Consider the following 285,167-nt stretch of genomic DNA (forward strand, 5'->3'; position numbering starts at 1 on the left):
CTGACAGAGTAATGAAAAATTATGATCTAGTCCAGTAGTTCCCAATCTGGGGGCCTCCAGATGTTGCTGAACTACAACTCCCATATCTGGGGATGATGGGAGTTGTAGTTCAGCAACATCAGAAAAGCTTACGGGAATTGTGGGCAGAAAGATGAAAGCAGCTTTCTTTGGCCATACTGAGGATTCTCCTCTGCAGTTGAGCCTACTCAGTTGCATGAGGTAAGGAAATCTGACAGGGGAAGTAAAAATAACATTACACTGGCTCCGTAACCCCTCACCACAACATTTCTGGTGATGGATCTGCAAAGCGAGGAAAGGTCTGTCACATCCATGTCCCGTTTGTGGGCTTCCCAGAAGCATCCAGATGGCCACCGTTGGAAACCGGATGCTGGACTAACTGCGAAGCAATAGAAGTTCTGACAAGATCTAATCAGCAACAGAGCAGCATACACACAAAGGGGCCCATGAGCTTTCTCAGCAAGAAAAGAAAAAAGAGTGCCTTGCAAAGTCTTCCTTTGATCACGGCTTCTAAAGCATCAGTGCTTTGAAAAATCTTCCCCCAGAAAAGCCTTAAGTGGTTTTAGTGCTGGGCAATTGGGACCTGATGCATTGTGTCCAAACCTCTGCTCTGCTTGTGCACCAGGACGTATGAAAAGAAAAGCCTGCTGGTTCTAAAGCAAGATGACAACTCTCCTCTTGCTTTCAGAACTGATCAATGCTTCTTTGCTGATCAGTTTTTCTTCTTTTGCACATTTAAAAGTTAATTGATTCATTCAATGAAATGCAAATACTTCACACGGCAGAATATTTAAAACATCTTCTCTTTCCAGTACCTCATAAAGGCCAAGATATGTGTTTTGTTAAAAGGAATGGCGAGAATGGTCTGCCTTCACAAATATAAATCTCACATGTTAATTTTGCCAGTACAACACAATCATAAAGACTATTTCCCCCTTTACAGAATTTCCTGTTCTACAAAATTTTGGATGTAAGATTTGCAATTCTTCTGAAAACATCTCTCTAGGCACTTGCCAAGTTTTTTTAGTTTTATCTTCATTCTGGTTTTGTAAACGTCAAAGGCCAATTTTCTAGGAACCAAAGCTTGCTATTATGCAAAAAAATCCAGCTCCCTTGAGAAGTCCATAATGCTGCAGAAAGTGGAAAGAAAGAGAAGAGGATGACCAGCAGCAAGGTGGATGGCCTTGATTTCGACAACAATGAACACACCACTGAGAGACCTAAAAGGCCAAGTTGAAGACAGATCAACCTGGAGAGAATCTATCTCTGTGGTCGCTAAGAGTCGACACTGACTTGACGGCACTTAATCATTCAATCAGAGCTTGCTATGTCAAACCAAATTACTTTGCAAGGCAATTCCTCTCTAAACTCTGTGAGAACGCTGATCATGGAAGTCGCTTTGCTAAACCTAAAGTGCTGGACAGGCCAGTCAGACAGCTGGGGTTGTGCAAGCCAGCCCTTCCAAACCTGAGCTATCTCACAGCAGAGATTTAAGAATGTTTTAGGAAATGTGTGCTGGGAGTGATGGGAACCGCTGCCATATGCCCTGAAAGGAAACCCCACTCCTTCAGGGTCGAGTCGGGATGTGCACAAACAGCACATTGGGGCAGCCGACAGCGGGTCAGGGGAGCAGTTCCCTTAAAAGCAAATAAGGAGCTCCATACCTGCTTTTTAAGCGAACATCTCCCCGCCCCGCTGAGCCAGTTCGAAAGCCGGCACCCAAGCTGATTCAGCACTTCCCAGTGGAGGTGCCGAACCGGCTCATGAACATCCCTAGTGGTGAGGGAAAGACACATTGTAGATGCTGCTGCTACTACTACTACATCTACTATGAATATTTATATCCCGCTCTTCAACCAAAGTTCTAAAGGCAGTTTACCATTGTAGACATTATAAACAAACAAATGGATCAAACCTTCCACTTTGCCCAGATCCACAGGCACACAGGCTGTGAGTCTATGAATAGAATTGAGTCACAAATAGGTTCCCTGCATTTGGGATGCAGGAGGTTTCTGTGGCTCTGGATAAGCCTCTGTTCCCATGTTAAGCCTCTCCTATTCAGAAAGGGCTGGTCATGTGAACAACCTTTTAACGTTATACCATCTACTGTGTTGACAGGCTGTTTGGCTGGAATTCCTGTTGCAGAGATAGGAATTTGATTGAAGACTCACAGAATTCTGAAATAAGAAATAGGAACTCACATAAACATATCCCATATCCCAGAATATGGCCCACAAGGGCTGCTTTTATTAATAGTGCTTTTTCCTCTGCTTTCCTCCCCTCCACTGCAGCCAATGTGGGTAAAAAGCCAAACATGCTGGAAAAGTTCAGGCCTAAATCAAAGGGGCATATAGGCAGAAGCAATGATCATCTTCGTTTCTGATCAGAACGTCTTTCAAGCTTTGTTTTCCGGCCTCCAAGTCCCATGACTCAAGAAAAGGGATGAAGATTACTCTGGGGATGAACGCAGCTTGTCCATTCTCAGATGTCAGCAAGTAACTACAAGTTACTGTCACTTAATAATACTGTCTGGAGTGGTAGTCTGACATCCAAAGAGCACAACAAGCGTCTTATGCAATTCTATGTGTCACTTCTCCTAACAAAAGAGGCTGTGAAAGATGCATACTAATTGCAGTCTTTTTGAGTGGCTTCTTCTCTTCTGAAAAGGGAGGGGGGAAACATTCATGAGAGATGGAAATTTGAATCCTGCAGATATGTCATGCCCAGAGAGCATCATTATGAAGCTACAACCCTAAATACATTTAGGAATCATTTAGATAGGAAAAACTTTTAACCGTATTTCTGACTCCATTGGTACACCTCTAGCTTTCTCAACATTTATTTATTTGCTTTACTTATTTCTATTTACCTACCTCCAGGGTGGTTAATAAGAGGATTAAAAAAAAACTACCAATAAAAACAGAACAAAATTAGCTAAAAATTTAAAGAGAGCAAGGGACATTGGCCAAAAGCCTGGATTAAAAGGGCAGTATTCACTTTCCTCCTAAAGGCTGGGAGAGAGGGAGCCGTGTAGATCTCAGTCTGGGGGAAACCAGTAAGAAGGCCCTGTCCCAGATGCTTAACAAATGGGCCTCAGCAAGTGTGGGCATGTGGATCAGAGCCCTCCCAGCTGATCTAGTCAGTTGGGAGATTCACCTGCGAGCAGACAACCAAGCCTGGCCATTATTAGCAATCATTATATACTTGAAGACTATTAAACCATCCTTGTCTGGTGCCAGTGGTCATCTCCATGTCAGGACCACACCAGAGCCAAATGAGACCTCCTTGGAGGAGGGCAGGATTTTCAACACCCAACTGCAAATGAATTTGTAAATGCTCTCCTATAAGCAGATGATGTAGTGATATGGGGGTTGAAAATAACTCTGAATTATTCCAATGGTGTTTGTGATAAATTACCAAAGAGCTTATGACAAATTACAAAAAAAAACCCACCCCAAAGTAAAAAAAATTGCTACTCTTCTGGTAAATGCAATTTCTAATTATTATTTTTAACAAAGGGAGATAAATATATCCCTGCAGCAACTAAGCTTTATGTAGTGGCACAGCTTCTTTATGGTGCACAGCTCAGCCATTATTCAATTTTTTTTCCCCTTAGAGGTGCTGCAGACCAAATTTTTAAGAACTATTTTTCAAGTGGCAAAATATGTTCTCAGTGTCGTTTTAAGACTAGAAGCTGAAGATAGAAGCTAAAATTTGGTTATCTATTATCAATTATTGGTTAAAACATAGGCTTTTTTGGTAGGACTGGCCTTCAGGACATTGGCAGATTCCTTTAAATCAACTTGATATCTACAAATAGAGACAAGTCTTCTACTATAGGGGTTCTCTTCAGAGACCTTACTCTCTTACTCTTACAATCAGGCTAGAGACGTTTTGAAACAACATGGAATAGATATTGAGCATCAAAGGGATAAAAGTTTATTAACCAAATCTATTGATTTGGAAAGACTCAACTGTGGTTTCAAACAGGCAGGATAACTCTTTACTTTAAGAGTTCTTAGCCATAGAAGGGCTTTTCCTCTGGTAAGCTGTAAAGCTTTATTATCTGTGGTGCTATTTGGGAAATTTCTGAAAATCCCATATGAAGAAATAACTTGTCCCTGTGGCTCACATGAAATTGGGACAACTGATCACACATGATTAAATGGTAAATTATAGAAAAACTGGAGTATTTTTATAAGTTCTTTGTTGTCATCTTTACCAGGGTGTTCGGAATTGATTTATGTAACATACTTGTTGGAAGACCAGAGAGCAGATATAATGTTGGCAGTGTCTAAATTTTGTGCTGCTGTTTGTAAAATAAAATGTAATCTACCTAAGAAAGAGTAGAATGCAAGGTAGCTTGTCATACTGTATTGTGGATCATGGTTTGAATTTATGTATTATAACTGGTTGAAATTGATTGATTGATTGATTGACTGATTAAGTGTCGTCAAGTTGATGTCGACTCTTAGCGCCCACACAGATAGATTCTCTCCAGGATGGTCTGTCTTCAACTTGACCTTTCAGGTCTCTCAGTGGAGCATTCATTGCTGTCGTAAGCGAGCCCATCCACTTTGCTGCTGGTTGTCCTCTTCTTCTCTTTCCTTCAACTTTTCCCAGCATCATGGACTTCTCAAGGGAGCTGGGTCTTCGCATAATGTGTCCAAAGTATGATAGTTTGAGCCTGGTCATTTGCACCTTGTGTGAAAATTCTGGATTGATTTGTTCTATGACCCATTGGTTTGTTTTCCTGGCTGTCCATGGTCTCCTCAAATGTCTGCTCCAGCACCCAAGTTCAAAAGCGTCAATACTTTTTCTATCTTGCTTCTTCACAGTCCAGCTTTCGCATCCATAGTGTCATGGGAAAAACCATTGCCCAAGTGATTCTAATCTTTGTAGGTATAGACACGTCACAGCATCTAAATATCTTTTCCAAGGCCTTTATTGTGACCCTACCAAGTGCTGGTCTGTGGTGTATTTCTTGACTGCTGAATCCTTTGCTTTTGATGGTTGATCCTAAAAGGCAGAAGCTATCCACCACTTCAGTGTCTTAATTATCATTCTGAGGCTGATTGCTGTACACATTGTCATGAATTCAGTCTTCTTTACATTTAGTTGTAGTCCCATTTTTTCACTATGCTGCTTGACTTTCATTACTATTTTTGAGACCTTATTCCAGACTTTCAACTGGTTATAGACCAAATAAAATGTATACATTCATTCATTCTTACTAGGTTACTCTGGACCAGTCACTTATCTCTCTCAGCCTAACTTACCTCACAGGATTGTTGTGAGGATAAACATAACCATGTACACCTCTTCAGTTTCCTGAGTGGAAGAATGGATATGAATGTAAAAATAAATAAAAATATGAAGAAGAGAAGACTAAGGGGGATATGCTTGCCAGAGCCCAGTCCCAACCCAAGTCCCAACACCAGGCTGGAGCTGCGCCTGTTGGGTGGGAGACCTATGAGGGGTCTCTGGAGGAGGCCTATGAACTGGCCTCTTCCACACCAAGGGCTTTGTATGCATTCCCCTAAGACTGCACACCAGCTCTTGCAAGAGGCCAGGATGGACTTGATGGTTTGGAGGAGGAGAAGTGCCGGATTCCAGGTCAGAGGGCTGCACCTTTAAATCACTTCTCTTCAGGGAGGTGGAGCCTGGGATGCAGAGCCCGGAGATATTTAAGACCTTATTCCAGATCTCTCACCCTTGTTGGTGCAAGTGGTTCACAGGGAGCTCTCCAAGGTGCTGCAATCCTGAACTCAGAACTCTCGTCAGTTTCTGATTCGGGTCCCAAAAGGTGTTTACCTTGGAGATCAGCTTTTTAACACAAAACCCACTGCATACTTAAATAATATTTCTTTTTCCAAGTTCAGGCGGGCGCTATCTTTAGCTCGATTAAATGCACTCCCTACAGCGGTGCTCCAAGGGAGGTTTAGGGGGGTTCCTTATGCATCCCGACTTTGCCCTTGCAGGTCAGGCGATATCGAGACTACTGAACATGCTATTTTACATTGTGACCTCTACAAGAATGATCGATCAACACTTATCTTGCTGTATCTTGTGATGTTTCCTGGTTATCCAGATGAGTCTCTCTTAAAAATTTTATTGTCAAATTTTAATCATAAACATACCAACACAGTGGCTAAGTTTTGTTATATTTTATGCAAATTACGTTCTGTTGTGTGTGATAATGTTTCTGGTCAATGACCAAAATAAAGTATGTTCTGTTCTGATTCGGGGACAGAATTGGGGGCAGGCGGGGATTCTAACATAGGGGGAAAGAGAAGGGTTAGGGCCTTTCAGCACCCTGCTTCAGTTAGCAAAATGTCATGGCCCACCACTGCCTGCAGTTGGGAAAGGCAGAGAAAAACAACAGAGAGGGTTTTAGTTAGTGCACAAATCATGAAACTGCTTAAATGCCAAAACCATCACTCCCATGCTATGAAGGCATCTGGAACTTTACAAAGGAATTGTATGGGACTATAAATGTAAGACCCACAGGGGTCTAACAGTGAGGAGCCCTCTGCAGGTAAATCGCTCAGTGGTAGAGCGCATGCTGCTCTGCAGGAAGATTCCCTTGCATCTCCAGGAAGGGTCGAAACCTTGGAGAGCCACTGCCGGTCAGTGCAGACACCGCCAACCTAGATGGATCAGCAGTCTGACTCAGTAAATGGCAGCTTCCTATATTCACATGGCACAGTAAAGCCATTTTTTTAATGGAACACATCTATGGAGAAAGAGCTCTGCTTGGGAATTGGGACTCAAAAGCCGCATCATGCTGCTTCGGCTAAGAGTGTTTCTCACCACAGGGGGCTGAACTGCCCGTCCACCCATGCTGCGTATATAGCGCCAGAAGCTGCAGGACACCCGCCAAGCTGCAGGATCTGACATCTCACTGAGCACACACAATGTCAAACGGTCTTCTGGGAGAAAAGAGTCTGCCTGCAAATGCTGCCTCAACATTAGCACAGCAAGAGCTGGCACTTCCAACTTGCTGTGTTCAGGCCACAAGTTAGGAACATAGGAAGCTGCCGTATACCGAGTCAGACCATTGCTCTATCTAGTTCAGTATTGTCTTCACAGACTGGCAGCAGCTTCTCCAAGGTTGCAGGCAGGAATCTCTCTCAGCCCTAACTTGGAGAAGCCAGGGAGGGAACTTGGCACCTTCTGCTCTTCCCAGAGTGGCTCCATCCCCTGAAGGGAATATCTTACAGTGCTCACACATCAGGTCTCCCATTCATATGCAATCAGGGTGGACCCTGCTTAGCTAAGCGGACAAGTCATGCTTGCTAACACATGACTAACCCTCCTCCCAAAAATAACATAGGAAGCTGCCATATACTAAGTCAGACCATTGGTCCATCTAGCTCAGTATTGTCTTCACAGACTGGCGGCAGCTTCTCCAAGGTTTCAGGCGGGAATCTCTCTTGGCCCTATCTTGGAGATGCTGCCAGGGAGGGAACTTGAAACCTTCTGCTCTTCCCAGAGCGGCAGCTCCATCCCCTGAGGGGTATCTCTCCCAGTGCTCAAACATCAAGTCTCCCGTTCATATGCAACCAGGGCAGACCCTGCTTAGCTAAGGGAACCAGTCATGCTTGCTACCACAAGACCAGCTCTCCTCTCCAAAATAGTTGCTGCTTCCCATACCAGGAGTCGAACCCGAGTCGCCTGGGTGAAAACAAGGAATTCTAACTGCTAGCTGCAACCCATTGATGGTGCATGATGTCTGACTATTTCCCTCATCAGCACCACTCCTCTGGGTGTGGCCAAAGATTTGTGTGAACCTTGCACGGCTTGGGATGGGGGTATCTGTCGGACTGCATATGAACTTTTCAGGGCCCTCTCTTCAGCATCTCAGGTCCTGCTCATGGCCCCACCACTAATGGAGATCCAGCTAGCAGGAACTAGAGGCAGGGCCTTTTCAGCTGTGGCCCCACAACTTTGGAACACTCTCCCGGAAGAGCTTCACCATGCTCAGTTGTTTTAAAGAAACAACTGAAGTTCTAAAAAGATGAACATTTAGAGACGTCCTTAAATATTTTACCCCTGCTTATATCTGATGGGTTTCTTAGTGTTTAGCTTTTTAATTTCAACTTTTTTTCAATTTGTCATTTTAATTGTGGTTTTAGCCTGGTTTTTTAACTTTTTAAATTGTATTAATTCTAATTGTCCCATACTATATGATATGATATGATATGACATGACAAATATATGTATATACTGCTTTTCAACAAAAAGTTCCCAAATGGTTTACATAGATATAAATAAATTTTTAAAATGTCTCCCTGTCACCAGAGAGCTCACAATCTAAAAGAGAAACATAAGACAGACACCAGCAACAGCCACTGGAGGGATGCTGTGCTGGAGACGGATAGGGCCAGTTGCTCTCCCCCTGCTAAATAAAGAGAATCACCACTTTTAAGAAGTGCCTCTTTGCTCAGTTAGCAGGTAACTAATTAGCAGGGAATTGTATCTATTTTATGAATGTTGTAAGTTGCCCCCAGTCACCTTAAGCAGTGCAGCGGGAAAATGCTTGACTAACAAGCAGAAGGTTGCTGGTTTGAATCCCTGCTGGTACTATATCAGGCAGCAGCAATATAGGAAGGTGCTGAAAGGCATCATCCCATACTGTGCAGGAGGAGGCAATGGTCACCCCTCCTGTATTCTACCAAAGAAAACTACAGGGCTCTGTGGGCACCAGGAGTCAAGACTGACTTGATGGCACACTTTACTTTAAGCTGCCCCAAGCAGTAGTGCACTGGAGGTGCGGGCTATAAATATTTATTACAACAACAACAACAACTGTAACTAGTTTGTTCTTCTGCTTTGCCTTTCAAAGCGACCTGATATATTAAGCCAGTTCACATGATCATTAATGGGGCAGCACAAGCATCCTACCCATCCTACCCAGGGTGTAAGTAGGACACTTGTTCTATCCAGTTTCCAACTGTGCAAACTTCCTTTATGTCTAAGACTTTGTTTGTTTGTTTATTTAGCATATTTATATACTGCTCATTACTGGAATCTCTAGGCAGTAACAATAAAAAAACAACCCAATAACACAAAACAATAACAGTACAATAACAAAACAACCCAAAACAGTATGCAAGATTTATCCGTGCCATATAAGATGATGCATTTGCACACATGGATCTGTAAATCTGTAAGTAAAGTGTCCCGTCAAGTCGGAGAGTCTTCACCCACCAAATGGCGCACTGGGAAAATAACTTGATTAGCAAGCCAGAGGTTGCCGGTACGAATCGCCACTCGTATGTTTCCCAGACTATGGGAAACACCTATATTGGGCAGTGAGGAGTCGACACCGATTCGACGGCACACTTTACCTTTTAGAAAGGGTAAAGTTAAAGTCTGCTGTCGAGTTGGTGTCGACTCCTGGTGCCCTGGTGTGGTTGTCTACGGTAGAATACAGGAGGAATTTACCATTGCCATCTCCCATGCAATATGAGAAGATGCTTTTCAGCATCTTCCTATATCGCTGCTGCCTGATAGAGGTACCGGTGGGGATTCGAACCGGCAACCCTCTGCTTGTTAGTCAAGCATTTCCCCGCTGAAGGGGGCAGGTACCAAAAACAAGATACAATCCTCAAAAAGACTAACAATAAGTACTACATTTACTCCCTTCGTTCTGTAGACTCACAGCGAGCTGTATTACTAGCAATAGCACTTACATTTATATACCGCTTTATAGCCAGAGCTCTCTAAGCGGTTTACAATGATTTAGCATATTGCCCCCCCAACATTCTGGGTACTCATTTTACCGACCTCGGAAGGATGGAAGGCTGAGTCAACCTTGAGCCCCTGGTCAGGATCGAACTTGTAACCTTCTGGTTACAGGGCGGCAGTTTTACCACTGCGCCACCAGGGTCTCATACTGACAAGAAGACGACGCCTGGAGATTATGTTGGTCTTCTTGGCAGTATCTCTGTGGTAAATGAGGGCCATTGAATGTGGAAAGTGCTATTAAGATCTGCTTCTCGGGAAGATGACAGGCACTTGGATTTTTGATTTTTATGTGTCCACAATTATAAAAGTCTGACTCCCTACTTCTCTGAAGCCTGGGAAAGACTTTGTCAATATATTGAGTGAACGTTAAGGCTACTTGCTCCCTTTGGATCCAAGGAGGACTCTGAAGCAATTCACAATGCAGGGCCTGGATTCAGCCGCAAGGGCAGCACTGTTGGGGGTGGCGAGAGGTCTCTTTCAGGAAAAATTGGCAGCCGCTTACCAGCGTTTAGGCAGCACCTGCAAACTGCCACGTTCTGCCTGCAATCCGGCATGGGAAGACGATGATCCGCCCAGCCTCCAGGAGGGCAGTGACATGGCCCTAGCCTCTGTGCATGCATGAAGTCTCCGCGCATGCACAGAGACCGGGGCCATGCCGCCGCCCCACCAGGATGTCGGGCAGAAACATGGCAGTTTGCAGATGCTGCCTAAACGCTGGTAAGCCCCTGCTTATTAATCCTTAAAGGGGCCTCTCGTCGCCGCCCCCATCCTGGCACTGCCCTCACTAGCCGCTTCTGGCTGGATTATTGTTTGTACTTCATTTGATGGAGGAAGATTTCGAAACTTAGTCTTAGCATTACAAGTTTCACGTTGTTCAGTTCATTATATCATCTCAGCTTTTTGTTATTTGTGTTACTACCGAAGGGAAGGGAAGATTGTGCCGCCAAGTCGGTTTCGACTCCTGGCGAACACAGAGCCCTGTGGTTTTCTTGGTAGAATACAGGAGTGGTTGACCATTGCTTCTTCCCTCACAGTATGAGATGATGTCTTTTGGGGGGGGGGCATTAAATTTTTATTGATTTTAACAATATCTTAAACATCTCATTACATTCATGAGATGATGTCTTTCAGCATCTTCCTGTATCACTGCTGCCCAATGCAGATGTGTCCCGTAGTCTGGGAAACATACAAGCAGGGATTTGAACCGGCAACTTCTGGCTTGCTAGTCAAGTCATTTCCCCACTGCACCATTAGGTGGCTGGTCTTGTGGTAAAGGTAAAGTTGTGCCATTGAGTCGGTGTTGACTCCTGGCGACCACAAAGCCCTGTAGTTGTCTTTGACAGAATACAGCACAGGTTTACCATTGCCAACTCCCCTGCAGTATGAGATGATGATGCCTTTCAGCACCTTCCCATATTGCTGCTGCCTAATAGAGGAGTCTCCCATATTCTGGGAAACACACCTGCGGGGATTCGAAACCGCCTTGGGGTTATCTTTTTAATGAAAGGCGGTATATAAATGCAAAAATAAATAAATTAAAAATTTTTTAAAAAAAACCAGCCTCCTGCTCTCTAGGCAGGTTGCTTCCCCACTGTGCCATTAGGTGCCTATAGGATGGCCTATATTGTATCATTTCCCTCTTTCACTATTTGTGCGTCTATCCTCATTCCATTGGCAATATAACTTATTTCATTATCAGTTGGGCACTTAATGTTTGCTTTGTAGGATCCGGTTTGATAAGAGGCAACTCTCTGGGTCTCTGTAATATGAGGATTTGCCAGCTCTGCAAGATGGTGGGTTCCTGTGGAAAGGAAACAGGAGGAGACCCATTTCCTGAAGACTGCTATTCTGGAGGACAATAGGATAGAAAAATACTGTGCAAAGGTAAATGCTAAGGGACCAAAAAATGCTATTGGTAGTGGAGGCACTGCAATTGCTGCAGAGAAGCCAAAAATCAAAGTGGAGGAAAGAAAGCACTACGCATAAGTCCATGAAACAAATTCTGGATGCTGTATTGTAAATGTTAGTAATAAAGTCGTATCAATCATAAATCTAGAAAACTAGAACAATAAACAATGATCAAACAGATAATTCTACACATACATGTACCCCAACTTATTGACTCAAATAATGAGTGAATAATCATAACAAGGAATGGGTGTACATCTGAGCAAGCACATAAATATACCACAAATATAGTATATAAGTCCATGTGAAGAATAGTAAGCACTCCAACGCTGATAAAGATTCCAAATGAGTCACAAACGTGGATATATTGAATAATGTCTGAGCATGCATGTGGAAAAATATATAGCATCACAAAGGGGGACTGAAGCTTCTTGCCAAACTGGAGAAAGTCCTATAGGCTAACCCGGGATTCTTAAGCCCATTTCGGATGATCCTGATCCTTCATCAGAGAACAATTATTCTGTAACAACAAGATAAGAACTAAGAAGTCTCCCAGTCAAGGATATTCATAGATAGTCATAATGATGTTAACAATATCCTCCCCCTTATACACAAAGCGATACATACCAACTTTCCTCCTGTGTAAGCTTACAATCTTTATAGAGGCGACCTTTCCTCTTACATCTTCTTGAGGAGAAAAATGCTTACTAGTTGGAGGACAAAGCATAATTAGGCACACCTGCTGGGTGCCAGGTGTTGCTGCCACTGAGTGGAAAGGCCAGTGCTTGAATTTTGATCATTTTAACCAGCTCCCCTGCCAGGAAAAACATGATGTCCGGTGAATATCAAGCCTGCTCCATGAAGGGCATGCACCAAAGAAGCGGTGTGCCATGAGCAACTGGAACAGCAGGAATCTCCGAGGATGCTCAGCACGGCTTCTTGTCTAACCCAAATATCTGCCTGAGTTTCCAGAGAACGGACACAGAGAGTGAACTACTTGCCACTTTCCCCAAAAAGAGGCAGTTGCCAAGATATTAGAGCAGGAGCGGCTGGACAAACTACATTTTGACAATTCAGTCAAAGGGTGCCACCAGGGCTCTGATGGAGCAGGTCTCCACCCTGAGACAGGAGCCCATGGCCACCAGGCGGGGCCTCAAATGGTCAGCCAGGAGGCAGAGACACAAAAGGAAGAAGGTCCAGTCCAGATTGGGATGAGTCTGGTGGGCACAGCACAGCCTTACTCTTTATCCCAGTAAGAGACACCTTTCTGGGTCTGACCAAAGATTTGTCAAGTCTATCGTTCTGCTTTGCACAGTGGCCAACTAGGTATCTCTTAATGAGCCATCTAGGGTAGTCAGGACCATCTGGGGGGACAAAGGCTGTGACTTTTGACACGGGTCTATACCCCTTGTAACGGATTACCCACCTTTGTCTCAGAGCAAGCCCACTTGAGGGGAAGAAAAATGCTGAATCATCCCCTCCATGCTTTCCAAGCAAAGGCTTCTCCAAAAACTTTCCTGTAATCTTAGTAGGATCTTGGCTGCCACCCACCCCCAATTATTGACAGAGTTTAACACCCCCCGCCCCACCGGGCTTGGGAGGAATCCCAGGTAAATTCTTCTTTTTCTACTGGAAAAGTATACAAAAACCTTCCATGTGCAAGCTTACACGTGGTGAGAAAACTGGTAGTTGATTAATGTATGAGGCGTGTTGCACCAGAGAAACCCCCTGCAGTCCCCACTGGAAGTTAAGCCCCTCAGCTGGGATATTTAGAGCAGAGGACAGGTTTAGCTGGACCAAGCAGGATTTCTAGGTTCCTTGCCTGAATTAATTGGCTGACATCACAGTTCTCCCTCCCTTCCTCAAAGGAGCTCAGGGTGTGTATATAGTCATCCCCACCAAACCCACTTTATCTTCACAACAACCCTGTGAGGTAGGTAAGGGTTTGAGAGAGTGACTGGCCCAAGGCCATCCACTGAGCTTCTTGACTGGCCTCTCCAGTCCCAGTTCGACCGTAACGATTGTATCACAATAGTCCCAGTTGCTGAAGGTGATAACTGCCACAGAAAGTTCCTCCTCCATGCTTATGTCAGATGATCTTGAGTGCTGCAGAAGCAGCATTTTGCTGGTAATAAATGTTGATTATGTTGCAGCAACAACCAGGAATTATAAAAGGCTTGTTCACACAGTCGTTTGTATCTCGGTTTGATGTGGGACCATTGAAGTGAAAGTGGTCTATGGCTCAAGATTCCCACCTTGGCATGGGTTCACACAATCACTTCAATGCTGGTAACCCACATTAAACCTAGATTCAAACTATTGTGTGAACAGGCCTAGAATGAATGTTTTTATCATGCGGCACTATCCTGATTAAAATACTGTGAGTGAGTGAGTGAGGTGTGTGTGTACATGAATACATGTTTTCTGTTGCAAATGATCAAACCGCATGAAACCTCATCAGCTTGGCATTACCCCATGGGCAAAAACCAAATCCAAAAACCCAAGCAAGCTTGCTACCTTCGTTGCATATTCAATAGTAGAATGGAAAAGACCAGCATTTCCCAAACTCCCATTTATGCTATCTGAACATGGACTAGAGACAAGCTCCTGCCAAAAGCAGATCCTTGCTGAATAAGATGTGTACAAGAAAGGAAGGAAGAGGTTGCATCTGCTATAACCAGCAAGGAAAGGGGAGGTCAGGTGGGGTGTGAGCAGCTTCATCAGTATTGTAGGGGACACATAATGGGCTTTGAATCAGAACAAAGTACTCTGTTGAGTTTTCAGAGCATTAGAAGCACACAAAAGCACCATGTTTCCACTAGGAAAGAGGTAGGTCTGGTTTTTTAAAAGAAAAAGAAAAATGTAAAATTACTGCTGCTTCTCCTTCCCTAATGGCCAGAAAAATTATTTGTACTGCCTTTGCTATTATCAGTCATGTCTCTTCTTTGAGCTTCCACAAAGCGTACCTTGTTTTCCATAAAACTGAAAATGTGCTATTACTCCATTTCTGCCTGCAATCATCATCATCATCATCTCCTCCTAATCAGGCCGTCAATCAATTTTTGTACTGAAAGCACAGACCACATTAAGAAGGTGTTTTGTTTGTTTGTTCAAAAGTGGTATGTAAATAAAGCAACCTCCTTCTTATCATCCTACTTGTTGTCAACCTGCGGGATCCTACCTACTTCCAACCCACAGGAGGCCTCCATTTGGGGGAAGGAAGCTACTCCGTAGTTACTCCCTGGCATACTGATACATTTGAAAAAAGTGATAAGGAGTAGAAGAGGCAATGTGGAGAGGAGACAAGAGGGGAGACACTCTAGCTAGAGTGTCTTCCCACCACTCGCTCCTCCCCACTTCCTCTTCTGCTCTCCCTCCTTCACATCCTCCTCCTCAGATCCGAGGAGAGCAGGGCTTGGGCAGCTATTTATTTGTTTGTTCGTTTGCGTCTTTATCATATTTATATACTGCCCAATATGTGTATCCCTAGGCAATGTGCTGTACATAATTTAAAATACAGCAAATATAAAAACAGAATTAAACCAATTTTGCCAAATGAAAGCAATTAAAACAGCTAAAATTAATTTTGACTAAAAGCCTGACAAAACGGGTGTGCTTTGAGTGTCTTTTTAAAAACAATCAGAGGTGGAGAAGCTCTTATTTTGACAGGGAGCCTATTCCAGAGCTCTGGGGCAGCCACAGAGAAGGCTCCGCCCTGAGTCACCACCAAATGAAACAGTGGCAACCCTAAACAGACCTCCCCAGCTGATCTTAATAGGTGCCAGGGTTCATGGTATTTAAGAGAACGTCTTCTTCGTCATGGGAGAACGTCTTCCCACTGAGATCATCTGGAGAGGTTCGGTGTCCACTCGGGGACCTCCTTCCGCTGCTGCCCCGAGGCTTTGGAATGCTGCTCTCCCTAGTGAAATAAGAGCCTCCCCATCTCTGACAGTTTTCAAAAAGTCTTTAAAGATGCATCTATTCACCCCAGGCTTTTAATTAATATTGTGTTCATGATCTTAATGCTGTTATAAAATATTCTTTTAAAAATTTTAAATTGTTGTAATGTTTTAAACTTTTCATTTTTGTTTTAACTAATGTTTTACTTTCTGTTTTTATTTTGTTGTAAACCGCCCAGAGACATAAGTTTTGGGTGATATAAAAATATGGTAATAAATTAAATAAATAAATAAAACAAAGGAAGTGCTCTCTTAAGTACCCTCCTCCGCTGGTGGCAATGGTGGTGGGAGAGAGAAAGAGAAGGCAGAGGATGTCCTGTTCCCAGACCAATAGGCAATCACCTGACCACCTCACCACACCTTATTAAAGGGCTGGCCATGGCTATGGGTGAGAGACATGAGTCCATTCTCATCATACAGAGGATTCTTCACTGCTTGCCTATTTGCTTTCAACAAGAGAATTATTCCCACATTCATTGCATGCACATACAATATTACACAGGTTACCCAGAAGCCCTGTCCAGGCACCCAGGGGCTCTGGCCCTTGCTCACTTTCCGCTCACAAGGAGGAAAGCATTTTAGAAATATCAAAAGCATCCCCTGTTGCTACTCTGCACCAAATCACCCTTCCCATGGCTGCTTTTCTTTTCTTTTAAAAAACCCACTGGGATTCTGCTAGACGAGGACTGCATCACTTCAGCCCTCCTTCAGAAGCTGGACTACAATTCCTATCATCCCTGACTATTGGCCCCTGTGGCTGGGCATGATGGAGACGGTAGTCCAAAAACAGCTGGAAAGCCAAAGTTGCGTAGCCCTCTGCTAGACATAAAGGTAAAATGTGCCGTTGAGTCGGTGTCGACTCCTGGCGACCACACAGCCCTGTGGTTTTTCTTTAGAGGGGTTTATCAACAGGAGGGGTTTGCCATTGCCATCTCCCACACAGTATGAGGTGATGCCTTTCAGCATCTTCCTATATTGCTGCTGCCCGATATAGGTGTTTCCCATAGTCTGGGAAACATACCAGAGGGGATTCGAACCGGCAACCTCTGGCTTGTTAATCAAGTCATTTCCGGCTGCGCCATTAGGTGGTTTCATGATTGATTAATTGATTAAGTGCCGTCAAGTCGGTGTCAGCTCTTAGCGACCACATAGATAGATTCTCTCCAGGATGGTCTGTCTTCAGCTTGGCCTTTCAGGTCTCTCAGTGGTACATTCATTGCTCTCGTCATCGAGTCGATCCACCTTGCTGCTAGCTGTCCTCTTCTTCTCTTTCCTTCCACTTTCCCCAGTATTATGGACTTCTCAAGGGAGCTGGGTCTTTGCATAATGTGTCCAAAGTATGATAGCTTGAGCCTGGTCATTTGCACCTCGTGTGAAAATTCTGGATTGATTTGTTCTATGATCCATCTGTTTGTTTTCCTGGCTGTCCATGGTATCCTCAAAAGTCTTCTCCAGCTCCAAAGTTCAAAAGTGCCAATGCTTTTTCTATCTTGCTTCTTCAATGTCCAGCTTTCACATCCATAGAGTTTCACAGGAAAAACCATTGCCCGAACGATTCTAATCTTTGTAGGTGTGTAGACACGTCACAGCATCTAAATATCCTTTCCAAGGCTTTCATTGCAACCCTACCAAGTGCTAGTCAGAGGCGTATTTCTTGACTGCTGGATGCTTTACTGTTGATGGTCAATCCTAAAAGGCAAATGTATCCACCATTTCAATGTCTTCATTCTGATGTGGCTTCATACCTGCACTTAAAGTATAGCTAGGTTCTTGGATGCACCCACGTAATGGTGCAGCGGGGAAGTAACTTGCCTAGGGAACAAGACATTGCTGGTTCAAATCCCCACTGGTATGTTTCCCAGAATATGGGAAACACCTATATCAGGCAGCAGCAATATAGGGAGATGCTGAAAGGCATCATATTGTGCAGGAGGAGGCAATGGTAACCCCCTCCTGTGTTCTACCAAAGAAAACCACATGGTTCTGTGGTCACCAGGAGTCAACACTGACTCGACGGCACAACTTTAACTTTAGAATCTTGGACAGATCTTTTCCAATCCTGCTCCCCATGACTCAGGACTGAATCAAGGGCTATATGCATGCAAAGCACATGCTCCACCATGTGGTTATGGACCTTTCCCTTCTTGTTACTTCTGGAGCAGTGCATACGGAATAAGAGAACAATGTGAATTTCAAACCCTGCAATTTAGCTTGTTTTAAAACACCACATTCTATCAAGAACTCCATCTATCATGACAAACAAAATACAGGCTCATTATACAGGAACACACAACCTCTAAAACTCTGATTGTGAAGTCGCTGGTGGGGAAAGAATAGCAGTGTTTCCTGCACAAAAGGAAGTCATCCAACTATGCAATCCAACAATCACATTTAAAACTTTAGGGTAAAGACAGACATAATATTCTAAGAGAGACAGAGGTAGCACAATTGCTGTCCCTATTCCCAAAACTGCAGGCCTGTCCTGAAACAAATAGTTGTTCCCTGCTCTGGAAGGGAAATTCACTGTTTCATAGCTGCACTGGTTAGCACCCATGACATCACCAACCACCCCCAAGAATCCTTAGAGCAGCATTTTGCAACTGTTTAAAAAAAATATTCTATTCCCCTGGCACGTACATGCACTTGTATACATGTGTATTACATATCTATAAACACATACACATGATAGAAATTAGCACAGCTTTATTTTATTTTTTAAACCAGCTTTGTGATTCTAATTAGGAAGCTCAAGCTGGAGTCCCTAAGCATGCTCTTAAAAGTAAAGTGTGCCGTCAAGTCGACGTTGACTCCTGGTGACCACAGAGCCTTGTGGTTGTCCTTGGCAGAATACAGGAGGGATTTACCATTGCCTCCTCCTGCCCAGTATCAGATGATGCCTTTCAGCACATTCCTATATCACTGCTGCCCAATATAAGTGTTCCCCACAGTTTGGGAAACATACCAGCGGAGATTCAAACCAGCAACCTCTGGCTTGGTAGTCAAGCCATTTCCCTGCTGCGCCATTACGTTTTGTTATCTGGAAGCAAATACCACTGATTTAAGTGCCACATACTTTGAAGTTCACAGCTGAGGTAAGAGTCCCCAAGTTAAAAGGCTTATGTTCCTTTAGTCTGTTCCCAATGGAAGCGCCAACACAGAATTTAGCTTAGGTGATTTAGACACAGAATTTAGCTTTTTTTTCTTTTTTTTTTTAAGGTTAGACACATTCGGGGGAAGATATGTCTATCAATGGATATTTGCCAGAGTCTTTGTGACCAAAGGCAGGCTACCTCTGGCAAGTTCTTTTGCAGGGAGGGGAGGGGGCAAAGAACAGAACCAGGGGTGTAGCAAGGTTGGAGTGGGCCCAGAGACAAGATTTTAAAATGGGCCCCTCCTCACTGAAGCTCAGCTCATGAGGTAAAGAAATCTTAAATGAGGCTGAATATTGGAAACAAAAAACATAGTAAAGTAAGTGTAAGAGTATGTGTGTGTGTGTGTGTGTGTGTGTGTGTGTGTGTGTGTGTGTGTGTGTGTGTCCTATGTGCCACAATAGAGAACATCATCCTAAATTATTTTTTTTAAGGTTTTGTAAATTGTGGACGATGCAAGTCATTTAATGGTACTAGAGAAAGACATGCTGTTCTGGTAGCTCCGGGTCTTAACACTCACATCAGTTTTGGAGGATGAATACAACTAAAGCAAGCCCGGGCAGGTGTGCGGCTGGGGGGAGTCAGTCATGTGACTTGCCTCTGCCCCCCCCAAGGCAGGGAGCCCCCAGACAAGTGTCTCCCCTTGCCCTACTATAATTATGCTCCTGAACAGAACACAGCTCTGCATATGAATGCCTGAAGATATTCTTCACGTTTCCCATGGCACCCAGCCCTAACTATACATTCCCAAGGTACCAAGCTGGCCATTACTGGAGACACAATGCTGGACTCAGTGATGCTTTGTTTTGCCAGAGCAATGCTGTTCCTATTGCTTAATAATGTGGGCAAATTAAAAACATTGCAGAAACCCAAAGAGAGACCCACAGATTGCTTCTGTCCTTTTGTGGGCATAATAAGGGCATCCAAGTCCTTAGAGTTTATCTCATGAAAGAAGCAATCCATATGTTTAGAATTCAGACAAAAGAGCAGCTGGTACTAAAACAGCGGGTCGTCCACGCTTTGCTATCAATGTTTTAGCTCCCCCCTGGTTTCTGAAAGACGTCTACATTCTCTCGGATGTTAAGCGTAATACTACTACTTTTTTTTTTAAAGGAAAGGAAAGGAAATCCACTTGAGAGCCTTTCAGTATAAAGACCTACTGGGCTGAAGCGTCAACTCTATAATTTAAGTTCCTGGCACAATTACAGCATGCCTTCCTCTTCTCACTCAGTACAGGGCTTACTCACAGCAAGTTGCTTACGAAATAGTTCTTCTTTTCTTTGTGCCTGACAAGGCTTAGCACTGGAGCTAGGGAGGGTTCCAGAATTCTCCATAACTGAATTTCCCCTGAGGTTTTGTTGTTCCAAATCACCAGGTCTTGTTCCCAAAGTGGAGCAATTAATTGCGTTTGAAACTCTCCATTGTTCTGGTTTTATTCTTATAATTTCCCAATTTCCTGAAGAGCACTGTGCACATCCACTGATGCAAAGGAGAGAGCCTTTTTTGCAAGTCAAATAGCAACTGCAGGGAACACTGATTGATTGATGAAGTGCCATCAAGTCAAGTCAAGTCGGTGTCAACTCTTAGCAACCACATAGATAGAGTCCCTCCCGGATGGTCTGTCTTCAACTTGGCCTTTTAAGTCTCTCTCAGTGGTGCCTTCATTGCTGTCATAATCCAGTCCATCCACCTTGCTGCCGGTCGTCCTCTTCTTCTCTTTCCTTCCCGTTTCCCCAGCATTATGGACTTCTCAAGGGAGCTGGGTCTTCGCATAATGTGTCCGAAGTATGATAGCTTGAGATTGGTCATTTGTGCCTCGAGTGAAAATTCTGGATTGATTTGTTCTATGATCCATTGGTTTGTTTTCCACTTTCCTTCCACTTTTCCCAGCATTATGAGAAAATAGCAAATAGCAGGGGACCCATGCCCCTCCACTTTTTCACAGTAATTGCGAAGTACTTTTCCACACAGTGCATAATTAACATATGGAATTCTCTGCCACTGGGATGTGGTGATGGCCTCTAGCTTGGAAGGCTTTAAAAGACAAATTCATGGGAGGCAGGTCTATCAATGGCTACTAGCCCTGAGGCTATAGGCCACCTCCAACCTCAGATGCAGGATGCCTCTGAATCCCAGTTGCCAGGGAGAAACCGACGAAAGAGAGGCCATGCCCTCAGCTCTTTCCTGTGGGCTTCCTTCCTTCCCTTACTCAGAATGTATGTGTCCGAACACAGGCTAGAGCCCCTGTTAACTGCCAGACATTAAAATATCCTGGACCAGACTTGGACACAACTTTACATCATCCTTACCCAAGATCACGGGTAGAGCAGTCACTTCCACTTTGTTGCTGAAAAATCTCTAATTCTGCACTGTCCCTGTCAGTTATCTAATGCGATTTCAATCAGCTCCATTAAATGTCTCGTTGATGACATACAGTCCCATCAGGAGCAGATCCAAATCAATTTGACACCCTCCATTAAACCTGGAGGAACCGTAACTTGTCACGGCATTTCTCTTTTCATGTTGTCAGTTTTTCGCCCACGGCATTGCAAATTCTCCTCCCCTCAAAAGTGTTTGCCTGCTGTACAAGCTGCAGTCTCTGCAGGCACTCTTCCCAGAGCGGCCTCATCATCCCCTAAGGGGAGTATCTTGCAGTTCTGACACATATAGAGGCGGTTCCCACAATCAGTGGGAGCCGCCTGGAGAGGGTTAGTATGGAAAGCGGGCTTAGCCCGCTCTCCCCACAGACAAGCAGTCAGTCTGCTCCGGACGGCTGCAGCGGCCGCCCACATGACTGCCAGTTCCGTCAAGGAGCCGGCGGGGGCTTGGGAGTTCGGGGAGCGCACGGGGGCCGTGTGAATAGCCTCAAAGTCTCCCATTCAAGTGGAAACCAGGGGAGACCCTGCTCAGCAAAGGGAGCAATTCACGCTTGGTACCACAAGCCACCTAATGGCGCAGTGGGGAAGTAACCTGCCTAGAGAGCAGAAGGCTGTTGGTTCGAATCCCTGCTGGTATGTTTCCCAGGCTACTGGAAAGACCTGTATCGGACAGTAGACCTGTATCATCTCATACTGCACAGGAGATGGCAGGGCTCTGCGGTTGCCAGGAGTTGACACCAACTCAAGGGCACAACTTTCCTTTTACCACAGGACCAGGACCCCTGATCTTACCACCCCGCCTTCACCATAGGGTTGCCATATTCAAGCTCCCCAAATCTGGTTGACCTAGTTTGCATATTATGCAAATTATACAGCAACTAATTTGCATTTTATTTATTTATTTATTTATTTATTTGACAGATTTGTCTACTTTCCCCTCCTTCTCTGCCCTCCCATGTGATCGGATCCAGTGTAAAATCTGGGCAATCCGGGCAGCGCATTTGAAATTCATGTAAATCCAGGTGGAATTTAGCACCTGGGTGGAGGAGCAAAAATCTGGGGGGCTACCCTAAATTCCGGGGGACATGGCAACCCTACTTCACCACAGCCTATCATCATCACCAGTTTCCAGCCAGCTAGGACACTGCTCACTGGCTACATGGGTTCTTTTCTCTCTTTTCATAATTGAAAATCTAGACAATATTGTGTGATTTCCACGCCCCTCGTCCTTGATACAAGGACCATTGACTGAGCCATACACACACACCCTTATCGTTTGTTGAAAGCTCTTCTCAGCCAGACATATGTTAAAGTACTGCCACACACGTCTTCACAAATTGAAGACTACTTATTTCTTCTCACAAAGGAACTGGTTGTCCTTCATTCTACTCAGAATGAAGGACAACCAGTCACTTCAATTCAACTTGATTATCTGGATAAGTGGTTCTGTGTTAGCTGGGAATGCAGCAATATACCAGCATTGTGTGTTCATATGTGGACTCAACATATTTGTATTTCAAGAAATATCACTGAAGAAGAGCCCTGGGATCAGGCCCAGGGCTGACCCAGGGAGAAGAGCTAGTTTTGTGGTAGCGAGCATGAATTTTCTTCTTTGCTAAGCAGGATGTACCCTGGTTTGCATTTGAATGGGATACGACATGTGAGGACTAGTAAGGTTTCCCTTCTGGGCAAGGGTAGGCAATGTTGTTAGAAGTGAGAATTCTACAGTGTTGACTCTTAGCACCGCAGTAAGCGCTTCTGGCCACTAGAGCCATGATGAGTTATGTTAATAGGTCTTCCTCGGTAAGTTGGAGTCAGTTAGAATTGTTCAGCTGTTGCAGGCTAGTGCCTGTTTGGGTATATTGTCCAATGGCTCTCTCTTACTATGTGATGTTTTAGTTTCTTAATAAATCTTTGTTTTTTGAACTCAACCTACTGTCTCCAGATAATTTCTCGGATGAACTTCACCACCACCAGAGCATATTCTGTGGTGTGAGGTCTTTAATGTTTCTCCTCACTCCCCTTAACAAATACGTGGTTCTCCTAAACTAAAACTCCCATCATGCCCTGCCACACTGGGAGCGGTGGGAGTCATAGTTCAGCAACATCTGGAGCGCCACATGTTGCCTGCCCCTGCTTTAGAGCAACGTTGGGTCCCCAGATGTTATGTTATGTTACTGGACTTCAACTCCCATAATCCCCAACCAAAGGCCACTGGGGCTGGGGATTATGGGAGTGGAAGTCCAATAACATTTGGGGACCCAACATTGAGAATCCCTGCTCTAGAGGATGGGGCTGTAGCTCAGAGGAATTGCAGTTGCCTGCTTGCAATGCATGCAGAAAGCCCCATTCTCACTCCTTGGCATCTCCAGATAGGGCAGGAAAAGACTCCTGCCTGTTGCCTTGGAGAGATGCTGCCAGTCAGTGTTGGCAATACTGAGCTAGATGGAACAATGGTCTAACACCGTATAAGCCAGCTTCCTATGCTCCAATGTCTCAGCATCCTGCTTCTCATGGTGTTCAGCCGGATGGCTCTGGGAAGCTCACAAACAGGGGATGAAGAAATGCCCCCTCTCCTGCTGTTGTTCCCCTGCAAATAGAATTCAGAGGTCTTCTGTCTCTGAAACTGCAGCTAGCAGTGACTAGCCAACATGTGTCTGGCTTCACTCAGGGGTGTAACAACCTCCAAGTAGTATCTGAAGCTCAGAGAACTCTTGAGTATCTTTATGCACACTAATCTGAAGGAAAGCCTGGACGACCAGCAGCAAGGTGGATGGACTCGATGACGACAGCAGTGAATGCACCACTGAGAGACCTGAAAGGCCAAGTTGAAGACAGACCAGCCTGGAGAGAATCTATCTGTGTGGTTGCTGACACCGATTTGACGACACTTAATCAGTCAATCAATCTTTAACAGGCATCCCCCAGCATCTCTCCCAAAGACAAAATTAGGAATGAGGCTGTTCTCACATGCAGGTAACACCAGGCTAATGAAGCCAAGCCCGGTTTTACCTGCACATGAGAACCACTGGGATCAGGCACAATCGGAGCCAGTGGGGCTCCTGGCCAGCTTTGGGAAGGGGATGGGGGATCCCCATAATGGACCCTGCACATACGCAGTGCATTGTGGGAGTTCCAGGGGTTGGGGCAATGCGGGACAATGCACCCCGATCCTCTGAGCTACCAGCAGCAGCCAGCAATCACCTGGGCGGGTGATCCACCCACCCACCCAACAAACCGGAACGGATCGTCTGTAGGAAGGTAAGCTTTTTAAGGGTTCCTCCCCACTGACCCTGTCGCACTTTCTCTCTGGTCGCTGTGTTTTACCAAGGGACAAGGACCAAAAATAGGAACAATTCTTGGGGGGAAATGGACAGGTAATGCGTATGCAGAATGTTACCCAGAAGAGGGCTGAAGGCATCTAGGTAGTCAGGGTCTAAAACAGTGCTGGACATGATGGAAGTTGGGTTTGACCCAACAGAATGATAGGACCAAAGCTCAGTGGTAGAGCATGCAAGCCCGGTGGTTTACACGAGCAGCAAAAATCAGGCTAGGCTCTCCTAGCCCAATTTTTGCTGCTCATGGGAATAGCCTCATTGCCTGACTATTTAGGCATTTCAGGATGAACCCCTTTTAAAGAAACTACATTAAACCGATTAAAAGAACCTATGTTAAATCCACAAATCAGTTCACTGACCGGAAGTAAACAGACAGTGACTGGGCTTACTTGCTAGAGCGACATCACTTCTTAACACTGTGGCTTCCTATTTCCGACTTTATGATGTCAGCTTACAGTAGATCTACTTCCTGGATACAGAAGAATCCACATTCCCTTTGGGCTGGAAATTCTGAAGGAAGGACTCTGAGGGACTTGGCATTCAGTCTTTTGAATCTTCTGGTGTTGCCAGCAGACCTGTCGGGACAAAGCCAGAGAAAGGGACGGCTTTAAGGTGCTATATAGAGAACTGATGAGATCCTGGCAGAATTGCTGACGGGTGTCTCCTCCCATTTATTCCAGAATACACACTGGAGGCAGAAGCAGCAGAGGAAACCCAAAGATGTTGCGTGTGGTGGTTCTGTCTGCTCACATCGCCCCTGAAAGTGCTGATCGCCCCGACACATGCGTGGTCGCGAACTTCAGAGGTAAAGCAGCCATGTCTTCCCACCCGCTTTTCAATAAGAAGCCTCATCAGCCTGACCGATAGCTGCAATTTTGTGGAATGTTTTTTAAAAATGGCTCCAAATTTCTTTTGTGTGAACAAAAGTTGTCTTGTATGCTGGTCGAATCAGGCTCTGCCTCACCTTTATTTTGTCCATTTGTATTTCACTTTCCCCCCATGCCTACCCACACAAGCCAACAGAGCGGCTTGCAGAAGATAAGGATAACAGCAACAGCATCAGTTAATCAGAGAGATTTAAATATACTTTAGGGCTGCCATATAGCAAAGAGGGCAGGTCTCCTCTACCTTTAAGAGATGCACAGAAGAGGGAATTTCAGCAGATGCAGCTTTTAGGAATAAAGGAAGCTGCCTTATACTAAGCCAGACGATTGGTCCATCTAGCTCAGTATTGTCTACACTGACTGGCAGCATCTCTCCATGGTAGCAAGCAAGAGTCTTTCCCAGCCCTACCTGGAGATGCTGCCAGGAACCGAACCTGGGACCTTGTCCGTGCAAAGCACTGGCTCTACCACTAAGCTACATCCCCTTCCCCCTGCATGACAAGCTGCACCTGCTGAAATGCCCCCTTCTGTGCATCTCCTAAAGGTACAGGAAGCCTGCCCTCTTTTCCATATGGCAGCCCTGAATATACCCTCCGCACAGATTAAAAATGCTTCACATCCCAAAGATTTCCTTTCTGTGAACCCTGCATTCCTTTTCTCCCTACCCCCTTGTATTAAAGCTGCAGAGGACACACCCTGTGGAGAGCCAGACAAAGACCCTCACCATTTCCAGTGGGACAGCCCCACAGGGGAATCTAGAGCTCAGCGGAATCTAGAGCTCAATCTAGCCCCACCCGACAGCCCCACAGAGGAATCTAGAGCTCAGCTTCCAGCTTTGTAGAGTGCGCCCACAGACCCTGGCTCATGCACACTTACAGAGAAGGATTGCATTTCTGAAGTTGTGGGTGTTTGATCAAGCAGAAGTGCACTCAGAGTACAAGCAAAAAAGTGGCCAGAGGAGGGGACCTCTGGGAAGATAGCCCTATGTGCCTAGTACATTAGGCCCACGTGTGGAAGCAACAGCAGAATATACATGAGGAAAATGATGCTAGACTTGCTGCAGCATGGAAGCTCCACAGCAATTCTGGAGGCAGGCTAAGCAGAAGAGTGTAGGAACTTTTCACAAGCCCCTTTGATAATTACATCTGCAACTTCAGCAAGGCCAGTAGTTCAGCTGCAGCATCAAATCCGAGTCCTTGCTCTGCTATAATTGGGATCATTGAAACCCCTTCCCTACAAGAACACCATCATCATCACTGCAGTTTGTCATGTGTACTTCCAACTAGCGATGTGCGAATTAATTTGAATCGATTTGACTTAAAGCTAGGTGAATCAAGCGATTCAAATTCGAATCGAATCAGCCAGATTCAAGTTGAATCGATTAGAATCATTTCGACAACCATTTGGGCACCTTTTAAAAACCATTCAGGCACCTTGATTGATTTTAAAAGGCACCAAAATAGGGTTGAGTGAATTCGAATTCAAATTGAATTGATCCTGTTTAGAACCAATTTGATTCAAGTGCGAATCAAATCAGGCCGAATCAATTCAGATTCAAATCAAACTGGAAAATTGGATTTGTGCACATCCCTCCTTCCAACCATCCTTGCGATAGTAAAGCACCCAAGGGTAGTACTCATTCACCAGATGTCTTTCTTAGATTTCGAAAGGAGAACAAGAGTTGTTCAGAAGGAGCAGGATCCCATTTGGAATGAGGTAAGCACCTTACATCTGGCGAGGCTCTTAGTCAGGCAAAGCAGATGCTATCCCTCTGAGCTACAGCCCCATACAGAGATGGCCAAGTAGCCATAACCTAAACAGCAACATTGTCAGATCCACACTTGTTCTTCTTGTTTCCCCCCACAGACCCTGGTGTGGTACCTGGATGCTCAACCTTTGGACAGCAGTTCTTATGTGACTGTCGAACTCCTGGACTGGATCAGTCAAGGTGAAAGGTGAGTTGCCAGGAGTGTATTGATTGGAAATGGGACCTCTTGGGAGTTTCTTTCTTGGAGTTGGGGACTGTTCTTTAACTTCAAGCAGTGTTTAGCACCATTTTATATATGCAGCATAATTAAGCAGTAAAGAAGATCATTGGTTATATTCCTGGATGATCTTTGTTCGAACCCTCCTCCCGTGGAAGAAGAAAGAAACCAACTCCCTTTATATACAGTGTTCCCTCTAACAGGGATTCCCTGATGTTGTTGACTACAACTCCCAGGGGAAAAATGGGGGGGGGGAGTTCACAGTACCACCAGGAGAAAAACAAACCGTAAACGGAGTAAAATCCAATCAAAAAGGCAATTAAATGGGATTTAATCAAATATTAAATAGAATTAGATCAAATGATACACTAAACATAATATAAGATATTCAAATGATAAATAGAATTAAATCAAATAATGTACTCAACATGATATAGGATATACCAAAAACTAGTATATATGCAGAGAGCGTATGACTGAAATGATATACAATACAAAAAACCAGCCAAATAGACATCTACAAACAGCATGTATGAACAACTGAATACACTACACATAAACAAATAGTAAATAATAATCTCCCATTAGGAGCCCAGAGTCTGTTGACATCAATATATTGCTCCAAAATACTTCCCAACAGCAGCTCTTATAATTCTCCCAGTATGAATACATGCATCCAATATGTTCATAAACCATAAAAGCAGAGAGGCGAAGGCAAAACACTCTATTGTGTCTGTTGGTTGGGAGCAATGATAAGGAGGAATATGATCAGTTGTACTCAAGGTCTCAGAAGTGAAGAAAAGAAAAACAATACATGCTGTGTAGTGCTGGATGACAATTGAAGAGGCTAGAAAAGGCAGGACAACTGCAATAAAAACTGTTTCACTGGATGCTTCTTCAGGAGCACATTTCATCAGTCTCAGTTGCTATATTGACAATAAATACAATCAAAATTATCACATAAATAATAATTACTATACATAAAGAAACTGGTCAATATCAGAGGTAATATATAAATATACTCACATGCAGGCTGAAAGATAGTAACACTCAATAATGTTCCTCCAAGCAAGTAGAAACCTAAAAGTCTACTAACTCTCCCAAAAACTCCACAGCTTGTAACAGAATGTGAATTAGCAGGAAAGCCTACACAGCTGTATCTCAAAATAACAGTAACTATTTAACCACACCAGATAACAAATCATTAATTTAAAAAGCTGACAAAGACACTACGCAACAGTGCTGTGAAGCCTGTAAACTGTTCCAAAGGAACACAAGAAATCACATACAAAGTGGTGATAGCCACAAACATAGAAAACGATACTCAAATAACAACTCAAATGGGTTACAGCTAAAAAAGGAGAGAAACCCAAGATTCATAGGGCCATAACACCCAAAGGAGAAACCTCATATCTAAGACAGTCCTCCAATCCACAAACAAGGAACTGCATAGCCCACAAACTGGCAAAACCCATGAGAAAAAGAAGGGAAACCAACTCCCTTTATATACAGAGTTCCCTCTAACAGGGATTCCCAGATGTTGTTGACTACTGCTCCCAGCATCCCCATCTGCAGTGGCCTTTGGCAAGGGATTATGGGAGCTGTAGTCAACAACATCTGGGAATCCCTGTTAGAGGGAACACTGTTTATATATAACACTAGTGGGATCGAGCGAAGAGCATCTGCACCTCTAGTTGGGCCCAGCCATCACCCTCCTTGCCACCACCATCTCATCCTGGGGGGCCAGGCCCAGGCTGTCCCACCACCGCCACCTCCTTCCTCCTCGCCATCCTCCTCCTCGGGGTGGCAGGGCTTCGCCCACTACCTGTCCTCCTCCTCCCATCCGTCATCCTCTCACCCACCGCCTCAACCGGCTCCTGGCACGCACTCCTCCCTCCCACCCTTGCACGTATCACCCCCTCTGGGCCCGCCATTGGTCGCGGCTGCAGCAGGGGCGGAGCTTGCCACATCCCCACGCATCCCCTCTACAGGAATTAATTATATAGATAATACAAAACCAAAGATATATGTATTGATAAATATAATGAGGGGGAATACAACCCATAATGAATATCCCATGCTCTGTTAAATACATATGGCATAAATGCATGTAAAGGTTGAAACACATCGGTCCCTTACAGCTGCTCATAGATGTTCATTGCTTTGAAGGTCTCCCTGAGTTCAGTGTGCTTTTTTTTTTCCTCCCATAGAAGCTTTGGTGCGGCCAGCTTCTCCTTAGCCAGCGTTGCAGAACGGCCAAAGGTGTTTATCACCATAAAGGACCAGGCTTTGCGGGACAGCTCCTTGGAGGCAACAGGAGTAAGCCAGAATGGGGGAATTGGGGAAGTCTGTCTGTAAACTGGGATGAGATATCTGGGTGTCCGATGATGATGATGATGATGATGATGATGATGATGATGATGATTGCATCATTAATGTGCATAGTGCTTTTAAAAGAACAAGATGACAGGCCCTGCCCCAAGGGACTTACAATCTAGGAAAAAACCACAAGAAGGCAAAACAAATAGCTCTGAGGCAAGAAGCATCCTTTCTTTGCTTTTAGAAATGCAGGCATGTGTTGTAAGAAGCATAATCTCAGAAGAGGCATTCCCGCTTGTATGAGAGGGAAGGGGGATGCCTCTTCTAAAACAGAGACAGCCCGTAGTGCCTTGCTTGTATTAATAATTTTTTAAAAAATATCTTTTGCCCAGTTAATGGTGAGTATCTTTTCAGTCAGTTAAAAGTATTTTAAATTGACTCATTTAACCACTTTAGCTCCTACAGATCTAATTTTTCAACTATAAAAAGCCGTTTTCTGCAGATCAAGCTGCCGTTAAAGGCACAGGAATGGGCCGGGCCAATTTTGGGGTCAGTTGGCAACCCTATGTAGAGTAAGGGTGGTCTTTGCATCTGTACCACCCATCGCTTGGCTTAATATACACACCAACCGAACTGAGGAAGGTGTATGTGATTCCTCATTTCAGAACACCATCACTCTAAAAATCGCCTTCACGCCTTTTGAAGTTAAACCGATTCAGCAGCCGAAAAAGTTTGAATGCAGTAAATTTGGTAAGTCTCATATGCTGCTTGGGGACCTCTGCACATTCCCAGGAGCACCCCGGAGATGTGGTAAGTAAGGAGGCCAAATGGTTGGACCTAGACCAGCAAACAGAGGGGTAAAGGATCCAACCACACAGGGCATTAACGTGTACCATTGCAGTCCAGTCCTTCTTATACACACACACAGCGGTGGTGTCGTGGAGGCATCAATGCAGTGCAATTTTTCCCCCCACGCCGTAGCAACTTAGGGAGGAAACTTTGCCCAGAAAACAAAGCATGCTATCAAAATGTGCCAGTGCATTATACAAAGCAGTTGTGCTTGCCTTGAACCTGCTAACTGGGCAAAGAGGCACCTATTTAATGTGGTGATTCTCTTTATTTAGCAGGGGGAGAGAAACTGGCCTTCTCCACCCCCAGCACAGTACTTCCATTACTGTTGCTGGTGTCTATCTTATGTTTCTTTTTAGACTGTGAGCCCTTTGAGGACAGGGATCCATCTTATTTATTTATTATTTCTCTGTGTAAACCACTTTGGAAACTTTGGTTGAAAAGCGGTATATAAATATTTGTTGTTGTTGTTAACCAGGTCCGTGCTTGCACTTAGTTTTTTGAGCCTCCGGGCAATAAAAAGAAATGGAAAAAGGAAAGGAAAGAGAGCAAAAGGGAAGAGCTTCAACCCCTCTCCCTGCTGCACCATAACTCGGATCGCCATTGAAGGCCCCACAGCGATTAGAAAGAAAGATGGCACTACAATGGCATATTCATTCATTCATTCATCAATCATATTTTTATGCCGCCTGATTTGTAAATCTCTAGGCGGTGTACAAAGTTTAAAACAATATTTAAAATCAGCACAAATTAAAATACACGAAACCATTAAAACAGTAGCATAAAACAGAAATAAAAACAGTAACAAATAATAATTATTAAAACAAATGATTAAAATCAATTCTAATTAAAAGCCTGTGAGAACAGGCCTTGAGGGACTTCCTGAAGACAAGCAGAGAAGGAGATGTTCTTATTTCAGCAGGGAGCATATTCCAAAGCCCCGGGGCAGCCACAGAGAAAGCCCACTCCTGAGTATGTAGCATATATGTAGCAAAGGGCACAACATAGTGGTGTTGAAGCTGAGGAAGGCGGCAGGCAGAGTCTGGCAAACCTCGCAGGATCCCGAAGCAATGCTTAGGGTATGCTATGCTAGCTTTGGACCTGAGTACCTTAAGAATTACCACCTCTCATTCTAACTTGCCTGGTTATTAAACACCTCCCCAAAAGCCCTTCTTTGAGTCCCCTGCCAGTAGCCAGTGACCCAAGACAGGGTCTTCTCAGTTGTGGCACCCTAACTCTGGAATTTCTTTTTCTCATAGGAACTCCCCTGGAGCTTTCCCAGGCAGGAAATGCATAAAGATACGCTGTTTTGTGCACAGTACCAAAGTGCTACTTTTTTAGGATGCATATAATATGATTGCAAATTGTCAGAAGCAAAGCTGAAGAATGCCATTGGCTGTATGAACGGCCCCTTCTGTTGCCCTCCTGATGGCTCTGTAAATGGTTGCCCTGGTACAAACTCCCTGCCACCTAAATGCAGCAAAGCTGCATTCGGTAGCCATTTGGAAAAGCTTCTGGTGCTGTCTTTTCAGCACCATGCAAAGACCTCTTTAACTGGCTTGCTGGGAAGTCCAATTCCCTGAAACCTCCAGTTCTCGGGGAGTGCTGGCTGCCAGTGGATGCATCATGCAAGCCTACCAATGGCCAGTACCTACCTACCAATGGCTGGTTCTTAAGCCCTCTGTCTTAATTTTGCCTACCATTCTCTGCCCAACTTCAAATCTTGGTTACAGAAGTTGGGCAAAAGGCAGCAGGCTCAGGATGGAAGCAGCTGGCACAGTTTTGCATGACATGCCCGTCAGAAGCTTGCATGTCCTGGGAATCAGACTTCCCAGCAATTGTGTGAGTCCACCCTTTGTTTGGTGGAATTTAGGGACCCTGCTCTATATAATCACTGACAGTTATGGTGCTGTTGTTATCTGTGATTGCCCCCCAGTTTGCTGCCCGGTCCATGCAAAGGATTCTGAACAGGAAGAATTAGTTCCAAGAGACAGGATTGGTGCAGGTGAGATCCCTTTGCCAACACCCAAAAGAGACTTGGGGAACAAGAAACAAGTCTTCCAGGTAATGCAATCCCTGAGAAAAGAAACAATAATAAAGCAATTGTTGTTTTTCAGATGGGCATTTTTTTTATGGAGGCTCATAGCAAGGACTACAAATGCAGGCTGCAGAATAATTCCCAGCTACATAGAAACACAGGAAGCAGCCTTCTACTGAGTCAGACCCTTGGTCCATCTAGCTCAGTTTTGTCTACACAGACTGGCAGCGGCTTAGCTTACAGTGCTTAATAATAATAATAATAATAATAATAATTCAATTTCTATACCGCCCTTCCAAAAATGGCTCAGGGCGGTAACAAATAAGATGGATCCCTGTCCCCAAAGGGCTCACATTCTAAATAGAAACATAAGATAGACACCAGCAACAGTCACTGCAAGTACTGTGCTGGGGGTGGATAGGGTCAGTTACTCGTGTTAGTTACTCTAACATGTTGTCTCCCATTCAAATGCAAACCATGCTCATTTACACCTGCTAAGTGAGAAAGAGACACTTTTTCAAGGGGTGATTCTCTTATATTTTGCAGGGGGAGAGCACCTGGCCCTATCCAACCCCAGCACAGCATCCCTCCAATGGCTGTTTCTGGTGCCAACCTTGTGTTTCTTTTTAGCTTGTGAGCCCTTTGGGAACAGGGGGCCATCTTATTTATGTATTGTTTATTTTTTCTATGTAAACTGCTTTGGGGACTTTGGTTGAAGAGCGGTATATAAATATTCATTTATTTTTTTATATATTTAATTCTCTAAAGCATACCCGTGGCTAATCCCATGCGCGGCAGCTCTTGCAAGATTTCGGAGAGCTGCCAGATAGCCATGGGACAGGTGGGAGGGAAGAAAATGGTGGCTGCGGTAGCAGGCGGCTGGCAAGAAAGTGAGGGGGCGGGGCGGAGAAGAAATGAACCAGCTGGCCGGCCAGCCAGAAAGTGTGGGGAGAAGAAGCAGGTGGAGGAGAAGTGGGCGGGGGGGGAGAAGCAGGTGGGGGGAGAAGTGGGGGGGGAGAAGCAGGTGGGGGAAGAAGTGGGCCAATCCACCAGTCAGCGAGAAAGCAGCAGGATGGGGAGAAGAAACGGGCAGGCCAGCTGGCCAGTCAGAAAGCAGGAGAGCAGTGGAGAAGCAGGCGGGAGGAGAAGAAGCTGGCCGGCCAGAAAGCAGCAGGGGCAGGCAGGCGGGTGGGCGCTGGGGGCGGGGGAGAAAGAAAAAGGCAGTAGCAGGTGGGTGGGCCAGCCAGAGGCTCCCGGCCCAGCTAGTAACAACAACAACAACAAGAGCAGACCCTGCTTAGCACTGGGAACAATTCATGCTTGAAGACCAGCTCTCCTCCTCCTCCTCCTCCTCCTCCTCCTCACCAATCCACCCCCAAGCTCCTACCCCCTCCTCTCCTTCCCCTTCTCTTTAAGCAAAACAGAAAGGGTTGGGAGTGGTATTGCGAGCACTGGAGCACAAGTCTGAGAATCCCTGCTTTCACCTTGTCCCCTCTGCGGCATGCACCAGTCCAGATCAACCCACTAGTAGCTCCCAGAGCCATTCTAAGAAAACCATTGACTTCCGTGATGGGCAACATCGCCCAAGGTACTTGCAGGGCAAGACGTGTGCTTTGCAGAGTCATCCAGCTTGGATTCCGCTTTCCCCACATGCGTTCTCTCTCCTGTTATAGGTGCGAGTTGGCATCATAGAATGCCGGCAGCTGCAAGAAAACAACGTCAAGCCGGTCGTGAAAGTGAGCATTGCTGATCATGTGTTCAGGACGAGAATCCGATTCGGGAATAACCCTTTTTACGATGAGGTTGGTGTTACCCTGGCTTCAACATACAGTTCTATTCCATCTTCATGGACATGCCACCAACAGTGTACTTGGTTGAAGAGGGCCTTCCTGTCTGACTCTCCAAGAGACACATGATAGATTCCTTGTAGGGTCATGAGATCTGAAGCTAAGAGAGAGAGAGATTAACCCCTTATCATGAGGGCAGCCAACCGGAGGGTCTCCAGCTGTTGTGTGACTACAACTCCCATCATCCCCAGCTGCAATTAACTGAGCAGACCACTTTGCAAGCCTCATCTGCCTAGTCAACTGCATTTCAAAGAGCAAGAACTGAAGAGAGCCCACTGCTCAGCTGGTAGAGCCCATGCTTTGCACAAAAAAGTTTCCAGGTTGCCCAGTTAGGGGGTCTGTCCTGCTCAGTGGGACTAAGGAAGACCTTTCTCTGCCTGAGAACTTAGCAACTTGCTGCCTGTCAGAGTAAACGTCTCCAAGCTAGCTGGACCAACCATCCGATTCGGGATAAAGCAACTTCATATTTTAGAATGGAGAGTCTTGTTTCATAGATCAGGGCCGTACAACTTCAGCCTGCTCCAGCTGTGGTTGGACTACAACTCTCATTATCCCCAGCCACATGGAGGAGAACTGGTCTTGTGGTAGCAAGCATGACTTGACCCCGTAGCTAAGCAGGATCTGCCCTGGTTGCATATGAATGGGAGATTAGAAGTGTGAGCATCGTAAGATATTCCCCTTAGGGGATGGAGGTGCTCAGGGAAGAGCAGAAGGTTCCAGGTTCCCTCCCTGGTGGCATCTTCAAGATAGGGCTGAGAGAGATTCCTGCCTGCAACCTTGGAGAAGCCGCTGCCAGTCTGTGTAGACAATACTGAGCAAGATGGACCTATAGTAAGTATATGGCAGCTTCCTATGTTCCTACAGGAGTCAATAGTCAGGGATGATGGGGGCTGCAGTCCAACATCTGCAGAAAGGCCGAAATTTTGCATCCTTGTACATGAATCAATTGCAACTTTAGTTGCTAAATCAGCCGTAGATCAGTTCAATTTGGTGGGGGGAAATTTTTTTTTTTTAATTTTAACGTTTTTTAATTTTTTGATAGAAAGTTGAGATAAAAACATAGTTAAGTCCAGACTTTCCATGTTACCAATGGTAGTACAAAATGCCAATACGAGGCCATCATATCACAAAATGCCTGAATAACAGAGTAATAAAAATGTGTCTATAAAGTTTAAGGGGAAAACCCTCATACCAAAAAAAAAAAAAAAGTAAAATAGTAAGAACCAAAGAGAACAGAGAAATACAGCTAGGATGGAAATTCTAAATAGAGACTAAGGTACCCAAGTACAATATTTCAAAACTATTTTGATAAACTTAAATTAAAATAGAAAGAGGAAAAGCAAAAGAAAATAATTTTCTAACTATAATAAAATTAATATTGTATAAAAATGTCAATGTAGATTACTAATTGTGGCTATCTCAATGTTAGTATAAATTTGAATGTCTGTTGGAGTCTATTAAGGTCTAAAACATGTATATAAAAATATTTTTTTTAAACCAGTTAAGTTAAATTTGATCTTTTCCAATACAAAAGATAATACCAATAGTTTTCCCTCAGTTTATGTCTTCACTTTCTACTCCCAGGGGCGTATCTAGGGGTAGGGCAGGCAGGGCACGTGCCCTGGGCGCCACTTGAAGGGGCGCCATTTTGTAAAATTATTTTTTTTAAAAAAAATGGCTGCCAAAAACAAAATGGCCACCATGCATGCTCAAATGGCCTCTGTGAGGCCCTAGGTCATGCCAGGCCTTGCAGAGGCCATTTGAGCATGCGCGGTGGCCATTTTGTTTTCAGTGGCCATTTTTTTAAAAAAGATTTTAAAAAATGGCCACTGCACATGCTCAAACGGTCCCTGCGAGGCCCTAGAGGCCAGTGGGGGGAGGAGGAACCTTTGCAAACCCCCCAGCCTTTAGGAAGCCCCCCGAAGGGGCTACAGGTAAAAAAATAATAATATATAATATAAGTCACTGTATACATATTCAGATTGGCACTATGTACAGAGAATCAGGGCTTGTGAATACTGAGCTGATGCTTATGAGCTAAGATTGTATTCATTTGCTCTTACTTTGCTTCTTGTGATAAGTGAGTTAAATGTGATGTCTTGCTAATATGGCTATTAATGGTGAATTTGTCTTTGAATCAGTGTGAAATCCTTAGTATTAAGGCCCACTGGGAGTTTCTTGCTCTCTTTCTCTCATTTTAACTGTCTTTCTGAAAGACTAGAATATATTCCAAGCAGTGACACAGTTTACTCTGCATATCCTTTAATTATTTACAGAGTATCTGGGAAAAGTCAAATTCTCCATTTATTTTTAAAACTTATGTAATGGTGATGCTACAATGCATAGTAGAGAATTAGAAGGCACTTCTGTTTAGTTTTCCAAGTACACCTCCACATAGTATTTGGGTATTTCATGAGCCCCAGCATACTGAAATTTGTAGTTTTCCAGCATTTTTTGGTTTGGCTAAGTCCACTGCTAAAATAGTTTTTGAAATATTAAAAGATTAACGAGCCAGACTTGTATTTTTCAGCTGATATTATGGTAAAGTTATCTGAAAGATGGGTGTCAGATGCTTGGACAGGGGGCGCAATTTCAGTGTTTGCCCTAGGCGCTATTTTCCCTAGATACGCCTCTGTCTACTCCCGTTAAAAATCATCTTGCAATGAACAATATCTCTACACAACTAATATTAACCCACCCCCCAAAAACCCAAAAGTTGCTCCCAATGGTCTCTTGTCCAAGAGATAATGTTACAGTCATAAACCTAGACTTCTTGTCTACCCATTAAAAGAGCTCATTAATCTCCATAGTAATAACCTGCAAAAAGTGATGGAAAAATTTAATCTCAGGTTAAACCATATTCTCCTGCATTAAGTCTCTCCATGGAAAAATTCTCCTTGAATTTAGAAACCTGATTGTTTTGGTTATTAAGAGTGTATTAAACATGTTGAAATAATGTTGAAATAATTTCTCATTTATAAATCTTTCTTCAAGAACAGGCCAATGATAGACAAACCATTTACCTTTAGGATATAACTAAGTAAAACTTCAAAATCCCGAATCCCTATTCAATACATTGCCACACAAATTGTTTCACAGGGAATACCACCGATCCCTATGTAACTAAGTAAGACTTCTCAATCCAGAATCCCTATTTAAAGCATTATTACATAATTATATCACAGGGAATACCTCTGTTCAGTCTTTAATATTTGCATTAAAATATATAAAATATATAATCACTACAGAAAATAAAATATATAAAAAAATTTATATAAAGTATATAATCACTACAGGGGAAAAAGAAGAGGAAGCCATAAAAAGAATCCCTAAATTAATTGTCAACAAAAGTAAAAACAAAAACAAATTATGAAGTTATGAACCATAATCCAGTAAAAGCAATGATTTGGGAGAAAAGGTATAAGCAGGTAGTAAACCTTAATGTCTGATAAAACATTGTCAGGAGAAAATTCAAAGTATAACAAGCCAGCCGTTAATGTCTAATAGTGTTTATAATATAACCGTCCCCTCCAGTAGATAATTATGCTTGGTTTAAACACTAATTTTCTTGGATCACTTAAAAATGTTCAAACGGGAAGATTAGTAATGTTCTGGTTTCTTCCTGTAGAAAAACAGGATGGAATATTTTTAATGGGGTGCAACCGGTAAGGGCACAGGTGTTGGGAGCTGTTTTGGTTCTGCTGTGCTATTGTAACAGGAATACAACATCTTAAAGATGGCTTCTCCTCCTTCTAACAATAAGTTGTAATTGGCAACTGAACACATGCAAACTCTTTTGCGTTGTTCAAAAGGCATCGGTTTAATGTGGCTTGCTGAAATATGCAAAGACTGACAGTACTCCAAATAAAACTTCTGCAAAGTAGCCCTTATAATCAAAGCTCTGCAAATATTTTGCCTCTCCTGAAAAGTGATCAACTAAAGACAGCTGAAACACCTCCCTTGATCCCCTTTGTGTTTCTGCAGACCTTTGTCCAGAACTTCAATGAGATACCTAGTCAACTTTTTGAGGAGTACATTACGATACAGGTGAGCAAGAAATGTCTGCTCTCCTCCCTTCCTTGGCCTCAGAATCCTGTTTCTTCGACTCCCTGTTCAGTCACTATGTTGTATCTGTGTCCAGATGTCTGTACACATGTATACGTTTTTGTGTGAATGACTGTACCTGCGTTCATTTAAAAGGTGAACTTGGATACAGCCTCCCTAGAACACAGGTTACTGAGAAGAAGTATCCTGCCCTACCTTCAGTCAACATCATAATTGTACCTGCGTACAGAAGCCACCGAAAAGCACAGCAGGGAAATGACTTGCCTAGTGAGCAAGAGGTTGCTCACAATCTTAAAAAGGAACATAAGACAGACACCAGCAACAGCCACTGCAGGGATGCTATCCTGGGGCTGGATAGGGCCAGTTGCTCACCCCCTGCTCAATGAAGAGAATCACCATTTTTAAAAGGTGCCTCTTTGCTCAGTTAGCAGGGGTCCATGTTTTCATGTGAATGGCTGTCTGTACCTGCCTTCATTTTAAAAGTGAACCCTGGATTCAGGCCCCCTGAAAAATAGGATAGAGATAGGAAGTGGGCGGCCTTCAGCATAAGATGGGCAGCAGTAATTGAATATACAACTATGTTTCTTGCTTTCAGAGCAAAGGTAGAGATCTGAGATGAGGCCGAGTTGTACTAAGTTTTAAGTCAATTTTATATTGTTTGCATTTTCTGGGATTTGTTGTACAATTCGATTGGATTCATGATCCTTAGTTTTGTTAGTTGCTATTTTGGGGTTGATGTTTTAAGTATTATTTTATGATTAGTAGACCAAAATATATTTGTTTTTATTTGACATAATGTAGTACTGAAGCCACCTAATGGCACAGCGGGGAAATGACTTGACTAGCGAGCCAGAGGTTGCCAGTTTGAATCCCTGCTGGTATGTTTCACAGACTATGGGAAAGACCCCTATCGGGCAGCAGCAATATAGGAAGATGCTGAAAGGCATCATCTCAGACTACACAGGAGGAGGCCATGGTCAACCCCTCCTGTATTCTACCAAAGACAACCACAGGGCTCTGTGTCCGCCAGGAGTCGAAATCGACTTGACGGCACACTTTACCTTTACACTACTGCTACTACTACTGATATTTATTTACTGCTCTTCAACAAAATGCTCAAAGCAGTTTACATAGAAAAATAAACAAGACATAAGTAAGATGGTCCCCTGTCGCCAAAGGGCTCACACAATCGAAAAAGAAACATAAGCCAGATACCAACAACAGCCACTGGAGGGATGATGTGCTGGAGTTGGATAGGGCCAGTTGCTCTCCCCCTGCTAAATCTAAGAGAATCACCCCTTTAAAAGGTGTCTCTTTGCTCAGCTAGCAGGGGCTATACTGCATACAAATGGTGTGTTAAGCATAAGGTCTGAAAAGGCTGGTGTGGTCCCTGATTATGTGAAGTGCAGACCCCAGTAACTGCACCCAGTAGCCATATCCCAGATGCCTGTATTTGCCTCTGGCCTTGGCCCCAACATCTGCATGTTCAGCAGAATGCCTGCAAAAGGGTGCGAGAACAATCTAGAACCCTGCACTGAACAGCATAGGCATGTTCCATAGGCATGTTCCACTGAATGCCTGGAGGGTCTCAGGGCCAGAAGGACATGGGGGGGATCACTCCAAGATGCAGCACTGTTCCCCCATCCACATCTGGGTCTAGCAAGGCGGCAGCAGGAGGCGAGAGCTCAAAGACAGGGCTGCTGAAGCCAGTTGCAAATGGCGGGGTTATGCAGAATCCAGGGGCCCCACCTCTTCCTGGAGCTCAGGCTGGCCATGATCCAAAGGTGCTGGAGCTGGCCTTCCCCTCCTCCTGAGGAGGTCCACAGGAGGGGGTCCCCAAGCAGCTGAGCGAGCACTTCACCTCCAATGTTGGAGTTTGCCGGTCCTGGCACAGTGTCCTCTCTGGTCCTGGGATCCGGGTGGGCGATGGTGGGTGGGTTTCTAGAGACAGGACAAGAGCCCTGCTGGCCTGGCCGGACCACAGGTGTGGCGTGCACAATGACAGAAGTGGTGTCAGCAAGAAGTTCTCCTGCGTCGTTCTCCTCCTAGCTTCTGATGATGCAGGATCTTGTTCAGATGAAACAGAACTCGACCAAATCAAAAATGCAGTGTTTCAAATCACTGGACAGAGAGAATTCGTCTAGATATGGGATCCTGTTTGATGGAGAGAATGATCATGGGGGGATGAGGGAACTAGGGATGTGCAAACCAGCTCAAAGTTGAGCCAGTTCACCATCGAACTGGTCTGGCTCGAGGGCTCACCCTCGAACTGGACCAGGCCCAGTTCACAGAATGGCCAGGGCGCATGTGCGATGGCCTCCAAAATGGCTGCTGCCACCAGGGGAAGGCCAGAATGCCCCCAAACTGGGCCAAAATGCCCTTGGAGGACGAGGAGGAGGCTGGTGTGGGGAGAGGGAGTGTGAAGAGGGAGGGAGACACCCCCCCATGGCTACGCCAGCACCCCTCGAGGCCACCAGGCCCACCAGTGAGTTGTCATCATCATCATCATATTAGAACTCCCGAACCGGCTTGAATTCGAGCCGAGCAGGAGTGGGGGGAAACATGCCCAGTTCTGTTCGAGTCAGGTTCAGACTCAAACTGAACTGGGCAAACCAGTTTTCTGCAAACCCCTAGAGGGAACCATCTGTGTGACAACAGTTGTTTCTTCACAGGTGATGAACTCCAAGGCGTTGCGTGCAGATTCCCTCATCGGAGTCTTCAAGGTACACAGCTGCTGCTGCTGTGGCTGATGCTGCTAGAGAGGCAGAATTATAAAACGGGTAGAAGTCACCCTGCCAGTGATGTTTTGGTTATTAACTTCTATACTAGAGGGCCAGGACCCAGTATTGACCTTGGGGAAGCTTCATGCTAGTCCCTGAGGGTCAGACTACAGAGAATTCCATAGATGAATTATGTTCTGTGTAAAAAACGACTTCTTTTTCGGTCCTAAATTTCCTGCCCAACAATTTTGTGGGATGACCCCTGATTTGAGTGTTGTGTGAGAGGGTGAAGAGATTCTCCTTATCCACTCTCTTCTCACCATGCATAATTTTATAAAGCTCCTTCATATCTCCTCCTCAGTTGCCAAAATTCAACTTCTGTGAATGTGGATTAGGAATATGGTATATAGTACATCCTAGCTGATATCTTGGTTAGGTTACATACTATATGAAGCTGCCTTGGGAACGCATCAGAAATTTCATCTTGTCCAAAATGTGACAGCCAGATTCCTGGTTGGGGTCCATGTCTTGGAACATGTAACTACAGTTCTAATCTATTCCATCTTCATGGACATCCAGTTCATGTTGTCGCTTGCCGAAGATCCTTAGGGGCAAAAAGGCAAAAAATACATATTTCAGTACAAAGTTGAGATCTTCTTTGTGAGAGAATAATTGATGTTCAGTGCTTGAGGTTCAATGCTTTTCAACCAGTGGGTTTTCCCCCCAGTAGTACTCAGCGTCTGCATCTGACAGCTAACATACAGCAAAGCTGATTTACGACAGTATCTGACAGCACGTCAGATACTAACAGGCAGTATTTAACACAGTCTGTCAGGTAACTTGCATTAGAACACAATTCATTAGATCCATTTATTCAACCAGTCGGAAAATGGGCCTTGAATAGCTGGGGAAAGCTCAGTAAGTGAGCTTCTGAAATCAAAATCCAAGGTTTCCCAGGATGTGGCTGAGACTACATGGTTTAGCCACTTGGCTGAAGCTAAGCAGGTCTAGATCTGGTCAGTACCTGGATGGGAGATCACCTGGAAACTCCATGGATGCCATCTTGAATTCCACAGTGGCAGAAAAGAAATGCAATCCATAAAGCAATTTTAAAAATCACCATATTTTGAATTTCCCTGGTTTCCACTCTAGCGCTGCTTTCTTCTCTCAAACCTCTGCTGATTCCTTCCATATCTCTCTTTGCAGATTGAGATTGGGCTTGTATATGAATCTCCAGGTAAGGCAAGGCAGTAAGATTCTGAGAGTATTTGGACCCGTCAGGTAGAATGCTGTTGGTGTCCTCACTGGTCATTCCTCTGCCCTGAGAAGGGTCCCAATTCTCCACACACACCCAACAGCACTGGGGGAAGTAAATACTGGCATGAATTCCTGCTCCTTCCTTTCTTTAGGTCATGCTCTGATTGCCAAATGGCTGACTCTCTATCACCCAACTCAACTCCACACCGGACTAAGGGGCTACGTGAAAGTCAACCTTTGTGTTTTGGGAGCTGGGGATCGTGCACCGGTAAAGATCTCAGCATTACAACACTTTTCAGTACTTGAGCAGAAGCACAAAATGGGCATCTGGGACAGTGTAGTGCAATTGATAGTTGCTGATATGATGTGATGTTTTACTATCAGTGTGGAATAATGGAGCATGTTTCCAAGATGGTAGATGAAAAAGCAAGGATAGCTTGCTCAGAGGATTGGTGAGGGCAGCTGGCCTGGCAGAGTGGCACCAGTGCAGTTTCTTATGCAGGAATTCTGTACCTGCAGCCTACCACAGAAAAGCACTCTCAGTCAGAAAGCTCTGCAAGGTGGAATGCGACCATCCTTTTCTCCTCTCCATAGGATGCAGAGAAGGTAGCGGCCACCGAGGAATTAGAGAACAATATTCTGAAATCTGCAGTTATGCCAGCTGCCCGCATGATCACCCTTCAAATCTATATATACCGAGCAGAAGATATGCCTCAGAGTAGGTGTCCCGGATCAAATGCATCTTTTTCACCCTCCTGAAGTGCTAAACTAAGCATTGCAGCAGTACTAAACCCCTGCTACCCCTGCTAACTGAGCAAAGAGAACCTTTTTAAGTGGTGAATTCAACTTGGGTATTTAAGAGAACATCTTCTTTGTCATGATCCCCATTGGACCACCCATTGAGATCTTCAGGAGAGGTCCGTCTGCGGTTGCCACCGGCTCATCCGGTGGCTACTCAGGGACAGGCCTTCTCCGCTGCTGCCCTGAAGTTTGGGAATGACAATTTTTAAAAAATCCTCAAAGATGCATCTGTTCACCCAGGCTTTTAATTAAATACTGTTTTAATAGCTTGAACATTGTTTTAAAACATTTTAAATTGTTCTAATGTTTTAATTTTCTGCTGTCATTTATTTTAACTAATGATTTTTGTTGTCATTTATTGTTTTAGCAAAAGTTTTAGATTTTTTAAATTGTCCTTTATTTTATTCTGTTGTAAACCACCCAGAGATGTACACTTTGGGTGGTATAAAGTATGTTTAATCTTCTTCTTCTTCTTCTTCTTCTTCTTCTTCTTCTTCCGGTCCCAATAACCCATTAGTCCAGGAGCTGCACACTCTTAGGGTTGATGGGGGACCCAGGCCTTACAGTGAAGAAAGGGGGCCCAGGCACTTAGGGCCCAAGCACTTAGGGGGCATATAGGGTTGATCGGGGGCCCAGGCCTCACTGCCTTAGGGAATGGGGCTGTAGCTCAGAGGAAGAGTGGAAGGTTCCCAGATCAATCCCTGGAGTCTACAGGTGGGGCTGGGAGAGACTCCTGTCTGAAATCTTGGAGAGCTGCTGCCAGTCAGTGTGCAGACAATCCTGAGCCAGATGGACCAAGGGTCTGACTCAGTATATGGCAGCTTCCTTTGTCCCTAAGATATTTGGGCAGGGTCTCATCTGAGTGAGGTTTAGGGTGGCTGGCCGCTCTGTTCCAGATTGCATATGACTCATTCCTTAGCAGCTCCTGTCTGGACAGGAGCCAGACAGTCATTTTCAAGAGAGTTTATATATGTATTCATTGCACTTCGGGGCCGCCCTTCAGTTTCGCAAGCTCCCAGGGCAGCTCACAGCAATCTGAAAGCCATTCCAAGTGCATGTAAAATCCCAAAAGAAAAGCTACACATTAACATAGCAGAAACACAACAACAGGAGTGGCAAGGACCAGCCCAATCAATATAGCACTCCGTTTAAACTCGTTTAGTCAGCATCCTGGATTGGGCTGTGAGGTGCAGATGGTGACAATCTGGGCAATCCGCCACTAAAAAACTGGAAATAGTTGGTGCTATTTGCCACCAAAAAAAAAGGGGTCGCCCAAAAGTCTCCAGGTTGCATAAAAATCTGCATTAAATGTTCATATGTTAGTTGGGATAATATATGCACGCTTTGCTAAAAACAGGATAATTTGAGAATACATACAACTCACCACTGGGAAGAAGACCACTGTGTAGGGGCGGATTAACCGATAGGCAAAACAGGCACTTGCCTAGGGTGGCAGAATTTGAGGGGTGGCCACGGGAAGGGAGGAGTGTAAAGTTCCCTCTTTTCTCTTTTAACAAACCCCCCTGTGCAGCAGGATGGTGGTGGCGAGAGCTCCTTACAGCCTCCCAAACAGCTGCACAGGCTGGTCTGCCCCCATTCCAGCCCACAACGGCTTTTTTAAAAGGTGAAAGGGGGAACTTTCCCCTGCCCCCCTCCCTGAGCCACTGTGGCCATAGCCCCCAGAGAGGGGCGACAAATCCTTGGCTGGCTGTGGGTAGCAAAAAGCTTAATCCGCCCCTGCCACTGTGGAGATGATCAGGAGAGCTGTGTGTCTGCTCACTCTGAGTCTAGGCGCGCTAAGTTCTCCAGGCCCTGCATGCTTGTTAGCCTTAGGTTTACTGCCAGCCCTTCGTCCAACTGCGAGTAGCAGGGTTTAATAAGCCCTTCTCCATAACCAGCTGGTCTACACCAAGGAAATACTTGGTGGGGTGAGAAGCTATATATTTAAATAACCAGCACAGGAAGCATATCGTGAGCACAGTACTTTATTTGGTTGTCTTCTGTTTTAACTCAACATTTGACTTCTTTCGGCATAACAAACAGATTGTGGCTCAGTGCCTTTGTAAAAAGTTGCTTAAGAGCGGTGTAAAATAAAACAGATCAGCTCCCCCCCCCCCCCCCGCAAACATAGGTAGGAATAGTCAGGTGGGAAAAATGAAGCCAATTCCGCATCTGCTGAAACTCCTTCTTCCATATAACTGGTGATGTAAGGAGAAGAAGGATAGCTTCCACTTAGAACAGGATAGGCAACCTTGAAACTCCAGCTGTTGTTGGACTACAACTCCCATCATCCCCAGCCACAGTGTATTACTTGTGGTCCTGTGATGGGGTGCTGTTTAGGAGATGATTGTGTGCATGCCTCTGTAGCATGTGATTTTCATACTGCTGGTGGAGAGATCATAGGGGCGGTTTCCGGATTACACGCTGCAACAGTTTCGCAATGTGTCCGCTAAGCGTGCTTCTGTACTGCCTGCGTTCCGACATCACTGTCAGTCAGGTCCATATTTCTGATGCCCTATTTCAGGTGTTATTGCTGTGCTGCAGCACGACAACGTTGCATCCTGCTTTGCAGGAAAGTAGCAGTATTTTTCCACTGTAGGAGGGTTTCAACGATGTTTCCGCAGTGTAGGTGGCATGGTGTGGATGGATCATTCCGTGAAGAGGGGGCGATCTGTCCATATTGGCCCTTCCCACTTTGGTTTTATTTTTATCTTTTTATTTTATCTTTTATTTCTTTTTCTTCTTCTTCTTTTTCTTCTTTCATTGTGCAAAGAGGGAGCAAGGCTTGGCAGCCTTAACCCTGTCTTGGCTGCCCATGAGAATAGCCTCATAGTTAGAAGTCTTCTGGGAAAACAAACCTCAGTTCAATGGGTAGATAAAGCATAGGATGGCACTTTTAAAAGGTGCCTTTTGCTCAATTAGGTTACATTTCCCACACTTGCCCACACTTTTTCTCCTCCACAGTGAGCGAAGGCATTGCATATTTCAGAACGCTTCCCGAGGATCTCTTTGGCGATTATGTTGACCCTTCTGTGGAAGTTAATTTTGCAGGGAGATCGGTAGGTGAAATACATCTCAATTTTCTTTGTTTTTTGTTTTTTTTTAATATCACTTCTATGAAAATACAAAACTGCTGCTCTAATGAACTGTATAATAAAGTATGATTTATTGAAGCCTTGCAAATACATCTACAGCTATTACAAGCCCACACAAACTAGCACAGCTTCTCCACGCTTGTGGTATGAAAAGGGGGAGGAGTATTTTATTATGAATATTTAAATACCACTTTTCAACAAAGGTTCTTAATGTGGTTTGCACAGCAAAAGAAATGAGAAGATGCTTCCTTGTCCTCAAAGGTCTCACAATCTAAAAACAGAAACACAAGGTAGACACCAGCAACAGTCACTGGAGGAAAGTTTTTCGGGGGGGGGTGTCGTATAAGGACAGCTGCTCTCTCCCTGCAAACATAAGAGAATCATCACTTTAGAAGGTGTATCTTTGCCCAGTTAGAAGGGTGATTCCCAAACTGTGTGCCACAAGAAGGCCAGAAGATGGTTCCCAATCCCTAAGGGACTCACAGCTTAAAAGAGGGCCCCACAGCTCAGCCTTCCAGCTGATCCTGGTCTACAACTTCCATTATCCCTAACTATTGTCCACTGTGACAATATGATGTGGGTATGATGACAGCTGTAGTCCAGCAGCAGCTGGAGTTTTGTAGCCCTGGTCAAAAAATGCAAGGGAGACGCCAGCAACAGATACAGGGAGGAACCCCATACCAGGCTGAACAGGAAAAGTAGCACTCAGAGGAACATTGATTGATTGATTGCCCTCAAGTTGGTGTCAACTCTTAGTGACCACATAGATAGATTCTCTCCAGGATGATCTGTGATGATCATCATCCAGGATGAAGAACTTGGCCTTTAAGGTCTCTCAGTGGTGCATTCATTGCTGTCGTAATCAAGTCCATCCACCTTGCTGCTGGTGGTCCTCTTCTTCTCTTTCCTTCCACTTTTCCCAGCATTATGGACTTCTCAAGGGAGCTGGGTTTTTGCATAATGTGTCCAAAGTATGATAGTTTGAGCCTGGTCATTCTGGATTGATTCCTGGCTGTCCATGGTATCCTCAAAAGTCTTCTCCAGCACCAAAGTTCAAAAGCATCAATACATTTTCTATCTTGCTTCTTCAAAGTCTAGCTTTCGCATCCATAGAGTGTCATGGGGGGAACCATTGTCCGAACGATTCTAATCTTTGTAGGTATAGACACATCATGGCATCTAAATATCTTTTCCAAGGCCTTCATTGCAACCCTACCAAGTGCTAGTCTGCAGCGTATTTCTTGACTGCTGGATCCTCTACTGTTGATGGTCAACCCTATAGGAAGCTGCCTTCTACCAAGTCAGACCATTGGTCCATCTAGCTCAGTATGGCTAACTGAGCAAAGAGGCACCTTTTTAAAGTAGTGATTGTCTTTATTTAGATAGGAATCTTTCTCAGCCCTAACTGGAGATGCCAAGGAGGTAACTTTCGGCATGCAAGCATGCAGATGCTCTTCCCAGCATACCTCCATCCCCTAAAGGGAATATCTTACATTGCTCACATGTTGTCTCTCATTCAAATGCAAAGGGGACAATTCATGCTTGCTACCGCAAGACGAGCTCTCCCCTAGTGTTCCCTCTAAGAGAGATTCCCAAATGTTGTTGACTACAACTCCCATAATCCCCAACCTAAGGCTATTGCAGCTGGAGATGCTGGGTGTTGTAGTGAACTGCATCTGGGAACCCCATTAGAGGCAACTATGCTCTCCTCCCCCATTCAATCAGCACTCACTCACTCCACTAAATATAACACTTGCCATTATAAAAGGTTATCTTTTTCCAGAGAGGTCAGGGACAAAAGCTAACTTTGGGTTCCAATCTTTGTAAAGATTCCTCTGCCTGTTTACATGGAAAATATTATCACTCGCTCCAAATAAGCAGACACCACCTGGAGCTTCCTTCTTAAAACTGATAGGAACTTTGGCCGGGGGGGGGGCAGGGGACAGGGGAGCATGGAGATTTCATTGTAATTGCAGCCTAAGCAGAAAGGGTTAAACATCCCTCCATGCACAGCATAGCCAGTCCTGCCTCCTCATCTTTACCCCACAACAACTGCTTAACTAAGGCGCACACACACACGCGCACACACACACACACACACACACACACAGCCAAATTTAATGTAATGTGTAATCTGGCCCTCCACCTCAAAAGCAGAGCCTGCTTCTGCTCTTTGATCTTTCCTCAGCACCATGATGCACTAAATAGTAGGGTCTGCGAAGTCTGGTTGTGCTCTGCTGATTTGGGTCATTTGTCTCCATGCTCAGCTAAGGACCAAAGTCGTGTACGGAGATGCCAATCCTCACTGGAACCAGCTGATGTCCTTTCCTATGCAGGTGAGCATATCGTTGACCTGCTTTCCCCGCAGACGAGCAGGGAGCCCGCCCTGGGCGGCCGGATCAGCCACCCACACGATTACCGGCTCCGTCTCAGAGCCATTTGGGATTGCGGGGTTTGGGGGCCTCCCAGCCCCCAAAAGTCCCAGCATGCCCCACACAAGTCTATTTGGGGGAGACCCCTGACGCTTCGAGGCTTGTTGTAGTCTCCCGGTCGGGGGGGGGCTACTTGTGAGTCGCCGTGGTGACACACGCTCAGAGAAACAGGGTTAGCAGAGCGCGCGCTCCACTAACCTCATTTAAGGGGGGCATTTAAGCAGGATTGCCTGAGGGGCGCTTTCCGGATTAGCCGCTCAACAGCAGCAAAATGTTTCTGTTCAGGCAAATCACTTTCAAAACATAAACAGCAGGGGGAGTAGTCTCGTGGAAACTAACAACCCGAAAAAAATCTGACAACCTTTTCACAACGTCATAGCACTAAAGCCAGTGTGGTATAGTGGTTAGAGTGCTGGACTAGGACCGGGGAGACCCGAGTTCAAATCCCCATTCAGCCATGAGACTTGCTGGGTGACTCTGGGCCAGTCACTTCTCTCTCAGCCTAACTACTCCACAGGGTTCTTGTGAGGAGAAACTTAAGTATGTCATACACTGCTCTGAGCTCCTTGGAGGAAGAGCGGGATATAAAATGTAAATAATAATAATAATAATAATAATAAATCTCAGCAATTAAATTCGAAACAAGGCATTGGAAATCTGGACAGCACCCTGCTGTCAGCGTAGGGATTGCGGTGTCACAACACAGGAGGTTTGGAAGCATACTTCCGAGATCCGCCATGACCCCGTTGCAGGGTCTAATCTGGAAAGCACCCAGGAGCTGTGTGGCTCCCACTGCAGCACATGGCCAGCCGAAACCGAGCTGGGCTCCCTTAGCCCGGTTTCGGCTGGTTGTGAGAATAGCCTCACAGTCTTGGAAACTGGCTTTTTTACATCTTTAGATAGTTCTTCAGAACATAGTCTAGGGATGCAGATTCCTTGCCTAACTGGGATGTCTTTCCTTTGCAGTTACCTTCCATGTGTGATCTGGTCAAGTTTACTGTTCTGGATGGGTGAGTGCTGACATTTTCGACTGCATCTCAAAGGCGACATAGGACTTTGCACAAATACTGTCCCCATAAAAGATGTTCCCATAAAAGACTACTTAGGATTTATGTAGCACACCTCCTATTGTCCGAACACAGTATCCTGGGACATTGTCTACAAATTCATATAAGAGAACCCTGACGGTTCTGGTTTTTTGCTTGTTTTTTTTTAAATGAGATCATTTGAAGGAGCAGGGAGGTAGAGAGTTAAGAACCTCCCGTTCCCCCTCCTATTTATTTCCCATATTCATATCCTGCTCTTCCTCCAATGAGCCCAGAGTGGTGTGCCTGGTTACATTTGTCTTCACAACAACCCTGTGCAGTAGATTAGGCTGAGGCATTTGAAAAACAGGACACACAGCCCTATTAAGCACAAACACTCCCTTATGAAGAAGTACTGTATTCCGATAAGGGCAGGAACCTGTTGCCCAGGGATGCCTTTATCCAGCCTGGGCTTACCCAGTGCTCTGTCCATGGTCCTGGTCTGGCCCCCTGAGCTGTCTCTGGTCCTGTTTCTCTGCTTGGTTCCCTGCTGGGGTCATCATCAGATTGTGGCACCAGTAACCCTGCAAACTACCGTTTTTGGAACAGGACACCAAGGGAATTCTGAGGCATGATTGGAACCAGGAACTTCCAGACTTCCATCTGTAGCCACTCTACTGCGTCAACTGGAAAAGGAGACGGCCTGCAGGAAAGCCCCAAAGAGAGGCCAAGTCTCCCCTAATTGGTTCTGCAGCTCCTCTTCACCACCGCCTGTTCTGGGGGGGGGAGTGGCCCTCCCAGCAGCTGCTATTCTGTCCCCCGCAACAGAAACCCCTTAGAAAATGGGTAGGCAACATCTGGCTCTCCCGATGTTGCTGTACCATCACTCCCATCATTCCCATCTGTAATGAACTGGGGCTGGGAGCAGGGTTCCCTCTAACAGGGATTCCCAGATGTTGTTGACTACAACTCCCAGCATTCCCAGCTTCAATGGCCTTTGGCTGGGGATTCTGTGAGTTGTAGTCAACAACAGCTGGGAATCCCTGTTTGAGGGAACACTGGCTGGGGGTGATGGAAGTTGTAGTTCAGCAACATCTGGAGAGCCGCATGCAGCTTACCCCTCCTCAGAGTAAGGTTATGACGGAGGCTGTTTTAGGTATCCCTACATAGGCATAAGGGCTAGTTCACATGATCAGTAAGAGGGTAGGACAAGTGTCCTACCCAAGTTTGGGAGCTGTGCGCGCTCTAATTTTTTGATCGTGTGGGCATAAAAATCAAGGTAGGAGGCAGGGGAAGTGTTCATGTGTGAGGCTTCCACAGGGTAGGAGGGCTCTGTCCTACCCAGCAGCCACACCCACCTGTTGAATGAGGTGGGAGGAAAATCCACCCACCCACCCACCCAGAGGGAGCCTCACACACCATCACTTTCCCTGATCCTCCTATCTTGCTTTTTACTCACACAGGAACGCAAAATGGGAGAACACACAGCTCCCAAGCCTGGGTAGGATGTTTGCCCTATGCAATTAATTGCTTGCCCTACCCAGTTAATGCTTGTGTGAACTAGCCCAAGATCTAATATCTTCAATGTGATTTAATTTGCTACCATCGGGGCTGTAAAATCAGCTGCCAGCCTGTGAAAAACTGATCATATTTTACAAGGTTCTCCAGCTTTTTGTTTGTTTACTGCTTCAAGCATTTTGAGAAGAAAAATCTCCATTTTAAAAAGATTTTTTTTTTTTAGCATTATTCAATTCAGGGGGGGCGGGCTGTATTATGCCCCATGATAAAGCCTTCTCCAGAGTAAAAATTAAAATGTCAGAGCGCATTTAAAACAAACAAACGAAGCCCTAGGAGGCCACAGTTTTCTATAGTCCCTTGCAGTAAGTCCCTTGAAACTCTTTTTGATTTTTGTTTTCTAGGGATCAATATGGAACCAGTGATATTCTGGGGACCGCCTTTCTCAGTCTTTCCCAGATCTCTTACACGGGGGCTAAAGTATCAGGTAAGGCCATTGCTTCAAGGTAAGGTCTTACTTTAAATAGGTTTCCTAGAAAGCTGCCTTCTTCTGCCAAGTCAGACCTTTGGTCCATCTAGCTCCGAGATTCTCAACGTTGGGGTCCCCAGATGTGATTGGACTTCAACTCCCATAATCCCTAACCAAAAGCCACTGGGGCTGGGGATTATGGAAGTCAGTAACATCTGGGGACCCAATGTTGAGAATCCCTGATCTAGCTCACCGTTGTCTACACTGACTGGGTTCAGGCAGGAATCTCTCCCTGCCCCACCTGCTAATGCTGCCAAGAAGTGAACCTGGGACCTTCTGCATGCAAAGCAGGTACTCTAACACTGAGCTACTGCCCCATGCATTTTTTGGCATTTTTGTGAATTTGTGAATTTTATTGTTTTGGGTGTGTACAAGGTACAACAGATACAGCCAGTCAGTGTAGACAATCCTGAGCTAGATAGACCAAAGGTGCTTTCTTGAGAGAAAGCAGCTTCAATGTACATTTAGATCCCACCCATCATGAAACTCAAGGCGGTTTCACTATGGCTCTTCCCAGATAGTCACCCATGCAGGCTCTGACCAAACCTTAGACTCGCTCGTTTCCATCAAGGTGGCTGCAGCATAAGCCCTTGTGCTCTAGGACAGGATCTATGAAACTGTCCTATCAGTATCAGGCCAGGCAGGGGTCTCTCCCAGCATCTGCTCTCTAGTCCTTTCAACTGGAGATGCCTTGGACCTTCTAGATGCAAAGAAAGCAGGCCACTCAGACAGAGCCCTTCCCCAAATCAGGGCCTCCTGGTTCAAGGCCTGCTCATTTCAACGGTGCTTGCACAGAGGGACAGAGGAAGCTGCCTTCTGCCGAGTCAGACCCTTGGTCCATCTAGCTCAGTATTGTCTACACTGACTGGCAGCAGCTTCTCCAAGGTTGCAGGCAGGAGTTTCTCCCAGCCCTATTTTGGAAATGCCAGGGAGGGAACTTGGAACCTCTGCATGCAAGCATGCAAGTTCTCTTCCCAGAGCAGCCCTAATATCTTCCACAGCTCACATGTAGTCTCCCATTCAAATGCAAGCCAGGGTTGATCCTGCTTAGCAAAGGGAACAATTCGTGCTTGCTACCAGAAGACCAGCTCTCCTTCCATCTGTGTATCTGCTCCATCTGTCCAGTCTGCTGCTCTTCACCACACCCCAGATTGCTGATTGACCTTGCCTTGGGACAGGATCAATCCACAGTCTTTCTTTCCATATCTGCTCAAACTCTTGTTTGTTTCAGATCTCTCAGGCTTCCTGCCATGCTTCGGACCAACCTTCCTGACCATCTATGGGAGCCCAAGCGAGTTTGTGAGCCAAGGGGACCCCTTTGCAAAACAGAGACTTGGGAGTGTGAGTGTTCCTTGGCTGTTCAGAGGAGAGCTGGTCCTGTAGAAGCAAGCATGGCTTGTCCCCTTTGCTAAGCAGGGTCTACCCTGGTTGCATTTGAATGGTAGACCACTTGTGAGCACTGTAAGATATTCCCCTTAGGTGATGGAGCCGCTTTGGGAAGAGCATCTAGGTTTCAAGTTCCCTCTCTGGCTTCTCCAAGATAGGGCTGAGAGAAATTCCTGCCTACAACCTTGAAGACTCTGCTGCCGGTCTGTGTAGACAATACTGAGTTAGATAGACCAATGGTCTGACTCAGTATATGGTAGCTTCCTATGTTCCTATTCAGCTGACTCCAGTCCTGAGAAATGGGGGCTGGAAGAAGCGTATTCTCAGGGGCTTCAGCATTGCAAGTCCAGTTCAGACACTGCAAGTCACTAGAGCTGGCAGAGAAAGCTTTTTACATCCTGTTCCTCTCCCTTCTCCAACATGTCTTTTGTCATTATGACATGAAGTCATAATGAGAGGGTCTCATCTATTTGGTGCTTGGAAAGTCCTCAATGTTTAAATAACATAGGGACATAGGAAGCTGCCTTCTACTGAGTCAAACCATTGGTCCATCCAGCTCAAAATTGTCTACACTGACTGGCAGTGGCTCTTCAAGTTTTCAGGCAGGAGTCTCTGACCCTCAGCCCTATCTTGGAGATGCCAGGGAGGGAACCTGGAATCTTCTGCATGCAAGTATACAGATGCTTCTCCACTGAAGTCCGCAGTGGCCCCATCGCCTAAGGGGAATATCTTACAGGGCCCACATACTGTCTCCCATCCAAATGCAAACCAAGGTGGAGCCTGCTTAGCAAAGGGGACATGCATGCTCACTACCAGAAGACCAGCTTTCCTCCCCCTGTATTCTTTATTTCATTTATTTTTTAGTTTTATAGCCTGACTGCCTAGTAAAACAAACCCAAGGCAGCTAATAGTAAATACGATGATGATGATGATGATGATGATGATGATGATGATGATGGTGATAATGATGATGATGATGATGATGATTAATTTGATTTCTATACCGCCCTTCCAAAAATGGCTCAGGGCGGTTTACACAGAGAAATAATAAATAAATAAGATGGATCCCTGTCCCCAATGGGCTCACAATCTAAAAGAAACATAAGATAGACACCTGCAACAGACACTGAAAGTACTGTGCTGGGGGTGGATAGGGCTTATCATGATGATGATAAATATTTATATAGCAATAGCAATAGCAATAGCAATAGCACTTACATTTATATACCGCTCTATAGCCGGAGCTCTCTAAGCGGTTTACAATGATTTAGCATATTGCCCCCAACATTTCTGGGTACTCAGAAATAGTACTGAGTACCAGTATACAAAAAGTATACTGCTTTTTAACCAAAGTTCTCAAAGCAGTTCACGTAGAAACATAAACAAATAATAAATAAGATAGTTTCCTGTCCCAAAGGGCTCACAATCTAAAAAAGAAACTTGGGACAGACACCAGAAACAGCCACTCGAGTGATGCTGTGCTGGGGATGGATAGGGCCAGTTGCTCTCCCCCTGCCAAATAGAAGAGATGCTTTAATATTGCCTTTCCCCCCCTCAGTTAACAGGGTCAAATAAAGCTACAGACAAAATCACGATCAGTAAAAATAAAAAGCCCTTCAAGCTGCATTGAAGAACTAGAGAGCGGAGAATGAGGTCATTCCACACAATCAAAAACTGTGTTCTACCGGGTTTGGGAGCTGTGTTTTTTCCCAATTTTCAGTTGTGCGGTAGCAAGGTAAGAAGAAAACCTAGGTAGAAGTGATTGTGTGGGAACAAGCTACCCAGGTTTTCCTCCTATCTAGCTTCCACACAAACAAAAATTGGGAGCACACACAGCTCCCAAACCCGGGTAGAGCACAGTTTTTGATTGTGCGAATAACCTCAATATTTGAAAGTTCAGCAGAAATTCCATAGAATTTTTCACCTCGTATTCTCCTCCTGAGAAATTTCAAAATATATTGCCAGGGTTGGAAGGGGCATGTCTATTCTAGACCAAACTAGAATAATTTGTCTAATTCTAGACCAAACTAAAGAAACAGGGAAGCAGGTCCCTCAAGCATTTTGATTACCGTTCATCATTATTCTCCTTCTCAGCATTTTCTCTGCCAATCTTTTGCTCTTTAAAATTTATTTTTACATTAATGGGCCCTTTCCTCCAATTACCTTCCAGGATGATGGGGTAGATTACCGCGGAAGAATTCTTGTGGAGGTGAACACCAACAAGGAGGCGATTCCTAACCAGACTGTGGAGAGCATTCCAGATGAAATGGTTAAAAGGATTGAGGTAACCTGGAAATCAGATACATTCACTCTTACCTTGCCATCTGCACAGGCACATCAAGGACCCTTTATCTGGTGAGGGTGCAAGGAGCTGGGCCTTGCAGTGGGCCAGTTCAGAGCACTGGGTTTAACCCTGAAGGCCCTAAAAGTCTTGGATTAGGTCATCTCAAGGGCCACCTCCTTCCAGACAATCCTGCTCAACAACTGAAACGCTCGTTATTGTCCCCACCATGACCCCACTCCAAGAGAAGACTTTTTCAACTGTAGTGCTTCCATTGCAGACCACCCTCCCAAGAGAGATAGTTTATTTATCTGAAACACATATACCCCACCTTCCCACCAAATTTTCCTCCAAGCAAATGAATAAAAACAAACCAACACAAAGGATCCGAGAAAATTGCAGCCAGCAAGCTCCGAAAACCTAAAGAAAAAATTGGGGGCTCGGTATATAGCTTGCTAAGCAGTTGTTATGTTTGTTCTTAGGTTAATTGATTGATTGATTTGTTTATTTGTGTGTTTGCTTGTTTAACAATTTTTTATACTGTCCAAAAACCTACGTCTATTTCCATTCTGGTTTTGCTGGCTGCATTTTTCTTGGATCCTTTGTGTTGGTTTCTTTGGATTCATTTGCTTGGCAGAAAATTTGGTGGGGCGATGGGGTTTGTGTGTTTCAGATATATAAATTTTGGTGGTGGAGTGCTGCTGGGCAGAGTTTGCCTTTCATGCCTAACGTTTTTCCTAACTTCCTTTGGTAGCGGTATTTGCCCCGGCACCAGTACGGGCTCTGTGCCGTCTTTTACTCGGCTACCATGTTGACTAATACCAAGGAACTGATCCAGTTTGAGGTCAGCATCGGGAATTACGGCAACACATTGGATGAGACGTGCAAACCTCTTCCCTCCACCACTCAGTACAGCCATGCTGTGTACGATGGTAAGAAACAAAGCACCCACTGGAAGCGGTGTGGGAATTGGGAAATGGTCTGGGAAGCAGGTGGGTGGCTACCATGGCCGTCTCCAGGCTGCTGGTACCTCCAAGACTGCCAGAGGCTCTCACCCCACAGAGTCTCTCCGGGAGGGCATTCCATCTGTTCTACCCACCCCCATACCTGTGGCCACTAGCAGGAGGAGTGACCACACAGTTCCACTGCTGCTCCCAGCTGAGGCTCTGTCCAAATGCCGGCTGGGTGCTTCTTTTGCAAAACCAGGCATGAGCTCAGTTCCTTTCCAGGTCATCGCTACTACTACCTGCCATGGTACGACACAAAACCGATGGTGGCTGTCTCCTCTTTCTGGGAGGACGTTACCTACCGAATCGCCTGTTTCAACACCCTGCAGGTTGTGCATGGCCGGCTGGTAAGTCAGGCGCTAGTGATGCAATGCTCAGGAGCACACCTAAGCACAGAACGATCGAGAGTCGTTAGTACCCGAGGGAGGCAAATTCCACAAGTTGCTCTCATAGAGCACTCTGTCCCCACCAGTGGCCAGTCAGATGGTAAGCTCAGAAGAAGAGCATGATCAGCCCTAGAGGTACACTGCCTTTGGACATGGAGTTTCAATTTGCTAATAGCCCCTGAGGGGGCCTCTCCCGGGGGGTTCTCAAGCTTGGATCCCCAGATATTGTTGGACGACAACTCCCATCATCCCCAGCCACAACTCCAAACAGTTTTAGGTTTGGTTTATGGGCTGCACAACACAAAACAAGGTATAAACTTGATCCAAAAAATAAGCCAAAACAATACAAAAGATCAGGAAAAACTAATAGTTCTAGGGTTTAATATATAACTCCAAAGAATAAGGCTATAAATGGGTATGTGAATGATAAAACTTAAAAATACTGCAGGCCCTGTAAGCGTTGCATTAGATGTTTGTATTTTAAATTTAATATTTAAATTATATATGAAAAGTGACTGAGGAAGACGTTGAGTCAAAACGTCTATGACGACAAGATTTTAAGAGGACTTCAACTCACTTGGAAGCACAATATTACTACATATGTCTGAGGACTTTTACAATACTTAACTGGCATATGTATGAGGATTTTTAAAAATGTTTTATGATTATTATTTTTTTTAAAAAAATGATTTTAATTGAGTTTTAAGCCATTTTATTTGTTTGTTTGTTTGTTTAGAATATTTCTATACTGCCCAAAATATAAACCTCTGAGTGGTTTACAATTGAAATCATTTAAAACATCAAATCAATTAACAATTAAAATCATTTAAAACATTGAAAACTTTCATTTTTATGCAGAAATTTCTATGCAGTATTTTTAATTTTTATCATGAAAATAACCATTTATATTCTTGTTCTTTGGCATTATATATTATAACCTAGGATCATATTAATTTTTCCTGATCTTTTGCATTGCTTTGATTGATGGGCTGCCCAGCTGTAACACGGCCTTCCTTTCCTAACAGAAAAGGAATCTAGATGCTCTCAAAGCAATCAGAGTCGCCACTGGCCCAACTACGGACGTTGCGTGGAACCGGCTCCAGAAAGAACTGACCGAGGACTGCAAGTGAGGGATCCTGGAAAGTGCTGTGGGGGTCATGGAGGTGGGGTGCTGATGTGCAGAGAGGGGGTTAAAGCCATCTCTGCTTGGAGATGTGTCATCCTGCTGTGATCTCAGGCCCTGGAACCTGGATGGAGAGCCAGTCTCGTAACAGCAAGCATGAATTGCCCCCTTTGCTAAGTAGGGTTTGCCTTGGTTTGCATTTGAAAGGGTGACTACATGTGAGCACTGTCTGCTGTGAGGCATTCCCCTTAGGGGATGGGGGAATAGCTCAGTGGTAGGGCATCTGCCTTGGATACAGACGGTTCCTGGTTCAGTCTCTGGCAGCATCTCCAGGTAGGACTTGCTGTGAACCAAGCCTGATCTGTATACTAGATATGCTCAGGAGCTAGCATACAAAATTAGGCTTGTTTCATCAGTGTCACAAAGTGACCGGTTCTTTTACACAGTGACCATGCAGGATCTGGGTGTGCAAACAGAGACAGAGAGAGAGACATAGGGTTATCTCTATACCAGGGTAGGAGACCCCATAAGAGAGCCTTTAGGTCTCTCACATTCCATTGTGCATCAGCGAGACTAGGGGCTCCATGTGGCACAATTAGTAAACCAGCCAAAAATCTTCCCATAGCTGCTCTGAAGAAGAAACTGACTGGATCCTCCCCAGGGTTTTACCTAGCAGTGACTGCCTTTTCCTGCATTGCCCCAGCTGGCAGTATTACAGAGCACATGGCCTGACACGCACCCCATAAGTCTAGAATATCTGCCTGATTAACCCTTGTTACATGCATGTTGAACTTTTGTAGGAGCCTGGCCTGTAATCCTGCTGGATCAGCAGCTCTTATCAAAGTTCTCGTCTCCTCTAGGGTCAGCCTCATGTCTGCTTGAAGCCGGACACATCCAGCCATCCACTCTACAACTGTGTCTGCACATAGATTTGGCAAGGTTTTTGCCAATTCTTTGGCTTCCACAAGGTTCATATTCGTAATAGTAACAGAGCTCCCTTGGACTAGACCATTGGTATCCCTCCGTGTAGTGATGCTGGAAGTGACTGAGGCCACTGTTTCCCTAGCTGGCTGGGGAGCAATCTCCCTAAGAATTTCACTATCTGGTTCCCTGACTGGCTCTTCTATGGATGATATCGTTTCCCAGCTGGTCTCAGGATCAATCTCAGTTATGCTTGCAATGTGTAAGGTCTTTTGTTGGGATTCCCTTTTTAACTGTTGGGTCTGGGACTGGTGCTTACAGGGCTGTCTTGTGTCTGGCCTAGGTTTTTAAAGTTCTTTAATGAGATCCCTGTAGCCAGGGATGGCTGAATTCTTTTTCTCCAATTCTGCCAATTCTGTGGCTAAGGGCTGGTTGGCAATGCTTAGGCTTTCAATGTGGTCTTTATAACTATATGTGGAGTCCTCCAGCTGCTTTAGAGCAAGAGATTCCTTGGTCTTTGCATGGCGTATCTTTTCCTGAGCTACATCCAGCTGTAAAGTCATGCTTTTAACTTGCTCCAAGAGCTCTTCATTTTTATCTATGAGTGTTCTAATTTTCCATCTTTATGGTCATGTTTCTCTAACTGCTTATGTAGAAAAACTCTGAGAATAGTGACTGCTGCTGCTTTTCTGTCCTTTTTATCTGGGCATTGTCTACTGCAGTATTCCTCGAAGAGAGCCTTACAATCTTGAAGTTCTGAAAGCTTCTGCCTAACAAACTCTAAATTTGGAAAGGGTGAAGCTCCAAATTCCTCTAAAGCTGCCTCCCACTTCTCCTTCTTGGGTCCTAAAAAGGTGCCACTAAATTCACTTCCCTCCCAGGACTCAGGTTTGGGTCTGCTCTCTTTCTCTTTACTCTTCCAGAAAGCCGTGGTGTCATCAATATCCTGCCAACTATGCCATATATGTTGTGAACCAAGCCTGATCTGTATACTAGATATGCTCAGGAGCTAGCGTAAAAAATTAGGCTTGTTTCATCAGTGTCACAAAGTGACCAGTTCTTTTATATGGTGACCATGTAGGATCTGGGGGTGCAAACAGAGAGAGAGAGAGAGACTCAGAAAGTTCAATGGGCTTTATTATAGAAAGTTGCTCATCAGGATCAAATCATCCAAATTAAAGACAAGTTTCCAATTCAAGGTGTGGTGCAATGTGCCTAACTAACATATGTGTGTGCAATCAGTAATTACAGCTATCTAATAATCTAACAAATCCTAATAAAACATTTAGAGAGAAGCAGAGAAAGAAGGAAGGAGGGAGGGCTTAGGAGAGGGATGGCAGTGATTAGTAGAGCGGAGCGAAGAGGGATCCAAGGCTTGTGGAGGCAGCATATTACCAGGGTCAGAGGCTTTGAGAGCGGTGATAATTCCGCTGAAGGAGAGATGCTGTACCTGGGAACAGCAGCTTGGGAGCGATGTCAAGCTTCTGGTGACCAAGCAGGCTGGTCAAGCGGGCGGTTTGCTCAGAGCGAGGCAGAGAGTGAGAGTACCATGGCTGGGGAAGTCTTGACTTCTCACTGTGCAGCAGAAGTCGCAGACAGTTCCTGTCCATGGACAGAGTTCCTGCTTGTTGCCCCACGGCTATAGCAGCAAACTCTCAGATGGCTCTTGAGCTAAGATCTGCTTGTTAGACAGAGCTTGCTGACTCTGTCCAGTAAGCCTCATTCTTTATAGTTGTATCTAGGGGTGTGCCACGGAACTGCGGTCCGGCACTGGGGTGGGGGGTTCCTTTAAGAGCGGGGGAGGGTTTACATACCCCTCCCGCCGCTTTCCCCATCCGGCACGCACATGCACGCCACGGAGACATGAAGCACCCACGCGATGTGCATGCATACTACAGGCTTATTGAAGCCTTTTGCAGCATAGCTAGTTGCAGCAGCAAAATGTAAGAAGGGGCGGCAGGGAGGTATCTTGCCGCCCCAGTTATTAACAGAACTATGGGTGCCGGAAGGGGAAAGTGGCGGGAGGGGTAAGTAAACCCTCCCCCCGCTCTTAATGGAACCCCCCCCCGAATCACCCGAACCCCGAACCGCCCATGTCCGGACCGGTCCGGAGGCCTGTAGAATGGCCTCCAGAATGGTCCAGGCTCATCACTAGTTGTATCTTCCTTTGATCTCCATATAGTCTATTCAAAATATCCTCACCCTTCCTGGGTCCCAAAAAGGTGACAATTTGCTGCTACCTTCTGGATATTGTCTTTTAATTATTCAGGATATCAGCTCAGTCCAGGGAGATCTGAATCCCATCTTCTGTTTGCTGCTACTTAGGGGAGGGGACATTCTACTTTGCCCAAAGCAAATCTGCATCTCTGAGCTGCAAATGGCGTCTTCTCTTGTCCCCAGATTTCTGGCACCTGGTCCCAGAAGGTGTTAAAAGGTGTTAATAAAATAAGAATTAAAATCTATAGGTGTTTTCTTTGTGTGCATTTACCTAGAGCGGAATTTCTATAGACAGCAGTTGAGTATCCCCTTTGGGCATAGCAGAGCAATCACTGACAAGGATTAACATAGACCTTGCAGGAGGAAGTGAGAGCTCAGCTTCTCACTTCTTCCAGACATTATCTGATAGTGGGTTAGATTTTAGCATTTGGATTGCTCAGGCCTGGCTTTTGTGTTTCTGTGAGTACCCATTCACAATACAATGTGGAGAGCTGGTCTTGTGGCAGCAAGCATGACTTGTCCCCTTAGCTAAGCAGGGTCTGTCCTGGTTGCATATGAATGGGAGACTAGAAGTGTGAGCACTGGAAGAGATTCCCCTCAGGGGATGGAGCTGCTCTGGAAAGAGCAGAAGGTTCCAAGTTCCCTCCCTGGCAGCATCTCCAAGATAGGGCTGAGAGAGATTCCTGCCTGCAACTTTGGAGAAGCCGCTGCCAGTCTGTGAAGACAATACTGAGCTAGATAGACCAATGGTCTGACTCAGTATAGGCAGCTTCCTATGGGAAGGAGAGCTGGTCTTGTGGCAGTGCAAGCTTGAATTGTCCCAATTGCTAAGCAGGGTCTGCCTTGGTTTGGGTGGGAGGAGACTACATGTACGCGCTGCAAGATATTCCCCTTAGGGGACTGGGCCTTAGCTCAGTGGAATAGGATGTGCTTTTAATGCAGAAGGTCCCAGATTCGATCCCTGGCGGCATCTCCAAGATAGGGCTGAGAGAGATTCCTGCCTGCAACCTTGGAGAAGCTGCTGCCAGTCAGTGCAGACAATACTGAGCTAGATGGACCAATAGTCTGGCACAGTAGAAGACGCAAGGCAGCTTCTTATGTTCTTATCCCAACATTCAGTTCTGTACCCAGAATCAAGGCTGCAGTGAGGCATGGTAGTCTCTAGCGCCTCTAAGGGGACTCAACTTTCTCTGCTTGCTCCATACCCAGGAAATCCTTTCCTGCATTGGACATGCATACTGCCACAGTCCTGGATCAGCAGATGCAGAAATTACGCACCCAACTCCTGCAGAAAATTGCCAGAGCTGCCATTAGCCTGCGATCAACCGATCCCCTGCAGAAGCTGATTGCCAAAGCGGAGAACTGGCTCAACCTCATTGCCTCCATCATTCCAGAGGTACAGTCACTGTTTTGGTGTGTTGCTTAGCAACCAGCATAAGGCCTACCTTAACAAAATGGTGGATGGAAGGCTGCTTCCTCTGCACCTGGGATAATCCCTTCTGTGCTCCCTCGACTCTGTGCTGAACGTTAAAGGAGAAAGGGGGCTGAATAAGTCAGATGCTGCCGGATTGGATAATCTGAGAGCAGCTCCCAGATCCTCCACATTCCTCCACACAGAGCAAGCTTCTTGCGGCTTTATTTATCTCAGCCAAGGTGCTTGGATTAGAGTTGCCATGCCCCCCGAAATTCCGGGTTTCATCCAGATTTTAAGCATCTCACCCAGATTGCTTAGCCCAGCCAGGTTCACCAAGATTTCAGCTTTCTTTAAAAAAAAAAAAAAAATCTAAGCTCCAGCCATTGTAGAAGCAGAGTTATGGAGCAAAGTGTACAGTCACTATTCTGCTCAAAAAATATTTTAGACCAATTTACATAATATGCAAATTAGGGACCCAGATTTGGAAAGTCGGTTAGTTAGTTGTTTATTTACGAACTTAGCTCAAACAAGGAAAGCCAGCATATGGCAACCCTAATTTCTCTTCCCCCTGGCCTTTGGTACAAGGCCCCCCTCATCCTTTCCTTTGAAAGCATGGCCTCTCGACTAACCAATGAGAACCAAGTCAAGCTCGTCCTCTGCTGAGATCTCTATTCCCAAACCCAAAGAAATTATGACCGTCTGTTTCTTCTTCATCAAGATCTTTGCAGGCACCAGAGACGAGTGTCCTTGGCTTAGAGTTGCCATGCCTCTCAAAATTCCGGGTTTCACCTGGATTTTAAGCATCTCACCCAGATTGCTTAGCCCACCCAGATGTGCCCAGATTTCAGCTTTCATAAGAAAAGAAAAGAAAAAAGCTAAGCTCCAGCCCTTGCAGAAGCGGAGTTATGGAGCAAAATGTGCAGTCCCTATTCATTTCAGAAATTATTTTCAAGCCAATTTACATAATATGCAAATTAGGCACCCGGATTTGGAAAGCCATAAAATGGGAACCTTAGTTTGGATGCACTCATAGCTACAGTGTCAGTTGAATGATATCAGTTGAATGATAGTATCAAACCTGTGTTAAGCCTAAATGTTTATTTTGGCCTCTCTTTTCCATCTGGGAATACGAATGGCCTACCTCACTTGGTTGTCATGAGAATGGAAAAGAGAAGGCCAGAGGACCCACCAAGAAGGCAACAAATTAGAAGAGACTGCAGACACCCCACTTTGATAGGTCCAACTTCAACACTGGATTTTAAAAAATCCAGATTTTAAAAAATCATTTGGTCAAGAGCACTTAAGAGGCTAAAACCAGCCAGCTACTGTACTATTGTAGTATAGTACTATAGTAAGGTAAAGTTGTGCCATCAAATCGGTGTCGACTCCTGGCAATGACAGAGCCCTGTGGTTGTCTTCGGTAGAATACAGGAGGGGTTTACCATTACCTCCTCCCACGCAGTAGGAGATGATGCCTTTCAGCATCTTCCTATATCTCTGCTGCTCGATATAGGTCGATATAGGTCAGAAGGAGATTCTGTGTGGCCCACAGTCCAGAGTTAGATCTATAGACTTGATAGGTATTGGCAAGGGCTTTTTTGGCGATGACACAGTCCTTATCAAACCACTGCTTGGTGGCTGGTTGACTCTGTGCATGAGGCTTGCGGTTCTTGAGAGAGAAGAGCTGCTGTAATTCCTGGACTAACTCTCCTGATGTATTCGCTTCCAATTTTTCTTTTAACTTCAGTGTGTGCAATGTTATCAGCCTGGAGAATGCCCAAGTATTTGTAATGTTCTTTCTCTTCCAAGTTCTTGATGTTGTTTCCATTGGGCAGTGCTATTCCTTCTGTTTTTGTTATTTTTCCTCTGTTCATTATTAATACGGCACACTTGTCTAGTCCAAACTCCACTGCTATATCGCTACTGAATATACAGACAGTGTTTAGCAGTGATTCAATTTCTGATTGGGACTTTCCATACAACTTCAGATCATCCATGTAGAGCAGATGGTTTATTTTACTTGATGTTTTAGATGTTTGGTATCCGAGGCCTGTTTTGTTTATTATTTGTGAAAGTGGAGTCATGGTGATTACAAACAACAGAGGGGATAGTGAGTCCCCTTGGAAAATACCTCTTCTGATGCTAACCTATCCAAGTGTCTCACCATTGATTGTTAACTGTGTACTCCACATACTCATTGCGTTTTATATAAATATCTGAATGTTTTTGCTGACACCAGTTGTTTCTAAATATTTTAGTATCCATATATGAGGCAATGAGTCGAAGGCCTTCTTGTAGTCAATCCATGCAACACTTAAATTTGTTTTTCTTCTCTTGCAATTTTCTAAAATCATTTTGTCAATCAGCAGCTGGTCTTTTGTGCCTCTGGTGTTCGGGCAATTTCCTTTCTGTTCAACTGGAAGCTGTTTGTTAGTTAATAAGTGTTGCATCACTTCATCTGCTATTATTCCAGTTAATAATTTGAACATGGTTGGCAGGCAGGTTATCGGTCTATAATTACTTGGAACTGCACCTTTTGCTGGGTCTTTCATTATGAGATGGATTTTCCCAGTTGTTAGCCATTGTTCAACATCACCTCCTTGCAAAATGTGATTGAACTGTTTTGATAGTTGTTTATGAAGGCTTGTTAGGTGTTTAAGCCAAAAGCCATGCAGTTCATCATCTCCTGGTGCAGTCCAATTTTTAATTTTCTTTGCTCTTTCACTTATCAATTCTGGTGTTATTATTAGATCTTGCATTTGTTGGTTACATTTTTTGACCTCTTTTATCCAGCCTGTTTATTTATTGTAATCTGTTGGGTTGTCCCATAATTTTTCCCAGAATTACATTAATAATAAATTTATTATTTTTCTTTACACAGTCAGACAGGTGTTATTGACTGGTTTGTTTTATCCATACATCGAGTCCTTCCCAAGGACCTGGGATGCCAGAATTTTATTGTCAATGGTTATAGATATCGTCACAGAATATAGGCTGTTCCCAGTAAAGCTGCTTTTTGTAATTGGCTGATGGTGATTTCTGTGGCCCCGATGGTGTTGAGGTGCTCTTCAAGGTCTTTTGGAACTGCACCCAGGGCGCCAATGACCACTGGGGTTATTTTGGTCTTCTTCTGCCACAGCCTTTCAATTTCAATTTGTAGATCTTTGTATTTTGTGATTTTTTTTCTATTTCTTTTTCTTCTATTCTGCTATCCCCTGGTATTGCTGTGTCGATTATTTTGACTTGTTTTTCTTTCTTCTCGACTACAGTTATATCTGGTGTATTGTGGGGCAGATGTTTGTCTGTTTGTAGTCGGAAGTCCCATAATATTTTTACATCTTTATTTTCTTCAACTTTTTCAATTTTATGGTCCCACCAATTTTTGGCTACAGGTAGCTTGTGTTTTTTGCAGATGTTCCAGTGTATCATCTCTGCTACCTTGTCATGCCATTATTATTATTGTTATTGTTATTATTATTATTATTAATTTGATTTCTATACCGCCCTTCCAGAAATGGCTCAGGGTAGTTTACACAGAGAAATAATTAATAAATAAGACGACTCCCTGTCCCCAAAGGGCTAACAATCTAAAAAGAAATGTAAGATAGACACCAGCAACAGTCATTGGAGGTACTGTGCTGGGGGTGGATAGGGCCAGTTACCCTCCTTCTGCTCAATAAAGAGAATCACCACATTAAAAGGCTTTGCTGGTCAATGACCGAATAAATGTATAACTTAAAAGGTGCCTCTTTGCCAAGTTAGCAGGGGTCATTAGGGGTCATTAGAGGGAGGGGAGGGGAGGCAGAGCAAATGGGAAGTATATGCCATTTTTGCAAATGAAAAAAAATGCTCTGTATATAGCAGCTATCAAACAAATGCAACAATTTTTAATAATAATGAGGCTTATTCATTCATTCATTCATTCATTCATAGACTCTGGAATGCTCTTCCAGCCATCCACTCCTCAGTCTCCATCACAGTTTTTAGAAAGCATGTACAACCTTGGCTTTTTACCCAGGCTTTTATGTGATTGTTTCGATTGCTGCTGCTTTGTATTTTTTATGGTTTATTGTGCTTGTTTTTTAATTCCTTTTCATCAGATCTGTATTTTTATATTCTAGCCTAATATTTTAACTGTGTATTTTTAATAGTCTTGTTTAAACTTTTGTGTGAACCGCTTTGAGATTGTTTTAATGAAAGGCGGTATAGAAATTTAACAATAAACAACAAAAAATAGTTCCGTTTCAAATTACTGCCTTTCTGAAAATGTATCCCATTTGTGTGTTTTTCAGTACAGTCCGCTGGTGGTTGTTGTTTAAATTAATTGGGTCTGTTTTCATTGATTTATTAAGTTCATACTGCGCTTTCCTTTTTTGTTATTAATTTTATACTGTTTTTATGTATGCATCGCTGTGAGCCACTCTGAGCAGTGTTGTACTAGAGAAAGTACATATACTATACATATCTGAAACAGTAATAAAGTGACTTCTGGCTCCCTGTCTTTCCTTAGACCCAGATCAGCCTGCCAGATGTGGTGATCTGGATGCTCTGTGATGACACTCGGGTGGCTTATGCCCGGGTGAAGCCTCATAAAATCATGTTCTCCAAAGCTGGCCCCTACGCCAAAGGCAGGCTGTGTGGCAAAACCCAGACCATCTTCCTGAAGGTAAAAGAATATATCCAGGACAGCACAGTCATTGGCCAATAGGGTCTGTGCAGTGGCTTCCAAATTCCAAACTTCCCAGTGGCTTCCAAATTCAGATTTTCAAAGAAAGTTAGATTGAGGAGGAGAGATAAAGGGTGGGATTAGGAAGCATATGGAGGGAGAGACACCAAATTGAAAAAGGAATTAGAGCTGATCTTGTGGGTGGGGGGGTTGGTCTTGCAGTAGTGAGCATGAATCGTCCCTCTTGCTAAGCAAGGGATCCATGTTTGAGAACCCCTGACTTATGTACAGACAGACTGCAAATGTTTGTAATGAAAACCCTGGTTTTCAGGATGCCGAGTTATTTAGTGGATAATAGAGCCGCGGGAGGAAATGAGATACCCTGCTTTTTCCAGTCTCCATTCGGGGGAATTCTCACCTGCAGCCCTGGCAAAAATGAACGGGACTGGCACATATAATAACTCTCTTGCCCTTTCTCCCATAGGGTGCACAAAGCAAAGGGGGGTACACCCCTATTCCGGCTCTCCTCCGAGTGCGCATGTGGCTTGGGCGGCTAGCAGATAGTGCGGAGTGGATGAAATGTTGCGAAGGGAACATCGTTGTCTACGCGGAGACGGTGAGACAAGAGAAGCAGCTTCATGGGAAAGGTTCCAATGACCTCAGGATGATTCCTGAGTGGTTGGGGCCATGGCTTAGTGGTAGAATCCTCAAGTTCGATCCCTGGCAGCATCTCAACATAAGAAGAGCCTTGCTGGATCAGACCTAAAGCGTCTCTAGTCCAACACCCCATTTCATGTAGTGGCCCACCAGGTACTTTGGGAAGCCAGGCAACCAGGAGATGAAGACATGCCCTCTCTCCTGTTGTTGCTGCCCTGCAACCGGTATTTAGAGGCATTTTGCCTCTGAGCCTGAAGGTGGCCTATAGCCATCAAGACCAGAGGCCATTGATGGACCTGTCCTGCACGAATTTCTCGAAGCCCTTTTAGAGAATTTCTCTAAGACCCTTTTAAAGCCATCCAAGCTGGTGGACATTACCACATCCCACAGCAGAGAGTGCCATAGATTAATTATGCGCTTTAGCTGGTCCAACATTTCCTGGCCTTTAGTTTCATGGGATGACCGCTGGTTCTAAAGTTGTGAGAGAGGGAGAAGAAGTTCTCCTTATCCACATTCTCCAAGCCGTGCCTAATTCTATAAAGCTCTATCATGTCTCCCCTTTGTCACCTTTTTTCTAAAGTAAAAAGCCCCAGGTGTAGCCTAGCCTCGTAAGGAAGGTGCTCTGGCCCTCTGTTCATCTTGGCTGCCCTCTTCTGCACCTTTTCCAGTTCTACAATATCCTTTTTGAGATATGGTGACCAGAACTTTAGTTCTTCAGGTAGGGCTGTGAAAGACAACCCCAGAGAGCTGCTGCCAGTTAGTGCATTAGTCCTAAGCTCAGTGGTCTGACTCAGTATCAGGTCTGACTCTGTATCACAGGTTCATTGTCCTCGGGCAGACCTGGGTTCAAATTCCCACTCAGCCAGAGGTCCACCTAGGTAATTTTGGAGCCTGGACCTAAAGGCTTTTGGAGGCCCCCCTCCCCTGCAAATTAAGCATCATCATGCTTGGCCGGATGACCATACCACCCAGGACAGACTAAAGAGGATTTGGGGGCCCTCAGGGGCTGTGAAGGCCCTGGACTTCAGCTCTGAAGTCCAGGGGTAAGAGCACCACTGCACTCAGCCACAAAGTTCGTGGCGTGACACTTGGCCACCTCAGCCTGATTTGTCTTGCAATGCTGTTGTGAGGATAAAATGTAAGGGAAAGATCATGCACAAAGCCTAACACCCTGAACTCCTCAGAGGAAGGGGAGGGTGAAGATGTAATACAGAGGTGCACAACTCAAATGGGCATTTGAGTTGTGCACTCAATGCACAACTCAATGCCTCAACAGCAAAACATGGTGTTTAGGGGTGGAGGTCAATTTTCCGTGCAATTTACATTGAAATGGATTATTAAAAATATTAATTAAAGCCATTGTTTGTTCGTTTTGCCCTTGTCAAGGGACCCACAATTTTAACTAAGCATAATGGCTGGGAAATATCCCTGCTGAGTTGGGGGGGCACCTGGAGTGCATGCCAGCCCCAAACTAATCTCTTCTCCCTAAATCACTGTTGCTTTCAGGTTGCAATCCTAGACATGCTTGCTTGGGAGTAAGCCTTACAACTTTCTCCTGCAAGGTATTCCTACCTGTAGGCCAACAAAAAGGTCCACATGGGCCAAATCCGGTCCCTGGGCCTTATGTTGTGCAAGCCTGATGGATATAATTGAAGAATCCTGCGCCACTGATGAGGATTGTGTCCCTTTCACACTTTCAGTATGAAAACCAAAGGAAGATGCATGGAATATGGGGGACCAAGGACTTGATGGACCACCCCAACTTTTCAGATGTAACCGGGCAGGTGAGCCTCCCCAAAGACCAGTTTCGACTGCCCAATGGTTGGAAATGGGACGGCGACTGGACTGTGGAGCCCCAAAGAAGGTGTGTGTCTTACCTTTCTGTATTCACATCATCATGATATATTACAGTTGATTGATTGTGTTCCTATATCGCCCTCTATTAAATCTCTGGGCAATACAGAAATACAATTAAAACCATTCACTCATACCTTTTAAATTTTGACTTTTAAATTTGATTTTTTAAAAAACTTTTGAAAAGTTTTTAAATTGTTTTGTATTGCAATATGCATTTTGTATTTGTGATGTGACAAATAAGATGTGTTATTATTGTGACAAATAAGATGTGTTATTATTTCATGTGTTCTGTGTTTTTTAAGGTAAAGTGTGCCGTCAAGTCAGTGTCAACTCCTGGCGCCCACAGAGCCCTGTGGTTGTCTTTGGTAGAATACAGGAGGGGTTGACCATTGCCATCTCCCACGCAGTATGAGATGATGCCTTTCAGCACCTTCCTATATTGCTGCTGCCCGATATAGGTGTTTCCCATAGTTTGGGAAACATACCAGTAGAGATTCGAACTGGCAACCTCTGGCTTGTTAGTCAGGTTATTTCCCCACTGTGCCATTTTTACTTGATTTTTTTTAATGCTGTGTTGTGAGCAGCACAGAGAACAATTTGTTATGGGATGAATAATAATAATAATAATAATAATAATAATAATAATAATAATAATAAAAAATTCAATTTCTATACCACCCTTCCAATAATGGCTCAGGGCGGTTTACAAAGAGAAATAACAAACAAATAAGGTGGCTCCCTGTCCCCAAATGGCTCACAATCTAAAAAGAAACATAAGACACACACCAGCAACAGTCACTGGAAGTACTGTGCTGAGGGTGGATAGGGCCAGTTACTCTCCCCCTGCTAAATAAAGAGAATCACCACGGTAAAAGGTGCCTCTTTGCCCAGTTAGCAGGGGATATGCCCAGTTAGCAGGGGGTTATTATTTATTAATAATATTATTATTAATAAATTATTATTATTATTATTAACCCCAACAACAATTAAAACCTAAAATCATCTAAAACAAATTAAAATAACCATCAAGAAAACTTTAAAACATTATCAACGAAAAGTCTGATAAAACAGATGAATTTTCAAGAGTCACTTAAAAGCAGTCAGAGATGGGGAGGTTCTGGTCAAAGCTTCCCTAGAGAAGGCCCCAAGGAGCTGGTGGTAACCACAACCAGACCTCCCCCGATTATCGTAATAGGTGGCAGGTTCATGAAGAAGGCGGCGCTCTCTTAGATACCCTTACATAATATGAGCAAGAGACGAGATTATTGCCACATGTGCTGCCCCAGCAGGAAGCTTCATGGGGTGGCAAAGAGCAGGTAAGGACCTGCTCTCCTTTTTCTTAAAGTTCCCAGGGCCCATTCCAAAAAAGTGCTCGAACCACAGTTCAAACCACAGTTTGTGCACATCCCTAGTGGAGGATCAGGCTAATGGCCACTAGCCTGGATAGCTGTATGTTTCCTTCAGGATCAGAGCGGGGCATGGCCCTGAACACTAGATGCTAGGGGACACCAAGAGGAGGGGGCAATTTCCCTCTTTTCCCCACCTCCAGGATTCCCAGATGCACCTGACTGGTCACAGCGTGCGGTAGGATGCTGGACTGGCTGGGCCTTTAGGCTTGATCCAGCAAGGCTTTTCTTATGTTCTTATGACATAGCACTGCTCAGATTCCTAGCATTTCAGGGTCTGGTCTAAAGGAATAGGATGCACAAATGATCCAAAGATAATTAGGTATAGGTCTCAGTGCCTGAATGAGAGACCACACACACACACACACACACACACACACACACCTTTTTAATTACTCGTTTTCTTACATTCTCTCTTTGCATGTTTCTAAATATAGAAACTGTTACAGACTTAATAAGCCCCCGGGCTCCCATCCAAAGGCTATGAAACCCCATAGTTTTATGCCAAGAATGTCTCTCTCACACAGGGAAGTGTGCAACAGTGTTCCCTGATTGTGTGCATATGCAATACCCAAAAGCACAGAACCTCCCTATTGTGTTTTTGTCCAGGCTCTTGCTGGATACAGAGACAAACCACACCGAGGTGCTGGAGGAAGTATATGAAAACCAAATCCGGAAACCTGGGCGTACATGGAAACTTGCTACAATCCCCTATAGTGACATGGTGAGTGAAGAGACCGTGAGTGGCTTGATGATGGTTGTGTGGCATGTGTGACCAGGTTCTGGGTGAGGGACTAATATTCTTCTTGAGTTATGTCCTGCCCATTCTACATAGAAGAGCCCACAAGGCTTGGAATGTAAGGCAAAGGAGCTTTCAGCACTACAGACAGCTCCATGAGAGAAGTTGCTCTGACAGAGCTAGACTGAGCCCTTAAATAGCTCTGAGTTCAGGGTTAGGGTGCTAGGCCCTGCCTGAAGAGTGCAAGCCTCTTTAGGGGGGCTTCTGGCCCAGAGGGCAGGCTTCTAATATAGAGTCTGACATTCCTCCTCCTCTCTACTTGATCCTGCCTTTCTCATTTCTGGCACTAGTGTGCAGATATCAACAGTGTGGGAAAGGCGGGACCTTCAGGGGGTTCTGATTCCAAGTGTGCTGCTTTGGGGAGGGGCTGAGGAGCTGTTTTGTGGGGCGGCAATTCTGGAGCTCTCTCAAGTTCTGATTTGGGACTGGGTCCACTGCTCGTCCTGCCTCCTTAGGGTCAGACTCAGAGTCACTCCTGAGGGTGGGGGTCATGGCAGGTTATGCCAGGGACATTTGAACTTCCTCCATTTGAAGTGGCGCAGCAGGGAAATGCTTGACTAACAAGCAGAAGTTTGACGGTTCGAATCCCCACTGGTACTATACTGGGCAGCAGCGATATAAGAAGATGCTGAAAGGCATCATAGTGAATGCTCATAGTGATTTTTGGTGATGTCTAACCCCCTGGAGATGGAAAATAGGTGATAGCGCAGTTGCACTTACAGTTTTCTGTGTATCATCTCTTCTTTATCCCTATTCCCAAATGATCAGTGTAAAATTGCGTCATTCTTGTACAGAGGAAAGGGTTAGGGTCAGGGTTAGGGTAATAATGCACAAGTGGATGTCTTCTCTCCATGGAGTAATCTTTGGAGGACATCCCTGCCAATTTCCATTTCCATTCCTCTGACAACATTGATGACATGTTATAGTAGTGTTTGTGTTTTTAAACTGTGAAAAGCTTTTTAAAAGGAAAAGGAAAGATTGTGTCGTCGAGTCGGTGTCGACTCATGGCGACCACAGAGTCATGTGGCTTTCTTGGTAGAATACAGGAGGGGTTTACCATTGCCATCTCCCATGAAGTATGAGATTATGCCTTTGCCATTGTCACTGTAGTGAGCATCTGCCTCCAGCACCTTCCTATATCGCTGCTGCCTGATATAGGTGACTACAAATATATATTTACTAGGCACAGTCTAACCACCTAATGGTGCAGTGGGGAAATGACTTGATAATCAAGCCAGAGGCTGCCGGTTCAAATCCCCACTGGTATGTTTCCCAGACTATGGGAAACACCTATATCGGGCAGCAGCGATATAAGAAGATGCTGAAAGGCATCATCTCATACTGTGCAGGAGAAGGCAATGGTCAACCCCTCCTGTATTCTACCAAAGACAACCACAGGGCTCCGTCATCGCCAGGAGTCGACACCAACTCGATGGCACACTTTACCTTTAGGCACAGTCTGGGAAGCACACTGATGGAGACTTGAACTCACAGCCTCTTGCTCCCTAGGCAAGCTGCTTCCCTGCTGCACAACCACCACTTTTAAAACACCATTGCGAAATTGTGTTAAAGCACTATTGAAAATCTTGCCATGCTATCACCTGCTTTCCATCTCTAGGGGTGTAGACCTTGTCACAAACCACAAAGAGCATCCCTCCTCACAGATAGGACTGACCACTCCATCTGGCTCATGTACTTAATGACATTAGAATGATATTTGAAGCTCAGTTTCAAAATTTCACCTAAGCCAGGTCATTGTTGGTACGAAACCCCTTGGAAGCCCTTCTGAACTGGTCCCAAACCTTAATCCCCAAATCTCGATTGCCCCAGATAATGGAGTTTTTAAAAAAACCAAAAAAATCTCCTCTTTTTAATATAGTTGTTAGATTTCTGTTGCAGTCCTATTTTGCTCTCTCTGTTCCAGAGAGGTGCTCCCGCCCTTGCAAAGGGAGAGATGGTATGTCCTTCAGGCTGGAACGTTGTAGAAGACTGGAAAGTGGAGCTGAACCGGGCTGTGGATGATGCTGGCAAGTCTCCATTTCCAGTTGGGCCCTGAACCATTAGGAATGCGACTGAAATCCCAGATTTCTTAGATAGATAGATATTACTTAATATATTACACTCACACAAGAATGGACCAGCAACAAAATGTTGCAGTATATGTTGGCAAATATTTGCAAAATTCAAACCATCGAATGCAAGTAAGCATAGGAGCATAGGAACATAGGAAGCTGCCATATACTGAGTCAGACCATTGGTCCATCTAGCTCAGTATTGTCTAAACCAGGGATTCTCAACGTGTGGGTCCCCAGATGTAATTGGACTTCAACTCCCATAATTCCCAAACAAAGGCCACTGGGGCTGGGGATTATGGAAGTTGAAGTCCAGTAATAACTGTGGACTCACACATTGAGAAACTCTGGTCTAAACGCACTGGCAGCAGCTTTTCCAAGGTTGCAGGCAGGAATCTCTCTCAGCCCTATCTTGGAGATGCTGCCAGGGAGGGAACCTGGAACCTAGATGCTCTTCCCAGAGCCACTCCATCCTCTAAGGGGAATACCTTGCAGTGTTCACACTTTTAGTCCCCCTTTCATTTGCAACCAAGGTGGACCCTGCTTAGCTAAGGGGACAAGTCATGCTTGCTATTACAAGACCAGCTCTCCTCCCTGCATGCATTCGACGACAACAACACATATACACTGATGCGGACTGAGCTGTCAGTGAGGTCATGAGTGTCACTGGGTGTCAACTCAGTGTGTGGCAGCTGTGGAAAAGATAAATTCCACGCTGGGGATCATTAGAAAGTGAATTGAAAATAAAACTGCTAATATTATAATGCCTTTAGAAAAATCTATGGTATGGCCACATTTGGAGTACTGCGTACAGTTCTGGTCTCCATATCTTAAGAAGGATATTGTAGAACTGGAAAAGGTGCAGAAGAGGGCAACCAAGATGATCAGAGGTTAAGAACACCTTCCTTGTGAGCCAAGGCTACAACATAGTTTGGAAAAGAAGCAACTACAGGGTGACATTATAGAGGTCTATAAAATTAGGCATGGTGTGGAGATAGTGGATATTTTTTCCCCTCTCACACACAACTCTAGAACCAGAATCCCATGAAAATGATCTCATGATCCCATGAAAATGAATCCTGGGAAACCGACAAAAGGAAGTACTTTTTCACACAATGAAGAATTTTTGATTGACTGATTAAGTGTCATCAATAACAAATCAATCTCTTAGCGACCACATAGATAGATTCTCTCTAGGATGATCTGTCTTCAACTGGGCCTTCAAGGTCTCTCAGTGGTGCATTCATTGCTGTTGTAATTGAGCCCATCCACCTTGCTGCTGGTCATCCTCTTCTTTCCTTTCCTTCAACTTTCCCAGCATTATGGACTTCTCAAGGGAGCTGGGTCTTCACATAATATGTCCAAAGTATGATAGTTTGAGCCTGGTCATTTGTGCCTCGAGTGAAAATTCTGGATTGATTTGTTCTATGGTCCATTGGTTTATTTTCCTGGCTGTCCATGGTATCCTCAAAAGTCCTCAAAAGTCTTCTCCAGCACCAAATTCAAAAGCAGCAATACTTTTTCTGTCTTGCTTCTTCAAAGTCCAGCTCCATCCAACGGTGCCACGGGAAAAAACATTGTCCAAAAGATTCAAATCTTAATGCAGAATTACTCTATGGAATTCTCTACCATGGGATGTGGTGATGGCCACCAGCTTGGATGGTTTTAAAAAGGGATTAGACAAATTCATGAAGGACAAGGATATCAATGACTACTAGTCTTAATGGCTGTAGGCTACCTCCAGGCTCAGAGAGGCAGGATGCCTCTGAATCCCAGTTGCATGGGAGCAACAGCAGGAGAAGGGACATACTTGCATCTCCTGCTTGTGGGCTTCCCAGAGGCAGCTGGTGGACCACTGCAGGAGACAGGATGCCGGACTGGATGGGTCTTGGGTCTTCTCCAGCATGGTTGTTCTTATGCCTGGTCTCGGTGTCTCGATATGACTCGATATCTCCCAGAGGCTATCCTGGGATCTGACGAGAGCACATGCCCTTTCCTAGGTTGGGAGTACGGAGTTGTCATCCCACCTGCAGAGATGCCCCGTGCCTGGATTGCGGCTGAAAAGACCTATCACACTCATCGGCGCCGACGCTGGTTCCGGAAGCGCTGCCGGAATCTGGACAGTGCAAGCCGGGAAGAGCTCATGAGCACCTTTCTTAAGCTGGTAAGTGGCACTGATGCTTCTTCACACAGTGCATTATCCATGCCATTTATGGAAAGCACGGGGACATAGAAAGTTGCCTTATATGGAGTCAAACCCTTGGTCCTTCTAGCTCAGTATTGTTGACTACACTGATTGGCAGCGGCTCTCGAAGGTTTCAGGCAGGAGTCTCTCCCAGCACTACCTAGAGATGCTGCCAGGGTTTGAACCTGGGACCTTTGACGTGAAAAAAAAGTGCTCTTGCATTGAGCTAAGGCCCCACCACCCACAAAAGAGGAACATAGGAGGCTGCCGTATACAGAGTCAGACCATTGGACCATCGAGCTCAGTCTTGTCTACACAGACTGGCAGCGGCTTCTCCAAGGTTTCAGGCAGGAATCTCTCTCAGCCCTATCTTGGAGATGCTGCCAAAGAAGGAACTTGGAACATAGATATGCTTCCCAGAGTGGTTCCACCCCTTAAGGGGTATCTCTGACAGTGCTCACACATGTAGTCTCCCATTCATATGCAACCAGGGCAGACCCTGCTTAGATAAGGAGACAAGTCATGCTTGCTACCACAAGACCAGCTCTCCTCCCTCCTTCATAGCCCATGGGTCACCCTCAAAAGAAGAGCATCTTCTTGCTTGAATGCAGAAGGTTCCAAGTTCCCTCCCTGACATCTCCAGATAGGGCTGCGAGAGACTCCTGCCCAGAGGTGCACCTAGGTAATTTTGGAGCCTGGACCTTAAGGCCTTTGGAGGCCCCCCTCCCCTGCAAAGAAAGCATCATCATACTCGGCCAGGTGACCACACCACTCGGGACAGACTGAAGAGGATTTGGGGGGGCCCAGGAGCTGTGGAGGCCCCGGACTTTGGCCAGCATGTCCAGGGGTAAGAGCGCCTCCACTCCTGCCTGCAACCTTGGATAAGCCACTGCCAGTCTGTGTCAACAATACTGAGCTAGAGGGACCAAGGGTCTGACTCAGTATATGGCAGCTTCCTATATAAACATCTTGAAATTCCATGATGGAACTAGAGACCAGAGTTGACTGGCGTTGTACATTATTATAGATTTGGGTTGTGACCATTACCTCTCCACCCCAGCTCATCATCCACCCTACCTTCTCCCGGGTTCTTTTCAATCCCTCTGGTCTTCCATTTCTTGCAGCACTCGAAGAAAAAGGCAGATGAAGAAGAAGTCTGGGAGTACGCCTCCCTCTACGGCTGGAAATTCCACCTGGAGCGGCGTCCAAATGATGTCATCCGCCGACGATGCTGGAGGAGGAAGCTGGCGCCCTCCGTACCCAGCCGTGTCGTCCCCATTTTCCTCTTGGAGGGCTCGTTGGTAAGGAAAGGCAGGTGCAGAGACACTGTGGGTGGCTACCACTGACACAGTCATTTGCCTCCCCCCTCCAAAAAAAAAAAAAGGACTCTATTTAGGATGCCCCCTGCTGGACAACCATGAAGAATGTTTTCGCACCCCCTCGACTGTCCATATCCTCACCATGTCTCTGCCTCCCGTTTCTGTCAATAGGGCTTGCAGAGGACTGCTCTGGGGATGGGCCATAGCTCCATGGCCCAGTGCAGAAGGACTCGGGTTCGATTCCCAGCAGCCCACATTAAAAGGATCTCGGGTAGCAAGTGCTGGAAGAAGCCTGAGTTCTCGGCCGGTCAGAGCAGGCAGGCAGTCCTGGGCTAGAGGGGCCAATGGTTTGGCTCGGTCCATAAGGCCATCTCAGATTCAGGCTCCTCTTTGGTGCTGCAAATCTACTAGTAGGACTGCAGAGACCCATGTTCAAATACCTTAGTCAGTCCGTCAGTTATTTGTGCAGCCAATGGACCATGACCACCTTCAGATACTCACTCAGGCCTGAAACTCACGGAGTGGCTTGGGTAATAGTTCTCTCTCTCTCTCTCTCTCTCTCATAGGAAGCTGCCTTCTACCAAATCAGACAATTGTTCCATTTAGCTCACTACTGTGTGCATTGACTAGCAGTGGCTCAGTGCAAAGTTTCAGGCAGGAGTCTCTCCTAGGCCTACCCAGAGATGGTGCCAGGGGGTGAACCTGGGACCTTCTGCCTGCAAGGCATAGGAACATAGGAAGCTGCTATATACTGAGTCAGACCATTGGTCTGTCTAGCTCAGGATTGTCTTCACAGACTGGCAGCGGCTTCTCCAAGGCTGCAGGCAGGAATCTCTCTCAGCCCTATCTTGGAGATGCTGCCAGGGAGGGAACTTGGAACCCAGATGCTCTTCCCAGAGCGGCTCCATCCCCTGAGGGGAATCTCTTCCAGTGCTCACATGTCTATTCTCCCATTCATATGCAACCCAAGTGGACCCTGCTGAGCTAAGGGGACAAGTCATGCTTGCTACACCAGACCAGCTCTCCTCTCCATAGACCAGCTCTCCACTGCAGCCCCATCCCCTTTGGGGAATATCTTATAGCACTCACATGTAGTCTCCCATCCAAATGCAAACCAAGGCAAAATCTGCTTAGGAAAGGGGACAAGTCATGCTTTCTACCACAAGAGCAGTTCTCCTCCCCTGGACTAGTACGCTCTCTCGCTCTCTCTGTCTCTGTCTCCCTCCTTCCCACCCACCCACCCGTTCCTCTCTCTCTCACTAGCCCAATTCAAAGGGCTGTTGTGGAGATAAAATGGGATATAGTTTAGTATATTCTGCCCTATCTTTTATTTTTAAAAAGAAAATAGCAAGTTCCTGTCCCTTACGATGAACTTCCAGGAGCCAGAGCGTTAACTGGACAAGATGGCCAGGGGGTGGGGTCAGGAAGGGAGGAGGCTTCAGGGTCTTCAACTTTCCCAGGACCAGCAAAATCAGAACAGACTGTGCAAAATAGCAAACTAGGCAGAACAGATTGTGCAGAATCAAAGAACAAAGCTGCAAAATAGGCATAATTGGGGTTTTCCAGGTGTGGAATCTGCAGATAAATTTAGCAAAGGGCCTCATCCAGCCCTGGATATAATGTGTGTGGCTTATGGCTGTCTCCTGTTCAGGGTATGGAACTCCAGGGCCTAGAAAAAATCAAACAGAGATTGACAGTAAAGAAACAGGAGGAGAAAGTGGTAGAGCAAACCCCCTCCCAAAACCTCCTGAAGATGAATACTCCTCTTCTCTTCTGCGTCTTCAAGCGTGAGTAACCGATTCAGCAAGAGCGTAGCCAAGGAGATGAAAACTATGCTTCTTGCTTTTAAACTATCCCAAATTTAGACCACCCATGGAAATGGAATAAAGTGTGCATGCTTTCTTTGGGTTGTGGGATTTTTTAATTCTTTTCTTTTATGCTGGAAAAGATCTAGGCCAATGTTCTTTGCAAGGCCCAGTGGCTAGTGGGGCCCGAATAAGCCCTAATTGTGGCTCCCTGATAGGGTTGCCACATTCAAGCTTCCCAAATCTGGGTAGCCTAATTTGCATATTATGCAAATTATGTTGGCAACTTATTTGCATTTTTATTTATTTATTTATTTATTTGACAGGTTTTTATACTTTCCCCTCCTTCTCCGCCCTCCCATGTGATCGGATCCAGAGTAAAATCCGGGCAGTGCATTTGAAATCCATGTAAATCCGGGTGGAATTTAGCAGCCGGGTGGAAGAGCCAAAATCCTGGGGTTACCCTAAATTCTGGGGGACATGGCAACCCTACTCCCTGGCTAATTGCTTATTGGGCCTGTATGAAGCTTCAGACAAAGCTGAATACACCAAGCAGAGATGATGTTTCTTACTGTGCCGTCCTACGCTTTGCCCAGCACTGGTGGGGCTCCTTTAAGGGAAATGCAGCCCTCTTGAAGGCATGCACAGAGTGCTGGGAAGTGTAGCTCTTCCCAGTGTTTCCCTCTGGAGCAATAAAGAGAGGACTCCATCTCTCTGAAAGGGCTCTCCCAGCACTGAGAAAAGCATAGTACTGTGCAGAGGTCAACACAGTATGAAATGGCTTTCACACTGAAAGAGTATTGGGAAAGTGGCCCCCACTTGGAAAATAGTGAAGATCAGCGATCTACAGAATAGGAGCTGCAGATTTGTGGAATATTGAAAGGGGAGGAGAGAGCAAGAAGCCTGTAGGCGCATGGAGACCCTGTTGTTATTCCAGACCCACCTACCCTCAAACAGTCCAAATGCAGTCTTCCCTTGGGAATTCAAAATTTTGCTTCCTGTATAAATGAGTGCAAAAAGATTTAATTTACATGTGACTGCATCCTTTGTTCTGCTCCCAACATTTTTAGAGAACAAAGTGTCTTTATTTTAACAATAAAGGTGTACCGTCGAGTTGGTGTCAACTCCTGGTGCCCACAGAGCCCTGGTGGTTGTCTTTGGTAGAATAGAGGAGGGGTTGACCATTGCCTCCTCCCGCGCGGTATGAGATGATGATGCCTTTCAGCATCTTCATAAATCGCTGCTGCCCGATATAGGTTAAACATACCAGCGGGGATTCAAACCAGCAACCTCTTGCTTGCTAGGCAAGTCATTTTCCCGCTGCACCATTATTTACCTTGATGAAATTCATCATTATTTATGTACGCATTGTGTTTGTTGTATTTTTGTTAAGCCAAGAAGTTATTTTTTGTTGTCTAACAAAAAATATCTTGTGTTTATTTTTTATTGGAATTGGTATGTTTGTAAGCTGCTTTGTTAAAAGAAACAAGGCGTAAAAATAATAATTAGGCTGACAGGATGCAAGCAGAGTAGGAGTTGAAGGCGATGGGCTGAATTGCAGGGAAACGATTTGGTTTTCAGATTCAGAAGTCGATCACTCATGCAATGAGTGTATAATGTCTAGAGGTACAGAGAAAAAGTTATTCACAGGTTGTGTTGAAGATGGGTACAGTACCATGCATTTCAAGGGCCTGTATCCATGTTCACTTTTCAAATGAACACAGGTACACTATGCACACACAAATATGTACAAGTGTACAGACAGTCGTGCTTTATAACATCTGAATAGGGCTTATATCTTAACAAGCCAGGACAAAGGTACAATGCACTAAACCCTTCCTTCTTTCAGATCCTGTCTATTATCAGCTGCGCTGCTACATTTACCAAGCGAGGGACCTGGTAGGAAGTGGTACTAAGGGCTCTGCAGGTGCGTAACAGAAAGAAGAGTCCCCTGCCCTCTCTAGCCATGGATAACTGGTCCTTCCTTGCCGTTTCCCCATTATATGTCCGCCCAGATAACCAGTTGCATTCAAATGTACATGTTCTTCCTTTCCTGAAGTTGGAAGGGATGCAGCTTAGGTCTTTCCCTGCATTTCAGATCACAGGTTATTATTTCCAGGAGTTCCAATATTTGGGCCAGCACTGGTGGAGGAAGAAGGGTTTAACCGCTGATCTAAATCCCTCTCTCCTCAAAGGTGCTGCTACACCCCCTACACACACAGTGGGCTGACAGGTCCAGGCTCAAGTCCCCATTTAGCCATGAAGCTCCCTGGGTAACCTGGGCCAGTGGTTTTTCTCTGAGTTTTCCTGACAGGTTGTTGCGAGGATAAAATAGGGAGTGAGAGAACCATCCATAGCATCCCAAGCTGCTTGGAAGAAAGGTGGGAATGAGGCTATGTGTAGCTCACCAGAGGTGCATCAGAATCTAATCTGGCCCACCACAAAATTTTAGTTGGACACCCCTGGCATAGTGCATTTGCAAGAGAGAGAAAATCCAAGCCCCAACATTTATAGGAGGGGGATCTTTTGTGGGGGGGATTCTTGTTGCACCCCCTGTAACTTCCTGCTGGATCCGCCCCTGTGAACTCGATTCAATGTGAACTAGATATTCACCGTATTCATAATGGGGATGTGAGTGTGAGTGCATGATATATTGTCAAGTGTGTTTGTGTGTGTATATCAGCAAGGGGCCCATTTTAAAATCTTGTCTCGGAGCCCACTCCAACCTTGCTACGCCCCTGAATCAATACACCCTGCATAAAAATACAGGTCTCTCTGTCACGCCTGCCTTTTTTCCTCTAGGGAAGTCAACAGCAGCTCTTTCGAGAAGTGAGCTAGACCAGGAAACTAGCCTGAGAGTAGGGGCTGAATGAATCCCCCCTCCTCATACAAACCACTGACCCATCTGGAAGCCTCAGCAGGCTGCAGCTGCTCTGAAGGGCAGCAGAGTGGATGTAAACTGCCCTGAACCATTTTTGGAAGGGCGGTATATCATTCAAATACATAAATAAGAACAGTGGGAGATCAGAGCTGAGGTCTCCAGCAGTGGGTCTGTTTTGGGCTTGGGCAACTCGAGTTCTAAACAATCTTAGAATTTGAGAGGCAGAAGGGACCTAAGAGGTCTTCTACTCAGTGAAGAGGCCTAGCCCCTTCTACCCAGTGCAGGAAATGGCTATGGCATCCCTGAGAGATGGCTCCCCAGAATCAGTGGTTCCTCATTGGAGTTGGGGATGATTGGGTTTGACTTTCAGACTCTCCCCCATCTTGGTTGCCCTCCTTTGAACCATATTCCAGTTGATCAATGTCTTGCTAAAAAGTGTGTGTGTGTGTGTGTGTGTGTGTGTGTGTGTGTGTGTGTGTATCTATCTATCTATCTATCTATCTATCTATCTATCTATCTATCTATCTATCTATCTATATCTTAAACATACCCATCGCTAATCCCATGTGTGGCAGCTCTCGCAAGAGTTCGCAAGCGAGCTGCCGGGGGGGAAAGCGAATGGGCACAAGTGGATGGATGAGTGAGAGAGCAGCGGTGGGAGGAAAGCAGCAGCAGGGGGAGGAAAGCAGGGGCAGCAGGAGGAAAGCAGCAGGCAGGAAGGCGGGGGAGGGTAAGCGGTGACCCCAAATGGGCTAAGAACTGGGGAACAGCCGAGGGGGAGGGCAGAGGTGGGGGGGAGGGGAGAGGCAGGGGAGAGGAGGGAGGAGGGCCGAGAACAAGGGGCTGAGAATGGGGCAGGGGAGAACCTAGAGGGAGGTGGGAGGGCCGTGGCAAACTAGAGGCTCAGATGCTCTGCGCTCGGCCGAGCTAGTTGTTATTGTTGTTGTCATTCCTCCTCCCCGCCTCTTGATATTTCTCCCATGTTAGATCCTGTGGCCCACGTTTCATTCCTTCACATGAGCCAATGCACCAAGGCCATCTCTGGCACGCTGCACCCTTGCTGGGATGAGACCCTTCTCTTTGAGAACATCCTGATCTACGGAGATCCTCGGGGCACTGAGCAGAATCCACCGGTTGTGGCGCTGGAGTTCTTTGATGGCCCTGCAGGTGTACGTATTGGGTGTGGGGGCGTTGCAGTCCTTAGCCTCTCCTAACAACCCCCTCGGCTGCACAGAACACAGGAAGATAGGAAGCCGCCTTATAGCAAGTCAGAACCTTGCTCCATCTCACTCAGGATGGTCTACACCAGGGCTGCTCAACTTCAGCCTTCCTGCAGATGTTGGCCTATAACTCCCATAATCCCTGGCTATTGGCCACTGTGGCTGGGGATTCTGGGAGTTGTAGTTCAAAAATGGCTGGGGGCGGGAGCCTAAGCTGAGCAGGCCTGGTCTACACTGACTGGCAGCAGCTCTCCAAGCTTTCAGGAAGGAGGTTCCCCCAGCCCTACCTGGAGATGCTGCCCAGGATTGAACCTGGGACCTTCCGCATGCAGAACAGATGCTCTGCCCCTGAGCTACAGCCCCATCCTCCAAGGGGATGGTCTCACAGCAGACGGTGCTCGCAGGTAGTCACCCATCCAAATGCAAACCAGAGCAGACCCTGCTTAGCAACAGGGACGATTTGTGCTCGCTGCCACAAGGCCAGTTCTCCACCTCTCCAGACCACATTCCAAAGGTATCCCAAGACCTTTCACCCACAGCCTTTTACTGCATATCTAGGATAAGAGCACAAGAGGAGCCCGGCTGGAATCAGAATTCTACTTTTGTTGACAGAAGATTTCAGAACAAAAGAGCTCCGCTGGAGTAGCCGACCTAGCTTGGTCCACCTAGTCCATCACCCTGTTTCCAGCTGGTGCCTGCTGCACATTTCTGGGAAGCACCAAGCAGAAGCTCCTCTCCAACAGCTAATATTCCAAGATAGACTGCTTCTGAACAAGAAGGCTTGGTTTGATGGTCATGCTTAGTAGCCGCTGCTGGGCCATGCATTTCTCTCACCCTCAGTGCTGCCCAATCCCGCTGCCCATCTCCTGGCAGATGTGGGGAGATGCACACATGCCCTACCAAGAACACTGGCTGTCAATATGACTCCAGGGCACTTTCGACCCTGCAACAGGGTCACGTCAGATCTCGGAAGTGTGCTTCCACACTCCCAGCGTTGTGACACTACAGTCCCTACGCAGACAGCAGGGTTCACATTGCCAATGCCTTATCTCCCATTTAATCACTGCGATGTAGAGCTAGGACGTTGTCTATCCGGCGTAAGGAAGTTGCTCTTTTTCCTGGTTGTTAGTTGCTGCGAGACTGCTCCCTCTGCTGTTTACGTTTTCTATGCGACTTGCCTGAACGGAGGCATTTTGCTGCTGTTGAGCAGCTAGTCTGGAAAGCGCCTTGGCTCGGTTCAGGGTGGGGTACCTTTCTTGAAAGCCTGACCCCCCCGCACACCTGGGCCCCACATGCCCCAGAGTCCACCTCTCCTTGCCACATGCCACCTTCAAGCATCTCCCTCTCTGTGTGTACACACACACACACACACACACGATACTGACCAGCATCCTCCTCTTCTTCTTTCCTTTTGTTCTTTGCAAACTGTTCAAGGAATGCGGGGAGAGGCACTCCTTGCAAAGAACTCCGAGGGCAGCCCCAATAACCTGCCACCTGAGATGACTGCCTCACCTTGCTTCATGAAAGGACCGCCCCAGATGGAGGATGCCTTCATCTTGAGGATGCTACAAATGTTTTATCAGTCCTCCTTCTAAAAAACAAACAAACCACCAGTTACCGAATGATTGCATAGTGCCCACAGATGAAGAAGGCTTATCGACTACGTCTCACACACCCCTGTAGGCCTCACGTCCTCTCTCCTTTTCAGGGCCACTCTGAGTTTTTCATGGGGAGGACTCTGTGTTCTCCTACAGTGTGCCTGGATCTCAGCCAGCGGAGGCTGCCCCGTCTCTACAGGCACGCCATCCTCAGAGAACAGGCGGAAGCCGGTCACCTCCTAGCTGCTTTTGAGCTTCTTCTGGACAAGAAGGTAAAGCGGACCAGGGAGAGAGGGAAAGAGAAGCTGGTCTTCTGCCCAGTTCTTTAGGAATAATATAGGAAGCTGCCATATACTGAGTCAGACCCTTGGTCCATCTAGCTCAGTGTTGTCTACACAGACTGGCAGCGGCTTTTCCAAGGTTGCAGGTGGGAATCTCTCTCAGCCCTATCTTGGAGATGCTGCCAGGGAGGGAACCTGGAACTCAGATGCTCTTCCCAGAGCGGTTCTACCTCTTAAGGGGAATATCATACAGTGGTCACAGGTGGGCACCCATCCAAATGCAAACCAAGGCAGACCCTGCTTAGCAAAGGAGACAAGCCATGCTTGCTACCACAAGTCCAGCTTTCCTCCCATCACTGCCACTGACTGGCAGTGGCTCTCCAAGATTTCAGGCAGGAGTCTCTCCCAGCCCTACCTGCAGATGCTGCCAGGGATTGAATCCGGGACCTCCTGCCTGCACAGCTGATACACGGTACCACTGAGCTGTGGCCCTGTCCATAAGGGGAATATTTTGCAATGCTCACATGTAGTCGCCCAACCAAATGCAAACCGGGCCAGGCCCTGCTTAGCAAAGGGGACCATTCATGCTCACTACTGCAAGCCCAGCTCTCCTCCCCAGGTTTCGTTAGAGTCCCAGAGTAGTCCTACTCTCTTGAACAGCTCCCGGCATTCATGTCAATGAGGCTCGTTGTGTCAGAGTGGCTTTGGAGTCCCTATCACCTAACGCAGAGGAAAGGGTCAAAGTCTGCAGGAAGATGGTTGGCTTGGGTTTCTTGTTTATTTGGAAACATTGCAGCAAGCTGCATTATTATACCGAGTCAGACCCTTGGTCCATCTAGCTCAGTATTGCCTACACTAACTGGCAGCAGCTCTCCAAGGTTCCAGACAGCGGTTTTTGCCAGTCCTACCTGGAAATGCTGCCAGGGAGTGAACCTGGGCGCTTCTGCCTGCAAAGCAGATGCTCCTCCCCTGAGCTACAGCCCTATCTTCTTTTGCCTTTTTAAAGGAGCTGTTTATGGTGTGGATGCTTATCCGCTTTGCCTCTGGACAAAGAGACTGTGCAGGTTTTGACGTTTCCAAAACCTGCTAACCTGTTTGACCAGAGTGCCAGTGGGGCGAAATATATGTGTGAGCACACCATGAGAAGCGACATCTTTCCACTTCCAACGCCCTCCCTAAAATGTTGCCAAGAGAGGCACAGCGTGGGACATTTACAAATTGGGCCTCACTTCTCTCTACCTTCTCCCTACAGGACGGGTCCATGGGAAAGCACCCCCCTCCTCCATGGATGGATGGCATATACACAATCCCTAAAGGAATCCGGCCCATCTTGAGGCTGATGGCCATTGAGGTGAGCACAAACTTTGCCCGGGATGTCTGTCAGAGAGAACTAGCATGGTGTGTAGTGGTTAGAGTGTTGGTTCGGGCCCCGGAGACCCGAGTTCAAATCCCCATTCAGCCACAAAATCTACTGGGTGACTCTGGGCCACTTGTTTCTCTCTCAGCCTAACCTACATCACAGGGTTGTTGTGAGGAGAAACATAAGTATGAAGTATACCGCTCTGGGCTCCTTGGAGGAAGAGTGGAGTTAAAATAAATCGATATGGTAAAATGGTGAGTTTCTGAAAGGTACCAGGTGGGGGTAAGGGCTGGCCTGCGCTTTGGATTTGTAGCTGGTCTTGTGGTAGCTTTAGACATAAGGAGAGCTGGTCTTGTAAAAGTAAAGTGTACCATCGAGTCGGTGTCGACTCATGGCATCCACAGACCCCTGTGGTTGTCTTTGGTAGAATACAGGAGGTAGAATACAGGAGTTGACCATGCCCATTTCCCGCGCAGTAGGAGATGATGCCTTTCAGCACCTTCCTATAGCGCTGCTGCCCAATATAGGTGTTTCCCATAGTCTGGGAAACATACCAGCGGGGATTCGAACCGGCAACCTCTAGCTTGCTAGTCAAGTCATTCCCCCACTGCGCCATTAGGTGGCCTAGCAAGCATGAATTGGCCTTAGCTAAGCAGGGTCCACCCTGGTTGCATATGAATGGGAGACTTGATGTGAGAGCACTGTAAGAGAGTCCCCTCAGGAGATGGAGCCACTCTGAGAAGAGGAGAAGGTCCCAGATTCCCTCCCTGGCATCTCCAGGATAAGGCTGGGAGAGATCTCCTGCCTTGGAGAAGCCACCACTGCCAGTCTGTACAGACCAGGCCTGCTCAACTTACTGTTTTTCGACTACAACTCCCATAATCCCCAGCCACAGTGGCCAATAGCCAGGGATTATGGGAATTGTAGGCCAATATCTGCAGGAGAGCCTGCAAAACGTTGAGCAGCCCTGGTGTAGATAATACTGAGCTCGATTATTTGGTAGAAGGCAGCTTCCTATGTTCCTATGTAGTGCAAATACTATGATAAGTTCTTACTAGGGATCCAGGCCTGAGGCAACAGGTCAGCAGAGCCCCAATTGGCTCCCCAGATCACCTGAGCCGGCTGGGCTGACAGGCTGCAGTACTCCTCACAGCCATTCTCTGGATGGCACTATGGAGCAGCATTGGTCAAAGCAGGTCATATGTTCATCTCTGATCATATCCACGTGATCTGACTGGCTGACTGGGTCTTGTCTTTTGCAAATAATGATTGTGATCTTTGCACAGATCCTGGCCTGGGGCCTCCGGAACATGAAGAATTACAACCTGCTGGCCATCTCCTCTCCGAATCTCCAAATTGAATGTGGAGGGGACTATATTCAGACCCCGCCCATCAAGAATCTCCAGGAAAATCCCAATTTCTTAATTAACGTCTATCTCATGAAAGTGGTAAGCAGCCCTCTAAACCACATGGGGACAGTTCACAAAAGGTGGATCTTGGGACTAGAGCGGAAATGAATGCCCCACCAAAAATTAAAAAGTAGAAATTCACCAACATTTCAAAAGATGATGACCAAGTTTTGAAATTTACATTTTCAATTTGATCTTTTGCCTGAAATTCACATACCTTAGACTTGTTGTCATCTCTTGGTTGTATTGATTTTTAGAAATCCATTAAGTTTTGTTTCAAGTTTAAAACAAAATCACATTATTAGAACAAAGACAGAGTTTGATAAATTAGCATACAAGAAACAAAGGAGTTTCTGCCTAAGATATAAAATATTCTAGGAGGTGTACCAGCAATCCCTCAAAAACTTGGAGTGAGATGGGGTTAAGATTTATAAGAAGCAATACATGGTAAGGTTTGGACTTGAAGGCTCACATTTTGCAGTTTCTTTAAATTTATAGGAGGATTGCTATAAGAAGGCATGCAAATTGCGAGCGCTTTCTCACAAGCAATGAAAATGGGCTACCCGGTTTGCAGGGAGGAAGCCCAAAAGCGCTTATCTCCCCGCAGACGATCATTCCACCGTCCGGGGGTGGGCGGATCGCCCACCCAGACAAGCACCGGCTGCTGCCAGCAGGTCTGGCATTCGGGGTGTTGGAACACCCCACCCCACCCCACGGAGCTCCAATAATGCACTGTGCGAATGCGCAGTGAATTATGGGGATCCCCCCTCCCCTCCCTGAGTCTGTCAGCTGTGGCTGCAAGCAGCCACAGCTGACACATGAGCAGAAAAACAAGGTTAGGAGAGTCCTTGTTCTCCTAAATCAGTTTTGAGGGGAGGCTTCATAGGCGGGTTTGCTGCCACGGTGCCGCCAGGATTGGGCCCGATCCCGGCAGTTTACACACGCGTGCAGAACTGGACTGGGCTCCCTTAGCCTAGTTTTGCACGTGCATGTGAATAGCCTCTGTATCTCACACCTTGGAAGATTGCTTTAATTTTGACAAGTATCAAATATGAAAATATCATCAGCTGCCAGTTGTCAAACACTAAACACCATTGCATGCTGTCTATCAAAAACGAAATACCATTGCCTATTTTCTATCAAACACCCAAAGAAGGAGTGCTTGAATTGTAGTTTACAGTAAGAATGTTGTCGTTCCTGATGCATCTTCAGGAGATTCCTGAGAGCACGATGAAAACAGTAGAGAGGAAATACCAAAGAGTATTCTTTCAAAGTTTCTATCACTTGCTGAAGAGGCAACCCCCTTTTCTGTGTTGTGTCTTAAAATTTCAACTGAAAAGCAGCTTGCTTCTTCAGCAGCACAAGCAGCTGTGGTGGAAATGCCAAAGAATGTCATGAGTGTGTGTGCATTTCATTTCCATGCATACACATGGTGTACAATTACTGTAAGGTAAGAACATGTGATACTTGGTATTCAACAAGCAAGTCCAAACTGCGTCTTCATCATCTTGGTTTGCTGGAGTTACCCGGAGGTTGAGGTAAGCAGAGCAGACACCAACGAGGTGAGTTTCCTTGTGAAGACACAGCTTTAGAGGTGCAGGGTTTTTCTAATCCTTGTTTATGTGCAAATCTGCAGTCAAACAGTGTTAATCTTCTAAAGTAGCATCAGTTACCCCTGAAACAAACAGCGTTCCTCCCCCTGTTGCTGAGGTTCCTTTTCTGAAACCAGCTGTAACATGTGGGTGTCAGTCTTCTTTGCTAGCTACGTTGAAACTGCTTCACTTTCTCCCCAGCTCCCACCTAAATGAGTAGGGTGTGTTCAATAGCTTGCAGCCACCAGCCATCAAAAGCCATCAACACTCACAGGAACATAGGAAGCTGCCATATATTGAGTCAGACCATTGGTCTATCTAGCTCATTATTGTCTTCACAGACTGGCAGCAGCTTCTCCAAGGTTGCAGGCAGGAATCTCTCTCAGCCCTATCTTGAGATGCTGCCAGGGAGGGACCTTGGAACCTTCTGCTCTTCCCAGAGCGGCTCCATCCCCTGAGGGGAATCTCTTACAGTGCTCACACTTCTAGTCTCCCATTCATATGCAACCAGGGTGGACCCTGCTTAGCTAAGGGGACAAGTCATGCTTGCTACCACAAGACCAGCTCTCCTCTCTCCACTCATTTAATCAAGCATTTCTCAGCCATCCGTGCCCATATTAAGAGCATCTTTTTTAGCTCTTTGCTACCCAAATGCCACCTGGTAGTTATCTCTTCATTCAGCACAGTGCATCCTGCATTCCCGTTACAATATCAAAGCTTAGGAATCAGAAACACAGGGGGAAACACAGCGGTGTTTCTCATTGTCCCATCGTGGGTAGGTCCCAGCCTCATCATATACGTCCTGGAAATACTCACACTTTTATTTTGAAACACTCTCACAACAACACTTTGTTTTTCCTCAGTACCTGCCCATCGATGATGACTATGCCCCTCCCATCGAGCTGAAAGTGGTCGACCACAGAGAGTTTGGATACAAGCCGGTGGTGGGCCAAGCAACCATTCGAGCTGTGAGCCAGTACTTCTGCGACCCATGGGAAGAGGGGAAGAGCCATAATCTTCCTACCAGAGGTGTGTATTACTTACTTTATAACTTCTTAGGGGCCCTGTGAATGCAGTGCTGTCCGATTTAGCTCCCAACGGGGCCGTTGGGAACTAAATCACCCCCCCACGTCTGACATCGGATGCTGGGGGGAGGTCTGGGACATGAGGCGCGGCTCCTGAGAGGAGGTGGCCTGGGTTCTTTGAACCCATCCGCTCAATGGTGGCTCCGCCCCTGGCCTTGGGCCTGATGCAGCACAGATGTTCTTAATGTCCGTGGGCTCAGTATAATTAACCGTCAGTCAAGTGGGAGGAGCTAATGGAATTATGTGGCAAAGGGAAGAAGGAAGGCTTGACAACAAAGAGCAGAACATGTATCAGATTGAAGACTACTCTCTCAGGACAGTCACAAGCTCTTTTGCTTCTGTGTGGGGGTAAGCTGTGCAAAATGCTTGTCTCACCAGCCATTTAACAGCTCAGTGTTTCTGAGTGGGGAGGGGCTTGAAAAGGAGCTGGGACTTGAGACCCAGTGCCCGCCCCCAGAAAACAGACAAAATGAACTGCACATAAAGCAGGCTCCCACTTCCAGCAGGGACTCCTGTCTTTGTTTCCCCCCCCACCATACTCAGCCACAGGCTCGGGTCACACCTACACACCATGCAACATTTTGTTGTGAGTCCACACTTGTTGCTAGTAATATTTATTTATTCATTCATTAATTCATTTACATTAAGATCCTGCTCTTCCTCCGAGGAGCTCAGAGCAGTGTACATGCTTATTTTTATCCTCACAACAACCCTGTGAGGTAGGTTAGGCTGAGAGAGACATGACTGGCCCAGAGTCACCCAGTGAGTTTCATGGTAGAATGGAGATTCGAACTCGGGTCTTCCCAGTCCTCGTGTTGTCCCTCCCCGTTTCTAACATCACGCCTTGGAGATGTGCAGCTCATTCCCTGTTCCCCGATTCTTCTCTTCCCCAAACAGCCATTTCCAAGCTCAAGATGAAAGAGGTGAGTGGAGACCTTTGTGGACCTTTGTGGGAGTGCTTGTGGGAGTGCTGCAAAGTGCACCTTTGTGGGAGAGCTGCACCTGTCTGGCGGGCAAAAGGTCCCAGATTCCATCTCGGATCCTTCCAGATTAAAAAGATCTCTGGTAGCAGGTGACGGGGAGGGTCTCACCTTTCCCTGCCTGAGTCTCTAGTGAGCTGCTGCCAGTTGGAGTCAGTAATATTGGGCTAGATGGAGCAATGGCTTGGCTCAGTAGGAGGAAGCTTCCTGTTGGGGAGATGCCATCGCTCACGGGCACAGCAGCTGTTTTGCATGCCGGGAGAGCCGGGTTCAATCTCTGGCATCACCAATAAGGCCTGCAGGTCGCCAGTCTTTGAAGGATCCTTAGAGAGCCACAGCCAAGCAATGCAGACAGAGGCTCCCCAGCACAATCTTCCTGGGAAACTGGCTCACCCTTCCCAGTCCTGTCCTTGAGACCCCCAGGAGAAGCTTCCAAGCCTACCACCAGCACCACCACATGCAGCCTGAAGACCTCTGAACTTGTGGCTCCTCCTGGTTGAGATCCTTTCCCTTCTGTTTCTTCTCGCAGAGACTGAGCAAAGTTATCCAGAAGCCGTGGTGGTGGAGGGTGCCCAAGCCGCAGAAGGTGCGTCCCAGGCTCAAGGTTGAGACTTGCCTCGCAGCAGAACTGTGTGTTCCTCCAGTTCAGAAAGTGCCTGAGCTGCTTTCCTCTCAGATGCTTCCCCAGAAGCCCTCGCTGGAAACAACAGCCGGTCTGGGGTGAACCCCTTTAAGGCTAACCAATATATTATGGTGATCGGGGTTCTGACAAGCCAGAGCTCTTCTTTTCAAGACACCATGGCATTCCTCCTTTATTTCTTATTCATTCGTTGTATTTATATACCCCGCCCCCATATAAAATCTCTGGGCAGTTTACAGTTAAAACCCAACCACAATTAAAACCCTAAATCATATGAAACAAATTAAAATAGCCATCCATGAAATTTAAAACATTGTCAACCAAAAGCCTCAGCAAAGAGGTGCTTTTTCAAAAGTCTCTTAAAAACAGCCAGAGATGGGGAGGTTCCGATTTCCTTTGGGAGCATGTTTCAGACACCCAGGGCAATGCTAGAGAAGACGCAGTTTTGGGTCGCCACTGAACGAGCCAGTGGCAACTGCAACCAGACATCCCCTGATGATCTTCATAGGCAGCAGCAAGCATGACTTGTCCCCATAGCTAAGCAGGGTCTGCCCTGGTTGCATCTGAATGGAAGACTTGATGTGTGTGAGCACTGCAAGATATTCCCCTCAGGGGATGGAGCCGCTTTGGGAAGAGCAGAAGGTTTCATGTTCCTTCCCTGGCAGCATCTCCAAGATAGGGCTGAGAGAGATTCCTGCCTGTAGCCTTGGAGAAGCCGCTGCCAGTCTGTGAAGACAATACTGAGCTAGATAGACCAAGGGTCTGACTCAGTATATGGCAGCTTCCTATGTTCCTAAGGAGACACTCTTAAACGCCCTGGGCCAAGCCATTCAGGGCTCTATAGGTAATAACCAGCATTTCTTACGATGGTAAACTGGGAAGGGCACGCAGGAGGTGGGTGCAGGGTAGGGTTGCCATATTCAAGCTTCTCAAATCTGGATGGCCTAATTTGCATATTGTGCAAATTGTGTGGCAACTAATTTGCATGTGTGTATGTATGTGTGTATTTGGCAAATTTGTATAATTTCCGTTGCTTCTCTGCCCTCCCATGTGATCGGATCCAGAGTAAAATCCGGGTAATCCAGGCAGCGCATGTGAATTCCGTGTAAATCCAGGTGGAATTTAGCAGCCGGGTGGAGGAGCCAAAATCCGGGGGCTACCCTACATTCCCGGGGACATGGCAAGGCTAGTGCAGGGGCTATAGTTCATCTGTTTCACAGGCGGAAGGTCCCAGGTTCATTCCCGGGTAGCATCTTCAGGTGGGGCTGGGAGAGACTCTTGCCTGCAACCTTAGAGAGTCGCTGCCAGTCAGTGCAGACAATACTGAGTGAGATGGATCAAGGGTCTGACTCAGTAGAAAGCAGCTTCCTCGTTCCTCCTATGGCACCGTCCTACCCCACACTTTGACCCAGCAGATTAATGAGGGTGGAGAAAACACCACCAGAGCCTCCACTTGCCTCCCCCGTGAGCCTGTTCCCCTCCTCTGACCTAGGTGTTTGCTAGCAGAGGACCCAAAATCAGGGGCGCACACTCAGCTCCCAAAGCGGGATAGGACATTTGCCCTACCCAGTTTACCATCATGAAAACCACCCTAAAGTAAAGTTGTGCCATCAAGTCGATTTCGATTTCCCAGAGCCCTGTGGCTGTCTTTGGTGGAATGCAGGAGGGATTTGCCATGGCCTCCTCCCGCAGAGTCTGAGGTGGTGCCTTTCAGCATCTTCCTCTATCGCTGCTGCCCAATATAGGTATTTCCCATAGTCTGGGAAACACACCAGCAGGGATTCGAACCGGCGACCTCTGGCTTGCTAGGCAAGTTACTTCCCCACTATGCCATTAGGTCCCCTCCTAGGTTTTTGCTAGCAGATGACCCAACATCAGGGGCACACACAGCTCCCAAAGCGGGATAGGACATTTGTCCTACCCAGTTTACCATCATGAAAACCACCCCTTCTGCCTTTCATTTTGTGTTTCAATGAAGCAGGGGAGTAAATGATGGAGGGTCCCCAAAACCAGACTCCTGTTTGTTACCAGCCATTCAGTGTGTGACATTCATTTTGGAATAAATGGAAAGGGACACAAGTGAGGAATGTCCCATATAGATTTCCATTCTTTCTGGATTTCTGGAAATGAAAGCATCCTGTCTGGTTCCAAGGATACGCAACCCCTTTTCCTTAACAGCTGGTTGCCAGTCACACATGCTTCCACCTTACAAAGCCCGCATGAGCTTTTCACGGGTTGCACAAAGGGGAGGAGAGCTGGTGTTGATGAAGCAAGCATGAATTGTCCCTTTTGCTAAGCAGGGTCCAGCCTGGTTTGCATTTGGATGGGAGACTACATGTGTGAGCACTGGAAGATATTCCCCTCGGGATGGAGCCGCTCTGGGAAAAGCATATAGGTTCCAAGATAGGGCTGAGAATCGAGAGATTCCTGCCTGCAGCCTTTGCCAGTCTGTGTAGACAATATTGAGCTAGATGGACCCATGGTCTGACTCAGTATATGGCAGCTTCCCATGTTCCACTTCAGCCTTACCATTTTTAGGAAGAGAGCTGGTCTTGTGGTAGCAAGCACAACTTGTCCCCTTAGCTAAGCGGGGTCCACTCTGGTTTGCATTTTGATGGGAGACTACATATGTGAGCATATATTCCCCTTGGGGAAAGGGCCACTCTGGGAAGAGCGCCTGTGTGCTTGCATGCAGAAGGTTCCAGATTCTCTCCATAGCATCTCCAGATAATTCTGAGAGAGACTCCTGTCTGTAACCTGAGAGAAGCTGCTGCCAGTCTGGGTTGACAATACTGAGCTAGATGGACCAGGGGTCTGACTCGGTATAAGGCAGCTTCCGATGTCCCTGTGTTATGTTGCTATGTAAGCAGGGCGCGCTTCATGGTTGCCACATGCCACAGGGATCCACAATCAAATGTCTTTCTCACTTTAGAAGGCAAAGGAGAAAGCGGAAGAGGAGGAGGAGGAGGAGCAAGTGGACTGGTGGAGTAAATATTACGTGGCGACAGGGGATCTGGCGAAGAGCGGCGGGCACTACCTGGAGAGGGGGTTTGATTCGGTGAAGGTGCGTTCCCAGGGTGACCGCAAGCCGGCTGGAATGCATGAAGGGGCTGGGGGCTCCCTCGGCACTTTTCCAAACTCACATGTGCAAGAAGGAAGGAGCGGTTTGCACTGGACCATCAGTAGGAAGGCGGGGTGCTTTGCCCTTCTGTCCAAGCTAATCTCTTCTGGAAGTGCCCCGCACAAAAAAGTGTGCTGTGGGAGTGTTTCAGTTGAGAGTGTTTCAACTGAGAGCCCTGCCTGTCCTTGTAGCCTGCAGCTCCACCCTGACTCTTAAAGGCAGGAGCCCACGGACCTCCAGTGTTTAAAATGCATCATCGTTTTTCAGGGGTAGGTAACCTTCCGTACTCCAGATGTTGCTGAACTACAACTCCCATCATCCCCAGTCACAATGCATTATGGCTGGGGATGTTGGGAGTTGCGGAGTGTCGAAGGTTGCCTACCACTGGATGAGCCGGCTGGCCCTGGGGTGGCCAGTACCATCATGAATGTTCCTTGTGATTTTCGACAAGGTCTACGCCCTTAGAGATGGGAAACAGGTGATAGCATGGGCTTTCAGCTTTCTGCATGTCATCAGGCTTTTCTTATCCTGGCATCAAGCCTGTAGCGGCCAAATTTGCAGCAGTGGAGTTTTAAAAACACAAAAGCTACTATACACTTTTGTTGATGTTGTCAGAGGAATGGAAATGGAAATTGGCAGGAATGTCTTCCGAAGATTACTCCATGGAGAGATTACAGCAATGTGTTCATTGTAGCCCTAACCTTGACCCTTTCCTTTGTACAAAAATGACTGCAATGTTACCCTAATCATTTGGGGGTAGGGATAAAGCTGTGAGTGAAACGATGTTTTCATCTATTCTATGATTATTATTTTATTCTATTCTATTTCTATACCGCCCTTCGAAAAATGGCTCAGGGAGATTTTACGCAGAGGAATAATAAATAAATAAGATGGCTCCCTGTCCCCAAAGGGCTCACAATCGAAAAAGAAACATTAGATATACACCAGCAACAGTCACTGGAGGTACTGTGCTGGGGGTGGATAGGGCCAGTTACTCTCCCCCTGCTAAATAAAGAGAATCGCCACATTAAAAGGTGCCTCTTTGCCCAGTTAGCAGGGGCATTTTCCATATCTAGGAGGGTAAGAGTGAAGTTGTGCCATCGAGTCAGTGTCGACTTCTGGCGAGTCGACTGCAGAGCCCTGTGGTTGTCTTTGGAAGAATACAGGAGGGGTTTACCATTGCCATCTCCCATGCAGTCTGAGATGATGCCTTTCAGCATCTTCCTATATCGCTGCTGCCCAATATAGGTGTTTCGGGGATTCGTATCAGCAACCTCTTGCTCCCTAGGCAAGTGACTTCCTTGCTGCGCCATTAGGCGGCATTGGCAAAAATCATGATGAACATTCGTCCTCTGAGATGGTGCTGAAGGCCAAAATTTGCAGGCCAGGCTCATGGACTAAATTGGGGAGGGAATATTTTTGCCAACAGTAGCAGTCATGCAGCAGGGCAATCTGGATCAGGACCATGACCCAGAGGTTGGGGGTACTTTACCTCTGCGCCAGCATTCCCTCTCACGGGGATTCCCAGATGTTGTTGACTACAACTCCCATAACCCCCAAGCAAAATCCACTGCAGCTGGGGATTCTGGGAGCTGTAGTCAACAACATCTGGGCATCCTTGTTAGAGGGAACACTGCTCTGTGCTGTTTTCCACCAGTGGTCTTCTCCAAAGCTGCTGTTATGATGGCGGGTTGTTTATCAGCTGGCAAATGTTACAGAGGTATCTCTCCCCTTGCACCATGGTCCTGATCTGAATTAGCCCCGCCAGCAACAATACTTTAGAGTTTTTTAAAAAACCTTGATTAGATGACATGTTTCGTTAGATGAAATGGGCCTGCCTTTGGCAGCTGGACTGCAGCATCAGTTTCAGCACCTAGCAGGTGCATAAGATGCAGGGAGCCATCCTGGTCCCCTCTGACTTCTTGCAGGTGTACAGCTGTGAGCTGGAGGAAGTGCCCGAGTTTCATGGCTTGCAGGATTTCTGCCAGACCTTCAGGCTGTACCGGGGGAAGGTGGTAGATGAATCCTTTGAAGACCCCATGGTGGGGGGCGAGTTCAAGGTGAGAGCTGTCCCAAAGTGTATCTGTTTCCTCTTCAGCTACAAAAATCTACAGTCATTCCATGTTGGAGAGTCAAAAGGATTTCTGTTCATTCCTTCCTGAAGTCGAGCAGCCAGCTTTTTTCTGGCATGGCTCCTGTGCCTTATTAAAGTAAAGTAAAGTTGTGCCTTCGAGTCGGTGTCGACTGCTGGTGACCACAGAGCCATGTGGTTTTCTTGGTAGAATACAGGAGGGGGTTACCGTTGCCTCCTCCCTCACAGTATGAGATGATGCCTTTCAGCATCTTCCTATATCGCTGCTGCCCGATAGAGGTATTTCCCATAGTCTGAGAAATATGCCAGTGGGGATTCGAACCATCAACTTCTTGCTCCCTAGGCAAGTTACTTCCCTGCTGTGCCATTAGGTGGCTTGTGCCTTATTACAACTGCATAAAAGAACATTAGGTGAAGATCACAGTTTCTTCAAGTCAGAAAAATGGTTTGCCCACTTAATCTCTTGCTTGCCACACACAGTTGATAGAAGCACAGGAGCCTTTCCCAGAAACAAGGAAGCAATCTCCCCATTGTTTGTTTATTTACCATATTTTTATACTGCCCAAAGCTTATGTCTCTGGGCGGTTTACAACTAAAACTAGAAATGTTGAAACGCTAATTAAAATAGATAAATGACAACCGAGAAATTAAAACACTGGTTAAAATAAATGAGGACAAAAAGTTAAAACATTACAACAATTTAAAACCTTAAAACAATATTTTAAAACAATGTTAAAACTATTAAAATGGTATTTAAAAGCCTGGGTGAACAAATGTGTCTTTAAAGGTTTTTTTTAAATTGTCAGAGATGAGGAGGCCCTTATTTCAGCAGGGAGCGTGTTTCAAAGCCTCGGGGCAGCAACTGAGAAGGCCCAGCCCTGAGTAGCCCCCAGATGAGCCGGCGGCAACTGCAAACGGACCACTCCTGATGATCTCAATAGAGAGTGGGGTCCATGACCAAGAAGACGTTCCTTGGTTTCATTGGTTGCTTAATGAAAACTCCACTTTCTTTGCAGGGGCTTTTCCGGATCTACCCTCTGCCAGAAAATCCAAATGTTCCACCCCCTCCGCGCCAGTTCCAAGGGCTTCCCGAAAATGTTGCCCAGCTGTGCCTTGTCCGGATTTACATCATCCGGGCATTTAATCTCCAGCCAAAGGACAGAAATGGACTGGTAATACTCTGCGTATTCCTCTATTTGCCTGGCATTATTCCTTCACACGACCTATAATTTTTTCTAAAAAAATAAATTAAACAAAAAGAAATATTATAATCCATATGAACGATTACATAATCAAATGAAGGGTGGAAGAAGAATACAAACAACCAAAAGGGAAGGAAATACTTTTCAAAAACCCTTAATCATTACATAATATGTAAATAAAGTCAATTTTAATACGGGGTGGGGGAGGGCTTCCAAAGATGTTCCGAAGATTGCAAACAGTTCATTAAAATTAGGCCAGATTGCTAAAAACTCCTCTTTGCCATTCTGAAAAGAATTCAAATGTCAACAGGGAACACAAAACAGTTGTCCAAAGTTAAGATCAGATATGGCTCTGTCCTTCCAAAGCTCCCCATTCTCAAAGGGTCTATAATTCACTAGAATCATAACTGAGTGGTGGGAAGTTCCTTTGACAAGGTCAGTTCTCTTGGGTGAAGAGAAGTCTGATTTAGGGTGAAGACAGTTGATGTGTCCATTTTTGGAGCAGTGGGGCCGGTTGGGGACTTCCTCATTGTGTTTTCGTACAAATACACATTTTTTCTCCCAGGGCAAGTTCTGGCAGGGGGGTGGGGGGACCTATTCACTCGGGCTTTTAAAAATTGATTTTTATTTTTTTTTAAGTTTTTAAAATGTTTTCTACTGTATTTTCTATATTTCTTGTGTCATGATTTGTTTTTTGTGTTTTATGTGTTATTGGATTTTTTTTTAAATGTTGCATTGTGAGCCACCTAGAGAACAATTTGTTATGGGGAAGCTAAGAAAATTTACTGTTGTTGTTATTATTAAGCTGCCTTCAACTGAGTCAGACCCTTGGTCCATCTAGCTCAGTATTGTCTGCACTGACTGGTAGCAGCTCTCCAAGGTCTCAGGCAGGAGATTTTCCCAGTCAACATGGAGATTCTGCCAGTGATTGGATCTGGGACCTTGTGCATGCAAAGCAGATGCTCTGCCAATGAGCTACAGCCCCATCCCCCATGGGGAATCTTTTATGACCGTGCGCACATATAGTCACCCATCCAAATGCAAACCAGGGTAGGCCCTGCTTAGCAAAAGAGGAAATCCATGCTCGCTACCACAGCCATCTTTTCAAAGATGGAAACCAAATGCTGATGTCTGTACAGGTCCTTTCTTCCATGCCCTGCCCACCCACCCACCCCATAACTACTGTCTCTCCTGTTCCATGTCCTCCTCCAGTTGAATGTGAATGGAGTATTATGAGGAGAACGTCGAAGTTTTCTCCCAGTTTCTCACACTGATCTGTGTCTCCTTGCAGTGTGACCCGTACATCAAGATCAAGTTAGGGAAGAAAAAGATTGGAGACAGAGAGGAGTATATTCCCAACACCCTGCAGCCCATCTTTGGGAGGTAAAGCCGCTTAACTATCCAGCCTGATTTCACCTCTTAATTCCTGCACACGCAGACACCCCTTTACCGTGCCTTCTGCAGGACATACGAACTCTCCTGCTCCATCCCAGTCGAAAAGGACCTGAAGATCTCCTTGTTTGACTTTGACATCTTCCCTCCCGACGACCTCATCGGAGATACAATCATCGACTTGGAGAACCGACTCATGTCCCACTATGGGGCCAACTGTGGGCTTCCGCAAACATACTGCGTGTGAGTTGTGGGGGCGGGGGTGCCTTGGGGAAACACAAGGTGGCTGCCGAGGAGGGCTTGTCTTGTGGGGGGGGCGGCACTTTTCCTGCAGCGGCCCCAATGTTGGCAGTCTTTGGAACACCGAGATGTTTCCTGACCCCCCAGTCGCTTCTCCCCACACAGCTCTGGCCCCAGTCAGTGGCGTGATCAGGTTCCACCCACAGAGCTGCTGGCAAACTATGCTTTTCTGAAGAACATGCCTCCGCCCGAGATCAGTGACAATGGGAGCAAAGCCGTTTTCCTGGGCAAAGCTTACCAGCTATCGAATCTAGGTGAGCACCTCAGAAGAAGCTAGCAGGGAGCAGAGGGTGGGGGGGGGGGCTTGAGCTTGCTGAATCTGGGACCTTGTGTGTGCAAAGGAAATGCTCTTCCGCCGAGCTCTGGCCTCATCCCCAAGATGGCAGACATGGGTCTCCCCTCCAGGCACTGACCACACCAAGACCTGCTTAGCTTCAGCAAGGTGGCTGTCTTATGTACTGTAGGAAGCTGCCATATACTGAGTCAGATCCTTGGTCTATCTAGCTGAGTACTGTCTACACTGACTGGCAGCAGCTCTCCAAGGTTTCAGGCAGGAGTCTTTCCCAGCCTTGTGATTACTCATCTCCTTACCTGGAGATGCTTCCAGCAGATTGAACCTGGGACCTCCTGCATGCAAGCCAATTTATTTCAGTGTGTGCAGGGAAATTGCCCGATGGATCGTGTGTACTTTCAGGTTCTTGTACTGCAGAATTCTTGATTATTACTTTTTTAAGCCAGCATACACTCAGCCCCATTCAGAGTCTCCACGGAGTTATTCGCACTTGGCTTCAGGCTTCGGGGTAAACGTGGAGTGAAGCCACTTCGAAGTCCACTCGCGGCATTGAGGAAAGCAGCCCCTCCCCTCTGCTCTCGGTTTTCTTTTGAAACAAGTCCACATGGCATGCTCCGTGTTTTCCTTCTAGCCAATGAGAGGGGTGGGGAGAGAGAGCTCCTGCAGAGATAGATCTGCATTTCTGAAGAGAGCATGCCTCTTATTGTGCTCATGGTTCTACGTCAGTGCCTCTCCTATTTGCTCCAGCGTTTTCAGAAAAAGTAGCTTAAAACCAGCATTTTAAAAACCCGGACATACATCGAGATAAGCTAGAATTTGCATCACAAAGCCCGGTTTGTGCATGGAGTGGGTCCAAGGATCTCGAAGAGACTTCGAGGTACATTTGGCTGGTGTGCGAGCGCACACACTCTCTTCTGAAGGAGATCCGGGGCAGAAACCCTGTGTATAAAGCAGGCCTGCTCAACTTCGGCCCTCCTGCAGATGTTGGCCTACAACTCCCATAATCCCTGGCTATTGGCTACAGTGGCTGGGAATTATGGGAGTTGTAGTCCAAAAACAGCTGGGGGGGGCCTAAGTTGAGCAGGCCTGGTGTAAAGCCTCCAGCTTCCTGTGATCTGTTACATAGCTATCCGTGTAACGTAACTGCTGCAAATATTTATATACCGCTTTTCAGCAAAAGGGCTCAGAGCAGTTCACACAGAGAAAAAAGTAATAAATAAAGAAGATGGCTCCCTGTCCCCAAAGGACTCACAATCTAAACAGAAACACAAGGCTGACACCAGGAACAGCCCCTGGAGAGATGCTCTGTTGGGGTTGGTGGTGCCTCTTTGCTCAGATAACAATGTCTTGGTTGTGTTTGTCTTGTAGAGCCCAAAATGCCTTCCCACGGCCTCCTAGGTCCCGCCAAAGAGCGCATGGCCCTCCACATCCTCCACACCTGTAGGCTGGTACCCGAACACATAGAGACCCGTACCCTCTACAGCAGTATCCAGCCAGGGATTGAGCAAGTAACTTTCTCTCTCATGCTTTGGGTTTTCACTACATACTCCATGCTCGCTGCAAGGACTCATTTCTAGGAGTCATGGAACTGGGAGTGAAATCCCAGCTTCTGCCTCTATAGCTTTGCATCCCCTGAGAATTGGGGAACTTGCAGCTAGGCACCCTCTACTTAAACCTGTTTGCAACCAGTATAATGATCATGAATCCCTTCACAGGAACCTGGGAACTGTAGTTTTGTAAGGGATACTTTGCCCCTTCACAGAACTACAGTTCCCAGGAATTCTTTGAGCAGTCGCTGAACAAGTTTGAAGCTGGTGTCAGTGTTGAGTGTAGACATGCCCTTAAAAGAGCCAATATCCTTTGGATAAGAGAAAACAGAGGAGGCTTATCGTTTTCTCCCTGGGGGATATTCTTCACTTTTTACGGAGAATCCAGACAATGCATCCTTGAAATGCAGCATTTTCTACCCTAGAAAAATCGTAGAGTAGGATTTGAGAGCTATGCCAGGGATTGCTTTCTAAATCCTGTGCCTTTCTCCTATCGAGGGGAAGGTGCAGATGTGGGTTGATGTCTTCCCAGAAAGCCTTGGTGAACCAGGACCGCCATTTGACATCACCCCAAGAAATCCCAAGAGGTAGGTGCAACGAAGAGACACACCAACTCACACACACCAAGATCCTCTGAAACTCGGAGCAAATTGCAGCCATCCCCTAAGAGCCAGGAAGAGCCCTTTGCTGGCTACAGGCCTCCCAGCAGAGCCAGCCCCTGCCTCACTATGCAGACTAACAGGCTATCCTGATCTATCTGAGGGGAGCTTGTACCCCTGCCTATTCAAGATGCTTATTCCCAGAAGCATGGATGCTTGCTCTCATATTTCCTTTTAAAGAAAGAGCAGCTATATAAATAAATTTAAGCTGCTATATTTAAGCTGCTTTGAAGGCCTTGCAGGTAATAAAATACAAATCACACCTCTTGCCACACAATCCAGGGGAAAGCCGGCTCACACAGGCCTCCGTTGCTCTGAGTTACAGGGGTAGAGTCAACCATCCCTCTCCCCATCCAACTCAGCTCCTGTGCAAAATGTCATGTTTAAGCTGAGACACAGAATGGGCAGTTGGGGGCCTTGGATGCCATTGAGACCACCAGCCCCCTGCTTGATAGAGGAAATCCAGAGCTAAAGTATCCCTGAGGATTGACTGCTCAGACTTTGCTTGAAGATCAACAGCAAGGGAGAGCCCCCAGCGCCGCCCCCCCCCCCCATCATTTTTAATTGGTTCAATTGTCAAGCCACTCTAACCTCTCTCAAAATAAAGTGTGCCGTCGGGTCAGTGTCAACTCCTGGTGCCCACAGAGCCCTGTGGTTGTCTTTGGTAGAATACGGGAGAGGTTGACCATTGCCGTCTCCCGCACAATATGAGCATCTTTCAGCATCTTTCCTATATCGCTGCTGCTCGATAGAGGTGTCGCCCATAGTCTGGGAAACATACCAGCAGGGATTCAAACTGGCAACCTCTAGCTTGCGAGTCAAGTCATTTCCCCGATGTTTGCTCAGAGGACTCCATTTCCAGACCCCTGGGCCTGAGATCATCTTTGCTGCCCTCCTCCAAGCATTTGCAAACTGGCCCTTAGCCACCACTAAGTGGGAGCACCAGAAAGCTCCCAGGCACAGGGGAGGTTCCCAGGGGCCTTCTTTGGTGGGGCTTGGCTCCAGCAAGAAAGGGCTCTTTTGGATTCCACCCCTCGCCGGCACCCAGGCTCTCCCCTTCTTCCTTCCTTCAGATACGAACTTCGCTGCATCATCTGGAACACCAAAGACGTGGATTTGGAGGACACCAACATTTTTGGAGACAGGATGAGTGACATCTATGTGAAAGGGTATGTGGCAAGTGGGTAGAGCAGGGCCAGGCCGCTTTGACTCTCCATGTGGCTGGGGATGATGGGAGTTGTAGTTCAACAACAGCTGGAGAGCCCAGGTTGCCTGCCGATGTTTGTATGGGACACGCAGAGGACTCACGGCCTTCCTAAACCTAGGTCCTGCTCTGTGCCTGAATACCCTTCCAGCGCTTTGACTTCCACTCCTCCTTCGGTTTGCTTCTCTTATTCCCCACATTTCTTCCCGAATGTAGGTGGAATGAAAGTGGGGAGAGAAATGCGAGCAGAAAAGCTGTTTCTGCCCTGCCCTTCCTCATGAAGAGGGGGTCAGGAGCACTCTTCCCTCTGATAGGGATTCCCAGATGTTGTGGACTACGACTCCCAGAATGCCCAGCTGCAGTGGCTTTTGCTCGGGGATTCTGGGAGTCGTAGTCCACAACATCTGGGAATCCCTGTTAGGGGGAACGCTGTTCAGAAGGGCTTCCTTCCCTGTGCGCTCTGCTTCCAGGTGGCTGGAGGGGCTGGAGGAGGAGAAGCAGAAGACGGATATCCATTACAGGTCTCTGACAGGAGATGGCAACTTCAACTGGAGGTTTATCTTTACCATGGACTACATGCCAATGGAGCAGATCTGCATTCTCACCAAGAAGGTGAGTGGGAATTGGTAGGGATATACACAGGCTGTTCGTGCACTCTCATGCAGGGCAGGGAGGGGTGCCTTTAAAAAACAGGACAGGTAAGGGGCTTCTTACCTGCTCACCCCCTCCCTGCCGCTTTTCCCCTGCCAGCCAATCGGGGGCTGCAGGAAGGAGTGCAGCAGCCCCGTGTCCGAACAGGTTCGGCGCTCCAGAAAGGGAGCGCTGAGCGTGTTCCTGCACATCCCTAGAAACTGGAGCCACCTCTCCATGAGGCAGGGTGGGGAAATCCCCAAACCAGAAATGCCTGTTGCCCTGGCTTACAGAGGGGGCTGCCTTCCACACACAGGCTTGTGTGCTGACTATCGGGGTTAACTGTCAGAGCGTGTGGTGCAGTGGTTAGAGCTGGACTGGGAACGAGAAGATCTGGGTTCAAATGCCATCTCAGCCAGGAAGCCTACTTAGACCACATTCACACGAAACCCGAGCGGAGGGGACCTCCCAGTTACAATTTCTGCCTGTCTGGAAGTGGGCAACAGCAGTTCCAAGTCCGCAAGGCATGCTGTCTGTGCCAGTGATCATTGTTAACCGCGCTGAACTGTTGAAAAATTAAGAGGAGGACGTATCTGGGACAGTGATAAATCCAGTCCACAGGTTGGGTATAGACATCCTGCAAATGTGAAAGGCAAGGACCTTGAAGTGATGCTGCCATCTTGTGGCTACTGGGTGCCTTAAAAGCATTTTCTCTGCTATTCTGTTGCACCCTAGCTATGATTCTCTCAAGGCCTTGGTCAGCAAAACGAACAAAATTGAATGAATGAATGAATGAATGAATCATTTTTAACAGACACAGCATTTGGCTCCATCCACTGACTCACACAGAGCTCTTCAGTTTTACCTGAATCATTGTGGGGGAGGAATAAAGATGGGGTGGCAACACAAAGAAAGCTGTAAGCACCTTAAGTGGCACAGTGGGGAATTGCTTGACTTACAAGCAGAAGGTTGCCAGTTCAAATCCCCGTTGGTACTATATCGGGCAGCAGTGATCTAGGAAGATGCTGAAAGGCATCATCTCATACTGCGCGGGAAGAGGCAATGATAAACCTCTCCTGTATTCTACCAAAGACAACCACAGGGCTCTGTGGGTGCCAGGTGCTGAAACTCAATTGACGGCATGCTTTAACTTTGTGGGTGTAGAAGTTGCCAAAATCACTATGAGTATTTCCCTGGGGGCTGGATCTGGCTCCCAGGCCTTATGTTGTGCAGGGCTGGTCTACACAGACTGGCAGCGGCTTCTCCAAGGATGCAGGCAGGAATCTCTCTCAGCCCTCTCTTGAAGATGCTGCCAGGGAGGGAACTTGGAACCTGAGATGCTCTTCCCAGAGTGGCTCCATCCCCTAAAGGGGAATCTCTTACAGTGCCTGTGCACGCCGGCACGGGCATGGGCGCATGCGCGATGTGCACAGGCGTGTCAGGGACTTCCGATCATATATGGAAAATGGCAATGGGGTGGCAGGGAGGTACACTGCCACCCTGATGGGCTTTTCAAAACCAGCAGGGGGGAATGGCAGGAGGGGTAAGTGCACCCTCCCCCGCTCTTAAAGCTAGACACCCCACCCCACCCCCGTCAAAAGGGCCTCCGAACCAGTTCTGTGCACATCCCTAAAGACCAGCTCTCTTTGGGATGGCTATCTTAAAAAAATTCTAAAGGGTGATCAAACTGTCACAGAAAACCCAAGAGAATGTGTTGACAGAACAGCCTTTCCCCAATTTTCACTGGATCCAGGTTTTGAAACCATTCTGCGATTACGCCCCACTGTTAAAAGGAAATATACAGATGGGTGAGATAAGCCGGACCAGATTGCTTGGTGCAAAGCGTCACCTGTGACCTACCATAGGTCTTGCCAAAGATCCAACCGTGAGAGGCTGGACTGGAAGGTTCTTTGAGAGCCTCTTTGCTTTCCCATTTTCAGACATCCTTTTTTTCCTCTCACCCATTTTGCAGCAACATTTTTGGAGCCTGGATGAAACCATGCACAAAGTGCCCCCCAAACTGATCATCCAGATCTGGGACAATGACAAATTCTCGGCTGATGATTTTCTAGGTAAGGAGAATCCCAAACTGGGTGTAAGACGTCTTCATCTCAAAGTGTTGCAAAAATAACAGCTTATCCTATGCGGAAAATGACCTATATTTATTATTTACTAGTAGGGGAGGCCTGTCACTGACCAGGCAAAGTCATTTGCAATAGATTACAGAGAGAGGAAAGTTCAAGGAATTAAATATTCTAGCTGGGCCGGGCACAGAACATCTGCGCCTCTGGCCGGCCGACCCACCCACCGCTGCCTTCTTCCCCTGCCGGCCTGCACGCCACCTTCTTCTTGTCTCCTCACCGCCACTGCTTTCTGGCTGGGCAGGTCCTGGCTTCTTCTCTCCCCCCGCCCCCACTTTTCTGGCAGGCTTCTTCTCCCTCCTGCTGCCCCCCGCCTCGTTTCTGACCAGCTGGCCCATCTGCCACTTTTCGGCCAGCCAGGCACCGGCTTCTTCTCCCACCCACCCCCGCCCCTTGCTGGCTGGCGGGCAGACTGGCTTCTCCCCACCACCACTTTCTGGCCAGCCAGAGTTTTCTTCGGTGGCCACAGCGGCCATTTTCCTCCCGTCCACCCGTCCCGTGGCTATCTGGCAGCTCTTTCAACTCTTGCGAGAGCTGCCATGGATAGGATTAGCCACGGGTATGCCTTAGAGCAGGCCTGCTCAATTTAGGCCCCCCAGCTGTTTTTGGACTACAACTCCCATAATTCCCAGCCACAGTGGCCAATAGCCAGAGATTATGGGAGTTGTAGGCCAACGTCTGCAGGAGGGCCGAAGTTGAGCAGGCCTGCCTTAGAGAATTAAATAAATAGAAGATGCAAATGATTTTTGTATTAATGTGTTGGGGGAAAGGAAGTAAAAGAACAGTTTTTCTGAAGTGGCAATTTCATGCCATTTCAAACATTCAATTTATTGACTAATTACTGGATAACATTGATTGTTTGTTCATTCCTTCCTTCCTTCATTCCATTTCTATACCGCCTTTCCTGAAGTAGCTCAGGGCAGTTTATATTAAAATCAAGAACACGGAATAAAACAATTGAGAAACACCTAAACTCGATTAAATCTCATAAAAATTAAGATTAAGACAGGATATGGTATATTTGTTTGTTTGTTTATTTAACGTATTTGTATAGTGCCCAAGATGCAAGTCTCTGGGTAGTTTACAACAAAACAATAAACACAACAAATAAAAAGGTTAAAACATTCCAACAATTTAAAATTTAAAAGGTTAGAACTATTAAAAATCAAACACAACAATTTCTAATTAAAAGCCTGGGTGAACAAATGTGTCTTGGTAATTATGAATATTTTGAATCATAGTAAACTTGAATCTGAGAAAGATCTTCTGCTTCTCCTGGGCATGATGTGATTTTGGAATTATTGATTTAATTATTCAATATTAAAAATCAAAGAACAGTTAAAATGATTATATTCAGAATGTATTCTAAAAAATAAAATAAAATAACCATACCTTTCACCCAGCATATTCTGGTATAAAAAGTAGTGCATTCAGCTAATTCAGGTGGCAGGCTTGTTCATGCAAACTTTGTAGGAACTGGGGAAGTATGACTTTATTTTGCACAAACAAATCCACAGATGCTTCAAAATGTATAATAGATCTATGTATTAGACTGATGTTCTGCTCTGTCTTGTGGGCTTGGAGCTTCTTATGGAAGGATTTCCATGGCTTCCATCACTAAAAGTCTCATGCAGTGTTCCCTCGAACAGGGATTCCCAGATGTTGTTGACTACGACTCCCAGAATGCCCAGCTGCAATGGCTTTTGCTTGGGGATTCTGGGAGTTGTAGTCAACAACATCTGGGAATCCCTGTTAAAGGGAACACTGGTCTCACAATCCAAGTAATACATTAGTGTGGAGAATAAAAGAAGCTAATGCAATTAAAATATACTAGCTGGGCCGGGCACAGAGCATCTGCACTTCTAGTTCTCCCCCCACCCCCGGCCACCGTTTTCTTTCCCACCTCGCCCTGAAGCCTGTCCACCAGTGCTGCCGCTTTCCTCTCTCCCTGCAGGCAGCTCGCTCGCAAACTCTCGCGAGAATTGCCACACATGGGATTGGTGATGGGTACGCCTTAGAGAAATATTTAGATAGAAGGTAGATTTGCCTGGATGGGCTTAGTTTTTCTTTAGTGGCCAGATCAGGGGGCTCCTGAGCACAGCAGAGGGATACTGTAGGTTTAAAGCCCCCTAATGTAAGGGACTACCCCATTCCCTCCATTGTTCTGATCCAGCTGCTCTTGTCTGAAACAAGAAACTACACCTGCCAGGCCTAACACTGTTTTAAATGCCACACAACAATAATGATGCGGGGGAAAGCCCTGGGCATGCAGCTCCTGTGTTGAGGGTTTTCTGATCTTATCTGTGGCTTTAATTTTTTTCCTTTTGTATTTTTGGGTCCGACTTTGTCGTGAACCACTTTGGGGCATATGTGCAGAGCAATTCAAAAAAAAATATGGGTACGATTTGTGGCGCCACAACTAAAAAGGCCCTGTCGTTCATGCCCACGATCCACCTTGCCTTTAAAGGTAGCAGATCAGAGTCTCAGACACCGATCCATGGAGGAACTGTGCATGCATCCCATGAAACTGGTTGCCATGAAATTCAGGGCCCACAAAAGGAAGTACTTTTTCACACCACGTATGATCAATCTATGGAATTCTCTGCCACGGGATGTGGTGCTGGCTACCAGCCTGGCTGGCTTTAAAAGTGGCCCAGACAAACTCATCGAGGAGAGGTCTATCGAAGGCTAGTCGTCTTGATGGCTATAGGTTCCCACCAGGCTCAGAGACAGGATGCTGCCGAATACCAGGTACAGGGGAGCAACGGCAGGAGAGAGGACATGCCTTCATCTCCTGCTGGTGGGCTTCTCAGAGGCATCTGGTGGGCCACTGGGGGAAACAGCAGGGCTGTTCTTACGTCCTAACACCTTTTCCGCTGTGCATGGCAAGGAAAGACTGAGCACCCCACACTTCGTTTGCAGGCATTTTGGAGTTGAACCTGACCAGCATGCCACCGCCCGCCAAACGGCCTCAACAATGCACAGTGAAAATGCTGCTGGAGGACCATGGCAGGGCTTCCCCCTCCTCTCCTTTCCGCCACCGCAAACAAAAGCGAACCTCCTTGTTTGTGCAGAAGAACATGCGGGGCTGGTGGCCATGCATCGTGTGGGAAGACGACAAGCCCCGAGTGTCGGTAAGGAATAAACATAGGAGCTCCCATATACTGAGTCAGACCCTTGGTCCAGCTAGCTCAGGATTGTCTACCCAGACTGGCAGCAGCTTCTCCAAGGTTCCAGGCAGGCGTCTTTCCCAGCCCTACCTGGAGATGCAGCCAGGAATAGAACCTGGGGCTGTCTGAATGCAAAATAGGGGCTCTGCCACTGAGCTACAGCCCCATCCCCGAAGGGAGGACCTTACAGCACGCCCACGGAGACTCCCATCCAAATGCAAGTCAAGGCAGACCCTGCTTGGCAAAGGGGACTCCTCATGCCTGCTCCCACAAGACTGGCTCTCCTCCCCAGGGATATTGCATGGACACGGGGGACCATCCAAGCCAACCTCTAGTCACACTTTGGCCGTACTGCTTTGGAGCAGACCTTGCCATAGGGCAATACCCCTCGCCCCTCTCTGGATCTCTTGGTAGGGTTGCCAAATGTCCCTCATTACGCGGGACGTCCCTCATTTCAGGGATGAAATGTTGGTCCCTAAAGCATTTGTCTCCCATTTTGGTGGCAGGCAAGCGGCTTGTTATTTTGAGAGGTTTGGGGTTGAAAAGTGGTATAACTTGAATATGTTCTAAAGAATAACACTATTCAATAGCATATAATTCAGTTACATATACACCAATGATTCTCAGGGTCTTAATCACCATGGCATACACCTGCACAGACACCCCCACAATGTGTGTCCCTCATTCTGGCAATGACCCTGTCTCTAGGGCAAGGTTGAAATGACACTGGAGCTCCTGACGGACAAGGAGGCAGAAGAGAGGCCGGCCGGGAAGGGAAGGGATGAGCCGAACATGAACCCCTTTCTGAAGGTGCCGGAGTAAGTCTGCAGAGTAGGGGCGCCTTTTGAGGCTGGAGGGAAGCGCAGGGAGAGAAGGTTGGCTTGGTTTTGGCAACACAGAGCATGGCACAGGCTTCCCAAGCACTGGGGTATAGCTGCATTAAATGCCTAAGATGTACAAGTTAGGAACAGAGGAAGCTGCCTTCTACTGAGTCAGACCCTTGGTCCATCTAGTTCAGTATTGTCTACATTGACTGGCAGCAGCTCTCCAAGGTTTCCGTCAGGGGTCTTTCCCACCCTTACCTGGAGATGTTGCCTGGGAGTGAACCTGGGACCTTCTGCCTGCAAAGCAGATGCTCTTCCACTGAGCTACAGCCCGATCCTCTTAAAGTTGTGCCGTCGCATTGGTGTCAGCTCCTGGCGCCCACAGAGCCCTGTGGTTGTCCTTGGTAGAATACAGAAGGAGTTTCCCATTGCCTCCTCCCGTGTAGTATGAGATGATGCCTTTCAGCATCTTCCTTTATCGCTGCTGTCCGATAAGAGGTGTTTCCCATGGTCATACCAACAGGGAACCAGCAACCTCTGGCTTGCTAGTCCAGTCATTCCCCCGCTGTGCCATTAGGTGGCTTACTCCCATCCTCTTAGGGCAAGGGTAAGCAACTTTGGTTCTTCAGCTGTTGTTGACCTTCAACTCCCATCATGCTGCGAGTTGTAGTTCAACGACAGCTGGAGAGCTCAGGTTGCCTACCCCTCCCCTAAGGGGAATACCTCACACACAGTCATCCATCCAAATGTAAACCAAGATAGATCCTGCTTAGCTATTGCAGCAGGGGACGATGGGGTTTGTAGTCTAACAGCCAGAGAGTCTCAGGTCGGCCATCCCCTGAACTAACGGAGGCGAGAAAGTGTAGGACGTCTTCCTTACCACAACGCCCGAAGACAACACCAATTCCTGCGTCCTCTCCCTTCTGTCCAGGAGACCAGAGACCTCCTTCTTGTGGTTCACAGCCCCACTGAAGAGCCTCCGCTTCGTCATCTGGCAGAAGAGCAAGTGGAAGATCCTGATCTTCTTCTGCATCGTGCTGCTGTTCTTCCTCTTCTGTGCTTTCATCTACTCGGCGCCCGTGAGTCTGCTGGCAAAGGGAGGGAGAGGGGGACCCGCCAAGGGAGACCCGCCCAGGCCATGGACTGGCCACCAGCTTCCTCTGCAGTCCCACGACCTCACCTGACTGTCACTCCCCAAAACCCATGATCCAGGAGGACTCTTCTTAGGAGGGCTTGGCCTGGGCGGCCGACTTAGCTTGAGCTATGGGGCCTTTCAGCCACATACTTGGAACTCATTCTGGAGAGCCCGCAGAGTTGTTAGGTAAAAGTAAAGTGTGTCGTTGAGTCGGTGTCGACTCCTGGCGCCCACAGAGCCCTGTGGTTGTCTTTGGTGGAATCCAGGACGGGTTTACCCGTCTCCCGCACAGTACGACACGATGCCTTTCAGCATCTTTCTATATCGCTGCTTCCCAATATAGGTGGTTCCCATAGTCTGGGAAACACACCAGCGGGGATTTGAACCGGCAACCTCATGCTTGCTAGTCAAGAATTGTACGGGAGTCCAAATGGGTCACCACGTTGTGCCTTCTCCCTCCTTTTTCTCAGGGCTACCTGGCAATGAAGTTGATTAATCCCATGAAGGAGATACACTTCAACAGACGGCCTCGAAAGCGGAAGCACAAGGCCAAGAAAAAGCACACTTAGCCGTTCACTGCAACAGCAGCAACTCTGCTCTCCGACCACTCCTGCTGGCAATCTCCTGCAGCAAAGGAAGCATCTTTATTTGCCTCTCGTGTGGTCTGCAAACCATCTGCAGGAGCAGAGCCCAGTTGCTTCCCAATCACGTGTCCAAGTCACATGGGCCCTCCCAGGCCTTGCCCCCCCACCATTACAGAAAGACACACACACACACACACCCTGAGTTCAACCACAAGCCAACAGCATTGACACGAAGCAAGACTAGCTCCAGATGAAGGGAGAGGGGGCGGGGTGTCATTGCACACCTCCAAAGTTCTGTTCAGCTCCCTTTTAATTAAAAACAATGTAAGCTAAGAGGAGTGTGATTCTCATTGGTTTCAGGAGCAGGGCTGCTGGTATACCAGCACTGTGATGTGGATGGGGCTCGTTCCTGGGTCCACTTAACCAATCAGTCAGACACAAGGATTGGGAATTATTAATTGAGGCTTTATTGCTCTGCAGACAGCAATAGATAATCAGTAGGCTCATGCTCTCAAACCGATTACAGTTTGGTTACAGGTGCACCTTACATTTATACAAACAATAAATGGTGCTGACACCCTAGACACAGCATGGTGGTCCAGATATCTAGTACGCATGCGAATGCCTGATTCATTGTTCATCGGGTAATTACTCCTTATTTGGTTAGATCCTGTTTTCTTAGCCTGGGAAGCTTAGCTGTGTTAACAAGTTTTTTTAGCTAGAGAGAGATAACAGCATTAATTGTGAGAGGCAGTGATGTCCCTGAGTTAGGTTGGGTTACTTTAAGTTAAAATGAGGTTTTCTAGGCAAAAATGGAGTTTCTTTGGTTTTCTAAATCAACTGAACAGGTTGAAATGATAATGACCGGAACCTAGGAAGCTGCCTTATACCGAGTCAGACCTTTGGTCCAGCTAGCTCAGTATTGTCAGCATGGACAGGCACAGGGGCGTAGCAAGGTTGGAGCGGGCCCAGAGACAAGATTTTAAATGCCACCCCCCCCCCAAGCTCAGCTCATGAAGTAAAGAAATGAATAGTGGTAACAAAGAGCATAGTAAAATTTCTATCTATCTATGTGCCACATCATCCTAAATTATTTTTAAAAAGCTGTTGTAAATTGTGGACGATGCAAGTCATTGAATGGTCCTAGAGAAAGACCTGCGATTCTGGTAGCTCCAGGTCTGAACACTCACATCCGTTTCGGAGGATGAATCCAACTGAAGGAAGCCCAGGCGGGTGCGCAGCTGGGGGAGTCAGTCATGTGACTTGGCTCTGGGGAGCCCCCCAAGGCAGTGGGCCCCCAGACAACTCTCTCCCCTTGCCCTATGATAGTTATGCCCCTGTACTGGCAGCAGCTTGCCAATGCTTCAGGCAGAAGTCTCTTCCCAACCCAATCGGGAGATGCCGCCAGGAGCATCCTGCATGCAAAGCAGATGAGCTACAGCCCCATCCCCCAAAGGTGACACAGATGAGCCTCCCTTCCAGGCACTGACCACACCACAACCTTTTGAACTTCAGCAAGGTGGCTGTATCGAGTGGCAAAGCTTCCCCTGAGCTATGGCCCTATCCCCAAAGGGAAGACCTTATTACAGCACACCCATGCAGACTCCCATCCAAATGCAAGTCAAGGCAGACCCTGCTTGGCAAAGGGGACTCTTCATGCCTGCTCCCACAAGACTGGCTCTCCTCCCCAGGGATATTGCATGGACACGGGGGACCATCCAAGCCAACCTCTAGTCGCACTTTGGCTGTACTGCTTTGGAGCAGACCTTGCCATAGGGCAATGCACCTCGCCCCTCTCTGGATCTCTTGGTAGGGTTGCCAAATGTCCCTCATTTCAAGGATGAAATGTTGGTCCCTAAAGGGACAGCATTTGTCTCTCGTTTCGGTGGCGGGCAAGCAGTTTCTTATTTTGAGAGGTTTGGGGTTGAAAAGTGGTATAACTTGAATATATTCTAAAGAATAACACTATTCAATAGCATATAATTCAGTTAAATATACGCCAATGATACTCAGGCTCTTAATCACCATGGCATACACCTGCACACACACACACAATGTGTGTCCCGCATTGTGGCAATGAAGTGTTGGCCACCCTCTCTCTAGGGCAAGGTTGAAATGACACTGGAGCTCCTGACGGACAAGGAGGCAGAAGAGAGGCCGGAGTGGAAGGGAAGGGATGAGCCAAACATGAACCCCTTTCTGAAGGTGCCGGAGTAAGTCTGCAGAGTAGGGGTGCTTTTTGAGGCCGGAGGGAAGCACAGGGAGAGAAGGTTGGCTTGGTTTTGGCAACACAGAGCATGGCACAGGCTTCCCAAGCACTGGAGTATAGCTGCATTAAATGCCTAAGACGTACAAGTTAGGAACACTGGAAGCTGCCTTCTACTGAGTCAGACCCTTGGTCCATCTGGTTCAGTATTGTCTACACTGACTGGCAGCGGCTTCTCCAAGGCTGCAGGCAAGAGTCTTTCCCCGTCCTACTTGGCAATGCTGCCAGAGAATGAACCTGGGAGCTTCTGCTCTACCACTGAGTTGAAGCCCCATCCCCCTCGGATTTTTTTTTTTTAATACAAGCATTTTGAAAGTCCTGGTCCACATAACATGGGCCGCATCCTCTGCCTTCTCTCTCACCCAGCAGGGAATGCCTCCTCAGATGGTGTCCTTTTGCTGCAGCAGGTACTTGCGCTGAGAAGTCAAGTAGTTCTAGTAAGAACTAATCTGCTTACTTTCCTCTCACTATCCCTACAACTGGACTGTCTGGTTCAAATCGAGATCCACAAGTTAGACCTCTCGCGCCTCAAATGTTCACACGTCCGCCATCTTGGATCAGGGTGGATGACATCATAACTACACCATTGGAGCATCCATATGTGCAAATTTGGTTCAAATCAGGCAATTCACAAGTTAGCCCACTTGTGCCTCAAATGTCTACGTGTCCACCATCTTGAATGGGGGTGGTTGACATCATCACAAATTATACCATTGGGGCATCCATATGTGTCCCTAGAGCTGTAGGAAATTTGGTTCATATCAGTCTGGTGGTTCACAAGTTAACCCACTTGCACCCCAAATGTTTACCTACCTACCTTGAATCAGGGTGGATGACATTACAAACGACACTGTTGAGGTGTCCCTACAACCATACCCTATTTGGTTCATATTGGTCCAGGTGTTGCAAAGCAGGGGAGTGGATGGACACATGAAATACTGAGTGATCTCATAATCCTGCTGGAAATTAGGCTAAAAAGTTCTTTGGTTTAAACACTGGTGTTGATTCAGGTATAGGGATTTGCCAGTTTGTTCAAAACTTCCACAATTAGGATTCCCTTGGAAATTTGGTTGACGGTCCTGTTTAAGCCAAGGTTTTGTTTGTTTGAAGAGTAGAGGTCTTCAGACTGAAGCCAAAAAAGAACTTTGCACCACCTTGAGAATCACCCCCTGTGAAGCAGCAGCCTTGTCATTCCCCGCTCCCTTCCCTACACCCCTTTCCTGTTAGAGGGGGCTTGTTCTGAAATAATCCACTGCCCAACCTACTCACAGAGACTGAATCAAGCCAAAGCCATCCATGGGCAAGCAAAGGAAGTACAGTGTTTAATATTTGTGTTTATTTCAAGACACAGAAGTTACATGTACATGGGGGGAGAAGACAGGCAGAGACACATAAATTTTTCAATCGGGGGTGGGGATTCTCTGCAAGAACTTCAAGCTGCCATATTGCTTCATCCACCTGTAGAGTTTCCTACTTCGCCCGAGAGAGAAAGAACAAATAGTCCCACTGAAGCAACTCACCCCAGTGCCAGATGCTCTCCTCTCCTGGAGCACCACCAATCCGGACGACAGCAAGTGAGGCTCATACAATCATGGTAGACCGTTTCAGTGATTTTTAGCCAGGGAGGTCCTTGGTCCCTCCTGCAAGGAACCAGAACCAGACCTCCCGACAGCAACGCAGAACTTCAGGTCCAGCATCAAGCTCAGGGGAAGGGGGTTTTGCACACCTGGGGGCCCCTGAGTGAGCAATGCAGAGGTTAGCTTCAAAGATGTAGTGGTACTTGCATACACCACATATGTGCGTATGTATGAATAAAGTTCCCTTAAAGAGCCCAGCACTGGCATTTAGCCTAGTACTGTCCACCCTGGTTGACAGTGGCTCTCCAATATTTTAGGGGACTTTGTCGATCCCACCTCATTTCATGCCAGTATGGCAAGGGATGGTGGGATGTGTAGTCCAGACACATCTGCAGACCCAGGGTTGGAAGCCCCTAGCCTAGGATGGTAGCCTTTTGCCCAACAGGGACCAGTCAGGTGTTTGGGGGACCCAGAGAAGGCAATGCATGAACACAGTCCTCCACCAATAGCCCAGCTAGGTTTCCTCCAGTGGCACACAGGATGTTCTGGGCCCTAATATGTGCACAGCCCCCCCCCCACACACACACTATTGTATAGGCCTAGACCCACAGAGGCACCTGTGGAGGTAGAGTGCCCCACGCCGGCTTCCCTTTTAACCAAGGGACAGTCAGCAAGCATCCTACTTATGGCAGCGACACAAGACAGACAGCGGAGAGGCAGCTGTGCCTTTATGGCAAAGGAGAGAAGGCCCCAGAAGGTCAGTGAGAGCCAACTGAATGAGGTAACATGCAGAGCGAGAGGGGCAGCTCCAGTGACCTACCTTTTGGGTTAGGAGGACCCACTTCTTTCCTTTTAAAGCAGAGGTGCCCAATCCGAGGGTCTCCAGCTGCTGTTGGACTACAACACCCATCATCCCCAACCATAATCTCTAGCAGCTAGGTGGGGGTGATGGGTGCTGTAGTCCAACAGCAGCTGGAGACCCTCGGGTTGGGTACCTCTGCTTTAAAACATTGACCATTTCACTATTTATTTTTTTAAAAAATTGATCTGAATCTGCACTGCAGATATGCCTGTCTGGCCCACAACTTGCCATATTCTCATGTTTCGGAAAGGGACGTGGCAAACTGATCTCTGTGCATTTGGTTCAGAACCAGGGTGATGTTTCTTATGAAGAGGGGAGATGCTTCTTATGAAGATCTTCAGCAGCATCAAAAAGGAAGCCACAGACATAGCGGGGGGGGGCATGGGCAGGCAAGCTGGAAGGGGCAGCTTATGTTGCTTGGGGAAGGCAGTTACATTCCCAGCAAGTAGCATTAAAATAAAAATAAAAAGTCACAGCAGATTCTCATGTGACCCTTGCAAAGTCCCATGCAAAGACAGATTCTCATGTGACCCTTGCAAAGTCCCATGCAAAGACAGCAAGTGGCATTTTCCTCCAGCCAAGGTGCATCCTTGGCAAAGACCAAAATGGACCCGAGATGCAAAAAGGGAAAATCCCAGGAGCGAGGAAGGAAAGGGGGTCTTGGAGCTGTAGGCAGACGGGATGTCAGTGCACCAGCTGAGAGCAGCTAAGATCAGGCTCCTCCCAAGAAAAGGGAGGGAAGTCAGCCTATGAAAAGATGTAGCAGCAAGAGAAGGGAGCAAAGTTTGCCCTCCTTTAAATTAAAAAGAAGAAGAAGTCCTGCCTTGGGAAACAACCCTTTTCACCTCCACCTGCCTGAGCAGCAGATGCATCCTGCAAAGGGTTCTGGAGCACCCTCCCGAAGCTCCAGCCTGCCCTTCTGGCTTCACCACTAGCCTTTGCAGAGCAAGAATGCTCTCTAGAGCCTTCCAAGGAGACGTGGCCACCATTCCCACTCCTCCCCTTGAGAAACCCCACAAACAGGCTTCTGAGGAAGCCCGAGAATTCCTCCAAAACCCGAGGGACCCAGGCCCAAATCCGACACTATGCTGTACAAGTGTACACATGCCTGGACACTTGTGTTGGTGTGAAGGATTGTACCCGTGGTCATTTTGAAAGAGAACCCAGATACAGGCCCTTCAAATGCACGGTACAGACAGGAAGTGTCCTGCTGTACCTGTGTTCAGCATAACATGTGAATGGCTGAAGCTGTGTACAGATCTGGACCTGTGTACACTGCACACTCATTGTACGGGTGTTGCAAACAACGTGTGAATGGGTCTTCAGGAGGAAAGGCATCATGGTGTACTCATCCCACAGTTTTCTAGTAGAGCTCAGACTGTGGCCAGAGTTGCACCCTCTCCATTACCGAAGGCAGATAAACAAGTGCCACCCCCTTACTTCCAAGGAGAACACTCAAAGGGTGTGAGGTTTCATTCTCCCTGCTTGAAGCAAGTACTGTGTCACACTTGATAAAATGTGACCACAATCCAAAGTCTTTTTAAGTAGGGAGGAAGAGAAGTTGCTGTGCCTTAGGATGGAGAGGAGAGAGAGAACATATTTATTCATCCTCACCGTGATTCCTCCTCTGCTCCACAAATCGCACACGAAATATTTGTAGAAAACAGTAGTCTGACTCTTGCAGATGTAAACTTATCCATCAAGGCAGAGACCTAGCACTCGATGAGAGCTTCTCAAACTTGGGTGCCCAGTTGTTGGTCTTCAAAGGCCTTGGGGCTGAAGGGAGTTGTAGTCCAACAACCACCAAATCCGAGAAACCCTCATCTAGTTGCTAGTTAAGGCATCCCAGGAAAACATCCCGACTAGACCGCTTTTATTAAAACAGCATGGTGGGGCTCACACCCCACAGCAGGCTGACCTCTCGACACTCACCAGCTTGGCCGGCTGCTTGGCCAGTCTACGTGCCCCAGCATGGAGCTCCACTTCACATGACATGAGCAGGGGTAGGCTTATAACCAAGTAGGAACACCAGGCCAAAAGCCCACAGCTCAAAAAAGGCAAAGTGAGGGCGGGGGGAGAGAGGAGGGATATGGCTGCCTCCCTTATTCGGGGCCAGAAAGAAAAAAAGAGGTCAGGCCATGAGTCAAAAGTTTTGAGTCCAGGTGGACTGGAGCCCTCGTGAGCAGGCTTCTCAGAGAGCTGCTGCCTCCAGACCTGCCCGCCTGTGCCAGCAAAACCCACAGCGGTCCAGAAGGCAGAACGCCACAGGACAGGGCGAGATACTCCCCGCTCAGTAGAAGCGTTTCCGGCTCTGTTCTTGCCACTTGTTGTAGACGATGATGCCAATGACGATGGCAAAGACGATGGCCACCAGCGAGAAGAAGACGATCAGGAAGAGCGCGAGGCTGCTCATGGGTTCCATTGGAGCGTCTACTGCAGGGGAGGGAAGCACAGGGGTCAGGCTCCGAGGCAAGAGTGGTAAGAATGCAAGAGCGGCGTGCCGGATCAAGCCATCCAGCCTCTCGTTTGCTGCAGTGGCCAGATAGCCTGGAAGCCCACAAGCAAGATGAACTAACTGCTGTTTGCTCCCACCCTTGTAAAGTCAAAGCTGTGCCATCGAGGCGGTGTCAACTCCCGGCGCCCACAGAGTCCTGTGGTTGTCTTTGGTAGAATACAGGAGGGGTTGACCATTGCCATCTCCCACACAGTATGAGAGGATGCCTTTCAGCATCTTCCTATTTCGCTGCTGCCCGATAGAGGTATTTCCCATAGTCTGAGAAACATGCCAGTGGTGATTCGAACCAGCAACCTCTTGCTCCCCTAGGCAAATTACTTCCCCGCTTCGCCATTAGGCGGCTCCTCCCACTTCTGTCCTGATATTCAAAGGTAGTGCGCCCCTGCATATGAAGGTTCTATATAGCCATGATGATTAATAATCAGGGCAATTCAATAGAATGAATGAATGAATTGATTATTATGCTCAATGACCAGCAATTAAGAAACAAAATAGAAAATAAAAGAAAGATAAAATCATACAGGACTGGATCATAGAGTATCAAAACATATATACACACACAGAGGTCTCAGTTGCAATCAATCAACTGCTCCCATCTCAGTTTGCATGCTGTGGCACAGAATAGGGATGTGCAAGGAACCGGCTCCTTTCGGGGCAGGGGTGGCTTTAAGGCCATGGGAGGGTGCACTTACCACACCCACCATCACCACGCTTCCCTCTCTGGCACTCTGCAGATAAGAGCCACACAGGAGGGCAGCGTACCTCCCTGCTGCCTCGTTGCTTCTGTGCCTGGAAGTGCCTTGTGCACATGCCCACCTGCAACACTCACAAGGCACATCTGGGCGTGGAAGCAACGGGGCAGCAGGGAGGTACGCCACCGTCCCACAAGACTATTTCTCTGCAGACCACCGGAGGGGGAAGCGCACCCTCCCCTGTCCTTAAAGCCACCCCCGTGTTCGAACCCGTTCGACCGCAGGGTTCCAAACCTGTTCAGCGCTCCCAGAATAGACCACCGAACAGATTCGTGCACATCCCTAGAACAGAATCTTGCTACCCCAGCTGCAATTGCTGTATGCTGGTCTGCCAGAAGAAAGGAAGTATCACACTCTTCTGGGCAATCCAATTGGTTACTCACTACCTCAATTGATGCCACTTGGGCTAGGATGCCTACATCCAGGGAATTCTGGCCATTTCTAAATCTCTCTCTATAGGTTGCCAATTCTAACTCAACCACTGAAAATAGAGCCAAATTTCTTGTGGTAACTCTTAGAACAAGGCCAGAGATACGGAGAGCTGTATTCAGTTTAAGTCAAAATGTCTACTGTATGTATTTTTTTAAAAAAATCAGCTTTACTGTGCCAGTTGACTAGGGCTTATGGTTTATAGGTAGTTCTTTTCGATAAGCATGTTGCATTTGTTATTGTTTGTGGATGGGAATAAATCCCATTTGAACTACCAATCAATGAGACATGTATCCTCTAGGGATAATCCGTAACCTTGATTCTCTTTGCTTGGATGCCCTTGAATCTTTTGTGTCTAGTAAGACCACCAGGGTGGGTGAGCAGCCATCCAGCCAGAGGACAGGTCTATCAACAGCTGCTTATGGGTGTCATGGAGTCACCATGCAACAGACAGAGAAGAGCCACCAGTTCTAAGCCTCATGGACTCCACAGAAGCATCCGGCTGGACCAGGTTGGAGCCCTGGGGCTAAACACCGGCCCTTCATCTGCTGCTGGACTACAAGTCCCATCATCCTTCACTGCTGGCCACTGTGGCAAGGGATGATGGGAGTTCAGTGGTTTAATGCTGCAGGGACAGGCAGGTCCTTTCCTCCCCACCGTCCCACCACCAAGAGTTTCAGCAGGGAGCCAAAGCCTTGGGTTTTCTAGATGGAAATCACGCACTGCTTTTGCTACTCTAACCATTTATTACCATTCTCTCTGTCTTAGGAACATAGGAAGCTGCCTTCTACTCAGTCAGAGCCTTGGTTCACCTAGCTCAGTATCGCCATCACTGACTGGCAGCGGCTCTCCAAGGTTTCAGGCAGGAGTCGCTCCCAGCCTTTCCTGGAGATGCTGCCAGCCAGGCAGTGCTCCCTCAGAGGGATTTCCAGATGTTGTTGACGACAACTCCCAGAACCCCCAAGCAAAAGCCATTGCAGCTGGGGATTCTGGGAGTTGTAGTCAACATTATCTGGAAACCCCTCTTAGAGGGAGCACCGCTGCCAGAGATGGGAACTGGGAATGCAAGTCCTACGGAGGCCGCGTGTCAAGACATCCTAAGATGAATGGCAGGGAATGCACTAGGACGAATGACCCCCGCAAGATCCAGACTTTTGTCTGGAAGTGTCAGACAAAGCAATTCCACAGACGAGGCCTCCATCGTGTGGGTCTTTCCCAGCCAGGCAACCATCAGGTTGGAAGAACCACTTTGCTGCTTCAGCCGCCCTCTTGCCGAGTGGCACAAGGCAGCCGCCACACTGGCTGAAAGCATGGGGCAGATGCCGTCCAAGGAGGCTGGGAACGGACCCTCTCTCAGCCCTGCAGATGAGCCCCACCACTCCACAGCCACTTACTTCCAGGCAGCTTCATGTTCTCCACCACAGGAAGGAAGACATCTTTATCCCGCTTGTCCTCCTCCAGGGTCCGCTGGACCGTCAGCTGGTACAACTTCAAGGAAATGATGTCATGGTTATCTGGGGTAGGAAAGGGGAACCGTGAGGAGCTGTCGGGACAGGGAAAGCAGAGGGGCCCAGATGATGTTGGGCCACTTCTCCCTTCATCCCCCAGCCATAATGGTTTTCAGCCCTTGCTCTATAGGGAGGGCTTGCCACAATCATGGTGGGGGCGGCGCCACCACTGAGAAGGCGCTGCCTCCCCGATATGCCTGTCTGATGCCATGCAACTAGTTGAAATTGCTTCACAAGTGGATTAGGTCCATGCAGGCAATGGGATTCCCTGTTATAGGGAATCCCAGGTGGTGTGGACTACAACTCCCAGCCTCCTCAAGCAGCTGGGGATGCTGGGAGTTGCAGTCCACACCACCTGGGATTCCCTGTTAACAGGGAAGGCTGCCTGCATGATCATCAATGGCTACAAGTCAGGACGACGAAATGCCACCTCCAGCTTCAGAGATAGCCGGTGTTCGGAGAGTCACCCTGTGGGGAAGCAGAGGGGTGCAAGGGCTTTGCCTCCAGGCCCAGCTACTGGGATTGCCGGAGGCATCTGGCTGGCCACTCTGGGAAGCAGAACACGGGACTCTATGACCTCTGGTCTGACCCAGTGGGGTGGCGGGGGAGAGGAGAGCCTTGTGCTAGCCTCAAGAGCAGTACCTGACAGGTCTCCAGTGACGGAAGAAACACCGAAGAAATAGCCTCTTGGCAAGAGGACCCCGGGGATGTCAATGCAGTCTCGCCATTCGTGTTTGCCATCAATGTCAAGCAAGACCTGGAAGAGAGGAGACGCAGTCCAGAGAAACCTGCTCCCTCTGGGCCGAGGGTGCCCAACCTGGGACACCCCCCGCCCCCAGAGGTTGCTGGACCACAGCCCCGGTCATCCCCAGCGGCCTTGGACACTCACGGTCAGCCTCCTCTTCACGTAGCGGATCACCAGGAACGTGTCGTGGTCAAGGTTGCGCACCAGCGCCGTGCACCCGCCCAGCTCAGTGGGCCGGCCATCCCTGTCGTGGTCGTAGGCAAAGGAGCCGTTGTTCACCATGGCCGAGACGTAGGGGAACACGCGCTGAGGAGAAGACGGAGGGTGGGTGGGTCACGGGTCGTGACCGTTCTACTCCTCGGAGATGCCATCATGTCAAGGGAGCAACAGAGGGGTGGGAGAGGGCATGCGGGTAGCGCAACACAGTTGAGATGGAACCCTGGGCAAACGTCAGCAGGTTCCCACCCTGCTCTGACAAGCAAAGGTCTCAGCCCGAGAGATCAGCACCAGCCCCTGAGGTTTTGATCCTGCAGGACTGGGCTGGAAAGATGTACCCCAAGCACTGGAGAACACCTCACAGCCACAACCGATTCAGTTATAGGCTCCAGCATGACCTAGGCCAGGAGTTCCCAACCGAGGGTCCCCAGATGTTGTGGACTGCGGGGTGGGAACCTGGCCAACTGAACGCCACACTGCTACGCAGGGGAGGAAAGGGGCCACACCCACCTTCTCGGGCCCCGCTGCTTTCTGACCAGAGGCAATGCACCCCGCATGGCACCTTCGAACAGCTGCTGCGTTGGCGTTCTCCAGATGGAGACACAACCCCACCCCTGATGTGCTGTGCCCTGAATTAGCCTCAGATCACTGGGCACAGATCTGCAGCCCAGAGCTTCCGGGAATCTCTGGCTGAGGTGATAACATGAACCCAGTGATTCCAGGGTCCCAAGCTCCAAACCCAGCATGCGGGAAAGAGCATCACAAAAAGCAACCAGCAAGCAAAACGTTTTAGATATGCACCAGAAATCTCCCAGACACCACTACCAAATCTAAGAGAAGCTGGTGGTTGAGGTTTAAAAAAAAAAAACAGGCAGACAGACAGACAGCAAAGCAAGGCACTTTCCTCACTCATACTCCAATCAGAGGAAGTTTGGATGAAGCCAAGCGGGAGAAAGAAGATGCACGAGGCTAGGAAAGCATCACCAAGTACCTGATTTCCTGAGGAATACCGTCTCTTCTGGGCCTGAGAATCCAGAACGGTTATTGCACAGCAAGAAACAGAGAGCAGAGAAGCAAGAGAAGGGTCACCCAAACAAGCAGACGAGAATTAACTGGTCAACAGGGAAGGACCACCATGCACAGACAGAAGAGACGTCGGCTTTGTCTCTGCCTCTCCACCCTTGGGTTGCGCTGGCCGAAGTTAATATTCATACACGCAAAATGCATGGCAGGGGAGGAGAGAGAGGGCAAGTAACACCCAGATTTAAAGATGCCCCAGAGCAGTACAAATGAGAGTCCAAGAACCACACGCCAGATTGGAGTTTTGCCCTTGGACAAAAGTACACCCCTTCCCAGGGCTCTCTGGGGTTTGCAAAAGCCCAGTAAAAGAACTTGGAGCCGCCACCAAGCCAACCCCAACCCGCCAGCCATGAATTGTGGCCTACCGGGCACTTCTCACACAGAAGGCATCATTCATCAATGCAGTCCCCTGCCACGGGATGTGGTGGCCACTAGCTTAGATGGCTTTAAGAAGAGCGGCCAGTTCATGGAGGACAAGTCGATCAATGGTGCCCAGTGTGGTGGCTATCGGCCACCTCCAGCCTCAGAGGAAGGGTACCTCTGAATACCAGTTGCAGGGGAGCAACAGCAGGAGGAGAGAGGGCATGCCCTCAGCTCTTGCCTGTGGGCTTCTGGTGGGCCACGATGGGAAACAGGATGCTGGATGAGATGGGCTGTGGGGCCTGATCCAGCATGGCTGTTCTTAAGGCTAACTCACATGATCTTCAATAGGGTAGGACGAGTGTCCTATGTCTGGGAACTAGCAAGCTCCTGATTTTTAATCGTGGGCTAACAAAAACCTGGATTGGAGGAGCAGGAGAAGTAATAGCTCCTGTCTGAGAAGGAAGGCTTTCTCTCCTACCTGCGGGGCCTTCCTACTCAGCACGAGCCTTGCAGATGATCACTTCCCCTTCCCTACCACCTTGGTTTTCTTTTTTAAAGCATATGATCACAAAATGGGAGTTGCACACCTGTTCTACACTATCTCTACCCTGTTTTTGCCTACAGTTTCACCATCCTGGGCAGGCAATTGAAGGAATTTTATGCAGTTTTCACTGCAGCAAGTTTCAAAACGGAGCACAATGAGAAGTTAAACACACTGAAGGCAGCCGTGAGCTCAGGGTACCCTCCCACGGGAACACTGGCGAGATCAACTGCTCTGGCCAGGCCTCCTCAATCAGCCTCCACTGGGGCTGCATCAACCCAATTAGTCTGAAACACAAAGTGTGCCACCCTTAGGAGAAGGCTGCCTGCCACATCTCTCCATGAAGTCACTTTGCATCCCCTTTGGAGATGGAGGCTGCAGCTCAGGGTAGAGTATCTGCTTTGCATGCAGGAGGCCCCAGGTTCAATCCATGGCAGCATCCCTAACTGGAGATGCTTAGAAGGACTCCTGACCGAAACCTTGGAGAGCTGCTGCCAGTCAGTGTAGACCAGGGGTCTGCACAATTTATTGTGGCTGGGGATGATGGGAGTTGTAGTTCAAAACACCATCAGACAGATCCAATAATACAATTGGGGGGAAGGACATAAAGAATGAATATATAAATGAAGAGTAAGGTTGCTGAGGATTCTGGAAGTGTCGCAGATCTCAGAGAAGATCTGAGGTCCCCGATGACATAGTCTATGTCGTCTTCTTCAACATGGCTTTAAAGTTCTATGGAATATCCGATTGACATTTATGGGAGATAATATGAACTCATATGGACCCTTGAAAAAGGCGTTCAAAACAGCTTTATCGCTGGGTTGCTGTTGTTCTAATATCTATTATGGACTACACAGTTCTTTCTGATTCACTGTGACTTGATGTATTTTGTGTTTTGTTAGCATCTTTGTTTTGCATGATCCATCAATATTGCCTTGTTTCTATGACCTCACAATTTTCCATATAGTTTACATTTATATATTCATTCTTTATGTTCTTTATTTTCTAATCGTATTGTTGGATTTCGATTGTTTTATTGGATCTGTCGGATTGTGTTTTGGTTTCAAATCCTTCTACACTATTTGTGTGGTGGGAACTGTAGAACAACATCTGGAGTTACCACAGGTTGGGGACTCCCAGTGCAGACAGTTCTGAGCTAGAGGGATCAAGGATGGAGCCTGCAGCTCACTGGTAGAGCCTCTGCTTTGCTTGCAAGAGGTCCCGGGTTCAATCCCCAACAGCATCTCCAGGTAGGGCTGGGAAAGACTCCTGCCTGAAACCTGGGAGACTACCTGGTGCCAGTCAGTGTAGAGCAGGTATCTACACAATTTGTGGCTGGGGATGATGGGAGTTGTAGTTCAGCATCATCAGGCATTACCTCTCTAGGGAATGTACTAGAATGAACGAGAGGGAGGGAATGCCCACTGAAATGCACGGGTTCTGTTGAAGGATATTTAGAGGGAGTCCAAAAGGCTCCATTGGCAATGCTGTGCCGGCAGGTAAACAAATGCAAAGTTCACATGGCATCAGCACACCTGAGTAAACAGAGGCTCACGACAACAACGTGTCTGCTAGGCAAGCACCCATGTTTCAAGAAGTAAATACAGAAGTGCAGAGCCCAAGAGATTTCAGTCCTCTTGGCTCGGGTCGCCATTTGAAGAGGAGGCTGGCATATGTGGGCAAAGAAATTAGAGCACTAGGGAGCTGACATTCGGGTTCTCTCTGTAGGGCTGCAAATCTCTAGAGCACAGGTGGTCAGCTCCATGAGCCAGAGATGGCCCCCAGAGCAATTAGCTCTGGACCTCTGGAGAGTGAAAGCCCAAAGGAGGAAGATTTTTCTCAATACAGCTCTAGTCCATTAATCGTGTAATGGGGTAGGGCTGGATTGTTCTACTCTTACAGCTCTTCTATGTCCAGAAAATACAGAAGCCCTTGAAAATGCACTGCCCAAGAGTCCACCTCTACCCCTATGTGCCGGCACCTCTCAAGAAGAGAGCTAGTCTGGTGGAAGCAAGCATGACTTGTCCCCTGAGCTAAGCAGGGCCTGCCCTGGTTGCATATGAATGGGAGACTGGATGTGTGAGCGCTGTAAGATATTCCCCTCAAGGGATGATGGAGCAGCTCTGGGAAGAGCTTTTGGCTATTTAATTGGTGTTTTATGAGATTAATTGTTTATTACTTTATGTAGTTTATAATTTTTGTTTTGCTAATTGATTTTAATGGTGTTTTAATGTAAACTGCCCTGTGCCTTTTGGAAGTGCGGTATAAAAATTTTAATAGATAGATAGATAGATAGCATCTAGGTTCCAAGTTCCCTCCCTGGCAGCATCTCCAAGATAGGGCTGAGAGAGATTCCTGCCTGCAACCTTGGAGAAGCCGCTGCCAGTTGTATAGACAATACTGAGCAAGATGGACCTATTGTCTGACTTAGTATATGGCAGCTTCCTATGTTCCTATTTTAACATGGCCTTTATGACAAAAAGAAAAAAGAAACGTTCTCCCGGAGACTAGTGGTGTGCAAACAGGTTTGACGTCAAACCAAACCAGGGGGGTTGTTCCGAGGGGGTGGCAGACCAAACTGGTCCAGTCCGGTCCAGCCTTGAACCAGTCCAATTCAGACCCAAACCAAATCAGACCAGCTAGTTCCGTGCACACCCCTACCAGTGACACCCTATGCACACCAAGTCCAGATTGCAGGGGCATTCGGAGAGGTGTCATCACTGGTTACCTCTTCACTTTGGAAAACTCTTGCCCTGGAGATATGCCAAAGCTTGAGCCTTTCCAGAAGCAGTATAAACTGCTTTTAGATCAAACTGGCCTTTGGTGACCAGAGATAGAAAGTGTGTGTTGGGAGGGATAATGACCCATCCTGAGCCCCTGGACTGAGGATGGCCAACAAGGGTTCCAAGTTCCCTCCCTGGCATCTCCAAGGGAGAGACTCCTGCCTGTAACCTTGGCAAAGCAACTTCCAGTCTGGACAGACAATAATGAGCTAGATGGACTGATGGTCTGACTCTGTAGACGGCAGCGTCCCTGTGTTCCTAAGTTCAAGTAACTTGGCCATCCCTGTTCTAAAACAGGGGTTCCCAGCCTTAGGTCTCCAGCAGTGTTCCGTGTGGCAAGGAGCCTGAGATGCTGACTACAAATCCCAGCATCCACAGCTGTATGGGCCTTTGGCTGGGGATTATAAGAACTGCAGTTACTATCCGGGAATCCCTGTTATAAGGAACACTGGTCCCCAGATGTGGATGAACTCCAACTCCCAGCATCCCCAGCCACACCTCTACGCACGAGGACGCAAGGGCCAAAAGCTCCGGCACAGAATGAGCTAGTCCGATTGCAAGAGATGTACAGGCCAGGGATGGTGCCATCTCGCTAGGACAGGGGTGGGCAAACTGGGGCCCCCATGATGCTGAACAACAGATCAACAACAGCTTGGGGGCCAGGTTTGCCCAACCTTGCGCTAAGACATCAGCAGCAAGATCAGCGTTTAGGATTATAGCTAGGATTTTTCTTCTGTGAGCTGCCTTGCAGTTTACAAAATATATAAAGTGTTTACAATAAAAGGAATGTAAGTGACAAATGCCACAGTATAGCAGTGCCTTTCAAAAAGGATGCTCTCTGAACCAGACAGGAGCTCCCTAGATTCAGCTCAGCAAAAGCCAGAAGTCAAACACACACCCGGCAGTCACAGGGAGGTGGCCGTACTGTTTAATACTTGTAGTGCTGTGTGAACACATCTCAGTGCTCCGGCATGCAACATCCCTCCCCTGTGTGAATAGAGGCTAGTGACACAATCTGCATCATCAAAAATATTTATACCCCATACACTACTGCTTGGGGCAGCTCACAACATCAGGCCTGCTCAATTTAGGCCCCTGAGCTGTTTTTGGACTACAACTCCCATAATCCCCAGCCACAGTGGCCAATAGCCAAGGATTATGGGAGCTGTAGGCCAACATCTGCAGAAGGGCTAAAGTTGAGCAGCCCTGATTTAATAGATACAGTATACAATAACATTAACCAAATTAAGTAGACAAGTTAAAAGTCAGGTTAAAAACCAAAATCAGTATTAAGTATCAAATTTCAAAATTTTAAAAGCTAAAAATTGAGAATTATAAGAACTAAAAACTAAAGAACCTACCAGATATAACCACAGAAGGGGCATTAAAATGCATCTTTTAAAAGATGTGTTTTTAGTTGTTTTTAACAAACACTGAAGGAGGGAGCATGGCGAAGCTCTTCAGGGAGAGCGTTCCAAAGAGGCCCATGGAGCGAGCAGCAATTTTGCAAGAATGGGGAGAGATCAAACTAACATGTATAAAGTACCCAATTATATTTTTAAAAGGACAGAACAAAGCATTGTGCAAAAAGCTAGCACACCTTTCACATGTGTGAGTGCTAATGCTCCAGTCACATCCTCTTTTAAAAGAAGTTTTCCAAGAAGCTCAGCTTTAATTTTTTTTAAAAATGCATGATTCTAGTCCTTATGAAGGTGAACGAATGTTGGAATGTTTGTGGGCAATGACTGGTGAACTCTCAAAGGGGTGTTTGGGTAAGATTTCCAATAATTTGGAGCATGGCTTCAATGCCCTCCTGAGTCCCTCCCCACATTTAGAAAGAGTAGAATAGAAATGCAATCCTGCCCATGTTTACTTGGAAGTAAATCCTATGGTCTTAATTGCAATTAAGTGCACATAGCAGGCAGCTTAAATGCTGAAAGAGCACAGGAGGCCCTCATCATTTGCAGGGGATCCGTTCTTGCCTACAGTTGCCAATACAGAAACTGCGAAGAATGAAACCTTAACTCTATGGGAATTGTGCAGGAACCAGGGGGTTAGGTTCCTGGACAATTTTTGCCAAAAATCACAAACACACAGAGGAGGAAAGCAGAAACAGAAGTACTACTGCACAGTACCTTACTTTCCAGCAATCCAGCAATGCCTCCCTCCCCCCGCCCAAACCTCCAAAATCGGCCAGTTTTTGGTGATTTTTATGGGCTTTTTTTTGGTAAACACAAGCCACAAAAAGGCTCATTGCTGCCTACGGACAGGAAATGCCACTGGAAGTCACTTCTGGTGGCCCCATGATCCATGGATAGGCAGAAATTGCCTATTTTTAATACCATGGATAATGAAACTGGGTCTCTAAGACCCTCCCATGGATAACGAGGGCCACCAGTGTACACACACAGCTCATATTTGCATAAATAAGAGGATGCAAAATGCAGGTGTGCTGACACAGAACTGAGACCGTGGTAAACAAGCAGCACACACATTCACCCTCTGGAGTTAAGATGTCATTCGCAGTCAGCCACTAATTCAGGACAAAACAGTAAGCAGGCATCCAAATTCTAAATAAGGACCCTAAATAATTCCCCTCACCTGATTCCCATGGATGGGCAAGAACAGTGTTCCCTCTATCAGGGATTCCCAGATGTTGTTGACTACAACTCCCAGAATCCCCAAGCAAAGGACACTGCAGCTGGGGGTTCTGGGAGTTGTAGTCAACATCTGGGAATCCCTGTTAGAGGGAACATTGGACAAGAATATCAACACGGCCCACTATCAACACCTCCCAAACGACCCTCCCGCTGCTGACGGAGCTCCTCCAAGGCCACCTTACCTCCTGTTGCTTCTCCTCATTTGGGTAGGTGTCTACAAACACTCCCAGCCCTAGAAAGTTATCCTTGCTCCCGAAGACAGGCCCTAGAACAGACGTCACCATGTTGACAATGGGCTACCAACAGCGGCTGGTTTCCTAGCATTCAGCGGCACTCATGGAGGTGGCGGAAAGCTTCATGGTTTCTCCACAGCATGGGCAGATTGACTTTCCCCAACCTAGCAACCAAGAACCCAGCTTCCCCTTGACGTAACCCTTTTCTGGGAGAGCATCATGATCAAGCTCTTCCCAATGAACTTGGAAAACTGCTTGCTGCACTAGAGGGAAGAGAGCTGGGTCTGGTGGTAGCAAGCATGAATTGCCATTTGCTAGGCAGGGTCCACCCTGGTCTGCATTTGGGTGGGAGACTACATGTGGGAGCACTGTAAAATATTCCCCTTCGAGGATGGCATCAGAGCTCAGTGGAAGAGCACTGAGTAGTCCTTGGCACCCTTACAGGATCTTAGTTGGGATATGGGGAAAGGCGTGCCTACCGTTCACGCTCAAAGGCGAAGGAGAGCCAGGTATGGATTGGAAGAAAGATGCGCCCCAGTGTTACTTCTCTTGATTCCGATTATGAATGGGCATGTGTTTGTGTTCATATGTAATGCTGTACCCGAGAACATGTGCTCCGTAACTAGTGGCCATCCCTGCAAGAGGATCACGACTTGATTCTGCAGGCCAGGCACTCAGGAGGGAGGCACTGATGCAGCAACCCGAACTTCTGATCCCCAGATCTGCACAGAGAGAACAGCAGCCTCCCAAGAATGAAGAGCAACCACTCCTGTTTTAAGTTGTTGCTCCAACTAGGTTTTTAGAAATCCACTCATCCCCCCAGGGTCAGATTCTTTGTTCCTTGAGGGCCCTTCAACACTTGTTCTGAAGAAAGAGAGTGCAAAAATGCAGAGAAAGATCCTGCCTGGTCATCAGAGGCCTCTCTGCATGTTCCCTCCCCCAATACAAAGCACAGTTGTCAGGAACACACAACAGGGTCTTCTCCGTAGTGGCACCTACCCCCATTCAATGCCCTGCTTCGGGAATCCATATAGCCCCCTCTCTGGTAACTTTTCACAGCCTTCTGAAAACATTCTTGTTCAGGCAGGCCTTTGGCTCACATGCTACTTTTTGCAGCTCTATCTGGGCTCAGAACCAGATTCTCGCTTTGATCCAGGAACCACCCACCAGCTGCCCCCAGCATACTTGCAACTGGGTTCCCAAAGAACACAGCAAAAGCCAGGCTCCGGGGTGAGGGAAGATGACACGCACACACACGCATGATATGGAAATTTCTTTGACACCTCCACTGTTTGCTGAAGAGGCAACCCACTGTCCATGTTTTAAAATGAGAAGCGGCTTGCCTCTTCAGCAGTGCAAGCAGAATGCAGCAACAGAAAATGTCAAGGAAACTGTCCTCTGTGTACATAGCTCTTCCCCACACATGGACTGCAGGCATGGGGGGGGGGGAGAATGGAGCAGCTGGATTTTCAATCCAGCAGCTTCTTAAGTTTTGCACATGATGGTCTGCAAAGAGCAAGCAAACCAGAAGAGTGGTCCTCCATGCAACACGTGTAAAGATTCTCCATTCTAAACAGCTCTCTGCTCACTCTTTACTTGCTAGTGCATGTGGCTGGAGCTTCCAGAGGTCTTCACGCAGAGGCAGAAGAGGAAGCAGAAGGTCACATAAAACCCAAGCCGACTGGAATCCAGGGGCACATGGGCAGCAGATAAGGGGTACCAATAACACTTGTGATAAGTCCCTTAAACACTAGTCTGGGGACTCTAGGAGAGGAGAGCTGGTCTGGTGGTAGCAAGCATGACTTGTCCCCTTAGCTAAGCAGGGACCACCCCGGTTGCATATGAATGGGAGACTACATGTGTGAGCACTGTAAGATATTCCCGTCTGTGGATGGAGCCGCTCTAGGACGAGCAGAAGGTTCCAAGTTCCCTCCCTGGCAGCATCTCCAAGATAGGGCTGAGAGAGACTCCTGCCTGCAACCTTGGAGAAGCCGCTGCCAGTCTGTGAAGACAATACTGAGCTAGATAGACCAATGGTCTGACTCAGTATATGGCAGCTTCCTACGTGCCTATGACTGGCCATTCACTCGAGCCTCGTACCTGGTTGCATGCGGTCCTTGGTGTACCAGATTGCAAACCCATCTCCATTCAGGTTCTTCTTGCCTTGGCCGTGAATCTTGAAATGCACTTGCATCTCCCAGTCCCTCAAGTAACAAGGCTGTTGAGAGAGGAGAACGCAAAAATGTTACCTAACATCAAGAGCACTTGAACAGCAAAGCTCCACTTTCACACCCTCCATACAATGCATATGTATCTCTCTCGTCAGTGGATGCAATTTAACACAATCATAAAACAAGAGAAACACAATGAAGACAATTTCACAGGATTAAAAACCATTAAGATTTCATTTCAGTTAGAAGCCTGAGAAAACAGGTGCCAAGCAGTGTTCCCCGTAACAGGGATTCCCAGATGTTGTGACTACAACTCCCATAATCCCCAAAGCAAAAGCCATTGAAGCTGAGGGTTCTGGGAATTGTAGTCAACAACCTCTGGGAATCCCTGTTAGAGGGAACACTGGTGTTGAGGTTCTTTTTGAAAGAAATCAGAGCTGGAGAGGCTCTTCTTTTGACAGGGGAGCATATTCCAAAGTCCCAGGGCAGCCACAAAAAAGTCTGGCCACAAGTTGCCACCACACAAGCGGACAGCAACCACAATCGGACTGCCACAGATTATCTTAATAGGTGGGAGGGTTCATGGCAAAGGAGGCACTCCCTTAAGTACCCTGGACCCAAGCCTTTCGGGGCTTTATAGGTAATAACCAGCATTTCATATTTTGCTGGGCAGCCAGTACAATTTTTTTAAACCAGTGTTAAACAGTGCCTTCCGGTTGTTCCAGAGACCGGCCTGGCTGCCGCATTCTGTATGGAAACAAAGTAAAGTGTGCCATCAAGTCGATTTCGACTCCTGGCACCCACAGAGCCCTGTGGTTGTCTTTGGTAGACTACAGGAGGGGTTGACCATTGCCATCTCCCACACAGTATGAGATGATGCCTTTCAGCATCTTCCTAGATCGCTGCTGCCCAGATTTGAACCAGCAACCTTCTGCTTGTCAGTCAAGCATTTCCCCGCTGCGCCATTTGGTGGCTAGATATGGAAATATATCTGTGTTTTAATCCTCTGTTGAGAGCTGCCCAGAGAACAATTTGTTATGGAGCAGCTAACAAATAAAGTTTATCATCATCAATTGTAATTTCTGGACTATGTACAAGGCTGCCCCACATAGAGTGCATTGCAGTAGTCAAGCCTGGAGATTACTGGCATTGACTTTGACTGTTTTAAGGTCATTTACCTCCAGAAATGGGAGTAGCTGACATATCAGCTGCAGCTGATAAAAAGCACTCCCACTCTTATTTCCCACGCTTCCTCCAAAGAATCCAGAGCAGCACCCATGATTGTGTTTATCTTCACAACCGCTCTGTGAGGTAGGTTAGACCGAGAGAGAAGTGGCTGGCCGGAGAGTCACCCAGTGGGTTTCATGGCTGAACGGGTCTCCCCAGTCCTAGTCCAACACTCTATAAGTCAATAAAGTATCCTCACAAGATACTCTACTGCAGGCCTGCTCAACTTCAGCCCTCCTGGAGAGGTTGGCATACAACTCCCATCATCCCTGGCTATTGGCCACCATGGCTGGGGATTATGGGAGTTGTAGTCCAAAATCAGTTGATGGGGGGGGAAGTTGAGCAGGCCTGCTCTACTGGCATGACAACAGACGGGAGGCATGGGGTGGCCAGCTGGCTTTGCTGGTAGTGAGCACAAATGGTCTCCTTTGCTAAGCAGGGTTCACCTTGGTTTGCCTTTAGATGGGCGACTACATACAAGTGCCTTCTGTGGTAAGAAGAAGAGAGTCCCCTTAGGGGATGTATTTGCTTGGATGAAGAAGGCCACTGGTTTCACGCTGGTTTCACCTCCAGACAGGGCTGGGAGAGTCTCCTGCTTGAAGCCTTGAGAGCTGCTACCAGTCAGTGTGAAGCAGGAGTTGTCAATCTGCAGTACTCCAGATGTTGCTGAACTACAACTCCCAGCATCCCCAGCCACATGATACCGAGCTAGATGAACCAATGGCCCGACTCGGTATAAGGCTGCTGCCAATGTTCCTCTGGTTCTTTCGAACAGTTAATATACCACAAATGATTAACAAGAAGTCTATGTTTGTGAGCTAGAGATGTCAGCTCACTTATTTGCAGCATGCCCTCTTTCAACTCTCATCTGTACATAGACTTGGAAGCTCTTCAACAGAGACCATTTCCCTAAGAGGTGCTTACAGGACAATCTGTGCATGGCTTCGCCTGTTCGTTTTGATGGCGCTTTTATTCTAAATACAGTATTTTCACACATTACCTGGAGTACATTTTGTAGAAAGATGGTATGAGTTGGTCTTGTGGCAGCAAGCATGAATTTGCTAAGCAGGGCCTGCCTTACAGAACACTGTAAGATATTCCCCTTAGGGCAGGCCTGCTCACCTTAGGCCTCCCAGCTGTTTTTGGACTACAACTCCCATAATCCCCAGCCATACTTGCCAATAGCCAAGGATTATGGGAGTTGTACACCAACATCTGCAGGAAGGTCGAGGTGGAGCAGCCCTGCCTTAGGGGATGGAGCCACTGTGGGAAGAGCACCTGCCTTCTCGCATGCAGACGGGACCAAGTTCCCTCCCTGGCATCTCCAAGATAGGGCTGGGAGAAACTCCTGCCTGCAACCATGGAGAAGCTGCTGCCAGTCTGTGCAAACAATACTGAGCTAGACAGACCAAAGGTCTGACTCAGTAGGAAGCCGATTCTGACATTCCTCTAGTTCTTTCCATTTGTATACCACAAATGGCTAACAAGAGGTCTATGGTTACTTGGAAGTCAGTCCCACAGTGGTCAATGGAACTTACTCCCAAGGAGTGTGTACAGGATCACAACCTAACTTTAAGCTTTGAGCAAATATTAAGGAAGCCACACTAGAAAGGAGTCCCAATGGCCCTACTGTGCCTGCTGCAAAGTGTAGCAAGTCTCCAAGGAAATGACAACTGTGCACCCAGCAGGTAGCATTGAATCTCTGCAGAACCCAGACACAAGAAACAGCACTTTGGCAAATCCTCTTGCCAATAATCTATGTATCTCTTGCCATCTGAGCTATATATAGGAACCACAATATAAATAATTAATCCCAGTTGGCATGATTTTGTTACAAGGAACTGCACACTAACAAAAACGAGAAAGGACTGGCAAACACTTAGGAGTGCCTTCATCGAGGCAAAAGAGTTGGCCCACCCGAGAGCAAAGAAATCAAAATCAGACACACGCACACCCCATTATACTTGCTCTAGACTTCCAGCAACTCAAGACCAGGTTACAAACCCAATATCCTGACGTCCAGTACCATAGGAAAGCACCTCCACCATCCCTGGTGGCGCAGTGGTAAAACTGCTGCCCTGTAACCAGAAGGTTACAAGTTCGATCCTGACCAGGGGCTCAAGGTTGACTCAGCCTTCCATCCTTCCGAGGTCGGTAAAATGAGTACCCAGAATGTTCGGGGGCAATATGCTAAGTCATTGTAAACCGCTTAGAGAGCTTCCAGCTATAGAGCGGTATATAAATGTAAGTGCTATTGCTATCCCACCTAAAATAATTAGAATAAAAATAAGCCTCTGGTCATCCAGGCACACAATACCAGAACTGGAAGTTTTTACTGTGTACTTGGCAAGCGTTTGGGAGAGAATTCCTAGGTTTTTGCCTCCAAGATGGACAGATGCAGCAAGTGAATGATACAATTAGGTACACTTTCCATTTGTCTTCATAACTGTGAGGAGGTAGTTCTGGTAACTACTGATCTGCCTACTTTCCTTTCGCTCTAATCTTAATTGACAATTACCATCTTCACAGGTTAGCCCACTTCCGCCTCAAGCATTCATACGTCCGCCATCTTGAATTGTGGTGGACGACATCACCACAAGCTAGGCTGCTGATGGGTCAGATTAGCTGTGCCAAATTTGATCCAAATCAGTCCAGGCATTGCGAGGTTGATGGGGATGGGGACACACACACACACACACACAGCTGGGTGATATCATAAGCATTGTTGCCTCCCTGTAAGGCATCACATTTTCTGATGTCCGCTCAGTTCATTTTAGATCCCGCTCAGGTTGAATCAGGAAGGCCCTACTCTGAATGCACATGTGTACACACTTCGTTGATACTGCCACCCAGAACAAAACTCATTCCACACACAGATAAAAAATTTAGAGGGAAAACACTGCTCATAAGCTTATTTCCTCAAGGAAAGTAGGCTAAAAATATCTGAAATTCCAGGAGACTAGGCAGTTTAGAGCTAAGTAAAGTAAAGTGTGCCGTTGAATCGGTGTGGACTCCTGGCAGCCACAGGGCCCTGTGGTCGTCCTTGGTAGAATACAGGAGGGATTTACCATTGCCTCCTCCTGCACAATGTGAGATGATGCCTTTCAGCACCTTCCTATATCGCTGCTGCCTGATATAGGTGTTTCCCATAGTCTGGGAAACATACCAGCGGGGATTCAAACCGGCAACCTCTGGCTTGTTAGTCAAGTCATTTCCCTACTGCACCATTAGGTGACTACAGTTTAGAGCTAAATACCTTGGGGTTTTTCTAGTACAGAATACAAAGAGAGAGAATGTCTTGTGGCATCAGAATCAGAGTCCTGCTAGTTCAGAATTCTTATTTCCAAAAACGGTCAGACAGACAATGCTGGGAAGTAGCAGCATTGTGCTCTGTTTTTCTTTTGGAGTCTGAAGTTTGGATCACCAATATTATGTAATAAATAATTAAGTTTATTTGTTAGCCGCCCCATAACAAATTCTCTGGGCAGCTTACAATACAACATTAAAACACAAGATAAAAACCACACATTAAATCATAACTGACGAAGGGGGGGGGAGGATACAACACACACACACACACACACACACACAATCTAAACAATCTTTTTTAAAAAGTCAGTTACAATCACAAGTTTTAAAAGTTTAAATTTAAAATTTAAAGGCCTGAATGAACAAAAAGGTCTTCACCTGGCGTCTAAAAGAAGAAAGCGATGAAGGCAGGCAAACTGCATGTTTATTCCATAAACAGAGTGCAACCACCGAATATATGTTCGTATGTCCCACCAACATCATGCACTCCTCGGCAGTCATTTCGAAGAGGCACTACCGCAACTCGAACAAAAGCTCAGCTGCCTTCAGAACTAGTCAAGACATTTCACAGACTGCATGCTCCATCAGCTAGACCCAGGAGTGCCAGCCCGAGGCTCTCCAGCTGGGGATGATGGGAGTTGTAGTCCCAACAGTAGCTGGAGAGCCTCAAGCTAGCCACTCCCAGGACTAGACCTAGATCAGAGCCACTTCGACCTTGGGTGCATGGGCATCGTTCATGCACGGACTAGAAATAGCCTGTGCCACAGAAAGAGTTCAAGGCCAGGACCACCCTCACAGACCAAAGAACCATCTGCCTGCCCTTCCTTCCAACAAAGAGCTCTCCGCAACATAACACAACTGCACTTCAGAACATAAGTGCAATCAATCTTTACTGATACAGTCACAGACCAGCAAATACTCGATACAGGACCCGGGGGAGGGGGGAGACACACACATGAAGTAATTAAGCATAATACAGTAGCACAATTAATATTGTATCCGACGAGGTCCACCTACGCAGACTACATTCAAGCCCCTTTCATTGTGTGGGGACATGCACAAAAGAGAAAGGCAGACCACTAAGGCATCGCCACATTATTTAGCACAACAACAGCAACAAATAATTAAATACCGATTTTCCACAAGTTTCCAAAGTGGTTACATAGATAAATAATAAATAAATAAAGATGGGTCCCTGTCCCCGAGGGGCTCACAATCTAAAAAGAAACCTAAGATAAACACCAGCAACAGTCACTGGAGGTCCTGTGCTGGGGTGGAGAGGGCCAGTTACTCTCCCCCTGCTAAACAGAGAGAATCACCACCAGTGTTCTCGCTGTTGTTTCCATCTGTGTGCAGAATGAATTTTGTTCTGAGCGGCAGTATCAAGACAGGATGTGAGCATGTGCGTTCAGCATGGGGCCTTTCGGATTCAAGCTGAGCAGGATCTTAAGTGAACTGAGCAGACATCAAGAAACTTGAGTGCACGCCTTAGAGGGAACACTGATCACCATGTTAAAAAGGTGCCTCCTTGCCCAGTTAGCAAGGTTTAGGGTTTCAAACACAAACTATTTCCAAATAAAATAACTGGGGGGGGGGCGCATTATGGGGAGAGATATGCCCTCATGACAGCCATTTGGCTGAATTCATCAGTTACAAGAGGCTGAGGGTCCATGCCCACTGCAACTCAGATCTCCAGATTAAATGTTTCAGAAGAGATTGGGTTTTTTTTAAAAGTTCTCATTTTGTGACCCATTCAGCACCACGACACGACAACCAGCCCAAGGTCGCAGCGCACTGGTCTTGAAGGTGCATTCTTAAGGCCAAAAGGCAGTTCTCTTTCAGTACGTCAAAAGGAGAGCGCTACCGTATGGACTGAAACTGCGTTCACCACAAATCTGATCCCTCAACCAATATGCAGACAACAACATGCAAAACTGCCTCTGTTGCTCCATGTACACGCTTGCCAGTGATGTTGCAAGCCAAACTATGCTGCAATCTCTGTCACATGAATACATTCTTGGCAACCACAAATGCTCAAGTTCCGCTGCTGTTTCACAAAAAGGACTTTCCATATTAAGGACCTTGCATATTAAGTGATTCCATCCACAAAGCAACATCACCTCTCAGATTCAGATCTTTATTAGAGTCACTGAACAAAACAGAACACAGGAAGCTGCCATATACTGAGTTGGACCATTGGTCTATCTAGCTCAGTATTGTCTACACAGACTGGCAGCGGCTTCTCCAAGGTTGCAGGCAGGAATCTCTCTCAGCCCGATCTTGGAGATGCTGCCAGGGAGGGAACTTGGAACCTTCTGCTCTTCCCAGAGCAGCTCCATCCCCTGAGGGGAATCACTTACAGTGCTCACACATCACTATCCACCCACCCTAAATCTGAACCTATCAATCTCTTTATCCTAGAATGAGGTATTTTTGATCTCTAAAGTGCATCCCCCCCCACCAAAAAAAACCCACAAAATCAGTGCATGGTCAAAAGCTTTATGGGAAATTGAGCTTGGATCTGTTATTTAAAGGATTGTTTTAAGAAGCAAATTGAGGAAACTAATGAGAGCCTGAGGCACTGCTCCAGCAGTAGTCGATACAAAGGAATGAAGAAAGTTACTCAGAGAAGAAAGCTTGTTCATAGATTTTAAAAAATTGTTCCTTTTAAAATATTCAAAGAGACATACAGCACAGAGATTTAGATTTGTTACAGTCCAAGACTAGCATCAGCAAACAGATACATTTAACACACTTTCAAAGTGATACAAACAAACCAATGATACAAAAAGTGTAAGAAACCTAGCAGAACAAGCCTAAAATAGCAGCTGGCTGAACAGACCCTGTCAACATGTAGTACATGGCTTAGCTGGGGTGGTCTGTAACATCTGGGGTCATTGTGATCACTGCTCCCTCGAAGGCGTGCACATATGCCTGCGCTTACAAGTTTTCTGGTGTCCACTCATTCAATTTTAGATCCCGCTCAGGTTGAATCAGGAAGGCCCCACTCGGGATGCAGGTGCACGCACACTGCCTTGATACTGCCGCCCAGAACAAAACTCATTCTGCACATAGATGGAAAGAATTAGAGGGACCACTGATTGTGATTTTTGACAAGGTCTACACTCCTAGCAATGGAAAAGTGGCGGAGGGACCACTGATTGTGATTTTTGACAAGGTCTACACTCCTAGCAATGGAAAAGTGGCGAAAGCATCACAAGACCTCCAGCTTTCCATGCATTGATTGATGAAGTGCCGTCAGGTTGGTGTCAACTCTTAGATCATCCTGGAGAAAATCTACCTATGTGGTCACCATCTTCAGCTTGGCCTTTCAGGTCTCTCAGTGGTGCATTCATTGCTGTCGTGATTGGGTCCATCCACCTTGCTGCTCATCATCCTCTTCTTCTCTTTCCTTCCACTTTCACCAGCATGATGGACTTCTCAAGGGAGCTGGGTTTTCACAGAATGTGTCTGAAGTATGATAGTTTGAGCCTCGTCATTTGTGCCTCGGGTATTACCATGCTTTTATTGTCCTGACCAGCCAGATGTGCAATGGTGTTTTAAAAGCAGAAAAACTACTATGAAGCATGTTCAAGAGATCCAGTGGGTACTCAGGATATTCAGTTTTAAAGGCCTTGTGCAACCCCTTGAACGGGAAGTGGAAGCTAATCTGAAGCCAGCGCAGATGAGCAAGAATCGCATAATGCAAGAGTTCTTAAACCTGGGTCCCCAGACATTGGACCCATAATCCCAAATCATGGTGGTTCCCATAATCCCAAATCATGGTGGGATTATTGGCCATTGTGTCTGGGGATTATGGGAACTGAACTCCAAAGACAACTGGGGGCCCCAGTTTGAGAACCCCGGTGTGACATGCACCCTAGGACCACTGTTCGCTCCAAAAGGGATTCCCAGATGTTGTGGACTACAATTCCCAGAATCCACAAGCAAGAGTCACAATTCACTGAATCCCCAAGCAAAAGCCATTGCAGCTGGGGATTCTGGGAGCTGTAGTCAACAACAACTGGGAATCCCTGTTAGAGGGAGCACTGCCCAGGACCCAATCCAGCCAAGTGTCAAGCTGCAAGATTCTGCACTAGCTAAAGCTCCAAACCGTCTCCTGGGACAACCCCATGTCAGGTTCTCCATCATCACAAGGGTATGGAGCTACTATTGCTATCCCAAGCCAACCCTGCTAGCACATGTGTTTGTAAATTGCCCGCGGATGTCTATAGCTGGTGGTTTATAAATACAACCAATCAATAATATTTGAATCAGCAATAAATCAGTATAGACATTGGCACAAGTTCCTAGTTGCAAGAGACTGGCAAAATGGCACATCAGCAGGTCCAGAGCCCTGGAAAACATTACTGGCACTCAAGATGGCAAACATCCAGAAGTTTCTAGAATCATGTTTACTTTAGGAAAGGCTAATAGTGAACAGCACAGAAACCTCAACACACTTCTGGACTGGAGCAGAACATCTGGCTTGCCTTAAATCCCAACTACACAGTTCCTTTCACCAATATTTTTGCTTGGGCTAGCAACAGCCAAAAAAGCCATCTGGCAGCCATCGGCCAGAAGACAAGTGCTACTGTCTGCAATAAAGATATCTGCATAATGTTTCCAGTTGCCAAGAGATTCCCAATGCAGGGTTGCTACAATCCTGTAGGCAATAGAAGCCAGCATGGATGGAATGGGGGGTAGGAAGCAAATGAGTTGCAGGCGAGGGGTTCATTCCCATTCTCCTTCTCCCCGCCCCCACCAACCGCCTTGCTCTGCTGTGTTTCGTCCATCGCCGCATTAGGCTAGTTATTCACCTGGTTCCCCAACCAGGTGAACCACCAGCCCACGCGCCTGGGGTTAATGTCGCAGTAGGTGAAACAAGGCAGAGAGGGGTGGCAAAGGTGGGCAGAGGCGAGCAGGAACAATCCACACCTGAAGTTAGTTTAACATCACACACACCCTCCGCCGGCCTGTCCCACCCTGTTCATACCAGCCACTATTGCTTCTAAGGTAGGTCAGTGATATTGCCACCTTCAGATGGGAAAGCTGACGTTAAGAGATTGTGCCTTGCCCAAGGACACTCAGTGAATTCATGGCAGAGGCAAAATGCAAAACAGGAACTTCTGGAATTGTAGCTCATCCTTCTCAATTTGAGGATTGCATAAAACACACTGGCAAAACCACACCAAAAATAATAGAGGAGCCAGCTGTACTGCATTTTATCCAAAAAACAAACATTAGGCAACCACAGAGCCAGGTTTTAAAATACATCTAAAAGCCACCTAATCAGAACTTTGGATTTTCAAGGAACAATTCATCCGCACAATTGAAGTCGAAAATCACCATTTTCGTTTGCTTGGGAACTGTGGCACTTTCCTACACACATTTAAAAAAAAAAAAAAAACATTCTCAAACTCTTTATTCCCATCAGAATTTCAGTATCAGGAGCCAAGTATCTCAGCTTTCACAACTTTAGATTCACAGAGGATAACGTCAACCTCAGTAAAAGTTACAAGCCAATTATTTCTGCTGTTAATTAAACCCCAGAGCCCAGCCACAGGCAATCAGAGGAAAGTAAAAGTCTTACCACCCTGTTCCAGACTGCTCCTTGCTTGCTCTGAATATCCGGAGTGAGGCGGACGAACTGGGTCATGATCATAGCGTTCCCCATAAGCTCCCACAAAGAAGAGGTGGATGAACCAACACCTTCAGCGTAAAGAGAAACGTGTTCAAGCCACATATCTTCTATAGATCTCATCATATTCTGGCACAAGCAAGAAAGAAAACCCAGAACAGAGATGCATAATTGATGGGGGAGAAAGCCAGGGAATTCCCTGGGGCTACTGACTGCACGCACCCTTTATGCACTCCTAAGAGAAGTAGTTAAGTGCAAAATTATCCTTCTGTCCCAGGGCTCCCAAACAGGCATTCCACAAAAGGGTGCAACAAGTCTGCAACACAGTGAGACCTTGCACTCTACCTCTTCCTAACATGGGGCATTGGGCATTTTGGAAACATAAGAGGTTGTTACATACAAACAGAGCTGCCAGCAGCTTCACTTAAGCCACAGCCATCTGGAGCCCCTGCCTCCTGCATATACCTTCTCTTGAACTCAGGACTCCTGGAGCCACAGTGCCCTCTTCCTCCTCTGGCCTAAGCCTTCCGCTCTCCCAAGTAGCTTGCCTCCCAATAAGGCTACCACCCTCCCAGCCAGCAGTTCTCATGCCTTGAATAGCTGCATAACCAGAGCTGCGAGAGCCACAGATTTCCTCTGTAAAGAGCAACAGTGAAATACCTTACCTGTGCTGAATTTCAGGCTGGCATTCAACACAGGAGCCCTTCTCAAACAACTCCCTCCTTTTCACTGGCAATCCACCCTGGCTCCAGATGAACAGAGCTGCCAGTTTCCCACCTATCTCTCATTGGGGCCCCAATGCTTTTATCAGCCATACAGCAGGCTGAAACTCAATTGGTAAGGCATTTCTAGTCTAACCAATGCTCAAGTTCAAACAGGGTCTTTTTGCATTGAATAGAGACGTACATATCAGGCGGTAGAGAAATATGATAGATAAATAAATAAATGATAGGCAGAAGGCCAGCAAGCTAAACCCCTGAACAGTGATTTTAGAGATAGATTTCCATTGCTGGAAAGGCTCCTTGCATTGTTAACAATGAAGTAACAGCTCTCTCTTACTTAAGGACAGGCAGAAATCCCACAAGTGGAAGCCTGTGCACCCCCAGCCCTATCCAGATCCACAACCTTGACAAAGTCTTCAGGGCTCCTGTGCCACGACAGGCAGACAGAAATCCAACCGGGGAAGCAGCCAGGTTGCCCCCAACCTCCTTGAACAGAGATGCAATTGGGGAAAACCCTTCAGGGCTAGCAGGGCTCCGTGGCATGCAGGCAGTGCTCCAACAGGTGAAGCTTTCCTCGCAGCTGAGACTCTCCCGCTTACCCTGGTAGGGCTTGGTGAGCGAATGCTCCCGCTTCAGGTGCTCCTCCATCTGCTCGGCCCAAGCCTCGGTGAGCAGCAGGAGACAAAGCCCCACGACTCCAACTTCGCACCAGCCACCACGCCGGGAGCCCCCGGCCGCCGCCATCTTCGCTGCTCCACCACCAGCCCCGATTGCTTTGCTCCCAATTCCAACGCCCGCCCACGCCTTCTCCTTAGACTGCAACGGACCCTGCTCTCATTGGTCGGTGGCGTAGTCCCCGCCTACTTCCGCGTGCTGCACGCCCCCTGGTTGACTGAAAGGCTTCCTCTATTTACGATACTTGGGAGGCGCGGCCTACGGCAACGAGACGGCCCTTTAATAGGTGCCGAAGGGATCCCCGCAAAGTGTGTTGGGAAATGTAGTGCTTGGCTGAGTCCTGCCTTAAAGGGACATGTGCCTTTTAAATAGATTGGCAGGAGGACGCCCATTCAGTTCAAAGTTCTTTATAACCCACTCAAGTCCGCTACATCTTCACTTGGGAAGGATTTGGGAATAAGTCTCAGACTCTCACCCAGTTCGGTTGGGTCTCACAGCCAAGGCAGAGTGCTTAGAATTGCAGTTTCAAATTATTTTCTTTTAATAGTTTTGTTAAAATTTGAAATATAGAAGCAAGAGAACTCGTGCCAAATGCTTGTCGGTCAGTCCCAGTGCCTTCGAAATACACTGGTCAGGACGCTGGAAGGCAGAAGCAGGCTGTGTGTGGGGTGAAATACCAGGTCCTCGCTCTGTCTCCATAAGGCAAGGGTTGTTGCTGGGGATCTTATTTATGATTTATTTATTTATTTATCCGATTTATATACCACAGCTAAAGTGGCTCAGGGTGGTTTACATTAAAATAAAAAATGCATGCCAATTACCATCAAAACCCATTTAAAAGCAGATTAGAATTAAAACTAAATATCTTTAAAAGCCAGGCTAAAAAGATGGGTCTTTAAGGCCATCTTTGTAGTCCAGCATCATCAGGGGATTACCCATAGAGCTAATATTTGTTCACTATATCAAATAGATCCTATGGAATGGACTTCAAAGGAAGCATGCCATGAAACCGCATTAGCAACAGCAGCGTGACCGACTAATTTTTTTCCTCTTGAAAGTCATTCTAGCCTACCTCACAGGGTTGTTGTAAGGATAAGATGGGGAAACAACTCGTGTGGGGTATCCCGAGCTCCTTGGATGAAAGGCCGAGTATAAATGTAAATACGATATCCATAGCCATTGCCTTCTCCGTTCCTCGTGAAAGGAAGAAAAGGATGGGGAGGGGAAGGGAATCGGAGAATCATTATTTATCTGCATGTTTTAAAATTTAAGCACTGCAGCATATAAATACCTGCAGTAGTAGCAGAAGACACAGAACTCTTGTTGATGGCAACAATTTAACAAAATCTGGCTGGCTGTTGAAATGAAGAATGTTTTGGAGAAAATCAAGAGCGGATGTTTGTGTGAAAGGATTGTGAGCTGGTCCTGAAAACAATCCCTGGGCTAAGCATGTTTTGGGGGGCGAACATGTATTTGAAGGAGAACTAGTCTTGTGGAAGTGAGCATGAATTGTCCTTTGCTAAGCAGGGTATGCTTTGGTTTGCATTTGGAAGGGTGACTAGACTACATCTGAGCACTATAAAATGTGGGCCTAAGGGGATGGGGCCATAACTCAATGGTGGAGCCTCTGCTTTCATGCAGAAGGCCCAAGTTTGACCTCTGGCAGCATCTTCAGGTAAGGCTGGATGAGACTCCTCCTACCTGAAACCTCAGAGAGCTGCTGCCAGTCAGTGTAGACAGTCCTGAGCTAGATGAGCCAATGGTCTATAAGGCAACTCCACCCTGTGCCTTCATCCTGAGCCACTATTTTGCTCTAGGCTCCAGCCGACAGACCTTGGCAATCCTGAAGATTGCTCACCCAGCTCATACTGATTGGTTGGTTGGTTGGTTGGTTGGTTGGTTGGTTGGTTAAGTGCCGTCAAGTCAGTGTTGACTATTCTTTCCAGGATAATCTGCCTTTAGGGTCTCTCAGTGGTGCATTCATTGCTGCCATAATCAAGTCCATCCACCTTGCTACTGGTCGTCCTCTTCTTCTCTTTCCTTCCACTTTCCCCAGCATTATGGACTTCTCAAAGGAACTGGGTCTTCACATAATGTGTCCAAAGTATGATAGTTTGACCCTGGTCATTTGTGCCTCAAGTGAAAATTCTGGATTGATTCTATGATCCATTGGTTTGTTTTCCTGACTGGCCATGGTCTCCTCAAAAGTCTTCTCCAGCACAAAAGTTCAAAAGCATCCATGCTTTTTCTATCTTGCTTCTTCACAGTCCAGCTTTCACATCCATAGAGTGTCACGGGGGAAACCATTGTCCGAACGATTATAATCTTTGTAGGTGTGTAGACACGTCACAGCATCTAAAGATCCTTTCCAAGGCCTTCATTGCAACCCTACCAAGTGCTAGTCTGAGGCTGGATGCTTTACTGTTGATGGTTGATCCTAAAAGGCAGAAGCTATCTACCACTTCTATGTCTTCATTATCAATTCTGAGGCTGTTTGCTGTACCCGTTGTCATTAGTTTAATCTTCTTTACCTTTAGTCGTAGTCCCATTGTTTCACTGTGCTCCTTGACTTTTACTACTAGAGCTTGCAGATCATCCATTGAGCGGTAGGGTTCAAAGAACCCGGGCCGCCAATGAAAAAGGCTGCCAGAGCCCTCCTTGCACATGACATCATGTGCAAAGGAGGTGTGGCCTAGACTCCAGAGAGCTCATTTACAGCCAGTGCTTGCTGGCTAGCTGTGTTTATTTCCTTTCCTCTCCATCTAGCAAGGGAAAGAAAGGGGAATAAATACACCCAGCCAGCAAACGTTGGCTGGAAATGCAGAGGTCTGGGGTGGGCCCTCTGGAACATGGGCTGCCATTCCGCTTTAACGTACATGTGTCTTTGAAGCTGGCTATTATGAGCTAGTTCCAGATCGGCAAAGAAGTAAGACAAGGCTGTATACTTTCTCTTTATTTATTCAACTTACATGCTGAACATATACTGAGAGAAGCTGGATTGGAAGAAGATGAGCGTGATTTTAAAGTTGGAGGAAGAAACATCAATAACACAGCCAGCCAGCCAGCAAGCACTGGCTGTAAATGAGCTCTCTGGAGCCTAGGCCACACCTCCTTTGCACATGATGTCATGTGCAAGGAGGGCTCCGGCAGCCTTTTTCATTGGTGGCCCGGGTTCTTTGAACCCTACCGCTCAATGGTGGCTCCGCCCTTGGTTATATGCATTGATAAAGCTACAAACGTCCGCTTTTCTGGGTACAAAAAAAAACCCCTTTTTTCCTGGGTACAACATTTTTTCTGGGATAATTTATCACAGGTTCCCCACCCCCCACGCACGCACACACACATTCTTGTTTAGCACACATGGCCCTGACGCTTCGCCACAACTGGTACAAGATGCTGAGTGCCATGGCCCAGATTTCCACCAGCTAAGGTAGCTTTCTTGGTGTGCCTGAATCTTTAAAAAAAAAAAAAACCACCAAAAAAAAAGTTATTGCATTCCTCTGAATTTCTAAAGTACCAAGATGTTGGTAACTTGGCTGCTATTTGGGCATGGGATGGCAAACTCCTCCTCAAGTGCATTCTGTTTAACAATCTGTTACGTTTTTTGAAATCCTGGGCAGAGGATGAAAGGCCATGTATAAATGCAAAATATTTATTTATAGTCTTCCTAGCATTACTTCCCAGGCAAGATGCCAGATAGACAGTTCACTTTGTTGCCATAATACGGAGCCAACAAGCAAATATTTCTCAGCGGACGGTTTGCTGTACCTTTGTTACAACACAAGTTGCATATGCCAAGAGAAAAGAAAAGAAAGTTAAATTAGGTATGGAGCTCAAGGCTCTAAATACCAAATCACCAACTGGTTCTGATACACTGCAGACTGAAATTACTTTAGCAGCCCTCACCTTCCTGTAGATTCTGTGGGTTAATCAGGAGATCTGTAGTGTGAATAAGTTTGAAGAACTGAGATATTTTATATCTTTTTGGAATGTTAGTTGGAATGATATAATTAGTAACCTCTGAGTGACTGACTGCAAGATTGTCCTCTAAAGTTCTGGGCCTGCAGTGGAACGCCACAGCCATTTTGGAGGCAGCCTCGCATGCCCAATGGGCCTCTATGTGGGTCATGACCCAGCCTCACAGAGGCCCATTAGGCATGCATGGCGGCCTCCAAAATGAGGGCAGGCCCAGAATGGGCTGAAGATGGGGAACCTCCGGAGATCCCCTGCGTCCTTGGAGAAGCCCCCCAGAGGAGGTAAGTTGATCTTTTAAAAAAAATAAAACTTCAGACCCCCTGAACAGGTCGGCGGGTTTGGCTTGATGCTGAACCGAATCAGGAGGTTTCGATTCAAAGTTGAGCTGTCGAACTGAACCAGTTCAATGTCGAACAGGTTCAGTTCCAAACCTCTTCACATATCCCTACGCGGCTGCATGTGGACTTCTGAGCAGCTCAGTGCCGTGCCCAGAAAAGCAGCCGGGCAGCAGAGGAGCAGGTAAGGGCCTGCTTTACTCATGCTTAAAGATACTGCTCCCCGCCCCGCCAAAACCACTTGGCATATCCCTACTGGATACACTGAATCGATTCGTGCACATCCCTAGAGGTGACACACAGAGATATGAATCTTTTCCCCATCGCTTGATTTCTATGCTGGGAAGAGCTTCACTTGCTTAATTTTATTTATTCACTACATTAATTAATTTATTATTATTATTATTATTATATTTATTTATTTATATACTTGTCTTGGCATTCAAGGAAACTTACAATCTAAGATAGTAAATCAACAAAAATCACACTATTTTAATTTGTACTTGAAGTTCTAATTTCCATGCCTCAGGTTACCATAAAGGCACAGGACAAAGCCAAGAAAGAAAGGCAGAAACCCCAGTCTAACTTTGCCACCCTACCCCACTGCTATGCACTTCAAAACTCTCCTTGTTTGGTGACTGTACTCCCTTTTCCTAGAAAAGTCACAGATACAATAGGTAAGGTCATCATCTTTTATGCAAACCTTGTATGCAAGCCACACCCAGAAATAGACAGCCTTGGCTGAGCTACTGTGATGCCACAGAATGTTTATGAACATTCTAACGCTTGCTGTTGAATATCAGGTACCACAAGCACAGCAGAAAGTGAACTTGTTTAGGGGGAAACTTCACATAGGGCCTTGGGATTAGAAGAGCCACAACTGATTGGGGAGGGAAAGACTTAGAAGGCAAGAGGGGTGATGGTTAGGGAATGAACGGATCTAGGGGACAGGAAACTGCGGCAGGGGAAACCTCACACAGGAAAATGGAGAGTCCTGGAGAGAACTCACAGAGGACCCAGAGAGGAGGAACTATATGCTGCTAAGGATACAAATGTAAAAATAAATAAATAAATTTCATATAATTATTCTGTCATGTGTTTGGCTCCAAGAGGTCTCTAGCATTATTTACTGGCTTATTTAAATGGCATAGCCAGCCCCATCCCAGGGAGGAACAACAGATTTTAAAAATGCATCTCAAATCCAGTTAAGATGGATAAAAAATGGTGGTGTCACTGTTCATGCTAACTTAGCCCTGAAAACCAGTGGACTGGGGGCTGTGTTGAGTGTTGCATGTTTGGGTCATTTGGTGGTGGGCGTGGACACCCCTTCCTTAGAATTTGTCTCTCATTACCCGACCCTGAAGTTTCTGTCTTGGCTTCTGCTGATGGAGCAATAACAGAGATGGGTGAGAGGCAGCATCAGGTCTTCGGAGTGGAACCTCTTGGATTTATAACTCTTCCTGCCATTTGGGGCTTTTATGACAAGCCTGGAGCTCCTAAATAATTAAAGCAAAACTAATGTAGGCGAAATCTGTACTCCAGCAAGGCTGAGGAAGATCTCTTGGAGTTTTGTGGAGTTTGCTAGCACCCAGGAAGGGTGGGGGAGAAGGCCCCCCCCCCGCTGCTCCAGGTGGGTTAAGGAAGCCTAGAAGGGCAGTGAACTGGCGCGAAGTGGTGCCTTGGGAGAAGAAACAGCAGTCCAGGCTTTCCACGGCCCCCCACGACCCAGTAATTGCAGGGCTGTGTGTAATCTGCTGTTTCAATTTGGCACCTTTAGCCTCCACAACAGATATAAATGAATGTATCCAATGCTGTTGCACACTTTTTCCCCTTTCTTTCTCTCTGCTTTTCGACTTGAAAATAGGGTGTGCCAGGCAGAAATCCAGCAGGTGAAGCTGGGGCTCTCGGCATTGCCCTGGCGTGCTGCTGCTGCCTTCGTTGTCTCCCTTGCCTCTGTTCCAGACTGTATGCCCCTCGGGGCAAGGACCTGCCCTCTCATTCTGCGGCAAGAGCCACCTCTGAGGCCGGGGCGGCGCTGCTCTGGAGACTCATTCAAAAAGCATGGCCCTTGGAAAGGAAACGCAAGCGCGTTCCCGAGCCGCGCCTCCCTGCTGCTGAGCACCCGTCTTCCCCCGCGCGCGCCTCCTTAAGCAGCCCCGCGGATCCTCCTTAAGGCGCCCGGGACGGCGGAGGGGGCGGGCCGGTGACGCGCCGGGAAGGGACCGCCCCCCGCCGGAGCGCCCGCCGCCAGCCCTGAGTCCAGTGGAGCGGCGAGCGAGCGCGCGCAGCGGCGGCGGCCAGGCGAGTCCAACATGGCGCTGCTGAGCTGGAGCGGGCGCCGGCGAGGAGGGGGCGAGGCGGCCGGGGCTCCCCCGACGCCGCTGGCCCTGCCGCTGCTCGGGCTGCTGTGGCTCTTCCCGAGGCCCGCGGCGCCCCTTCCCAGCGCCGGCCCCGTGATCCTGGGCATGCGGCTGGAGTACACCACCTTGCCCGCGCCGGACGTCCAGAACGCCAGCATAATCCAGGTGTTGGAGGGCGCCGAGATCCAGCTGCGCCTCTTCGGGCTGGGCATGCACCCCAACGTCTACCAGATGGTGGCCTTCGCCGAGGTCAACGGCACCCACCCGGAGCCGGCCAGCGGGGCCAACTGCTCCGAGAAGACCCAGGACCTGAAGGTGAATCGGGTCCCCAGCAGCGAGAGCGGAGACACCTCGGTGTTGGTCCAGGTCAAGGTGGAGCGGCTGCGCAAGGAGGAGCAGTCCAAGCAGTACGTGATGTGCACCCAGCAGCACCCCGGGCAGGCCTGGGTGCCCCTGCACGGCAGCGACGCCTTCATCCGGGTGGTGGAGGAGAAGCAGTACCTCATGCCCCTCTGGCTGCAGCTCATCCTCATCATCTTGCTGCTGGGGCTCTCGGGCATGTTCAGCGGGCTCAACCTGGGCCTCATGGCCCTGGACCCCATGGAGCTGCGCATCGTGCAGAACTGCGGCGCCGAGAAGGAGAAGCGCTACGCCCGCAAGATCGAGCCCATCCGCCGGAAGGGCAACTACTTGCTGTGCTCCCTCCTCCTGGGGAACGTCTTGGTCAACACCACCCTCACCATCCTGCTGGACAACCTCATTGGCTCTGGCTTGGGGGCCGTCATCGCCTCCACCTGCGGCATCGTCGTCTTCGGGGAGATCGTCCCGCAGGCCCTGTGCTCCCGCCATGGCTTGGCCGTGGGTGCCAACACCATCGTCGTCACCAAGTTCTTCATGCTGTTGACTTTCCCCCTCTCCTATCCCATCAGCAAGCTCTTGGACTGTGTGCTTGGCCAAGAAATCGGCACGGTCTACAACCGGGAGAAGCTGGTGGAGATGCTCAAGGTGACGGAGCCATACAATGACTTGGTGAAGGAAGAGCTGAACATGATCCAGGGGGCGCTGGAGCTCAGGACTAAGACCGTGGAGGACGTCATGACCCCGCTCCACGACTGTTTCATGATCCACAGTGACGCCATCTTGGATTTCAACACCATGTCGGAGATCATGGAAAGCGGCTATACCCGCATCCCTGTCTTTGAGGAGGAGCGGTCTAACATTGTGGATATACTCTACGTCAAGGATCTGGCCTTTGTAGACCCCGACGACTGCACCACCCTCAAGACCATCACCAAGTTCTACAACCACCCGGTCCATTTTGTCTTCCATGACACCAAGCTGGATGCTATGCTGGAAGAATTCAAAAAGGGTAAGCAAAGGGGAATTCTGGGCCAAATGCTTGGGTCGGTACTAGACTGTTAAGCTCTTAGGGCAGAAGTTCTCAAACTTGGGTCCCCAGATGTTGCTGGACTACAATGCTCATCATCCCCAGCCCCAATACCAAAGGCGATTGGGGCTGGGGATGATGGGGGTTGTAGTTCTGGGGGCCCAAGTTTGAGAACCCTGAATTTAGGGCTGTTTTGTACATGACGTGACAGGAAACTTGAGCTTGCCACAGAGTGGGCACTCCCCAAGTAGCCACAACCATCCATGAGCATCTTATGAGAGCTGTGTGTTATGTTGACGACATGATGCCATGGTTCTCAAACTCTTTTGCTTGAGCAGGGAAACGCACCCCAGCCCCAGGTGTGTTTACATGGAAGAAAGACTCGGTGAGGTCAACCAGTAGTACCTAGGAAGGAAGTGTGCTTCTAATTAGAGGCTAATTTGAAGGAAAGTGGAATTTGGGTCTGAGTCTCATACCAGCTTTGAAGCAGGGATAAACCGATTCCTGTAACTAGACAGTGATAGAAACCAAGCTGGCCAAATAAGGAGTTGGATCTTGCATGGAACAGGATGTTGAACGAAAGTTTTTGAGGCTCCTTCTACAGGAACACTTTGCTTCTTGTAGGAAAACAAGCCAACGGGGATCATTAGGATGAAAATGAGAAGTGAAATCCTTCCGGAACCAGATCCTTCCGGTCTTGGCCCAGATTAGCTGGTTAAAGGGCCGGGAAAGTGCATCTGATTCCTCTAGCATTACAATATCTGAGAGAGGGTCCCAGCCAGGTCAGTGGTGTGCCCGGTAGCGTCGGAACTGCTCTGCAGAGAGACATGATGGTCACTCTGGGAATTTCCAAGGAATTTCCATATCGGCAGCCTGGAGCGATCTTGTTTGAGGAGAGTAGCTGGTGACTGTGATGTTTCCCCTGTTAACGTGCCTCAGGTCTCAGAGCTGTTGATAGACAGTTTCAGCGCCACAAGTTCCAAACATTGGTGGGAGATATCAGGAAGTCTGGGCGTTACAATGCCAAAAACTGTTTAAAGCCGCACAGGTCAGTTGCGGGTTGCTCTGTAAATATCCTCAGGGGCTTAGCTACAATTGAACAGGGTGGGGGGATGTCCCTGGGCCCCTGAGTGAGGGAGCCCCATGGCTGGGTGCTCTTTACTCTCCGCCTTGGATCTCTCTGAAGAAGGGGAGGGGACAGGGGGGACAGGGACCCATCTTCATTTTTTGTCCTGGGGCCCACTCTGACCTTGCTACGCCCCTGATCCTCAGGATCCCTTCTTGGAAGCTAAGAAGCACCTTTTAAAAAATGGGCAGTGTGGCAGGAGGCCTTGGGCCTGATCCAGCAGGGCTGTTCTTATGTTCTTATGAGTGGTCAAGGGGCATGATCCAATGGGAAGCTCTCCTGCACAGGCCTTGAAATGCATACGGATTTTATTTCGAGGAGGCCTTTGCGGGAGAACTTCTCGGGGGATCTTGCCGTTCCTATGCTGCTCTGCCCAGCCACAATATTAAACAGAAACATGTCACATGTATAAATACGGGGCAGGGGAGACTCTTTTGTGTGCGTGCATGTTTTTCTCTCTTCGGCATGGAACGGCTTCCTATATTTGCAGTCCCAACACTGCTTGAAAAGCTGCTCCTGAAATCGACGCAAAAGTGAAATGACAGTGTCTTGTCTGTCTGTTTGCTTTTTTGCCTTGAAGGGAAAACCCTGGTCTCTTCCTGCAAAGCCTGCATGGATAAAAACAACTTGGGTCTTACTTCAGACGTTCTGTGGAGTTGTTTTGGGTGTCGTTCACATTGCACTTAAAAATAGCTCTTTAGCCAAGACATTTTAGTTCCTCATTTGGGTGCACAGAGAGCTTAACCCTTGTCATGCCCCAATGGTGAACCAGGAGAGCACTGCTGGGGTGACCTGAGAAATAAGTAAACATAAGAATATCCCTCATGGATCATACCAAAAATTTATTTGGTCCAGTATCCTGTTTCCCGCAGTGGCCAGCCAAATCCCTTCTGGAAGTTCGAAAGCAGGAGATGAAGGTAATGCTCTTCTGCCATCGCTTTGATCGGTATTCAGGAAGATACTGGTATCCAGTGGATAACTGGAATCATTAAAAAGCTTCCCTGAGCCGAAAGGTTACCTGCTGTTTTTCTGCAGGGTTTATTGTGCTGGGCTTGTCTTCTCCCAGGGAGTGGGGTGGGGGTAATTTAATCATTTAGTCAATTTCAACACAAGGTTGCAGCTATTCCCTGGTGGAGAAATTATCCACCTCCAGGGGAGGCTGCCTGTCTGATGACCCCTTGCTTCTCTGGACTTCCCTAGTTCCAGTCAGGCAATTGTCTAGTTTCATGACACTCACAGAAATGCCAGGGGTGTTTGAGAAGTAATTTTTACTTACGGGTTTCTACAAATTTAGGCTTAGCTCGCTAAGTGAGGAGAGCTGGTTGTGTGGTCGCAAGCATGATTTGTCCCCTTAGCTAAGCAGGGTCTGCCCTGGTTGCATTTGAATGGGAGACTGCATGTGAGCACTGTAAGATATTCCCCTTAAGGGATGAAGCCACTCTGGGAAGAGCATCTATGTTCCAAGTTCCAGCCCTAGCAGCATTTCCAAGATAGGGCTGAGAGAGTTTCCTGCCTGCAACCTTGGAGAAGCCGCTGCCAGTCTGTGAAGACAATACTGAGTTAGATAGACCAATGGTCTGACTCAGTATATGTAAGTAAAGTGTGCCGTCAAGTCGATATCGACTCCTGGCGACCACAGAACCCTGTGGTTGTCTTTGGTGGAATACAGGAGGGGTTGACCATTGCCTCCCCCCACACAGTATGGAATGATGCCTTTCAGCATCTTCCGAGATCGCTGCTGCCCGTTAGAGGTGTTTCCCGTAGTCTGGGTAACATACCAGTGGGGATTCGAACTGGCAACTTCTGGCTTGCTAGCCAAGTCATTTCCCCGCTGCGCAATTAGGTGGCTTTTAGCTCACTAGCCACTTTTTGTGCTTGCCACCAGCCCACTCTCTTCCCCCAAATCCTTTCTGGCCCACAAGCAGAGGAGAGAAGTGGGTCTTCCGTCATTTGCACTGAGAGATGGAGAGGGTACGAAACAGTGGGAGCCCCTCTTGCCACTCAGGAAGGATTCCTGCTTCCCTTCTCAAAAATGCCGGTGGAAAGGAAACCTCGGGTGAGGAGATATGTGTGGTGCTGGGTGCCATGCTTGCCAGAGGGCTGAGGGCACTTGCCACTGGCGAGCAGGCAAGTGGAATTGTGGATGCCTGCTTACACACACACACACACACACACACACACTTCGCATTAAACCTTTGCCAGTGTAAGGGTGCTTCTAATTTTTGTTCTGTATAACCAACTTTATTTTATCAGTTTTCAACATACATTAACAGTTTAAAAAAAACAACACTCATCTATCTGTCTTGCATCTGCAGCCATATTTACACACAGAGACCCAGTCCAGTTTTCCTTCATATTTTCTTACGTTGTTTTTAGAACGGCCAAAGGTTGTATGTTGTTTTGCACTTTGTCATTCCAAAACAGATGAAAGAGATTCCACTTTTGACCAGAATGATCGTCATCCTGTCTTGCGTTTCAAGCTCTAATGAAGTTAGTTAGTTAGTTAAATTTAACCTTAACTAACCACTTTACTAGAGTGTGTTTCGGAGGCAGAAAATCCATACTTCTCCATGTGCTACTAATAACCCTAATGATTACAGTTTAAATCTTAATTTAGAGGGAAATGTTAATTTCATGGAGGCAGAAGGAGAAGATGTGTTTCCAGTATCGGTAGTTTGGGAATACTGCCTTAATTTTTATTATTTGGCTGTCCAAGTGCAAGGAGAGCTTTTACATTGACTGAGTAGGATGCTTGTTTTTCTGGGAATATATTCAGTTAATCTGAAATGCCTGCCAGCATTCTTTGTGACGTCTGATGTGGCAATGGATCCTGTCAAGCTATGGCTTGCATGTGTAGCATGTGAGATCGCTGCTGCGGTGGCCAGCTACGGGTTTTGTCAGGTGTGGCCATGTTCTAGAGCAGGGATTCTCCACCTGAGGTCCCCAGATGTTATTGAACTTCAACTCCCATAATCCCCAACCAAAGGCCACTTGGGCTGGGCATTATGGGAGTTGAAGTCCAATAACATCTGGGGACCCAACGTTGAGAATCCCTGTTCTAGAGCATGGTCTGAGGGCATGCAAATGCAGCCACTTTGCTGAAGCTAAGCAGGTCTTGGTGCGGTTAGTGCCTGGATGGGAGACCCATGTATGCCGCCGTTGGGGGAATGGGGCCGTAGCTCAGTGGCAGAGCATCTGCTTGCATGCAGGGGGTCCCAGGTTCGCCCCCTGGCAGCATCTCCAGGTAGGGCTGGGAATGACCCCTGCCTGTAACCTTGGAGAGCCGCTGCCAGTCAGTGTTGGCAATACTAAGCTTGATGGACCAATGGTCTAGCTTGGTATAAGGCAGCTCCCTATTATTTATTTATTTATTTATTTATTTGAAATATTTATACCCCGCCCATCTGGTGTACTACTGCAAGGATTGAAGAATAGAACAATATCGGACCTCTGAAAAGTATAAGCATGCATATGTATTCAGTACTTGGTTTGGGCCCCTTTTGCAGCAATTACTGCCTCAATGCGGCGCGGCATGGATGCTATCAGCCTGTGGCACTGCTGAGGTGTTATGGAAGACCAGGATGCTTCATTAGCGGCCTTCAGCTCTTCTGCATTGTTTGGTCTCATGTCTCTCATCCTTCTCTTGGCAATGCCCCATAGATTCTCTATGGGGTCAGGTCAGGCGAGTTTGCTGGCCAATCAAGCACAGTACACTGTATACTTTTCAGAGGTCCGATATTGTTCTATTCTTCAATCCCTGTTGGAGAAGAGAGAGAAATTGAGGGGCAGCCCCCTCCCCGCCGTCTGCCTGTATGCGTGGGAACCGCTACTTTAGAATCTCCTTAAACCGGACATGACCAGTGATCCCGCAGATGATGCCTGCATAAGCTTGGCAAGAGACATTCACGGCTGAAGGGACAGTGTGCCGGCTGTCAGTCGATTAATGCAAGGGAGCATGTGATGTGCACCAGCGTTTTCTCAAAGCCCGGAGGGTATATCAGCCACAAAGAAGGGCACGTGGAAGCAAATAATAGCTGTGGAAATGAAGCGCTTGGTTTGAGTCAAAGTTCACCCAGGGCTTAACCTCAATATCAGGATGCGACTTTAGAGCGTGCCAATATAACAAAGCAAGGGAGATCTACTAAGCACATGCATAGAAACCCAAGAAGTGGCCTTAAACTGAGTCAGACCCTTGGTCTCTCTAGTTCAGTATTGACAGCTCTGACTGGCAGCAGCTCTCCAAGGTTGCGGGCAGGAGTCTCTCCCAGTCTTATCTTGGAGATGCTGCCAGAGAAGGAACGTGGAACTGTCTACAAGCAAGCATGCAGGTGCTCTTCCCAGAGCGGCCCCATCCCTTAAGGGGAATATCTCAGGGCCCACACATGTAGTCTCCCATCCAGATGCAAATCAGGGCTGGCCCTGCTTAGCAAAGGGGGCAATTGATGCTCGCCACCACAAGACCAAGGCTCTCCACTCTCTTCCAGTTCATCCTATCGAGAAGCCTCCTTTTGGGCGAAGTTTCCTTTTTCAGCTTAGGAGGAAGGCAAGCCCAGGCCTTCAGCAGGGTGCCTTTTTGGCTGCAACTTCTTAAGTTGCATTGATCTCTCTGCCTCTTGGGGAGTGGCAGGGTGGGGGAATGCGGCTCCCTCCTCCAGGTCTTGTTTGCTCAGGGCTGGGTCTGTCTTGCATTCGCCTGCATGCACGCCTGCCTGGAGACGGCTGCCTGTCGCTGCTCTGAGCCACAGCCAACCTGGCTGGGCTGAGACACAATCACAGGGCCCCCGAACACTAGATCGCCTCTCACTGCTGAGCAGGCTCAGGAAAAGCAGCCCAGCACTGGTGCTGTGCTTTTACTGCATCACTCATCAGAAATGCAGAGAAAGACATCAGATGATTGAGCAACAAAGGAAGCTGCCATATACTGAGTCAGACCATTGGTCTATCTAACTCAGTATTGTCTTCACAGACTGGCAGCGGCTTCTCCAAGGTTGCAGGCAGGAATCTCTCTCAGCCCTGTCTTGGAGATGCTGCCAGGGAGGGAACTTGGAACCTTAATGCTCTTCCCAGAGCAGCTCCATCCCCTAAGGAGAATACAGGTGAACCCCCTTATCCACGGGAGTTCCATTCTCTGCAACAACTGTGGATAACGGAATTGTTGATAACAGGGCATTAAGGCAATGGGAATAGGTCGGTTCCTAAAGACTGGAAACCTGGGCAAAATAAAGTGACGTGCCCTGCCATGTTCCGCAGGTCTTCAGCTGTCAGATATTATTATTTATTATTTATTCAATTTCTATGCCACCCTTCCAAAAATGGCTCAGGGCGGTTTACACAGAGAAATAACAAACATATGCCCCCCACCCCCGCCAATCCCCATTTTTTCCATGAAAAATTGCAGGAAAAAATAGTTGGTTTTTTAAGAGCCACAAATGGCTCCTTTTCACAAAGTGATGGCCACAAATGACCTCCAAGGATATGCAGAAATGACCACGGACATTCAGAAATCAACCCTTTTTTCGCATATGCCATGGTCGGGTGTCAATTACCCAACCTGAGGCTTGCCTGTATCTTACAGTACTCACTACTGCATGGGAGAAAGGCAATAGTAAACCACTCCTGCATTCTACCAAGAAAACCACAGGGCTCTGTGGTTGCCAGGAGTCGACACTGACTCGAGGGCACAATCTTTCCTTTCCTTTTGACAGTGTAGTCTCCCATTCAAATGCAAGCCAGGGCAGACCCTGCTTAGCAATTCATGCATGCTTTCGCAAGACCAGCTCTCCTCCCAGGTCATTTGTCTCCTCCTGAAACCTGGGGGCATTTCCCCACCTTTCCTTGAGGCTTGCCCAATTTGTTCTAAGTGTGGTGGACTTGTAACCCCCTCCCAAATAATCCCTGCTCAGTTGTGAAGCTTACAGAGTGACCGTAAGGCTCCAGGCAAGCAATGGTTTTTCAGATAATTGGAAAGAAAAGTGAGAGGTTTCATGGGCCCTGCTGTTCATACACATTATCTTTTGTCCCACTCTCGCCTGTGCTCGGACAAGTTGTGGAAACTGCAGCAAAAACCTGCTAGACCTGTTTAGCCCAACAACCTGCCAGACCTGTTTAGCCAAGGCAAAGATGGGATGAGCCTGTCTCTAGCACAAGACATGAATTAGCTTTCAAACTGCTGTCAACTCTAAAAACTACCATATCATCTGTCTCCAGCGCAAGCTACCTCCCAGGATTGCTGTGAGGATAAAATGGGGAAAACCCCTTGCAATTCTCTCTGATCTTCTTGGGTGAGATACTTACTTTATTTGATTGGCTGATTTTTATATACCACCCTTCCGAAAATGGCTCCGTGCAGTTTACAGATTTGATGTGGAAGTGAATTAAAATCACACAGGATGTAGCAGTGGTCTCCTGCAGTATTGAAGGAGGTTCTCTTCCCCTTAGTGCTTTTAAAGGTAAAGTGTGCTGTCAAGTTGACTCCTGGCGACCACAGAGCCCTGTGGTTGTCTTTGGTAGAATACAGGAGGGGTTGACCATGGCCTCCTCCCTCGCAGTATGAAATGATGCCTTTCAGCATCTTCCTGTATCGCTATAGTACCAGCGGGGATTCGAACTGGCAACCTACTGCTTGTTAGTCAAGCATTTCCCCGCTGCACCACTTAAGGTGACCACACTGCTTTTAGGTCAACCCAAACCTTGATTTAATTCCTGAGACTTGAAATACTACATGTGAGCGCGCCGGGATTGGGGGGCAGAGATCTGCCTAGACAGTTGATTTTCCTACCACTCTGCTCTTGCCCTTAAAAAAAGAAATCCCAAGTTTTGCAAAGGAATTAGTGGATAAACTGCAGATTTACTCAAGCCAGTCCGATAATCAGCAGTGGCTATTTGAAGCAAATGAGATGCTTTATCAAGCTTCATACTAGAGGTGTTTTGTTTTGTTTTTAATTGTTTGTTTGAGATCTACACCGCCCTTCCAAAAATGGCTCAGGATAATTAGAGTTTTCCAATTATTATTTTCCACATCTGTATCCCCCCTTTCCTCCAAGGAACCAGAACGGCATACATGACTTTCCCTTCCCCACCACTCTTCTGTGATCACAATAATACTGTGAGATAGGTTAGGCTGAGAGATAGTGCCAGGCCAAAGGCCACCTTGTGAGCATCATTATTGAGTATTTAGACAAAAAGATACAAATGCAAGAAATCCCCTCTTCCTTACAAACCTAGGAGGACCCCCAGATGCTGTTGGACTACAACGCCCATCATCCCCAGACACAACAGCTGGGGAGCCATTATTACAGACATAAACACAACAAAATATAAAACATTCAGATAAGAAACCTCTCATACAGTACACTAACAAAGTAAACATTTTATGGTAAGATTTAAGGGGTAGAAATTAATTGTTGGAGAAGCTGAACAGCGGCCGCACAAAATTTTAGCAACCTGGTGCGTAATAGAAGATTTCTTGTCTGCAAGGAGAAGTGTGATGCAAAAGTCATCAGATCAGCCGGGGTAATGTAATAGATGAGCTTGGTTTTAAAGCTGGAGGAAGAAACATCAATGATCTGCTCTACGCTGATGCCACCACTCTGATAGCTGAGAATGCAGATGATCTGCAAGCTCTAGTAGTGAAAGTCAAGGAGCACAGTGAAAAAAATGCGACTAAATGTAAAAAAGCTGGTTGTCTACAACTCCCATAATCCCTAGCTATTGGCCGCTGTGGCTGGGAGTTATGGGAGTTGTAGTCCAAAAATAGCAGGGGGGGGGGCAAAGTTGAGCAGGCCTGTTTCAAGTCAAGGGATGGGCTTGGAGACCATGAGTTTTACTAGCATCGCAAAATGTTGTGCTTTAAGTTTTCCGTGCACAGAGGCTTTCCTCTGCTGCCCTGAAGGTTGCCAAACCCCAGTGCACGTGGATAGGAGGCACGTTACCCAACGCAGCCGGATATTCCATAGGGAAGTGGCTGTGTACCGTGCCGAAATTGGGAAGTAGCTGGAGGAAACGGAAGCCTGGAAGAGTCCCGGGTGCTGAAGCGAAGGCCGGCCAGCCGCGCATGTTAGCCTGGTGTTGATGTCCATCGAGACCCATTCCCCATCTAGCCTCGGCCATAGCAGGACGAAGCCACCCACCCAGTCCTCAGGGCAGTTGACTTGGTCCTCTTGGAGGTGATGGATCGCTTCCTCCCCTCTTCCTCCCTGACCGTTCTACTCTTACTGGCTTTTCAAGTCCATACCCTCTGCTTGTGATTAGTCATGTGGAAGAGGCAAGAAATGTCAACGAGCTGAAAGAAATCATGCACTGTCCTTCATGATAAGGTGGCGGGAGGGGGGGGGCATCAACCCTAAGTGTGAATCCTTGACTAATTGTTTATTGGGCCTGCATGGTACTTTGGCCAAAGCTGAATTCTCTGCACAGTCTGGAGCACTGCGCTTGGTGACGCTCTTTAGAAAAACGGAGCCCTCTTGAGCCCCGGCGTCATCTTGGAAGACACACCGAGGGAGGAGAGCTGGTGTGGTGGGAGCAAGCACGACCTGTCCCCTTTGCTAAGCAGGCTCTGCCCTGGTTTGCCTTTGAATGGGAGACTACTCTCTGTAAGATATTCCCCCTCAGGGGATGGGGCTGCTCTGGGAAGAGTGCTTTCTTGCAGGCAGAAGGTTCCAAGTTCCCTCCCGGGCATCTCCAGACAGAGAGAGAGAGACTCCTGCTTGCCACCTTGGAGAAGCCGCTGCCAGTCTGTGTAGTGTAGACAATACTGAGCTAGAGGTATGGTCTGACTCGGTAGGAGGCGGCTTCTACAGAGCGTGATCCACAGAGTGCTGGGAAGTGTAGCCCATCCCCTTGGGTTCCCCGGAGAGTTCTTCAGCGAGGTCTCCGTCTCTCTTCCAGGGCCCTCCCAGCCCTGCGAAAAGCACAGTGCTGTGCAGAAGCCAGCACGGTGGCAAATGGCTCTCGCATGGAAGCAGGGTTTTTGTTGTTGTTTTTGTTTTGTCAAAGCGGTCCCCTGCTTGAAAAATAGTGAAGGTCACTGAAATAATGGGGCTTTGTTCTTTTGATTCAGTATCTTTTAAGGCCTGTTCTAGTTCTCTGGACCATGTACCCTTGTTTTCCTGGTCTGCGTGATGACAACAGGCACTCATCCGGATTATCCTAGGTTCCTTTGGGCGGGCACATTGGGTGTGGCGCCATTGGAGGAGACGCCCATTTTGATCATTAAACTTTCTCCTGATTGCCCAGATAAGAAGCCCAGGTAAAACAACAACCCAAACCCTTTCCTCAAACGGCTTCGTTCATAAAACGGGAAGCTCAGCATGGCGGTGTCCTGGCACAGTTCCTGCTCAGTTCAGTGGAGCTTGTGTGAGAGAACAGCCCGCCGTGGGGCTCCCATCTCACTGCTCTCCGCAGCACCCAAAATCCATCCCTGTTGCCTCAGGATGGAGCCACCTCTGCCTCCTAACGGAAAAGAGCAAGCCACTAATTGTCTGCTCCCAAAGAAAGTCGCCCCATTGACTACTTTGCAACCACAGTGCGGCTTTTCTCAGACTTGTGGTGTACAGAGGAGCCACCCACTGGAGCGTGCTTGAAGAGTCGGCCAGACGGTGAGATTCCCTTCTGCCAGAGAATCCCGGAGCTGCAAGAGACCCAAAACAGGGGTGGCCAGCCTGAGGCACGCCAGCGCCTGGACTACAAACCCCATCATCCCCTGCTGTGGTTGCATGGGTGATGGGAGTTGTAGTCCCACAACAGCTGGAGAAACTCAGGCTGGCCAGCCTGACCTAAAGGCTGTCTCTGCCCTTCCTATCCTGTGTTCATTGATCCACCCTGACAGCAGAAACTCGCACAAACCCAGATCAGTACGTTACAAACACAGAAGCCCCGTTCTGATGTTCTTCTGCACCTGAGCGCCGTACTGAAGTGCGGTGCCCACAAGAGCAGGCCCGAGCCCCACCCCACACTGACCACCTCTTTGACTCTGCCCCCTTGAGCACAGCATTTGTTGGATGGGTCAGACACTGTAATCCTGGAGAGATGCTCTTCAGAGAAATGCTTTTCCTCATGGGGAGGCGTGGTTAAAAAGTGCATCCGTGCAAAGGGTGGGGCTCACAGGTGTAATCCTCTGGATGCTATATTGGGCTGTGCCGTGCATAGGAAGCTGCCATATACTGAGTCAGACCATTGGTCCATCTATCTCAGTATTGTCTTCACAGACTGGCAGTGGCTTCTCCAAGGCTGCAGGTGGGAATCTCTCTCAGTCCTACCTTGGAGATGCTGCCAGGGAGGGAACATGGAACTTTCTGCTCTTCCCTAGACTTATGGTCTCATTCAGTGTATGGCAGCTTCCTATGTTCCTAACTAGCAGAGAGGGCTTCTTTCCAAGGACCAGCCAGATCCTTGGAGGACGTGGTCTGTCGACGGCCGTGAAAATGAAGCTCAACCCTCGGTGCAGAAGTTCAGGGGTAGTGTTCCCTGTAACAGGGATTTCCAGATGTTGACTTCAACTCCCAGCCATCCCAGCTGCAATTACTTTTGGCCGAGGATTCTGGGAGCTGTAGTCAGCAACATCGAGGAATTCCTGTTAGAGGTTCAGGGGGTTGGATGCAGACGAATTCCAGTATCTATAGCAGACCATAGTTAGGAACATAGGAAACTGCCATATACTGAGTCAGACCATTGGTCTATCTAGCTCAGTATTGTCTTCACAGACTGGCAGCCGCTTCTCCAAGGTTGCAGGCAGGAATCTCTCTCAGCCCTATAAAAAAAAATCATATCCTATCTTTGGAGAAGCCAGGGAGGGAACTTGAAACCTTCTGCTCTTCCCAGAGTGGCTCCATCCCCTGAGGTGAATATCTCGCAGTGCTCACACATCAAGTCTCCCATTCATATGCAACCAGGGCAGACCCTGCTTAGCTATGGGGACAAGTCATGCTTGCTACCACTGGTTTCTGCTCTGGTTTTAAAAATAGTTTCAAAGGGAGACTGCCATGGCATGTGAAGCGGCCGAATTAGAGGTCCCACAGAAATGCAGCTGCGTGGAGCTCTGTCTCTGCAAATCTTGGGAGTGGCTTCTTCCTTACAAAAGACGATTGTCCTCCTCTGGGTGTTTATTTACCCTGTGAGTCTTGCTGTCCCTTCCTATCACCTGTAGTTAGTCAGGAAGGGGTCACACCCACATTGATTGGACCTTGCAGTAATTTAATTAAATCCTGTATTCATTTGTGATCTGCATATGGTAGTAGACTATACTACTTCCACTGTTCTGGACCTTTTGTCCCCATGGTTAAAAAAACAAAAACAAAACACCTTCTCATATGAGCACAAGAAGCTGCCGTCTGCTGAGTCAGCCCTTTGGTCCCTCTAGCTCAGTACTGATTACACTGACTGGCAGCAGCTTTCCCAGGTGAGCTCTTTTCCAGCCCAACCCTACCCGCAGATGCCAGGGATTGAACCTGGGACTTTCCAGAGTGGGCTGCCACTGTGCCATGGCCCCATCCCCTTTATCCATCCCCTTTTGGGACCCCAGGATGAAACGAGAGAATAGACCCCATCCCAATGTGCACAGCCCCGAGCTCCATAGAAAGGCAGGACATGCATGTGAGAAAAGTAGTTTGTGCTTTAAATAACACCTCTTAATTTGCAAAGCACTTTACAGTCTTGATTGTCGTTCGCCTTCACAATGATCCTGTGAGGTAGGCCCCTCTTGTTTCCTGAATTGCAGTTGGAGAACCCAAGGCTGAGAGAGAGTGGCATTGCAAAATGTCACACAGCGAGTTCCAAGGGCGTGGGCAGAGCTTGTGTCCAAACCCAGTCGCCCTGGGGCAGGCAACCTTCGATGCGCCAGCTGTTGTTGAACTACAACTCCCATCACCCCCCTCCAGCCACAATACATTGCAGCTGCGGATGATGGGAGTTGTAGTTGAGTAGCAGCTGGAGTGCCAAGATTGCCTCCCCCTGCACTAGAACACAGGAAGCTGCCTTATACTGAGTCAGACCGTTCGTCTGTCTAGCTTAGTATTGTCTACACTGACTGGCAGCATTTTTTCCAAGGTCTCAGGCAGGAATCTTTCCCAGCCCTGCCAGGGACTGCACCGGCATGCTAAGCAGATGCTCTGCCACTGAGCTACAGCCCCATCTCCAAAGGTGGCATGCATAGGTCTCCCATCTAGGCACTGGCCACACCAAGACCTGCTCAGCTTCAGCAAGGTGGCTGTATCGTGCGCCCTAGTGTGATTCTTAGAGCATGGTCTGTCCTTTTTTTCCTTTTTCTTTTTCTAATGGAAGGCCATCTGTTTCTTGGCTCTGCTTATACATCCATGAACCTATGCAGCTGCCTTGTGCTGAGTCAGACCACGATTCCCTCTGGCTCAGTATTGTCTGCACTGACCGGCAGCAGCTCTGCAAGTTTCAAGCAGGGCTCTTTCCCATCCCTACTTGGGGATGACTACAAACTACAAATATTTATATATCATTTCCCCCCCCTCCACAACAAAACAGTTCCCAAAGCAGTTTACATAGAAAATAAATGATAAATAAGATGACTTCCTGTCCCCAAAGGGCTCGCAATTGAAAAAGGAGATGCTGCCAGGAATTGAATCTAGGAACTTCTGCATGCAAAGCTATGGCTGAACTATGACCCCTCCGAAATGAATACAGCAGAGGTAGGAACATACGGAGCTGCCTTCTACCAAGTCAGACCATGAGACCTAACAGGATTAGTATTGTCTACATAAGACTATGGGGAAACACCTATATCAGGCAGCAGCGAAATAGGAAGATGCTGAAAGGCATCATTTCATACTGCGCGGGAGATGGCAACGGTCAACCCCTCCTGTATTCTACCAAAGACAACCACAGGGCTCTGTGGGTGCCAGGAGTCGACACCGACTCGACGGCACAACTTTATCTTTGCACGAAGACAAGGCACATTGCTGTTAATTGGGTAAAGTGTGCTGTCGCGTCGGTGCAAACTCCTGGCGACCACAGAACCCTGTGGTTGTCTTCGGTAGAATACCGGAGGGGTTTACCCTTGCCATCCTATATCGCTGCTGCCCGATATCGGTGTTTCCCATAGCCTGGGAAACATACTAGTGGGGATTTGATGGGACAAGTTTAAAAGGGACTCAGACAAATGCATGGAGGACCGGTCCATCGATGGCTACTAGTCTGGTGGCTATAGGCCACCTCCAGTGACTGTTGCTGGTGTCTATCTTATGTTTCTTTTAGATTGCGAGCCCTTTGGGGAATGGAGCCATTATATTTATTTATCATTTCTCCATGTAAACCGCTTTGGAAACTTTTGTTGAAAAGTGGTATATAAATATTTGTTGCTGTTGTTATTATTGTTGCTCCGAGCAGAGGAAGGATGCACCTGTGAACAAAGTGACGACTTTAAGCAGCAGACGGGCAAAGCAGGCTTTCCTGCCACTAGTGACTACGGGTGGGCCGGTGTCTGGAGGCCCCCTGGAGGCATGGGGGAAAGTGGGGGGGGGGCAAGCCCCTGGCAGCTCCTAGAAGTGCTTGGGGCGGCAGTGGCCTGGGGATGCTCATCCCCCCCCACACACACACATAGGAACATAGGAAGCTGCCATATACTGAGTCAGACCCTTGGTCTATCTAGCTCAGTATTGACTTCACGGACTGGCAGTGGCTTCTCCAAGGTTGCAGGCAGGAATCTCTCTCAGCCCTATCTTGGAGATGCTACCAGGGAGGGAACTTGGAACCCAAATGATCTTCCCAGAGTGGCTGCATCCCCTCAGGGGAATATCTTGCAGTGCTCACACACATCAAGTCTCCCATTCATATGCAACTAGGGCAGACCCTGCTTAGCTATGGGGACAAGTCATGCTTGCTACCATAATAATAATTATTATTATCATTTTTACATTTATCTCCCGCTCTTCCTCCAAGGAGCCCAGAGTGGTGCACTACATATTTGAGTTTCTCTTTCACAACAACCCTGTGAAGTAGGCTAGGCTGAGAGAGAAGTGACTGGCCCAGAATCATCCAGCTAGTTTCATGGCTGAATGGGGATTTGAACTTGGGTCTCCCCGGTCCTAGTCCAGCACTCTAACCACTACACCACACTGGCTCTCCTCTCCTTATACACACACCACGCTCCATGGTAATTTGCTGGCCTTGACAGGTCTCTGGTCTTATCTGGCAGCACCGTTCCTCTGCTCTTAAGGGTCACTTGAGGCAGCAACCAGCAGCGCCCCCCCCCCTTGCTGTGGCTTCGTGGGTCCTCGGTTAAGCTGCCCTGTCTTCTGTACATTCGCCACTGGGGCGAACTTATTTTGAGTGCTTTGGATGTGCTGTCAAGGGAGGGTGGCACATACAAAGGGGCGTCTCTGTTCTAAGTTGTTATCCTTATTCTGGAGGGATTAGGTGGCTCCCAAAGTTTAATTACACGCCGAGCTGGACGTTCCTTGGGCTGCTCCAGGCGGCCGCTTATCTTGCTGCCTGACCCCGCGGAGAGCAGGCGGAGAGGAGCAAGTCAGGGGAGAACCGCGGGCGTGTCGGGAACCCGGACGGGGACGAGTCTTGGACCGTGGTGGCCCAAGGGATGGAAGGTTCACCCGCCGGGTACCAAAGGAGAGAGCCCCAGGGAGACTGGCCAAAGATGCTCCAGCATCTCTTTGCTCCAGCAGTCAGGCTGGTCGGAGCCCTAGATCTAGAAAAAGCCTAGAGCGACCCACAGCCAGAGTTCCCTGTAACAGGGATCCACAGGTCGTAGGACTAGGACTCCCAGCATCCCCAGCTGCAGTGGCCTTGGGATGGGGTTGTGGGAGCTGTGGTCTGCAGCGTCTGGGAATCCCTGTTACAGGGAGTGCTGCCCACAGCCTGTGGAAAGAATTCAAAACATGCACTGGCCCCCGTTCTCTGAGGGCAGCACGGACGGAATTAAAACCCACGTTGCAAAACAAAACCTGAGTTAGAAAGAGCCCGAGTTCCTCTCTTTGCTGTGAGCTTTTGTTCCGGAGTGGACGTGCCTAGGCACAGCAACACTCAAACCCTGTATTTCTCCATTGATCTCTTATAGGCAGCGCTCACTTCCTCCCCAGAGGAAACCCATAACTGTGGCTTCCTGTAAAAACCAAGACATCCCCTATCCAGAAAAGGAGGATCCCAGAATATGGTCTGAGGAGCCTCCTTGCTGAAGCTGAGCAGGATTTGGTGTGGTCAGTGCCTGAATGGGAGACCCATCTCTGTCCCCTTTGGGGATGGGGCTGTATTTCTGAGATACGGCATCTGTTTTGCATGCAGGAGATCCCTGGAATATCCAGGTAGGGCTGGGAGAGATTCCTGCCTGTAACCTTGGAGAACTGCTGCCTGTCAGTGTGGACAATACTGAGCTAGATGGACCAAGGGTCTGACTCAGTATAAGGCAGCTTCATTTGTAATAAGGACAGACATTTTCCAGAGAGGGACTATAGCTCAGGGGTAGAGCATCTCCTTTGCATGTAGAAGGTCCCAGGTTGAATCCCTAGCTGCATCTCCCAGTCGTGCTGGGAGACACTCTTGCCTGGAGCCTAGGACAGCCGCTGCCAGTTAGTGTAGACAGTGCTGAGCTAGATGGAGCAGTGGTTTGACTCGGTATTGTTAGAGTTATTTTTCAGAGTGCCAACAAAGGAAGCTTCCCGCTCCAGTTACAGAGGAGAGTGCAGCGTTTTTGTTGCTACATGGAGATTGTAATACAGACCTGCACAACATAAGGCCCACGAGCTGGATTCGGCCCGCAGGGACTTTTCCTAGCCCCCAGGTATCCTGCAGCAGCACAGGAGCTGGAAACTGCCTTATAGCGCCCCCCTGTGCATGATTTCTCAGAAATATGCTCCATGGTGTGCCCAGTGAGGCTGACTCCCCTGTAAGCATGCCTAGCATTGCAGCCTGAAAGCAACAACAATTTAGAGAGAGGAGAGGACTTGGCATTTGTTTGGGGCTGGCGGGCACTCGAGGGGCCCCACTGATTGAGCAGGGACAGGACCTGTTCTCTGGCCACTATTTTTGGTTAAAACTACGGGTCCATTGAAAGGGGGAATAGATCCACAAGTAAGTAATAATATTTTTTATCTTTAATGTATGAGCTGGTCTTGTGGTAGCAAGCATGACTTGTCCCCATAGCTAAGCAGGGTCTACCCTGGTTGCATATGAATGGGAGACCTGATGTGTGAGCACTGCAAGATATTCCCCTCAGGGGATGAAGCCGCTCTGGGAAGAGCAGAAGGTTTCAAGTTCCCTCCCTGGCTTCTCCAAGACAGGGCTGAGAGAGATTCCTGCCTGCAACCTTGGAGAAGCCGCTGCCAGTCTGTGAAGACAATAGTGAGCTAGATAGACCAATGGTCTGACTCAGTAGATGGCAGCTTCCTATGTTCCTATGTAATGTGCTAAAAATTGACCTTGACCCCTGCACACCAAGCTGTGGATGGTTCCAGCCCACTAGGGCATTTGAGTTGTGCAGCGCTATTGTAATACAATCTAAACTAAATAGGTTTGTTGGTGAAGTACTTTTTGGATAGGAAAGACCTAGGGCTTTCTAAGAGCTACATAATGGATAGATGGGAAGAGAGAGAGAGAGAGATATGTTTCCATCTACTCTCCAAGAGGAACGGAAGTGGACTGACTCTCTACAGGGAGTACCTGAGGAGTCAAGGCAGGGGTTGTAGGGTAGAGGCAAGCAGGGACAGGTAAGGAGACCCTCACTCCCTATCTCTACTCCCAATGCCTCTAGTGGTCATTAGGATAGTCGGTGCGAAAGGTCGATGCACTGGGACTCCATCTCCAACAGGTATGAGGCAACTTCCTATGAGAGGGGTCCCTCTTCCAGTTCACCCTCATCCCTGCTTCTGCTTCTGGTCTCGGCAAAGGTTGGGTTCCAGGCAGTCTGAGTCAAGCCAGGATGGGGAACCATAGCTCAGAGGGAAAGCGCAAGTTTTGCATGGAGAAGGTCCCAGGATCGATCCCTGGCATCTAGGTCCTTCTTAGCAAAGGAGGGTCCATGCAAAGGATCAAAGGAGGGTTCATGCTTGCTACCACAATACCAGGAAGGATAGCACTCGGGGCTTTTAAAGCCGGCATCTCCTCCAGCATGGAGGGTATATGTTCCCATATCAGGCAGATTTACCCCGAAGTCCCTGCGAGCTATTGGGAAGCACTTCACACACGATTCGGGTTTTTCACTGTGTGTTAGTGTAGCCCGATTATAAATAAAGCCCGATTATAACGGGGTCAAACAATCCACTTTTTGCGTCGGGGTTGTGTTTTTTTGGAATAACTTTGAGTTCACAGTAAAGCCTAGCAATAAAGTCCCAGTAAAGCCTGATGTGTGAAGAACTCCCTGCTCTCCTCTGTTGTTGTTTTTTACAAATGCATTGCTACTCAGGCTTCTGATTACCCTGGGATGATCCCACCCCAAGACCCTAACCCTCACCGGATTCCCCTTTACAAGCGTAGCCCTCAAACTGGATCGAGCCGCTTTGATTCAGTTCATCCAAACGGACCAGGCCGCAGCCGATTCTACTAAACGGGCTCATGGCCCGGTGGTTCGGTTTGATTTCTAACCCAACCGCCAAACCCAGTTCCATGCACACCCCTAATGGCCGCCTCCACCTGGTGCCCGGGAGACTGTCCAGAGTCTTCAGCTTTAGCCAAAACTTCACACACGGGCCCATAAACAGTCGGGGAGCCACACTTAGGGTTGATCATCCCAGGGTCACCACTGGCCCTCGGCCCTTACAGTGAAGAAAAATGATGCCGTGCCTTGGCTGATATTCCCTTTTTTCAGCACGCTCTGTCCCTTCTCTGCTTGCAAGTGCCCAGCTGCAGCTGTGCCCCTCTTTGGAATCACAAAACAGGATCATCAGGCCTCTTTCAGTGTCTGCAGTGCTGCCTTTTGCAACAAGCCAGCCACTTGCATTCCCTTCTGCACGCTATTTTCTCTGCTCGTATCGTGCCGAGAGGGGCGGCCCGCGTCGCTGCTGGCCGCAAGAACCTGCTCATCGTCTGAGGTCACCGTGGCCTATTTTTAGAATGGTAGCTAGTGTGACTTAATCTTCTTCAATTATGGCTGTCTGGGAACTCAGCGACTGGAGAAGGGAGCCATGCAGGCCCAGGCGTCCGGCTGCAGGCTGGCGCGGCGCAGGCACTGAAACCAGTTGGCCAGGAACCCTGGCTGCTTGCAAAGATGGGAGCCCCACAGCTGCAGCGCTGGGTGTTTCTTCTAGCACAGAATCCGATGCATCCTTCAAGTTCTGGAAAACTGACCTCGAAACCTTCTTAGTGTGTAGGTTTCTGGCTCTCGTGGGCGTTTATTGTTTACACGTATATCCCGCTCTCCCGCCAAGGAGCCCAGAGCAGCGCACCAGGTTCAGTTTGTGGCAATCTTTGATCAAATATAGTGCACCTGGTTATATCTATCCTCACAACAACCCTGTGAGGTAGGTGAGGCTGAGAGAGAAGTGGCTGGCTGATAGTTCCCCAGTGAGTTTCATGGCTGAGCAGGGATTTGAACTCGGGTCACACTGGTTCACTGCACCCTACCGACTCGTGGACAGAAATTTAAACCAGTCTTAAGAACAGCTTAAAGAGGCTGAAACTGCAGGGCTAGAGCTATCTGTGTTTTAAAAAATGCCCACTAGTATAGCCACATCACACCGAGATTTGCCAAGCCTATCAGTTTGGCTAAGGTTGCAATCCTAAACATAGGAACATAGGAAGCTGCCATATACTGAGTGAGACCCTTGGTCCATCTTGCTCAATATTGTCTTCACAGACTGGCAGTGGCTTCTCCAAGGTTGCAGGCAGGAATCTCTTTTAGCCTTATCTTGGAGATGCTGCCACAGAGGAAACTTGGAACCTCAATGCTCTTCCCAGAGTGGCTTCATCCCCTGAGGGGAATATCTTCCAGTGCTCACACTTTTAGTCTCCCATTCATATGCAACCAGGATAGACCCTGCTTAGCTCAGGGGACAAGTCATGCTTGCTACCACAAGACCAGCTCTCCTCTCATGCTGTGCTGGGGTGGATAGGGCCAGTTGCTAGGGCAGGGATTCCCATACTTGAGTCCCCAGATGTTGTACTACAACTTCCACCATCCCTTGCTGCAGTTACCAAAGGCCATTGCAGCAGGGAATGATGTGAGCTGCGTTTCAACAGCATCTGAGGACCCAAATATGAGAACCTTCGTGCTACGGGATAAATCCCTTTTGAGTTCAGTGGGACCTTACTTCTCAGTAGAAATTCTTAGAATTCCACTGTACGTAATTCAGAACTGGGTGTTTTTTTCCCCCCACCCAGTGTTTACATTTAGCATATTTCAGAGCCGCAGGATTCTGTGATGACCATAGCAGACGTTCTGAGCTATTCTGCTTCTGAACCTGAAGATTAAGAACCTAAGAACAGCCCTGCTGGATCAGGCCCAAGCCCCATCCAGCCCAGCATCCTTTTTCACACAGTGGCCCACCAGATGCTGTTCAGAGTTGAGGGCACACCCTCTCTCCTGCTGTTGCTCCCCTGCAACTGGGATTGAGAGACCTTGTGCCTCTGAGGCTGGAGATGGCCCACAACCACCAGACTAGTAGCCATTGATAGACCTATCCTCCATGAATTTGACTAAGCCCCTTTTGAAGCCATCCAAGCTAGTGGCCAACACCACATCCCATGGCAGAGAATTCCATAGATTAATTACGTGCTGTGTGAAAAAGTACTTCCTTTTATTGGTCCTAAAAATTTTCAGTTTCATGAGATGACCCCTGGTTCTAGTGTTGTGACAGAGGGAGAAAAATTTCTCTCTTTCCGCTCTCTCTCTCTCTCCTCCATGCACAACACCTCGATCATGTCTCCCCTTAGTCGCCTCTTTTCCAAACCCAAAAGCCCCAGATGCTGTAGCCTTGCCTCATAAGGAAGGTGCTCCAGGCCCTTGATCATCTTGGTTGCTCTTTTCTGCACCTTTTCCAGTTCCACAATGTCCTCCTTAAGATATGGCGACCAGAACTGTACGCAGTATTCCGGATGTGACTGCACTATAGATTTGTATAAGGGCATTATAATATTAGCATTTTTATTTTCTATCCCCAGTGCTCCCTAGCATGGCATTTGCCTTTTTCACAGCTGCCGCACGACACTTTCGACGAGCTGTCCACCACAACCCCAAGATCTCTCTCCTGGTCAGTCACTGACAGCTCAGACCCCATCAGCGTATATGTGAAGTTGGGGGGGGGGGTTGCCCCAATGTGCATCACTTTACACTTGCTTACTTTGAACCGCCTTTGCCATTTTGTCGCCCACTCCCCTAGTTTGACGGGATCTTTTTGGAATTCCTCACAATCCGTTGTGGATTTCACTACCCTAAATAGTTTAGTGTCATCTGAAAATCTGGCCATTTCACTGCTTACTCCAACTTCTAGAGTTAAGGTTAAAGAGCACTGATCCCAGTACCGATCCCTGGGGGACCCCACTTCTTACTTCCCTCTGTTGTGAAAACTGTCAATTTATTCCCCTGCTAACTGAGCAAAGAGGCACCTTTTAAAAGTAATGATTCTCTTTATTTAGCAGGGAGAGAGCCACTGGCCCTATCCACCCCCAGCACAACATCCCTCCAGTGACTGTTGCTGGTGTCTATCTTACGTTTCTTTTTTAGATTGTGAGCCTTTTCAGGGCAGGGAGCCATCTTATTTATTTATATCTTTGTAAACCACTTTAGGAACTTTTGTTGAGAAGAGGTATATAAATCTTCATCGTATTCATATTCATACCCTCTGTTTTCTGTCCTTCAACCAGTTTCCAGTCCACCCATGAACCTGTCCCCTTATCCCATGACTGCTAAGTTTACGCAAGTGCCTTTGGTGGGAAATGAAGTTTCATTCAGGGCTGCACAACGTCAGCCCTTCAGCTGGTTTTGGCCGTAAGTCCTATAAATCACAGGCTATTAAACTTGGGTCCCCAGATATTGTTGGATTACAACTCCCATCATCCCCATCGTGGCTAGGGATGATGGGAGTTGGAGTTCAGCACCATCTAGGGACCCAAGTCTGAGAACCCCTGGTATAAGTCAAATGAAAACTATTAGAAGTGTGTTGTGTGAAGAAGTGCTTCCTTAAAAGGAAAGGAGGGGAAATCAAAACAAGAATACAGAATAAATATAGCTTTTAAAATATAGCTAAAATATCCCAGAATATAGCCAGGATTTGTGCAGGATTTGGCCACTGTATTCCAAAGTGCAGGATTTGGCCACTGTATTCCAATATCACCTGGGGACCGAAGTTTAAGAACCCCAGATGAAACTGATTAATTAATTAAATGTTGATTAACTAAATGTCGATTAATTGACTAAATGTAAATGGGGGAGGGGAGAGCTGGCACGGGTCTTGTGGTATGGGTATGAAGGGTCCCTTTTGCTAAGCATGGTCTGTCCTGGTTTGCATTTGGATGGATGACTACATGTGAGCACTGGAAGATATTCGTAGCTCGGTGGAAGAGCATTGACAGGCTTGCAGACAGAAGGTCCCAGGTTCACTCCCTGGAAGCATCTCCAGGGAGGAATGGGGAGAGAGACTCTTGCCTGAAACCTTGGAAAGCTGCTGCCAGTTCTTGTATTGAACTTGATGGACCAAGAGTCTGACTCTGTATATGACATCTTCCTATGTGCTGAACTAGGACCGGGGATACCCGAGTTCAAATCCCCATTCAGCCATGACACTTGTTGAGTGACAGTTCTGGCCAAGTGTGTGTGACGCTGAACTAAACACATATTCTACCTCTGTGTACTGTCACCTCTTTCTTCCCTCTGTAAGAAACACTGTAAGCGACTCGGGACAGGGACTTTTCTCCTTGTTAACTCTAGAAAATGCTGTGCACATGGTGTAGTGGCTAAAGTGCTGGACTAGGACCGGGGAAACCCGAGTTCAAATCCCCATTCAGCCATGAGACTTGCTGGGTGACTCTGGGCCAGTCACTTCTCTCTCAGCCTAACCTACTTCACAGGGTGGTTGTGAGGAGCAACCTAAGTATGTAGTACACCACTCTGGGCTCCTTGGAGGAAAAGCGGGATATAAAATATAAAATAAATAAATAAAATAAATTGAGACAAAAGTTTGGGGTGGTGTACAAATCTGATAGATAGATAGATAGATAGATAGATACAGGTGAAACTTGGAAAATTAGAATATCGTGCAAAAGTCCATTAATTTCAGTAATGCAAATTAAAAGGTGAAACTGATATATGAGACAGACGCATTACATGCAAAGCGAGATAAGTCAAGCCTTAATTTGTTATAATTGTGATGATCATGGCGTACAGCTCATGAAAACCCCAAATCCACAATCTCAGAAAATTAGAATATTACATGGAACCAAGAAGACAAGGATTGAAGAATAGAACAATATCGGACCTCTGAAAAGTATAAGTATGCATATGTATTCAGTACTTGGTTTGGGCCCCTTTTGCAGCAACTACTGCCTCAATGCGGCGTGGCATGGATGCTATCAGCCTGTGGCACTGATGAGGTGTTATGGAAGACCAGGATGCTTCATTAGCGGCCTTCAGCAATTCTGCATTGTTTGGTCTCATGTCTCTCATCCTTCTCTTGGCAATGCCCCATAGATTCTCTATGGGGTCAGGTCAGGCGAGTTTGCTGGCCAATCAAGCCCAGTACACTGTATACTTTTCAGAGGTCCGATATTGTTCTATTCTACAACCTTGTCTTCTTGGTTCCATGTAATATTCTAATTTTCTGGGATTGTGGATTTGGGGTTTTCATGAGCTGTACGCCATGATCATCACAATTATAACAAATTAAGGCTTGACTTATCTCGCTTTGCATGTAATGCGTCTGTCTCATATATCAGTTTCACCTTTTAATTTGCATTACTGAAATTAATGGACTTTTGCACGATATTCTAATTTTCCGAGTTTCACCTGTAGATAGATAGATAGATGACAGCATTTGGATCTTCTGTCTCAGGTGCCAAACAGACTAGTCAGAGAAGGCACTCCTCATGAGGATTGGGACCCTGCTCTCTTCTGCTTTTGAAGCAAGGTGGATTTGATTTAAATCACTAGTCAGTGAGACTAGATTTAAATCATGCCTTTTAACATCAAGATTCATTCTTGCTGGTATAATCTTAATATTTACAACCAGATGAAGGTTTTATTTTTGGTCCTCTTCTAGATAGAAAAATTGCCCAAAATAATTTCACAGAAACCTCTGGAAGAGCATGACATTGTGAATAGATTAATGGAATTCATTTACTAAAAAATTTAAACATTGCATGTATGCAGCCTCCTGCTACATAATTAAACACTAATCCTTATTTCATGATGAATAACCTTTGGATTATAATGTATCTTAAACAGAAAACTATCTTTAGATAGATTTTTCCTCAAAAGGTATTTTATTTAAAAAATCTGATTTAAATTTTAAAAAATCCGATCTAAATAAAAAAAATCTGATTTTTTTTTTAACAAATAAATTGATTTTTATTCACCCTGTTTTGAAGCAAGAGGTCTCCACACGCCACTTGCCCTCTGCATCAGGGCCAACGAAAAGACCACTGCTGTGGTCTCTTCACCAATCTCCAGCCTTGCCCAATCTGTCATTATTCTTCCAGTGCCCCTCTCTCTTCCCCGGGGAGTTTGCCACCCACTGACTGTTTACTTGTGGATTTCCTAAGCTCCTAAACCCATAATCCTGGGTTTACCAGGCAGAGAGGAGAGATTGGGAGGAAGAGGCCCCGGAAGCCTGCTTTGGCTTCTAAATTGCTTCTGTCCCCCTCCTCTGGAACATAGGAAACTGCCTTATACTGAGTCAGACCATTGGTCTATCTAGCTCAGTATTGTCTTCACAGACTGGCAGCGGCTTCTCCAAGGTTGCAGGCAGGAATCTCTCTCAGCCCTATCCTGGAAATGCCAGAGAGGGAACTTGGAGGAGCCTAGATGTTCTTCCCAGAGCGGCTCTATCCCCTGAGGGGAATCTCTTCCAGTGCTCACACTTCTAGTCTCCCTTTCATATGCAGCCAGGGTGGACCCTGCTTAGCTAAGGGGACAAGTCATGCTTGCTACCGCAAGACCAGCTCTCCTCTGCGACATCCCTGGGCGGCCAGCCCTCCTTGCCTTGCTCTCCGCTTGCCTAGATCACTTGCCCAGGGCTACGTTCCGGCTTTGTGCTGGAGTGGTGGTTTCCCTGGCATGCAGTTCTTGTCTGGTCAATATCTTCCTCTGGGATGCGGCATTCTTCCAAAGGGTGGTCAGGAACAGTGTGAAGGAGCAGGTTCTGTGTGCCTTTCGCTTTTCCTCTTGTCTGTCTGTGCCTTCATCTTCCTGAGAGCTTCTATTTCTGTGATTGATTTATTTTAAGGAAAATCACAGCTCTCGTGAATGCCCGTTTTGAGTGTTTCTTGCGACCTTAATTTTTGTGTGTATGGAATGAGCTTCGTTATTTGTTTGTTTTCAGTTCCCCGGCTCAGCAGATGGGAACCCAGATGGGTATGCAGGCATTCAGGATTCTGGGAAGATCTAATGCCTCCCAGGAAACTGCCTTATGCTGAGGCCGTTCTCACAAGCAGCTCTGCCTGGGATAGAGCAAACCCACACAGGTTTGTGAGAACCGCCGGGATCTGGACCGATCCCAGTTCAGCTCAACTGGGTAGTCCAGGTTTTTTTACCCTGCCTAAAAGTGAGGTTGGACCACCTTAAGTGGCGCAGTGGGGAAATGCTTGACTAACAAGCAGAAGGTTGCTGGTTCGAATCCCTGCTGGTATGTTTTCCAGACTATGGGAAACACCTCTATCGGGCAGCAGCGAACTAGGAAGATGCTGAAAGGCATTATCTCAGACTGCACGGGAGGAGGCAATGGTCAACCCCTCCTGTGCTCCATCAAAGAAAACCACAGGGCTTTGTGGGCGCCAGGAGGCGAAATCGACTTGACGGCACACTTTACTTTACTTTAAAAATGAGGTTAGAGGGTGCACATGTGGCTTCCATGTGGCTTGAAGAGAGCAGTAGCAAGTGTGAATTGTCCCCTTTACAAAGCAGGGTCTGCCTTGGTTTGCATTTGGATGGGGCTCAGGAAATGAGGCCATAGCTTAGTCTCTGCTTTGTATGCAGAAGGTCTCAGGTTCGGTCCCTGGCAGCATCTCCAGGCAGGGCTGGGAGAGACTCCTGCCTGAAACCCTGGAGAGCCGCTGCCAGTCTGTGTTGACAATACAGAGCTAGAGGGACCAACAGTCTGACTCTGTATAAGCCAGCTTCCTGTGTCGCTCCCCAGATCTAGCCAAACCGGAATAAATTCTGCTCAGCTGCATAATTTGTAAAGGTCACAGAATGAAGCTTTACCGTAGTTCTCAATTTGGACTGCCCAGTGGTGGGACTTTTCGTTTGATCCCTAGCGTGGATTACACACAGCCTCGGAGAAGGTGTGTGGCCGGGCCGCCACTCTTTAATGTGAGTTGATGTCATTTTCTAATGTGTGGAGCATAATTGCCATAATTATGGCATACATTAACACTTTCCCCAAAAGACTCATTTTAGCTACTAACTTTCTGGCTCTGCCTGATATTCATCCCCCCCCCTCGCCCTTTCTCGCCCCCTCCTCTGTCTCTGTGTCTCTCTCTCTATCTATATGGGGGGGGAGTTAGTTGCCATGCCCCTCAGAATTTTGGGTTTCACCTGGATTTTAAGCATCTCACTCAGATTGCTTAGCCCACCAAGATTTGCACAGGTTTCATTATATAGATTTTAAAAAGCTAAGCTCCAGGCCTTGCAGAAGCGGAGTTATGGAGCAAAATGTGCAGTCACTATTCTGCTCAAAAATTATTTTCAAGCCAGTTTACATAATATGCAATTAGGCACCCAGATTTGGAAAGCCAGAATATGGCAACCCTACACAGAGAGAGACAGAGAGAGAGAGAGAGAAAGAGAGAGAGAGAGCCCTCTTTGTCCTGTTGTGTAGTAAACAATTTAGTGCAGCCCGAAAAAGTTTGGCCTTTGTCTGAATGTCTGCCTATTCTGTACACTGTGTTGTCTGACAAGATGGAGTGTCAGCCAAACACCAAGGGGGCCAGATTTGGCTTTTAGAAAGCCAAATTCTGGCTTACGGCCCATTTGACCCACAAGTATACCCCCTTAGGTTCTGGCAACTCTGGCCGAGGCGCGTCTCTGTATGTACAAGCTGCCATAGCTTAGCAGTGCATTAGAGCTGATGCAACCAGCATCTGCTGCCCCATGCCTCTGCCCCCTCTGCCCCCAACCTAGGCAAGTATCCATGAATCTGGGTGGATATGTTGATGATGGCAGAGAAAGGTCTTTCCTAACTCTGCTGCCTGAGAGCCTTTCAGCTAGAGATGCTGGGGAATTGAACCCTTAAGAGTCCACACTTGAAGCATCCTCCTTTCAACTGCAAGTGATCCACACAGCCCAGTACAAGGGCTGTTCACACAAGCTTCATCCGAGTCGGAGGCGCGCACAGCCAAGGTGGGGGAGCCGTGGACGCTCTCGATGGGTGGGTCGTGTGAACTCGGACATCAAGGTAAGAGGAGATGCTGCCAGTCAGAGTTGGCATTAGGACTGATCACACGGCCCCCGTTGGGGCCCTGCCAGGGGTAGGCAAGCCGTGCGCACTTTTGATTGGTGGTTGTGTGACCTCCAAGATCAAGGTAGGAGAGATAGTGTGGGAAGTGGGAGCTGGGTAGGATGGGTGCATCCAGCCCAGATTCCATGCCCAGCATTTTATCAAGGCTGGACAAAAAGCCGCCCTGCCCAGCTCCCATGTCATCACTCTCCCCGTCTCCTACCTTGATCTTTGGAAACGTACAATTGCCGATCAGGAGTGTACGTGGCTCGCCGACCCTGGCTGGGCACTCCTGCTGCCCTGACGAGGGTCATGTGAACAGTCCTAGTGCCTACTCTGACTGGCAGCATCTCCCTGAAGTCTGGGGCAGAATTTTCTCAGCTAGGCTACCCACTCTCCTTTTCAGTTGGAGATGTCAGGAGCTGCGCCTAGGACCTTGTGCATGCAAAGCGTGTACTCTTCGGCGGTGTTACATTGATATAGATTGAGACAGTACTATCTAGCCCAGTACCGTCTACTCTGACTGGCAGCAGCCATCCAAGGACTTGGGCAAGGGTGTTTCCCCAGCACAGCCACTTAAAATCCTTTTACTGGAGACACCTGGGACCTTCAGCACATGCAGTGTTTGTTCTCTGAGCGATGGCCTCACCTTTTCCTTCTACCTGGCAGAGATAGTTCTACAGCTTGTTTTTCATTCCGCTTGATTTGTCCGCAAGCCTGTGACTCATATAACTCTCTGGAGCAGGGAGGATGATGCCCGTCTCTTTAGTTGAGCAAACAAGTCTGTAACAGTTAGTAGCCCACAAAATGTTTTACTAGCCTGCTTGCCTTCAGCACACTAATGTAAACCCATTTATTGTACATCATTGGAACATTGGAAGCTGCCATATACTGAGTCAGACCATTGGTCTATCTAGCTCAGTATTGCCTACACAGACTGGCAGCGGCTTCCCCAAGGCTGCAGGCAGGAATCTCTCTAGCCCTAACTTGGAGATGCTGCCAGGGAGGGGACTTGGAACCTTCTGCATGCAAGCCTGTAGGTGCTCTTCCCAGAGCGGCCCCATCCCTTCAGGGGACGATCTTACAGTGTTCACACAAGTAGACTCCCATTCAAAATGCAAACCAGGGTGGACCCTGCTTAGCAAAGGGGACCATTCATTCCTGCTACCACAAGGAGAGCTGATCTTGTGGTAGCAAGCATGACTTGTCCCATTAGCTAAGTAGAGTCGCATTTGAATGGGGGAGTACATGTGAGCACTGGAAGATATTCCCCTTAGGGCATGGAGCCGCTCTGGGAAGAGCAGAAGGTTCCAAGTTCCCTCTCTGGCAGCATCTCCAAGATAGTGCTGAGAGAGATTCCTGCCTGCAACCTTGGAGAAGCCGCTGCCAGTCTGGGTAGACAATACTGAGTGAGATGGACCAAGGGTCTGACTCAGTATATGGCAGCTGCCTATGTTCCTACGTTCCTAAGACCAGCTCTCCTCAAGAGCCTAAAATACTCTCTTTTGGGGTGGGAGGGAGAGAATAAGATCCAGTTCACAAAACCTCCTGGGCCTGGTCACTTGGGGGCCCTTTATTCCTGTTGTCAGATAGATAGATACATAGATATAAGTTTGTTCGGTCATGTTGTCGGATGTGTTGTGCAAACAGGCCAAGACCACACCCTGCCTTTGGACGATGAATTATTTTGTACAACAGCAATCCTGCCTGCCCCGCCCACACTCTGGCCTCTGCCCTGGCAAATTAGTTATGCTTTTTGTGTAATTCTCTGGGAACGCCTTTGGGGTTTTTTTAAAGTGTTTGCTATGACCTTTGGTTTACAGTGAAATAAATCTTATCTATCTCTTTAAAAACTGGGAGCAGGGAGGTGGAGTCTGATCTGCGGGAAGGGGATGGGGAAAGCGAAGCATCGGAAGAAACCCTGCAGGCTGACCTTATGCACCAAATATATCTTGCTCGCTGCTATGCAAGTGCAGAGTTGCACACCGCGCCCGTTGCAGGTTAGTTGGCAATTTGCCGTCCAAAGGTGAACAGTCAAGCTGCTGCAAAGTCACATTTGCTTTTAATCTCCGGCCTGTGGATTCTTGTGTCGCTGCTATTCCAAGCTTAACAGCAGCTGTACTCTCTCTGTCAATGCTAACCCTTGTGATGCTACAATAGTCATTGCCTAGAAGAACTGCTGGTTTGCCTTGAGAATTTAAGCCTTTCTCCGATAAGCCCCAAAGGAGGTTGGCTGATGTCTCTCCATGAGTTCCTGTTCTGTCCTGGCTTTCTGGCAATCCGCCTCCACTTTGGGTTGGTAATTCTGGCCAAGTTCTGCATCTGGTTTGATTGGAACCTGCGGTCACTCTTGTGCAGAGTCATGGGAGATTTACCTGCTTTTAGGTGAGGCTGGCTGTTGCATCTCTTTGCGAGTCTCTCCTCCAGAGTTGGCCTCCTCCTGGAGTCAGTTCTTACTCTTCCATATGCACAGTAAACTTTTTCCATGTGTAAAAGCTGACATTTGCCTCTGGTTTGGGGCGGGGGGGCAGTGTGGTCCCGCTGCCAGATATTTGGTGCATTAGCTCCAGTTACTGTTTGAACAATCTGGAAAATTGAAATGGCTCAATTAATTTTTTTTAAATCAGTTTTTAAAGGCTGGGGGAACCCTGCAGCAGGGAGTTGAACCGTTAAAGGCTGGGTTCGGTTCGGGTTTTTAAACTCTCGGGTTGAGGCGCTAACTTTAGAAGTGATTCAGTAACCGATTCAGACATTTAGAACCGTTTTGAACCAGGTTTGTGCAAAAAAGGAAGCAAACTCTCTTGCTGAGACATGTTAACTCTCTACAATAACTATTTAACATCAGAAAAATATTTGTTGTTGTCTAGAACTGTTGATTTTTGAACGTCTAAAAACGTTTTTGCATATGACAGGAGGAAATAAATTCAGAACATAAAACATTAATGGTGTCATTGGGAGCTGAGTACCTGGTGACTGAATTGCTTATTTACAAATGGTTATTACTCTTTGTTTTGGGGGTTCGGTTCTGGTGGAGATCAAAACCCCTCTGAACTGGCTTGTGGGTTCAGGATCAGCCTTAGTTCGAGTTAGCGAGTTCCCAGCTGCTTTTTTCACATAATATCTCTTGCAGTGTCCAAGATGCACGTGGTCAGGGGTGTTAGGGAAAGAGAGAAGCAGCCAAATCTTGTTGAAAGTATCCACATGGTTCCCTCAGTTTTACTGTCCAGGACAGCATGCAGACTCTTGGCTTTAGTGTTCTGCAGAGATGGGTTCATCTGGACATTGTCACTGTACAGTAGCACCTAATCTCCACCGTCATGTGGCCAGTGATGACAGTGTAACCTGGGGAGTTGCCACCCATAGGAAGCTGCCTTACACGGAGTCAGACCCTTGGCCCAGCTAGCTCAGAATTGTGTACCCAGACTGGCAGCGGCTTCTCCAAGGTTGCAGACTGGAGTTTCTCTCAGCCCTATCTTGGAGATGCCATGGAGGGAGCTTGGAACCTTCCTCATGCAGACGGTCTTCCCGGAGCGGCTCCCTCTCCTAAAGGGAATATCTTACAGCACTCACGTGCAGTCTCCCATTCAAAGGCAAACCAGGGTGAATCCTGCTTAGCAAAGGGGACAATTCATGCTTGCTACCCCAAGACCACTGAGTGAGAGGCCTCTGGTTCCAAGGACGCCCTTCTCCGGGGGAAAGGAGTTTGGTTGCGGGATGGATGCTGCCTTGTGGTGGTGAATGTGAATTGTCTGCTTTGCTAAGCTGGATCTGCCTTGGTTTCCATGTGGATGGGTGACTCCCTGAGAGGGCTGTCAGATACTCCCTTAGGGCAGGCCTGCTCAACTTCGGCCCTCCTGCAGATGTTAGCCTACAACTCCCATAATCCCTGGCTATTGGCTACTGTGGCTGGGGATTATGGGAGTTGTCAACGAAAAACAGCTGGGGGGCCTATGTTGAGCAGGCCTGCCATAGGGGATGGGGCCCTAGCTCAGGAGAAGAGAGCATCTTCTTTGCATGCAGAAGGCCCCAGGTTCAATCCCTGGCAGCATCTCCAGGTAGGGCCGGGAGAGACGCCTGCCAGCAACCGGAGAGAGCTGCTGCCAGGCAGTGTTGACCATACTGAGCTCGCTGGACCAAATATAAGGCAGTTTCCTCCGTTCCTATGTGCTCACGTGTGCAGTTTCCCGCTGAAAGGGAAAAGGTCGCCTGCAGGACACTGTGCCTCTCTTCCACAACCAGGGAAACTGGGTGGCTTAGCAGCCAGAGTGCCGTGTGGTCCTTGCTGAGTGTGGGAGGTCTTCTCCCACCCACGTCGAGGAAGGGGAGAGTGGGCTTTCTCCTCCCCCCCCCTAATTGCAGTGGGCCCGGATGTCTAATTGCCTTCTTTCTCTAATGCCATAATAGCCTTCAGAATTACATGAACTGATCCTCCATTGAGTTGCATGAATGCGCAGAGTGTGAGAGGCAGAACAGACTGTGCGAGAGACACCACTTAAGATCTTCTGTGTGTGGGAACCTACTCCGTCACCCACTACCCCTTATCCAAAGCTTCCCACCCATATCTCTAACTGCAGGCTGCTGGGTAGACAGCCGAGGCCCGTGCCATGCAGACTCTTTGGCTTTCCATAGCTAAGCAGGGTCCGCCCTGGTTGCATAGGAATGGGAGACTACATGTGTCAGCACTGGAAGATATTCCCCTTAAGGGATGGAGCCGCTCTGGGAAGAGCAGAAGGTGCCAAGTTCCGTCCCTGGCAGCATCTCCAAGATCGGGCTGAGAGAGATTCCTGCCTGCAAACTTGGAGAAGCCGCTGCCAGTCTGGGTAGACAATACTGAGCGAGATAGGCCAATGGTCTGACTCAGTAGATGGCAGCTTCCTATGTTCCTATGGTACTTTCCTGAATTGTCCCTCCAAAACTGCCTTTTGTAGTGCATTACAACGTGATAATGTCAACACTCTGTAATACTTTGACACCAGAATCAAGCAAAGATACCTGGCTGGCCTAGTTCTAATAGGTGAATACTAGTAGATGGCTAGACCTGCCTGCCGTGCATTTATTTATTTGTTTGTTTATTTTTTACATTTAATATCCCACTCGTCCTCCAAGGAGCCCAGAGCATTGTACTACATACTTCGGTTTCTCCACATAACAACCCTGTGAAGTAGGTTAGGCTGAGAGAGAAGTGACTGGCCCAGAGTCACCCAGCAAGTCTCATGGCTGAATGGGGATTTGAACTCGGGTCTCCCTGGTCCTAGTCCAGCACTCTAACCACTACACCACGCTGGCTTATTTAGAATTTGTCTAAATAACACTTTTAAATCCTAATGTGTTTTTATATGTATTGTGATTTTTATCAGTTCTATGGATTTTAAATGTTTTATATTTTATATTACGTTTTAATCTGTACACCGCCTAGCAATTTCTATATTCGGCGGTTTAGAAATTCAGTAAGTAAATAATAAGCCCCTCTTACAGCTACCCAGGCTGGTGGCTGTCACCACATCTTGTGGCAGAGCATTGCATAGGTTCTTCAATCTGCCCAGGATGCTGCCGTCAAAATCCCCCATCTCTTTCTGCGTGCTGACGATGTGACACCCGCCTTTAAACGGCTACGCTTTCTCTGCAAAGGACGTGCCTCTGAAGCCCTCAGTGGTTTTGCCTCCCCACTTAGCAATCGCGACCCCCTGTGTGTGCTTTCATGAGATCTCCTGCTCATTTCAAAGCCTCTACCCCAGGAAGCCCCGGGTGCTGGGGATGATGGGAATTGTAGTCTAAGAACAGCTGCAGGGCTGCAGCCCAGCTCTACCGGGCGGTTCTGCCTCCCTGGTCTTTGTGCATGGAAATCCCTCCTAGAAACAGGAACATAAGCCCCACCTCTCCTTCACTGGGCCAGTTTGGATGATCCCTTTCCGGCCCATGGGATGAGAAGGAGACATGCTAGGAGTGTGCTCTTGTCATTTCTTTTGCAAGCTTCCTAGTGGATGTCCTTGGATGTTGGGTTGAACAATCCTTCCCTTCGCTTAGTAAAGAAATGCACTGGGAGGGTGTCAGGACAGCTGTGCTCTCGGCATGCTCCCCTGTTAACCAAGCAGGCTTTTAAAAAGGGACGTGGTGTTGTGCGTAGAGCACTGGACTAGGCCTGGGGAGATCCGAGTTCAAATCCTACCACCACCACCGCTACTACAAATGCAGCATTTATATACTGCTTTTCGACCAAAGTTCCCGAAGCAGTTTGCATGGAGGAGTAAATAAATAAGAGGGCTCCCTGTCCCCAAAAGGGCTCATAATCTTAAAAAAGAAACATAAAGTGGACACCAGCAATAGCCACTGGAGGGATGCTTTGCCCGGCGTTGGAGAGGGCCAGTTCTCTCCTTACTAAACAGAAGAGAATCGCCACTTTTAAAAAGTGCCTCTTTGCTCTGTTAGCGGAGGGATCCCCATTCATTCCGTGAACCTTACTGGGTGACTCTGGAGCCCGTAGAATTCCACTCAGCCTAACCTACCTCACAGGGTTGTTGTGGGGACGAGCATAACCACGTGTATAGTGCTCTAGTCTCCTTGGAGGAAGAGCAGGATATAGACGAAAAAATTGTTTTTTAGAAGTGTCATCCGAAGCAGCCTTCTCTCTCTCAATCCCAATCCCAATCTCAATCTCTTCCTTCCTTTGCAAGATAGGGAAGAGAGGAGAGCTGGTCTTGTGGTAGCAAGCATGACTTGTCCCCTTAGCTAAGCAGGGTCTGCCCTGGTTGCATATGAATGGGAGACCTGATGTGTGAGCACTGTAAGATATTCCCCTTAGGATGGAGCCGCTCCCAGAGCAGAAGAGCGGAAGGTTCCAAGTTCCCTCCCTGGCAGCATCTCCAAGACAGGGCTGAGAGAGATTCCTGCCTGCAACCTTGGAGGAGCCGCTGCCAGTCTGTGAAGACAATACTGAGCTAGATAGACCCATGGTCTGACTCAGTATATGGCAGCTTCCTATGTTCCTATGTTTCTAACCCACCCTCAATCGACCGCTGCTCAATGTGATGACCAAATCGGTTCTCTCGCCCTCCCCTCAGGCAAATCGCACCTCGCCATTGTCCAGAAGGTGAACAACGAAGGAGAAGGTGACCCCTTCTACGAAGTGCTGGGCCTCGTGACGCTGGAGGACGTCATTGAAGAGATCATCAAGTCGGAGATCCTGGATGAGTCCGATATGTACAGTTAGGTTCCTTCCCAGTCCCAGCTGTTTGGAGATACGGGGATGTGAGGACAAACCCTCCCGGATCAGGCCCAAGGTCCCTCTAGTCCAGCATCCGGCTTCCCCACAGTGGCCGATCAGATGCCTCCGCGAAGCCCACAAGCAGGGCGTGAAGCAGCAGGCCCACCCTGTTACTTGGCCTTAGCATCTAGTATTCTGAGGTATCCTGCCTCTGAATATGGAGGTTCTATTTAGTTACCAAGGGTAAGAACGTAAGAGCCCTGCTGGATCAGACCAAAGCTCCATCCAGTCCAGCATTCTGTTGGGTGCTGGAGGAGAGGTGGTCTTGTGGTAAGGCAAAAGTAAAGTTGTGCCGTCGAGTCGGTGTCGACTCCTGGCGACCACAGATCCCTGTGGTTGTCTTTGGTAGAATACAGGAGGGGTTTACCATTGCCTCCTCCCACGCAGTATGAGATGATGCCTATAGATGATATAGGTGTTTCCCACAGACTGGGAACCATACCAGCGGGGATTCGAACCAGCAACCTCTTGCTCCCTAGGCAAGTTACCACTGGTTTTGCGGTAGCGCACATGAATTTCATCCGTGCTAAGCAGCATCCACCTTGGTTTGCATTTGGATGGGGGACTACATGTGAGTGCTGTAAGCTATTCCTCTTGGGGGATGGGGCTGTAGCTCGGTAGAAGAGCATCTGCTTGCATGAGGAGGGTCCCAGGTTCAATCCCTGGCAGCATCTCCAGGTAGGACTGGGAAAGACTCCTGCCTGAAACCTTGGAGAGCTGCTGCCAGTCAGTGCTGACAGTACTGAACTAGATGGACCAAGGGCTGACTCTGTATCAGGCAGCTTCCTGTGTTCCCACACTGGCCCCCTATGGAAATAGACAGTGACTCTTCCCTTGTGTGGGAGAAAGTAAGGGGTGCATTCAGGGACATGGTTGGGGTCCTGACCAAACCTTCCCCAGTTGAGAAAATGTCTGATGTGAGGGGTAAATTTTTGCCCCCTTTCAATGATGTTATAACTGTTGGTTTTGAACTCACTGGGAGCCATCAAAAGCCATACCAGTGTGACTGAAACTTAAGGGAGGGCTTTTCAAGCTTGGGTTCCCAGAAGTAGTTGGACTACAATTCCCATCACCCCCAGCTCCAATGGCCTTTGGGGCTGGAGATGATGGGAGTTGTAGTCCAACAACATCTGGAGATGCTTAAGAATCTCTGACCTAAGGAGGTCTGGGAATAGGGGGAACACATGCCACCTCCTGATCAAGGACATTTGTTTCTTTGTTTGTTTAACATATTTATATACGACCCAAAATTGATGTCTCTGGGCAGTTCACAACAAAGCAGTACAAATTAAAACAAAACTAAAACGCTGAAACATTAAAATAATTCAAAATTTAACAAAATGTTAAAGACAGTAAGTCTAATTAAAAGATTAATTAGGCTGGGCGAATCAATGTGTCTTAACTGCCTTCTTAAAAGTTGTCAGAGATGGGGAGACTCTTATTTCAGCAGGGAGCGCATTCCAAAGCTCTGAGGCAGCAATGGAGAAGGCCTATCCGCAAGTAGCCACCGGACAAGCCGGTGGCATCTGCAGACGGGCCTCTCCAGATGATCTCAATGGGCGGTGGGGCTCACGGACCCATAACCTGATTTCTGAACCATTAGTAGGCCCACATTCCCACCAGTTTCCAGACTTCCCTCTGTAACCTTGAGGACTAGAGAACTGCATGGGAACCCAAGAAGGCATCTAGATTGGATGATGGGCACATGGATCCATGGAATAAACACAGCTCGAAGCCAGATCTGTGCACAGGCGCCTTTCCTCTTAACACCTTCCTCTCTCCCTCCACAGCTGACAACCGCACCAGGAAGCGGGTGAACAACCAGAAGAGCAAGCGGGACTTCTCTGCATTCAAGGACAACGACACTGAGTCCAAGGTGAAGATCTCCCCGCAGCTGCTGCTGGCAGCTCATCGCTTCCTCTCGACAGGTAAAAGGTCCCCTGGGGAATCCCCTCTACCGAGATGGACCCCCGGATGCTTAACCTGGTAAAGGTTACCACTTTGTTTTTCTGCAGAAAAAGTTCCTTTTCTGCAAATGCGCTATTTCAGGAGTTCCCAACCAGTGTTCCCTCTAACAGGGATTCCCAGATGTTGTTGACTACAGCTCCCAGAATCCCCAAGCAAAGGCCATTGCAGCTGGGGATTCTGGGAGCTGTAGTCAACAACATCTGGGAATCCCTGTTAGAGGGAACACTGCTCCCAATCTTTTTTAACATGTGTACCCCTTTTTTTCGCAAACCTTCAGCTTAGATACCCATAGAAAGTGTGTGTGTGTGGTTTTAGTTGTGTTTACTAAATATAGGTCAATTGTGCTACATCGGATCCCAGGCGATTTGGAGGGTCTAAAAATGTCCCAAATCAATTTTTTTCCAGAAAACCCACGTTGCTGCCATCCGCTCTGGCATGCACACACACACACACACACACACACACACACACACACACACACACACACACACTTTTAGCACAAAGATGTAGAATTCTCTGCTCATCTCCCTTGGCTGCCTTAACTCAGAGCCCATCAGATCTGCTGCCCACAATCCACTCAAATCAGATTTCAGAGACTAATATGCAATCCATACGGAAAGGTCATCCCCATTGTCTCATTCAAAAAGTACAGAGGATTTGCTTTCTCGGCAAGAGAGCCCTTTATTATCCTGTCTGCTGTGGCTTTCTGACTCAATGGTCATTCTTGCTGTTTGATTTTTCTCTTCTGTTTCTCACAGCAAAAGCAACAACCCCCAAAATATTGCCAGGGTTTGTTTGTTTGTTTGTTTGTTTGTTTGTTTGTTTGTTTGTTTGTTTGTTTGTTGCAAGGGGAGTGGAATTGTTGCCTGAGGTTGGACCCGAACTGAAAAAAGAGCACTGTCCTTTGGGGCTGAGGACACATTTCATGTGGGGTACCAGGTTCATTTTACAGTTCCCTCCCTCCCAAGAAAAAAACCTCAAAGCCAGCTTAGAGGGAAAACTCTTCACCTCTGGAGGCAATCCATTCCACAAGAGGGGGGGCAGATATCTACATAATTATCAGAAAATGCCAGAAGAAGGGCAGGTATGCTGCCCAAAGCCCTGGTCAGAAGCTAGCTTTAGGTCTGTGAGTTGTGGTTAAAAGAAAGGAAAGGTTGTGCTGTTGAGTCGGTGTCGACTCCTGGCGACCACAGAGCCATGTGGTTTTCTTGGTAGAATACAGGAGGGGTTGACCATTGCCTCCTCCCTCACAGTATAAGATGATGCCTTTCAGCTCCTTCCTAGATCTCTGCTGCCCGATATAGGAGTTTCTATATTCTGGGAACACACCAGCAGGGATTTGAACCAACAGTCTCCTGCTCTCTAAGCAGGTTCCTTCCCCATTGCACCATTAGGTGGCTCCTCTTGTAACAAGCATGAATTGTCCTCTTTACTGAGCAGGGTATTCCCTGGTTTGCATTTGAATGGGAGACTACATGTCTGAGCTCTGTAAGATATTCCCCTTAGGGGATGAGTGGAGTGGAAGAACACCTGCATGCTTGCATGCAGAAGGTTCCAAGCTCCCCCCCTGGAAGCATCTCCAAGACAGGGCTGAGAGAGATTCCTGCCTACATCCTTGGAGAAGCTGCTGCCAGTCTGTGAAGACGCTGGGCTGGATGGACCAAGGGACTGACTCGGTAGAAGGCAGCTTCCAATGTTCCTGTGTTTCCCGAGGAGCCATTTTGAGTGCCGCTTGAGGTGTGGTGGATCAAGGCCTCCAATCCCCCCTTACCAGAGTGGCCGGCCAGCACACTCTGTGGCTACAAGTGCTTCCTTCTCCTTAGCCTTCAAGTTGGCAACTCCGGAGGGAGCAGCCCTCTGGAGGCAGGATTGAGCTAGTGCCATCCCAGGGTATGCCTCCGTTGTCGTGGGTGGCTCGCCCACTCTTTAGTGTGGAATCGCCAAACCTTCTTTGCTCACCTTGTACGGAGGATCCAGGAGGCATCCCCATCATATTCCGGATTTTTTAGTGTGTCCTGGCAGACTTGTTTTGTGGCACATGTTTTCCCCGGATTGGGCTTTGCTGGAGAATAGGAAGAAGCCGCCTTATACCGAGTCAGATCCTTGGTCCCTCTAGCTTAGTATTATCTACATCAGGCCTGCTCAACTTAGGCGCCCCCCCCCCGCAATCTGTTTTTGAACTACAACTCCCATAATCCCCCACCACAGTGGCCAATAGCCAGGGATTCTGGGAGTTGTACGCCGGCATCTGCAGGAGGGCCGAAGTTGATCAGGTCTGGTCTACACTGATTGGCAGATGCCTCCCCAGGTAGGAGCCCCATCTGAAGATGCTGCCAGGGACTGAACCTGGGACCTTCTGCATGCAAGGATGCAGATGTTCTTCCACTGAGCTACGGCCCCATCCCCTAAGGGTATAATGCTCCCATGCAGTCACCCATCGAAATGCAAGCCAAGCTGGACCCTGCTTAGCAAAGGGGACAGTTCCTGCGTGCTACCAGAAGACCAGCTCTCCCCCTCAAACCTAGACTATAGCACTGTAATAAGTGCCATGTGGAACCATGGTTTTAATTCCGCATCCAGCTTATAGCAGAGATGCAGGGTCCCAGCAGTGCAAAAGGGTCCTAATGTGGATGCAGCCGTGGTTCCGATGCTCAGCTGGAGGCAGAAAGAAAGAATTCACTTCCAGAGGGGATTGGCTTCCAACCTTCTAAGTCATCAGGGGAGAGGAAGTGCAGGTGTGTTGAGCTTCCTGTCCCTACCTTTGGTTAAAACAAAGAGAACAATTCCAATGGTAACGGAATCAAGCATGTTGCTACTTTTTCCGTTACTGCAGCCATACACGTTTTCAAGTTGATATATTATGCATACTCACTGGCAAGAGAACATCTCCTACTATGAGGCCAGATTTTCACAAAACCCTTCAATATTATAGTGTCCAAAATGTGCAAAATACATATCTAATGGAATCAGAAATGATGTCCAAAAATGCTGATTCCGTTACTGGCACGTTTTTCATGTTTCAGACACTATCTATATAATACGTAAAGGTTTTGTAAAAAAAAATATGGCCTGTAGCAGATGTCCTCTTGCCAGTGGGAATTTTAATACCAACTTGAACATTTGCTAATGAGTACAGTTGTGCCTGATTGCTGTTACCCTTGGAATTGCCCCAGATTTCCCAACCCTGGTTCACATGTTGTTGGGCTACAACTCTTATTACCCACAGCCACAATGGCTGAAGACCAGTGTAGCTGGGGATGATGGGAGTTGTAGTCAAACAACCGCTGCGGGCCCAGGATTGGGTCCGAAGCTTCTCTGAGCCATTGATTCTCTTCTTTGCTTTTATTTTGCCTCAGACCCCCATATCTTGACCCCCGTATCTTGACTCCCGTATCTTTTGACTCCTGTATCTTTTTGCAGAAGTGACCCAGTTCACACCAGCCCTCATCTCGGAGAAGATTCTGCTCCGCTTGCTCAAACACCGTGACGTCATCCACGAACTGAAGTTTGACGAGGAGAACAAGAAGTCCCCCCAGCACTTCCTCTTCCAGCGGAACAAGCCGGCCGACTACTTCATCCTCATCCTGCAGGTAGCCAGTCTGCCCACCAGTGCTCCCCATAACAGGGATTCCCCGATGCTGTTGACTACAACTCCCATCAGCCACAGCCAAAGGCTGTTGCAGTTGGGCATGATGGGAGTTGTAGTCAGCGGCTTCGGGGAATCCCTGTTACAAGGAGTGCTGCTGGCCCCATTTGCAAAGAAGGCAGGCAGAGCTTGTGAAGAGGGAGAGCCGTGTTCCCAGACATCGTGGGGCGTTTGTTTTGGGCACAGGGTTGGATCTAGGGGTGGGGGGGATTTTGGGTTCACATTTGGCTGTGATTTGACCTACTAGCACAGGGGCTCCCAACCTTGGGTCAGAGCAGTGGTCCATCTAGCTCAGTATTCTCGACACCAGGCCTGCTCAACTTAGGCTCCCCAGCTGTTTTTGGACTGCAACTCCCATAATCCCCAGCCACAGTGGCCAATAGCCAGGGATTATGGGAGTTGTAGGCCAACATCTGCAGGAGGGTCTAAGTTGAGCAGCCCTGCTCTATACTGACTAGCAGTGGTGCAGGGACCTTAGTGGTGGTCTTTTCGTTGGCCCTGATGCGGAGGGGAAGGACTGTGAAAACCTCTTGCTTCAAAGCAGAACAGACCAGGGTCCCAGTCCTCATGAGGAGTGCTTTCTCCAACAAGACAGAAGACCCAGATTGGGTCCATTTATATAGGAACGTAGGAAGCCGCCTTATACCGAGTCAGACCCTTGGCCCATCTAGTTCAGTAGACTGTCTACACTGATGGGCAGCAGCTCTCCAGGGTTTCAGGCGGGAGTCTCTCCCAGCCCTACCTGGAGATGCTGCCAGGGATTGCGCCTGGGGCCTTCTGCATGCCAAGCAGGGGTTCTACTGCTGATCTGCAGCCCCCTCCCCAAAGGGGAACATCTTACAGCAGACAGTGCTCACTTGTAGTCACCCATCCAAATGCAAACCAAGGTGACCCCTGCTTAGCCAAGGGGGACCATTTATGCTCACTGCCGCAAGACCGGCTCTCCGCCCCAGAGATAGTTGGACTGCAACCCCCAACCCCAGCGACCGGTTGGCCCTGGTTGTGAGAACGGCCGGCTGAGACTTCTCTGCAGAACACGCTGGGGTTGAGGTGCCTAACATGACTGGACTAGGACCGGGGAGACCTGAGTTCAAATCCCCATTCAGCCATGAAACTTGCTGGGTGACTCTGGGCCAGTCACTTCTCTCTCAGCCTAGCCTACTTCACAGGGTTGTTGTGAGGAGAAACTCAAGTATGTAGTACACCGCTCTGGGCTCCTTGTAATAATAATAATAATAATAATAATAATAATAATAATAATAATAATAATAATAACGTGACTCTTTCTCTCTTGCTTATAGGGTAAGGTGGAGGTGGAAGCTGGCAAGGAGAACATGAAGTTTGAGACCGGGCCCTTCTCCTACTATGGGGTGATGGCCTTGAGTCCTTGCGTCGCAACCAGTAAGCCACCCACCCGACAACTCGAAAGGGCCGAATGGGGACAGGCGGGAGGGGTTGTGGCCACCGGCGCCCTTCCAAGGGGGGCGGGATCCCAGCTCCTTTGCTTTGTCTCCAGTGGGCCTTGGTGGAGCCCTCAAGGGCCAGGGCAGCCTACCAGAAGCCTGCGAGCGAAATCCGGCCCACAAAGTGTTTTCTGCCCGCTTCCCTGGTGGTCCCACCACACCTTATTGATTTATTATGAATGAACAAGATCTCTACCCAAGTTCAAGGGACTCAGTCTGGTCTGCAGACGGCCAGTCGGTTCTCCCTGGTCTTGGCCATGTTAGATGCTAGTCTTGTGCCATCTAGCGGTCAGTAGCTGTGCAAGAGGGAACGCTCTGTGTGTTGGATGCGGGAGAGTTGCTTCCCCACCACCTTTCAATGGGGTGCTTAAAAGATCTGGGGTGCCCCCCAGCCCCCACTCCCCCCACACTCTGATTATGATACTCAGCCATACCCTCCCCAAGCATAACAACATTTTTTTTTACAAAAGTCTCTACTATTATAACGTAGCACCTCCTGAAGGTGGAAGCAGCAGAGAGCTAGATGAGGCCAGGACTTCTCTTCCCTGGCTCCGTGCAGGGGCCACCCGATGCTGCTCTTCCTTTCTGGAAGAGGACACAGAAGAGGGGCGGGCTGATGAGATCGGGGGCTCTCTGAGCCATTCCTTGGGGGCCCGTGCCTCCTGGGCTGCCCCCTAAGCATGCGCCTGTGTTACCCTGCAAGCTCTTGGGAGTGTTCTTGACAGTCTTGGGTGGCTTGTTTTTGGACCCCCTGGGGATGATGGGAATTGTAGTTTAAAGACAAGAAGTTACCCAAGCCTAGCTTGGTTGACCTACCTAGTTGCTACCGTAGGCCTAGTCCGCCAGGGCTGACCCTCATTCATGCCTTCCCTACCTCGGTGCATTCATCTCTCATCCCGTCATTTTCCTGTTTGCCCCTCTGGGTCTAGCACCACCAATCCCACCCCATCGCCAGTCTCTTATACAGCGAGGGTCCTTGTACTCCAGGTTGTCAGGTAAACAGCCTTGGTGCATGGCGTTCGGGGGGTTCTTTCCTCCTTTGCCTGGTTTTTCGCATTGCAGGGGGATTGAATTAATTCAGCATTAAGTCACCTTCCACTTAATCCAGGAGTTCTCAAAGCTGGGTCCCCAGAGGTTGTCGGACTACAACTCCCATCACCCCCAGCCCCAGTGGCTGGGGATGATGGGAGTTGTAGTCCAACAACCTCTGGGGACCCAGTTTTGAGAACCCCTGACATAATCCACAAGTGTTGGTCATCATTGGTACCATCTCGGGGGAGGAATGCTCGTAGTAATTTTTGGCCATCTCTGTCCTCCCAAGGATAGAAAATAGACGATAGCATTGTTGCACTTGCAGCATTTGGGGTGTTATCACCCCTTCTTTATCCCTAACCCCAAACGATTGGAGTAAAATTGTCATCATTTTTGCACAGAGGAAGGGTTAGTCTAAGCATGAACAGATTATTGTACTCTCCCCAGGGAGTAATCTTTGGAAGACATTCCTGAGCATCTTCACTTCCATTCCTCTGACAACACTGATAAAACTTTATAGTCGTTTTTGTATTTCCAAAGCCTTTCAAACACCATTGCAGATTTGGCCACTGCAGGCCCGATGGCCAGGGCAATAAAAGAGAGGGAGGAGAGCTGGTCTTGCAGTAGCAAGCATGACTTACTTGTCTCCTTAGCTAAGCAGGGTCCACCCAAGTTGCATTTGAATGGGAGACTTAATGTATGAGCACTGTAAGATATTCCCCTTAAGGGACAGAGCCACTCTGAGAAGAGCATCTAGGTTCCAAGTTCCCTCCCTGGCAGCATCTCCAAGATAGGGCTGAGAGAGATTCCTGCCTGCAGCCTTGGAGAAGCCGCTGCCGGTCTGTGAAGACAATACTGAGCTAGATGGTCTGACTCAGTATATGGCAGCTTCCTATGTTCCTAAAAGCATGCCAACACACTGAAAGTAGAAAGTCTTGCAATTCCATCTCTTGGGGTGTCAACTGTTGACCTTGTCGAAAATCACACTGAGCATTCATCTCCCCAGATGGGACCAATCACCCCAACTGACTTCAGTACTAACTGGGGATATAGAAGCGGGGAGACTACTAACTTTGGGCTTCCTCTCATACTTCCTTATAAGTTCACCACACTAACTGCCTTGTTTTGTGCAAACACGCATGGTGTGGTAGACGGATTTGTTTGAACCAGGAGAGTTGCGGGTTCAAATCCCTCTGCATCCAACCAACTCACTTGAGTGCCCATGGGCCAGCCTCTCACTCTCATCCCAGTCTACCTTACTGGGCCATCAGGAAGACAAAATGGGCAAGTCTCCATCTGTTCTGCCCTGAGCAGTGTTCCCTCTAACTCGGCTTGAATCTGACAGATTCATAGAGCTCATTTGAAGACCTATGCTCAGGCGATACGGGCGGCAAAGAAGCGATTCTTTTCTGCCCGTATTGCATCCGCAAGTTCACGTCCGGTGGAGTTGTTCAGGGTTGTGAGAGGGCTAGTATGTGCCCCTCCTCCCTTGAATCAGAATTTTTGTTTTGTTTTGCTTTTGTTTTTAATTAATGTTTTACTCTTTAATCTTGTTGTAAACCACCCAGAGACATAGGTTTTGGGCGGTGTAAAAATATGAGAGAGAGAGAGAGAGAGAGAGAGAAATAACAGAGATTCCCAGATGTTGTTGACTACAACTCCCAGAATCCCCAGCGGTTGTGGCCTTTACTTGGGGATTATGGGAGTTGTAGTCAACAACAGCTGGGAATCCCTGTTAGAGGGAACACTCGCCCTGAGCACCTCTCCAGAACGGTGGCATTGAGATGTGATTGATTAAGACCAGCCCTGCACAACATAATCGATTTAATATTTATCTTTATAATTAATGTTACTGCAATAATAAATGCACTGAAAATTGACTTCACCCCACCCCCATACATCATCATGGTTGTTTCTGGCCCACTGGGACATGTGAGTTGTACACCCCTGATTAAGACTGATCATCTTAATCCATCGGGAGTTTTCTTGGTGCTTTCATATCTCCGGGTGCCAGCGCCTTCTGAAGTCCAGTTGGCGAGCATGCAGAGAAGGGCTTTCTCCATCGCTGCCCCCAAGCTGTGACATTCCCTCCCTTGGGAGGTCCAAGCTGCCCCATCCCTCTCCCTCTTTAGATGGGTGCTAACCTGCTTATTTTGCTTTTACCTTTTTGTGTGTTTTGACAGGTTGGCAGAGGGTGCTCGGTTTTGAAATGTGCTTGGTTACTGTTGTCTTGCTGGCTGTGTTATTTGTCAAGTGCTTTGGTGTTTGTTTACACAGAAAAGTAGTGTGCATATCTGTAAATAAATCTATCAAGTCCTTTAGAGGGAGCACCCTGCCCTAGTAAGGGTCTGTTTAGCAGGGGTGCTAAATATCTTAATTGGCCATTCGAGTGCCACTCTGAGGCAGAGTTTGTGGTTCTGCTGAGGAGGAATCGGCTGTCAGAATGAGGACTTGCTGGATCCACATTCCTGTGCTGCTGCACAAAGACCTGAGGAATCCTTGGTCCATTTCCAGAAGAGTTTTCCATTGCGTGTTACCAGGAAAACGGAACCCACTTGGTTGTCTCACTCAGGGTTTCCCAATCCTTGAGGCCTCAGATGCTGATGGACTACAACGCCATCATCCCCAGCCACAGTGAACGCTATTGGGGCTGGGGTTGATGGGAGTCATCGTCCATCAGCAGCTCGGGACCCAAAGTTGGGTACCTCTGCTCCCAGCTCTGTAATCTCCTGCCTGTCATGATCCTTCTGATGGCCCACAGTTCCCTGATGCCAGATTCTAGCCATTGGGCAAAGAAGCACCTTTCAATGGCGATTCCCTCAATAGTCGGCCCTATGCTGGCCTAGCAGAGCATCTCTCCAGAGCTGTGAGCCCCTTGGGGACAGGGAGCCATCTTCTTATTACCCTTTTTTTCTTGTAAACCACTTTGAGAACCTTTTTGCTGAAAAGCAGTTTTTGTTTGTTTGTTTGTTTGTTTGTTTGTTTGTTTGTTTGTTTGTTTTTGAAATTTTCTTATACACTGCCTCCTCCCAAGACTCTAGGCAGTGGACAACAACAATACCAATCATTTGTTTTATTTTATTCAATTTCTATACCACCACCCTTCCAAAAATGGGTCAGGGCGGTTTACACAGAGGAATAACAAACAAACAAATAAGAGGGATCCCTATCCCCAAAGGGCTTACAGTCTAAAAAGAAACATGGGATAGACACCAGCAACAGTGGAGGGGTATTGTGTTGGGGGTGGATAGGGCCAGTTACTCTCCCCCTGCTAAATAAAGAGAATCACCATGTTAAAAGGTGCCTCTTTGCCAAGTTAGCAGGGGAAAATAATAATAATAATAATAATTATTATTATTATTATTATTATTATTATTAATTAATTAATTAATTAAAGGGCAAACGCCTGGTGAAACAGGTGGGTCTTGAGAAGGGCCTTAAAGCAGTTAGAGAGGGGGCTGAATGAATGGGGGGGGGAGTGTTCCAAAGAAGAGGGGTAGCCACAGAGAAGGCCTTCCTATGGGCCCAGACACCACACACTACACCAGGGCCTGGGACACTAAGGAGGGCCAGCCGAGAAGACCTCACAGGTCAGGATACAACTTGCCGAGAGAGGCGATCCCGGAGATGTACAGGTGCTAAGCCCATAAGGGTTTTGTAGGTGGGAACCGGCACTTTGAATTGGACCCGGAAACTATTGTTCTAAGTATGTAAATAATAGTTGTGGCCATAGCTCCACACTGCTCTTCCCACGTCTGCCAGCTTTGCTGCTCTGAATTTTTTGAACCAAGTTAAACCCAGAAGCTCGGGTCTGGCACGTTAGTGTATGCATCCTCCCGTCCTCCTCTTATGCTCCCAGAAGACTGCGATCCTGTGCAGAGTTACTTGGGCGTCCGTCCCAGCGGGCCATTTCCAGGTGACTGTGCAGAGGGTCAGACTGTGCAGCACCCACTCTGGGGGAAAGAATAATTCGTTCCATTAAAAATATCCTTCCCTCCTCATGCCCCCCATCCTTTGCTCATGCTGAATAACACAACAGTTGCCCTTTTTCTTTAAACTTGTGTCCTTTTATGGTGGGCGAGGAGGATATTCCAAGCAGAGGGAGAGGGGAGGGCCGTGTGGTTCCTGGATCCTCCTTAGAAATGTAGGAAGCTACCTTGTATGGAGTCAGATCCTTGGTCCATTCGGTTCAGTGTTGTCTGCACTGACGGGCAGTGGCTCTCCGGGGTTTTAGACAGGAGTCTTTCCCAGCCCTCCCTGGAGATGCTGCCAAGGATTGAACGTGGGGCCTTCTGCCTGCAAGCCCTGCTTAGCAAAAGAGACCCCTGGACTTACGCTTTCTCCGTGTCTAGTTTCAGAAGTCCGCTCCCCGTCTCACATGAGCAACCTGAACCGCTCGGCGTCCCTCTGCTACCACGAGCGGTCCGATTCCATCTCCTCCACCTTCAGCGGCAGCAACAACCAGCTTAACTCCACCGCCAGCTCCCAGTACATCTCGGACTTCAGCGTCCGTGCCCTCACAGACCTGCAGTATATCAAGGTAAGGCGCCTAGTTCTCGGGGAGCTGGCAGACCTGTATGGAGGCCAGGGGCAGGCACCCTTGGCCCTCCGCCTGTTGCTGGACTACAATTCCCATCATCCCCAGTCACAACTGGGACCCCGATCTAGGCCATAGTGCGTTTGGATTGCAGGTAAGGGACTCCCATGCTTGACTTATCCTCCATTCCAAAAAAATGCACTTGGTGTGGAAAGCTAGTATGTCTGAGACTTCGTCTTCTGCTTGACACGATAGTTTTCTGCGTGGGGGGAATTCTTTGGTACTAGCTTATCCCACGCAGAGTATCTGTGCTCTAGGAATTTTGTCTCCTTGCTTCCCGCCGCAGCCCCTGCTTTATTGCTCACTCTCTGCCACCCGCTTGCTTGCTTGCTCTCTGCTATCCCTCCCCTTCACTCACCCGCTCGCTCACACCCCCCTCCTCCTCTTGCTCGCGCCCCGCCCTCAGCTCGCTCTGGTTTCGCTCACTCCAAACCACCAGCCTCTGCCATCCCAAGTCTCCTTGCAAGGAGGGTGGCTGTGCCGGGGCTCTCGGTGCACTCACCAGCTCCAGCTCCTCTGTTCTCCTCGCAAGGAGACTGGGCGGGTCGACGGAGGCCAGTGGTTGGAGCTGACCTAGGCCGCCTCCGCAATGCTGCTCCTCAATGTTTCTGCTGCCGCATCGCCGCCTCCACCTCATCCCTCCCTCCCTCCCTCCCTCTGCCGCCCTCCTGCTCCTCATCGGCAGCAGCTGCCCCTTTGTCTGCCGCTCAGTCCTACTGCATGCCTTCCCTTTCTCTCATCAGAACTCTCGCGAGATGTGCCACGCACCATGGGATTTGCTACATATGCCCTTAATGTTATATATAGATGTAGAGATATAGATATAGATAGGTGTGTGTGTGTGTGTGTGTGTGTGTGTGTGTGTGTGTGTGTATTGATGGTGATTCCCCCACATTGACTCCCACCTGTAGTCTAGTGAGCGTGCCCTGTGGGAACTTTAGCCAGGGACAGATGTATTCCTTTCTAGCACAGAACCAAGTTCCATACTTTAAAATGAGTACCATGCGGAGCATTGCAACGAGGCCTCCTGTTTCAAGAAGCATTCCTTGATGAGTGGTATGAGCTGGATTTGTATCTTGGGTCAAGATGGCATCCCCCAGCCCAGGTGTTTTGATGGCGGTGGCTGCTGCTGCCGCTGCTGGAAGTCTAATATAAAACACCCCCAGGAAAAAATATATTTTCAAAAACAAATCTGCTGCTCAGTTAACAGAGTGTGTGTGTTGATCAAATGCTGGAGCCTGATTCCTTGCCCCTCTTTCTGCACCCCGCAGGTCACCCGCCTCCAGTACCAGAACGGGCTGATGGCTTCCCGCCTCGAGAGCTGCCCCCCGTCTCCGGAAGGGGCCCCCCCTAAATTGGACACCTCCTTGTCAGAAAAGGGGGATTCCTCAGCCGCCGACGAAATGACCAGCCTTTTGAACGAGAGGAACTGCCAGCATAACAAGTCTAACCACAGCCCCCCTGACAACGTGGTCTGACCCTGGTCCTTTGGCAGCCTGGCTCGCCTCGCCTCGCCTCGCCTCGGCCATTCTCTTCCAAAGACAGCCGCCTGGGCGGGGGTGCCCACGAGGGGATTGCAGTCATGCGGCGAGAAACCTCAGGGAGCGTTTGCAGGCGGGGCGGGGGGAGCAAGAGACCCCCTCCCCTGCACAAACTGATGGTTCTCTCTAAGGTGTCCCCCCCAGGCCACACCCCCTTCTGCGGCTTCTTCTGAAGGGCGGCCCCGCCTGGACCGTGACTGCTGCCTCTAACAAGGATACGGGTCCTGGATGCTAAAGGGAATCCCGGCCGGAGCCTGCCAGCGCCAGAGTGACCTGCCCTGATCGGGACTCCGCCGGGTTTGCGTTTCGGCCGGGTGGGGCATCGGCTCCCCCGATGCGGTTTCCAAAGGGAGCTCCCTCGCTGCTTTTTCACTCCCGCGGCTTTTTTGGTTCGGACAGGCGGAAGTGGAGACAAAGCGATGCCGTTACCGGGCGTGCTTGGAAGGGAGCACTGCCACCCGGGAGCTGGCCCCATCCTGGTTCCCTCGTCCGCAGCCGGTGTGGGGGGGGGCAGTGTCGACCCATTCCCTGTCTGCATTCCAGAGTTGCGTAGGTACAGAGACTGCACAGAACTCGCCAGAGGGGGTTGAGAACAACACCGGGGGGGGGAGCAGTGGGACAGAAACAGCTGTCCATGGATAGGAAAGGGCCCTTTGCTCGTCTCAGGGAGTTCTGAATCTTGAGTGTTATCTGGGGTTCTGCCGTTCTTTCCCCCCCCCTTCCCAATCAAGTCTGTTGGGTTCCCAAGCTTGGTTCCCCGGTGACTTGGACTACAAATCCCATCATCCCCCGCCGCCAAAGACCATTGGGGCTGGGGTGATGGGAGTTGTAGTCCAGCATTTGGAGACCCAAGCTTCAGGACCCCTGGAGTAGGAGGAACACATCTGACAAGCAGTGGGAGCTATGCGGGGGTTTTAGGGTTGCTGAAACCCGTCCCCTCGCCTTCCTCGGAGAGAGCTCCGTTTCGGGGGGCATTGCTGTTACCCGAGAACAAATTCTGTCTCCGTTGTGTCCCAGGCTAACATCCGTCTCAAAAAAATCTTGCAAGAAGGCCTGGTTTACTCATGCATCGGAACAAGATGGTAGCATGCCTGAGGTGGCAGAACAAACCGTAGATGACGCCAAGGATCACCGTCTTTAATGATCCCTGATGTTTTTAAAAAAACCAAGCAAACTGCAGCAAGGAGAGAGATGGCCAGTATATTTCCCCCCTGATGTTTTTTAACTCACAGGGACTCACTTTTTCTTCTTATTAATTGAGGAGGGAGTTCGATCCTCCACATACGCGATCTGCAATGGTGTCATCCAAAGGTTCTCAAATTTGGGTCCCTGGGTGTTGATGGACTACAACTCCCATTGTCCTCAGCTGCAGTGGATGATGGGAGTTGTAGTCCAGCAACATCTGGGGTCCCAGGTTTGAGAACCCCTGGAGTAGTCCATTCTACACCTCATTTGCTGTAGAGGTCAATCAGGCCAAGAAACTCCCTGACTTCTAATTTCAAGGTACCATGTTTCTGTCCCCTGCTTAGTAGACCTGATGGTAGTCACAGAAATGGTTGTGGGACATGGTTTGTGGTGGCTTTGAGCTCACGGGGTTGACGGTAGCACGGGGAAGTGGCACACGGGGCTGTCTGGGGAGGAGGTGCGATTTCAGATGCAGGACTTCTGAGCATCTCCTTGCTGAGATGCCTCTGAATATGTGGCCATAATTGTAATAATAAATTTGTCTTCATTTTGTCCCTGTTAGGCCTCCTTTAGATCTAAACTAATCTTGGTTTGCTTGTTTAGCCCCATGGAGGCAATTCTTGGCTGGCACGTCTCAACATAGAATCAATCCATTCAATCAGTTTTTACGGGGCCGTGACATCCAAAGGAGCTCGCATCCCCTTCATCCTTCTGTTGTGATAAATCAGAGGTGGCCAACCTGAGGCTCCCTGGCTGTGATCCAGACTACAAATCCCATCACACACACCCACTGCACTACATTGCAGCATGGGGTGATGGGAGTTGTAGTCTGAACTGCAGCCAGAGAGCCTCATTTTGGCCACCCCGTGATAAACTATTTTCTGCAGAGTGAGACTGGGATATGAACACAGGAAGGTTAATTTTCAACGGTTGAATGCCAAGACAAAACGGTTGTCTGGATCAGGGATTCTCAATGTTGGGTCCCCAGATGTTTTTGGACTTCAGCTCCCATAATCCCTAACCAAAGGCCACTGGGGCTGGGGATTATGGAAGTCCAAAAACATCTGGGGACCTAACGTTGAGAATCCCTGGTCTGGATCGAAAAGTCAACAAATTCAGTCAAATGCGATCCAGTCATTGCAGTCAGTCAGGGGTGCTATTCGGCAAGGGTTCTTGAACTTGGGTCCCCGGAAATGGTTGGACTGCAGCTCCACTGGCCCTTTGGCCACTGTGGCTGAGGATTTGTAGTCCCACGTCGGGAAACCACTGCCAGGTGCAGATTAGGGCAGTGCATTGGCTTCCTCGGATTCTTTACATTTCTTAGCAAATGGGTTTTGATGAGCACTGGAGATGGCCGTCCCAAAGAATTCCTTTAGTGCAAGCCTTCACATGTTTCTCCCCCTCTCTTAATGCTAGAATTTGGGGTGGTTGGACGATGTTGATTGGCAGTCGTTCAAACCATCGAAAGTGCTTCACACTTCAGAAGTATTTTGTCTATGCCACTAGTTGGATGCCTTTTGAAGGGGGATTCCACAGATTCATGGAGGATAGGCTTGTCCGTACCCATCAGCCGCAATGGCGAAATGAAACCTCCCTGTCCAGAGGCTGTTATCTCTGAATGCTGGGGGGAGGGGGAGCAAAAGTAGGAAACGGCCATTGCCTCCATCCATTGCTGGTGGACTTCATGCAGGCATTGGACTCGCCACTACCAGAAGCAAAATGGTGGGACAGAAGGATGGCTCTTCCTATGTTCACTTAGACCAGTGCTCTTCATTGCAAGGCCTGGGGGCCATCAGCCCTAAGCACAATTCCCTGACTAATTGTTTATTGGGCCTGTGTGAAGTGTTGACTAAAGTTGAATACTCTGCACACTTCCCTGGCATCATGTGGAGACGGCCATTCTCACTGGAACATAGGAAACTGCCATATACTGAGTCAGACCATGAGTCCATCTAGCTCAGGATTGTCTACACAGACTGGCAGCGGCTTCTCCAAGGCTGCAGGCAGGAATCTCTTTCAGCCCTATCTTGGAGATGCTGCCAGGGAAGAAACTTGGCACCTTCTGCTCTTCCCAGAGCGGCTCCATCCCCTAAGGGGAATATCTTACAGTGCTCACACTTCTAGTCTCCCATTCATATGCAGTCAGGGTGGACCCTGCTTAGCTAAGGGGACAAGTCATGCTTGCTACCACAAGACCAGCTCTGCACTTTGCCACTGCATCGGTGGGGCTCGCTTAAGGGAAACGGAGGCCTCGAGTCCTGCACCGTCTTGGAAGGCTTGCACCGAGTGCTGGGCAGCCCTTCCCAGACCTATCTTCCTCTTTAGAGAGGGCTCCAACTTTCTTAAGGGGCCCTCCCAGCCCTGAGAAGTGCATTACTGTGCAGAGATGAGTGGGGAAATGGCTCTCACCTTGAATGTTTTGGGGGTTTTTTTGCCCAAGTGACCCCTGCTTGAAAAATCTGGATATTAAGAGCGATTGCAGCATATTCTCTAAAGGCAGAGCAAACACAGCTTCGCAACTGAAATCTGCACACTAGTACCTCAAATGATGCTTTGGAAAGTTGTTCCCTTTCAGCCTCAGATGGGAGGTCTAAGGTGGTTGTGTGTAGTGTTGTTGTTTTTAGGGTACACATGAACATATATGTCCACCTTATTAAGCAAAATTCAAAAATCGCTCACAAAGCTGTTTTGGGGATTGGAAGGGAAGCGTGTTAATGAGGAGACAGGCACTAGGCAGTAGATGCCCACTGCAAGTGACTTTTTGCAGGTGAATGTTAAAACCAAAAACCTGCAGAATAAAGTACTTGGTGTTCTTGTTTTGTTTCCCCCAGAGCTTGTTCCAAGATAGAAAACAATTATGTGTGCTCTTGACGCTCTCGGATCACCTCTGCTGCTATTGTGGATGGGATGCACCTCAGAATAATGAATACGAGTATTTATATACTGTTTTTCAACCAAATTTCCCAAAGCGGTTTACATAGATATAAATAAAACGGCTCCCTGTCCCCAAAGGGCTCACAGTCTAAAAAAGAAACATAAGACAGGAGGATGGATGAGGATGGATAGGGCCAGTTGTTCTCCCCCTGCTAAATATAAGAGAATCACCACTTTTAAAAGGTGCTCCGTTAGCTGGGTTCTGCTAACTGGGTTAACACAGCTCTCAAACTCTATGGTAGTCGTAGAAAAATTGAGTGGCCAAGGTGTTTGGAGTGCATGAGAATTCCTAGCGTCAGCACCATTAGCGGTGCTGCGAATTAAAGGCAAGTCATGTTCTCGTAGCCCCATCCACAGAACATGACATAAAGGGAATGGAGAACTGCCAATGTTTCAGCCAGCCTCTATAGCTGTGCCTCTAACAGCAGTTGATCTGCAGATGTTAGCGAGTGATCATGTATTTTGCTCTGTGCTCTGATCTGGGGTTTTCCCCAAGTGGCCCATTGGCAACCCTACGGCCAGGATGTGTTCCTACAGGGATTTGGGGCTCAGCAGGGATGAAACTCACTGGGAGATGAAATTTTGGTTCCGCCTGCAGGTTGCCAGTTGGCCGTCTCTGATCTCTGCTCTCTTCCAAGGGGCTGGTTCTCTCGAGCAAAGTCTGGGCCGGAGGAGTGACCAGTCAAGCTCCAAGCCCCCTGCGTAGTCCAAGAAGCAACCATGTGTTAGCAAAACACTGAGATACGAGGAGTGGGGAGTAATCGTCTGCTGGCCTTGATCTGGATAGGGCAACAGCAGTTCACCCAAATCATGAATCCAGCACTGTATCAAAGGAGGAGAGAAAGCATGTCCTGCCCCGTCCTATCCAGCTTGCGGCTAGCAGATGACCACTTCCCCTCCTGCGATCTCGATTTTTGCCAACACATGGCCATTCCATTTCCACACATGGAGCCTGGAACCTGGCTGGACAACACTCCTTAGATTTGTTCTCACAACTGGCAGCTGGGCAGGAGGTTGTGGGGAGCCTAGCATTCTAGCCGGCCTAAAGGAGGCTGTAGAGCGGGCTGCACATTTCCGATTGCAGAGTACAGGAGAGTCGTCGGAAAAGACCGCAGGACTCCTTTGCATATCTAGGCCAAGCCAGCCACGGCCATTCCTGCCTCCCTTCCTGCCTCTGTCTCTAAGCTGAACTGACATTGACATGTTGGGTTTGTTAGCAATACTTGATTTTGGGACTCCGGGGGTAGGAAAGTATCTCCTTCCTTTGCCATGTGGCTTTTTCAGAAAACTATGCAGGAGGCCAAGATCCACTACAGCCTGGAAACTGGCGTCCCCTTTTTTCTCTCGCAGGGACATCTTTGTGCTTTTTCAGCAGCTTTAATTTAATTGGACTGTAAACGTGTTTCATTTGAATGTAGGGTTGGGTTTGTTTTTTTTGGTCTGACTTCAGTTTTCTGTTTTGTGTGTGCGTGTTGGGAGGGGTGGATTGTTGGGGTTTTACTTCCCTCCTTTTTATTATTATTATTATTCCTAAGGAAAGCACAGTGGTTTCTGAACTTTTGCCCCTTTGTGGGTGACATGATGTAATTTATTGTCATTTTTCCCCCTGATTTTAAAATACAGACACTAAACTCAAGATCCTAGCTCCTTTGCGGGAGATATGCTTTTAAAAAATTATTATTAAATAAATACTATCAAATCAAAGTGTGGTGAGATATGCTGCTCTCTTTGAAAGTTTTTGAATTATTATTTTTCTTTAATTTCAGGGACCGCAAGGCTACAATGTGACACGTATGCTTACTTGAAAGTAGTTTGCATTTAACTCAGTGGAACATTATCCAAGGGCACCATCCACCTTGGGTTACCTGGGTTGTTTTCTTTTAACCTGTGCTTCTGCACCTCTCCAAATAGTGAAAAGCTTCATCTGCTGATTTCTGCAGATGAAACCGCTGTTAAAAGCACAGAAGCATACTAGTTCCTCTCTTTCCCCACTACCCACTGGTCAGCGGCAACACTACAACCCACCAGGAAGTTCTCCTGCAAAGGATGCATCAGAATGAATGGTAGTACAGCCCAGCTCCTGTTCATTTTGGTGGGACTTTGCAGGAGACTTCTTAGTGCAGGTGTGGGCAAACCTGGCCCTCCCATCTATTGCTGGACTACAATTCCCATCATGCCCAGCTACAATATACGCTCTCTGAACCAATAGCCTGACTCTGGATAAAGTAGCTTCATGCATGATCAGACTTCAGTGCACCTGTCCATGCCAAAAGCCTGTGTAAACCAGCGTACCAGCTGGAACGGACACTTTGTCTAATGAGGCAGCGAATACCTCTATGTTTTTATTATGACAGCTGAACAGTATCCCCCTGCTAAAAAGCAATATACTTGTGGAGGAGAGCTGGTCTTGTGGTAGCAAGCATGACTTGTCTCCTTTGCTAAGCAGGGCCTGCCTTGGTTTGCATTTGTATGGGTGCCCACCTGTGACCACTGTAAGATATTCCCCTTCAGAGGTGGAACCGCTCTGGAAAGCGCATATATGTTCCAAGTTCCCTCCCTGGCAGCATCTCCAAGATAGGGCTGAGAGAGATTCCTGCCTGCAACCTTGGAGAAGCCGCTGCCAGTCTGTGTAGACCAGTGATTCTCAAACTTGGGTCCTCAGGTGTTATTGGACTTCAACTCCCATAATCCCCAGCCTCAGGTTGGGGATTATGGGAGTTGAAGTCCAATAACACCTGAGGACCCAAGTTTGAGAATCACTGGTGTAGACAATGCTGAGCTAGATGGACCAAGGGTCTGACTCAGTATATGGCAGCTTCCTATGTTCCTAGGTAAAGCGAGATAACACGATATATTTGTTTGGTAGCTTACTGCAGCATTTATCACATTGTAATAGGAAGTGTGCATCCGCACACGCACACACACCTATTACAGGGGGTCCCAACTGTAGCTCTCCAGATGTACTACAACTCCCATCATCCCCAGCCACAATGGCCTTCAGAAAAGAGTGGCTATGCAAGATGGATTGCAAAGCCATATTTCCCATCCAATAGCAATCACCCTTCATCCCAACAAGGGCCAAAACAGCTCCTGGCTTCATGCGGTTGTTGCTGCTAGGTGGTATCTAAGCAAGATGTTCTCTCCATTCATACGCCCATTTAATCTCCAGATTGAAGACACTGCCACACACAGCTCAGAATCCAGGTCTATACCCAGTTTTAATCACCATCTTGAAATTACACACTGTTGTGCCTATTAACATGATGTACTGCAGCGGAGAAGTAACTTGCCTAGGGAGCAAGAGGTTACTGCTTCAAATCCTTGCTGGTATATCGGGCAGCAGCGATATAGGAAGATGCTGAAAGGCATCATCTCATACTGCATGGGAGGAGGCAATGGTAAACTCCTGTATTCTACCAAAGACAACCACAGGGCTCTGTGGTTGCCAGGAGTTGACAACAACTTGATGGCACACTTTACTTACTATTATTATTTACATTTATATCTCGCTCTTCCTCCAAGGAGCCCAGAGCAGTGTACTACATACTTAGGTTTCTTCTTACAACAACCCTGTGAAGTAGGTTAGGCTGAGAGAGAAGTGGCTGGCCCAGAGTCACCCAGCAAGTATCATGGCTGAATGGGGATTTGAACTCGGGTCTCCCCGGTCCTAGTCCAGCACTCTAAACACTACACCACGTGCACAGCATTTTCTGGAGTTAACAAGGAGAAAAGTCCCTGCCCTGAGTTGCTTACAGTGTATACTGTGCCTGGGGAGGGAAGAAAGAGGTGACAGTACACAGAGGTAGAATATGCGTTTAATTCAGCTTCACACACTCTTGGCCAGAACTGATGGGATGTGACCGTTCCATGATTGGAACTCTCCACCTCTTTACCCTTTTCCCCAAAAGTAGCCACCGGGGGACGATTTAGATCTGGGCGGTTGGGTTTGCCCATTCCCTGATATACAATTTTGCCAAAAGCTTTCTCCTCCATAGCGACTAGCACCTTGGGGCTATCTGGGTCAGAGCTGGGGCGCAGGTGGGGGGGGGTGTCCAGATGTCATTGGACTACAACTCCCAGCATCCCCAGCCACCCTAGTCGAAGGTTATCATCCAGGTCTGCACAACTTTGGCTCTCCAGGTGCTGTTGGGCTACAACTCCCAACATCATCTCCATAGTGGCCAATAGTTGAAGATGATAGAGTTGTAGACCAACATCTGCAGGAGGACCCAAATTGCCCAGCCCGGTTATGGTCCAATATCTGGGGACTCAAATTTGGGAAACCGCCCCCTAACTTAGGCTGCAGTAATCCTATATACTTTCATGTGAGAGTAAATTCCGTTGAAATCAACCGGATTTACTATTGAGTGAATCCGCACCTAGGCTGGTAACTATAGGTCTGTGCCCTTATGCACCATTTACTGCTGAGGAAGCCTCGACCCAACTCTAGTGCATTGCATGTTTTTTAACTTTTGTAAACCGCCTTGGGATTGTTTTTAATGAAAGGCAGTATATAAATTCAACAATTACATACACACATACATACATAGTGGGATTCGTGCCAAGTAAACCTGCAGGATCTGCCTGCACGATTGCAAAAATCGGCGCGCCTGCTCGAGAGTAAACCCCGTGGAACTCAGCGGAACTTATGGCTAAATCACTACTGCGGAGGCCTGGCTGGACGAGACGTCGGACAAGGGTTGCTCCCAACCTTGGGTCCCCAGATGCTGTTGGACTACAACACCCATCATTCCCCCATCACAAATGGCCAAATGGGTGATGGGAGCTGTAGTTCAGCAACAAGAGCGAGCCCAAGCTTGGAAAGCCCTGAGTAAGGGGCCTTCCCTAGTTTCGCAGTGCGATGCTGTAAGAGAGTAGGGGGGAGACGAAGTGCCCTAATCCCGCTGCCAGGGGTTTTCAAAGTCGGGTCCCCAGATGTGTGATGTTGGACTACGATTCCCATCACCCCTTGCGGCCATTGCAGCAGGGGAAGATGGGAGTTGTAGTCCATCAACATCTCGGGACCCCACCCTTGTGAACCACTGTCCTATCCTGTCTCCTATTTGCATGTTTACTCGGGAGTAAGCTAGCGCACGCCCACGCCCCCGACTCTCTGTCGATTCTGTGAAAGCGGGGAGGGGGCCGCGGGAGGGGCTTTCTGCCGAGTAAGCGCGCGTCGGATCGAAGCCCTGCAGCCAGACCCTGTTTGCAGGCGCAAGCCCCAGCAGCTGAGAGCGGGCCACCCGTCGCTTCCCTCCGCGCAAGACAATAGAGTGCCGCGGCCCCTTTAAATCTCCCCTCCTTCGCTCTCCTCTACCCCCCCCCCCCGCCTTGTTTATAACACGGCGCCACCGAGCTTGCGCCTTCTTCTCTCCCGGGCCCCGCCCCTGAGTGTGCCCATTGGCCTGCCCCCGCCAGCCCCTCGCTGGCATTGGCTGAGGCGTCCAGCAGGCAAGTTTGGCGGCGCCAGAAAGGGGAGTCAGCTGACCTCCCCTTGCCTTGTCCACTCCCCCCAGTAGCTGCCTTGGGCTGCTGCAGCTGCTGCTGAGTCTGGCGATGGTGGGCAAGTGCAGCCTCTTCCTGCTGCTCCCTGCCTGGGTTGCTGTTGCTCTCTGGCTGGGCTGTGCAGTGGTGCAAGGGGAGGTCTCCCTTGGCAGGGCCACCCAGGACTCCAGGGCCCCCCCAGAAACCCAGAGCCCCCCCACCCCTGAGACTGAGGCCCCCCAGGAGCCAGGGGGCCCCCACCCCAAGGTGCTGGGCTTCCGCCTGGAGGAGGGGGCCTCGGCCACTGGTGGCCTCATCCGGGCAACCCCGGGGGCCACCTTCTGCCTGCGCCTCTATGGCACCGGCTTGAGCAACAGCAGCTGGCCCTGGGTGGCCTTTGTGCCCGCGGGGACCTCCTGTGTGGCCCCTAGTGGGTCCCCCTCTGTGGGTCCCTCCCCTGCCGGGGCCCCCCAGGTGATCCTGCGCCAGATCCTGCCTGACAGGGAGCATGCCGCCTTGGTGACGGTGAAGGTGGCCCCCGAGGGCACCCAGGGCGAGTACCGTCTCTGCAGCCCGGCCGGGCCCGGGCGCCAGTGGGCTCCAGCCGCCCCTGGGGATGCTGTGTTGGTGACTGAGGATGAAGGCGGGGGCGGGAGGGTGGGGGCTGTGGCCTTGGCCCCCTGGCTTCTGGGCACCCTGGTGGCCTTGCTCTTGGCCCTGCTGGCCTTGTTCCGGACCTTGCAGCTCAGCACCTTGTGGCTGGATCCAGTGGAGCTGTACGTCTTGCGGGACTGGAGCTCGGAGTCGGAGCGGGAGGCCTCCAAAGTGCTGGAGCCCGTGAGGCAACGGGGGACCTTCGTGCTGTGCTCGCTGCTGCTCTTGAGCTCCTTCGCCCATGCTGCCCTGGCCGTGCTTTTCTACAGGGCAGTGGGGATGTTGGTGCCTGCAATCATGGGTGTGGCAGGCTTGGTCTTCCTGCTGGCCGAGGTGCTGCCCTTTGCCGTCAGTTCGCGGTGGGGGCTCTTGCTGGCTGCCCGTGGACTCTGGCTGACCCAGCTCTCCATGCTGCTCACCTTCCCCATCTCGCTGCCGCTCAGCAAGGTCCTGGAACTCGCCTTGCGTCACGACACCAGCACCTGCCTCTTGCGGGAGAAGATCCTGGATATGGTCCGCAACAGTGACCCGTACAACGAGTTTGTGCGGGAGGAGTTCAGCAAGAGCGCTCTACGCAACAAGACCGTGGAGGACGTGCTGACGCCGCTGGACGAATGCTTCATGCTGAACTCCAGCGCCGTGCTGGACTTCAACAACATGTCCATGATCATGCAGAGCGGATACAATCGCATCCCTGTCTACGAGGACGAGCGCACAAACCTGGTGGACATGCTCTACGTCAAGGACTTGGCCCTGGTGGACCCTGACGACTGCACCCCGCTCAGCACCATCATCAAGTTCTACAATCACCCGCTCCACTTTGTCTTCAACGACACCAAGCTGGACGCTGTGCTGGAGGAGTTCAAGCGAGGTAAACCGGCTCCCTCGGTGGGAAAGTGCATGCTTCGCATGCCAGAGCTCAGGTTCTCTTGTTAAAAAGCTCTCAGGTTCGCTGGGAAAGATCACCTCCTGCTGGTGGAATAGACCAGGGCTTGACAAATCCCAGGTGCCAGGTCGCTGTGGCACCTAGAAATCTGACTGGTCATGGGGTAGGCAACCTTGGTTCTCCAGGGGTTGTTGAAATACAACTTCCGTCATCCCCACCCACAGCTTATTATGGCTGGGGATGATGAGGGTTGTCATTCAGCAACAGGTGGAGAGCCAGGGTTGCCTACCCCTGGACTAGGATATTAAGAGGTAGAGATTTTTAGAAATAAAATCTCTATTTGTCCCAGGAAGGCCTGTTTCTGTTCTAAGTATGTTACTTGTAAAGGGGATAAAGAGAAGCCTATCTATCCTCACCCCTCTATAGCGTCCATCACGAAGTCTGGTAATTCTGTCAAGTGTCGCTCACCAAACTCTTAAATTTTGGGGCTGACTCCTGCATCCAAAGAGAGTTTGTCAGGGCCTGGAATAGTTCTCAGATTGTGGGCCAGGATTCCCTGGGGAGTCACAAGGAGCTTTAAAGGGAGTCAGGAGGGAGCTGCCGGGGGTCAGGGCCTTACTCGGTGCGAGGACAGCATTCTGCTTTTGTGAATCAGTTTTCAGCAGCTGCTGCTATACAGAGCAAATACAAATTAGACAAAAAGAAACATTGGAGCCTGAAATTAGATTGGCAGTCTCAAACATAAAGCCCACGTTTGGAAAACTAGCAAGGGCAAGCAAGCTCAACAATGCAAAGGTAATCTCTACCTAATCAAATCAGTAACTTTAACCATGGCGGTGTCTGTGTGTTTCATGTAACTCTATATATTATTTTAGTGAGTCACAGTCTTAAAAACCCCTGGACAATAGGCTTGCAAACTGTCGTGGAGAATCCTGGGATTTTCTCAGAAGCCTTTTCTCAATGAGAATAACCTCAGTGAGAAGATCCGTAAGAGTGGACAAATGTGTACGAAGGGCCACTTGACCATGATCTTCTCCTGCAGTGCTTGGCTTCAGAGAAGTATTAGGTGTATTCTAGGGCACACTTGCAGTTTCTGCAGAGCAAAACCTGTGGATCTGGCTAGTACCCTGGGTGGACAAAGTGTGTGCCCCAGAATCCTTGATAGCAACCTGGGGTCCCATTGCAGATGCTCAGAGGTTCCTCAGCAAACAAGTCATTCTCTGAAAGTAGAAAGCATCAAAAGAATACTTGGCTAGAGGGACCAGTGTTCTGGCTGTGTTGGGGGCTCGCTTGGGCTTCCTTCCAGGAATCCTTGACCCTCTCCGTCTCCTGATGCGTGTGTCTTTCCTTCGAAGCGAGTTATGATTCTTAACGAGAACCCCTCGTTGTCCCTCGTGAGCTTTATCAGGTTGGCTGCGTTGGGCCTGCAGAACGAAGTAAAGCCCTTGAGTCAAATGATAACTTTTATTAGGCCAGCTAATTGCTTACGAGCATTGCCAGCTCCTGAACCCCATGCGGGCTTCACGTGTTCATTATCCTCTGAACTCATGTGCACTGGAGAGAGCGCTCCGGAGATCCTGCAATGTACAGCACTGCCCCCCAAAACCAGTTGGCTGCACTGAATGCCTTGGGTTGTGCAGTTCCAGACGTAAGGACATAGCAGAAAACCCTCCGCCATATATGGATTATAAAAATGTAGTTTTGTTTTGATGCATCTAGATAGTGTCCATGTGCTGGGAAGATGCAGCCTGCCACAATCTTCCCGCGTGCATGTGTGCACGCACACACACAGAGACAGTGTGTGTAAATGGGCGTATGTATGTGTAATTATGCTGTGTCAATCAAAATACGGTTTTCATAGATTTCTTATGTGGAAGATTTCTTACATAGAAGGCTTTTGTGTGCAGGAAAACAGTAATGTCTCATGGCTTTCTGAATTCAAGTTTGTAAACTACTTCTACAAATATTTGTATATTGCTTATCAACAAAATTTCTCCAAACAGTTTACATAGAAAAATAAATAATATATAAGTAAGAGGGCTCCCTATCCCCAAAGGGCTCACAACCTAAAAGGAAACACAAGTTAGAAACCAGCAACCACCACTGGAGGGATGCTGTGCTGGGAGTGGATTGGGATAGTTGCTCTCCCTCTGCTAAACAGAAGAGAGTTGTCAATATTTTGATTTATTTTACTTAGTTATTTATCATATTTATATACAACTTAATAAGCATATCTTTAGGTGGTGTACACCACTTAAAATACTACAAATATAAAACAGGATACAATGATTAAAACATTTTTACCAAGATAAAAGCAGTTTAAAATTAAAAAGTCTGAGAAAACAGGTGCATCTTAAGGGTCTTTTTAAAAACAGCCAGAGATTGAGAAGCTCTTGTTTGGACAGGGGGTGTATTCCAGAGCTCTGGGGCAGCCACAGAGAAGGCCCGGTCCTTAGAAGCCACTAAATAAGATGGTGACAACTATAACTAGGGACCTCCCCTCAGATTATCTTAATAAGTGGCAGGGTTCATGACAAAGGAGGTGTTCTCTCAAGTACAACAGAACGTCAGTTTTCCCAGGAGTTCCGTTCCGGGCTGCAGCCGCGGATATGGAAACCAAGAATATCGAGTAATAGGATCGTGAGGGTTAGGTTCCCAGTTGGGTGGAAATGGCCAGAAATCGGCCAGATTTCACAGGGGAGGATTCTTACCATGCTCTGCTGCTCCCCCTGAGTTGTGGTGTGCCCCCAAATTGTCCAAAAATTGGCGTGGGTCCCCCCCACTTTGTTGTACAAAGACAGGACCCATTTTGTGGATCCGTCGAAGAAAATGACCGGAAATGACTTCCATCGTCATTTCCAGCCACCTCTGACCAATGGATACGCAATGTCGGCATGTTTCTCCTCCCCCCCCTCACTTATGCTGAGGTCGGGTGTCTTTTTCCGGACCACGGATCCACGCATATGGAATCTGATGAGGTTCACCTGGACCCGAGCCATTAACAGCTCTATAGGTTATAACCAGCACTCTGCATTTTGCTTAGAAACATATCAGCAACTAGTGCAGTTCTTTTAAGATGTGTGTGATATCTCTCCGGTCCGTCCCAGAGAGCAGCCATGCTGCCACGTTCTGCACCAATTGTAGTCTCTGGACTGTGTACAAAGGCAGCCCCACATACAATGCATTGTAGTAGTCAAGCCTGGAGGTTACCAGCATATGCACCACTATTTTAAGGTCACTTATTTATTTGTTTTATAGATTTCTGTTAAAGTTCTCAGGGCAAAGGTGGAATACTAAATTAAGACAGAAGAACAATAAAGTCATAATACATAATTAAAATGATTAAAATGACTAAAAACAGCATTTAAATTGTAAGCACCATTTAAAAGAGCTGGAGACTAAACAAAGTCTCCACCAAGCACAGGAAAGACAACAGTGTGGGACACCAGGCAGGTTTCCCTTGAAAGAATGCTCCATAATTGCAAAGACCCTCTCCCCTGTTGCTTTGAGGGATAGGAACATAGGAAGCTGCTGTATACTGAGTCAGACCCTTGGTCTATCTAGCTCAGTATTGTCTACACAGACTGGCAGCGGCTTCTCCAAGGTTGCAGGCAGGAATCTCTCTCAGCCCTGTCTTGGAGATGCTGCCAGGGAGGGAACTTGGAACCTTCTGCTCTCCCCAGAGCGGCTCCATCTCCTGAGGGGAATATCTGACAGTGCTCACACTTCTACTCTCCCATTCATATGCAACCAGGGTGGACCCTGCTTAGCTAAGGGGAAAGTCATGCTTGCTGCTACCACAAGACCAGCTCTCCTCTGCAGCTCAGTGGCAGAGCATCGGCTTATATGCAGAAGCTCCCAGGTTCAATCCCTGGCAGCCCTAAATCCAGCAAAATTACAACCCTGCATAGTTTTGTTAATTGTTTGTAGCCCATGACCTGTCCAAGAGAGGAGAAAAAGAATGGACTTTTTAAATAGGAGCATAGGAAGCTGCCTTCTACTGAGTCAGACCCTTGGTACAGCTAACTCAGTGTGGTCTAAACAGATTAGCAGTGACCTTCCCAGTCCGAGATGGAGATGGAACATGGGGCCTTCTGCATGCAAAGCAGATGCTCTACCAGCTAGCTGCGCTGCTCTTCAATTTTGGAACAGCACATGCACGCACCACTGGTGGAAACAAGTCAGCTATAGCTGGGCTCTGCATAGCTTGAACATGACCAGCTTTACAGGAAGGCTGGTCAATAATAAAGCCCGTGGACATCCTGGCCGGAGGCTGGAGGTGAGGCCTTTGACTTCAGTCACAGGGATTACCCACCACAATGTCCTCGGAGTGACAAACGTTTCTCTCCTGATCCTTTTCTTCTTTTCTTTGAGAAGCCAGTGAACACCCAAAGGGAGCGTTCCCCCCACCGCAGCACAAATCTTGACATCGTCCAGTTCTGCCCATCCTATAGACCAGGCCTGCTCAACTTAGCCCCCCACCCCCAGCTGTTTTTGGACTACCACTCCCATAATCCTCAGCCACAATGGCCAATAGCCAGAGATTGTGGAAGTTGTAGGCCAACATCAGCAGGAGGGCCGAAGTTGAGCAGCCCTGATATAGACTCTTCTCCAAACGTCTGAAGCATCTCTGCTCCACTGGGAGGTGCTCTGCTGGCTATTGGGGCAGGGAGAAACCCAGGGAAAAGGAGATTCGGCTTCTTCCCATGGCAGGAGAAGCACCCAGCCTGGGTTGGGAAGGGTGATTGTGTGCCAGGCGCAGCTGTCTAGGGTGGCTTTTCCTCTTACCTTGGTTTAGTTTATTAGTTTTTCATGTTCAGTTTTAAAACAATGTTAATGTTTTAATCACTTTTGGTTTTGTTTAACTTGTATTGGTTTTATTGTGCACCGCCCAGAAACGCAGGTTTGGGGCCCTATAAAAATACGTTAAGTAAATCAATAAAAAGCTGGCAAAGGAATCTGAGAAGGGCGCGCTTGTCCTACCCAGCTGCCGCCTCTCACACGATCGCCCTGCCCACCTCCTACCTTAAATGTTTGCAATAACGCGACCAAAGTTTGGGAATGTTCCGGGCTCTCCTGCCCACACTGGGCACTTCCCCTACCCGGCCAGCGGCCGTGTGGGCAAGCTAATTGAGTATCAAAAGCCAGGCAACGTCTGGGTTGAAGGAAATTGAAAACGATAGATAAGCACGAGCCAAGGTTGCCTGTGTGTCAGACTGCACATTACACTGGAGTTGCGTAAGAACAGCCCTGCTGGATCAGGCTCCAGGCCCATCTAGTCCAACGCCCACAGTGGCCCGACAGATGCCTCTGGGAAGCTGACAGGCAAGAGGGCATGCCCTCTCTCCTGCCATTGCTCCCCTGCAACTGGTCTTTAGAGGCATCTTGCCTCTGAGGCAAGAGAGAGCCCATAGCCATGAGGACTAGCAGCCATTGATAGACCTGTCCTCCATGGATTTGTCCAAGCCCCTCTTAAAGCTGGTAGCTCTCATCAGGGTTTTGATTGGAACTCTTAATATAATGTTAAAAGCAGGGGGCAGGGCGGGCCATTTGGATCAAGGCCATAGTGTGGTGGGAGGGGAAGTTGGACTTCCTTTCCCCCCTACATGCATCTTTGACTCAAAATATTCCACACACACCCCAGCTGCTATTAGCCACGGAGGGGAGGCTTTATGGGCACAAAAATTGTGCCCATAGGTCCCCCCCTTCCATGTTTAATGGCAGCTGTAGGGGAGCAATGTTCCCTCTAACAGGAATTCCCAGATGTTGTTGACTACAACTCCCAGCATCCCCAGCTGCAGTGACTTTTGCTTGGGGGTTGGGGGAGTTGTAGTCAACAACATCTGGGAATCCCTGTTAGAGGGGACACTGTAGGGGAGTAATTTGGATCAGGGCCACAGTGTGGGGCAGAAGGGGTTAAACCCCACAGTTGCTTTTACAAGCAGGGAACTTTATTGGGAGTGCCCAACCCAGGCTCCCAACATAACTGTGTGGTTAGGCTCAAGTGCTCTAAAAGCACGGAGGAGATCTGTATAACTTCTCTTAGGTTGTGCAACTTCCTCGGCAGTGTTTCCAGTTCTGCATAATTTATGGCTGAAGAGGAGGCTTGGCATCTGATGTATAGTCCAGTAGTTTCTATAAAATTTGGAGTAACCTCCCCCCCAAAAAATAATGTTTTGCAATGATATAGCACTGCTCAGCCTTGTCACAATTATCCTTAACGCCAGCCCTGAAAGTATGGCCAGCACACGGCCCCCTCTTAAATATCTACCTTCTTTCCTTTATTTATGCATTCAGAGGAACTAACACTACCAAGGAATCCAATCCAGAGAAATGCATGGAGATGATCACAACACCACTTCTCACTAAAATGTGCTCTGTTCCCCCTTATGTTTGAATGTTGGTTCAGAACAACACACACACACACACCTCAATTTAACAAGCAGATTTTCTGGCCTTGCAGTAGTGAATTGTCTTTTTGCTAAGCTGGGTCTGCCCTGGTTTGCATTTGGGTGGGTGATTACGAGTGAGTAGAGCCTGCTGTAAAATATTTGCATTAGGGGATCGCAGCTCAGTGGCTGAGCATCTGTTTTACATGCAGAAGGTCCCCGGTTCAATCCCTGGTAACATCTCCAGGTAGCACTGGGAAAGACTCCTTCCTGAAACACTGGAAAGCTGCTGCTAGTCAGTGTAGACCAGGCCTGCTCAATTTAGCACCCTCCCACCATTTCCTTTGACTGCAGCTCCCATAATCCCCAGCCACAGTGGCCATCAGCCAGGAATTATGGGAGTTGTAGGTCAACATCTGCAGGAGGGCCAAAGTTGAGCAGCCCTGGTGTAGACAGTACTGAGCTAGATGGAGCAGTGGTCTGATTCGGTAGAAGGCCGCTTCCTCTGTTCCATGATCTTGGGCTGCTACTGTTTTGAAAACATAACAGCTAGCAGTTACCTGCCTCCGTCTCCAGCACTAAGCAGAACTCAGAGATCCCTTTGAAGGCAGGGAACAAAAGTCAAGAGAAACGCTGCAATCTTCATATTGGCAAAGCTGGAGGTTAATTTTAAGTGGTTCTTGGGAAGCTGCTTTATACTGAGTCAGACCATTGGTCTGTCTAGCTCAGTATTGACTTCACTGGCTGGCAGTGGTTCTCCAGGGTTTCGGGTAGGAGTCTTTCCCAGCCCTACCGGGAGATGTTGCCAGGGATTCAACCTGGGACCTTCTGCATGCAAGTCTTACGGCAGACTAGGGTCAGGACAGCCTAAAGCAAATGCCAGGGATTGCCCACTGAAATCACTGGTTCCTTCCAAATGACCATGGAACGCATCCTGTAGTCGAGGATGATGGGAGTTGTAGTCCAGCGACAGCTGGAGGGCCTAAGTTGCACGGCCCTGCTTTAGAGTAACTCCGGAGTAGTAGCATTGAGTACCTTAGTCTGGAAGTCAGCCAGTGAGTCACTTTGCAGGGCTGGAGAGAACTTAAGAAAACATTTCTGACTCCCCAGCCGGTGTGGTTCTCTACAACTTTGCCGGGCAAGCATTACGCTGTTTCCATCATGCGCAGCTGGAACCAAACTCCTTCCCTGCAGATGATGGCAAAGGCGCAGAAGGGGGAGATCAAAGGGAGATTTGGAATTGGAGCCAGCGAGAGTGACATCTGGGTGCTGGGAGGAGGAGGGAACTGCTGCCTTCTGGACTCCCCACTTCAGCCGTGCTCCACCAAAGGAGCAGAGTTCTGAACTGCTCCCCAGAATGCCCGGGAACTGGATCCCAACAGAGACCAGTACAAAAGCAGCCCCTCTCTTCTCCTCCATCTGCCCAACACTCTTCCTTGTTACTCTGAACAGAATTCAGCTCAGGGCCTAATTTTGGCGCTGAAGCTCAGCCTCGGAGGAGGCAAAATGCCTCTTTCTGTGTTGGAGAAGAAGACACCCAGAAGACTAAGACGGCACCCAGCACCTCTTCTTCACAAATCCCTTGGATCTGATTTGCCTGATCATAGATCCTGCCCCGTCAAGCAGCTGCCCTTGGCGTTAGAATTAGAGGAGGCGCTGGAGGGCCTATTCCGGAGCCCTAAACATTCTAGGCGGCTTCTCACTGCCAAAAATTGGGTGGGTGGGAACATCCAGCCCCCCCACACACACACCTGAGAAACAGCCAAGTGTCAGCAAACATCAAAGAAGGAGAAGTGACTCTGTTTACTCAGCATTTGGGAGAAGAAAGCACATTCCGCACCATCTTACCCTGATTGTGGTTAGCTCCTGATCGCTTCCCCCTCCTTCTCCCTCCAGGCCCAGAGGCAGGATGCCTCTGAATCCCAGCTGCAGGGAAGCAACAGCAGGAGAGGAGACATGCCCAGTGTTCGCGCTAATAGGGGTCCCCAGATGTTGTTGACTACAACTCCCAGAATCCCCAAGCAAAAGCCATTGCAGCTGGGGATTCTGGGAGTTGCAATCAGCAACATCTGGGGACGCCTGTTAGAGGGAACACTGGGCATGCCCTCACTTCTTCCCTGCGGGCTCCCCAGAAGCATCTGGTGGGCCACTGTGTGAAACAGGACGCTGGACTAGATGGGCTTTGGTCCTGATCCAGCTGGGCTGTTCTTATGTCGCTTAATCTTTGGCGACACAGGAGCCTTTCTTGGGAGCATGCGCAGGGCTCGGAGTCTCCTCCTACCCTGAATTTGGCCGTGAGAACAAGCCCTCTCTCTTGCCTCCTCCACTGGCAGGCAGCTTCCCTCCCAAGGCAAATAGGAGCCACAGGGCCTCTGGTCCAGATTGGGATGTTGACAGGTGGGAAGAGCACCTGCGTGCTTGCATGGCGAATGCTCCACGTTCCCTCCCTGGCAGCATCTCCAGATAGGGCTGAGAGAGACTCCTGCCTGCAGCCTTGGAGAAGCCACTGCCAGTCTGGGTAGACAATACTGAGCTAGATAGACCCATGATCTGACTCTGTATATGGCAGCTTCCTGTATTTCTAAAATTTTCCCCATAGCATGTTGCTGTTCTGATCTGAATGATGTTGCCTGTAGCCCCTAAATTTATATATTTACATACTTAAAATATACATTTTTAAAAATAAAATAAAATGCCAGGCACACAGGGCCCCTTTAAAGTCACAAACTGCTTTAGCTCTTAGCTGGCAGACGGGTACACAGGAAAATGGCACAAGCCATTGAAATGCAAGTGGCACAGTAGCTGTGTGGCATTCCTGTGCAGAGCCCAAATGTTTACGGGAATGGCTTGTTCGGAACAGTCAGCCCCACTCGTACCTCGCGTATCTTTCCAGCTGTGTTATGCTGCTGTAGTGCCCAGCACAGCTAGAGGGTATGACCTGCCTCCGCTTGCTGTTGTGACTAGGTCTCTCTGTTCTTAGCATGTGTTCATGGGGGATTTATGCAGAACCTATGGACCGACTGCACCTCTTAACCCCCCCCCCCACCGTTCCCGCGTGCACGTCTTTAAGTGGTTTTGGCACCATGGGTCATTAGCCTATGGAATGCAAAGGCGTCCCCGAATGGCCTGGCTGTCTGTGTGAAGATCTGGCTGGCACTGCATGTTGAAATGCACATCCCCTTCAAAGCTATGCAAGCATGCCCAGGCTGGTCTGGTGGTAGCAAGCACGACTTGTCCCCTTTGCTAAGCAGGGTCTGCCCTGGTTGCATTTGAATGGGAGACTACATGAGTGAGCCGTGGAAGATATTCCCCTTAGGGGATAGGGCCGCTCTGGGAAGAGCATCTATCTGCAGGCTTGCATGCAGAAGGTTCCAAGTTCCCTCCCTGGCAGCATCTCCAAGATAGGGCTGGGAGAGATTCCTGCCTACAACCTTGGAGAAGCCACTGCCAGTCTGTGTAGACAATACTGAGCTAGATGGACCAGTGGTCTGACTTGGTATATGGTAGCTTCCTGTGTTCATGTGTTCCTGCATGCATCACTTGGGTGCACACTCTGTGCATGTGTCGGTGTGCAATGATTTGTGGCCACAGGTCCCAGGCCAGCAAGTGGAAGCATGCTTGCACATGCTAGTTTTTAGCTGGCGTGTGTGGGGCGGGGGGGGAGCAGGGAGGGGAGACAGAAAGAGGGAAATGAATGAGTGTATTGATTAGCTCATCTGACCATGTCAAAGCCACTTTAGAAACCCACTTAAAAGGTATAACAGACATGCAATCTATTAATCAAACATCTTTTAATCAAAAGAATAAAACACAATTTTAACTGTATAATTTTCTGCAGTGAGAGAGAGAGAAATGTGAAAACACAGTAGGCTAGTTGATACAATGAGAAAGATCCATGTCCTACCGAAGTGTGGGAGCTATATGCTCTTCTGTGTTGCGATCGGTGCTTGTAAAGAGCAAGGTCGGAGTCGGGGAGTCCGAGGCTCCCACTGGGTCAGAAGGCCTCTACCCACCCACCCCATTCTACTCGTTCTGGTAGGATGGAGCCCTCCTCCCTAGCTGACACTTAGCAGACAGCCGCCGCCCGTGCCTCCTACTGTCTCAGCGTGGGAGTGGGCACAGCTCCCGAACTTAGCTAGGACGCTTGTCCTACCCAATATCTGGCCATGTGAACTAGCCTCATACAGGCTGTGCCCACTGTATCTTGATGGATTCTCATGCATTAGCTGGGTCCCAACAAAGGCCCTGCACCTTCCTGAGCGGTTCCTTTCTCTCTCCTCTCCACTTGGCAGGAATCGCTGGTGGCCCCTTTGACCCCTGCATACTTGTGGGGATCTGGCTGCCCTGCTGAGTTGCGAAAGAACCACGTCCACAGGTCCCGTCCTCCCACCTTGCCAGGCTCCAGGGGGCCCAGGTCACTTGTTCGGGCACAATAAGCCTCCGAAGAATCTTGGGCTTTTCTTCCCCCATGCCCAGTTTGGATTATCCTTCCTAATAAGCAGGAGGCTGGTTTTCCTGCTCTCCAGGCATCTGATGGAAGTGAGCAGCCTGACTCACTTTCTCATCCAGAGCTGAGCCTTTGGAGAAGGGGCAGCCTCTTTGCTTCGGTTGCCACTTCTCTTGAGTTTTTGCTGCCAGTGGAATACAGCTTGTGGGCCCCAGCAATTCTTGGACTCCCCGTATTTCAGTGGTGGAGTGAGCTTTTCTAATGGGTATTGTTTTATGATGGACTAGACCAGGGGTTCCCAACCGGTTGTATTCCACATATTGCTGAACTACAACTCCCATCATCCCCAGCTGCAATGTATTGTGGCTGGGGATAATGGGAGCTGTAGTTCAGCAGCAACTGGATAGCAATAGCAATAGCACTTACATTTATATACCGCTTTATAGCCGGAGCTTTCTAAGTGGTTTACAATGATTTAGCATATTGCTCCCAACATTCTGGGTACTCATAGGTTGGGAACCCCTGTCTGGATTACATAGGTTGGGAACCCCTGTCTGGATCATAATTTTTCATTTCAGATTTCAGCACTTCTGATGGGCTAATATAATCAGACCTACCTATTGAATAGCTATGAGAATGGGTGGTGAAACCCATTTTGCCTGGGTGTCACTGCATCACATTGTGTTACCTGTAGCAACCCCGGACAGACCCTCATGACATTACATAAATAGTGCTCCCAAATATTCAAATGGAGGAGAAGCCTGATTTGAACTTAGGAGCTCAAGGTTCTTAACTCGTTCTCTTAGCAGTTCAGAAGATGTTGGTAGGTTTTCTTGAATTCCTCTGCCTGTTACAGATGAGGTGACAGCAAAGCAGAACCTGCAGGTTTACCTGTGAGGGTCTTGCAGAGGATATCACAACACCAACTCGAGGAAAGAGGTGTGTCATTAATTCTGGAAATGTTTAAGTGTAACCTCTCTGTTACTCTCTCTTGAGAACTAAGGCATACCACTGGAGCATGATCAGTGCTACCAAAGAAACTGCTAGTATTGAAATGTCAACAGGTACTGAAAACTGGTAGGCTTCTCCATCATCAAATGTGACCCATCAGACAAACTTAACCTGATTTTGAAATGTGAACAGGTACTGAAAACTTGTGGTCTAGTCCATCACAAAGCATTACCTATCAGAAAAGCTTGCCTTAGTACTGAAATCTGACAAAAGAGCTTATCTTGGTATTGAAAAGTGAACTGGTATTGAAAAATTTCAACCCAGTCTGTCACAAAACATTACTCATCAGAAAAGTTAACCCCGGTATTGAAATATGAACAGGTACCTGAAAATTTCAGTCAAGAACATTAAAAAGATTACTCATCAGAAAAGCTTACCCTGGCACTGAAATCTAATAGAGTAATGAAAAATTACAGTCTGATCTATCATAAAACACCCATCAGAAGCATTACCCCTGGTATTGAAATATTACAGGGTAGTGAAATATTACGGTCTGGTTCATTGGAAAACATCACCCATCGGAAAGCATCGCTGGTATTGAAATCTTATAGGGTAACAAGTGAATTTTAGCCCGTTGAAAAACGGGCGCTAGTAATGCTTTCGGCCCCCGCCGCCGAACCACCCTCCCAGCTGCCCGATCCCACCATTTGTACAGGAAAGAGGAGCTCGCCAGCAGAGCTCCTCTTTCTGCAAAGGCTCTTCTCAAACTGGCGCTTTGAGCGGAAAGGACGCCCTTTCCGCTCAAAGCGCCAGTTTGAGAAGAGCCTTTGCAGAAAGAGGAGCTCTGCTAGCGAGCTCCTCTTTCCTGTACAAATGGTGGGATCGGGCAGCTGGGAGGGCGGTTCGGCGGCGGCATTTTTCAGGGCCAATTTGGCCCTTAGTAATTTGGCGGGGGGACGGGAATGGTGGGATCGGGCCCCAAGGTTTCCCCCCCCCGCCCGGCTTTACTGGCGGCGCCAGGCCTCGGCGGCGGCTCCGCCGCCACCTCAGCCAGCTTCCCCGCCACCTCTTCCCTCGGTGCCTCTCTCCTTTATTTGCGGCGGCCGCTTCTGGCCCCGCCGCCGCCTCACCCGCACTCCCGCCGCCAGTTGCCCCGTCGCGGCCACCGCCACCTCTGGCCGTGGCCACGGCTGCGCCGCCGCCTCTCCCGCGCTCTCCTCCTGGCGTAGGCGGCGGCCACTTCTCCTTCTCCCGGCCCCAACATGGCCGCCGGGTCCTGCCGTTCGTGCCTCCCTTGCCCTGTTCTGGGCATGCCCAGAACAGGCCAGGCACGAACGCACGCTTGGTGTCCGTCCACGGACGGACACCAAGCGTTTTATTAGAGAGGATGAAAAATTATGGTCCAGTCCGTCATAAAATGTCATCCATCAGAAAAACCTAGCCCAATATTGAAATCTATATAGTAATTTTAAATTCTATATTTGATCTTTGATCAAAATTAACATTGATTTGATATGATATATAGTAATGAGAAATTACAGTTTAGTCCATCAGAAAATATTACCCACCAGAAAAGCTTCCCTGGCATTGAAATCTGACAAGGTAGTGAAAAATTACGTTCTTGTCCATCAGCAAACATTACCGAGTAAGTAAAAATAACGTTGCACCAGGTGCTTTCAGAGACCCTTCGAATTTCTGCCATTGCCCACACATTATCAAGCATATCTTTATAACCATGAGGTGCAGAAACTTGTGTGCACTCTCACTATCTTTCACTTATGAAGCTGCCCATAACTTTATGGGCTTGAGTTTTAAGAGGACACATTTTGGTTGAACATTAGTAGAAACATCTTAATGAAAAGGGCAGTTTAACGATGTAGCCAATTACCTTCAAGGATGGTGGGCTCCTCCTTGCTGAAGGCCTTCAGGCAGAGGCTGGACAGCCATCTGTTTGTGTTTCTCTGGCTGTGGATTCCCTTCCCTGCTTTGAGCAGAGCGTTGGACTAGATGGCCTCTGAGGAACCCTCCAACTCTATGCATTTGTCTTTTGGGCTGACCCTGCCTGGTGCTTCTCACTGCTCCAGCTGTGGAGTGTTTGGCTCTTTCCACAAACCAGGAGAAACTTTGACGGAAAATGTGGCTGGTTGATTGGTTGCCTCCCTCCGTCCGAAACGAAAAGGCCTACTGTCCAACACGCAGATGGTGGTGTTCGCCTTAAGCAGCCCAGACCGTGCCGAAGAACAAAACAGTCTCCTGATACCATTTGAAAGAGCTCCGATGCGGCCAAGTGGCGTGCAGCCAGGGCGAGCAGATGGGGCAAATTCCAGGCCGGCAGGCGTGGCCTGAATACCTTGGAGAAAGGCGGAGGGCGAGAAAGGAGAGCAGCAAATCCAGAGCTGTTTGGAGCCTTCACGGAGATGGCCCTGCAGGGGTGTCCGGGAGAGGGCGAGGACTCCCTGTTGGTTTGCGTGACTTGGCTGGACTGGGAGCCTAATTAATCCAACACCAGGGCAACTTGCAAGGGTTCAGAGATCTCACTGGTGGGCATGGGTCTCAAGTCCATGCAGACCGGTCCGCTGAAGACCTTTATACCTTCCTTTCCTGCATATAGTTTCTAAGGGACTTACAAACTGGTCTTGTGGTAGCCAGCATGGATGGGCCCCTTTGCTAAGCAGGGTCCTCTGGGGTTTCCATATGGATGGGTGGCTGCATCTGAGCGCTGTCCTGCTGTAAGATATTCTCAAACTGCTGTTGTGGCTGGGGATGATGGGAGATGTAGTCCAACATCTGGGGACGCAAGTTGAGAACCCCTGTCTTAGGGGATGGGGCTCAGTGGTAGAGCGTCTGCATGCAGAAAGGCCCAGGTTCACTCCCTGGCAGCATCTCCTGGTAGGGCTGAGAAAGACTCCAGCCTGAGACCTTGGAGAGCTGCTCCCAGTCAGTGTTGACAATACTGAGCTAGAGGGACCCAATGGTCTGACTCGGTGGAAAGCTGCTTCCTATGTTCCTGGGTTCCTAAACACAGTGAAAACAATTCCAAAAGAATAACACAATTAACTGTTAGCAGGGGGCTGTTGGTTCGAATCCCCGCTGGTGTGTTTCCAAGAATATCTCATACTGTGTGGGAGGAGGCAGTGGTCAAGCCCTCCTGTATTCTACCAAAAGCAAACCACATGGCTCTGTGGGCGCCAGGAGTCAGCACCAACTCGACGGCACAACCTTTTAGGATCACAGCTAAGAATCAGCTGAACACGAACCAAGACAGATGACTGGAGAGCTGGTCTTGTGGTAGTGAACCTGAATGGCCCCCTTTGCAAAGCAGGGCCTGCCTTGGTTTGAGTTTGGATGGGTGATGACTTGTGAGCGCTGGAAGATATTCAACCCCTTAGGAGTTGGGGCCGTAGCAGAGATTCTGGGAATGATCACTACACCACTTGGTACTAAAATGTGCTCTGTTCCTCCCGCTGCTTGAGTGTTGGATCAGAAAGACACACCCCAATTTAACAGGCAGATGTCCTGGTCTTGCAATAGCAAATTGTCCCTTTGCTAAACAGGGTCTGCCCTATCATCACGCATTTGGATGGGTGATTACGAGCGAGCAGTGCCAGCTGTAAGATGTTCTCCTTCGGGGATGGGGACATAGTTCAGGCAAAGAGCCGCTGCTTTGCATGCAGAAGGTCCCCGGTTCACTCCCTGGCAGCATTTCCAGGTAGGACTGAGAGAGACTCCTGCCTGAAACCTTGGAGAGATGCTGCCAGTCAGTGCCAATACTGTGCTTGATGGATCAGTGGTCTGACTCAGTATAAAGCAGCTTCCTACGTTCATTTATTTAAGTGGATCCTTAAAATAGTTTCCTCCACCGTAGCCTGAGAAGTGCCTTCTCTCCTCCTCAGGTAAATCTCACATGGCCATTGTTCAGAAAGTAAACAACGAAGGTGAAGGTGACCCCTTCTATGAGGTCATGGGCTTGGTGACACTGGAAGATGTCATTGAGGAGATCATCAAGTCGGAGATCATGGATGAGTCAGACGACTACAGTAAGTGGTTTCTGTGCAGGTATGACCTATTTGGGGGTTCTTCTTCTTCTTTTCCCCTTCTGGTCCTGTCTCTCTTTTTCCAATGAAGGCACCCTAAAAATAACCTTCCTATATGTGGACTGGGCTGGAGACCTTTTTAATGAGTATTCAGCTAGCTACAGAACAGATCCAGACACCTGTGAATAAATATATATATATATATAGATTGATCTTTCCTCTTTGCTTTGTACTCAGGGTGGTGTGCCATGTTCCCTGTTAACAGGGTTTCCAAGTTGACTCCAACTCCCATAATGCCCAGCCAAAGACCATTGCAGCCTTTGGGAGTGAGTTTGTTTACTTATTTATTTTATTTTTATTTGTAGTAGCAGAGTTGTAGTCAACATCTGGGAATCCCAGTTATAAGGAACACTGGTTGTATGTACAGTGTTGTAAAAAATGTCCAAAATGTGTGCAATTTCGACATCCTAAGATATTCCAAATTCTGGAAATCAAACAGATTTGCTCATCTCCCACATTATCGTGTATGCAGGCAGTTGGCATCCCCACCCTGTGACACTTGGTTTCTGAAATGTCACTACGCTTTCCTTGGACATATTTAAAGCCATAATAACTAGAGACTTGATTTGATTTTTCTTTAAAAGCCGAGTCTTTTAGGGAGATGAATTTGGCACCCAGTAGCCACATAATCGCACAGTGGGGAAATGACTTGACTAGCAAGCCAGAGGTTGCCAGTTCGAATCCCCATAGGGTATGCCTGTATTGGGCAGCAGCGCTATAGGAAGTTGCTGAAAGGCGTCATCTCATACTGCGTGGGAGATGGCAATGGCAAACCCCTCCTGTATTCTACCAAAGACAACCACAGGGCTCTCTGGGCGCCAGGAGTCGACACCGACTCGACCGCACAACTTTACCCCTCTAACATTCTGCAGTTTTTCTGCGCTTGCACGGTATCGCAGAATGCCCACAGTCATGTTTTGTGCCTCCCTCCCCCCAATCTTAGTTATCTCTGCCCCTGCATGAGAGCCTCCCAAGAAGAACGCACTGGTGTTGATGGCTGGTTTGGATCTGACTTCTCTGCCCCTTCCTGCCTTGTCGGTTTCCCCCCTCCCTGCCTCTCCCCTTGCCCATCCCCTTCCGTAGGGGAGAACAAGTTGAAGAAGAAGCCACCCCCGCTTGGGACTCTGATGGATCGCAGGAAAGAAGACTTCTCCTTGTTCAAAGTCTCTGACAATGAGTATAAGGTCAAAATCTCCCCCCAGCTACTCCTGGCCACGCAGCGCTTCTTATCCAGAGGTAAGGCCAGGATGAGGCTCGTCCGCCAACGATCTTTGTACCCTCGTCCTATCTTGGTCCCTGCCCCAAGCTGAGCCCGCTGGGAGAAAATGGGGGAGAATCATGACGGGGGTTCCAGTTATAGGTGGTTACAGACAATGTTGCAGTAAACAACCACAACCACATTGCAATAAACACAAAACATTCGCTCGCAGGCGGCGCTGCAGCTCCGGTTTAACCTTAAGTAGCCTGCACCATGGTGCCGTTTTGCGTGGATGCACTGGAGCAGGCAGTATAGGGCCGGCCCCTGGTGTGGTTGTAGTTCCGTGCATTCGCTTTGCATGCAGAAGGTCCCAGGTTCAATCCCTGGCAGGTAGGGCTGAGAAAGACTCCTGCCGGAAACCCTGGAGAGCTGCTGCCAGTCAGTGTAGACCATACTGAGATTGCTGGACCAAGGGTCTGACTCGGTAGAAGGCAGCTTTCTGTGTTCCTATGCAGGGGATAGCAACTGAGCCCCTGCTTTGCATGTGGATGGTCCCAAGTTCAATCCCTGGCAGCATCTCCAGGTAGGGCTGGGAGAGACTCCTGCCTGAAAGAAAGCCGCTGCCAGTCAGTGTAGACAGTACTGAGCTAGATGGACCAAGGGTCTGACTCGGTATAAGGCAGCTTCCTATGTTCCCTCCCTCTCCGACGAGTTATTTTGTTTATTTGTTTATCTCTCTCTCTCTCTGTGTTAATATAGTGATAATTCATTATGTTACTATAATAATAATCTATGTGTTATACCACCCCAAACTCACATCTCTGGGCAGTTTACAATAAAACAACACAGATTAAAACAAAATTAAAACATCAGAACAATTTAAAAACAGTGGCACATTCTATAAGTGTAATTAAAAGCCTGGGTGAACAAATGCATCTTAACAGCCCTTTTAAAAGCTGCCGGAGATGGGGAGGCTCTTATTTCAGCGGGGAGAGCACTCCGAAGCCTTGGGGTGGCAGTGGAGAAGGCCCAGGCCGGACTAGCCACGAGACAAGTTCGCCAGTTTGGCTTGGCTTGTCTCGGCAGCTCCAGCAGCTGCATCTCCGCTGTCTGGGCCAACAGCCTGCACTTCATCTGGGGTGTGTTTTTAATCAATAAATCAGTGTTTTGACATGAATTACAACCTGGCTGATGCTGCCTTTTTTTGGTTCTCCTTTCTCGCCCCGCCACAGAGGTGGACCTCTTCAGCCCAGCCCGGATTTCCGAGAAGGTGCTCCTGCACCTGCTGAAGCACCCCAGCGTCAATCAGGAGGTGAAGTTTGACGAGAGCAACCGCCTGGCTGCTGATCACTACCTGTACCAGCGCAACCAGCCGGTCAATTACTTCATCCTCATCCTTCAGGTACTGCTGGATTACCAAGGATGTTGCGCACAGGGCCGCCCTCGCCATGAGGCAGGGCAAAGCTCCCACCTCAGGTGGCAGTTGGGGGTGGGTGACAAATTGAGGAGCCAGCTTGCCCTTTGCCTGCCCGTGCCAGGGAAAGGCTACGGGCAGCTGCACCCATGCCCAGGCTAGAATAATAGAACTTTAGAGCTGGCATGTTAAGAGTTTGAGATCAGTGTTCCCTGTGACAGGGATTCCCTGATGTCACAGACTAAAACTCCCAGCATCTCCAGCATTGATGGCCTTTGGTTGGGGGTTATGGGAGTTGTAGTCTACAACATCAGGGAATCCGTGTCACCGGGAACACTGCTTTAGACCCTTCTAGTCCAAATATGGGCAAACCTGGCCCTCCGGCTGTTCTTGGACTACAGCTCCCAGCATCCCCTGCCACAATGTAGCTGGGGAAGATGGGAGTTGTAGTTCACCAACAGCTAGAGGGCTCCATTTGTGCACTCTGCTCAGTGCAGGAGTCTTCTACAGCATTCTAGGTATGATAGAACTTGCATCCATACCTCCAAAAATATGAATGTCTCTAGTTGTCTTCTGCATTCAAGCACCCATGATGTTGTTCTGTGGACATCCGTTGTGTCTAGTGTTCGCTGTAACCAGGATTCCCAGATCTTGTTGACTACAACTCCCAGCATCCCCAGCTGCAATGGCCTTTGGCTGGGGGTTGTGGGAGTTGTAGTCAATAACGTCTGGGAATCCCTCTTACAGGGAACTCCGACTGTATGCCCCCTCTCTTTCTGCCTGTGAGTGGCTTTTTGCCTCTGTTTTCTTTTGTCCATTTTGAATCTACTTGCCAATCAGTTTCACTGGGGGGACCCTAAGTTATGGGGCAAGGAGAGGAGAGGAAATCCTCTTCTCTCTGCACTTCCTCTGTGTGTGATTTTTATAAATTTCTGTTCTGCCTCCTCTCCGTCGTCTTTTGTCTGAACTAAGAGGCCCCGGACTTCCTCACAGGGAAGATGCTGCAGTCCACAGGTCCTTTTAATGGCACCTTTTCCTGTTCTGTAAGACCCTTTTGCAGAGGAGAGGCGGTCTTGTGGTAGCACGCATGGATTTCCCCCTTGGGCTAAGCAGAGTCTGCCTTGGTTTGTATTTGAGCACTGTAGATATTCCCCTTAGGGGGTGGGGCCATTGCGTAGTGTTATAACCGCTGCTCTGCACGCAGGAGGTCCCAGATTCACTCCCTGGCCGCATCTCCAGGTAGACCTGGAAGACACTCCTGCCTGAAACCTTGGAAAGATGCTGCCAGTCAGTGTAGACAGTGGTGAGCTAGAGAGAGCAAGGGTCTGACTCAGTACAAGGCAGCTTCACATGCTCCTGTGTTTTGGAGACTGGGCGGCCAGATCTGTTCATGGCACAGTTATTGCCCTCAGCTTGTCGTTAATGCGTTCTCCTCTCCAGGGCAGGGTCGAAGTTGAGATTGGAAAAGAAGGGCTGAAGTTTGAGAACGGAGCCTTCACGTATTATGGCGTCTCCGCACTGACCGCACCTTCCTCAGGTGAGACAAGTGCACGCTCCAAACTCTTCCCACCACCGGTAGCTCTTTTGGAACGGCGAAGGGCCCGGCTTGCTCCAGAACCAGAGCCCTGCCTGGCAGTTTGTTTCTAAAGGGGCCCTTATTCCGAATCAAGCCCCAAGTGTGGAGCAGCTTTGGCCCCATGACGATGAACATTTACATACCGCTTTTCAACCAAAGTTCTCAAAGCGGCCTACATAGAAAAACAGATAACAAAGAGCTCGCACACACCCAAAGGGCTCACAATCTCTAAAAAGAAATACAAGGTAGACCCCACAACAGTCACTGGACGGATGTTGTTCTGGGGTTGGAGAGGGCCAGTTCATCTCCTCCTGCTTAATATGAGAGAAGCGCCACTTTAAAGCGGCCTCTTTGCTCAGTTGGTAGGGAGGCCCCTCTGATTTACTCCTGCAAGAGACAAAGGGCTCTTTCACCCCTGCTACCGGCCCTGCTGCCCCCACTACCACCCCCCCATCTGAACATCAACAACAGAGGCTTTGGCAGCAGAGTTCTTCTCTTATGCTGACTGAACAAAAGAGGCACCTTTTTTAGAGTGGCAATTCTCTTTATTTAGCAGGGGGAGAGCAACTGGCCCTATCCGTCCCTAGCACAGCATCCCTCCAGTGACAGTTCCTGGTGTCTGTCTTATGTTTCTTTTTAGATTGTGAGCCCTTTGGGGACAGGGAGCCATCTTATTTATTAATTAATTAATATATCTCTCTCTCTCTCCCGCTTTGGACATTTTTGTTGAAAAGCGGTATATAAATATTTGTTGTTGTTGTTGTTAGGTTCTTCCGCTGCTGAGCCAAGATGTGAGCCAATAGGGATGAGCAGCCGGGGTGCCTAAAGGAGGGCTCTGCCGAAGCCTCTGTTCCTGCCCGCACTGGGCAGGAAGGAGTTAAAGAGTCCCGAGCTCCTGGTCATGCGGATCAATTTTGCTTGGATCTTTTGCTGTCAAATTTAAAACCTGTTACTTCTGTAAATGTGGCCAAGTTTTGTTTTGTTTAACCCAAACTTCGTAGAGCTTGTTATTAGCAGTTGGGATATTTTGTCAATTATAAATGTATTATTTTAAATGTCAGGCTGGTCTAAGGACCGTAATAGATTTGCTGCTCCGAAAAAGAGTCCTGAGCCGGTATGTTGCCTTGAGAAGGGGCAGCTGAAGGGCAGGAGTGCAGGGTCGGGCGTAGAGCCCAAGAGGCTGGGGCCAGGGCCCGTAGGGATAGCCGCCATTGGACAAGGGGGGACAAATGTCCCTGGGCCGGAGGTTCAAGGGGCCCACAGGCAGAGGCCTCCACCACTTCTGCCGCCGCTTGCCGCCACTGCCTGCCACCCCGCCGATATTTCTCATCTTCACTGCCGGGATGTGTGGGGTGAGCAAGAGGAGCAGGCCACCCCCCACCCTGTGGCTGTCGCAGCAGGCGCTGCTGCCGGTGGTCCTCTCCTGCGCAGCTGCACAGTTTGAGCAGGGACGTGGCATGCCTGCGACATCATGGGCATGCCACGTCCTTACTCAGACTGCAGGCCGGAGAGGCCCACCGGCCTCAGCCCCCACTGCCGCCACGGGGGTGTGTGTGTGTGGCCTGCTCTGCTTGGCTCACCCCACACACCTCGGCAGTGAAGATGAGAAACATCAGTGGGGTGGTGGGTAGCAGCGGCAGTAGCAGTGGCAGGGTAACTTGGAGGCCCCCAAGGAGGCAGGTGCAGTGACACCACGGTGTATCTTTTTTTTTTAAAAACCTAAGACATCTCACACCTGAGTCCCCAGATGATGTTGGAGTACAACTCCCATCATCTACTGTAGCTGTGGTTGATGGGGGCTGTACTCCAAGAGCATCTGGGGACCCAAGTTTGAGCACCCCTGCAGTCATCCTTACAACAGCCCTAAGGAAGATCTGTAGTATTGTTCCCGTTTCACAGATTTGAGGGATGGCTGAGAATGAATGAGGGCAACTTGTCTAAGGCACCCGATGAGTTCGTGGCCGAGGCAAGATTTAAATTGCTGATTTAAATTGCAAGATTTAAAACTTGCTGGTTTTTAGCCCTGTCTCTTAACCATTCTGTGGTGCCAGATGCCGGTGCTACAGTTCCTGACAGCTGTGTCAGTACAGCAAACGTGTAGATATTGTAACCTTTCCTGCACCCTTGGGACAAAGCAGAAAATACATCTTTTTTAAAAACCCTTTCAGCCAACATGCATTCAGAATCTCTTCCCCCTGCATTCATGAGATCTAGAAACTTGCTCATTTTTTCTTAAAGCCACAGTTCCTAGATTCCCTGGCTCCCATTCTCAACACTGATGTGTTGTTTTTCCTTTCTTTCAACAGTTCATCAGTCCCCAGTGTCCACCCTCCGGATGAACCGCCGTGACCAGCAGCTTGACTGTGCAGAGACCACCAACTACTCCACTTACTGTCCTGACTACACTGTCCGGGCCCTGACTGACCTTCAGTTCATTAAGGTAAGCACCAAGACAGGGCTGCGCTCAGCCAGCCACTCAGGTGACCTCCAGATGAGTTGGAGAAACCTGATTGGTTTGTGCAATCAGTAGCACTTCCCTTGTGGCTTATGATTTGATTCTCTTGCGTGAGTGATTTGGTGCTAACTATTGGTGTCTGCATCAGCCACCTAATGGCGCAGCGGGAAATGACTTGACTAGCAAGCCAGAGGTTGCCAATTCGAATCCCCGCTGGTATGTTTCCCAGATTATGGGAAGTACCGATATCGGGCGGCAGCAATCTAGGAAGATGCTGAAAGGCATCATCTCAGACTGCGCGGGAGGAAGCAATGGTAACCCCCCCCTGTATTCTACCAAAGACAACCACAGGGTTCTGTGGGGGCCAGGAGTCGACGCCGACTCAATGGCACACTTTACCGTTATTGGTGTCTGCAGCAGGCTCAGGGTAGACAGCCAGTGCTGTCTGATGGCTTCCCAGTTGCTGTACAGACAGGGAAGCCGAAAGGATAGCAGAAGTGTGGAGTCTCCAGTGGGACCTCATTCAACTTTGGCATTTCACAGGCTGTACCCAACCTGGGCAAAATTCTCTATTGATAGCTAGGGCCGCAACCTTCAGATTAACCAGTCAAAGCTTACTTTGATATCCTAAAAAGGCACCCTCAGTTAATCAGGCAACACATGTTTTTATTGATGGAGGCTTTCTTAGAAGAAGGAGGCCCTCTTAGAAACACCCACTTTGCCCATCCATACAGGAGGGAGTACTCTTAAATGGCACCCGCGGAGTCTTAGAGGATGCCTTCCCCTTGCCCTCCCATACAGGAGGGAATGCCTCTTCTGAAACGGCACCTGCTGAGACACCATATACAAGCACAATCTTGCAACAAAGAAAGTGAGCTGTAAAAAAATATACAGATTAATTAACCGTTGATTGATTGATTGATCAACTTTTATACTGCCTTTCATAAAGGTGTTTTACAAAAGTTAAAATACAATAACATTTCATAAAAATCACATTTAAAACCTTAAAATCAGTTAAACAGTAAAAACTTTAAAACACCAAAAAACCGCCGTAAAAAGATAAACAGAAGCAGGAAAGCTTATAAACCTGGTAGCCTCTAAGATGCTGGCAGCTCTTCATCGGAGAAATGTCCCTCTTCCTCCTATGCTGCAGCCTCTCCTCCAAGGGGCCATGGTGATCCAGGAATAGAACTCCTGATATAGGAATTGGCATTCATTTGATGCCAAATGAATTTTGGCACTTTTGAACTTTGGTGCTGGAGAAGACTTTTGAGGATACCATGGAGAGCCAGGAAAACAAAGCAATGGATCATAGAACAAATCAACCCAGAATTGTCACTCGAGGCACAAATGACCAGGCTCAAACTATCATACTTCAGACACATTCTGTGAAAACCCAGCTACCTTGAGAAGTCCAACATGCTGGGGAAAATTGAAGGAAAGAGAAGAGAACCACCACCAGCAAGGTGGATGGACTCGAATATGACAGCAATGAATGCACCACTGAGAGACCTTAAAGGCCAAGTTGAAGACAGACCATCCTGGAGAGAATCTTTCTGTATGGTCGCTAAGAGTTGACACCAACTTGACGGCACTTAATCAATCAATTCATTTGATCAACTACAGTTTTTAAAATTGGGAGACAGACCTGCAAACTAACCTCCTAACAGGGCAGCCTCACTTAGTTTTACAGGTCGGGAATCCTTTATCCGGACTCCCGAAATCCGGAAAGCTCCAAAATCCGGACACCACTCAGAGAGAGAGAGAGAGAGAGGAAAAAACGCTTGTAGCTTCAACGTCTCACACACCAAAAAAAACAAACAAAAAAAACCTCAGCCCCCAAACCAATCCTGGCCCCAACTCAGCAGCTAACAGAGTATATACAGTACTGTATAACAAAGCAGCAAAAAGCCCGCAACTCACAGAGAGAACATTACGGCAGCTCTGTAATCGCCTGGGAAGCGTTGGGGCTGGGATTGGGCGGGACACGCAGTTTGCAGGAGCAATCACTTATGGCCTCTAAAGTTGCTGTTGTTGCTTCCTCAGCTTGTTAGCTCCCCTTTTAGTTCTTCCCCTCAGGCTTTGCTATCTGCCTTTTGTTTACTGCCTCTCAAGCACTGTCTGAGAGAGGGGAAGGCGGGAAGGAGTGTGATCCCATTGAGAAGCATGTGAGAGGGGAAGGAGAGAAAACCAGTAACTTTTCATGCCCAAGATATCTCATTTATGAAAATATTCCGAAATCCGGAACACCTCTGGTCCCATGCAGTCTGGATAAAGGATTCTCAACCTGTAATTATGATCCGTCATTTATTTCACACCATCAATGTGCTTTGCAGAGTGTAAGGGCCTAGGTCCTTCCAACCGAAGATGTTTAAAAGAAACAAGCCACCGCATTTCCAACCCATTTGTGGCTGCCATGCCGCTGGTCTCGCTCACGATTGTGGCTTTTCTCCCACCCACCCCCAGGTCACTCGGCTGCAGTATCTCAACGCTCTCATGGCCTCCAGGATACAGAACTCCCCACAATCGCCCGATACGATCGAGCTGAAAATCATCCCCAGCAGCCAGACGAAGCTTCTGAACGATAAGAATGCCACGGCAGGTATGTGCTGGTGCGGCTGCAGCCACCAGGTGGCGAACTGCTGTTAACATGCTGCTGATCTCTGATGCCAGGAGCCCGCTGTCCCAGCCCCATAGCACAGTTCCTGTGGGCCGTGCTTGTTGGTACTTGAGTTTGTAAGCAGTTGAGACCAGCCTCCCTGAAGCGCCAGTGGGGGCAACCCACCGTGCAGACCGAGTCTCTGCCTGACACCCTGAAGCCTTCCCCTTCAAGACCTGCTGGGGGCTCAGTTCCATGGTAGAGGAGCAACACCTTACTTAAGCTTTTTGGGGGGGAGAGGAAAGATACTTGCTATGGGGAGGAAGATGCGGTTGATTATGCAGGGCAAAGGGGAGTTCAGTAAAATAGGGTGGGTGGGTGACTCTTAAAAAGCTAGCGCAGCTGGGAAATGCGCCATTAGCAAGCCAGAGGTTGCGGGTTCATATTCCTGCTGGTATGTTATTCCCAGGAAACCGATACTGAGCAGCAGCCATCTAGGAAGAGGCTGAAAGGCATCATCTTATACTGCGCGGGAGGAGGCACTGGTAAACCCCTCCTGTATTCTACCAAAGACAACCACAGGGCTCTGTGGTTGCCAGGAGTCAACACCGACTCGATGGCACACTTTACTTTACTCCTGAAATGCACCCCGATCCCTTCTATATTTTCAACCATGACTTTGTCTGCTCCATTTCTGAAAACTGCAAACATTCCCCAGATTTGTACAACCAAATCAGCAGGTTCTGAGAATCCCAAAATGTTGAAGTGCCACTTGCCTTGTAGGTGTGGATTCTCTGAAAAGTCCAAGGAAAATCTCCATCTTATACCTATCCTTCCTGTATTTTCACAAATGAATTTCGTTTGCTAGATTTTTGATGGATTGGGGAATACCCAAAGTTTGTGCACCCAAATCAGCATGTTCTGAGAGTCCCAACATGTTGAGGCTGCACTTCCCTCATAGGTGTTACTCTCTTCCAAGAGAGAGGCTGGGGCCGTAGATCACTGGCAGAACATCTGCTTTGCATGCAGAAGATCCCTGATTTAATCCCCAAGAAAAAGAAAAATCTCCTGCCTATTTCTCTCGCTTCTCTATTTTCAGCCATAATTTTCATTGCCAGATTTCTGAAAACTGCAGAAATACCACAGCACTGCATACCAAAATCAGCTTGTTGCAAGACTCCTAAAATTTTGAAACTGCACTCGCCTTAAGAGTGCTTAGCAACTCCAAGAAAAAATTCCTAGCTATTCCTATCCCTTCTATATTTTCAGCCATGATTTTGGTTGCCAGATTTCTGAAATTTTCAGAAATACCTTAAAGTTCCAAACCAAAACCATGTGACGAGGCTCCTGAAATTTTGAAACTGCCCTTGTCTCGCAAATGTAGATGTGCTTAAAAACTCCAAGAAAAATTAGCTTGGAGTAGCTTGAAGCTCTGGAATTCTCCGGCACCGTCCCCATCCCAAGGAGCTACCAAACTGGGCTCCCAGATGTTGTTGGGTGGCAACTCCCATCCAACATCTGGGGGTCCAAGTTTGTAAAGCCCTGACTTCTGTACGAGCCTGGACAGTATTGGACTGGTTTCCAAATTGTGTTTCCAGGAGAGGGAGTTCCTCAAAGAGAAGATAGTGATAGTGGACAGACTTCCCTAAATGTTGCTACTGAACTGCCCCTGCAATTTGCTAAGGTTGCATTCTCAGTTCATGCAAGACAACAGGAAAGCCCCAAAGAGAGGATGGGGCTGTAGCTCAGTGTCAGAGTATCTGCTTTGCCTGCAGCAGGTCCTCGATTCAATCCCGAACAGCATCTCCAGGCAGAGCAGGGAAAGACTCCTGCCTGAAACCTTGAAGAGCTGCTGCCAGTCAGCTGCTGCCAACCTTTGGCACTCCAACTGTCATTGAACTACAACTCCCAACATCCCCAGATTAAAAAAAATTGTGGCTGGGGATGATGGGAGTTGTAGTTCAGCCAAACTGCAATCCAAAGGTTTGTGCCAAAGGTTGCCTAGCCCTGGTGTAGACAACTCTGAACTAGACGGACCAAGGATCTGACTCAATATGAAGCAGCTTCCTGTGTTCCTAAGCGGGCTAGCCTCTTCACTGTTCTGCAGGAGCTGAGTGAGCATCCTGGAACATGCCCCAGAATCCTTTGCAGCATGGTGGCCTTCTTGGGCAGACAAGTCAATGTGACAGTGGTGTCCTGAAGGCTGGACTCCAAACTGCCACTGGTCTAGATGGGATCCGGCGGTCTGGCTTGGTTCTTCCTACAATTCTTTGCCGCCTCAGAGCCCATCTCCGAGTGGGTTTTATGCCATTGCCTTTTCACTTGCCCTCTTGCTTCTGTGCTGTCCTTTCAGGAGCTCAACGCAGCTGTCTCTCCTTGTTCTTGTTTCTTCCTCTCTCCCTCCAGCCTTTCCGCTAAATCTCTCTTTCCTTGGCACGATTGAGAACTGCATTTAATACAGGCCTCTCTGCCATAATCTGGAGTGAGGTTTTTTTTTGAAAGCCACAAGGTAAATATATCCGGTCAGCCTTTTTTTTTTTTTTTTAAACCCACTTTCCTTTCCCCCTCTCCTTCAATGTGCCCCTGGGACGTCCTTCCAGCCCCAGGGAACGGGCTTGCTCGTCAAGCAGCGCCCATGCCCCCGAGGGGAAGCTTAGATGGCCAAGGCCCAGTGGGGACCAATTGCCCTGCGACGGGAGATGGGGAGACTGGCCAGGGAGCCTGGCCCACAAATTGTGGCATCCCGGGGGACAAATGCTCAGAGTGATCTTTGGCAACATCTACCATCCTAGAGGTGGAAAAGAGGTGATGGATAGAACTATTGGACTTACAGCTTTCTGTGCATTCTCACCCCTTCTTTATCCCCACCTCTGAATGTAGCTATAAAAATTAAAAACAATGCATCATTGGAACCATAAAATAAATGCATCCCATAAAGGCCGCACCAATAATAAAAAGGAAAGTTGGTCTTGCAGCAACAAATCTCTATTCAGCCACGAGACTTGCTGGGTGACTCTGGGCCAGTCACTTCTCTCTCAGCCTAACCTACTTTACAGGGTTGTTGTGAGGAGAAACCTAAGTATGTAGTACGCCGCTCTCGGTTCCTTGGAGGAAGAGCGGGATATAAAATGTAAAAGTAAAAAAAAAAAGTATGAATTCTCCCCTTTGCTAAACAGGGTCTGCTCTGCCTTGCATTTGGTTCAGTGACATGTGAGTGCCACTGTCTGCTGTAAAATATTCCCCTTTGGGAATGAGGCTGTAGCTCAGTGGTAGAGCCCCTGCTTTGGATGCAGAAGGTCCCAGGTTCAATCCCTGGCTGGCGGCAGCATCAGGTAGGGTTGGGGAAAACTCCTGCCTGAAACCCTGGAGATCTGCTGCCAGTCAGTGTAGACAGTTCTGAGCTAGATAGACCAAGGGTCTGACTTGGTATAAGGCAGCTTCCTATGTTCCTGTGTACCCCTCACATTGCAAAAACCCCCAGTGAAAAGCCAGGTCTTTACCTGCCTTCTACAAGCTGTGATGGAGACAGAGGAGTGGAAGTCCGTTAGGGACGCATTCCAAAGCCTGGGAGCAGTGACCGAGAAGGCCCTGTCCCACAAGTAACAAGCTTGTCGCAACAAGCAAACCTCCCTTGGCATCAGCACACAGAGCAGAGCCCCCACCCACGCAGTCCCACTGATGGCTCCGTCCTTTCTACCAGACTTGCAAGAGATGATTGCCCTGCTCTCCTTTTGTTCCAGGGAAAAGCAGAAGCAAGCTGAACCTACTGGAAGAGGAGAGCCTGAGCCGCAGCACAGGGGTCTGACCTGCCGAAGGCGGCTGCAGAGGGCTGGCACCAAGCAGGCTCCTTTGGACTCTCCTGCGCGTCTCCCGGCCTCCCCCTGTGCTTCGGATGGCCCTTGAGTTTGGCACCTGCATCCCAGAGAGACTCCCGGAAGCGAGGACTCTGGACATCTCGAGTGGGCGGGCTGGATGCCGCTCCGGCGACTTCTGGTGCTTCTTCCCAGCTATGCACAGGACGTTGCTCCAGCAGGACTTCTGCAGAGCGGGGCCGAGCCAGGCGGGGTCTCCACGACTCCGTTAGCAGCGGACAGTAGCCAGCCAATGCCTAGGACTCTGCTGGTTTTGTGTGAGCCGGGGCAAGCGAGGGTGCCGTGGCAGAAGCCTTCTCCTCTTCCCTTGCCAGCGTGGATCCCCACCTTCTTTCTGTTCCCCCCCCCCACCGCCATTTGTCACACGCTCCTCCAAGCTTGCACTGACCACCCCAAGGGTCCGCTGCGGAGCCCCCTTCCTGACTCTGCAGCGGGGAGGCAGGGTCCGCGGGACTCGCCCCGGGCGCCCCAGGGCAGGGGGACAGTTTCCGTTCGCTTTCCAGGGTCCTGAACGCTCCCTCTGTGCCAGTCCCTTGGACGCCGGGGCCTGGCCTCTGAGGATCTGCCCTGAGCTTGCCAAGGGCTCGTGCCAGGCCGGGCAGCGGCTTTCTTGCCCAAATTGTGCCAAAGCTCAGGCTTCCTGGAGCCACCACACAAGCCTTCTGGGTCTTCAGATTTCGCTTGCCACCTGTGCCCTTCTGGGGGAGGGTGCTTGAGGGGAAATGGAGGGGCCTCCACCACCACCACCACCACCGAGAGGCTACCTGTCTCCCAGCCAGCTCCTGCTTCTCTCCCTCCCTCCCTCCCTCTCTCTCCTCCTCGCCCTTCAACCACAAGCGCAGGCTTGTGAAGGCCTGTTGGTTCCGGCTGCAAACAGCCAGCATAGCCTTGCTTGAATTCTGGAGCTTAAAACACACACACCCACCCCAAACCCTCTCCTGCTTCCTCATGTCAACGCCCATTGCAGAGACATGGAATTTGCAGCACGGACCCTAAGCGCTGCCCACGTTACAGGCGCCAACGCCTCCATCCGTGTCTTGTGGACGTCGACCCAAGAAGGCCCACCGGGGAGGGAAAGGAACTCAGTGGAGCTTCTCCAGCTTCTGGCCGCCCCTCCTTGCTTCCGGCCTCCGCACTCCGAAGAGCCACACCTCACTTCCTCTGGACCGTCCTTCCCGCCCGCCGTCAGGTGCAGGCCACGAAGCATCGCAGGTTGAGCAAGCGTCCTGCTCCACTCCAGCGTTGGCAGAGAGACTGCCTCCTAGTTTTTCTAGTCGCTACTAACAGTATTTTTCTCCCCCAGAGTTCCTATTTTTTAACGGAAATAAAAGACCAAGGAGCAAACACGGGAGGGAGGGAGAACATGGGTTTCTCTCTCTCTCTCTCTCCCCCTCACTCCTCTCTTCACAACCAACAGCAGAACTTGTCTGAAAGCAAATGTATAATTTCAGGTAAATTATTGTAACCTGCCTTTTATGTTGTAGTCTTCCCGCAAGGACTGTACCTTCAAATGGAATAGTCTAACCTTATACGTCTGCGTGGAAGTCATTGGCTCATAGGAGTCGGGACTCTGCAATATCGGAACCTTTTTCCCCCCCTTCCTTTCTCTCAAAGATTCGGGAGGGTCCCTAATTTAAACTCTTCAGGGGAAGGAATTAAAATGCCATCTCTTTCCTCTTGCCCCTCAGGCTGTGTGTAACTCTTGGAAGAAGCCCAGGGCTGTTTCTTGACAAAGCTGGTGAGTATTCGCGTGGTACGGTCTCTGCTTTTGGTGCAGGGACAGCAGCTGGGCTCGTATCGGGGCGGGTGGGGGTGAGAGTCCTCACATCCTTCAAATTCACGTTGCCTTTGGCTGGCAGGTTTCAGGCCCCTCCTGGAACCCCACATGGCAGGGGTTTTCAAGGTTGGGCCCCAGATGCTGTTGGACTACAACTCCCGATAAACATCGTGAAAGATCTGAAATGTAGTCCATAAAACGAAACGGCAGATGCTAGTAATGTAACCAAAAACAACAAAAACCACTAAATATAGGAATATAAATTACATTGAAAGTGAAACAATCAAATATATAGTGATCTGGATGAATAAAAGATATGAATGAAATGTAATAACCAAACATCTACAGCACTAAATACTGTACATAGGCACAATAGAGCAGTGTAATATCATCAACTATGGAAACCCAACAGCTTTCTGGTAACGTTTGCTGTTTCGATGTGCTTCTTCAAGTGTCCAAGGAGTTCAGTTGTTCAGGACTTCTCATCCAGCATAGGAATAGAAAGACACTCCTGATATTTACTGAAGAACAACTGGACTTTTTGGAGACTTGAAAAAGCACAGTGAACCTTACCAGAAAGCAGTGTGATATTACACTGCTCTATTGTTCCTGTGTATTTAGTGCTGTATGGCGGTTGCGTATGGTAAAGGTCAAGTGTGCCCTCGAGTTGGTGTCGACTCCTGGCACCCACAGAGCCCTGTGGTTGTCTTTGGTAGAGTACAGGAGGGGTTTACCATTGCCTCCTCCCGCGCAGTATGAGATGATGCCTTTCAGCATCTTCCTATATCACTGCTGCCCGATACAGGTGTTTCCCATAGTATAAAACAGCAAAGAGGTGACTGACCTAAAACTTCTTGAAGTTTGGATTTACATGGCTGCGCATTCAGACATGCCCCCGCACCCCCCAGCTGCAGCTTGAAGTGGGACAGGGTCCACGCTACTCCCCCAGACTGCCCCCATAACCCAGCCCTCCTACTGCAACCAGCCACATTTGTATATCCAACATCTCCTTCTGCCCTGGGCTTCAAGAGGGCTAGTGTCTTGGCAACAGCAGCGAGAAGCAAACTCAGGCATAGCACTGTAAGACACATGCCTTGATCACACCACACTACACACACCACAGAGGGCTTAAAATAAGTTTTATTATTTACAACAGAGGGACTGCATCACATCTGCCTCACAAAAAACTAACCTTTTGAGGCACACAAGTCTTGGCAACCCCTGGCCCACACCATCCAGTCCCTGAATCAGAATGCCACAGACACCCATCTTGGTCCAGGAGGGCTTTCCTTGGGCAGCCATGGCCTGGACTGGACCCTAGGTGGGGCAGGGACGGAGAAGGGACGGGTTGGGGGGGTTGTCTGTACAGCCCATTGAACCAGGGGGCAGATGTGTGACAATGTATGTATGAGAAAGGCTTATAGGAACCCTCAAGCCACCCAACTGGCTAAAAGGCAAGCCCCATGCAGACATTATATTTGACATTCGCACAATCCGTGTACACTGTATAGAGGTACAGTTGTTTGCACACCCTATTGAACACAGGAACAACAGTACACTTCCTTTCTGCACCATGCATTTGAGGGTCCTGTCGGCAGGTTCATTTTTTAAACCAAAACAGGGACAGTTATGCACACATACCCCTATGAGTGCACAGACACCTGTATGCTTGTGCAACATAATATCTGAATAGGACTTTAGTTAGCCATATGCCATGGCCATTTTCTGCTTGCATTTTCTCAGTCTCTGTTTTTCACAATAAAAAGAGAGACCGGGTCATTTATTCGTGACACCTGTCCATTCAAGATCAACTTGAAGAGGCAAGATCTCGCATCGCTCGGCTAAGATCCGTTCAAGTCGTTTCCTCCAGCCCAACCTGCACTTTCTTTGCAAAGCTGGGACGTTAAAAAAAAAAGTCCAGTTTCAATCTCCAGAGTCCAGGCTGACCCACGTACCAGACAGAAAGGTCCAGGCAGGCCACCATTGATGTCAGCAGACACAGATGGCAAAGCCCATCCTGGCTCTGGGGTTCTCTTCTTGTGGTTTCCTTGAAAATCCGTCAGTAGTTGCGTCATCCGGTTCACGGTATGTGTGAAACCCAGTTCCACGGGGAAGACGGTTTGTGTGTGGACAGCGTCTGAAAGCTGCTCTGCATACTCCAGAAATGTAAAAGGTTCTGTAGGAAGGCAAAGTGAGGGTTGGCCAGCCAGTGGCGTGCAGACGTTGCACCACCAGCACCCGGGCCCGTCTTGCGTCCAAGAAATGCATCCTGTCAGGATGGTGCTGGGTGGGAATCTCGGCCTGACCAGCAGTGCTGAGATCCCGCGTCTCCAGCAAGGAAGGAATGAGAAGGCCATGTGTAGGCTAGTAGCCGGGGCCACCACAGTGGCCGGGAATAGCACTGAGGAAGCAGCAGAGGGCAGAGAGAAACATAGAAACATCGGAAGCTGCCCTATACTGAGTCAGACCATTGGTCTGTCTAGCTCAGTATTGTCTTCACAGACAGGCAGCGGCTTCTCCAAGGCTGCAAGCAGGAATCTCTCTCAGCCCTATCTTGGAGATGCTGCCAGGGAGGGAACTTGAGACCTTCTGCTCTTCCCAGAGCGGCTCCATCATCCCCTAAGGGGAATCTCTTCCAGTGCTCACATGTGGTCTCCCATTCAAATGCAACCAGGGCAGACCCTGCTTAGCTAGGGAGACAAGTCATGCTTGCTACCACAAGACCAGCTCTCCTGCAAGAGGAGGAGCGAGGCCACGGTGCACGACGCCGGGCCCCAGGGCAGGGACTCTTCAGAGAGAAAAAGCACAATCCTACTTGCCTGGGAATGGCAGGTGTGCCTAGCCCGTGTCTTGAAACGGGGGAAATTAAGGCACCGGAGAGAGAGACGAGCCTCCTTTTCAGTACTCAGAAAGCAGGACCTATAGCGCCTCGGCTTACACCAGGCGTAGGCAACTTTGGCTGTCCAGCTGCTCCTGATTTACGTCTCCAGCTGGGGTTGACTGCCGCTGGGGTTGATGGGAGATGTAGTTCAGCAGCAGCTGGAGGGTCAAGATGGCCTACCCCAACTCAAACCACCCATGGTCTCACCCCCCCTTCTTGCTAGGAACATCTTCCAGCCCTCAACCATAGAAACAGGGAGGGCTGTATTAGGACACTCCCATATTTGAAAAGGTAGGAGGAGGAAAGCACAGAGGCCTTGGGGATACGTGAAGCACCGATGCCAGTTCCTTCAAGATGCAGAACCCACGTTCCCTGCAGAACCATGAGAGTCAAAAGGGACTCGGTGGGTCCAACCACCCATCCCAAGGAACGCTAGGCTGCATTTTAGGTATTCCTGTGAGGTGCCTGTCCAACCACCTTTAAATAAAAAATAAAAATCTGATTCTTAAAAAATACTGCATCTCCCTAAGCAGTTTGTCCCATAATGAACTGCTTTAGAAGATCTTACATTTGACCGGACGCTTATCTCCCTTCTTCTCCACACATGACACAGAGTCTCTGGAACTCTCTGCCACAAGATGTGGAAGCGACCATTGGCTTAGATGGCTTTAAAAGCAGATTACATAAATGGACAAAGTCACAAGGCTGCAACTGTCATCTCTCATGTGCCTTAGTTTCCCCTGAGGGGGATCACCTCCTCTGAATGGGCGAGGCCAGCATAACCCAGTCAACGGCACCAGGAAGGGCGCAGGGGTGCCCTGCACAGCTCTCCTGGCCCCCTCCAAGGTGCCGGAAAGTCTCCCTGAAAGGCCTTTCAGACATAGGTTTTCAAGGACCCTTTTCCGTCTGGGGCCACAGTCAGCACGACCCTCACTGGCACCCAAGTTTAAAGGGAGATCCGTCCTGCCCGCTGCAACAAGACCAGCTTGGCACAGGAAATGGCCAGCGGGTGGGGTTGGAATGCTTGCTCTGGGGCTAGTGCCCCCCCACACACACACACCCCAAGCCCCTCTGCTCTCTCCTCAGTTCCTGGTGGAGGCTCGCTGCCTATCAGAACAAGCCTGCAGTGTTTCCCGGATGCCTGTCTGCCAGTCCTTCACCAGGTCCACTGGAGTCACTGCCGCCTGCCGGAACAAACACAGAAACATTGGAGATCATCTAGGAGCCAGGCCCACAAATCTTGGCCATCACAGGGGTCCCACCTCAGGGGACCAGCTCATAGCGATTTCGGGCAATCCCTGACCCTAGAGATGGAAAATAGGGGAGAGCCTTCTTGCACTGACCGCTTCCCCTGTGTCATCACCCCATCTTTATCCCACCCCCCAAACCAGTAGGGTAAAACTACAGTCAATGTTGCACAGAGGAAAGTCAGGGTAACAATGAAGAAACGGTTGTCCTCTTTCCACGGAGTCACCTCCGGAGGCCCTTCCTGCCAACCGTCATCTTCATTCCTCTGACAAACTGAGGTGAGACATGATCGGGGTCTATAAAATCATGCATGGTCTGGAGAAAGTGGAGAGAGAGCATTTTGTCTTCCTCTCACACAACGCTAGAACCAGGGGTCATCCCAGGAAAGTGAACCCCAGGACATTTAGGACCGACAAAAGGAAGTACTTGTTCACACAACATATCATCAGCCTGTGGAATTCTCTGCCACAAGATGTGGTGACAGCCAACAGCCTGGGTGGCTTTGAGAGGGGTTTAGATAAATTCATGGAGGACAGGTCTATCAATGGCTACTAGTCTGGTGGTTATAGGCCACCTCCAGCCTCAGAGGCCAGATGCCTCTAAATAAATACCAGTTGCAGGGGAGTCACAGCAGGAGAGAGGTCATGCCCTCACCTCTTGCCTGTGCGCTTCCCAGCGGCATCTGGTGTGCCACTGTGTGAAGCAGGATGCTGGACTAGATGGGCCTTCTTGGGCCTGATCCAGCAGGGCTGTTCTTGTGTTCTAACGTGGATAAATTTTTATAGTAGTTTTTGTGTTTTTAAAAGCTTTTAAAACACCCTTGCAAATGTGGCCACTGCAGGCCCGGTGGGCAGGACAAGAAAAGCAGGAGAACACACTGGAAGTGGGAAGTCTTCCAATTCAATGATGTGTTTTCCATCTCTAGAGGTGTAGAACTTGTCAAAGATCACAATGAGCATCTGTGCCCCCGGATGGTACCCAACTACCCCACCTGGCACATGTACTAAGATGGCTTTGCCACACTCGCTGGGCAAGTCAGGAGGCTGGGAGGTGGACGTCTGGCTGTGCCTGGATCCCATGTGTTTTCCTTGCCTCATTTGTATCTGACCTTCCTTGGGGCAGGGAAGAAGGAGAAACCTCTCCTTTGCTAGAGCACAGGTCCACAGCCAGAGAACACAGGCTGTCTCTGTTGGACTCACACCACTGCAGCAGCGTTCCCTCTAGCAGGGATTCCCCAATCTTGTTGACTACAACCCCCACAATCCCCAAGTAAAAGCTTTTGCAGCTGGGGATGCTGGGCATTGTAGTCAACAGCATGTGGGAATCATAGGAACATAGGCAGCTGCCATATATCGAGTCAGACCCTTGGTCTATCTAGCTCAGTATTGTCTTCACAGACTGGCAGCGGCTTCTCCAAGGTGGCAGGCAGGAATCTTGGAGATGCTGCCAGGGAGGGAACTTGGAACCTTCTGCATGCAAGCCTGCAGACAGATGCTCTTCCCAGAGCAGCTCCATCCCCTGAGGGGAATATCTTATAATGCTCACACATCAAGTCTCCCATTCATATGCCACCAGGGTGGACCCTGCTTAGTTAAAGGGGACAAGTCATGCTTGCTACCACCAGACCAGCTCTCCTCCTCCTTCAAGGGAACACTGCACTGCAGCTATACTATCCGTGCAGCTCTGTCATCTTTCAGACCCGTCAAATGTGGGCCTGGAAGACAGGCTCTGTGTGGATGGCGGGGGGAGGCTTTTGTTTTGTTTTTCCACGTGGGGAAGCAAAATTGTGATGCCCCATCTGCAGTCCGAAAAAGGACAGGCCAAATGCAGGTTGACCACTCCACGGGCACTGTGCAATCAGCCCTGCCCCATGCAAGAGCTCTTTGTGCAGGCTCAAAGAACATCCCTGCCTACTGCCCATCCTAAAAAGGTAGCAGAAAAGCCTCTTGCTCACCTCATTCTGGATGCCGAGGTTTGCGCCGTACATAAGCAATGTCTTCACGGCCTTGAAGCGTCCCAGCCGGACTGCGTCGTGAATGGGCGTGTCTCCTTCCTGCAGGGGAGGGAGTGGATTGGGCAGGAAGAATAAATGAACACAAGGTAAAGGTAAATTAGTGTGCCATCAACTTGATTTTGACTCCTGGCGCCCACAGAGCCTGTGGTTGTCTTTGGTAGAATGCAGGAGGGGTGTATCATTGCCTCCTCCCACGATGATGCCTTTCAGCATCTTCCTAGATTGCTACTGCCCAATATAGTACCAGTGGGGATTCAAACCGGCAACTTTCTGCTTGTTAGTCAAGCATTTCCCCGCTGCGCTACTTAAAAGTTGAACACAGCCTTCTTCCAATCCTCCACACCAACGCCATATTGGTGGGGACCACGGTTCAGCAGCAGTATTCCTGCTTTGCAAGCAGAAAATCCCAGGTCCGATTCCTGCCGTTACATAGGAAGCTGCTTCCTACCGAGTCAGACCCTTCGTCCATCTAGCTCAATATGGTCTTCACAGCAGCTTCTACAAAGTTGCAGGCAGGAGTCCTTCTCAGCCCTATTTGGGAGATGTTGCCAGGTAGGGACCTTGCAACCTTCTGCACGCAAGCAAGCAGATGCTCTTCCCAGAGCATCCCCGTCCCTGAAAGGGAACATCTTCCAGTGCTCACACGTGTAGTCTCCCATTCAAATGCAAACCAGGGAGGACCCTGCTTAGCAAAGGGGACAATCCATGCTTGCTACCCCAAGACCAGCTCTCCTCCAGGAAGAGGTAACCCTGCATCATCCTGCTTGCCGTGGTGCTCGGCAGAGGAAACAATGCCCCCTTCCCCACACCTTTACCTTATCTTGCGCATTGATGTTTGCCCCACAGGCAATCAGGTGCTCGGCACATTCACAATGCCCCGTCCGGACGGCCACGTGAAGCGGGGTGCTCCACAGCTGCTGGGCAAAAAGAAGCCCCCTTAGGGTGCTGCAATGCAGGCTCGCGCCACATGCATAAGATGGGAGGCGACAGGAAGATGGCCTCGTCCAGCCCCACTGACCTTGTCCCGCGTGGAGATCTTGGCTCCCCGGCTGATCAGCCGTTTGAGGATCTCCAGGTGTCCCCCGCGGCAGGCCCAGAAGACGGGTGTTGCCTCCAGCTGAGGGGAGACAAAAGGTGACTCTCTCTAGCTTTGGGTCCCGTCCCTAGATGTGGTGGGGTTACAACTCCCATCACAGCCCAAAGCCATGGGGGCTGGACATTTCATTTCATTCATTGACTTTGTTAGGAAGGAAGGATGTCTCTGTGCACACCGCCCCAGACTCATGTCTCTGGGCGGTTTATAAACAAACATAAGACAAGTTAAAAACAGCAATTAAGGCAGTTTAAAACCGCAATTCTAGCCAAAAAGCTTGGGTGAATAAATGCGCCTTAAAGGTAAAGGGTGCCGTCGAGTCAGTGTCGACTTGTGGCGCCCACAGAGCCCTGTGGTTGTCTTTGGTAGAATACAGGAGGGGTTGACCATTGCCATCTCCCGCGCAGTATGAGATGATGCCTTTCAGCATCTTCCTAGATTGCTGCTGCCTGATATGGGAAACATACCAGTGGGGATTCGAACCAGCAACCTCTGGCTTGCTAATCAAGACATTTCCTTGCTGTGCCATTCGGTGCATCTTAACAACCCTTTTAAAAGTTGTCAGAGATGGGGAGGCTCTTTCTTTGGTAGGGAGCACATTCCAAAGCTCACAGGAACATAGGAAGCTGCCATATACTGAGTCAGACCCTTGGTCCATCTAGTCTACACAGACTGGCAGCAGCTTCTCCAAGGTTGCAGGCAGGAGTCTCTCTCAGCCCTATCTTGGAGATGCTGCCAGGGAGGGAACTTGGAACCTAGATGCTCTTCCCAGAGTGGCTCCATCTCCTGAGGGGAGTATCTTCCAGTGCTCACACTTCTAGTCTCCCATTCATATGCAACCAGGGCGGACCCTGCTTAGTTACGGGGACATGCCATGCTTGCTACCACAAGACCAGCTCTCCTCTCCTGGGCCTCTCCTGCCCCATCGGCACAGCACTGGAGAAGGCCCGTTCTTGAGTAGCCACCAGACAAGCCAGTGGCAACTGCAGACGGATGTCTCCGAATGATCTCAATAGGCAGAAGGGTTCCTAACAAAGGAGATGTTCTCTTAAAGGATGGGTAGTGATGGAAGTTGTACTCTACTGACCTGAATCCAAAACTATGTTTTTCCCCAAGTTACTTTGATATTAGAAATAGTTATAGTTGGGCAAATACGGGGTAGAAAGATATTAGAAACTGGGAGGTTGTCTTAAATTCAGATTGGTGAACTCAAAGGGGTCATTCACACAACCGAAAACTGCCTCCTACCCAGGTTTGGGAGCTGTGTGTGCTCCCCATTTTCGTTTGTGTGGGTGCAAACAGCTAGGGGGGAGGAAGAAGTGACTGTGTGGAATCAAAGGAGGAATCAAAGCTAGCCAGCAAATCTATCTGGAACGCCATCCCCGACACCACTGAGGTGTCCCTATGTGTGTCACTACAGCAGCTTGGCCCAAACTGATCCAGACATTGCCAAGTTGATAGGGACACACACAGACGGATGGACGGACACACAGAGAGCTGGATGATCTCTTAAGCTGACTTTCTTTAAGGAAAGTAGGCTAAAAAAGGGTTCCCACAGGGCAGCTGAAAGGCATCATCTCATACTGCACAGGAGGAAGGCAATAGTCAACCCCTCCTGTATTCTACCAAAGACAACCTTCTACCCAAGGCTCTGTGGTTGCCAGGAGTCTACACTGATTCAACGGCACAACTTTTTTTTACCTATTTATTAATCTGTCACACAGCTGATTGAAGGGGCTCGAGTCATTCTCTCTCTCTGCCACTATAATGCTCCAAGGCAGGGGGTAAGCTCCCCAGCTGCTGTTGAACTACAACTCCCATCACCCCCAGCCACTGGGGATGATGGGAGTTGTAGTTCAACGACAGTTGGAGGACCCAGGTGGTCTACCCCTGCTCCAAGGTCTCAGCGGGGCAGAAAGGCTCCAGACCTCTGAGCGGGACGGATTCTGGGCTCGGTGGTGGGTCAGGCAGGACTCACCATGTCTCTCGGCTCAAGCTTGGCCCCAGCTTCTAGCAGCTTGTCCACGATCTCTGCATGGCCTCGCAAGCAGGCCCGGTGCAGGGCGGTGCATTTGAACTGCAGCAAGGAGAGACAGGGAGGCGAATGGTTAGAGCCACTGGTGCATGCCCCACCTGCCCCACCAGCAGAGTGGGGCCCCCGTTCCCTGAAGCTCAGGAGGGTCACACTCAAGGAAACACTCAGTGGTGTCTGTCAGGTCAAAGACAGGGCTGTGGCAGGATCCTTCTTCTTAGGAAGCAACATTCCCCTCAGAACACAGAGGTTCCAAAACTGGGGTGCCCAGAAAATATTGGGCAACAGCTCCCACTGTCCTTTCAGTCACTGTGGTTGAGGAGGGGAAGTCGCCTTATCCAGAGTCAGACCCTTGGTCCATCTAGCTCAGGATGGTCTACACCGATTGGCAGCAGCTTCTCCAAGGTGGCAGGCAGGAGTCTCTCTCAGCCCTACCTTGGAGACTCCACCAGGGAGGGAACGGGGAACCTTCTGCTCTTCCCAGAGTGGCTCCATCCCCTGCTGAGGGGAATCTCTTCCAGGACTCACACTCCTCGTCTCCCATTCAGATGCAACCACAGCAGACCCTGCTTAGCTACGGGGGCAAGTCATGCTTGCTGCCACCAGACCAGCTCTCCTCTCCAGTTTCCAGGATCTGAGCCCAGCAGAGGATGAAACGTGGGTGAAAACTGGTCTGAGGGTGGAATTCCAGGGGCAGACCCCAAAAGAAAGGGGGGATTCTCTTCCCCAGTACCTGGTCATGAGCGTTGGGGTCCCCTCCATCTGCCAGATACTTGTCAATCACAAGGACCCGGTTGTCTAGGGCAGCTTGTAGAAACTGTTCTGGTCCCACAGGCTCTGTCTAAGGAGAAGAGTAGAAGAGTCGTTGCTAGCACCACCAAGCTGCAAACCTGTTTTTTTTTTTTTTTTTTTTAGAGGGATTAGTGTGACCCATCCAAATCAGGCTGAATACGCCATCTAGCCAGCATAGCATAGTGGTTAGAGTGTTGGACTAGGACCAGGAAGACCCAAGTTCGAATCCCCATTGAACCATGAAACTCACTGGGTGACTCTGGGCCAGTCACATATCTCTCAGCCTAACCTACCTCACAGGGTCGTTGTGAGGACAAACATAACCATGTACTGAGCTCCTTGGAGGAAAAGCAGGATATAAGTGTAAAACGAATACCATGCACAGGGGCAAACTTCAATAGTCTTTCTTCAACCCCAGCACAGCATCCCTCCAGAGGCTGTTGCTGGTTTGCCCCTTGGGTTTCTTGGTAAATTGTGAACCCTTTAAGGGCAAAGGAGCCTAGGAAGCGGCTTCCTTCCGAGTCAGACCCTTGGTCCATCTAGCTCCGTCCTGTCTACACCAGGCCTGCTCGACTTAGCCCCCAGCCAGCTGTTTTTGGACTACAACTCCCAGAATCCCCAGACACAGTGGCCAATAGCCAGGGATTATGGGACTCGTAGGCCAACATCTGCAGGAGGGCTGAAGTTGAGCAGCCCTGGTCTTCACAGACTGGCAGCGGCTTCTCCAAGGTTCCAGGCAGGATTCTCTCCCAGGCTCACCTGGAGATGCTGCCAGGGATTTAATAGGCCTCTCTAATTATTTTTTTTCATCTGGGTGTGGAATGAGTTTTGTTCTGGGTGGCAGGATCAAGGCAGCGTGTGTGCACCTGCATTCAGAGTGGGGCCTTCCTGATTCAACTTGAGTGAGGTCTAAAATTAACGGAGCAAACGTCAGAAAATGTGTGATCGCAGACACGCGTGCACACCTTCGAGGGAGCAGGACCTTTTGCACACAAGACAGATGCTCCACCAATGAGCTATGGCCCTGTCCTCTATTTTTTTTAGGAACACAGGAAGCTGCTGATACGGAGTCCAGCCTTGGGTGCATCTAGCTCAGGACTGTCTGCACGGATGGGCAGCAGCTCTCCAAGGCGGCAGGCAGGAGTCTCTCTCAGTAATACTGGAAGATGCTGCCAGGGAGGGAACTGGGGACTTTCTGCACACAAGCAGATGTTCTGCCACTGAGCGACAGCCCCATCCCCAAAGGAGAACCTCTTCCAGCAGGCAGCATTCGCATGTAGTCACCCATCCAAATGCAAACCAAGACAGACTCTGCTGAGCAGGGGGGGAATTCAAGCTCACTGCTGCAAGACGGGCTCAGGGAACGCCCTGTTTTGTGAACCTTTCCACTGAAATAATAGAAGCCAGCGTGGTGTAGTGGCTAGAGTGCTGGACTAGGACCGGGGAGACCCGAGTTCAAATCCCCATTCAGCCATAAGACTTGCTGGGTGACTCTGGGCCAGCCACTTCTCTCTCAGCCTAGCCTACTTCACAGGGTTGTTGTGAGGAGAAACCTAAGTATGTAGTACTCCGCTCTGGGCTCCTTGGAGGAAGAGCGGGAGATAAAATGTAATAAATAAACAAATAAAAATAAGCTAGCAAAGGCAGCAGAGACTCACGACGGGTTCCGGCTCCTGCTTTTTGGGGCGGACCACCTTCTTCAACCGTTTCTTGTTCTTGCGAAGCTGGATTATGGCCTCCAGATCCTGCAGGCTGTCCAGCTTCAGCCTGGAGTTATTGAGTGTCTCCAGCTGGCCAGGAGAAAGGTGGTGTTAGAGCACTGGATCAGCGTTCCCTCCAACAGGGATTCCCAGAGGTTGTGGACTACAACTCCCAGAATCCCCAAGCAAGAGTCCATTGCCGCCGGGGATTCTGGGAGTTGTAGTCCACGACATCTGGGAATCCCTGTTCGAGGGAACGCTGCTGTGTATCTCCAGCTCCCCACACTTTTACAGGGACACAGGGTGGGCCTGAGACATTGCACTCTCCAAGCAGGCGGTTCTGCACACAGGCTTTGCAGTGCTCTCATGAACAGCTGCCGTTGCCCGCAACGGAGCATGTGCAGGAGACTTTCCCGGTGGAGGGTGCTCCATGCGGCTCAGATCTGACTGCTGCCTTAGCCCAGTTCAGACATTATGCCATACGAGTGTACAGATTAGTCTGTAAATCCGTACACGGGTTTGTGTGAATGGCTAAACCTGGGTTCATTTGAGAAGTGAACCTGCAGCCAAGCCCTTCAAAGGCAGGGTACAGACAGGAAGTGTACTTCTGTACCTGCATGCAGCCTAACATGTAAATGACTGCACCTGTGTACAGATCTGTCCCTGTGTTGTACACGTGTTTGGCATAACGTGTGAATGGGCCTCTTATGATGTTCCCACCCGCTCTCAAAAGGTAGCCACCTTGCCATGTATAAAGAGCAGTTGTCTCAGACTCTGTCAGGGGTGCAGATTCCCCCCACCCCTTCAACTAAGCATTTGCATTTCATTGAAACTGGCTGCTGCCAGAACTAGTAACAACCTGTTTCTCCCCTGCCTGCAGAAGCGTATTTCCTCCCCTCTTCCGAGTTGCACCTCAAACTTTCCCACTGTTTCCACCCTGGGAAAGGTTAGGAATTGATTGATTGATTGATTGATTGAGTGTCATCAAGTCGGTGTCGACTCTGAGCGACCACATAGATAGATTCTCTCCAGGATGATCTGTCTTCAACTTGGCCTTTATTTTTCTGGGGGTTGTTAAGCACATCTACACCTACCAGGAGAGTGCCGTTTTGAAATTTGGGGGATCTAGCAACACAGTGGGGCTATTTTTGCAAATTTCCAGAAATCTGGCAGAGTCATGGCTGAAATTTTAGTCCCCTCCCCACATTTTACTAAATCCCCCCCCCCCAAGCCAATAACCTATTTCTCTCCCCCAAATGTGTCTTCCTTCTCCCCTCAAAACATTTAAATAGGGAGCTGCTACTTAAACTTTCCCTTTGTGTGCACCTCTGATTCTTGGCAAAGAGGCACCTTTTAACGTGGTGATTGTCTTTCTTTAGCAGGGGGAGAGCAACTGGCCCTCTCCACCCCCAGCACAATACCCCTCCAGTGACTGTTGCTGGTGTCTATCTTATGTTTCTTTTTAGAATGTGAGCCCTTTGGGGACAAGGAGCCATCTTATTTATTTATTATTTCTCTGTGTAAACTGCCCTGAGCCATTATTGGAAGGGCGGTATAGAAATCGAATGAATGAATGAATGAATGAATGAATGAATGAAAAAGTGGGGGTGGAATCAGGTTAAGTTCACAGCCATCCTATATGACACTTCCAGCCCTTTACTGCCCCCTTGTGGTCGTACAGAAAAGATGCACTCCAAGCTTCTCCTGCTCACCTTTTTCTTCTTCGCCTCTTCTGCCTTCTGCCTCTCCTTGCTGACTGCTTCCCACACACCAGTCCGGCCTGATGAACCCCAGCCTTCAGGCGCCCTGGCGGTGCCTCCTGCCAGCACCTCAAAACCTCGCACTTTCCCTTCATGTCGCTCGTCAGTCACCTGGAGAAAGGGGGCAGAGCGTGAGGGCCCGGCTTCACAAAGCCAGGGGGGGATCAAAGGATGGGGAAGAGACTCTGGACCGGAAAGACCTGGGTTCGAATCCCCATTCAGCCATGAAACACACACGGGGTAACTCTGGGCCAGTCACGTATCTCTCCACCCAACCTACCTCACAGGGTGGTTGTGAGGATAAAAATAACCATGTACACCACTGAGCTCCTCAGAGGAAGAGCAGGATATAAATGTGAAAAAATAAAATAAATAATAATAATAATACAATATACTTTTTTAGCACCAATCTGGGTAGACAATACTGAGCTCAGAGGTGTACCAACGTAGCTTTGGAGCCTGGACCTAAATGCGTTTGGAGGCCTGCCCCCGCCCCCACCCCCCACCAGTTAAGCACCATCCCATTACACACACACACACACACACACACACACACACACACACACACACAGTATTTTAGCACATGTGTTCTTGAGGGGACAAATAGCAACTGAGCCATTTTGGGAAGGGCGGTATAGAAATTGAATTATTATTATTATTAACAACAACAACAACAACAACACCAGGGGATAGCAGAAGAGAAGAAAAAGAAATAGAAAAAATCACAAAATACAAAGTACTAAAATGTTTAGAAACAACTGGTGTCAGCAAAAACATTCAGATATTTATAAAAAAAGCAATGAGCATGTGGAGTACACAGTTAACAATCAATGGTGAGACACTTGGACAGGTTAGCATTAGAAGAGGCATTTTCCAAGGGGACTCACTATCCCCTCTGTTGTTTGTAATCGCCATGACCCCACTTTCACAAATACTAAACAAAACAGGCCTCGGATACCAAACATCTAAAACATCAAGTAAAATCAACCATCTGCTGTACATGGACGATCTGAAGTTGTATGGAAAGTCCCAGTGAGAAATTGAATCACTGCTAAACACTGTCCATATATTCAGTAGCGATATCGCCATGGAGTTTGGACTAGACAAGTGTGCTGCATTAATAATGAAAAGAGGGAAAATAAGAAAAGTTCTATTCCTTCTGAATAGAACTGCCCAATGGAAGCAAGATTAAGAACCTGGAAGAGAAAGAACCTTACAAATACTTGGGCATTCTCCAGGCTGATAACATCGCACACACTGAAGTTAAAAGAAAAATTGGAAGTGAATACATCAGGAGAGTTAGAAAAATCCTCAAGTCCAAACTCAATGGCGGGAACACCATACAAGCCATAAACACCTGGGCTATACCTGTTATCAGATACACTGCAGGAATAATAGACTGGACCCAGGCAGAGCTAGAGACGCTAGATAGTAAAACCAGGAAAATCATGACCATCAATCATGCTCTGCACCCCCACAGTGATGTAGATAGGCTATAACTCCCTCGCAGCTCAGGTGGAATGCTGCAAGTCCATCAAACAGTAGAGGAGGAGAAAAGAGGCCTTGAAGAATATATCAAGGACAGTGAAGAAGATGCACTTCAAATGGTCAAGAATGCGAAACTATTCAACACCAATGAAAGAAAGCAGGACTACAAGAAAGAACAAGTCAAGAACCGAGCAGAAAAATGGAAAAATAAGCCATTGCATAGTCAATATTTGCACAATATAAGTGGAAAATCAGACATCACCAAGACCTGGCAATGGCTTAAGAATGGCAACTTGAAGAAAGAAACAGAGGGTTTAATACTGGCTGCATAAGAACAGGCACTAAGAACAAATGCAATAAGAGCAAAAGTAGAAGAATCAGCAACAAACAGCAAGTGCCGCCTTTGTAAAGAAGCAGATGAGACCGTGGACCACCTAATCAGCTGTTGTAAAAAGATCACACAGACTGACTACAAACAAAGGCATGACAAGGTAGCAGGGATGATACACTGGAACATCTGCAAAAAAATACAAGCTACCTGTAGCCAAACATTGGTGGGACCATAAAATAGAAAAAAGTTGAAGAAAATGAAGATGTAAAAATATTATGGGACTTCCGACTACAAACAGACAAACATCTGCCACACAATACACCAGATATAACTGTAGTCGAGAAGAAAGAAAAACAAGTGAAAATAATCGACATAGCAATACCAGGGGATAGCAGAATAGAAGAAAAAGAAATAGAAAAAAAACCACCAAATACAAAGATCTACAAATTGAAATTGAAAGGCTGTGGCAGAAAAAGACCAAAGTAATCCCAGTGGTAATTGGCGCCCTGGGTGCAGTCCCAAAAGACCTTGAAGAGCACCTCAACACCATAGGGGCCACAGAAATCACCATCAGCCAATTACAAAAAGCAGCTTTACTGGGAACAGCCTATATTCTGCAATGGTATCTATAACAACAGCAACAGCATTGACAATAAAATTCAGCCATCCCAGGTCCTTGGGAAGGACTTGATGTCTGGATAAAACAAACCAGTCAATAACACCTGTCTGACTGCGTAAATTAATAATAATAATAATAATAATAATAATAATAATAATAATAATAATAAAAAATATGTTTCCCAGAGTATGGGAAACTCCTATATCCTATAGGATATAGGCATATGCTGAAAGGCATCATCTCATACTGCGCGGGAGGAGGCAATGGCAAACCCCTCATGTATTCTACCAAAGACAACCACAGGGCTCTGTGGGCGCCAGGAGTTGACACCGATTCAACGGCACAACTTTACTTAACTTAAATTCAGTCTTGTCTTCTATCTGGGTAAATACGGTACTAGAAACAGACAGCACTAGTAGCAGTAAAATAAAGAGGAACTAGAAGCAGGCTGATACCTCAGGGGAACCAGCTGTTCACACATAATAGCCACTGAATCTGTAGCATCTTTAGGATTCCGGATCCCCAGAAGCCCTGGCATCTTCACCATCTGGGTTGCATCAGACTCCACAGCAGCCCCTGAGAGAGTCCGATTTAGATCCCACCCTGTCCTTGAGTTCGCTCCCTGGGATCCAGGGTGTTCCTTTCCGCAAACTGCTGACCCCACTCGAGCGGCCACCCATCCCAGCCAAGTGAAAAGAGCGTCAGCTTTCTGGACGCGGCTTGCAAGATGCCACACATGCCTCCCTCCTGCTCTCTGGGATTCCTGGCCCCTGACGAAGCAGCCTCTATTTATGTGAATGTGTGTGTGTGTGTGTACACAGCCCTGGCTGAGGAATAAACATCATGTGGAGCAGATGTCATCCCTCAGGCCTCATGTCCTACAAGGACAACAGTGGTGTTGTCAACAACATGGGCAGCCGAGACACCAGGGCGCCCGAGGGAGAATTTCTAAATGGGACATCTAAATCCCCCACCCGCCAATGAACTGGAGATCCAGAGGGGAGGTTCTCCAGTGCATCTTTCATCGATATGGACTGCCATACAATGGCACAGCGAGGAAGTAACTTGTCTAGTTAGCAAGAGGTTGCCAGTTCGAATCCTTGCTGGTATGTTTCCTATATCAGGCAGCAGCGATATAGGAAGATGCTGAAAGGCATCATCTCATACTTCATGGGAGGAGGCAATGGTCAACGCCTCCTGTATTCTACCAAAGACAACCACAGGGCTCTGTGGTCGCCACAAGTCGACACCAACTCGACGGCACACTTTACCTTAACCATACGCAACTCACCTCCCTTTCTGTGGGGCTCGTGAAACAGAATCTCCTAACGCAGAGTTTCTCAAAGTTGGGTCCCCAGATGTTGCCAAACTGCAACTCCCATCACCCCCAGCCACAACAGCCTCTGGGGAAGATGGGAGTGGTAGTCCAACAACGTCTGGAAACTCCACTTTGAGAACCCCTGCATAGATTGTGGCTCAGTCCTGCCTTCCATAACAGCGCCTTGCCCCCTGAGGGGGTTGCCCAGAGAGAGAGTGCAAGAAGTTTTGTTTTTAATTTTGACATCAAAAGTCAAGTTCCAGATCAGAACATATCCCATGTAGACACTAATTCCAAATTACTAGCACAACTGGGGATAGCCCACTTCCTCACCATCCACATCCCCTAATATTCAATTCCTATTTTGTTTGTTATCTAATCTACACTGAAATCTAAGCTCACCTACAGTAAAGGTAAAGTGTGCCGTCAAGTCAGTTTCGACTCCTGGCACCCACAGAGCCCTGTGGTTGTCTTTGGTAGAATACAGGAGGGGTTGACCATTGCCGCCTCCCACGCAATATGAGATGATGCCTTTCAGCATCTTCCTATATTGCTGCTGCCCAATATAGGAGTTTCCCACATTCTGGGAAACACACCAGCGGGGATTCGAACCAGCAACCTTCTGCTTGTTAGTCAAGCGTTTCCCTGCTGCACCACTTACACGTACGTGAAATAATCGCATATTTGATCCATGCCACCTCCCTTCCTCTAGTTTTAATCTTTTCATTTGTTTTGATTGTTTTGTTGTAAACTGCCCGGAGACTTGCGTTTTGGGTATACAAATGTGTTCAATAGAAATAATTTTTTTAAAAAAAATTAGATTGTGAGTCCTTGGAGGCAGGGACCTTTCTTTTGATTCCTCACGAAGCCCCCCCAAGTACACGGATGACCGTATGTAAATAAATTAATAATAATAATAATAATACTCAAGCCAAACACAACTGGCATGAATTGGTTTTGTGTCAGTTTGGCTGGGTCTCTCTCAATGTTGATGAATCCCATACATCAGCCTGGCATTTTCCAGTGTATCCCCTCCCTAAAATACATTATCATTATCATTTATTAAATTTATACCCTGCCCAAACTTACATCTCTGGGTGACTTATAAAGATGGTGCCTCTGCCTTCTACCATTTTTTAGCAATCCGTGTACCTGCAACCAGTGTTCCCTGTAAGAAGGATTCCCAGGTGTTGCTGACTACAACTCCCATCATCCCCAGCTAAAGGGGCCTTTGGCTGGGGGTGATGGGAGTTGTAGTCAGCAACACCTGGGAATCCTTCTTACAGGAAACACTGCCTACAAAATTCCAAGACTATTTGGTGCCTGAGGAAGAGCATGCAAGTAGCACGGCCCCCCTCAAAAATGGCTTTCCTTTCACGGCCCCCGCTCCCCGCCAACTGCTGCCTGTGAGAGTCTGGCTCCCGCTGCAGGGTCACCTCTGAACACACAGTCACCAGGGTAATGTAATAGCCTCTCGACACCGCCAGCATCACGGGCCAAGCATGAGAGGAACGAATCGCACCCCCCTGGAAAATTTAGGTCACTGCAAGAGGGTCAACCTGTTTCCTTCCTTCTTAGGCTAACCTCCTGCCCCAGGGAGGCAACGGCTCCGAGGTCTTCAACGGCCACCATGAGGCCGGCAGACACTTGGCTTGACGCAGCCTCCAAAATAAGATGCCCTAGAAACCTCAGGCACAGGTGCCTGGCACAGACCGGTAGGTACAAGCAAGAGCCTGCAGGGGAGACGCCTTCCCCGTCATGACACCAAGAAGGCATTAGAGGGATTTTCTCAGCCTCCTGGCTATCTTGGGTTATTCAACCACAGGAGCATAGGAAGCTGCCTTTTACTGAGTCACGCCCATGGTCAAGTAGCTCAGTATTACCGGCACTGGCTGGCAGCAGCTCTCTGACGGGTTTAGGCCCGCATCTCAAGTCCCAGTCCTACCTGGAGATGCTGCCAAGGATTAAACCTGGGGCCTTCTGCATGCCAAGGAGATGGTCTGTCAATGAGCTACAGCCCCATCCCCGAAGGCCAAAATCTTCACTATTTTTCAAGTGGGAACCACTCCGGCAAAACGCCTTCAGTGCGAGAGCCATTTCCCACTGTGCTGACCTCTGCACAGTACTGCACTCCCCAGCCCCCCCACCCCCGCCCAGGCTGGAAGGGTCCCTTAAGAGAAGAGGAGAGAAGAGCTGGTCTGGTGGTAGCAAGCATGACTTGTCCCCTTAGCTAAGCAGGGTCTACCCTGGTTGCATATGAATGGGAGACTAGAAGTGTGAGCACTGGAAGAGATTCCCCTCAGGGGATAATGGAGCCGCTCTGGGAAGAGCATCGAGGTTCCAAGTTCCCTCCCTGGTAGCATCTCCAAGATAAGGCTGAGACAGAGAGATTCCTGCCTGCAACCTTGGAGAAGCCGCTGCCAGTCTGTGAAGACAATACTGAGTGAGATGGACCAAGGGTCTGACTCAGTATACGGCAGCTTCCGATGTAAGAGAGACGGAGTCCTCTTTTAGGAGCTCTAGGAGGAAAGGCCTGGGAGGGGCTCCACTTCTTGGCCCCCAGCCCCTGTGCATGCCTTCCAAGAGGGGGCAGGAGCACAAGAAGGCTCCACTTCCCTTTAAAGGCGACCCCCTCCCTGCCACTGGGCAAGGCACAGGGCGGCAGTGGTGAGCACGGTCACCCTCTGCATGGTGCCCGAGGGACTGTGCTTCACAGTCCCAACAAAAATGAGTTCGGGAGCTTTTGCTGGCTCCCAGGTCTTATAATGAAGGGAAGGAAAGGTTGTGCCAACTCCTGGCGACCACAGAGCCCTGTGGCTTTCTTGGTAGAACACAGGAGGTTGACCATTGCCATCTCTTGCACAGTATGAGATGATGCCGCCTTTCAGCATCTTTCCTATATCGCTGCAGTGGGGATTCAAACCCAGTGGGGATTCAAACCCACAGCCGCCTGCTCTCTAGGCAGGTAACTTCCCCGCTGCGCCATTAGGTAGACGCAGCCCTAATGTTGCAAGCCGCCCCAAGCAGTACTGCACTGAAGTTACTTCAGTAACTTCAGTGGGGGATATATAGATATAGATATAGATATAGATATAGATATAGATATAGATATATAAAATATATATTTTAAATATTTTAAACCAATAAATAAAGGGGAATAACTTACAGCAGACCGATGGAGTTACCCATCCAAAGGCAAGCCAAGGCAAGCCCTGTTTAGCAAAGGGGACAATTCGTGCTTGCTCTCGCAAGACCAGCTACATATTTATTATTATTATTATTACATTTATAACCCGCTTTTCCACCAAGGAGCCCAGAGCAGTGTACTACATACTTAAGTTTCTCTTTCACAACAACCCTGTGAAGTAGGCTAGGCTGAGAGAGAAGTGACTGGCCCAGAGTCACCCAGCTAGTATTATGGCTGAATGGGGATTTGAACTTGGGTCTCCCCGGTCCTCTACACATACATACATACACACACACACACACACACACTCACACTCACACTCACACTCACACTCACTCTCTCTCCACCTGAGGTTTTGACCCACACAGTCCGAACTGGCCTTGAACCCAAGATCCAGCCCAGCATAGCCACAGCTGAGGCAGAGTCTCAACCGGCCCCAGATCTGTGCCCCGAAGCCAGCCCCCAACCCAGCTGTTGTGCAAAGCCGGTGCCAGCATCACCCACCCTGCCACCCCACCCCACCCCACCCCACCCCACCCCACCCCACCCTCTTACCAACTGCTGGATGCTAAAAATCTCCATGGTCCCCCCAGTTCCAGAGCCTCAACGCTCACTCCGCCTCTGCCCGCCTGGGCAGCTGTTTTTATGCCCGTCCTGGGGCGGGTGAGTCTGGGCGCCCGTCCAACACACTCCCCCTGCTGGGCTCAGCAAGCTGGATAATTCAGGTGCCTCGTAAGGCCAGCTAAAATAACTGCATCGTTCAAAGGTTTCCAGAGCACGCCGGGATGGTGGCCGGGGAGGGATGCCAGGAATGGGATTTCCAGGCCCACCGACTGGGGGACCTGTGTGAGTATTTGGACTTGGACGTGGGGTCAAAGGTGGCCTTTTCACCAGGACACCTTTCTCCTCCCTCTCCCTTTACTTTTTAGCTTGCTGTTCTTAGGGCTCATCACATGCTTTTCAAAAATACTGTCAAGGTAAAGTGTGCTGTCAAGTCAGTGTCGATTTGTGGCGACCACAGAGCCCTGTGGTTGTCTTTGGTGGAATACAGGAGGGGTTTCCCATTGCCTCCTCCCGTGCAGTTTGAGATGATGCCTTTCAGCATCTTCCTAGATCGCTGCTGCCCGATGGAGGTGTTGCCCATAGTCTAGGAAACATAACAGCAGGGATTCAAACCGGCAACCTCTGGCTTGCTAGGCAAGTCATTTCCCATGGCGCTATTGTTTTTATTGTTGGGAGCTAATTTAAGGATTTGCTACAGGCCAGAGGGCGCGTTCCAAATTTAAACAGTCCAAAGGTTCATTCGGTGTCGTCATTTAAACAACTGATACAAATGAGGAAAATGTCATGTTTCTAGTCTACGAGGCAGCGGCCCACTGGTTCAACAGAATATTGTCCCTTGGGTTTGAGCGTTTGCAAACGACTGAGAATCTTGGGGTTTGCTCCAAGAGGGGGAACAGGCACCAGATCCTTGAGCCTGCACAAACAAAAACAGGGATGGAGCACCAGATGAGGCCATAGTTCAGGAGCATCTGCTTTGCATGCAGAACACCCCAGGTTCACTCCCTGGCAGCATCTCCAGGTAGGGCTGGGAGAGACTCCAGCCCGAAAGCTTGGAGAGCTGCTGCCAGTCGGTGTAGACAATCCTGAGCTAGAGCGACTAAGGGTCTGACTCAGTAGAAGGCAGAATCCTATGTTCCTATGTCGGGTCGGGAGAGACCGGAAGTCTTCTAATCCAATCACTGCCCAACAAAGGAACCTGCTAACATAAGCACGACACCATTTCCCATTTCGTTAAAGTGTGTCCAGAGAAGTAGCGAAAAGGCATCCAAGAATATTGATAAATGCTATTCCGAGCATCGATGATGATGATGATAATTTTACATTTATCTCTCGCTCTTCCTCTAAGGAGCCCAGAGCGGTGTACTACATACTTAAGTTTCTCTTTCACAACAACCCTGTGAAGTAGGTTAGGCTGAGAGAGACTGGCCCGGATTCACCCAGCTAGTTTCATGGCTGAACGGGGATTTGAACTCAGGTCTCCCCAGTCCTAGTCCAGCACTCTAACCACTACACCACGCTGAAGTGTACTGTTAAACCTACAATCTAGGAGACTCAAAGCAGCCTTTACTGTATGAAATCCTCATCCACAACTGGCTGCTGAAGACCTTTGTGTGGCTTTCTGGGTGAAGAACTTTCTGTATCTTTGTGCTCCAATTGCCTTTATCCAGTATTAATTTCCTTTTGCACACCGAGCAGAATGCGATTCAACGGTGAAACTTGATATACTCCAGGAACAAAATGGTTGTGTGTCTGCGTGTGGCTCTTTCCTTCTAAGTTGGTTTCCTTTTGTATTTGTGGCACATGTTTTAAAAACAAAAATAAAACTTTTTTTAAAAAAAAAAAATCCATATACCTCTCCTACAAACTCATAGTCTAAACCCCACCCATCCCTGCCTGCAAAATCAAGTTAACACTGGTCTCTTTAGACAGCCGGTGAAAGGTTTATTAAAACAATGTTCAGGGAGCCCTGCTGCATTGAGGGACGGGCATGGGTTAAACTCCGAAACGAGTGCTGGCAGACAGACGCTTCTCTGGCCGCATTCTGCCCTACTGCCTTTTCCTTTCGCTGTCAAAGCCCCATCTGACCACACAAGCCTAGCTGGAGGCAGGGAAGGGTTACAGGGATTCCAAAGCCAGGATTCTCCATCACTGGGCTGCCAAAGGTTCATGTTACAGGGACAGAGCAAACAGGATGGAAATAGCCCCCTGGCGAGGACGACACTCCATCTTAGCCCAGCGCTATTCCACACTCCCCTACCTAGTGCCAGACATTCAAGGGTTACAGCCACAGAAGGCGCCTGCTTCAGAAAGAGCAGGCAGAGGAAGCTTGGAATGAGACACCCACCTCAACCCTGAGGGTCACAGCTCCCAAACCAGGCAGATCTTCTAAGGCGAATTGAAAGGGGCAGGAGGGGGAGGGAGGCAGCTATCCCTTTACTGCTCTTCGGGGCACGGGATGTGCCAACGTTCTTCCCTGCGATAAGGGATATGTGATACGGGACCGAGATGGACAAGGGTGCAATCACCTGTTGCCACCCTCTAATGTGAGAGATGCCATCGCTCGAGCGTCAGGCCCTCTCTCCGCCCCATTTCCATAGGGCATAGAATTCTCTCTCTTCATCAGGAAGGACGAATGAATGAATGGACACAAATTGGACATTAAGGACCAAATCACACGTTTCTTTGGCCCCCGAGGGGAAAGGAGTCAGGACCACGACACGGGGTAGGGGTGGCGGGAAGGAATTTAGCCCCTTGCGCCGACTGAAATCGCAATCTGGATTTGATTCCTCCCCGCTCCCACCCCACAGTGGTTGAGGAAACAAAATCCACACTCATTTTAAGCCTGCTTTCCAAAGGGCAGCGTCTGCAGGTGAGGCTGGGAAAGACTCTTGCCTGCAACTTGGGAGAGCCACTGCCAGTCCGTGTAGACCAGGGCTGCTCAACTTTGGCCCTCTTGCAGATGTTGGCCGACGACTCCCATAAACCCTGGGTATTGGCCACAGTGCCTGGGAATCATGGGAGTTGTAGTCCAAAAACAGCTGGTGGGGGGCTAAGTTGAGCTGGCCTGGTGGAGACCATACTGAGCCAGATGGACCAAGATAGAAGGTCGCCTTCTTGAGTTCCTGAATCGGGCTCCGTTAATTCTGCTTAGAACCTCTTGTTTTAGAGCTGCTGTGTGGTATAATGGTTCGGGCATGGAGGTTCTCAGACGTGGGTGCCTGGAGGTTGTCGGGCGAGAAACTCCTGGCTGTGGACCATGAGAGTCCTCCACCACCTGGGAGAACACGGGTGAGAACCCCAGGGCGAGGGGGCTGAACTAGGGCCAGGAAGATCCAGATGTCCATCTCCAGTCAGTGCCAGAGTGACCTTCAGCCTCCCATAACTGTTGCGAAGATAAAGTCAAAGGCAGGGGGAATATTGTACACCCTGAGCGTCCTGGAAGAAGGATGGGATGGAAGTGTCTCTCGGTTGGACTATTGCAGTGCACTCTACCAAGGGTTGCCTTTGAAGATAACCCAGAGGCTTCTGCTGGCCCGAAACGCTCAGCTGCTTATGGGCAGCAGAAAATGTTTATTACTTGCCTTGATCTCCCACTCTTCCTCCAAGGAGCCCAGAGCGGGGTACGACATGCTTAGGTTTCTCCTCACAACAACCCTGTGGAGTAGGTTAGGCAATATGATCATGTCTCACCTTGGCTGAGGTCGCTGCAATGGCTGCCAGTTCGCTGCCGCGTCCAATTCAAAGTGCCTTGAACCCCTTCAGGGTTGGGCACCTTTGTACCTTCAGGACTGCCTCTCCCATCCAACTCTGACCTGCCTTGTGAGGTCGTCTCAGGTGGGCCTTCTCAGAGTTCCGGGTCCAGGGGCGGTACGTGGGACCCAGGCTCGTGGGAGGGCTTCTGTGTTGCAGCCCCCTCCTTATGGAACACCCTGCCTCCTGAGATTCATAATGCCACCTCCCTTCTGTCCTTTAAGAAGCTTCTGAAAACTTATTTTACTTTCGGCTTTTAGGGGTGTGTGTGTTTTCCACCTCCTTGTCTTCGTTGTTTTAATTTATGTAAACTGCCTCAAGTCTAAGGAAGGCAATACATTTGCTAAATAAACAAACAGTCTCCACCAACAATACTACCAACAGTCATCAAAGCTGCCACTGGCACCATTCAGATGCTGCTGCTGCTGCTGCACATACGTGTAGCCAGCATCTTCTCAGAAGAGGGATTCTTCTTTTCTTACAGATTGAAGGGAATGCCTCTACCCGCAACTGCATTTTTCCCCCATGCGTTTGTGTTAAAAACCGATACACATTTTAAAAACTGCTACACCATTTATTGAGGCTGGGGACAATGAGAGTTGTCGTTCAACAACTGGAAAGCCAAGGTTGCCTACCCGGGCATCAGAGGCACCTTTTTCATCCATCAGAATGCTTTTGGTCGACTCACCCAGCTGGTCCCTCAGCTAAACTTTGCAGTCCTCTTGGTCTAGGAAGAAAGAAAAGGGTCCAGAGGGAAATCCGGTGCACAGAGGGAGGTGGTGTCGGGGGTGGGGTGCTCGTGGCGGGAGGCAACACATTGGCATGTGAGAAACTTAGTTAAGACCCCCGCAATTTCAACGCAACCATGCATCTAAGGAGGGATCTCAGGCTTGTTCACTGAACCAGGATTAGGGACACAAAAGCCTCCCAACCTAAACTGGTGATTGAAGTGGGATGGAAAAATGTCTCCCCCCCAACTGCTTTTCCTTCCCAAATTACCCCTTCCTCCCCCTCCAAGCCTGGTTTTCAGTTGCAGACGGCTGGCCAACGGGAGCATCCTCAGCTCCCAATCCAGGGTAGGCAGCTTCTCCCCAAGCCAACCCTGGTTGCGTGAACTGCCCCGTCGAGTCCGTCCAAAAGAGTGCCACCTTCCTCATCCGAGCCGGTCCAGAAGGCTTCTGCTTAGGAAGGGCGAGAGGGAGGCAGAGGAGACGGCGACCTGGAGCTCTGCAAGGCACAGATCAGAATCACAAGCAGGTCCCTTTGACGGCTTCTGGGTTGTAGCAGAGCATCCCAGGAGGGGGAGGGCACGGACCTCGAGGGAGGCTGGGCCTTCGGTCCTCGGCCACAGCCGGCAGCCAAGTCACGGGTCCAAAAGTTCCCTCAAGTCTTTGTTCTCCTCGGGAACCAGGTCGCAAGCCCGCCTGAGCTTCTTGTCCCGCACAAGCCTCAGGTCCGGGTTCTGCTCCAGCAGAAGGTCACAGAGGTCAAGGTGTCCGTTCTCGGCGGCCTGGATAAAAAGAGGGAGAGTCCCCCAGGAGCAGGGCAAGAGCAGAGGGAGGGCCCCCAGTTTCCCATGGGCCAATCAGATTCACGGAACGGGCGTCATGGGAGTGTCAGCAGAACAGCCAAGAAGCAAGTCAGGGGAAACCCCTTGCTCCCCAACAAGCAAAATGCATCACATCGGAAGCTGCCGTATACTGAGTCAGACCAGTGGTCCATCTCGCTCAGGATTGTCTTCACAGACCGGCAGCGGCTTCTCCAAGGCTGCAGGCAGCAATCTCTCTCAGCCCTATCTTGGAGATGCTGCCAGGGAGGGAACTTGGAACCTTCTGCATGCAGATGCTCTTCCCAGAGTGGCCCTGAATATCTCTTACAGCGCTCACATGTCTCCCATTCAAATGCAAACCAGGGGCGTGCATGGAACCAGTTCCATCCACGACCCGGGAGGGGCTCTCTTTAAGGCACAGGGAGGGTGTTCTTACCGCCCCCGCCACGCTTCCCCCCTCCGGCACTGCGTTAAAAAGCGCTGGCGCGGGGCGGCTATATTCCCTCTTGCCACCCCAGTCAGCGTGATACCGCAAGTGGCATGCGCGCCCCACGCGCATGTGTGGTGTGCATACGTGCACATGCCACTTCTGGGATTACGCTGAGCCAGGCAGCAAGAGGGAATACAGCTCCAGCGATTTTTAATGTAGTGCTGGGGGGGGATGCACGGTGGGGGAGGTAAGAACACCCCGCACATTAAAGAGACCCCTGCCCCCGCGTTCGAACCAGTTCGAACGCAGGGGTCCTGAACCTGTTCGGCGGCCTGTGTCTTGACTGCCAAACAGGTTCGTGCACATCCTTAATGCAAAGCAGAGTGGGCTCTGCTCAGCAAAGGGAGCAACTCATGCTTGTGACCAGCTCTCCTCTCATGCTCCTCCAAATTAGGAGCAAAGACTAAAGAGGACTCCTCAAGCATCCATGCAGATGCACCTCTACATCAAGGTCCCTTGGTCCACCTAGCTCAACACTGCGTACACTGACTGGCAGTGGCTCTCCACAGTTCCAGGCAAGGGTCTCTCCCAGCCCTATCTGGAGATGCCGCCAGGGACTGAAGGTGGGCAGTATCTCACAGTGGGCAGTGTTCCCATGTAATCGCCCACCCAAATGCAACCCAGGAAGGACCTGCTTAGCAGAGGACAATTCATGCTCCTTACCGCAAGATCCAGCTCTCCTCCCATAAAAATGTGCATATTAAAGGACAGAAGAACAGGCGTTCCTATATTCACATACAAATACAGGAAGCTGCCTGCTACTGAGTCAGACCACGGCTCCATCTAACGCCGTATCGTCTGCACTGACTGGCAGCAGCTCTCCCAGGTTGCAGGCAGGAGTCTCTCCCGGCCGTACCTGGAGATGCTGCCAGGGATTGCACCTGGGACCTTCAGCATGCAAAGCAGAGGCTCAGCCATTAAGTGATGGCCCCTGTCCCCCCATCCACACCATTTGAGCCTTCAGTCCTTGTGGTTGGGGACGATGGGAGTTGTAGTACCTTCTGGGGACTCAAGGTAGGGAACCACGGGACTGAAGCCATCCTCGCTTCTCCAGAGGATTATTAAGCAGGTCGGACAAAATCAGGCCTGGTTGCACCCTGGAAGCACCAGTTCCATCAACTGCATCACATCTGGGACCTTCGATGTGCTCTCTCTCTCTCTGCTTGGCCCTATCCACCCCCAGCACAGTACTTCCAGTGACTGTTGCTGGTATGTTTCTTTTTAGAATGTGAGCCCTTTGGGGACAGGGAGCCATCTTATTTGTTTGTTGTTTCTCTGTGTAAACCGCCCTGAGCCATTTTTGGAAGGGCGGTATAGAAATCGAATTATTATTATTATTATTATTATTATTATTATTATTATTATTAAGCCAAACCATGAGGCTGTACCTTTCATAAGAATATAAGAACAGCTCTGCTGGATCAGGCCCAAGGAACCCCATCCAGTCCAGCATCCTGTTTCCCACAGTGGCCCACCAGATGCCTCTGAGAAGCCCACAGGCAAGAGCTGAGGGCAGGGCATGCCCTCTCTCCTGCTCTTGCTCCCCTGCAACTTGTCTCTGAGGCTGGAGGTGGCCTATAGCCACCAGACTCGTAGCCACTGATAGACCTGTGAATTTGTCTAAGCCCCTTTGGAAGCCACCCAAACTGGTGCCCATCCCCACATCCCACAGCAGAGAACTCCACAGATGAATGGCGCGGGGTGTGAAAAAGGACTTCCTTTCGTTGGGCCTAAAATCCCCAGCCTCCAGTTTCATGGGATGGCCCCTGAAGGTGGAGCCAGGGGTCTGCACGCCGTACCTTGTGCAGGGAGGTCTTCCCATCGTCATCAGTGGTCGCCGGATCGGCTCCGTGGGCCAGCAGCAGCTTGGCAACCTCCGTGTGGCCGCAGTAAGAGGCTCGGTGGAGCGGCGTGGCCCCACCGTGAGTCTGGGCGTTGCAGAGGGCACCACTCTCCAACAGGAAGCGGCAGACGTCATAATGCCCATTGCGGCTGGCGTAGTGCTGCAGGACAGAAAAGGGGGCACGTTGCAGCAGCTCCTCCAAGGAGAATCCCAGATGTGTGAGCCCCTGGTGGCGCAGTGGTAAAAATGCTGCCCTGTAACCAGAAGGTTACAAGTTCAATCCTGACCAGGGGCTCAAGGTTGACTCAGCCTTCCATCCTTCCGAGGTCGGTAAAATGAGTACCCAGAATGTTGGGGGCAATATGCTAAAAATCATTGTAAACCGCTTAGAGAGCTCTGGCTATAGAGCGGTATATAAATGTAAGTGCTAAGTGCTATGTTGCTGACTACAACTCCCAGCATCCGCAGCTGCAACGGCCTTTGGCTGGGGGTGCTGGGAAGTGTCGTCAGCAACATCTGGGATTCCTTGGCAAAAGCTCACAGAACACATTGACATCCAACCTGGCTGGACTGCAAACATGTACATCCAACATCGAATGAATGAATCCATATTTCAATCACCAACCAGAAGCAAACACAAAAAATATGAATAGGTACATATATACTCATCACCCAGTAACAGCAACATTAATTAACAGATTAACACTGACAACGAACTTAAAAAACCATGTTTTAAATTTGTGTGTGTGTACACACACACACACACACACACACACACACACACAATCAATGTTCTGACAAAGTACACATTTTCTGTCACTATTACACAAAACTTAGCAACACTTTAAGATATCTCATTTGAATCTGATAAAAGGTAATCTACATAAATATCCAGCCAACCTGGATCACCTTTTAAAAATAGCAGCAAATAATAATTACGAATCTCTTATTTATTTATTTAATTGACATTTTATATCCCGCTGTTCCTCCAAGGAGCCCAGAGTACTACATACTTAAGCTTCTCCTCACAACAACCCTGTGAAGTAGGTTAGGCTGAGAGAATGTGACTGGCCCAGAGTCACCCAGCAAGTCTCATGGCTGAATGGGGATTTGAACTCGGGTCTCCCCGGTCCTAGTCCGGCACTCTAGCCACTACACCACGCTGGCTCCCTGCTTTATGAGGGACAGTAATTGTGCCAAGACAGCTGGCTGGCTTGGCGATAAAAGCCTGATACACAACGCATGTCTATTTGCCATTCCATGTCACACACCGCTATTGAGCCCTTTCTCACCATCACAGAGAAAAGGGCTCCGATCTGCAGAGGAGGAAGCTTTGAAACATTTACCTCCCTGGCAGACGATGAGGGCTCTTCCGTGGTCGGGAGGATCACCCGCCCGGACGAATGCCAGCTACAGCTGGCCAGGTGGAGGCTTTGGAGCTGGGATGCGCCTTCCCAGCCCCCGGAAGTCCTATGATGCACTGCACAAGCATGCAGTGCGTCTACTCACGGAGCCATGTGGCACTGATACAATGGGCCCAGTTTCTGGACACCCTTGTGCCCCAAACCCGGCTAAGTGGTGGACTCCTTATGTGGGTTTGCCGCCACTGGGTGCCAGGAAAACTGGGCTGGGCTTCCTTCGCCCCGTTTTGCCTGCGGGTGTGAATAGCCCCAAGGTCTAATCATTAATCTAGCTTTTCATCTGTATCTCAAGCACACTTTTGAATGGCAACCCCTGCGAACTGGGCAAAGAGGCACCTTCTAAAAGTGGCGATTCTCTTTATTTAGCAGGGGGAGAGTAACTGGCCCTGTCCACCCCCAGCATAATACCCCTCCAGCAACTGTTGCTGGTGTCTATCTTGTGTTTCTTTTCAATTATGAGTCCTTTGGGGACAGGGTTCCATCTTATTTGTTCGTTATTTCTCTATGCAAACCGCCCTGAGCCATTTTTGGGAGGGCGGTATAGAAATCGAATAAATAATAATTAATAATAATAACTTATTCAGTAGATTCATACCCTGCTCTTGAACCTAGATTGCCTCTCTCAGCACTTTACAACCGTACAACTTTAAGAGGGGTGCATGGCAGTGATCCTTCTAATAGGGATTCCCAGATGTTGTTGACTACAACGCTCAGAATCCCCAGGCAAAATCCATTGCAGCTGGGGATTCTGGGAGTTGTAGTCATCATGTGGAAATCCCAGAGGGAACACTGATGCATGAGGAGATATATATATAATAAAGTCTTTTGACTCTGGTCAGGGACTGGGCTGCAGCTCATTGGAACAGGACCTATTTTGCATGCGGAAGGCCCCAGGTCCAAGCCCTGGCAGCATCTCCAGGTAGGGCTGGGAGAGACCCCTGCTTGAAACCTGGGAGAGCTGCTGCCAGTCAGTGAAGACAATCCTGAGCTGGATGGCCGAAGGGTCTCACTCACTCTGAAGCAGCGTCATACAAAAGCATTTTACCCAGAGCCATAGCTCCATGGCAGAGCAGGAATTCCAGGGCTCAATCCTGGCATCTCCTGATAGAGATGGGAAAGAACCCTGATGGAAATCCTGGCAAGCTGTTGCCAGTCGGAGCAGGTAATTCTCAACCAGGCCTGGGGGGACCTGGAGAGTTCTCCCACATCTGCACGAGTGAGAGCAGCAGTTTAGTCCTTCCCACGACAGACAGCAAGCGTGGGTTGGATGGGGGGGGGGACTACCTTTGACCAAGAGTACCCCCAGGAGCCATAACTCACGGTGGGCTTGTCACCTCCTGAAATCCTACACTGCAAAGTGCCCTTTTGGTGGGCGGGCGGGGGGCACTTACCAAAGCTGTGTATCCCAGGGGGTCAGGCTCACTGGGTTTGCCCCGGTTCCGGATCTGCATTTGGACCCTCTGAAGGTCTCCATTCAAAGCCGCACACCAGATCCCTAGCCAAAAACAGTTTCAGTTGATCACATTTGCAGCTTCTGAGAAAAGGCTTTCAACTTCTTGGAGACGGGGAAGAATTCCCTAACACACAATAAAGCGGAACATCGCTGTGGCCTGAACAGTGTTCCCTCTAACAGAGATGCCCAGATGTTGTGGACTACAACTCCGATCACCCCCAAGCAAAAGCCATTGAAGCTGAGGATTCTGGGAGTTGTAGTCCACAACAACTGGGAATCCCTCTTAGAGGGAACATTGGGCCTGATCCTGACTTGGAAACTCTGGCTTGCCCCTGGGACTTACTCCCAAAGACGGCTGAGAGAGACTCCTGCCTGCAACCTTGGAGAAGCCACTGCCAGTCTGTGTAGACAATACTGAACTAGACAGACCAATGGTCTGACTCAGTATATAGCAGCTTCCTATGATGTGTGCAAAGCCTTTGTTAGTACCAAGCAGGGTGGATAAAAATCAATGATTTTTTTAAAAATGGAATGTTTTGATTTAAATAAGATTTTTTTTAAAATAAAATGCTTTTTGAGGAAAAATCTATCTAAAGATAGTTTTCTGTTTAAGATACATTATAGTCCAAAGGTTATTCATCATGAAATAAGGATTAGTTTTTAATTATGTAGCATGAGGCTGTATATATGCAATGTTTAAATTTTTTGGTAAATGAATTCCATTAATCCATTCACAATGTCATGCTCTTCCAGAGGTTTCTGTAAGATTATTTTGGGCAATTTTTCTGTCTAGAAGAGGACCAAAAATGAAACCTTTATCTGGTTGTAAATATTAAGATGATACCAGCAAGAATGAGTCTTTATCTAAAAAAACGTGATTTACCGTAAATCTAGTCTTACTGACTAGTGATTTAAATCGATTTGATTTAAATCAAATCCACTCTAGTACCAAGAATGGAGGATCATGCTGGAGAAGGTATCTGCAGTTCCCCCACACATCAAAATCTGGGGAAGAAAGCACTTCCAGGAGGTATTTATTCCCGAGAATACTTGCGAAAGAAAACCATAATTGCAACAGGCTCATAGTCATGAACTGAACCCAAATGTTAGCATTAGTCATCAGACATACACATTTTAATTTAGGTCTTGCACTGTTACTCAGCCCTTCCTCCAGGAAGCTGAGGGTGATGCACATTCTGGGAGTCGGAAGATTTTGCATGTCCAATAAAGAGGTCTCTGGCTCACCGGCCACCCTCAAATATCTGAAGGGCCGTCACACCAGTCACACAAATCGCAAGAACGGATTTGTTCTCTGCTGCTCGAGAGAGCAGGATTCATGGGTTGACATGACAAGGAAGCAGATGCAGGCGAGACACTGGGGCACACTGACTGTAAGAGCTGGGGACAGTGGAACTCTCTGCCTCATGCAGAAGTGGGCAGTGGAAGCTGGAAAGGTGTAGCAGACGCCTGCACTGAGTGGGGGGTTGGGCGAGAGTACCTACAAGGTCCCTTCAAACCCTTACATCTTATAAATGCTTACGCCACAATAAAAGTGTTCGCTTTTGAGGGCCCCAAGATTCTGCTGTCTTGACACAAAGCCTCGTGACCTTATGGAACTCCTTGCCACAAGGTTGTGGCCATCAGTTTTTTTAAAAAAAATCTCCAAGGTAGAGAAAGATGGAGAGGGGTGGTAATCCTGTTTCCTTAGCACTAGCCTCCTCCCCATCTCAGCCCCTCCAGAGACCCCGCCCATCCAAACTCGCCTCTCTCAAAATCCATCTCCTCCAGAGTCTGGTGTACACTTGGCGCTGCTCTGTGATGGGAGCAGCTGCCGCCATCCTCCTCGGAATGTCCCGATGACGTCGCCATCTTTGCCTGTCTAGTCAGAACAGCGGGTGGGATGGCAGGCAGCCAGCCCTGTAGAAAGGAAGCCAGACTCAACTGGCAGCTCAGTTCTCCAACACAACAGCGGCTGGTCGCAGCATCCTAACCCCGGGACAAGAATATTGGTGGCTTACTGTGGTCTGGAACAAATAAAAACACCATCTGAGAGAACTGAGCCTCCTAGCATTGTCTATCAGGGACAGCTATCCCGAGGCCCTCCAGTTTTTGTTTTACTACAACACCCATCATCCCCAGTCAGTGCTCCCCATAACAAAGATTCCCAGATGCTGTTGCCCACAAGCTCCCATCATCCCGAGCCAAAGGCCATGGCAACAGGGGATGCTGGGAGTTGTAGTCAACATCTGGAAATCCCTGTTACTGCAAAACGCTGGCACAAAAAGTGGCCATTATGGTTTTAAAGGTAAATTGATGCCAGACTAGTCCTCCGCAAATAACAAAGGACAGCATCATTACTCCCATGGAGGGAGGTTCAGAGGGCTGTGAGGGGGCACCCGGGAATTTTCCCCATGGCAAAGCATCTGTAGTTGGTCTCCTGAACTTCCCCAGAGTTGACAGCATTCATCCCATTAACTCAGACGTTCTCAAACGTGGGTTCCCAGATGTTGCTGGACAACAAATCCCATCATCCCCAGCTACAGACTGGATGGCTGGAGTTGTTCCCCAGCATCTGGGAATCTAGGTTTGGAGGACACTTGCACCAGCATCTTCCCACAGGGAAAGTCACATATTTCTATTTATTTTTCTGCTCCACGGGAGCCCCCCGCCCCAATATTTCTTTATTATTGATTGATTGATTTGATTTCTAAGCCGCCCTTCCAAAAATGGCTCAGGGCAGCTTACAGTAAAATAAAAAAAACAATTAAAATCAATTAATAATGTCCTTGCCATATATTGCTGCCCAGAAGTAATCCATTTCCTCCACATATCCAGTATGTCACAGGAAAGGCTGAAATGATGGCTGCATTTTAGGGTTTGTTCTTTTTCTATCCATGCAAAAGTGCAAGAAGGTTTTGCACCAGTGATGTACTAGAGGGGTATAATGCTAAAACACTAAAACGGGGCGGCAGGGAGAAGAAGTCTGCTCACACATTTCACTGGGGTTGTGAAATCTCTCCCCAAAACAAGCCTTTGAGTTTGAGCAGGTCAATTTCACCTCAGCTACCAAGTCCCTCAAAACGCAAACAAAAACAGCAAATGTTTGGTGTTTGTTGCAAAGTGCATATGTTTTTCTGGAGGTTGTTGCTTCTTAATTAATGACTTCCTGAAATCTCTTGGAGTGCTCTCAACAGTCAGGCTGATTCCTGGAGACTCCCAGGACAGGACTTGGCTACTCTCCCTTGCCCGTGTGTGTGTGTGTGTGTGTGTGTGTGTGTGTGTGTGTGTGTGTGTGTGTGTTGCAATTGCCCCACCCACCCCACCCAATTTCACCCAGATCCCCTCAGGGACCTTGTGCCCCACAGTATTGAGACCCTCGCCCAGCCCAACCCTTTCCGGAACATTCCACCGGTCAACATTCCGTGACATTCCCCACTCCCGCACTCGGGTTCAGACATGTACTTCTGGCACCCAGTGCCTGCATGTGTGAAGGAACCCAGCTGGGTCAGGGGTTGTGAGAAAACCATGAAATCCTTGGGGACGAGGTCACTCTCCACCCTGTTGGAGATGGACTTCCAATGCATCAACCTATTGCACCAACTATCCTAATGGCCACTAGGGGCGCTGGGAGTAGAGATAGTGAGTAAGGGTCTCCCTAGCTGTTCTACCTGACCCTACCCCTGATTGGACTCTTCAAGTATTTCCCATGAGAGTCAGATTCCCTTCCTTTCCTCTTAGAGAGCAGATGAAAACATCTCTCTCTCCCCCTACCTATTCATTGTGTAGTTCTATAGATTAGGGTTAGGTCTTTCCTATCCAAAGTGTACTTCACCAATAAATACTTTATTTTATTTTTACATTTATATCCCGCTCTTCCTCCAAGGAGCCCAGAGCGGTGTACTACATACTTGAGTTTCTCTTCACAACAACCCTGTGAAGTAGGTTAGGCCGAGAGAGAAGTGACTGGCCCAGAGTCACCCAGCTAGTATCAAGGCTGAATGGGGATTTGAACTCGGGTCTCCCCGGTCCTAGTCAAGCTCTCTAACCACTACACCACGCTGGCTCTCTCTAAATACTTAGAAGTTAGTTCTACAAGAATCTCCAGGTGTCTCCTCTAAATAGCTGCAACAACCAAACTCTGCAACAACTCTGTAACTGGAGTGGGTTGCTTCTTTAGGGACACACAATTACAACCCCCAACACACCCAAATCCTCCTCTTCCCCTGGCTCTCCTTTCCCGGGGTGCTCCAATCTCACAGGGGGCACCTCTTCAACTGTGATCTCCATGCCCTCCATTCCTATCTGTGCAGACCTGGGGTCAGGGGTGGGCTAAGGTGTACACTTGCCAAGGGCATCAGAAGGGTCATGGCCAATCCGAGACTCTGCCCCACATCCATTTCTGTGTGGCCCTGTAGCTTTCCTAGTTGGGAACACAGGAAGCTGCCGTATACTGAGTCAGACCATTGGTCCATCTAGCTCAGTATTGCCAACACTGACTGGCAGCATCTCTCCAGGGTTTCAGGCAGGCATCTCTCCCAGCCCTACCTGGAGATGCTGCCAGGGATTGAACCTGGGGCCTTCTGCATGCCAAGCAGAGGCCCCACCACTGAGCGACAGCCCCATTCTGTGGAGTTGCTCAGTCACTGCCTTCCTCTGCAAATAGGACCCTTGTTCCCAGTCATGCATCATCACAGGAAATCCACTCACAGATGGGAAAAGCAGGAGGAGCTGCTAAACAATGTTCCCTCGAAGATGGATTCCCAGATGCTGTTGACTAGAACTCCCAGAATCCCCAAGCTAAAGCAGCTGGGGATTCTGGGAGTTGTAGTCAACAACGTCTGAGAATCCCTCTTCGAGGGAACATCGCTGCCACGTTTTCGAGGGTCAGCAAAATGCAGACAAACCCCCACCTAACACACATCCTAAGGAAGGGGCCCACAACAACCAGGCTACTGAGGGTCCTCCGTCATGGCTCCATGCATGCCCTTGACCCCCCCACCACCGACCCACAACTTTATTATTTGTTTGTTTGTTTGATTGATTTCTAAACCACCCTTCCAAAAATGGCTCAGGGTGGTTTACAAAGAGAAATACAAAATAAATAAGAAGGTGGATTGCCTCCCATCAGCTGTCAGTGCTGCCTCCCAATCTCCCAAGGATAACTGCTGTTTCTGATCTCACAGAAATTGTGGGGGGCAAACCCCTGGAGAACGCCCATCCAACCATCACTGATAGCTGAGGAGCAGAGAGCTGGTCTGGTGGTAGCAAGCATGACTTGTCCCCTTAGCTAAGCAGGGTCTGCCCTGGTTGCATATGAATGGGAGACTTGATGTGTGAGCACTGGAAGAGATTCCCCTCAAGGGATGGAGCCGCTGCTCTGGGAAGAGCAGAAGGTTCCAACTTCCCTCCCTGGCAGCATCTCCAATGAAATAGGGCTGAGAAAGACTCCTGCCTGCAACCTTGGAGAAGCCCCTACCAGTCTGTGTAGACAATACTGAGCTAGATGGACCCATGGTCTGACTCAGTATACGGCAGCTTCTTATGTGCCCATCATTGTTAGTATTACACTGTTTCTCAACAAAAAGTTCACAAAGCTCTTTACGCAGCAGAAGGAATCAAAACATATATATGAGAAAGTGGTCCCTAGTGTCATTATCTTTAACAAATACCAGCATGTTGGGCTCTTCCACCAGTCAAGGGCGGCCAGTGCAGCAGAAATGATTTGAAGGCAGCATACAGAGGGGCCAGTGGGTGGGGGGGTCTGAACCTTTGCGCTGAAGCTGCTTTGGCAACAGAAGGCCTCCCAGGCTCAAGGACCCCTGCTGGGAGAGGCTCCTGCCTGAAACCCTGGAGAAGAAGCCGCTGCCAGTCTGTGTAGACCATCTTGAGCTAGATGGACCAATGGTCTGACTCAGTATGCAGCAACTTCCTGTGTTCCTCAAATTACTCAAAGTAGTTCCACTGAAATTTAAAAAAAAAACCAAGTCTGGCATGCTTCACTGGTCCTTTTAATTCCAATGCGGCTGATTTGAGTGATTCCCCACCCCCATCATGTTCGCCTTTAAGTGTGCAACCACTTGTCTTCCCCTGTAGCAACTCGGGGCAGCTAGCAAAAAAATAATCCAGAAACTAAAACATCAATCTTATATAATGGAGGGGAGCAGGGTCGGGGGTGGGGGAGGCAGTTATTAAAATGCATAGATTAAAATGCATAGCATCTCATGGGCACAGGAGATATATACATACATACACACACACACATATATCGGTATATATATACATACACACACACACGCAGCAGCTCTACCCAATGAAAGAGAAGCTTCTAGGGAATCTCCGCCCAATTCCACAACGACCTCCACTCTGGGGTCCTCCTGACCCCAAGCCTACCTGCGAGCGGCTTGGCTTCTCACCACCCGGTCCCCTAAAGCGACCCAGAAGAGCGCCCAATGCGCACGCGCACCCCAGGCAAGCGCCATCTTACCTTAAGCTTTCAGGCCCGGCCAATCAGAGGAGGTGGGGCGGGGAAAGGCGGTCAAGGCCGTTGCAAAAGGCTCCAGGGGGCGGGGCATGAGTCCCTTGGCTGCAGTAGCGGCAGGCTTCCACTAGAGGGAGAAAGGAGCTAAGGAATGTTTTGCCCTGAGAGCCGTAGCTGATTATCTTTTATTACAGTCGCTGACGAGCAGCCAGCCAGAAATGTTTTCCCTTGTTGCTCGAGTTGATACTGAAGCATGGCGTCCTAAGCTATTGACGATCTATCAAGAATAGGCTGTCAGAGAAAGCTGGCCCTCGCCATCTCTTCGAGGTTTATTCTCATGTATTTTCTCTGTGGCTGCACTGGCATCATTTAATTAACTGGTGATTGCATATTTGAAATGACTGGATGTTATATATTTCCTCTAGCCGCTGCATTGGGAAGCAATCTTTTTAAAAGTGGTGTATAAATAAATAAAATAAATTTTTCTATATTCGGGGTGCCCAATCTGAGGTCTCCAGCTGTTGTTGGACTACAACTCCCATCACCCAAAGCTTTACAGCAGGGGTGATAGGATTTGTAGTCCAACAGCTGGAGAGCCTCAGCTAGGCGACCTGGATATATATCCACACCACACACAGGCAAGGGAGAGTAGCCTGTCCTGGAGTCTGCAGGAATCAGCCTGACTGTTGAGAGCAATCCAAGAGATTTCAGGAAGTCATTAATTAAGGAGCAACAACCTCCGGAAAAACAGATGCACTTTGCAACAAACATCAAACATTTGCTGTTTTTGAGTTTTGAGGAACTCGGTAGCTGAGGTGAAATTGACCCGCTCAAACTGAAAGGCTTGTTTTGGGGAGAGATTTTGCAACCCAAGTGAAATGTGTGAGCAAACTTCTCCCCCCTCCCCCCATTTTAGTGTTTTAGCATTATACCCCTCTAGTACATCACTGGTACAAAACCTTCTTGCACTTTTGCATGGACAGGGGATGAGGAAGCAAAACCTTGATTACTTATGCTAATTATGGAAATTGATTACTTATGCTAAGCACCAAACGGGCTTGTGCACATCCCTAGTCTCAAGTTTCATTCTCTCACCGTCTGTCTTCTCCCTTCCCTTCTTCCTGTATGTAGCTAGCAGCCAGGCATGTAGGCTTTACTATCTCCCTGATGGTTTTCCTAAATAAACCTCTTTATTTAGAACTGCAACTCGATGTCTCCAGACAATATTAATTAGCAGTGCTCTCTTTACTTGTGCAGTGCACCTCTGTCGCAGCTGGGGTACATAGGAAGCTGCCATATACTGAGTCAGACCATTGGTCTATCTAGCTCAGTATCGTCTTCACAGACTGGCAGCGGCTTCTCCAAAATTGCAGGCAGGAATCTCTCAAAGCAACTGGGGAGAGAAGGGGCAGGCATAGGAAATTCCACAGCCTTCAACCATATCAGAACCCCAGTTCTTTCATGACTGTGAGTTTCAGCCCACTTCCCCCACCCCATCTCCTCGGATTTGACCTAGCTTAACCTTCCTGCAAGTGAAACTCCAGCTCCTTTACCACAACCTATTAAATATTGGAAGGCTGTTATCCTCTCGTCCCTTAATCTTCTTTGCCTATAAGCCGAGTTTACCCAATTCCTTCAGCTGCTCCTCAGCCGTTTTCTCAGTTTTAAATCCTCTCTCGTCTTGGATGCTCTCCTCGGAATCTGCTCCAGTTTCTTCATGTCTTCGTTCACATTCTGAGGGTCTTAAATACAACTGAACAGCCTCTGCAAAGGAGAGCCTGCTGGTGCAGAGCAGTGTGCAAGGCGGAAGTCTCCTAAACGGGCAAAGATATTGTTCGCTACTGGCCAAAACTTGATGATGATGATGATGATTTCTATACCGCCCTTCCAAAAATGACTCAGAGCAGTTTACACAGAGAAATAACAAACAAATAAGATGGAACCCTGTCCCCAAAGGGCTCACAATCTAAAAAGAAACATAAGACAGACACCAGCAACAGTCACTGGAGGGGTATTGTGCTGGGGGGTGGAGAGGGCCAGTTACTCTCCCCATGCTAAATACAAGAGAATCACCACATTAAAAGGTGCCTCTTTGCCAAGTTATTATAAGTCACTTGGGGAAGGGGAGGTGAAATTTGCTCATGTGCAGCTGAAATCAAGGCTTGGAATACTCTTTGGCCATGCCACCCAAAGAGGTAGCAAGCAGCCAAGCCTGCTGCGACATCATCACTGCTGTCTTTCTGGGAAGCCTGGAAGTTTCCCACACCCGCCTTTTAGCCCACATCTCTTCCGGGATGGAGAGGGCACGTTCACATATCGGCCAAATTTACCCCGAAGTCCCCGCAAACTATTAGGAAGCACTTCACACACAATTTGGGTTTTTTAATTGTGTGTTAGAGTATAGCCCGATTTACATCCTGGGAAAAGAGGTGACGATGGGGAAGGGGACATGATCAAGGTGTATAAAATTATGCATGGACTAGAGAGAGGGGACAGGGAGAATTTTTTTATCCCTCTCTCACAACACTCGAACCAGGAGTCATCCCACGAAACTGCAGGACAGGAAATGTAGGACCAACCAAAGTAGTAACTTTTTCACACCGCACATGATTAATCGATGGAATTCTCTGCCATGGGATGTGGTGATGGCTACTAGCTTGGATCGCTTTAAAAGGGGGCTGAGACAAATTCATGAAGGACAGGTCTATCAATGGCTACTAGTCTGAGGGCTATAGACCACCTCCAGATGCAAGATGCTTCTAAATTCTAGTTGCAGGGGAGCAACAGCAGGAGAGAGGGCATGCTCTTGCCTGTGGGCTTCTCAGAGGCATCTGGTGGGCCACTGTGGGAAACAGGATGCTGGACTGGATCGTGGATGGGCCTTGAGCCTGATCCTGCAGGACTGTTCTTATGTCCTGGAGGCTGGGCTGGGCATAAAGGTGACAGGGCAGCATTAATTCACTGGGCCTGAATACAACCCAAAGCATCCCACAAATGTCAGAGAGAATTTTGATGC

The 285,167-nt window shown here is 48.3% G+C and overlaps 6 protein-coding genes and 1 non-coding gene across 32 annotated transcripts; 4 read left to right on the forward strand and 3 right to left on the reverse strand.

Annotated features, from left to right (window-relative positions):
• The first annotated feature begins 25,048 nt into the window (after window positions 1-25,048).
• Window positions 25,049-113,031, forward strand: FER1L5 (fer-1 like family member 5). 12 transcript variants are annotated; one of them, XM_053270213.1, is made up of 53 exons: window positions 25,053-25,308; window positions 27,048-27,103; window positions 27,254-27,342; window positions 29,583-29,691; window positions 30,357-30,441; window positions 32,477-32,604; window positions 34,252-34,380; window positions 38,410-38,472; window positions 41,163-41,213; window positions 42,417-42,447; window positions 42,620-42,735; window positions 43,062-43,185; window positions 46,233-46,327; window positions 48,631-48,699; window positions 49,762-49,805; window positions 51,740-51,822; window positions 53,096-53,205; window positions 55,421-55,534; window positions 56,286-56,463; window positions 56,761-56,885; window positions 57,950-58,050; window positions 62,395-62,581; window positions 67,110-67,265; window positions 67,750-67,881; window positions 69,623-69,786; window positions 71,795-71,909; window positions 73,909-74,011; window positions 76,057-76,220; window positions 77,366-77,542; window positions 79,212-79,347; window positions 81,215-81,292; window positions 83,234-83,415; window positions 85,175-85,336; window positions 86,598-86,696; window positions 87,992-88,153; window positions 90,570-90,735; window positions 91,689-91,714; window positions 92,301-92,357; window positions 95,344-95,475; window positions 97,461-97,592; window positions 98,641-98,796; window positions 100,118-100,209; window positions 100,291-100,461; window positions 100,624-100,772; window positions 102,179-102,318; window positions 102,856-102,944; window positions 104,090-104,185; window positions 104,691-104,832; window positions 106,823-106,922; window positions 109,914-110,125; window positions 110,870-110,979; window positions 111,917-112,064; window positions 112,591-113,031. In XM_053270213.1, exons 1-53 carry the CDS (start codon window positions 25,224-25,226, stop codon window positions 112,687-112,689), a joined length of 6,219 nt encoding a protein of 2,072 aa, XP_053126188.1. In that variant the 5' UTR covers window positions 25,053-25,223; the 3' UTR covers window positions 112,690-113,031. The 12 variants fall into 12 exon arrangements, 9 of the variants coding, with proteins under 9 accessions (XP_053126193.1, XP_053126191.1, XP_053126196.1 ...); XM_053270214.1 differs by having other exon boundaries at window positions 102,862-102,944; XM_053270218.1 differs by lacking the exon at window positions 110,870-110,979 and having other exon boundaries at window positions 25,052-25,308.
• Window positions 113,032-116,284: 3,253 nt separating this feature from the next.
• Window positions 116,285-145,213, reverse strand: LMAN2L (lectin, mannose binding 2 like). Of its 2 annotated transcripts, XM_053270114.1 has the most exons (9): window positions 144,904-145,213; window positions 143,535-143,653; window positions 133,335-133,452; window positions 131,184-131,266; window positions 124,566-124,598; window positions 123,503-123,664; window positions 123,256-123,370; window positions 122,500-122,619; window positions 116,285-119,842 (listed from the first exon to the last, which is right to left on the reverse strand). In XM_053270114.1, the coding sequence occupies exons 1-9, from the start codon at window positions 145,046-145,048 to the stop codon at window positions 119,700-119,702; spliced, it is 1,038 nt and encodes a 345-aa protein (XP_053126089.1). In that variant the 5' UTR covers window positions 145,049-145,213; the 3' UTR covers window positions 116,285-119,699. The 2 variants fall into 2 exon arrangements, with proteins under 2 accessions (XP_053126089.1, XP_053126090.1); XM_053270115.1 differs by lacking the exon at window positions 124,566-124,598.
• Window positions 145,214-151,487: 6,274 nt separating this feature from the next.
• CNNM4 (cyclin and CBS domain divalent metal cation transport mediator 4) lies at window positions 151,488-208,048 on the forward strand. The gene is made up of 7 exons (XM_053270113.1): window positions 151,488-153,018; window positions 187,776-187,919; window positions 189,769-189,906; window positions 193,367-193,536; window positions 194,894-194,993; window positions 200,440-200,627; window positions 201,956-208,048. Exons 1-7 carry the CDS (start codon window positions 151,602-151,604, stop codon window positions 202,160-202,162), a joined length of 2,364 nt encoding a protein of 787 aa, XP_053126088.1. The 5' UTR covers window positions 151,488-151,601; the 3' UTR covers window positions 202,163-208,048.
• Window positions 208,049-211,760: 3,712 nt separating this feature from the next.
• CNNM3 (cyclin and CBS domain divalent metal cation transport mediator 3) lies at window positions 211,761-243,892 on the forward strand. 3 transcript variants are annotated; one of them, XR_008311143.1, is made up of 9 exons: window positions 211,772-213,353; window positions 229,049-229,192; window positions 230,333-230,485; window positions 231,680-231,849; window positions 233,302-233,398; window positions 235,744-235,877; window positions 238,359-238,494; window positions 240,898-241,000; window positions 242,232-243,892. XR_008311143.1 is itself a non-coding variant. In XM_053270136.1 (8 exons), the coding sequence occupies exons 1-8, from the start codon at window positions 211,901-211,903 to the stop codon at window positions 242,294-242,296; spliced, it is 2,352 nt and encodes a 783-aa protein (XP_053126111.1). In that variant the 5' UTR covers window positions 211,775-211,900; the 3' UTR covers window positions 242,297-243,892. The 3 variants fall into 3 exon arrangements, 2 of the variants coding, with proteins under 2 accessions (XP_053126112.1, XP_053126111.1); XM_053270136.1 differs by lacking the exon at window positions 240,898-241,000 and having other exon boundaries at window positions 211,775-213,353; XM_053270137.1 differs by lacking the exons at window positions 238,359-238,494; window positions 240,898-241,000 and having other exon boundaries at window positions 211,761-213,353.
• On the forward strand, window positions 241,744-241,822 carry TRNAP-UGG (transfer RNA proline (anticodon UGG)). The gene has a single exon. It is a non-coding gene; the product is annotated as a tRNA-Pro (tRNA).
• A 1,370-nt stretch (window positions 243,893-245,262) lies between the features above and the next one.
• Window positions 245,263-265,223, reverse strand: ANKRD23 (ankyrin repeat domain 23). 4 transcript variants are annotated; one of them, XM_053270149.1, is made up of 10 exons: window positions 265,159-265,223; window positions 257,613-257,771; window positions 255,859-255,990; window positions 254,142-254,249; window positions 253,355-253,453; window positions 251,302-251,400; window positions 251,099-251,197; window positions 250,224-250,322; window positions 248,082-248,205; window positions 245,263-246,316 (listed from the first exon to the last, which is right to left on the reverse strand). In XM_053270149.1, exons 1-9 carry the CDS (start codon window positions 265,183-265,185, stop codon window positions 248,104-248,106), a joined length of 924 nt encoding a protein of 307 aa, XP_053126124.1. In that variant the 5' UTR covers window positions 265,186-265,223; the 3' UTR covers window positions 245,263-246,316; window positions 248,082-248,103. The 4 variants fall into 4 exon arrangements, with proteins under 4 accessions (XP_053126124.1, XP_053126123.1, XP_053126126.1 ...); XM_053270148.1 differs by having other exon boundaries at window positions 245,263-248,205; XM_053270151.1 differs by lacking the exon at window positions 255,859-255,990 and having other exon boundaries at window positions 245,263-248,205.
• A 4,247-nt stretch (window positions 265,224-269,470) lies between these two features.
• On the reverse strand, window positions 269,471-282,150 carry ANKRD39 (ankyrin repeat domain 39). 9 transcript variants are annotated; one of them, XM_053270322.1, is made up of 6 exons: window positions 280,381-280,419; window positions 277,437-277,697; window positions 275,612-275,715; window positions 272,756-272,959; window positions 270,233-270,427; window positions 269,471-270,144 (listed from the first exon to the last, which is right to left on the reverse strand). In XM_053270322.1, the coding sequence occupies exons 2-5, from the start codon at window positions 277,540-277,542 to the stop codon at window positions 270,281-270,283; spliced, it is 561 nt and encodes a 186-aa protein (XP_053126297.1). In that variant the 5' UTR covers window positions 277,543-277,697; window positions 280,381-280,419; the 3' UTR covers window positions 269,471-270,144; window positions 270,233-270,280. The 9 variants fall into 9 exon arrangements, with proteins under 9 accessions (XP_053126297.1, XP_053126289.1, XP_053126295.1 ...); XM_053270314.1 differs by lacking the exon at window positions 280,381-280,419 and adding an exon at window positions 282,064-282,150 and having other exon boundaries at window positions 269,471-270,427; XM_053270320.1 differs by lacking the exon at window positions 280,381-280,419 and adding an exon at window positions 282,064-282,144 and having other exon boundaries at window positions 269,471-270,427; window positions 277,437-277,590.
• Between the last annotated feature and the right edge of the window lie 3,017 nt (window positions 282,151-285,167).

The sequence above is a fragment of the Hemicordylus capensis genome, chromosome 8 (assembly GCF_027244095.1).
Source record: "Hemicordylus capensis ecotype Gifberg chromosome 8, rHemCap1.1.pri, whole genome shotgun sequence".
Lineage (NCBI taxonomy): Eukaryota > Metazoa > Chordata > Lepidosauria > Squamata > Cordylidae > Hemicordylus > Hemicordylus capensis.

Bases quoted from the DNA above. Each gene is read 5' to 3' on its own strand.
- CNNM3 (XM_053270136.1), top strand. From the start codon at position 211,901: ATGGTGGGCAAGTGCAGCCTCTTCCTGCTGCTCCCTGCCTGGGTTGCT. The intron at 213,354-229,048 runs GTAAACCGGCTC...TCTCCTCCTCAG, and splicing joins GCTGGAGGAGTTCAAGCGAG to GTAAATCTCACATGGCCATT. The intron at 233,399-235,743 runs GTGAGACAAGTG...TTCTTTCAACAG, and splicing joins ACTGACCGCACCTTCCTCAG to TTCATCAGTCCCCAGTGTCC.
- LMAN2L (XM_053270114.1), bottom strand. From the start codon at position 145,048: ATGGCGGCGGCCGGGGGCTCCCGGCGTGGTGGCTGGTGCGAAGTTGGA. The intron at 133,453-143,534 runs GTAAGACTTTTA...CTCTCTCAACAG, and splicing joins GAGCAGTCTGGAACAGGGTG to CCTTGTTACTTGAGGGACTG. The intron at 123,371-123,502 runs GTGAGTGTCCAA...CCTCTCTTCCAG, and splicing joins ACGTGAAGAGGAGGCTGACC to GTCTTGCTTGACATTGATGG.
- CNNM4 (XM_053270113.1), top strand. From the start codon at position 151,602: ATGGCGCTGCTGAGCTGGAGCGGGCGCCGGCGAGGAGGGGGCGAGGCG. The intron at 193,537-194,893 runs GTAGCCAGTCTG...TCTTGCTTATAG, and splicing joins ACTTCATCCTCATCCTGCAG to GGTAAGGTGGAGGTGGAAGC. The intron at 200,628-201,955 runs GTAAGGCGCCTA...TGCACCCCGCAG, and splicing joins CAGACCTGCAGTATATCAAG to GTCACCCGCCTCCAGTACCA.
- ANKRD23 (XM_053270149.1), bottom strand. From the start codon at position 265,185: ATGGAGATTTTTAGCATCCAGCAGTTG. The intron at 253,454-254,141 runs GTACTGGGGAAG...TCCTTGCTGCAG, and splicing joins ACCCCAACGCTCATGACCAG to TTCAAATGCACCGCCCTGCA. The intron at 251,198-251,301 runs GTCAGTGGGGCT...TTTGCCCAGCAG, and splicing joins AGATCTCCACGCGGGACAAG to CTGTGGAGCACCCCGCTTCA.
- ANKRD39 (XM_053270314.1), bottom strand. From the start codon at position 277,542: ATGGCGACGTCATCGGGACATTCCGAGGAGGATGGCGGCAGCTGCTCC. The intron at 275,716-277,436 runs GCGAGTTTGGAT...GTTTTTGGCTAG, and splicing joins GGAGATGGATTTTGAGAGAG to GGATCTGGTGTGCGGCTTTG. The intron at 272,960-275,611 runs GTAAGTGCCCCC...TCTGTCCTGCAG, and splicing joins CCCTGGGATACACAGCTTTG to CACTACGCCAGCCGCAATGG.
- FER1L5 (XM_053270213.1), top strand. From the start codon at position 25,224: ATGTTGCGTGTGGTGGTTCTGTCTGCTCACATCGCCCCTGAAAGTGCT. The intron at 34,381-38,409 runs GTTGGTGTTACC...GTGTTTCTGCAG, and splicing joins ATAACCCTTTTTACGATGAG to ACCTTTGTCCAGAACTTCAA. The intron at 104,833-106,822 runs GTGAGTGGGAAT...CCCATTTTGCAG, and splicing joins TCTGCATTCTCACCAAGAAG to CAACATTTTTGGAGCCTGGA.